Genomic DNA, 288,358 nt, shown 5'->3' with positions numbered 1-288,358 from the left:
TATTTTGAATTGCTTAGCCTATTTACAATATTACACAATCAGAAATGCTCACTTCAGACCAAATAAAATTACGTGAATCAGGGGATTTAATAGCCGATGATTTTAATATATCTATATGACAAGCATTGCTTGCAATATTACTATTAGTATTTACAGTATCATTAATGTTTACAAAAAAGTCATTAAATTATACAGCCGGTTACATAGTTAATAACTGTCCATGCAGCTTTGCATTGATTATTAGATTCATTATATACTTATCGTTAGCCATTTTTTGTTATTTTTATTTGCTCTCTGTAATTCTTTATAAATTTTGAAGATACACACTAGGTCAGGGTTAGACTTGCTTCTTTCATAGCATATATCTAGGAGTAGCCTAATCTTAGCTAGGTATGGAGTATATAATTTTTTGTATGGTGTTACGGCTTACATTACCATTCTCCCTAATAATGTTTGTTTTTAAATGACAAAAGTCATTGAAATTGTTAGTCAAGATTTGTGTAAAAGACAGAAAAGCAACGTCAACATTACTAGCCAGTAAAATAACATCGAACCAGTTAATTTGACTAAATCTACATTTAAGACTATTAATAACAGTACGTTTAATAGTCTGTAAATTATAGTTCTCGGTGTGCAGTCAGCATCAGATGGGAGCACTTCACTATTCTTAGTTAGTCTAAGAGAAATTATTTTCATCAGGAGTCCACTGGGGTTGGAGTGATAGGGGGGTGTTGTACAGACAGAGGTTGAAGGCTGCAGGTTAGAGATAAAGTTATCTAAACAGGTCGAGTAACGAGTTGGTTGAAAGTTAAGGCAAAAACAGTCATATGACTTGAGCATGTTCAAGAAATGTTTAACTTGATTGTCATTGTTTCTTGGATCCAAGTTCATGTCCCTAGAAATTAAAATCTTAAAGTTACTATATTTCCATTGTTGTCAGAAGTTTTCAAGAGTTTTGCCACTTTTGCAGTACAAAAATTCAACAGAGGAATCTGGTGTACGGGAGACAGATGCAACTAATAAGTTAATTGAAGGGAAAGTGACCTCAGCTGCCTCAAACTGCTTGGGTTCGCACGAAGAGTCAATATAGACAACAACAGAATTTTGATGTTGCATCTCTCACAAAACTAACCACACCCCCATAGGGCACATTTATGCAGAAGTTTGCAGCTAATATATAGCCTACGGGTGTATATGTGTGCAGTTCATCATGAGTACACCAATGTTCTTTAATGCATAGTATATCGCACTTGTTGTTATTTAGAAATACCTGCAGAATATTAACTTTATTTTTAATTGAATAAATGTTAAGATGTGCAACTACCAATTTCGAGTGTTCTTGGGTTAGGATACACAAACTAGACCTAGGCCTACACTTAGTTATACTTATGTTCATACTTAAGTCTAAGTCTATGGTTCCATACATTGGTCCTCTTTCAAAAAAATAACAGTCCCTTCTAATAGAGGAATTTTTCTGGTTAAACCAAAAGCGATTTACAAAGGCTCCCAAAGACACAAATTCATCAGAAAAGATTATTCCCATAAAGATATAGGTACATCTACATTGTGGGAGCTGTAACCAGGTCCCCTATTTTTTAATTTAGTTATTTAATAGTTGCCTTCAGCTTTCTTATTAAGGTACTGCTTCAAAGAATCACTGTCAACACTTTCTGATATTCTTGATACAAACAGGCATCTGAGTTTTTCAACTACCTTTCATGTTTTGTCACTACTAGCACGTCTAATAATAAACCAGAGGAAATTCTATTCAATTGTGTATGGTGATTACGTTTCATATTTCTAGTCACAATGAACTCAACTTTGTCCGGCAGTGGTCGGTCGTTCCAGATTCCGAATAGCACGAGAAGGTCGCTTCTGAAACTTGCACAGAAGAAACAAGATTCTGATGATGAGATGTCTTTATCTTCAGATTCGATTTGTTCCTTGATCTCGCGGTATATTCTCTGCCTGCAGTTAACACATTGAACTGTATTTAACATTGAAAAATGGCCGTCACTTGCATGTTTATCTGCTGCTGGATTAATGGAGTCAGCTGAAGTCAAAATGTTGTAACCGGATTTCTTGAAGGTTTGAAAACATGAATTATTAGCACTGTTTTAGTAAAACTGTCTGAAGATCAGATTTTGCTTAATTTTATTAGCATATGAATCCTGCTTTTCTTCTATTGAAGATGTATCCACCAATATTCCTATAACAATCCGCTTCGAAATTAAGCACACATTTTTGCTCTGTAGTTGAGTTGTTTATTTTCTCATTTGTAATTGGTTTTTAAAAAGCTCAAAAATCTGGTTTGTCAATATATTGATGTGAAAACTACATTGCCTACATTCATCACTGTCATTATTTTCTATACTGTTCTCGCAGTTCTTACTTACGGTTACCGACATAACCTGTTCAGAATCCTTATCATATTATCTCAAGTGAAGTTCGATTCTTCACCAGCAGTGTTCGCTTCTAGATTAGCCGGCACACTCAAAATGAAATCAAAATTTACAAATTCCCTGTCACTGAATACCACAAGTATTATTATTGTAAGACGTTTTGGACACGATCCACACTTACGACTGTACCTACTAGGCGCCATTTTGTGTGTGTGATTATACTGCATTTTTATACTTAAACTTAAGAGCACTGTACATTTCTAGGATAAAAATGTAATCAACATGGAAAGTGTTAGAATAAAATTTTCTTTTAATAATTTAATTCTAGTGTATAAATCCACACCTTAAATATTGCATTTGGAACTGATTAGTCAACGACAATAACTCTAGCCGCCTAATTTAAAACACAATGTTACAGGAATACAAATTCAGCAATTTCATTTTCAATGGACAAGTTTTCAAAATTGTCTTTAGATTTTGAGATTAAGGAAATTTAGTTACCTTAGTGAAGTATTTCAGAAGTAGTACCTGTCCATGAAAGACAGATGTCTTTGACGTTGAACGAAGTTATAAGCGAACGGATATCTAAATTATTGTTCTTTTTGGCTAACAACATAATCATTAATTTTTATAGGTATATTGATACATAAGAGTGCTTAATTCCTGGTAATACGTTTTTTATAAACATATCTATTGTTTCAATCATCTATCTATTGATTCCTTGTAGTAGGTTCTGAAATAGTAGTACTATACCGAAAGATAGAACCTTACCGTTATTACGCTGTTAACCATGAAATTTTTTTGCCTTATCCTGATTTGCACCATCATTATGATGTTAAGATACATAGTTACCTTTGGAGGTTTATATTTTGTGAACTCTGTGGTGATCACTTTTTATATTAATTTTGCTATCGTTTTCTTTCGTAACCCTTGTAATTGGATTATACTAATCAAGTTGGACTGTAATCACACTATTAAGATATTTATTGTTGTGTTTTGGTTGATAAAATTTGTACTATACTCTTACAGAATCAATTTTCTATTTGTAATTACTTTATTAATATGAACTATATCTTACAAAGTTTATTGGATATGTATCTGAACTAATAACTAATACCGGTTATTGTTAATCTTGAGTTTCCTTTGCTGTTCTTTGGCAAGAAAGAGAATAGTGTGATTAAGTAGGGAAACTATAAGCATGTGTAAATAATACACATGAAATTCAAAATTAAATAATACAATCAACGTCACTATATATCTCTGCCTCGTGGTGACTTATCAATCATACCCAAAATCCATAGCGTACTTTTATTACCCCAACAATGGTCTTTCTTAGGATTATATGGAGCGTCATGTCATGGTAAGATGATTGCTATAAAATCCCATACAATGAATCTCATTACAACGTAGCTTAAGCAGGTATTATCCCTGGATGCAATGACGACTGGAATTAAATAACGTTAATACTAGGCAGAATTGTAGGTATGACTTCAAAACCTATTATTCAAAGAGTTTCATTCATTGTTGTTTCGGTTTTGTATGTACAGTTCAAAATCTTCAAAGAATAAGTTTGAATTTTATATATATTCCAAGTAAGATGTTCAAAGGTGTACGTTTCTGGAAGGTAAACCAATCAAAGTTTTGGGTATTTTGGTTTTTGTTAAAACAATTCCAATTCCAAGATTGACCGAAGTGAAATTTTGCCAGACCTATGAGTGTTTGACTATTATGCTGCCTATTATATAAATGAAGCTTCAAGAAAATTTCTTGCTAATAGACGAACAGGGAGATGAAAAATTTGGTAGCCCAATCGCTAACATTCGGCCAATGGTATTTTACTCAATTGTTCTCCACTGTGTTTTAGAACTCTTGTTGGATAGTTTCTCTCTATCTCTGTTGCTACATTGATCTTGTATCCGTGCATTGCAGTTCAACATTTTCATCATTAGTTTGTTTCAGATGCACTTCGCTTTCTGTCTGTGTCTTTTTGTTAGACATATGAGAATATCAGAATTGAAGAATGTTTCTTATTGAGATACATATGTAAAAACATTTTTTATTATTATACGGAAGTATACTTATTTATTTAAAAAACTGTTTGTGTTGGGATATTATGACTTGAAATGTGTTGTTAATGTAACCACTCTGTATCTGTACAGCAAAGTGAGATAGTTAAAAAACGGAAAAAGGTTACTTAAACTTAATGCAGATCTCACTTACACGCCCTGTTAATAAAATACTGCCTTTATCTACAAAATATAACGTATAAAATGAATTTGTAACTTGTGTAATAGTATTTTTTACAGTCGTAGTGAAATAGTAATGTTGAAACTGAAAATACTTTTGTTCAATGAGACTCATGTTGAGCTTATCGAGTAGTATACAATGTATAATTTTTGGCATTGGCTTTATCAAAATTGTACGATACGAGAGGCTATGAGGCAGGTTCGTCTACATAGGGGCCTTTATTACAACCCCATGCAACAAACCAGATTCTGTTTGTGTTTTTGTTGTGTTTTGTACGAAATCTGCCGTTTCACTGTGATATACCTAATAGATGTATAATCTATCTAGATGTGTAATAATACCATATACATGCACTCGTTTGTGCATTATCTATACGCTATTCAGGTACCATTGAATAATGTTAATGGAATTCTAAAGCCCAAAATTACCAATAAGGCAATTATTTAATAAACCATTTCCACACCAGGGTGTAGGCAAACCAATTTTAATGTGTTCCAATTCTACCCTCAATGCTCTCAAATTGACATGGGTGTTTTTCTGTATAGAATGAAAATTTAAATGTTTATAATTTGTTATAATAGTCTTTCTGCAAAAATATCTCAATTAAAGTGTAATGTTATTGCGATTTTCGTACACATTAACAGCAAATATTGCATGAGAATATCCAGTAATACCTGATACATGTTCCCGAGCAGCATGCCATGGATCACCCAAATCACCAGCACTAACTGCAGATATAGGAGTGGTTGTTCCCGGACTAGAGGCGTTGCCGTGCCTGTAACCAGGCGTTACGGCCCTGGTCTCATTGTATTCAAATACGGCGTCATGGTTGCTCGAGATCGACACAGGATTTTAGTCGTATCTCTGCATTCATGCCCGGCCGCGATTAACATTACATATTTTATACAGTATGCTACCTTCAGTTAACATAGGGTACGACACAGGATTTCAGTCGTGTTCGCATCCATGCCAAGAGTGGTTATCATTACTTATGTTTTACTGTGTAGTACATTCCGTTATCTGTAATATGCATGAAAAGTTGCAAGAAGATGTTCCGGAATGCTGTACGTTGCGTTAGTTATCCTGTGGTAAATTGCAAGGGTTTAGTGAAATGCAAAAAACGATTTTCTTAGTAATCACTCACCAAATTATGTTCAGAATCGTATATACTAGTATTGGCAAGTGGATTAAACTCGTTAATGTAATTTATTATAAATCAAACATTAACTTATTAAGTACCAATTATTATTATCAACCATAAGATTTCCCCTTACTGCTCTCACCAAGGGCATTTTATTTTATGGTGGGGACCCGGACACAAACAGTGACAGCCTAAACGAGTAGCATTCACGGTTCGCATGTCTAAGGAGAATCAATCAACCAGCGCACGCGACACCGGCCGTGTCCTGCTCCTTCGCTCCTGTGAACCATCTCCGCAGGACACGACAGTCCTCAATAAACTGAGTCAGTCGAAGATAGTTGTTTGCTTTATTGTTTATCATTTTCCTAAGTTACCGAATTGAATATTTATTTGGTTTAGTTCTTAAATAGAGAGAGATCGGTTCCCTTTTGACTCATTCTGTCCTTCCGCTTTGGCCAGTGGCCTGTGTGACAATCATGTAGACAGAATAAGAGGGACATTCGGTAGAGTAAAGGATAAAAATTGCTACTGAAATGTAAATTACAGTTTTAGTTTGAGCTATCTTTAACTCAGAATCAAAGCTTAAATCCTTTTAAATGAAGCTACAAACTCTCCTTAGTCCAATAAATAAGGTTATCAAAAGTAACATTAAAAATGACCATTCGCCCGTACATTCATTTTTTATTCTTCATTCTGGAATTTGTTGTTATCGTTTTATTGGAGAACTGTTCATTAATCAATTTAAGCCATTTATAAAACTAAATGTAAGGCCTATTCCGTAATTCCATACAATTTTAGACTTCAAAAATAAGTCACTTGGTGAAATTTTAAATGCGTCTGAAAATATTGTGTTACCAACGTGGTCCTAATTGTATATTAGTATTTAAAGTATACAAGTGAAGAATGAAACATTGCAGACGAAATGATTGATTTAAAAATTAAATAAATCTATAAAACTTTCTAAAATTCCGGTTTTTAATAGGGGGAAGCATGAAATTTGCATTTCGCTTGAAATAAAATATAAGCAATGTGTGTTTAGGGGACGTTTTCATCACAATTAATAAATTATTGCTTATCAAGATTTTGCAACCGGTGCTCCCCAAAATCGCCTACGGACTCACATCATATAATATGTTAATTTTTTATATGTAAAACTTAATCATTAATAAACATAACAATTATTCTGGTTTGAATTAGGGAACATCCCAGACAGCAAAAAATTAATGGTTTAATTTTTTATATTTTAAACCTGCGAATACTGTTCATTAGAGACTTACATTACTCATATGAATATTTTAGCATAAACGGTATATCTTCAAGTTTCTTCAATTCCACTTGACTCCATCCAAAGACTGGTGATAATCATATTCTATCAAAGAAAACATACTGGAAAACACTTGTTTTAAATGTTATTGTTTTTGTAAATGAAGGTCATTAATTTTACTTTTTCTATATTAAAGTCATTATTTGAGACAGTAAGAAGTAGACTTTTAAGAAGTAAAACATATTATAGCCATATAGTAGAGAGAGTTCAAAACTACTATAAAGAAGTCTTCTTACCTGATTACAACCGTGTTTAATCCAAAACTGTCTTTTAAAACTCCAATAACCCCTACAGGCTGAATATTACAACATTTACAAGATAATTTGAAGGTAATGAAAGGAGCATGTATTGATGAAAACGTAATGTAACTGTGCTTTGTAAAACTACTTAATAAACAATCAATCCAAATCAATGTCAATAGAGTTTTAATATTCCTTCCACCACAGTCTGAAGTAAGGTAGGCGTCACATCTACGAAATGCCAATCTAAAGATGTACTATTAGTTTAAATTTTCAATTTGCACAATACTGGTGGGACAATAACTCTCAATGTAGGCATTTTAATATGATTGTAAATATTGAAAATATTTTGAACATAACAAGAAAAGATTGTTAAAGCATACAAATGTCTCTGTAAAACGTGACTCGATTTAGTTACAATTGATCGCTTTATATGATATTAAACATTTTACATTTTTATATATGTATAATACATTTGAAATAACCATTCCTTTCCGGAAATTTTAATGGTCGCCATCTTGGTATCTTAAGAGGTATCTAAAACAGTAAAAGAATGGAATTAGTTTATAATTAATTACTATATTAAAAAATACCAAAAATATTTTATGAACCCTACCTAAAAATATTAACGGTATATGTGAGATAAAGTATTTTAAATTTTGGGAATTCATACCCTTAAAAAGAGGAGGTAATAGAAGGCTCTATATAGCTAAAAACACAGCTGTTTTGTTGCCTAGACATAATGTGATTTATGCAAAGCCGATGCATCAAATCCTTTTCAATCAATCTAGAACTAATTAATTAAATTATTATGGAAGAGAATTACTTGAAGGAGAGGGAATGGCACACACATCTAAAAGTTCTTTCAGCGATTTGTACATATAAATTTATTTGATTTGATGTGTTGCATCAATACTAGTATAGTCTTATGTTAATAATTACTGCTGATCAAAGGTCATAAAGGACTACAAATTAATTGTTATCATTGACAAGAAATCCTCTGCAGGTCATTTGGTGCAGAGTAATGTTAGATGTCATTGTCTCCTAGGCATTCAGAATAGGGATAATATTGTGTATCCCAAAGAAAGGCAAACAAAATGTCATGGATCAACGAGACGCATGGTGCATATGATACTTTGTAATATCCTATGCTCTAGAAAGAATTTGAAGGAGATGTTCCGCTGCCAAGATCAGTATACTTGAATAACCCCAAGAAAAGTATATGCATCTACATGTATACAATCTAACAGTTACACTATCCATTTCAAATTTCAATCTCTTTGTTATCAGTTAATATTAATATTTTTCTTTGGTTACCTAACAAAGTGAAACTGGCCAAAAATATACAAGGAATAAACGCCTATTACGAAGGGTGCACCTTTTTACATCGAAACCATTTTTTTTTTGTAATTTGATAATTTATATTAGGTTGCGGATGGATACGTGTGGCAGTCAATATAAGGTTGAATACGTAGGGTTCTGTAAAAACTATTTTTAAAACGTAAAACTATCGTAACTAACCATAAAGTCGATGCTGCAGTATGTTTTACTCTTAGTAAGTCTATCATAGTAAATCCTCTTACATTCATTTTTGTATTTATATTAAGGAGGAATTACAAAATAGGTTTTGAATAGCTTTTAAGGGCTTTTCTTCTCGTGTGCACGTTTAATATGAAAAAATACTATGATCGATGTACTTGGAGTAAATGCTACCATAGTTCTGCTTGTTTTACCATGTAATACCAAGAATGTTTCAACTTTTTATGTCAATGCTAAGGAATTCTGTGTTCCTCGAATATATAGTTGCAATACATTCTGGAATATCTTATTCTGAAGGAAAATGTGGAGGTCATTGTCAGCGCTCGCAGTCGACCAAGCTCACGGACCAGAAATATCATAGGAGAATATAGTGCCAAGACCCAACAATGTAATCGGCCTTAATCAAGCTCTAACAGTTACGAAGTTGGATTTTGCCCGGTATGAAAGCATATTAGTGTAAAATCGGTAAGTTGAGATTAACTTTTAGGGGTCTGCAGTTAGTGTCCTTTGCAATGAGGAGTCGTTGTACAGGACACTGTTGTGTTGCTATCGAAGAAGTTAAACGCTCCTGTACCGTTGGAGCATAAAAAAAGATTCGCAAAGATGACTCCGATATCACCATTAGTGAAATAAATGTCACATCATTTTGTTCTCAAGCATGAAGGATTTAAAAAGCTGCCAAAATTATTTCATTAGATTTTATAAGAAACGAGAAAGTTTTATAGGTACATATCATGTGAGTACATTGTGTACCATCGCTATATCAGTGTCTCAAGCTTTTAATAAATCCTCAGTAAAACATTCATAAAGATATTCGTAGCCAGTAGTAGAAATATGTGTTCTGAAACTGTACAGACATTGCGGGACTAAAACAGATATATCAAGAAAGCACGGAAGTTTATCTTTGCCTCCATGAACCGAACTCTGCTAAAAAACCACCCATCAGAGCCACCCTATTGTTTCAAGTACAATAATGCTTGATCGTGCTAAATCGAAAATGGCCAAAAATATAAATCCCTGTCCTAATGAAAGGTGAGTGGATTTTAATATATTTAAATTATGGTAACGACATGTATTTCCTTGATTAATAATTGTGTTAGAGGCCTCAAGTAATAATGAAACGGAACCAAGGATTCATTGTAACTTTTTCAAAACGTAAACTTCTTCGTTTAGTAAAATTGTCAAATGAAAATTTCTGGTGAATCTTAATTTGATCTATAGGGTCTCACGAACAAGTGAAAAAAATGAAACTTGCATTCGTTAATGAACTAATATAATAAGTACCTCGCCCACAAATTGCCGCTCCATAGAATATTCCGGAGATTTTGTCCTTCGACTTCAGGGCGCGGTGCCAATGAGAGAGATAAACCAGAACACCTTGTCCTTGGAATACAAATGTGTTTTACTTTATTATTAGCTGTATCTGCACCGCTGTTGCTTTGATCATAGTAAATCTAATCATTTCATTAATAATAATTTTAGTTTCTTAAAGATGGGTTTGCCGATTTCGTATACAATATGTTATTATCTGTGTATATTATTAAGTGTCAAATTGTTATGTTTCTATGAAATATTAAAGTTAATTTGTACATCATTACCTCTTCTCCGGGTAACTAGTGCTATGGGAGAAGGGATTAACCTGAACTGAATTGTTAATACAGTACAGGTAAAGTTAATTTGTACATCATTACCTCTTCTCCGGGTAACTAGTGCTATGGGAGGAGGGATTAACCTGAACTGAATTGTTAATACAGTACAGGTAAAGTTAATTTGTACATCATTACCTCTTCTCCGGGTAACTAGTGCTATGGGAGAAGGGATTAACCTGAACTGAATTGTTAATACAGTACAGGTAAAGTTAATTTGTACATCATTACCTCTTCTCCGGGTAACTAGTGCTATGGGAGAAGGGATTAACCTGAACTGAATTGTTAATACAGTACAGGTAAAGTTAATTTGTACATCATTACCTCTTCTCCGGGTAACTAGTGCTATGGGAGAAGGGATTAACCTGAACTGAATTGTTAATACAGTACAGGTAAAGTTAATTTGTACATCATTACCTCTTCTCCGGGTAACTAGTGCTATGGGAGAAGGGATTAACCTGAACTGAATTGTTAATACAGTACAGGTAAAGTTAATTTGTACATCATTACCTCTTCTCCGGGTAACTAGTGCTATGGGAGGAGGGATTAACCTGAACTGAATTGTTAATACAGTACAGGTAAAGTTAATTTCAAAATTAAATTTAAAATGTATTACATCATTTATTGAAATGAGGAAATCAAAATAACGTCTTAAAATATTCTGAAACCTCGTTCCTATGTATTGTTGCAGAGGCTTTTTTAACGGCGTAATCCCAATAAAAATTTTAATCACACTAGTTGTTTTAACCATTTGTTAAAAAAACTATTTTTTTAACGAATTTGTCGTTGACAAACAAAAACAGAGTTATAACCGTTAATATGGTTCAATTAAGTATAAAATCACAAAAGATTCAAGGAATCCATAAAAAACTGATGGCTTTTGAAACTTTACAATGACAAATATAACTAAAATAATTAACTAAATATCTATAGTAAAGAAGATTTGAACTACTTTGCAATAATTTAGTATTATACTTGAAATATTGCAGTAAAGTAAAAAATAATAATCTTGTAGAAAATTAAATAAATCGTATTTTTTACTAGTAATATGGATGAATTACAAAAAGTAAGTAAGTAAAGTGGATAATAAACAAAAATAATTTGTTAAACAAAACAAAAACCTGTGCATCTATGAGTATGGATTTCTTAGAGGCAAGAATGGGATTTTGATTAACAATAGTACCGCTATAATACCTTTTTAAATAGACACTGTAATCAGAATAATAACCAAATATGATAAATCACCTGAAATAGCTCTAGGAAAGCATACGCCAAATGGCGGTAAAAAAGCAGTTCATCGTTGCAATAAAATTCAATAAAATTTGTAATTATCTGTAAAATTTGAAATTGAGTTAGAACAGCCATAATACAGCAACACTACGTAATGGCAGTTAATAGTACTCGTAGTAGCGTAGTACTGCCATTGAATAGTGTCAATGTTGGCCGGGCGGCAGCGGCAGGGAGAAGGACAAGTGATAATAGCTATGCAAACCGGAAATTGGAGTTGCTATTGATAAGGCTATTGCCAGGAGTTCCCTAACTCAGACTTAAATTAAACCATACTAAATAGGCATTCTCGTCACCACTTGTTTGATGAATGAAGTTGTACGAATTGTTGCGGATATTCTTTATACTTTTAAATTACTTTATTAGCTTGGTTTTCTTAGCGCTTAATTTAGCCTATAACTGCATGACAAAAATTTCCTCAAGTTACCTCCTTACTTTCCTAGTTAACATTATAGAGTTGAAGGGTTGAGGACTACAGTCGAAGAGCAACCCTATTTTAATAAGCACCTTATGTGCATTTTTATTTTATTTTATCAAATTTTTGCGTTCTTGAATTTCAGTTCTTTTGTTTACATTACATACGGAGTGGATCAGTTTACCTCTCAGCCATCATAACAATAATTATTGCAAACTGAAATTGTATTCAAAATGTCTTGATTTTGATACAGAATTAAAAGTCTGAATGGGTTCTTCCAGCGAAGAACTGATGGTTGACTTACCATCCTCTGTGCTTGCTGAATACAGCGGGAGGAGCTGCTTCCGAGGCTCACCTGACTGTGCCTGAAGACAGAGCTCCTGTGTGCTGCGCTGGTGACCGCTTACCGCAGTAACATGGATTCAGAGTTAGGAAGTCTACGGTAGCGTGTATTTGGGTTACTCAATGTGCTTCACAACCGTCGCTCTCGGTCTTGTGCTCTTGTAAGATGGTATATTAGAAATAACGTAAATGCGAGTATTTCACCATACGTTCTTTACGTAACTAAAAATATTTATTCTGAGGAAATACATGAGTTAATTGCTAAAACATTTTATTTGCCAGATAGAACCTTTCAACGTAAATGGGAATTCATACTACTAAGGACTTCAACTGCTTATATTATTATCAAAATTTATAGAATTGTATGCTTAAAATTTGCGTGTGTTACTTTTGATTTTACTAATAATATTAAATACCACTGTTTTTGTAGTGTTATATATACAGGGTATTATAAACATTTATCAAACACTAGGTTAATACCTAAAGGAGTTTTTGAGAAAAAGGTGTGTCAAAAAATACAAAAATACTCCCAAAACATTTATTATTTATTAGCCCACACGGGTAGCTTAGGTACATAATTAACTATCAGTACATACCTGAAGCAAATGCAGGTTCTGGGCCATACGACTCTTCAAACTTCTCCGGTTTTCTTTACAGTAATTCTGTACTTTTCCTGATTTTTTCGAATTTTTTGATATTTATGACAGATATAACTGAAAGGGTGAGTGTATGAAGGAGGTAAGTAACAAAAGTTCTTGAGTAAGTTGTCTTTAAAGTTTCATTACTGGAACTTTTTCTTTGATTGACATTTTGGACCTGTTTTTTTATTCACACTGCTACCTAGTGTATAAATGTTTTCATGGCAACAAGGACTTATTATAATTTTCTTTGGTCGTTTAAAAAATTTTAAATTGTACTTACCTCCTTTATCCAAAATCTGTTTTAAATAAAAAATTAAATTTAAAAAAACTGAAGGAGGTAAGTGCACTTACTTCCTTTATCTAAGATAAATATTTAAAATGTAAATATAATTTCTTTGATCAAGGGTTATATACAAAAATAAAATAACATTAGTATCAGGTAAACACTTATATTTTGTTAAAAAAATAGCTATAAACATACAAAATGCATTTCAACAGACTTTGGATGTTTGATCATCTTCTTTTTTGCCCAATGATGGCTCTATAATACCACTTATCCTTCTCTGGAACGAAGCATATCTGTTCTTTTAGGTTGTCTATCTTTTCTTTGCATAGGGATCCAGTGTTTTGAAGATATCATTGGATTTAAAAGTCTTCAGGTAAATGGGATGGGGAATTCTTTTGCTTGAGAATACTTACCATTTTGAAAGGTATGTAATAATCGTAAATGTATCGTAATGTAAAAGACTCCTTGAAAAGATACGCTCCAAACATTTCCACACGAATCCACTTAGTTCTTGTTTTACAGAATACAGAATACAGAAATCTTTATTCACAGTCTTGGAGATCGGAATGGTGTCAATACAATTAAATTACAAAGTCTTCAGTTTAGGTTAAAATTTTGCCAGTCCATGTACTCTTTGACACTATAAAACGGCATCTTCGAGAACCAGCTAACTAGTCTCCTCTTCAGAGTCATTGGGTTGTCATCCTTCAGTTCTCGAGGAAGATTGTTGAAAAATCTCGCCCCGGCGTATGATGGCTTACGTTCATACAGAGTCAGGCGATGAGCAGGAAGGTTATAGTTTAACCCATTTCTGGTTTCATATTGGTGGACTTGCTCATTGCGTTTCAAAGCTTTGGTAGAGGCCAGAACAATGGATTCGACTATGTAGAGACTAATAACCGTTAACAGATTATGTGCTCTGAATACTTCTCTACAGCTATCACGCCATCCCACACCAAACATGATCTTCATAGCTTTCTTCTGTATTATCAATACTCGCTCCAGATGAGTGTGGGCAGCAGACCCCCAAACAGCAACTCCATATCTCAGATGACTCTCAAATAGGGCGTGATAAGCCACCAGTACAGCGTCTTGAGTGCTAGTAGACTTGACTCTTCTCAATGCAAAAAGAGAACTGCTAAGCCTTCGACAGAGATGGTCTAAATGGCCTTGCCAGGAGAGACGATCATCCAGCACAACTCCAAGATGTTTTGTGTTATTCACAGCAAGCAGATCTGGAAGTGGAGCAATTTCATCCTTTATGCTTCCAAAGGTAAGCTGCTTAGTTTTTGACTCATTAAAAATTAAGTCGTTGCTGCTGCAGTAATCTTCCGCGTAACCAAGCGCCACCAATGAATCGATCTCAAGAGATTCCGCTGAGCTTCCAGATGTCAAGAGAACAGAGTCGTCTGCGTACATGACTGTGTAGCAATGGTTGTTGAGAAATCCTGGAAGGTCGTTAGTAAAGAGGATGAAAAGAACCGGTCCAAGGACCGATCCCTGGGGCACACCCCGTGACATCGGGAGAAGACCGGATCTGATTTTCGACTTGCAATTATTCCGCACATCGTCCAGCTCCACCAACTGCTCTCTACCTTGAAGATAGTCGGAAATCCATCTCAGCGCAGTGTTCTTGAAGCCCAATAAACTAAGCTTCTCCAGAATCAGATCATGGCCAAGGCAGTCGAATGCCTTGGTCATGTCAAGAAAGATGCCAGTGACCGTATCCCTTTCTTCAATTTTATCGATGATATGCTCAACCATGTCCGTCAGTGCAGTTAAAGTCGACCTCCTCCTTAAAAATCCATGTTGTCGATCGGTTTGAAGGTGATTTCGAGACATGTGATCAAACATTCGCCTGAGGACTATCTTCTCAATAACTTTTGAGAAAGTTGAGATTAGGGAATATAGGCCTGAAATTGCCGACATCTTCTTTAGGACCCTTTTTATGCAGAGGAACCACTCTGGAAACTTTCAACTTGCTTGGAAATTCACCGAGCTTGAAGGATAAGTTTGTGATATGGACTAACGGAGCTACTAGCTCGTCACTGCAGTTTTTCAATATTTGTGAGGAGATCTCATCAAGCCCAGCAGATCTTTTTGGTTTTAGCTGTCGAATAATCTCACTCATCTCTTTTACATTAGTTGGGGATAAAACGGTCAGTGGAAACTCTACATCAGGGGGTTGTACATGCACTTTGTATAGATGTCCTGTTTGCTTTTCATTCAATGTTTTGTCAGCTATTGTAGAAAAATACTCATTGAAATGATTTGCAAGCGCTTCGGATTCTGTAACAACTGTACCATCAATTCTGAGCCTTTGTGTTTTGTGTCCTGAATCTTTCTGGGTCCTTTCTAAATTTATAGATTTCCAAATCGCTTGACTTTTATTTTCTGTTTCTTGAATGAGCTTAGCATTTGCATCTTTTCTGAGTTGTTTCAGCTTCATATCGTAAAGCTTTTTTAGATCGGACGTATGGCGTTTGTCAGCCTGACTTCCACTGAGAACATGGGCTTCCTGAGCATCAAGAAATTGGGTCTTCAAACGTCTTGTTTCTTTATCGTAAGAATGAAATTTTCGTTTGACATTTCTATCACGTGATTTCTTGAGAGGGCACGTGGCGTCAAGAGCCGTTGCAATTATGCCAACAAAGCTGTTGTATGAGCTTTCTAGATCGCATGCTTCATATACTGTGTCCCATGCTACACAACTCAGGTGTGCTTTCAAATTGGACAATTTCTCAGTGTTGAGGTGGCGCCGAACCGAAGAAGTTGGATTGACAGTGGCGACTTTGAAATTGACCTCTGAAAGCTGGCCTGTATGGTCAGAAATTCCTGTTTTCAGCATCTGAACATTGATATCAGGAATAAGTCGTAAGTTTGAACACACTGTATCGATGGAAGTGGATGAGGTTGCCGTTATCCTTGTGGGTGGTAGTAAGATTCTTGCCATGTCATATTCTGCCAGCAGTTCGTTGAACTCCGATTTTTGCCTTGAAGATTTCAGGCCATCAATGTTAATGTCTCCGACTAACACTACCGGTGAGTTTTTCACAGACAATGATTCCAGGGCACTAGATAGAACCTCAAAGGCCTCGGAGGTTTTCCCCAAACTATTACTCGGAGGTAGGTAGGTGCCAAGGATATGTAAATGTTCTTTTCTACTAGACCAGGAAATCTTAACTGCTGCAATTTCACAGACAAGAGGCACACTCAATGAATCAACATTCAAATTCTCCACCTCAATGTCTAGACCGTTTGCATAAAATATTGCAACACCGCCTTTCAAGTTGTGTTCTCTACTAAAAGAAGCTGCTAAAGTGTAGTTCAGGAGACAGGTGTTTGCCAACTTTTCCATTGACTGCCCATGCTCAGTTATAACCAAAATAGCTGGCTGTAATGAACTAAGAAGATGATTGAGTTGGTCAACTTTGTTATTGATTCGGTCGACATTCTGATGAAATATTGTTAGACTTTGCTGAGCTTTAGTTTGGAATTGATGAATAATCTGCTTCTTTGAGGGATTTTCCACCGGGCTTTCGCTGTTGAAGTGTTGCATAAAAAATGGGGATTTGGATTCTGTGTTGATGAGCCGTCTTCATCCGCATCCACAGTCGGGTTGCCAGGAGATAAGCTTCGGTTAGTTCGATTTGCCGGATTACAGACTCTATATTTTTGAATATTTGCTTCAAAAAACTCTTCAATTGTTTCATCGGGTTTCAATGGTTGCGCACCAACTGGTGGAGTCGATTGAGGTTTCCAACAGGTTTGATCTAGAGAAGAAACCAGGCTTGGTGCGAATTCAACCAATTTTTCTGGTACAGGGGCGACACATGTCTTCATAGTAGCAGAGATGGATTTTTCTTCAAGATCTCTAACTCTTAAATCAAGCCTTTCTATTGTTCGTTTGAGTGCATTGAATCCACAGGAGAAAAGGCCATCACTTATATCATTGCTTGATTGTTTTATTATTTCACATTGAGATTGGACTGAACATTTTACTGGGTCATTTTCAACATATTCAGACTTTTTCTTGGAAATTTCTAGTTTTAAGGCATCTATATTTTCCTCTAACTTGAAGATGGTCAAAGACTGCTCATTATCATAGTCCACATACATTTCTTGTTCTTTTTTCCGTAGGCTGATTTCTTTTTGTAACTGGCGGTCCTTTTCACTTATTAGTTGATGTAGCTCTTCATGGGCCTTGTTAAGACGTTCGTTTTCTTCCACTACACTTTCCAGTTTAGCTTCCAAACTTAGAATAGTTGCAGACAACTTTCCATTTTCCTTTTTTAATTCAGAGTTTTCGTGTAAGAGGGCAGTGCCTAGTTCAGCTGCGATTTTCAAAGAGTTCTCATCGTCGTTATTTATACAATCCAAGTTTTTTAGATCGGACTCAATAATGTCATCTAGTGTTCTATTAAGATTATGCTGGTGTTTGGACTTGGGAAGCTTCCTAGTTTCTTTTGGTGATTTGGTGATTGTAGTAGTGTCGACGGTACAGTGTGGGCACAACCAAACTGAATATCCATTTAAACCATTGCACAAATTTTCGTAATGATCATCCATCATGCCCATACACAAAACATGATACCAGGTGAAGCATTGACCCTCGCACAACACTGCGTCTTGGACCACATTATCACATAAGGGACATACAGAATTTTCAATTTTTGCGTTAACGTCGTTTTCACGCGTCATACTTTTTTCTTGTACTGTAGCGTCTTGCTCAGATTCGTTAATACCTGGCGTTCTTCGATATGAGTAATAATGTTTCTTGTACATAGTACTAGTAAGTGCAATGGACACAGATTAAGAAGGCTGTGACTAAGGAAGAAACTGGCGTGGAGTGTTTACTGGATTACTCTTTGTAGCAGACGATGATTGCTGTTATTTAGAAATTGAGGTTAGCCATGAGGTGAGTTTTTAGATGATAAGTGTTATTGGAATGATAAATTTCACTATGATATTATGTTAAATCATTAAAAACTGATGACTCACGAAAGTCCTTGAATCAGATAAAACACTTTTGGAAAAATAATTATAGCTGAGATTAAGTAAAACTGAGCAGCAAAACATCGTCAAAACATTTCAAACTTATTTTTTTTTTAGAACCTTTTCATTAAGATGATCTTTTTTCCTATTCATTTTATAATATTCCCATGTTTTTTATAGTATTTTCAGTGTTTCTAAAGTGAACAGTTTTCTCGGAGTTCCTGGCATATTCCCTATCTATTTTTTGAGAGTCAAAAGCTGATTTGTAGTTTTCAGTGTGCTCTTCGTTTGCACTACCTGAATCACAAGAACTACATGTATCACTTTTGGGATAACCAAAAGTGAGATTGAATTCATTATTGAAAATGAATCTGTAAGTTGTCTCTTTGATTAGGAATATTTCATCTTTTCCGTCATTTCGGCATTTATCCATTCGGTAAAGTTTATGCATTCTGGGGATCAAAAGTAGAGGTGGAATATATTTTTTATGTATATTGCAATGCCTGGAGTAGTGTGATTCTTCAGCTGGGAAACTGTAAATATGGTTGATGACAAAGCCAACAACTTCAGCGGGTGTCTTGTTGGGTCTGACCATGTGTTTTCCCCTTCTGTCAGGTTCAGGAGCGCTTTTCCCTGATTTGATTGATTTTTGGATCAGGTCCACCTTTTTCATATGTATTCCAAACAACGAAATGCATACGATTGTTTCTCTACCACTACTAGTAACATTGTATTGGTATGAGGCGCTTTTATGTTTTAATGCTCCAGTTTTCTTTCTTTTTGGCTCATTTTTTTAATGCTCTTAAAAAGAAGGCAATTTTTCGAATTTATGTATAGTTTGTAGGAGGAAAATATTGACTCCCTTTGCTCTTCAGTTATTGACTGAGAACACTTGAAGCGACAACTCTCATTGCACAAAATTCCTGAATGAACAGTTTTAGCAGGTTTTACAGTAGTGTCAGGGAGGCCACTTTCTCTATACTTTGTCCGTTTTTTTGCTTTCCTTTCTCCAATATTTTTCTGCCTTTTCCTAGTTACTTTTACTTTTTTCTAGAAATATTGTTCTTCTTGGTTTCAGGAGGCAAGTTAATAACAACTTCAGTTTCATCTTCTTGCACTTCAAAATTTGTACGGTCATTCGGGTTCTCATTTTCATGCTCTTCACTCACTACTTCTTTATTGGTATTGTCGTCATCATTTCCATCAGTGTAGATGTCTGATTCTAGCTCATCAATCTCGATTTGATTTGGAATGTACTCATCTCTTGAATCATCACTATATAACGGTTAAAGGCTTTCATCATCAGAATCGAAATTTTCTCCGTAATCTGTAACAAAACATTATATTTAGCTTAATTTACCTGGTTTTATGTGAAAAAACACTATAGTTATATTATTCAATAATAAGTTTAATGTTTATCAGTATGGCTGTACATTTGTTTGGGTTTGAAAAATAACTATGACAGAATTTCACTATATTTATTTATTAATTAGCCCAGAATCATTGATATACTCACGTAACGTTTTGTATATTCCGTGTCTGGTTTTATTTGATGGTCTTGTACGTTTTCTGACGCTCTCCAATCCCAGTTTAGCAGTATTATTTGGGCCATTTGAACTAAAAGGTTTCAGAATGAAAGTACTTGAATCATCTTGAAGGCTATTATGTTCTGGAAACTGAAGTGGTAATTTCAAATCTGAAAAAAAATTAAAAGTATTTCAGCTAGATCTACCGTTTGGTTGTGAAGTTCCATTTAAAACTTACCGATTCCTAAAAACATGATTGTAGTATTCACACCAATGGATTATTATTGGTTCACTAAAGTCAGTGTCAGCCTAAATAGCACCACGCATAGCAATAGCAAAATACTGGGAGATACTATTATTATAATATTTTCCTTTTAACTTGGTTTCTTCATTTACTTCTTCATTGATGACATCATTCCCAACTTCACTTTTTAGGTTAGTGTCATTACCACCTACTTCTTCTGGTTCAGTTGCTGTTTTTTTCAATACTTTCACGATCACTATTAACTTTTAAACCCAAATGTGCTAAAAGCCTCCCTGTAGAAGTCATTGTATTATAAGTTATTACTTATTTCGGCATTACATAAACTAATAACACAACAGTTGTACACAGCTTAACAACCTTTGTTGTCTTCTTCTCATCTGATGTTTAGCAGCTGACAAGTGCATGAAGGAGGTATGTTACAATATTTGTTCTCTGTGTTGTGGATGAAGGAGGTAAGTACTATACATAGTAACTTACCTCCTTTATGCACTAGAGATTTAATACAACATGGTCACTAACCTCCTTCATACACTAGCTATCTCAGCTGTTTTTAATCACAGAATGCTGGGATTAATTGGAAAATATAATTTAGCACTTACCCCTTTCATGCATGTTGATAATTCATTTTCTTAAAAAATGTAACTTACCTCCTTCATACACTCACCCCTTCAAATTGTCATACATGTTTTAATTCCACCTACAGTACGTTATAGGTTGTCTACAGATTTTATATATTATATTCTTCAATACAAAATCAAAGTTAAAATCATAACATATAAATAGCAATTAAAAACTATAAACATCATAAAACAATTTTTTTAGTGTAGTGAATTCCCCTTGCAAAGTAGGTGGCCATATTCTACACACAGGAGTAATCCTTCTATGTGCCGATCTACTATTGTAAAATGTTAAGAGACTCTATAAACATCGTATTTTTCTCTTTGTGTCCAGGAAGAATAAGGTCAAGTTCATCTCACCAAACTAGCGCAGAGCAACCCCTTGGTTCCAAATATTGATAACTTCCCTTATAATAGGGCTTTGGGTAAAAATTGCAAGATGAGAGCGTTTCTATCGTTACTCTGATGGTGCACTAATTGTAACTGTTTGATTCGCCGACCTCTCTCAGCCTTGCTTAAATAACTCAAGTGAAAAAATGCTCATCGCTGGGCTGTAGATGCATTTAATTTTGTTAGCCTGCTCAAAATCGAAGTAAAGCTGTTAACTAAGAATAGAATTCCACTATCTACCACTAAGTTCAGCCTGAGGTAGGTGTTGAAAGCAAGTTTTCATTCAATACCATATCTTGGCTTGATAATTCTAGTCAGATCAGATACTGCAAACAGTGGTCAAGGTGACTATATTCCTTTTTCTGAGTCGATTATGGCCAATCTATGGATGTATGTCCTCCATCATACTCTGCCTGTTTATTTTCGATGGCTAGTCGATATATCCTTATAGTGCTGATGTCTTGCTGGACGTTTAAAAATCTATCTTTCAAAAATAAGCTTTCGCAAGTCATGCGACGGACATGTAGTTGAGTATTGATTCCGCTTACTCTACCAAATCTGAATCGACTGTACTGGTGATTATTGAGTACTTTCTTTAGTGTTGTAAGAGTGCCGAAAAGAAAGAAGGAGGAAGACAACAAGTAGAACTTAGTCCATTAAATAACCAGGGAAATCACATTGTTATACGGAGTATAATATCCCATAATCTGTAGGCCTACCATGAGGAGAACAGGTGTGGACTTTGTTGTTTGAATACGTAGATTACAAGAGGATTTAGAATTTGGGAAAGTCTAGTAGGTAGAAGGACCAGGATGACGTACTGGAATTTATAGTGTTAGACCTGTTTGAGCAATTGGAGCTTTTGGGAGTAAGTGGACAGTCTTTTGATTGTTATTCGTGACATTTTGATTGAAATTGCTTTTTTAAAAGGAGGAGGGGCGTATGTTTGTCGACGGGAATGTAATAAGGAGAAAGCTCATAGGACGGAAGAAGGAAACCAGTGCTACGTAACGCGCCGAAGTATTATGTTTAGGATTGGTGACACTTGGGTGAACTGAAGAAAGTCCATTCTCTGTTCTTGAAATGGAGATGATGGGAAAATAGAATGTGATCAGTAAGAGGCTTAATCATACCAAAAGACATTAATTGACAAATGTCATCTTAAAGTACCTAATGTGGAGTTATTTATATTTAGTATGCGGATCGAGTCAAGTCAACATCAAGTTACGTGGTTTTTGTATGTTTTTATTAGATTACCTTATAAATATATAGATGCAGTTAAGTAGTTCTAGAAGAGGCCAAGGGGTTGAAAGAGTGCATACCCAATGCTCTGTGCTGTGTGCTGTGACTCTTAAGTAATATCTTTAGTAGTTGGATATCGGGGTCGGGAGACAGACATTGACGCTGTAGCTTATACTTTCAGCTCCATAGTAATGATTGAAACATAAATGAGTTAGATATAAGAGCTATAAAGGTGATGTGTCGGATTATGGAGTGGGTGAGGTCAGAGCATAATCTGAGAAGGTCAGCTCAGAGGTCAGCCGAGTCTCAAAAGATAAAACTGTGTTGCATAGTAGGATTAGTCGAGGTATGACGCCTCATATAATGGTGGATTGGCATACATTGAGGTGGAAGGGTCAAATAAGCAGTTTTTAGAGAGGATTTGTGTAAGAATTACTATATACGGTAAGATGAAGTTTTAATATTTATTAAATTAGATCAATTACAAAAGCAAAGTGGAGATGCTCGGCTGAGAATGTTGAACTCTATCTATAAAAGTGTTGGCCTATCGGTACAATCGTACTGTTTTGATTTGTGAAAATAAGCTGTGTATGGAAGTCCCCGGTTACACATAACAGGGTTGTAATGGGTGTGACTTGGTCATATGATGCAATAACGAAAAACGCAATTAATTCTAGTTATCGTATGTCCTGGGATATACAAATTATATAAAGAAATTAAATCAACACAAGGCTTAAAACTTGGAATAAACAAGTGGAAAAAAATTTATGATGGCAGAGAAAAGTTTTGATGTGTGGCATGTGAGATAAAGGAAGTAGGAAAAGAGATATTTTATTACCTAAACGTTATTAGTGTAAATTATGAGGAAAAGGCATAGAGTTAGACACTAATATACGACTGTAAGCTATCGTTATCGATTGATAACTTCGTTATGGGTAACTGAAACTGAAATTACTAAGGTTTGAAAGGAGGGAATGTGAGTTTTAGGAATGTAGAATATAAGAGACACTTGGAATTATGTTGTATTAAATGTGTAAGTAATTTAGACAACAGTTAGGAGTGATGTTGAAAAAATAGGATTGTCTTTAGAAAAATGGGCAATTTAAAAAAGTGAACTGTAATGCACAGTCTAAAAGAACTGTTAGTAAATGGGCATATTATTTATTAATTTAATGTATATGCTTTACAACAGTTAGTACCTAATTATAGTAAAGCAGTTCAAAATAGTATTAAGTACGTATGAGTGTGCACAAGCACATCATTTAAGAAAAATGTAACTTGCTACAAACAACATATATACTGATAAAATACACACTGATTCATCATAAACTAGAAATAAGCCACAATAATTACTGATATCTAATTACAGACATTAAAATTTGTACTGTATGTAACTCATATTAGACTAATATAAAAAACTCTAAAACGCTTACCTACTATACTAACGGCTGTACAGGTATATATATATATATATATATATATATATATATATATATATATATAATAAAGTCAGCTTGTATCGATTTTCTCATTCATTGCCTCCGCAGTGATACTTAAAGAATAAAGAATAAAGAATTTTATTTTCTTAAATTTCAACAGTTAACAAAATGTACACTTTTATCTCAATATTTAATAATTCTCTTGTCAGGCTGACCATTATTTTATTACTTAACTTAGTAGTTTTGCATTGAAAACAGCCTTAACTATTACAATATACAGTATGTACATATTACAGTAGGTAAATATTGACACAAGAAGGAAATTTAAGAAAATCTAGGGCCTCTAAGGCAATCCTGTTCAGAGGTTCCTTTACAGTACTTACAAAAAAAAACAATAGCACTCAGAAAAAATTATTTTTTAAGAAAATTGACAAAGATGGTCTCAAAAAAACAAACATGTTGTGCCTTAGCAAAAAATTTATCCACAGTTAACAAAATAAACAAATGCAACTTGCAACAAGAGAAAATAACAACACCTGACTTCCCGTACCACCATCCACAAGGAAGCAGAACATAGACTACAGATACATAATAAAAACAAAAATATTGACTTCACAACTGTATTAACAATAAATAAATATTTACATACAAATATTAACCATACATTACTGATAAACACTGATCATCTGAATAAGTAAGCTATTGTATAATATTAAACAAAATTAATATAATCAGGTATTTGGTTAAAAATCTTTGGTGCGATAAAATTATATGTTCTAGTGTAAAAAGATATTGTTGGCTTAGGTATTGTAAATTTATTTGCATTTCTTAATCTCAATTTATAGGTATTTACATTGGCTGGAATATTTCCACTTCTACAGTAAAAAAGTTTTAATACCTTGAATACATATAAATATCTCAGAGGAAAAATTTTTAGGTCTAAGAACAATGGACGAGAAGGTTCATATTTAGTTTTATCCGAGATTATTCTTACCAAATGCTTCTGCCGTAGATATATATTGAGTTCAAGTAAGAAATATATGTATTGCCCCAAAATACTATTCCATACTCTATTCTGCTCTGCACCATTGAAAAATAAACTGTACGCAAAACTCTCTCACTACACATACTTTTTAAAAAATAGAAAAACCTTAGGATTTTATTTATTTTACTATTTAATTTACTTATATGTATCTTCCAATTCATTTCACTATCAACATATACACCTAAATACTTTATTTCACTGGTTTTACCCAAAACAGAACATTTACTTTTTTTACAATGAATTTGTTGACTAATACAATCTGCACACACCTATATAAAATCGGTAAAATCTTGATACTGTATGTGCTGCACACTTCCAGAGGTTGATCAAGTAGCTACTGTCTTGTGCGTGGATTCATTCAGTAGTCAACTGCATGTTTGTTTTCTCTTTCTATTAAAATTATCTTGATTGAATCATGTCACTCGCCTGCGCTATCTCTGTAAAATTGTCCTGGACTGTGAGGACGGAATCCGATGTGATGCATTGTGTTCACGCTGGTTCCATAGGTCCTGTGTGGGTATGTCTAAAGCTGATTATAAGAAATATGCTGATGATTCCAATCTGAAGTGGACCTGTTGTAGAGTGGATTGTCTTGATTCTAACAACCAGCCTCAAAATCTACTATTGAGTCAACTAACTTTACTCACTGATAAAATATCTGAACTTGCTGTTAAAGTAGACTCACTCACTTCCCTTCCAGCCAAAATGGACAACTTGATTACAGAGGTTGACAACTTAAATAAAAATCCGCTAATATTTGAAAAACGTACGGACAGCAATGAGTCCAAGATTATTGCTCTCGAGGGAAAATACGATACTTTGTGTTCCTCAGGTCCTATCTGTGGCCCGGAGGAGATTATGGCAGAAATGCATGATCGCGTCCGTCACTCAAGAAACCTAATGATCTTCAACCTAACTGTATCTCATGATAGGAACGTTGAAACCCGCAAACTACACGATCGCTCTCTCGTCAACAAATTGCTAAATTCTACTCCGCCGGATATTGACTCAACTTTTGTTAAGATCTTGAGAGTGGGCAAGACTCAACCTGACAAGAATCGGCCTGTCAAACTGATCTTTGCATGTGTTTCTGATGCAAGAGCTTTTCTTGCAGGCTTTTCTTCTGCTTCAGCGACCCAAGTCGATGAGAACTTTTCATCTATTAACGTTTCTAGAGACAGGACTCCTCGAGAAATAGAACACCTAACCTGGCTGAGATCTGAGCTAAGCAAGAGGTTATCAAATGGCGAGAAGGACCTGACTATAAAATTTATCAATAACGTCCCACAAACTGTATCAAACCAAAAAAAACGTATAACTTCCAACGGTACAAAGAACATGAATTTTTACTTCCAAAATGTGAATGTCATGAGAATGAAACTTGTTGAGTTAACTAAGGCACTGGCTACTGCTGCCTATCATATTATTGCTTTGGTTTAAACCAATTTAATCCCTGAGATTAGAGATTCTGAGCTGGGATTTGTAAACCATAATATATTTAGATGTGACCGATCCCCTCTGACTAGTGGTAAGTGCAGTGGAGGGGGGGCGCTTATTGCAGTTCACAACTCTTTGCAATGCCACATGATTTCATCTGGCAATCACATTACTGAAAGTGTATATGGAAAGTGTACTTCCTCGATGCCACATACAACAATTGGCTGTGCCTATATTCCACCAAATCATGAAGCTTCTACATACTTGAATTTCTGCAAGTCTGTTGATAAGGCTGTTGGCTGTGGCCGGGGTTCTGATAGTTTGCTCATTGTTGGCGACTTCAATTTACCTCACACTGATTGGCTCGACGATTCCAGTTACTTTTATATTTTTCTCGTCACATAATGAATATGGCTGTTTTCCATGACCTTAAGCAATGCAATGGCATAGGAAATCAACGTGGAGTCACTTAGATCTGGTTTTATCATCAGTTGCTGCCACGGAAGTCAACCATCTGTCAATATCTCTCGTCCATCATTGAACGGAGTACTCCCTTGAAGAGGATTGCAGAGACTCATTTTCCTAAATGGTTCTCAAGAAGATTTATATGCCTGATAATCAAGAAGAAGGCTTCACACAAGAGATTTAAAACTTCTGGAAGCTTTTTGGATCGTGAAATATTTTTAAGGCTTCGCCGGAGATGCAAGTACTTGGCCTCAGACTGCCACAGGAACTACATTTCAAAGATTGAGGAAAGCATTCCACACAACATTAAATCATTTTGGGCGCATGTAAACAACTTGAAATGTAACTCCTCTATTCCAATTGAAATGGAGTTGAATGGGTCTGTGGCTAGTGACTCCTAAATTATATGTAACCTATTTGCTCAGCACCTCTCTTCAGTTTTCTCGAACCCAGCAATTGATGCCCCTTCCTTTCACTTTGGTTTTAACAGTACCCTTTCTCAGATCACTTTATCTGCCACTGATGTCCAGAGGGCACTTGAGGATCTTGATCACAACAAGGGTGCAGGCCCAGACGAAATCCCTCCTGCGATATTGAAGTACTGCGCGCCTATACTTGCATTACATTTGTCCTTGCTGTTCAACGGACTTCTAGGTGCTGGGATCTTCCCATCGTGCTTGAAGACTGGATTTGTCGTTCCAATTTTTAAGAAGGGCGACCGAACTGAAATAAGTAACCATAGACCTATAGTGATTCAATCATCCTTAGCTCAGGTGTTTGAGGCCCTCGTTCTTGAACAACTCCAATTCTACTTAAAACCCTTTATACACGAGAGTCAACATGGTTTTCTTCCTGGTCGCTGCACGATATCAAATCTCCTGCTTTTCCAGAAATTTGTGATGTCCTCCTTCGTCAGTGCATGTCAAGTTGACTGCATATACTTGGATTACTCTAAGGCGTTCGATAGGGTTCATCACGACCTACTGATTGCAAAACTTGATGGTTATGGCGTTGGTGGTAAACTTCTGGATTGGCTTCGGAGCTACCTTATGGACCGTTCTCTAGTTGTGAAATGCAGTGGATCCATCTCGGCACCCTTCCCGGTATTATCTGGGGTCCCTCAGGGATCTCACCTTGGACCCTTGTTGTTCATCTTGTTTATCAACGACATCTTCAGAGTGGTCTCAGCTCCCTTCTTTTGTTCTCCGATGACATGAAGATTTATGCTAGAATCCTCTCTTCGAATGACCAGGAGAATCTACAGAAATCCCTTTCCAGCTTTGTTGAGTGGTGTGTGTCAAATTCTATGAACCTAAATATCTCCAAGTCCCAAGTTATCTCGTTCTCTCGCGCTACGTTAACTTTCAACTGTAACTACAATATTGCTGGTGTGCCCCTTAACAGAGTTGATCGTCTGAGAGACCTTGGAGTTATTTTGACCAGTTCACTAAGTCCTTCTGATCATATTGCGTCCATCACTTGTAAGGCATATGCTCTCCTTGGCTTTATTGGAAGATCGACAAGGGGCTTCAAGTCACACGACTCAATGCTGGTTTTGTATAAATCCATTCATAGTGCGACCAGTGCTTGAATATGGAACTGTGATCTGTTCCCCTTACCAACTGGGCCACGTAGAAGACTTGAAGAGGGTGTAGACATGTTTTTGAGGATGCTGGGAGCTCGTCTGGGCTGCGCCTATATGGAAACGCCTGTTCTCTAACTGGAACAGCGTTTTCATCTGCAGTCACTGTACCATCGACGCATCATCTTCGATCTTCTCTTTCTGTTCAAGCTGATCAACGGACTGGTGGACTGCCCTGCTCTCCTGGAAATGGTTGATTTGAGCGACCCTAGGGGAACGAGATCAAAGACTGTCTTCTGCCGCAAATTCCTGCCCACGAACTACGCATGCAACAGTGGCGTTGCGAGAATTCTGAGGCATGGTGGTGTGTGGTTCGGGCAGGTGGATTTCTTCCTGGGGTCTCTTTCGCCTTTAAAAAAAATCAAGCAAATTGTTAACTAATTATAGGTCCTACTACTCGGTAACTTTCTTGTGATGTACATAACTTGTTATTGTTATTCTTCTTGCCTTGTTAAAATTATTTATTTTGTTACTAGTCTTTGTTATGTTGTCGCTGCATTTTGATATCCGATTGTTTCTGTTAATACCATTTTCATTGTTACAATTGCAATGTAGTCTATATTGCATTTTGCATGTAAACATAGTTTTAAGTTGTTCTTATACCTAGATATATAGTTATTTATATATATTATATATAAGTTATTTTTTCTTTTTTTTAGTCATAGGCTAAATGGTTATGTACCGTTGGAAGAAATAAATAAATAAAAGTGTCAGTTAAAAGTATGGATACTCTCTGTTTAGATTTTGATGGATTAACATAGAGGGATGAAACTCGGAACACCTTTCTAGGAAATAGAAGTCACTGTTACAACTTTTCCCATTTCCCCGAAATAGGATTTTGGAGAGGGGTACGGCTCAATATGTTTAAATGTAAAGACATTAAGTGACACCTCATTTGAAAGGTCTTGATAAAAGAAAGTATAGCTTTCTATCTTAACCCAGTACAAAATAGCAGTTCATTGAAACTTAATCAGTTAAAAGCATGGATGGATCCTGCTGAACCTCCAATGGACAAAAATAGAACAATAAAAATCAGGAAACCCCTCTAGAAAACAAGGAAGCGAACTACTTCCACTAAATGGGCTTTTTGGGAGGCGGTTTACAAACGTTTAATGTGCAGATACATTAGCGCTTGTAATTATAATCACGTTAAGCAGTAAAACTACTAAAACTTACTAACCTGCGTTATTATATCAGATGTTCAAACTGCTGTCCCAGGGCTGCAGGCTAATGTCCAAGCCTTGAAACGGCATGATATATGGATTCACTCGGAATTTTTTTAATTTCCGCTATTGTTCTGTCCCTAAGGTCATTAATGCGCAGGTATTTCGTTTTATAGACGTTGTTTTTAATGTGAATCCACACAAAGTAATCAAGTGGAGATAGATCTGGCGATCTTGGTGGTCACTCCTTCCTCTTCTGCCTATCCAGCTATTTGGAAATATACTGTTAAATACTCACGGACATGCATGCCAAAGTGTGGAGATGCTCCATCCTGCTGGAGCACACTTAATTATAGTTTTTTGTTGCTACTTGGATAGCTGGATAAACTTTTTTTTGTAACATTTCCTGGTATACCTCTTCATTAAGGTTTCCATAAATAAAAAAGGTCCAAAGCAAACAGATTCCTCTCAATCCTCCCACATATGATCCGTCACCTGCCATTTTGTACTGGTTTGAGATAGAAAGCTCTAATTTCCACTGTTCTTCTTCTTTTATCAATACCTTTCAAGTGGGCATTTACATTTTACAAACTTTAAAAATTGATCTGTCCCTTCAAAAATACCACTTTGGTGAAATGGGCTAAATTGTAACAGTTACTAAAAAGTTCACTTCTATTTCTTAGAAAGGTGTCTGGATTTTCATCCTTGCATATTTATCCATAAAAAACGAAACAGATTATATTCGTACTTTTAACTCACACCATATATATTAAAACAGTTATAGAATGTGGACACTTACATACTTACACTTACTCAGTTACTTATAATAGTAAACTGTACTGAATTATCTATATCTATGTCACTGTGGCCCCAAGGTCATAGACCTCGCTCAGCTGTTCAGTGATAAGATAGTACAACTAATGTCCCATCCCTGTGCACTGACTACGGGTTAGCTGCAACTAGCATTGACCCTAAAATCTGCTGCTCCGACTGAAAAGGTCTGATCCTTCAGAAAAACAATTAAATCGTCTGGTAATAACAGCTAAAGGTGAATTTGCTAAAACGCCTGTTATTGGGAATGGAATGTAAAACAGCTGATGTAGACGATTGTAAAATGTTGCAGTGTAAATATCAAATGTTTAAACTAAAACTGGATTATCAATTCCGCCTCAGTTAATCTACGCCCTGATTCTAAAGTATCTGAAATATTGATAACAGCTCTTCTTGAATATGATAATTGCTGACACCAATATATTCGTAATAAAAATATCTCGAAAGTTTTTGTTGTTTGATTTTCTTTGTTATGTTTTTGTTTTTTTTTTAGGAAAGAAAACACTCTTAAAGGACCAAAACATGGACGGCAAGGATTTAAATAATCGCAGCATTATATGACTGTGACTATAGTTAATTTATGATCCGTCTATGGTTATGAATGAACTGAACGTATAGAAAAGGTTGAAGCTATTCTGCAAAATTCTAATCTGGTTTTCTTGCAGGATATGCAAAAAACCAGGATAACAAATAAGGTTTTAGTTTAGGGTAAGAGAACTTAGCCAATGCCAACGGTAAATTTAGATTACAAATTTAATATGAAACTAGACTTAACGTAATAGGAAGACTTAAACTAGAGTTGTATTAATGGTTATACACAATGGGTAAGTGTATCTTGGTGAGTTAGGCATGTGTACGGCTAAGATGAACCATACAACCTTTCTTGAATTGGGGAGGCAGAATTACAGGAAGTGGCTCTATGGTAGGAAGAAATAATAGCAAGAAGAGAAAGAAAATGATCATATTGTGATTAAATGAACGACATGGGAATGGCCATCAGGTCAAGGCAGAGTTAGGTTCAATCGCATAATAGGCATTAGAGGAGACGCGTGCAGTACACAGTGTCTTCCAAATTGCATGTGCACATTGAAGGAATCTTGGAAACTATAAGAGAAACAACAAAGATTAAATGAACAAAGTTGTGCGTAATAAATCAAAAACACGTAAATGTGGTTAATTATTGGTTGCGTGGACAGTCGCTGCCATAAAATAAGTTTTTTTTTGTTAAAAAATTTCAATGTGTCACAGCTCACTTATTAGCACCTACAATGCACAATTTTAAATTATATCTGCATCACTTTTTTATATTTTCCAAATATTATAATGAAAACTTTTTCGAGACCAGCAAGCAGAAGGTGTAGGGTTCTCGTCAGCTTGTTATTGCAAGGCACCCTTTTTGAAAAATATAAAATGACAGTAAACATTTTAATGGTTTCAAAGGGGTCATATTGAAAACCTTTTATGGAGTAAAAGCTCCTCAAAACTCAGTCTTTACGTGGATAGTCCTATTACATAATACAATTACGCTATTTAATGTTTACTTTTTTTAGTATGAGTGAAATAAGTTGCGTTACACATTTAATAAGGTTATTTGGTTATTTTTATATAACTTTTATTTTTATATAAAGATTTGTGTAAAAGATTATAAATGTTAGTAGGTTATGTTTAGACTGACCTTGTCATATAATTCCTATATTTCACTAAATAGCTTATTCCAAATAGTGTAGTGAAATATCAGTTAGGTTTACCAACCATCCGAATAATATAATAGAATATTCCATAATTTAAATCGCATTAATTTATTAATTAATACTATAAATGGTGTTTTATAAAATCAGTAAAAATCTTCCTTTTGACCCTTTTAGACCCGCTGTTCCCAAATGGGAACAAAATTTTGAAATTTTTTAAAGCTAGTTTGAATATAAGCAGGGAATTTTTGTTTCCTGATCAGTAAACAGTTGGTCACCCTGTAAACAGGTGACATTGAATTGTTTACTCCTTGGAAGCAGTTGTGACAGTGCAGATTTTCAGGTTATGTTCGTTGTATAATGGATATTCCTGAAAGGTAAGCGTTATTGATTACAAAGAAATGATTAGACAGGTATTAAACCTCTAAAATGTACTTATTATAAGTTGTTTTAATCATTTCATATGACTAGAATCGGTTTTATTGTATTTTAAAATCTTAAATAGGTTGAAAATTTGTGTATTCCCATTTGGAACAGTGGGCTCCAATGGGTAGTGGGTTATTACACATAATGTTTTGGTTCTAAGTTGACTTTGGACGATATATCCAATGCTCTGTTGGAGTATGATGATGTTCTTTCTGGCTGTATCACTAGTATCCCTTCTGGAACAAAATCAGATGAAGATAATGGAGAAAAAGATGACAATAACCTAGATCGACTTCCTCGTAACATTCTTCTTTCTCATGCTGAAGCTGCAGTAAAGCGATTAGTCGATGGAGAAATTGTAAAACAGGTAATACCTTCACTTACTAGTGCAAATAAAGACAGCAATTCTGTTGAAGGATATGACAAAGAACAAAATGAAGCTAATAGGCCTATCGGATTTAGTAGTTTCGAAGGTTATAAAACCTCCAGTTCCAAACGCACTGCTGACAGTGAAGGCCTAAATCAACCTAGGAAAGCAAAAGAAATTAAAAAGCGCAACTGGTAGCCAACACATGTTTCTTTACAAATAGAAGAAGAGTTTGAACTTCCTTAATGGCTTCAAAATTTTGAAAGCACCAATCCAATTAGTTATTTTGAATTGTTTTATAATGAGGAAGTTCTTGATTTATTGTGTGATTTTTCAAATTTCTATGCTCTTCAAAATGGTGAACCAAATTTCAAACTCAGCAAAAACGAATTGCGCGTTTTCTTAGCAAGTCTTTTGATAAGTGGCTACAGTCAAGTGCCTAGATTACGAATTTACTGGGACGAAAGGCCAGATACAAACAACAAGGATATTTCAGAGGCTATGTCACGCAACAGATTCATTCAGATTATGAAATACCTACATATTTGTGACAACAACAACTTGTCAAACAGTCGTTTTGCGAAGGTAATGCCTCTTTGGAATCTTTGGAATCTAAATGATAAGTGGTTAAAGTATTTTCCAAATGAAGTAAACTTGAGTGTGGACGAGTCTATGATTTCATACTATAGACGTCACGGTTGAAGCAGCACATGCACAACAAACCAATATGTTTTGGGTTCAAGGCAAGGTGCCTCTGTACCCGTTTGGGTTATGTTGTTCAATAAACACTCTATGAAGGATCAAAAACAGGAATAACAAACACAAATGTAGGGCTAGGAGGTTCAGTTGTGTTGGATCTGATAGAAAATCTAAAAGGGAACAGTTACAGTATTTATTTCGACACTTTCTTTACAAGTGTTCCGCTTTTGGAAAAAGTCAAGCAAAAAGATATTCATGGTACTGGAACCATAAGAGCAAATCGTACCCTCTGGCAGAAGTAAAATCAATGGCCAAAAGAGAAAGAGGAAATTGTGAGTCTGTAACTGATTCAGCCTCGGGCGTTACATTGGTATGTTATATGGACAATAATGTAGTCACAATGGCATCAAAAAAAGCAGGTATCAACACTATGTCTAAGGTTAAGCGTTATAGTCAAGCTTTGAAGAAATATGTGTATGTAAATCAACCTGCTTCAGTAGTTATGTACAACACTTATATGGGTGGAGTTGACAGAATGGATAAAAATGTAGCTAAAATGAGAGTAAACATTACAGGGAAAAATATTACTGGCAACTGCTTTCATTTTTACTAAACGTGTCCGTCAACAATGCTTGGCAGCTCTACCGTTGGGTACAAAAGAGTAAATACCTCAGCAGCTTGATCTCCTAAACTTTACAAGGACAATAAGCTTAGCTTACTTACAGAAATACTCAGAACGATTGGCAATTGGTAGACCACCCCGACAAGTACTGGCAGTTCACAAAACAGTGACATTGGAAGTCCGTTTTGATGTACAGAACCATGTAATTCTGAGTAATAATAAACAATCACGGTGTGGACAATCTAAAAAAAAAGCAAGAATGAAGTGCAGAAAGTGTAATATTGCTTTGCATATTCATTGTTTTAAAGTCTTTTACAGCAAAGCTTAGGTATTAATTCATAATTACAATAATGTAAATATGCCAATAATAAAATGTGTGTGTTTTTAAACCAAAATATTATGTGTTATCAATGAATATGTTTAATTTTAAATGCCTTACCCTTTGAAGCCCGCTGTCTTAAAAAACATTACTTAAACCCTAAACCTCCAGCTTGCTGGTCTTAAAAAATTTCAAGTATGATATTTAGAAAATATAAAACCTTTAATGCACGCTGCATTAAAAATTTTCAATTATAGGTCATAGTAAGGGAGATATGTCAGTTTAAAAATTTTGACCAATTTTTTTTATTAGTGAGTAAACGACGCAATAAATAATTAAATGAGCCACATTTATTTGTTGGTCCTGTTATTACACACAACATTGCCCATTTAATTTGTTGTACCTCCTTCGCTAGAACACTACATAAATTTAGTGTACAATGAAGACTTTGAAATTAATGGTTACTTATTACATATCTAGCCAAAATATCCAAATTTATTAATCAATGCGACTTTCTCTACGGTTAAATAAGTATTGTGAATCGGACATACAAATGTCCTTTAGTATTAGTTATCAGTTTCCATTCTATACACTAACCATTTCATCACATAACATACGTTTCAATATTTAGGTTACCCTGAAAAGCTTAGCTAGAAATCACTAGGAACAAATGGAAGTTATCGCAATAAATGCGTGACTGTTAAATAACATGTCACGGTTCAGAAGGAACGTGCACACACACTATCCAACGTATTATAGCGGGTCGAACTGATTGTGACGTCATCGTCAGGCAGATAGTGAAAACAGTGATAAGAGTCTTATCTATAACTTAATCAAACATAACATAACATAATCAAGTCATAAAACTTGTCTTCCGGAAAAATTCGAACTTTCACTGTTCATTTAAGACATGATTGTACATACAGACTTCTTATATTTTTAACCGATGTGCCACGTGGAATAAATTGAATGATTTTAACAACTAACGGAGTTACAACGCTGAGCCTGGCACTCCACCAGCCATTATTATTAAACGGACTGATTTTTTGAGATCTGACCAAATAAAATACTTTTTACTTACTAAAAATATCTTATGAAATAATATTAAAAGCTGTGTAATTGTATTTTTTAAATCTTTAACATTTTTTAAACCTGATTCTTTGTTTAAACTTAAACATTATTTTTCATCAGTTGTTCAACTTTTGGTATGTTTGGATACAATACATTGTGATCTACCAAAATGTTTTATTAGAAATGGAATAATTAAACATATTTTATAATAATTAAAAGCAATTGGATTCTATGTAATTTGTACAATATTTTCTTGATGTAATTAAATTATCTCAGTATATATTTATATATATCCCAATGGCCAATGGCGCTGTGTAGCGGGTACAACAGTTATCGCAAGATAACCGGATCAAGAAACGTCGAGCTTGGCTGTTGCTTGGATGGGTGACCGGTGAGCGATCCTGTCCTTGCAAGCAGCCAGCCTGCCCGACCATTGGTGGTGGTTCGGAAGTCACCTTTAAGCCGTTGGTCCCCGTGTTAGAGAGGGCTTCTTAGCCCTAACTTCGCCTGGTAACATAAAACATCTTTACTTTACTTTACTTTTTTATATCCAATTTGCATTTCATAATAATATAACACACAATTTTAATTCAAATGATACGAGATATACAGTAATATAATAATAAAAAAATTTTAAACTTTCTGTATCAAACTTCTGTACGGTTCAGCGTCCGTTAACCGATTGCATACCATGTATTGCTCCTCGAGGAATATTTATCACATTTATTCTATTTGCTATAGTAAAATAATACCAACAGCCCGTGGAAAATGTCCTGACGTACACACAATGCAGCTATGGAATCTCCAATATTATCTATGAGAGGAACATTCTTTGAACAGCTCCAAATGATTCATCAGTAAATCCCCAGTTTTACACCTTATTGCATTTATTGTCAGAGTATGTGTGTCACCAATAGCATACTTACCTTACAGCTGACATAGCTGTATACCAATACATACTTACCAATAGCATAATCACATCTGACATAAGTTTATGTTGTATGAAAACACACTCTGAAGATGTCTTAGTCCAAGCTCGAATATAGTTAGGTCAGCCAGCCATTCCCAACTAAACAAAAAAATTAAAATATGCTAAAAGTGTGAGATCACAGGGCTTTAGGTATATATACAAGGTATAACAAAACTCACTACACAAACTTATGGACATTGTTCTATGGACCAAGAGGAGTTAAAAAATAAATGCAATCAATGGTCGGTCTTTCGTTAACCGTCCGTCTGTCCGTAAGATTTTTAAGCTTTTATTTTTTTTTATTTCAGAAACCAGTAAAGATACAAAGCTCAAATCTGGTATACTTAATCCTCTTGCAGTTCAATATTAACAGGGAAATTAATATTATATCATCGTATAACTGCTTAAGATTTTGGGTCGTTGAAGCGTTTAATGCTTCAACGGTAAAACTAATAAGATTATAAAACTTTTTGAACAGAAATAAAAAATTGCTACATCTAATTTTAATTATTTGATACCTGAATTATGAAAAATGGTTAGTAAATAATTTAGGTATAAGTTTTAATGGTTGTAATGTACGGTTAATTGTTAGAGCCGTTAATAGCTTATAGATAAATTAATTACTGACCTTTTTATAATATAGGTGTTAAAGGTTTTATTATTCTTGATCATTTAATAATACCTAAAATATCTTTCATGAGTGTATTAAATGGTACCAGACGAGTTGTAAGAATACAAAAAGATAGAAATGTGCAAACATTACCATCAATATTAAAACGAACCTGTCGCTGATAATCTTATTCAAAACTCACAGATTTTAGTGTACTTGATCTTACTGTGATATTAATTTAAGGTCACAATTTCAAACTCTACCGATATTAACACCGTAGTTGAAAACAAGCCTACAATTACGTTAGAAAGTCATTGTAAAGGCATGAGAGATTGAGAAATAATATCATACACCGAACGTGGTGTGTGAAATGGTGTCTGGCATTGAAATATCATGTCATCATATACTAGAACCTACTGTGCCCTTGACAACATTATCTTTACGTCCGTAGAACTGATATCTTCACCAGAAATAATCTATAACTAACAACCATATTATGAAAAACATTGACAAACACCATTGTACATTTTACAAGAATCACATTTAAAGAGACTATTTCTGGCAGAATAAATGTATACACCCTGATATGGACGAATTTCATTAACAACGTTATTACAATAACCTTATAATCCTTAGTATTATCTTTTGAAATACTCTAATACCTGCTAATAATCAGTGTTTACAGACCTCAGCATTGAAGTCTGTCCACATAAATGTCTACAGAATTGAATCTTAATTTGAAATTCCTATGATAATAAAGACATTATAACTGAACAAATTAAAAACAAAACTTACTGTTAACTTACTTAGTGTATGTTAAAGTATTAACAAAACTGTTAAAAACCCACATACAGTGACACTGTTGTACAAAACTTATCGGATATTGACAACTTACTTTAGGAACAATATGATAACAGTATATGATTTAATATAATATAATTTATTTGGAGTTTTCTAAATAGATTTAAGTAATATAAAACTGTTTTTTTTATATTTTTGGAATAATCACTGCTAACAGACCTGCCTTAAAATTCCAGAGATTACACATTTTTTTATAATTAATTATTATGAATGATAAAATAAATAATAATTGCTATAACCACTTTTTTGGGAGCGCTTGCATAATGAAACCCACAAAAACTATAGAAACAGTTTTTGTACTAGATTAAAAAACAATTTAAATCTATACAAAACAACTCTTGTGCGTACTATAATAAACTATATACAAACATAACCCATAGGATATTCATATGTATACGTAACGAGATGAATCAATAAATAAATATAGTTATCTATAACATCTCGATTAAAAGCAAATACATCCTTATTAAAAAGAGCCTTGCATGATTAAAAAACATTACCCAAAATCAACATTGCATCTTAATAGTAAAACATTTTACATAATAATTTTATAATACCAAAAAACAACCAAGATATAGAGCAGAAGGAAGTCTACCGCGTGGTATAAAAGGGTTTATTAATACACGTTTATATCATAAAACACAAGTAAAGCAGAGAGTAACCTTAAGCATGAGACAAATGTTCAAGATTTCAGTTGATGCTAATTACAACATTAAATGTTTTATAAGGATAATCGATAAATCTTTAAGAATACACTACATTCCGACAACACATGCTATAGTTAAATATACACCAAATAAGGATGTTCCAAACCCAATATTTTAGGCAGGTATGGGCTAATGAAACTAAATAAAATTTGTACGAATGACAGGGTTTCTCTTTTTTCAGTATTCTTTTTCAATGACAAATGGTAATTGCACATTGAATATTACTGATGTGAACTACTACAAAACATTAATTCATACTATTTTAAAAACTCGCTATTATACTACATATTTCTTAAATACACTCTTTTTTTAATAAGAATAATATGGAGCATGTAAGATGTAATAGGAGATCTTTTTCCGTTTAATGTGATTGATATCGAAACACATTCAATGTATGTTAGTGCTTGACTGTTGAGACCTATATACTCTTAAATGTAATATTGCAATTAATCTTCACAAACACTTTTACATTGCCCTAAGAATCAAATTAAAAGCCTAATGATAACTAAAACACGTAAAAATGATTAGGTGTAGTTTGTGCATGCTAATGATGGATTTGCACTACAATAGCTTTTTCCAAATTTAAGGTCTTTGGCCCTTCTGATGAGTGATTTTAATGTTAAATTCTTGGAAGGTGATATAAGAAACAGCAAAACATTAATTTCCAAATCTTTAAGTTTATAAACTCATTGGTTGAGAGTTAGTGAAGGGGGAATAACTGTAGGAATTGGAAAAGTTTCATTTATCTGTCCGCACGATGTCTTAATAACAAACTAAACTGAAGACTCTTATAGGTATGAAGCTTCAATTCTTCACAGTCAACACGGAGTTCGATAAAGGTGTATGTCACCCCATGGGATTTTGATGAGCGTTTTTCAATAGTCTTATAGGTAACCATGATGGTAACGATAAAATAACGATGGTAAAGTAATAATTGTAAAAAATAAATTTTTAAACTCACTGAATATGACGTGATGATATGATTTTATCAAATAACGTATAAACATATGTACTTATTACCCTAACATATTGAACATAATCATTTGGTTATTAGCATACAGTAAGAATAAAATTTGTAGATTATTATTTATGTACTATTATGTATTTATTATTTAAACACGGCTTTGAAACCTATCTCAATAAACAAAAATATGAATGTATCATGTAGCAAAATAACTAGAGAAATTTGTCAAATGTAGACGTTAGAATTTGTATGATACTTTTTTTACATAGACAAGAATGAGTTCTGAGATGGCGCATGTCCAACCTCGGAATTTGGTGCATGCCCAACCATGGAATTAGATTAAAAGTTATTGAATCCTATCACTGTGTAGGCTTGAACAATTCCCTGTTGTGTTCCCGAGGGATGTAAAAGTTTCTTTTCTGTATGATTCTGTTCGAATGACATTTTGAGAATGAAATTAGCTACAGACTTGAAATATTCCGCAACCTCAGAACAATGACAATGAAAACACTTAGAAAATCATGTAACGTACCATGCGGCTTGGCGTAGTTCTACCTTGTAAAATATAAGACGGCGATAATGAAACGGAAAATAGTTTGTTTGAAGTAAATACTTGTGTAATAAGAAATACAACAATCCGACACAACGGAGTATGGAATGGCCGACAAAATGTAACGAAAGAATTATCGAACAGACGGACGGACGAGGAACTTATACACCAGATGTCTAAAACTTTTCTACCAAACACCACATAGGCACCACATAGACTCAGAGACAGGCTGATGGACTATATGGATGGACTATCCTATGATCATTTGACCCCAAAATCAATAGCCTCTTTCTTTGGATCTATATGAATCTGTGAACCAAGTTTAAAGCTTCTAAGATCATTTCACTAAGAGTTATTGTACGGACAGAAAGGCAGACATTTGACCTTTTAACTCAAAAATCAATTGTTTTCTTTCTTGGTCCAAATGGAATGAACTTATATGCCCAGTTTCGAGTTTGGAGGAAGTTTCTATCAAAAGTTATTGCACACACGGACTGACACAAAGACACGATTTCCGTCAGATGCTTTCTAAAGCATATGATTTTCAAAATGTTTAGAGAGAGTGAAAGTGTCACTAATCGACAGGCCACCGGGTCAAGAGACCTATACCTTGAGAATATGTTTTAGTCATCATCGACCTAGACGGAAACCTATTAAAATGAAAAATATAAGCGGTAGAAATGGGTAAATTGGCCACAAAATTGTCTTAAATTAGTAGTACAATAATTTTTTATTTGTTGGTTTCGAACTTCACCAATAAACACACGGAAAGGGGTAACAATGAATCAAATACTGTAGTTGATGGCATTTTTATGTCATATATTTAAAAGTTAAGAAAATATCAAAAAGAAGGATGGCTGATGAAGTGACACTCTTTCACAAACCAGCACCGAGATCACCTTCCTAGAACTCAGAGGCAAACTCAAACCAACTTACTTAAACTTCAATAATCCTTAAATTGAATATAGTCAGTGGATAATAGTAACAAACCTAGGTAAGCATTCACCTCTAAAATATAATATGCCTGTGTTATTGGTTAGGTTAACCTATGAATTAGTGTTTAGTAAGTTAGGCAGTTTAATGGCTCAGGTACAAGTTAAACCTGACTCCGTTATGCAACACGGTGTATATGGTAATCAGTAAGGACCTCGTTAAAACATGTTGAGCAAATTATCATTGAGATAATTATAGTTGAAAGTTACCATTCACACGCCTGCAAAATACATTTATAAAACAGTAAATTGTATGATTTTAATATTTACTCACTGTAACCTACACCTTTCGCCACTTTGAAGTATTTGCAACCTGTCATATTCTTACGATCCCAAAGAATGTGAAAGATTTTAATATCAAATTCTTTATAGATAAAATGTTATATTAATCAAATTTGATTCATATTTAATTCCAAATGTAGATAATTATGCTTAAAATCCTTAAAAAAATTTAGTGTTTAAAGAATATTCCGCTTATCCTATTTTTTCCCATTTTATTACAGATTTATAATTACATTTTCCAATGAAATCTAAAATTCAACCTGTCATATGCAACCTGTCATATTCTTACAATCCCAAAGAATGTGAAAGATTTTAATATCAAATTCTTTATAGATAAAATGTTATATTAATCAAATTTGATTCATATTTAATTCCAAATGTAGATAATTATGCTTAAAATCCTTTAAAAAATTTAGTGTTTAAAGAATATTCCGCTTATCCTATTTTTTCCCATTTTATTACAGATTTATAATTACATTTTCCAATGAAATCTAAAATTCAATTAGATATAAGCAGTCTCTCGTTGATTGATTTTTAAACAAAAGAGAGCCCTCCTACCTTTTCGATTTTATTATGCGTTCTGTTCCCTATACTAACTACCAAAATTCGTTTGTTGAGGACTATAGAATGTTCAGTTTCTATAATCTTTCTTTAATGGTGATTAATTGATTAAGAGGATTGAAAAATGTATTCGGTTTAATTATTTTAGAGAATTTAATTGTGAAAAACTGTTCCACATGTTAACCCAAAGTCCATATACCAGTAATAAGGTTGAGTTTAGGAGGCAACCTCAGTCCATTATTTTCCTTTTGGCCTATAAGTTATTTATAGCCTACTTCGTTGTATTTCCTCTGAAAATAAATTAACTGGTACAGCTAATTCTTTTCTTTTCTTCTACTTATACAGAGGATAATTAGAGCCCTTATTGCTCTTACTCACTTTTAACATAAAATATCATCTAATAAACACATACTTCCAGTCAACAAAATAATAGACTTAAATATGTCTTCTGTTTTTCAGTAAATAACAATTTTAAAATGATGCCTAAAAGTGAAAAATATGTAAACTGTGTGTAGTATTTGACTCACAATGCAGTCAATGGAGAAATCATTTTAAAGTATGTTAGCCTTAGTGTGAATCTGGCTAAGCCGCTGAAAAACAATATTAGGACCCAAAATTAATGAATATCTTTCTTTTGTAAGACTCAGTTCTATATATGACTAAGACTCTATCTATTTCAGTAATATTTTGTCTACGTTTTAACCAATATATATATATATATATATATATATATATATATATATATACATATATATATATATATATATACATATATATCTAAAAAGGACGGAATCTCCATTACTGTACTAGCTAATTTGTTTCCTTTTTCAAAAATCCATTTTTATTAAATTAATTAACCGTTTTTGTAATTCGTGTTTTTCGGAAGGAATCCCTGTCCTATTTCAGATTAATTTTAATAACTATCGTAAATGCAGGGATGTCTTTAATAAAACGTGGAGTTTATTATCAAAACAAGGTACATTATATCTTTAAAAGTTTCGTATACTTGGTCTTATTGGGATATGCACATTTTTAGTTAATTCAGTTTATATTGAATTTCAAAAATATGTTTTATTTTTAATTCGTTGGCTTTAAAAATTACTTCCCAAAATACATATAAGGTATTTGCAAAGCATGCATAACTTCAAAGGCCCAAAAAAAAGTTCTGTGGATAAGAATGTGAATATATATGCTGCTTAGTTTTTATGAAGTAATATTTTTTTTTATTAGAAAATTGTCATTTCTTGAAGAAAAAATATAAAAAACCCGCCGGTTTCATATATCGTATTCCATTCAAACATTTCCTTAAATCAATATTTCACATTTTTGTCTTCAGTCCTTCTTATGTGTGCCTGATTATACATATAAGATTATACATTTCCTACTCACAATTCCTGTAATTTCACGTGAATTGATTAAAAACATTTCTACTCTTTCTCCAAATTTAGGTAAGTTGCGTTAAAGGGCTTTGAGTTAAACATAAACAAACGTTTTCCAAACCTACTATCAATTGCTCTACCTAATTCGATAAGGTCAACACCAAAGTTTTTAAGAATATCCGTTGCCCTTAAACTATTCAAACTTCGATAGTTCTAAATTCAACACAGATAATTCCCCTGATTCTATATACCAACCACCCCACATTCACCATAAATAATTTTAATTAGAAATTTAAAACACTCCCTTTCAGCATAGTACCATTAGGAATGTTGAACTAAAGTTCAAGTACAATCTTTAAGAAAACTAAAGCTGAAACCACCAAATCAGCGTATGTAAGTTGGTGCAATCGGTTTTAGGTGGGAACAATATGTTTTAACAAACTTTTGGCTACAACTCTTATAAGCAATTATAAAAAGTTTTTTCTGAACACAATACAAATGTTTTGAAATTCCGCGAAGAATAGGCATTTGAGGTAGAAGTTAGGTGCATCGTACAATCAGGTACTGCAGAAGATAACAATATGAAATTATTATAGCATGTATTTAAAAATGAGTAGAGAGAATAATATATTTTCTTTATAATTTTATTTACAAAACTTGTACTAATGTACTTTTTATTTTCTTAAACTAAAATACGTTAACTTTTAAACTTGTGATTTTATTAAGTAATAAATCAATAAAAAAGTCCCACGCATTGAAGCTATACATAATGTACGCACTATTATATATTTACATTTTTACCACCACCCATTGTGTTTGGACCTAATTTTTACCACCGGAAGTAATTTTAACGGGCTACGACTTTAAAATTAACAAAACAATATTCCAACTAGAAACCGATTGTACCGGCCTGTCACCCACTAAGTTTTAATTTGCACAATAGTGGTTCTCTAGACTAAGTTACGGGTTTTAAACAAGTATTATATAAACTACTGCCTTGCTTGTAATGCTCTGCCTGAGACATAATATGAGTACCTCTGCGAGGGTGAATTTAAACATTTACTACATCTTTACTTTTACCCTTACAGTAACAGTGTCTGTTTTCTGAACTTAAAAATATTGATTCTTACATGGATTCTAGATAGAATCCATGATAACTATACTTCATATTTCTTTCAGGAATTTTGTTTTAAAAATATGTAATGTTTTATAAATCATATATCTCGTTCCAATAGATCAAAAGTGTAGGGTAATTGGTCAGACTAACATAGCAGGAATGCTAAATGGTAAATACTAATTAAAATTTACTCGAGAACATTGCTGGAGTTGGCATTCTCAAAATTCATTGTATTTATTATGAAAGTGAACTAAAGTTATATAAGTGTCTTGTGTGCTATATCCTAACGTTAGGATATTGAGTGTTCGGAACTTAATTAATCCGTAAAGGCCAGATTCAAGGACTGAGTAAGCCTGATAATATAATTGGTGTCTCAGTTCCATCTAATCAGCACGTTTTGGTTTTGTTCAATCAGTCAGGAATAACTGAATTCACTTAGTAAAAACATATGTTGGACTATAAACATACTGGGATTTTAACACATACATTATGGCCTTATATACGAAAAGGTATCTACATATCTTTCGCATTCCAAAATAAACTGTGTATTGATCCGTGTTTATTTCAATCTTATGTTATATCAAACAATATTCATATTTGTTGGTAAGATTTTACTTTCATTAATATGAACTTAAGAATTAAGAATCCTTTAGTCTACATGAATGTTTTCTTATACTTATTAGTATATGAGTAAGCTGCTTCACTAAATATTGGGCATATTGAAGGTCAAAATATGTATATTCATTAACAAGTGCAGCGTGCGTAAATGTGAATCTAATATATTCTTCTTGTGACTAGTAAATAATTTATAACTGGGCACAAATCTCTTCGGAAACATACTATGAACAAGGCTTAAACCAGATGAGGAATAAGAGACTCTGTGGAGAAGCAGACAAACCTGTGGAGCACATATGCCTGAACTGTCCTGCAAATGTTAAAATACGGAAAGGGTGCTTAGGATCTTATATTATGAGGCCATAGGTGATCAGAGAACATGAACCCACAAATCTTATAGGCTTTTTGCAGAATCCTCAAATTTTATGAGTGAACAGAAATAACGAAAGCGTAGAAACCTTTTATATTTATTTCAGTGCTAGATCTTTGGACCATCCCCCAAAAGAAATAAAATCAATGAAACCGTTTCGGCGATAAGATTCCAGACCTTTGAAATTGAATATTGCCAAAAAAATGTTATTCTTTAACTTCTTATCTCATGTATATTTAACTTCACTCCTTCCCGACATCAACTAAACAGTTGACTAGTCGAAGCTTCTCTTGATATAATGACTCTAAACCTAAATGATGTAAGTTATTTCTGGTCTAGAAAATGCGTGTACCAAATTCATCCACATATATTGTGTAGAGATTCTTAACATAAAATACTTAATCATCCTTTACGCAATTGTTCTTTTCCATTGCATACACATTTTCTTCAATGTGTGAAAATTGCTCTTAAGATTTTGCTTCTAAGACTTTATAGTAAGATTTGTCAGTGAACTTTGATAAGGTAATATGTCCCCATACACAAACAAAATACGTGGGTTGAAACTTAACTTCACTACCTGTTTAATGAAAAGGTTGAATGCGTGTAATTTTGTTAACTGAGTTCAATTTATGTCTAGTGTTAAATGTGTACGATGACAATAAAAGCAGTTCTTCATTCCTACATTTGTTGTATAATATGAATACACAATCACTGAAAAATGTATTTCACACTTGAAAGTCATTGATATAATTCAACAAATCATAAAACAAACAAAAATAAAGAGATGTAATTTTGCACGAACCCAAGTACACTACAGATATTTTAAATTATTCAGGTGGATTAAGATACTAAAGTTATTTTAATGTGTTTTATGATTCTCTTTATGGTAGTATAAAAATAGGTTTGCAATTTTGAAATCTTGTATAAATTCGTTTCCCCATACCATTAATAGTGGTAGACTTAAAGTATGTAAGGAATGAATATTGTGATGACATGACTGTTATATTTTATCAACATGCAAATTTAACACAAATAGCTGAAGATTACCCAATAAGTCTATAACTTCCATGAATAATGTTACAACTGTTAATACCCAACCTAATATTTTGTTCGCTAGAACCACCAGTTCCTAACTACAATTCCCTTTCACAATGTTTTCTTTTGTATTTTGGTATTTAAAACCCTTTTATATTTTAACTAACCTTTAAAACGCTAATGCAGTAGCTTTTAATTATTTCTCTTAATCATTTACATTTCTATATATTTGAACTCAGGGTAAAATATAGAGAAAAAGGAAATCAACACAACTCAAGCGTTCCAGAAGCATTTTCTTTTAATTAATACTAATACGACAAGTTACTTTATTTATTGATTCAATATTTCATATATATTGAAAAAGGAATATTAATTATAATTATTTACAATCGACAGTGACAGTCGAACTCTACAGAGAATTAATTGTTCTAAACGCAGGATAAACAAAACAGTGAAAAGTAAACATACAAAAACTTAAAAACACACTTCAACAAAGAAAAAAGTGTAATATATTATAATCTTTGTGGAAAACGTAAAAACACATAGATGTTAAGTTAACAGTTATTCTATACAATACACTAGGTCAACAAGATGTGGTTGATCGACAACATCCATACAGACGGAGACACAACAGACAAAACGACATACCTAACTTACACTACAGATAACATGGTAACCTGAATTTAAAAGATTCAGAAAATGCAGCTACACCCTAAATAGTACTAGTCTACAAAAAATACACATTCTTAAAGCTGGAAAAGAACGATCACTAAAAATAATTTATAAAAGTTTTCATTAAAACTATGGGACGATAATTTACAATCTATGTTTTCATAGCTTCTATAATTTCAATTCGGTTGTAGTAGAGAAGGTTTTTATATGAAATGTAGGAAATATCATGTACACTATATTAAATACAAGAAATGTTGCATATTTACAGCAAAATATCGTATTGCACTGTTGCATGTCATAAAAAGTTTAAAAATGAGTATTAAACCAAAAAACTATGTATAAATTTAGCTTTCTCACATTAAGTACAAAATATAAGTTATTCATATATTTCATGAGTGAAAACGATACTATTGTTTACTATCCATATTATGTTTCATTAATAGTTACTTCAACTTGTGGTGAAGATTCCAAACTAAAATGAATAAGGAACATAATAATGTAATTCATGTGAATAGTTATCACTAATTTGAAATAACATAAATGAATGTGATATTTGAGCAATTAAACACTAAGTGAGTTTTCAGTCTCGTTCAAACAAATTAAATCAAGAGTAATATATATTATTAATCAATGTTTAGTCCTAATGTAGTGAGAAACATTTCGAAGTCTCATCAGTAAACGTGAGTAATACTGGATAATATTTACTTAAATTAATCCTTTATCAATGACTGTATCATACAGCTTTTATTAATTTAAGTCTATATTTTAATACTAAAATAAAATTAATTAACACGATATCGTTCACCGGGCTTGGAGTAGGAACTGACTATCGCTAACTATTAAGACTAATCTTTCACAGATTGCGACTTAATCTTGAAATTAACATGTCCGAAATTCCAAACACAATAATCATAGTTTAGAATTTTATATGACGTTATATGTATGTAAAAATGCATTGGATGAATTTAGTTCGTGCTCGTACTGAAATATGAACTAAAAATGTGTTGTTTTATCTAATACAAATTTATGGACTCAGTTGATGAAGTTGTGTATACTAACCATGTGTATTATAGGTCATTATAATAAAGCTCAGTAATAAAATCGGAAAATACACATCGGTTTTACAAATCGGAAATATAATAATAAACGTAAACTCTCAAACTCAACTGAAAGACTACAATTGTAAACGTATACAGCTAAAATCCATTATTTAGCGCTGGATTTAACTTAGTATATCAGCTGTATACGCTACCTTCACATTCCAGTATACAAAGCATATTTTAAAATTTCCGTTGAATTTATGTCTAATTAATGTAAAATGTGGAACGACTTAAAGAAATCAGTGCCACTTTTTGCCAAATACAATCGTATCCTACTAAAGTGTTTATAGTACATTAAGTTACTTTACAGTAACGATTTTAATACAAACGTCATAAAAATGAGTACGCAGTCTCAAATTATACAATAACCATAAAATACATCATTGGCACAAAACTTAAAACTATCATTTACTGTTACAAATACTTACAAAATAAACTTAAGGTGATTTTGAGTACGGCACACTATAAACAAAATATGTACAATTAAATTATACAAAAAATACAAAATTCGTTGAACTAAAACATATATGGCGATTCTTAAAATAGACGAAACTGTCTAACATAGACACCCTAAGGTATCAACACATAAGAGTCACTTGATCGCTATTTATGATACACATCAATCAGATAGATGTCTCTGGCTCTAGTGAGTCCAAACTCTTTCTCTGGGGTTGTTTACGTCATAGGCCACGTGGTTTCCTCCCAACTCCGCCAAATCTTCATCACACAAACAAAAACACCAACACATCTCGAACAAACAAAACTTCATAAATCAAATAACTTCTTTACATGAGCTTTCTTTGATCCCACAAAAACTTTATCTAGTAACAACAACGAAATTTTAATTTTACAGATGTACTGAGACATAAACTTATAAAATCACATTTTCAAACCAACAGTTGTACTGGACAAATCGTAAAATAACCATCAACACACATTTTGATCAAGTAATTGTATTCTTGATAAATAAGTCCTGTTTTGTTAAACATCTTCAGGACAATATATAATATCTAGTTAAAATAGTTGCAAAAGTTAAATCACTTTAATTTAGATCAATTTATACACAAAAAATATTTCATTTCCATACTTTTGAAATTGTAAACTATTAGTGAAGAACATAACTTGAAAAATGGCATGCAAAAATATTTATTCATTTCCAGCATATCAACTAGTTCTTGCGTTACTTGAAAGTATTATTTTTATAATGAAGAATTATATCAATAATTTATTATTTTCCTCATTATAACCAACGGTTTAGAACCATTCCAACAAAAAGCACGGTTTATAATATAAAAAAGTAAAAAATCAAAAAGACCTCCCAATCAAAACGAACCATTCGTAGATAACAATTTCTATTATACAAGCACACCTAAAATTTATTTACATTTCAACAATCATTTCACACTTTATCACGAAACTGTATGGCTCTTCCTAAGTAGACACGTGTAAAGTAATCTGTATACTGGAGCCTTATTTAGGTAAAAACGTTTGTAACACATTTGTAGCTATTTATTTTTTTGCCACAGCCCAACCAGTATATAGACTTCAAAATATTATAAACTGTTTTTAAATTTAAGAAACTGTTTATTTAGTGTTATTACATTTATTTGAGAACTTTGAACCCCGACCTTGTCGGTTGTTGTTAAAAAAATTGTTGGCCTCCGATAACGATGACCTTATGTGTCATCAACGATAGCTCACTCGTCAGTAAAGTTTCTTTCCGATATATTCTAAATAAATAGTCCAAAATTGAATTCAAAATTATGATGAATGTCATTTAAATGCATAATTAGGTTTCAATTGTTATAACTATTAAAGGACCAATTATTAGTTTTACCATCTGAAATAGTTTTTTTTTCTTTTCTTAATTCAATTTCAATATAAACTAAGAATAAATGGTTTTGCAGTTTTACAATAATGTGTGTAAAGTCAAACACACATATTTATATACTCTAAATGATTTTTATATTCAATAAAATTATTCTTTCCACATATTCGCCTATAACTGATAGAACACAAAACATTTCTGATGGGAGAAATTTTGGACAAACCACATATTTCATAATATTGGCTAACGTTCCTAGTTTTGGAAACTGAGTAACATTTTACAAATTTGAGCTTTAAGTATAAATATTATTTAAACTAAAACGTTACATATATTCGTTACGGCATTAAAACCGTAGTTAACCATATTAAGTTTTAGCGTAGGATGTAGCAGGTATTATGTTTGTGAAAGCTTAACATGTTATTACAATCGTTATTAATTAACACCGATTGCCTTTCACAATGTCACTTTGCTTTCACCGATACCACCGCCGATGCGGGGCATGGCCGCAAAAGCAATAACCCTTGTAATGATCAAGCGGGTTTAATGATAGCTATCGTCTCTAACTGCGTGAGCGTGAAGACGGACGAGAGTGGAAGGATCTTTGCCAAGAGTCCTGCGTCCTGCTACCGCTCAAGGTCAGTCACGGCGGCCTCCCGCCCGCCCTCCGCTTGCCGAGGCCGATGACAACTGGTTCGGCTCAGGTTCAGCTAAATTACTTAATTACTCAGGCCCGAGGAAGTCCTAATGTCGCCTGACTCATGGGTCGTGACAGTGGCTCCTGCGTGCGGCTGGGCCCACCAGAGCTACCAGAGGCCTGCCATTGTCTGCCTTTAATTGCAGTTTAATTCAAATGTTTCATGAGAATTTCAAAAAATTCGTGCCTTTCACGAATTAAAACATTGAAAGTAGCCAACATTTTTTTTAAGAAACAAAAATATTGTTCAGTAAGCACAAATTGATGAGGTACCTAAGTATTAAGTATTTAATTCACCACCCTCTTAGAGTTTAAGATGGTATTTTCTATCATGTAACTGGTAGTACCTTTTTTTTAAATTTTACGTTCATTAATATAGTTATGTTAATAATCGCAAACGTAATTTACCTAATGTAAATATATTCAAACGTATTCGGCTGAACTGACAATACCCTACTTGTCTCTAATTTTTTACCTCGATAAATATCAGATTTTGATATAAAACGTGCATTTTGAGAAAACAAAACGAAACAATAATACGACAGTCAACTAACTGTCCAACGATTTCATAATAATAAACAGTAATAAAAATTAAAAAAAAATACTCAACAGAAGCTTTCAGTAAAAATAAGCTCAACAGAAACAAAATCATTTAACGATAACAAATGTATAATTTTGCGATATCCTAAACAATATTGTGTGTTTCAATTGTTTTTAACAAGCTAATATTATCAATGGTACAAATTTATTTATACGTTTTCAATTCGACAAAATTATCAAAAGTGAATTAAGTTTCTTAATTAAAGAAACATAACACGTCAGATTGTGGTTCTTCAATCCAAGGCGAGACATACCGTGGCCTACCTGTACCACCACGACCACCTTAAGTGGCAACGCCGTGCGGGTGGTGGTGAAGGTGGTGGTGGCCGAAGACAACCCCAGAGAAGGGCGCGGGTCACTGATGGTGTTTCAAAGGTCCGTTGGCCGTCGTCGCATGGTGGTTGACCACGTGGTGTGGGTGGTTGTGAGGGTGGTGGGTAGTGTGGTGGTTCGCGTTGTTGTTGCTCGAGTTGTTGTTGTTGTTCTGCTGCTGAGCCGCTTGTCGTTGACTGTTCTTCTTGTTTTTCATCCGCCTGTTCTGGAACCAGATCTTCACTTGGCGCTCCGACAGGTTCAGGTTCCTCGCCAACTCCCACCGTTTCTGCTTGGACACGTAGGCGTTGAAGAGGAACTCCTTCTCCAGTTCCAGAGTCTGGAACTTGCTGTAGGGCTTACGCTTCTTGCGTGCGACCACCTGACCCGTCCACTCCAGAGGATTTGCGCCCACCGCCATCCCCGTCATACCGACTCCGGGCAGGCCACCTGCAACCAGACATTTGGGGTAAGTACCCCACATCACTGCGCCATTAGACGGTCACCTAACTTATTCAATATCACCAAAATCAAGTAAATACTTTTAATGTAAATAAATATAATCTATATAATTTTCTGTGCTCCTCATGAATGTTATCAGCATACATCTAAAAATTTACAAAATTCCAAAACTTAAGTACAACATTTAATAATTTTCATTACATGAGAATCCAAGTGCTATAGATATCAATTCAATATTTGTCTGTTACTAAAATTTAATGTTTTGATTTTCTTTTATAAAGTCTGTAAATTTAGTTATTACTTACAGAGAAGAGCTATATTTTGATTTTTTTAACAAAACTGTATTATATTCGGAGTCCTAAAAAAATAAGTTGATACACATTCAGGAACTTATTAAATGTATATTGTATTTTAATAAAAATTTTCTTTGAGGATTCCGGTCACCATAAAATTACAATTTTTCAATTACAGTTGCATGTTCTGATTCATAAAGAAATTATAATGTATTTATATGTACCTAATTAGATTCAAGTCCGTAAAAAAGGAAATGTTATTTCCTTCTCGGGTTTTTGGTGGGATTTCTCCAGTTATTTTCCATATAATGAGAAAACTTTAATCTTGTATTTCTAAAATAATAAATTTTTAGTATTTCGTCCTCAATCTTGTAACTATGACGTTGTTTTAATTATTTTTTATTTTGCTGATAGACTATATGTCTATATGGAAAAGTAATGAACAGATTTGTATCTATACCCGGATATCCTTAATGTTTAACTTTAGACGATTTTGTGGATGGAATGGAATTTGTTATATACCACAAGGAAAAATGTGGGATTTAAATCTTTAATTAACTTTTACATCCGTAAGTGTACATCTGGAAGCACCTTAACATAATTTCGGTGAATCAGATAGTTACTGGGTGACTACGCGTAGCTTTACATACAATTCAATAAATCACCCAGCTCATTTATTGTAAGTGTAATAACTAGTATTTAGGGAATAAATAATAACTTTAGGTACCTTAAGGTAGTTATGGAAAACAAGTTTATCGATTGACACCACGGTTAGACGGATTGTGCTATATTTTCGTCGATTTCTAAAGGTAGAAAAATTTTAATTATGTATTCAGTGGCTTTAACTTAGTGTTCGCAAAGTTTTGATATTTTTTAATACGAGCAATAAACCTTCCTCTAATACAAATTTTAACTTCTACGCAACTGTCTAAAAGTCCCGGGGTATAGGGGCTTAACATGAATGCACATACTACGTGAGAATAGTCAACAGTTTTTATTGACTAATTCCATACTGATTCTCTGGTCCCGGTGTATAGGGGCTTAACATGAATGCACATACTACGTGAGAATAGTCAACAGTTTTTATTGACTAATTCCCTACTGATTCTCTGGTCCCGGTGTATAGGGGCTTAACATGAATGCACATACTACGTGAGAATAGTCAACAGTTTTTATTGACTAATTCCCTACTGATTCTTTGGTCCCGGGGTATAGGGGCTTAACATGAATGCACATACTACGTGAGAATAGTCAACAGTTTTTATTGACTAATTCCATTCTGATTCTTTGGTCCCGGGGCATAGGGGCTTAACATGAATGCATATAATACATAAGAATAGTCAACAGTTTTGTATTGACGTATGCCATACAGACTTTTTGGTCCCAGGGTATAGGGACTTGATAAATGCATACACTACGTGAGAATAGTCAATAGTTTGTTGACTAATTCCACAGTGATCGTTTACATCAATCAGTAAACAATTGTTTGTTCTTGATTCATTCCTTAGTATCAGTATATAGGTATTTAAAATGGTACAATCAATTATCGATTAGAATATTTTTCTAATTTTTAACACCTTTGGGTCCTAACCTTTAGGTTGCTTTTTAGAATGGCATAAGAAATAGAAAATAATTTGTTGATCATTTCACAAGGAGTCACAAGCATAAGATGAATAATTTAGGGGCACCTCATGCCAAATAAAAACAGTTGAGGCCTGGGACATGACATTTGTATAGTTTATATGCAAAGTGACTGGAAGGTTTTTTAAATTTGTATGAATAAATGAATTTTTATATAACATTTTTTTATTTCCTTCAGAAAATTATAATTACAGAACATCAAAGTTTTCTTAAATTATGTCCTTTAAAAAATGTGATTTGTTTAGTGCATGAATCAATAAAAACCTTTCACGTTTTTAACCTCAGCATTTTTATCTAGCCCTGAGTACGAAATTGCTTAAATTTTCTACTTTAAATAGCTACAACTCCTTGTGGAGTGATAAAATACATTGTTATCCTTTTTTTTAATCCACACAATTTTTTAGAATCGACTTCTTGTGTCTTTAAACTTGCGTTTTGCTATATAACTTCAAATATCAAATCGCCACCAATGACTGAGGTTGACAGTCTCAAATTTAGGTATTTCTGTGCCAAAAAAGCCAAAAATTACGATTTTGTGATCAGCCCTTTATAGCCAAATCATAATTTATAGAATGTTTAAAAATTTTTATTTTATTTGATATTTTCTCAAATAACATTTCTAATACATAAACGCTTTATTAATCTGTAACTTTTGTCGTAGTGATTTAATGTGAGCGTAAATCTTGAAATATATACAATGCTATACAAAAGGGCATTATTAAAATACTTAAATATTCTTGCATATACGATAAATGTGTATGTAAAATGTGCGGGTGATATCAACCAAACTGGTTATAGTCAGTGGAACGTCCGATGAGCAAGGCGAGTCGAGCGTCAAACTGTTTTAGTTTCCTGTCGGTCCGTATGTCTGTCGGTCTGTGACATCATCTCCAAGTTTGCTCCACAATTACCCACTCACTCTCGTTCTCTTTTTTTCTCTCCCACTCTCTCTCCTTCTCGTAACCCGATGGTGATCATCGTCAATTAACGGCCTCTCCACCATATTGGTTGATTGCTCGCCGTTACAGACCCACAACTGTACGAGTATTACCACAACTGTGTGGATCCTTTAGAAAGGATAGTAAATATGTTAATGATGAGATATATTTTTGTTGGTTGTATATTTTTTTGTTTTTTACAACTCTCCCTGGTTCACCTCTCTAATTAAGTTTTGAACGTTTAGTAGGATACTGTGTGAAGTATTTAATTTTACTCACAATTACTGGAAAACAAGAACACCAGAATTGGTGTATTGATTTCAATTGGTGTCACAGTTTGTACAGCAAGTAATGAGTAATAGATACATTTTGATACATTTTCTAAACATATCCATATAATCGGTTACTTTAGTCTACGCTTGCATGATTTCTCGAAAGTGATAGTACAAGTATAAAAAAATTCACTACCTATATCACTGTCTTACTTTAACAGTATCTGTAATCGTCAGCGCTGTTTGGTGGCCTTGCAGGTAAGTTTCCTCAATTAGAAAACAGTCAATCCAGTGTGTTTTAATTTACTTTAATTCTGCAAGACTATTGGGTTTAGTCTGCCTGTAAGTATTTAAACTGTTTCTTCATTGTACCAGTGACATAATGTATAGATAGCTAGTGCCTAACTAAAAGTTAAATGTTCACTAGTTAAAAACAGAGAATTCTAAAGATTGCAGATGGAATAAAACGGTGCAATGAAAAATGTTGGTGAATGAATGAATAAATTAAATCATTTCCAGTATCAGTTTACGATATAATCAGGAACAGAAAAGATCCACAATTAGAAAACAGTCAATCCAGTGTGTTTTAATTTACTTTAATTCTGCAAGACTATTGGGTTTAGTCTGCCTGTAAGTATTTAAACTGTTTCTTCATTGTACCAGTGACATAATGTATAGATAGCTAGTGCCTAACTAAAAGTTAAATGTTCACTAGTTAAAAACAGAGAATTCTAAAGATTGCAGATGGAATAAAACGGTGCAATGAAAATGTTGGTGAATGAATGAATAAATTAAATCATTTCCAGTATCAGTTTACGATATAATCAGGAACAGAAAAGATCCACAATTAGAAAACAGTCAATCCAGTGTGTTTTAATTTACTTTAATTCTGCAAGACTATTGGGTTTTAGTCTGCCTGTAAGTATTTAAACTGTTTCTTCATTGTACCAGTGACATAATGTATAGATAGCTAGTGCCTAACTAAAAGTTAAATGTTCACTAGTTAAAAACAGAGAATTCTAAAGATTGCAGATGGAATAAAACGGTGCAATGAAAATGTTGGTGAATGAATGAATAAATTAAATCATTTCCAGTATCAGTTTACGATATAATCAGGAACAGAAAAGATATTATTGGATTATTATTATTATTATACTAAACAAACAAATAAAATAACTACACATGTTTATTATAATAAATTATTGTTTTATCTACCTGAGTGAAAGTTTGCTCTATGAAAATGGGTCTACATAAGTAATAGTGGACCAAGTTGATCAAGTTGATCGAGTTGATCAAGATAGAAAGCATAATTATTCTGAAAGGATGACTATTATTGGTATTGATGATAATGATATTAAATGATAAATTTGGTCTCCAAAAAACGGTCTATAACAAAACTGTTTAGTCATCGTTCCTAAATTTCACTTGCATATTATGTTTTTGGAAATATTGATACGGCTACACCAAACCATGAAACGTTACAACAACAATTAAATTCACTGAACTACGAATAAGAGTAAAATGTTTTCCAGTTATTATAGATTTTAAACGGATAGCATATAACCTACCGGAGAGTCAATGTTATGACAACAGGTAATACTGGAAAGGTAAATACTTTCGGACCGGGTAGTAGCAGCCATTAAATCTCCAGTGGCCGGCTCTCCGGAGTGTTTCGGTAGCGTTTGACGGAGTCGCCATAAAGAAGCCATATCTTTTATTTGACGCAATTAAAGCCCGTACTATAAGGGCCCATAATGTGTAGTTAAGTTCCATTCACTGGTTTTTACCAACTGTTTATATACTCGTAGAGTAAGGTCAGTTATCTCTCGAATTATAATTTATTGTTACTACAGTTTATAGCCAATTAACCGTGGTTATGGGGCTGTGCATGTGTTTGTGAAGCTGTGGATCTATGTGTGCCTTTGAAGTCGTTACGGCCTTTTAATAGGTCGATGATTAATACCCCGTTTATTCTCCCGCTGGCCCTCGTACACTCTCAGGGATTATGTAGTTATATAATGCACGGCGTTTGGCATTGTATCAAGTGAATTGCTGTTAAAGAGGAACGCCTGGAAAAGGCGTTTATTGTAGACTCCAACACGATTATGTCTTAAATAATATATGATTCAAAGAAAACAAGCACTACGAGTAGTTTTGCCATTTTTATCCTGAACACCGCCTACTACACATTGTTATTGTGAAGATTCTAAAGCACTTATAAAAGAATTAAAAGCTCTTACTAAGAAAAAATTAGGCACTGAGTGAAAAACATCCTGTAGATTTTCTATGATATAGATATCTTTGTAGAAAGCTATTCCGGTAACCGAGAAATGGTTTCGTAAAAGTACAAACATTTGTCGGTAGATGCCACTACCGACAAACTACCTCCCCCGGGCTGGACCCGCCACTCCCCCTATTCAAAACTAACCACCGGTAAATCCTGCCATATTGCCATCTGCTCTTTTAGCCCCGCCTGCCATCAAACATTCCGCTTATATTAGATGTCTATATACCTTTTGTAAATATTCACTTGCCACATCACATTATCTGTTGTATTTTCGAACAAAAAAAGTTTTAAAAGTGAATTGAAAACAACAGATAACTCCCCGATGCTAACTCCGATTCAAGGAATTTGCATTATGATTTTTAGGCGTTAAAGTTCGTCTGCAGTAAATAAATGATTTCTTCGCAAACAAAATGTAGGGACGTCCAAAAATATAAATAAATGAAAAAAGTAAATTTCAATACTGAGGCAAACATTACATCAATAACTTATTAGATTAGAAGATGAAGCTCAATTTGATCGTACATATTTGTGCGCTTCGTCAGTAATATAATAAAGATCACAATACATTCCATCTGCTTTTACATCAGACAGGAAGTCAATCTCCTCTGAAACAGCAGTGCAATAAAAGTGTTACACGCTATATTGGAATATATAATAAACAGAAAAATTTACATACAGATCATTTCTTCTAAACAATTATATAATTCGTTTTCTCAATCAACACAGATACACCCTTCCATTTTATAATGGGACCTTTTAAAAGACAACTAGGGTGAATCGATTATTGTATGATCTTGTGGACAATAATCGGATTTCCCTCAAGAAATGCTGTATTAGTCTAAGCTATGTAATCGCTAAACAGTTATATTGTTTAGGATGTTTTCAAAAGGTAAGAATGTTTATCCCGTATATAAATCAATTGAGAATGCAAATGGTTGAAAATGTTAGTTTTTTTTAGAAAGAGGACTGCAAGATTCACATCGGTTTATTAAAGACCTCAATCCCCTCTTTTGGAGTTCGTAAATTAATCCGTACGCAAACTTCCCCAGGTATTCACGACAACTTTGTTACTTGACCGAACCATAATACCCATGTAGGGTAACTCGAGTGTCCGGTGTCCAAGATAAATTCCGCATTATGCAAATAAATACGGGAGTTGGGGTTTCTACAGACAAACTTGATGTTATCATGAATGTTCAGGCCGTTGCCGGACTGCGCATCAAGAAACTGGTTTATGGTTCAGGAAGATATATCCCGGTTAGAGAAACTGAAATAAGAAGAAGACTTATGATCCACTAATAACGAAAACGTGTTGTGTCATAACTAAGTCAAAAGCCGTAGCCAAAATATTTGAACTGCACAATGAAGAGGTGAATTAATATGCTCTGGCATAAGTCCTCGAATCGGCTCAAAAAATATACAATTGCAATGTCTACATCGGTAATTTATTAGTTCTCGTACATTGTAAAAGTGTTTGCAGTCGAATTATTTTGGTGTTAGACACGAGCAAACTGATGTTTTGTTTTTCAAACTAAAATGGATGGAATATCGTATTCCGTAATTGAGAAGTGGAGGTATTTTAGTAGGCTACGCATTCAGGTTTTAGTAGTAAATGACATCAAACACTGGTAAATGCCTATTATCTTAAGTAACCTTCTCCATTCTTCCTCAAGTTAGAGTTTATTATGACGAATTGAAGAAAAATCGGATTGACTGAGGAATAATGATAAAATAAAGGAGATTCAAATTAGGCCTGATTGTCTCATACTCAATACTTATATGCTGGGATGTTCATTGTCCACTGCTCATGCATGATACATTTGATATAAATGATTAAAGTGCATTAGTGCATTTTTTTCTACATTAATCACTAGTTCGTTGGAAATGTTACGCACAAAAAACGATTATTTTGTGAGGTACCATCTTTAGTCGTTTGCATGGCGCAATTATAAAACTCGACCACTCACCTTGATTGATGAAATTAGTATTTAACTTCGAGGCAATCGGGGAACTTATTTTGTTTTCACCCATTTTCACTGCGTGCTCCAAGTACGATTATAGTCTCAATGTCACAAAATCGTCCAAGATTGATTGTGCTACGTGAATTACTCTTATTTCAAACTGTTGTATTGTAGTTTGAACACTCATAAAATGAATTTTTATATTAGGCTAAAATATTTTTTTTTTATTTATTCAGTGTGGTTCGTCTTAAGCGAGTTTACACAGTGAAATATTCCAGATGTAACTGAAACATAAGATTCATAAAGCCATATGTCACTCAATATGCACGGAAGTAATAATACAATTAAATAGCTGCAAAGGTTATATGAAGTGGGTAACGTATTCTGATAGTTTCCATTCGTAATAAACTGCAATGTTATTCGTCCCTTGCAAAAGCGAAAGGTTAAGTCGCCCAAGGTCATCGCACAGCGTAATCTTTACAAAGCATTGTAATCTGTTGGCACGGCAAGCACCAAGTTAAACCGGCAGCACCGACGCGCGAAGTGTGCTTGTGTGCTTGTCGTGCCGTACAGTTCAACATACGAGCAGCCCCGAACAATATTCTGAGAATACGTGTACAATCTTCCACCTTGTCTGCTTCCACCGGTTAAATTTTTATGACAACCTGATATTTTTATGTTACAATATTGAAATACAACAGTAAGTAAACAGTGTTGTTAGATACCACACGATTGTTTTGATTTTGATACAGTTATGACAATTTTGATTTCAAATCAAATTTATTTTATTTATTATTTAAAAAATTATATTTCTGAAAATGTGGAATTAAATCATCGACGAAACTGGGAATGATATTGCTATAAATTGAGGGTTTGTACATTCAGTGACTATAAGAAACATAGATCTGGACAATACTTTATGACTTTAATACTTTATGTAACAAATACTTGAAATTCCGAGCATATGGAACTTTATGACAGTATATTTACACTGAATCTGTAACATTTATTTGTTTTTTTAAAGTTATAGAGCTTAAATTATTAGCATGCAATGTCATGTCACATAATTTTACAAACACTAAGTAAAGTTACTGTTGCATTTCTTTTCTAGCTTTGTAACTTATTTTGTCAATTCTGTCGCCCGTTGTTTTTGATATTATTGTTACCTATGTATTACAATGAATGGAAATGTCAAAGTCACAATGTATAGCCTAGCTATTATAAATATATTGAATTCTTTATTAATTATGTCTATTTCTGACGTATTTCACTTGCTAAACGGTGTTGCTACGTCAGAAAATTCAGACAAAACTGATGTCATTCTCTAGTGAACATTGCGGCATCGTTAAGATAAGAGTCAGGCGATAACGAGCGTTTCTGCTCGTTGGATGGGTATGGTTAAGTGATCATGTCCTTGCAAGGACCCTACTTACACGGTCATCGGTCGTGGTCTTTTGATCCGTTCGTACCCAGGCTAAGTGATAGGGAGGATTTCGTAAGACGTAACGTCACTTAAATAACAGTTTTTTTAGTTCAACGTTTACTGCTTTAAAACTAGTATCCTTGCATAAATGCATTAAAATTACATTTTACAATGAAGCATACGCCAACGACTGAAATTTAAGTATACTTTTAATAATTTGTAATAACGCTGAAACATTTGCAGGTCTACCAACTGACAATTTAGGCCTGATTTAATTCATTGAGTCTCGGCGCATTGGCCCATTTCGGGATCGAACAATCGAATCTCCTGTAACCTCCTGACCGAAACCGGTAGAACCAACTGCTTTTAAAGTTAACACCGATTTTTAATATTTGATCAAGGATGAGATTAAAACAAGTAGCATTTACATTGTGTTCAATTTTTCCCCCTTAAAGAGCAATAACATAAACCGTATAAGCAATGAGTAACCATATAAGACTTAGTTATAGGCTTATTTACAAATTTATGCAAGCAAAAACCTGCCCATCCTAAGCCATACAAAATTTAGGTCCATAAAACTGGCAAAAAACCTATCGGTCGGAAATAGGATTGCCGAAACACTGAAAAATTGAAATTACTGGTCAATAAACGTGATACGGGAAGTTCGAGGAAGGCTGGTTGGTAATGGGTGTGTTTCCGTTGTAGAATGGACCCAGGATGAAAGGATGGGAGGACACGGTGTAGGAGTTACCGAGCGTAACACTATCCAGCTGTCTTCCTAGAACCTCCTACCGCCTCCCTTCCCCCCAGACCAGTTCCCAATTTGGATTAATTGCTTGTCTGTAACAACTGTAGTACACATGCCTCGACTGACTGACAATGTCAAGGGCGGAGCTGGCTGATTAAACAAGATATGCTTCATGCCTCCATTAGCTGCAGAACAATATCTCAAGAAAAGTAGAATAAATTGTTCTACTTGATCTACAACATATAAAATCAAGTAGTATAATATGACAAAAATATAGTTACTTGGTGTAGTTCAAATTAAACTAAAAGTTAAATTTAACTTTAACTTTTCAAAGATTTTACATTAGTAATTAGTAAAATTTAAAAGTCCATTTCCGCTATATTATTCAAATTCTAAACCTTTTTTAGGACATAAAATAAATTTCCAAATATTATAAATAATAGGCTACTAGGTTGAATAAATTACTTAAAGGTTGAATAAAAAATACTTAAAGACAGATTGGAGTAAATACTTGATAAGAGCCACATGAATCAGGTACGGTTAGTGAATGAATGCAAACTTAAACGTGATCGCGTGCATTCTCTGTTTCTGAATCAGAGACGTGTGCGTTATATTAGTTTACTAAACAGCTATTAAGTTTCACGGTTAGATTTATTAGCCACGTATGCAGACTAAATACAAGCAAATGTGTATTTAGTTGGCATATAAATCTGTTTAGAAAATGGGATAATTTGGGACTAACATACAATGTATATTCTTATAAAGCATTAAAGATTAATTTTTTTATGCAAATTCACAGTACATATTTGTGTTATTGCACGTGTTGAAATAGTCGCCAAATATTAGTCTCGAAATAATATTTTCTTGTGGGTGAGTGATTGAACGTGTTGAAATAGTCACCAAACATTAGGCTCGAAATGATATTTTCTTGTGGGTGAGTGATTGAACGTATTGAAATAGTCACCACACATTAGTCTCGAAATGATATTTTCTTGTGGGTGAGTGATTGAACGTGTCGAAGTAGTCACCAAACATTAGTCTCAAAATGATATTTTCTTGTGGATGATTGACTGAACGTGTTGAAATAGTCATCAAACATTAGTCTCGAAATGATATTTTCTGTGAGTGAGTGATTGAAAGTGTTGAAATAGTCACCAAACATTAGTCTCGAAATGATATTTTCTGTGAGTGAGTGATTGAACGTGTTGAAATAGTCACCACACATTAGTCTCGAAATGATATTTTCTTGTGGGTGAGTGATTGAACGTATTGAAATAGTCACCACACATTAGTCTCGAAATGATATTTTCTTGTGGGTGAGTGATTGAACGTGTCGAAGTAGTCACCAAACATTAGTCTCAAAATGATATTTTCTTGTGGATGATTGACTGAACGTGTTGAAATAGTCATCAAACATTAGTCTCGAAATGATATTTTCTGTGAGTGAGTGATTGAAAGTGTTGAAATAGTCACCAAACATTAGTCTCGAAATGATATTTTCTGTGAGTGAGTGATTGAACGTGTTGAAATAGTCACCACACATTAGTCTCGAAATGATATTTTCTTGTGGGTGAGTGATTGAACGTGTGAGTGGAGGAGTGTGACTGAACCGCGTCACTGTTGGCTTTCCTCCAAATCCGGTCCGATAAAATAACTGGATACAAACGGCCGCCATTGAAGAGTCCAGAGTCGTTGTTTTGGCTCGGCGACCCACCGGAGAGTTGGCCCGAACTTTTAACACAAAGTTGCGTTGTCCTGCATTCGAATCCGTCCATTCCACCAGTTTCCAGCTTATTTTACACGGGCTGAATTTGTTTTCATATTGGCCTTGAATCGGTAACTGAACAATCTAACACGTGATTCCCATGGCGTTCAAGCGCGGGATTGCATAATCCTACAAGCCGATTGAAAGCTAATGGCCGGTAAAGGTGGTTCAATCGATATTTTAAAATTACGGATCACGATGATAATTTTACTGCTACAATTCCTCTTGGTACAGAAAACGTAGAAATATACTTTTAACCATTGTACAGGAATGATCAATGTGGTAATGTTGAGCAATCTTGTAATCAGGCATAAGATAAAACGGACCTCTTAAAAAATAAATTTTTGTAGTTTTTACATGATTTTTTTCAGGACTGAAACAGGGTATTATGATTTAAGATATAATGAAATAAAATGTTGTTAATGAAATATACTTTCAAAGAATGAATATAATCTAAAAAGTATAACCCAAAAATGTTGTTTTTTGTAAAGAAGAAAACGCCACTCCCATCATCTTTTATATGGGTAATTTACAATTAAAAAAAAATCATTATCTTTAGCCATTTTTCTGTGCATCTGATTGTGCAAGATTTCAAAATTACTATTTCAAATGTCTAAAAATCCTTGTGAAATTATCGAAGAAGGTTTTTCTTATTTTCCTAATTTTCAAAAAATATATCTTAAAGAGTTGTGGCAAAGACATTTTAAATTATAAAAAAAAAACCTGAAAGTTCCAGGAAATTAACATCGATTGCACCACCTTAAAGCTGTATGCAGATTGTAAATGTATAATAAATTGTACACGATATTCACGGCAATCTCACATGGTCATGTCCATGCAAACAATGTTTTTTTATAGTTTCCATTATGTGAACAGAACCAACTGAATGTTTTGTACGATTGAAGTTATTTAATGGGCTTGACTACTACCGCTATAACCATCTACCATCTTGCGTTGTTTTGTGAAATATTTTGTCAATATCGAGAAAAATGGCATATATTTATAATGGAAAATTTTTCACCAGATTAAAAAAAGAGAAAGTATTAAACATTTACGTTAAAAACGGTAAAATTAACCGATTATATTATAACCCTATGCAATTATTACGATTTACATATTTCAGATATATTGATTATGTAATCGTAAAAAGTTATTTCTGAAAGTTTAATGCAAATTTAAATTACCAGTATGTAATTTTTGTTAAAATCATTGTATAAATCTATGTCCTGTGACATTTTCTAGATGTTTCGAGGTAAATTAAGAGTCGCGGCAGGAAGTGGCAGTGGAAGGAGTACAGGATCAGATACGGCACCGGTTTTTATGCAAATAGATCCGAATAGAACATAACAGTGGATCGTGCCTTGGGAGAGAGATGGTGTGGGTACGTGACAACCAAACGACCGACAAGGCAGTTCGCGAGCTGTACCCACCCACCTGACACCTCGATACGACAAAGTACACACACATCCCTGCTTGCGCTTGCTGTGCAAATTACCGTTTGCTCTTATGAGTACATCACCTGTTCCCCTCTCTCTCGCTCTCGTGTTTGCGTTTCTATATACGGCCTACAATGTTTTTCATTTTATCATGCAAAACGCTCGCCTGCCCCGGTTGATAAGAGGCCGTGTCGGCAGGCAAACACTACTTCATTTGCTGACAGCCAGAAATTCCACACAGTTTTGTTTGCTGTCGGGCGAGAGAGACGAATTGGGCAATATATTAAGTCCGGTCCTGCGATATTGTATAAAATTATTTCTAGAACGGAAAGCCGAAATTTTATTTCAGAACCGACTAGGAATCAGTACATCAATTATTGCGAGAGTTGCGACAAACGTTTTTAGAAGTGTTAAATATAAAAACGAACAACTAAAAATTTCAACCTTATCTAATGTAAATGGCTCACTGTGAATAATTACAAAATTAAGTTTTGTATCCGTCTCTAGACCTATTGCATAGGATCCTAACTATTGAAAAGCAAATTAGAAACCGAGTTACTGAAAATAACAATAGATCATTAAAAATATCCTAGGGAACGCAAAACTTTATTCGGTAGTTGATGAAATTCATTACCCATATTATTTATATATACTACACAATCTGTGGGCGTGTGAATGAATTCAGGAAATACGATGAAAAAATGTAGGCCCATATAGATTATTTGTAAACCAAGTTACCATCACTGTGTTAGTTCTATAGCAGTGTAATAAGTTAATCATGAATTAATTTGAATTCGTATATAATAATGACTTTACAATTTTCAATCCCTACCTAAGTTTAACTTTTAACAAAAAAAATGTATTTACGCGCGATAAAATAATAGATGATCACTAATGTGTCCTAACAACTTACACAGAACTTGACCTAAAAGCACATTCCTGATTCCTAACACCATAGACAGAGCAGTTTAGATTTGAAAGTAAGGTGTAGGCCCCGGTGTCAACCCTTTCTACAGATGCCAGTCGTCTACAATGCGTCTCACCTCGGCGGCCGGTCGGTTAGGCGCTTTCTAGTTTTTGAAAGAGTTGGGCAACTTTCTAGCCCATTGCGCATTTCTTGTGTAAAGGGTGCACCGTAGCAATCCTCGTTTTTTCTCCAGTCGGTGAAAGTCAGGCCGCTAACCTACATTCAAGGACGGAGTAGTTGCCGAGATAGGGTCAAACAAAAACGCGGGATTCATTCTGAAAACAGAACTATTGTCGTACGTGTCTTGAGTGTACGCTAAACAAATATTCCATTCATTCAATCTATTAAAGACGTCTTGATAGGAAATGCATGCAAAGTAGCTAAAAAAACATTAAAATATGCCGTTATTTTTCAATTATTTCTGAACTTAACTTTGATTTCTTTTATGGTTTGGGGAAATAAGTTGTAACAAGTATAGTTATTTTGAAGTATAAAACACAATATCCAGAGAAACAGAAAATGTTCTAAAACTTTTATGTAATTGTTATGCCTGAATTACTAATGTAAATATAAATTTGAAGAATTTATAATATGAACCAAACCCATTCGAAGGCTTATGATAAGCAGCTTAGTCAAAATTAATAAAATTTCAGAAAAAACTTATCAATTTTTAAAATATATATTACTTATTAAAAAAATCTTACTTGCATGGCATGTATAAAACTACTGGCCAAACAGTTTTGTCAACCCTCTTGAATGTATCCATTGATAAAAAGTAGGATTATGTTCTTAATTAATAATCAAATATATTATATAAAATTCTATTTTGTTTTAAATTTTGAACAGTTGCTAATAATTTATTTAAAACGTTATATTTTTGTTTAATATATTATTTTTGACACTATTAAGTATGTAGATGGTATCTACTTAATCTGAAACTTGGGTTTGTTTATTCAATAAAATGAAACAAAAATTAATTTAATTAATTTGGATTCACAAAATATTATAAAATTAATATTTTTATGAGATTTAAAATTTGGAACCGACTTAGAGGATTAAATTAAGAGGAGAATGATAGTTATAATGCGTTAAAAGTATCTCTGTTACTTTCTTTCTTTTAGAAATAAAGTGAAACGCATTAAACTACCAAACTTTGTAATAGACTGTGCTAAAATAAAGTTTCAATAAATTATAAATGTAAATAGGGGTATGCTCCAACTTACATTCCTGCTTGTATTTTGAAATACACCCAAACTATCACATACAATATAAATCGTGTTTTAGCCTAAGCCTGTGCACAAGTATAATATACAATTATTTTCTTGGTGCTATTTAAGTAACGACCAGGAAGGACAATTCCGTATTTTCCTTTTAATGAATTGGCAAATGCGCTGAGTTAAAATACTTTTTACACCCCCACCCTCCCATCTCAGACTACCTTTATATACATTTAAAGATGACTGCAGAATGATCCACAGTACTATTTAAGGAGTTAGTCTGAGTACAAGCAATTTCAGACAAACTTTTTACATATTTATGTGTTTTGTTTATTTAGTAAAAAATAAATACACAAAAATAATCTTATCAACAACCTCCTACACCATCACCCATGGAGATCGTCAGATGCTAAAGAAAGTATAGGAATGCAACCTCATGTGCGTACTTATTGTAGTACTTCTTATAGGACATTAAAAATACATTTTTTGAAATCGAACGGGCAGGGAGTTTATGTAAAAAGAATTATACACTTTCATACTAAATCACCGGAAACTAATGCCGGTATGTTACATTTTGTACAATTTATTCCTTTGAGTGGACTGGAGAGAACAGCGAACAAGATTCATGACGGTTGTAGGAAATCATAGAAATACGGCCGGTGACCGGCATACCGTGGCATGCCTACTATCTACGGGCAGTTCGGCCAGTCCGTACGGAAACCGGTTCTGTCCACCTCGAAAGCTTATCAGAGGTAACCCTTGTCGTGATTAAGATATAAATCATTAGCGACATGCCGCGGCTTGACGTTCCGCCTTACCGCTCGCATCGTCTTACGGCATGACGAACTACCGCTGTCGTATGTCCTGGGCCGTGCGGCGCGGTGTGCGTTACCAACATGATGGAAATAAAACCGAGTACTACATTAGCTTTGGAATTGCCTTTTTAAAAAGAACCCCCAATGCCTTGACGGAATGGCCCCACCGTTTTGAATAATCTTACGTGGGTATGATTTATTACAACTGATGACGTAGCGGGTGGCAGAACTATCGGTATACTTACATTTTCAGGATGTACCCATTTAGTAAGAAAATAATATGTATACCAGTTACTACTATGTATTATAAAATACTTTTGGGATACAATAAAGCGAGAAAATTACCCAGGTTTACTTATATTAGTTTATGTCATAAGTCTCATTGTTATAAAAAGTATTGGAATAAAAAAGAAAAATTAATGTTCATATTTCACCTTGCATACAATTTTCGGAAACCTTAAATTGTCACATTCATGTTTCTCTTACATTAATTTTTATAAATAACGAACTTAATATCATTTTATTATTCGACCCAAAATTATTTGCTCACCAGGAAAGCTCATAACTATGAGGTTACTTTTTTAAGAGTTTGATGGTTTCAGTTGTTTACAAATAAAGTCGAAACAATGAAATGTGCTTGCGTTAAGGTGACGTTGTGAACCAAGTTTGTTTTATAAAATGATTCCAAACTGCTTTTGCTTTAATTTTCAAACTTCTTTCGGTTCATGTGTAGTTAACATTCTCCATCTACTACAATTTCAGATCACAATTAAGTGTACCCGCTAAGTCAGGCTGAATTTTTTTTTTTAATTTATGCAATCTAAGTGGGCGTGCAGTGAATATTTTAATCTGTTTACATGTGTTAATTAGTTATGAACTAATAACTTCGCATTACAGTATTAGAGTTTACCATAACATACTTATCGTCTTTTACACGCAATACGAGACTTAACATTTGATACGTATTTAGTTGTTATATTAATAAGGGTGTTAAAACATAAGTGAATAGCTAAAAATAAATTTAAATACTCGTGGCCTTATACGGAATATAAGCTAAAGTACAACTGAAGAGATGTACATCAAATCCGATGTGAGAGTTTAAATTGTTAATATTAACGGAAAATAAAACATTAAAAATATTATTGACAAATTATGAATCTAAAAAATGCACCCGCAAAACATTCTTTTTATTTTTGTATGAATTAATATGTCTAATATTGCATAAAATAAAAGAGTAAATACTATAACTCAGATGTGCTACTTTTTTATATTTTACATCCAAGTTATTGTAATCAAGAAATGATTTTCTATTTAATTTTAAGATAATTATCATTCAGGTTTGGTTTGGTTACGGTATGGATATCTTTCAGCAAACAAAACAGCACGGTAAACTGCCTAAATTATATAAAAGTATATAAAACGAAACTACATCAGAAGTTTTGTAAACCACTATAATTTATTTAATGCGCTTTTATATAGATATTATAATAAACATACCAAATATCCCGTAAGGATACGAAGATATGCCGATAGAGTATGGGATAGGGAAGTTAACATGTTGTGCCTAATGTAAATGTGGTGTGGAAACCGAAAGCAAAAAATACTACAAAGTTATATATCATTATAAGAACTTGATCACGTGTCCGTACAATTTGTAACAGTAGACGTTTATGTTAAGGACATACGGCAGGTTGTTGTTCACAGATTCGATCCTGTAGGTATTCACTTTCCTATAAGGTCGGAAGAGAGAGATAAAGCGAGTGGAGCGCGCGGCTGTATGTCGAGGACGGTGGCGGCTAGCCGGTGCCCAGGCCATACCGGTTGTTTACGATGGCTTTGATAGACACTAACAGCCGATCAGTGGCTTGTCAACGCTCGGTCTCACAGAGTGGTCGGAAATTGTGGAAAACTTATTGAGCAAGTGTGTCATTATGTGTCTACAGTTTCATTCCATCTCCATTAGTTCGTAACACGGCTCTCTACTATTTCCCGTATTCAATGCGTTTTAAATTGTTTTCCTGTTCAGTAAAAAAACTCGAAACGGCATGAAAACAATTTTTATACATTGAAATATATTTATTTATATAATATATTTTTATTAACGTTATTCCCACAGTGCGCCCGCTTGCAACTGCTGCGATGGTGTAATTGGGCGTTCTAGAAATTTATCCGTATTATTCACATAAAAATAGGCAGCATACACTCTTTTTGTGTTTAAATTTTGTTTGTTTACCAAATTCGGTATTACATTTTTAAACAAAGTCTATGGTTATATTGTGATAACTCTACAACGTTTTACACGAGAAGTTATGTATTAAAGTAAAAATTTATTAATTTCTCAACACTATATAACAGAATTTGCAAAACAAAACCTAGTTTTATTTTTATAGTCAATGTTACGTTACGTTAATTTATATTTGAAAACTTCTTTTGTTACATTTTATACTTAGTTTAATTCATTTAAAATCGTTAGTTCTTTCGTATCTTCAAAGTACGTTGTACAACGCATAGTAGTATGAGAATATTTTAAACTCTAAAAGCAAGTAGTAGTTTTCGGTAAATTTTACTGATGGAACTCAGGTCAACCTTGTAGTATAATATTCTAAAGAAAATTTTGGCTGTATTCAAAGCATAAAAATATACAATAATTGTTCACATCCAATATTTTGATTTATTGTTTTCCGTAAAGAAAACATTGTAAGACGATGATTAATTCATTTACACGTGTAGGAGCACGCCGGCGAGTCTGACCGTTGCCAGTGAAGGCGTAATAGTAGGGCCATAAATAGTGACGGTAAGCCGTAACAATAAAAGAGCAATAAAATGTGTGACCTTGAGTATCAGCTGGGTTACAATTAGCAGAATAGCACATAAAGCCAAGTGTATCAATAAAGCTCGGGCTATGACCTATATACTGTTGATAAAAATAGCGAACAGTTATTTTAGGTCAATGACCTTATAGGCCCGACACTGGGCTGCGGCGTGTCGCTGCTTATGCCATCTTCTTCTTGCCGAGATATCCCAAGCGGGTTTGTGACTTTTAGAGTGTCTTTACCCTTTATAAATACTGTTAGAGTACATGCCCACAATGTAATGTAATATTACAAAGTAGGTCACGGAACGAAAACGTTGCCATAGGATGAAATGCCAAGAAAAACGGACTTTACTTTACTTCTGAAATTAAAAATTGCTCTTCTTGCAAAAAAAAAAAAACTCTTGCATTGCAACGTTTATAAAAACCCGATTGAGATTTCATTATTTAAGTAGTATAGAAAAATCGGCTTTTATCAAATAAATGTGAATTATTTCTAATTTTCAGTAGTAGGCTAGGTTGGTTTCAGTTTATATTACACAACTACAAACTACAGACTAGAAAACTATGAAAGGGGCGTGGATTGGAGCGTATGGAGATAACATTTGTAATGAAATTGAATGAAAACATTTAATTACATATCATTGTTAATTATTCGAAACCCCATGAGTTGGCGCAGGCATATTAACACATATTTTTGGCGTTTTAAGAGTAGGTTTTTAGTTTGGGGAAGACCCCATACAGAAAGATCAACCAATAAGAAGAGTAGAAGGGCAGAAAATCAATAGTCACTTCGCTATGCCTTTACTAGGCCCTCTCCCTTTGTGACCGGCCACAGATGTAAATTCGATGAGGAAGCTCAGTTTGACGGTTTTCAAGAACTCATACCGTACCTATATAGTTCGAACACTTCACCTGACATGAGAATGTCATTTTGAAGTCAATTCTGACATCCTTACACTGAGGATTTCAGTAAAGTTTTGGGTTAGACTTGGTACAAATAACTGTTGGGTGTTTTTAAGGGACACTTTAAATTGTGTCTTGCACATATTTACCAACAGGGTACGGTTCAAGATTTTGGAGTACTTAACTAAAATGTAAGATGCAATTGACGAGATAGTGGTGATATTTCTCGACCTAAAAGGTTTTAACAACGCCATGTAAAATATTCCACATTTGACTAATCCGTCTTTAATTGAATAACTCAGTAATACAACCAAACTTCATTTATTTACTAAAAATATCCTCATAAAAAACACACATTTAAAACAGTTTAAAAATATGAATACAAGCAAGGCAATAATTTCAAGGAACACAGAAGTCTCTAAGAACATTTTATAGTTCATTCCACCGTTTCAACAAATACGACAAGAACAACTCGTCTTTTGGTTTAATTATATTATTATTTCACTTAGTAATGAAGTGTGAACAAGCTGTGTAGTCGGATTTAAAAGTTAATTTTTACTCGTATACAGTTGTAGTGCCCAGTGATAATATTTCAACTTGGCGGAGATGAATTTAACCAGCTCGCATACTTCCAGATAGGCCTAGAAACAAGTGTTTTACGACTACTACACTGGAATTGGTCGTTCTGGAAAGTAGGCTATGTTACAGGTTCTGTATTTACTTCTAGAACAAGAATTTCCACGGCTGGCACTCACTTTAGGAGAAATTATTAAGAGAACACTCCTTAAAGTATTGATAGCACTGTAAACTCGGTTATATCTTCTTCTCAACTTAGTATGATGAAATAAATCTACTAGTTAGAGGTGGATTTATTGTAAAGCTGGAAAATTACTTCTATTATTTACTCGAGTAAAAACTTGGACTACCAATTTAATTGAAAATGAGCTATACATACTGTATTACTAGAATTGAAAATTTAATAACATTGAAGTATCGTTATAGACCTAATTCGTTCTAGAGTCAAAAAATGAGCTGCTATTTTAATTGATCGTACAAATTAAAACAACAAAACAAAATTCATCCTTGTTAGTCAGATTGTCATTATACACATCCCTGAGTATATTTACAAGATAAAACTAACTGTTCGTTGGGCTGTGATACATTTCTAAAATTTAGCTCTTAATAAAACATCTCAGTTCTAATCGTCGAGATCTTTTTCCTAATACACAATCCATAATATTGCATACTTTCCACACTAACCGGTCTAGTAAAATATGCCATATAAAGTAAGCGCAAAACAAGATGCTCGTAAACTACTTTACTTTGTTCAAGTCTAACCAGTGCTATTAATTGAAACAATCGACGCGTTCAACTAGTATATTCCACGCATTTATTCTAGAATATATCTATGACAAGTTCGACTTTTCAAAACCAACAAAGGTAATTTTTTATGAAAATTTTAACATTAAGCATGCAAATTTTCAATTCATTCTCGGTGAAATATTTTGATAATTTGCATATCTGAATATTGAATTAAGTGATTGAGTGCATCTAACATGAATGACGGTCAGGTAGTATGAAGATGAAGCAACGATTGCATGCAGTAGCAATTGCAATTGTAAGGATCGCAGTAGTAAACAAGCCCGTTGAAAGTGAACGTGGATGTGATTTGAAGCTTATGACCACTGTTGACATTTACACCAAAGATATTTCACCGGCATCACTCTGCTTCAAGCCCGCTTATGTCTCGATTTTCTTTATTGGAAATAAGCGCTGCTCCCAACACGTTATGTAAATCAGTGTTTAGCCAACAAACTCGTCTACTGATTTCTGTGTTTGTCAATTCAAAACAAAAAATTTACAAAGTGGGGATTTTCAGAATAATTTTGGTTTAGAGTTGTCTGGTATGTCCCCCTCTTTGTGTTAACTATATTAAATCCAGAATATCAAGGATTCGGAAGAAACAAATAGAAGGATATATAATTTACATACTCACAGTAATGACTGTACTTTGGGCCTCAAAAATTTGCCTATAGTTGTTGGGGCTGTAGCATAACATTTATCCCAACAACAAGAAACATTAAACAAATAAATGCTACTCTGAAGCTTGACCGTACTTTACCTCTAAATTACCCTAAACCACCTTACATGCACCAACTAGAAAACTAAATGTGGCATAAGTATCTGTCGTATTAACAAAATTAGATGTTAAATGGGACTTAAAATACTCGTTAAGAAGAAGGATTCGTTTTTCCAATTGTTACTATATATTACTTACTATTTTGATTTAATTATAATTTATTTAAGTGTTAAAGAAAGTTACTATTACGATCAAAGCATTTATTGCGTATTTTTTTACTACCAAGCCCCTATCATTTTATAAACAGGTAACGTATGAAAACATAAACATGCATTTTAACAACCCGACTTGTAAGTTCATTACTCCGAAAATTTATACTCTTAGTCGTATTATTTGTGTGCAGAGAACATACAATATTTGTTAAATGTGTTAAATGTTTGTACGTTTGATTAGCTATGAAAATGTGTTGTATCTGAAATTCTGGAAATGGAGATATGCCTACCTGTAGGAGGGTACGGCGTGGTAGGAACTTCAGACGGAACGGCATAGTTTCTGATGTAGCTGTCGTGTGTGAAGCTAGCCGCACTCTCGGCTGCGACCATGGCCGCCGTGACCCTACGGTCGTCGGCGGGGCTCAGGTACTGGTGGTGGTGAGGATCCACGTGGTGTCGAGAAGTCGAGGAGTACGGTGAGTAGTTGGGCCACGTCTGCGAATAAGACTGGTGGCAAGAGACGGCGGGATCCGAGGAGGTCCCAGGGGTCCCTGAAGAAGAGGAATATTTGCCGTACTCGGGGGTAGCACCCGAGGCGGCGGCAGGAGACCAGAAGCTAAGGGCTGCCGCAGCCTTCCGACTGTCTGTTCTGTTGTCCGCCAGGTTGTAGTAGGTGGGACCTGCGGTACCGAACTGGTCGAAGGCCGTGGCCGGTGGAGGATGGTGGCCCTCGACTGTAGGACTGTAGTTCCAGGGCTGCGACCCGTGGTGCGAATGCCTGATCACTCCTCCAGGCTGGTCGAGGTCATTGTAGCTGACTAGCCTCTTGGCCGGGATGTGTAGGGGGCCTGAGTTGCTCGTCACTGAAGACGGGGAGGTCGAGGACGTTGTGGTGGTTATGGGTGTGGAGGACGGGGAAGTTTTGATAGGGGTGGCCGTAGGCGGTGGCGGCGGTGGCTGCGGTGGTGGTGACTCCTCGTACAGGCTCCCGTTCATCATACTCCACCACGTTACCCCGGCGGTAGACCCGTTCGTCGATCCGGCAGCGCAGGCTGTCCCCAGGTTCGTGACGCCACCATTTTGGATGTCGTACAGGGCGGCAGCGGAGTTGTCGACCCCGAGATCGCCGATGATGAGGGTCGTCGTAGAGGCCGGTTAGGAAGATCGGAGGGAAATCCGGAAATCGGTTCGGTTTCGGAGAGAGGAATTTCGTGAAGAAATTCACAGGGTGGTTTCCGACGAGAACGGACGGAGGAATCGTGGAGAAGTTGGTGGAAAGGAGGACAAAAACACACAAACAGATTAGTGCTTGAAATAAAACGGTGCGACAGTTCAAAATTGTATCAAATCCTTGCCAAAAACGTGTAGATTGAATTCATTTGTATAGGCGGCTAAGAGAGTGTCGGCGAGAAGGAGCGAGAGAGACGAAGAGACAGAGGGCATGCGCACTATGTGCGGGGGTCGAAACCGTTCAGTCTTTGACAGTGTCCAAGCTCCCTCGTTCCGATAAACACCGATATGTCACACAAAATTGTTTAAATAAATTTCTAATAGAAATTGAAGACAATATAAATAGTTGAGATTCCTCAATGAAATTTCATTTGGCTAAGCAATTTGTCAATAATTAATTACTGTCCAAAATCTGTGTTTCAGTGAATAATTATTGACTTTGAAATCAAAATTGTATTTTTCATCTTATAAAATTATACAACTTGTTATGCACAATTTAAGTAAACTAAATTTGTTTTATTTATTTTCTAAATGTTTTACTCGATTTGCAACCACTACAGTAACAAACTGAATGGAATATTACGTAAGCCACTAATATTAAGAAATGTCACCTCGATCACAAAACAGGGTTGGACGTCAGAAACTAGATCACCAAAGGGTGACCTGTAGTGGAGAAAGTCCGACCTGACGTCCGGTCGCGCACAAAAACTACTAACTACCACAATTCACAGAAACGGGGCCAGTTTTATGCAAAAAGCACTGAGTTTCGGTCCCATTCAAATTTATGTAAAGGGTGCCTATTGTCACAATTTCACTGGGGGTGGTTCGTTTTTGTCGGCGAGATTTCAGACGGAAATTTACAACCGTCGCATTTGTAGCACACTTCTACGCGAGCCCGGCCCTTCGCAAGAGCATCTTTCGCACTTTCTTGGATGTTTTGGAAGTGAACTGATTCGCGTATTCGGTTACGAGATAAGGGGTGATAGGCACCGATGCGCGATGTTAACCTGTGTATCGCACAATGGTGACTGACTGGCGGCCGTGTGTACTGGTGTGAGCCGCGATCGAGGCGCCTCTGTCGACCTCAGCAGGAAACATCATCTGCCTATCTCGCTCCCTCTCCGCGTTACAACGTGCAGCGTGCCCGCGCTCGTGCTCAAGCCCTACAAGTTCATTACCGAGTCCAAATTGTAGGGCATGTATCATCATTGATATACGTCAATATCACCAATCACTTTCAAAAGTATCTAAACAAATGAATTCAATTGTGAAAATGGTAAAACAAATTATTGCTAAATGAAATTAATTATAAAGTAAGCAATATAATACTAAATAAAACTATCATATATAATATGTTGCCTCATTTTTACTTCACCTCTTGCAACGAGTCAGCGTGCAAAATCCATTGATTAAATATAAATTCTTCACTATACTATTATAAACAATGAATTAAATTTTTAAATAACATTGTATATTCCCAACTGAAAAAATAAAATATAATTATCAACGAAAGTTTAAAAAAAGTTGTATATATTTCAAAAATAGCTAAAAAAATAAAACTTACTAAGGAAGTCGTATTGCATCTGGACAAACAATGTAAATTTTACATTTTAAGCTTCTGGGATGCTATAGGTTTCTGCATGCGTCTTGGGCATAAATACCCAGTTAGCTATAGTTTAACTTAATTACAAGCAATATATTTATTGCAAACTACCAACTAGTGTCGAGGGAAAGTTTTTACATTTTGGCCTTACAAACTGTAAAAAATATTTGAAATTCAATATAAAATTGGCTGGTAAACATTTCCCTCCCTGATGGTCAGTTTCTCCAAAATGGGGAAATGTAAATTTCACTTAAATTTCAGTACCTAATAAAAGGTGGATATTAGATTTTAATGAACTTAAGTGATAATAAATTGCGTTTTCATATAATATAGCTCCAAATCTTGTATATTTTCATTGCATATTATGCAATGAAAATATACAAGATTTGAAACTTAATACCTAATTAGCCAAATTCAGCCCCATTACAATTTGTATGTGTGAATTTTAGAGTAAGATATGGTGGCACACCTTTTTCTCCCATCTTTCACATCATTTCCGCTAAAAAAAACGGAATTTTTCTGCATCTACCGACTGACGAAAACAAAGTAAATAAAACTAATTCTCGTGATGACAAATTGTGACAGTTTTCCCATTCCTTTTCGTACTTCAAACGTTTTTCATTACTTCATCTTACATTTCATTACTTACTATTTCATCAAGGTATACCCAGAATATTTAGCAGACATTTAGGATTTCATTTTAGTGTATATTCAGATCAAATCTTGGTTTAGTTTTAAGCCCACTCACTAGTAATGAAACCTATAAACCCATCCACTTCAATAAAACGGAAGTTAAGTCTAACTTATTCTACCGTATCCACTATAATGGAACTAACCTAAAGTGTGTATAACCTTATTACACGAAACTGTCTTTGATATTCGGTTTATGTCTGAATAAACTTAGGAATGACGTACTATTACTAGTACAATCTCCGGTGTAATTAATACATTTAGTGCTTGTTCCTATATTTATTTCTTTATTTTAACTATATCAAAATATGCAATAAATCTCCTAAGAACGGTTCTGCGAGCTTTATAGCCTATAATTTAGATATCAATAATTAAAAACAGCAAAAAACAACAAAATATCTTCATATTTATTGCCAGAATTTATTTTGAAATCAATTTTCTAATTAGAATTCATACTGCTTACATCTATATATAATAATTTTTTAAATATGTGTAATATTAATAGCAAACGTACGCAATGATTGATTACGACAATTTGACGTAACTCATGCAAGTTTATGACAGTAAATTGAAGTTGCACCGTAACATTCTTAAACGAGTGTTTGATAAATTATGGAGATGTTGATTAATAAATTAGCGTATATCTTGATAAATGTTTATGATAGTAATCTGTGTCATTTGTAATAAAAATTCCATTCTCATTCAACCTTTATTTCAACTATAAAATTTAAAAATTTAGGGCAATAACTAGTTAGCTTATAGCTATCCTAAACCATTTAAAATCATGCTACAGCATGTTTAGATGGAAATCAAAACTAAAAATAATTCATTAGTAGGCCCTAATATGAAAAGTGGCTCGAAACCTTTTTTCGAGATGGCGTCAAATAGTGTAATATAAGTATAACTTATTCTAATTCCAGAATTCCAGTATATCTTAGTAGTTAATCAAAATAAACCATTTGAGCTGAATATATCATAAATCATGATTTATTTTGATGTATATAGATATATTTTATTGAATTACAGCCAATACAAAAATGGTTTAAGAACTTAGTTAACAGCAAATGTTAATATAGTTTATTCCGAATATGTCGAATTCTTGAAATAATACACTCTAATTTTCTTAAATGCTTGTTTTATTTCGTTAAAGTTTATATATCCTATATGAAATAACAAATCATTGTTAAATATGTAATATAAAATTATTTAGTGATGAACTAGTTCTGATTAAAGATACAACCAGGATTATTTTTAAAATAAGAATTCCAATGAAGATTTAAATATCGGTTTAACTCTTTCCAGCTCTAAAACTTTTGTCTAGTGGCTGAATGTTTTATGAGCCGGTAAAGGGTATTCAACTACCATTTAATCTTCGTGATCATTTACAAACAAAATATACTTTATATTAATCCTAGGTGCTCTGCGCAACATTCGTAGAAGAGGGTGAACTCGGGTAAAATCTCTATAAGTGACACTTCGGACCAAAACATTTTTTTTATTTTAAAAATTTCTGTAATTGCGTAATTTCTAGTCACAATACTATATTAACCGCTCCCTTCTTTTCTTAAGAGATCAGTTTCCGAGTTACAATATGGCTGATTATTTAATTATATATGAGAATATAAGTGGACAATAAATAGTAACAATACGCATTAACCATACGCATGGAATTAAACAAATAAAATGTCTTCAATGACAAATAAAATCAGATCCCAAACAAAATGACCAATTCCAAAAACGAAAATATCACGATAAAATTTGTTAGTCAACGAGTGCTCACCCAATAAGGTCAGGCGGCTATATGACGTATATCATTTTCGTCATGAAGGCTGGGTTATTTGCATTATGATTTATACTGATCATAACTCTTTATAACATTTTACCAGCATCTAAATCATAAGACTTTTAATCTGTTATTCATGAATAGTAATCATTCTTATATGCAAAATAAAAATAAATGATCAGCGGGGTGGAGTAACAACTTGCAATGTTACAATATTGATTGTAAACAACCAGAGCAATTTTCGAATAATTACTAATAAAAATTCATGAATATTCATGTCAAGGAACGTCTAGATAGTCTGGTAATTATATTTACCATGCGTAGTTGTTCACGGTGTCCAGTATTAATGAGGTGAACAAATTTATTGGTTTCAATGATGCAAGAACAAATTACAATGTTATCAAAGCTAAATAGAGGTTACGTAACGCAGTACACATTATGTGTTTTATCCAGAAGGCTGGAACTCTGTGCCATAGACTGCAAATGAATTCTCTTTGTACCTTAGGTACCAAGCGATATAGAGGTTGAGGTGTCAATAAAGTCAGATTTTCAGGACGAACATTTCGATTTAAATTTCCTACACATGTTGTTATGATAAATAAGTTAAAGAAATAACGAACTGATGTTAAGGTCTATTGTTAAACATTTTTCATGCTCGTCTTGGCATACTCAGGAGCAATTTATGATATAGTTGTCTTGTACTGTGAGTTTTTTAATAGCAATAACCATACGCAGAGGAATCTTTCTTGTGGAAAGCCATAATCAATATAGGTTATACAAATTCCAGCGAATGAATTCTGTAATTTCCTAATAATTAGTAATTCAACTACAGAAGTTATTTATAATATAAAATACATTTTGCATAAGAACGAGTCTTTTTGAAATGAGTTTCAAAACATATAATCATATATTGACAAGATGATTAAGTACGATGTATTATGTTTGAAGTTAAATTGTGATCTTTTTAAGGGCAGTCTCTTTGAGAATTTTAAGCCCAGCGTATTTATTTCAATTGGAAATCATTACATTTTTAGACAGACAATTCAAACTGTTTAGTTTCCAAATAGTGAATTCAATATTCGTCTTTTATAGAAACGGTGTTAATATAGCAAAACTGATCCAATAATCATTTAAATTACAAGGAATGTGATTGGTAGCCACATTTGAAATATATTCTAGGACGCGACTGTTAAATATTATATAAAACTTGCGAGTGTATTAAGTGTCCCGCCGATTTTAGTCGAGAGTTATAGCTTCACAGAGTGATAATTATTTGTTTATTTTTTTAAATTTAATTTTGTTACAAAAACAATTAAAAAATGCAATTTAAAAAAAATTATATTCAACTAAAAATATAATTTCATTAAGTCAAAAATCAATAAAATGTAGTCTTTATATACGCTGGGTGTTGTGACACTGCGTGTTCTTCCTTCAGCAAAATATTTTGCAAAACTCACATATTTCGTTTTTTATATGTAACTTCACGTAGGACTATAGAATAGTAAGTAATGAACAACAAAGTCAAAAAGAATTAAAAAAGCACCAGAAGCCTGTTTAAACACCTTTGACAATTTTGAAACTTTTGAAATTTATTGTTATAGACGAACTATTTTGTACCGATGTCGCTAATATTCAAGAAGAAACTTATAATAAATGATTATAAAAGAAAATACCATCAAAGTCATATAAAATATATGAATAGTATGCCCAACAGAGAAACTAAAAAAATACGATCTTAGAAAGGCTAACATAAATCAGATTGGGGGGGGGGGGGCAAACAAAGTAAGTTTTGTAGCAATATTAGACTAAAAACAACATATCAAATTAATCTAAGTAGGGGGAAGCAGAGTGCAAGACATCCTCGGTTCAACGGTCACAGAATAACCCTTTCTTTTAGTTACCCTACTCAGAAAAACTACCCTTCTTTGATACTTCTTATTAATTTTGGTATAATTTACTGCACCCCACAGACCGTGAAATCAAACACAATCTAGAGGGCGCCCTCAGAGCCTCCTTGACATGGATTAGCAGGACTGTTGCTCAGTAAATAGTGTTCCTTCGTCCCTCCCCCCGGCGCTAAATCACCCCAACTCCCCACCAACCTCCCCTCACGCGCCATCAGACATTCAATCCCCTGTCCATTTGTTTGGCCCTTGCCCGCCTGTTGCCATGTTGTTTTTGGCACTGATGTCGATATTCGATCCAGATAGTTTTCATTTATTTTGAAAATCTTACGATTTCATTTCCACGAGTAAAACTAATTTAAATATGATAATTTTGCTGTTTTATATGCTTCAACTTTATAATGCTGGGAATTTTATAATGTTAGTTACAAATATAATTTATAGGTTTTTAAAGCCGGTACTGTTCACAAATTTAATTGCCGATGATAAATGCAATATACGTATCAACAGTAATAGTTTGTAATTCTGCTCATAATTTGAATTTGAGATTGTCCAAACGTAGCTTGGTTGAGATAGTTTTAAAAAGTGTTTACGATCTTTTAGGAACAGCTTTTAAAATACCATTTCTGAAAGCAAGACATATTTAAAAAGTTGCCTTCAGAATAGTTATCTGAAAGGTTTGTAACCAAAATAGCACAAGTAAAACACATTGAACCTTCTTAAGTATTTAAAGCGATATTTCATGAGTCAGACACTTATCGTTAGAAGTTGAACTTCTCAAATTTTGTTTGGTTTTCTTGAATTTTTTAAGAGTCATTCAGCAAATAATCTGTCTAGAGTACATTTCAAGATCACAATAAAAACTTTTTCCATGCACATCTTTCAAAGTAACAGACATCTATGCTATTGGGCCAAACACACACACACACACACACACACACACACACACACACACACACACACACACACACACACACACACACACACACACACACACACACACACACACACACACACACATATATATATATATATATATATATATATATATATATATTAAAAAGTGGACAGTTAAAGCCCTCCATAATCTCTAACATAAATCAAAACATGATGAGTAATTATGCGGCGACCGAATAAGGTTAATGTTTATATTTATGTAAATTATATAGCATAAATTTCAACTTATTATTAGTTGTTTAGTTTTCAAACCAATGAAATATAATTCGGTTTAAATACGCATAGGTATTACAAACATGTTAACTTTTATTTCTATTTCCAACAAGGATTATATTACCATAATAATCATTTGGCTAGTCCATATCCCCTCGAGGGATGAACACTCTCAGTTCTCTACTTTATTTCTTTCTTTTTTTAGTTATAGTAGTATATATTTTCGTTCTCAATGCAAACTTTTAATGGATTTAAATATTTCCTAAATAATCTTAAAACTTTACTTTGATCTGATTTTAGAACAGTTATTGTGGTAAACAATATTGATTACGCTTTTCAACCGTTCTATTGCTTTAAAAAACGTATCAAATTTTTTTTTAATAAGTATTTAGGTAAACATTTCATTTTCAGGTGAGTATTAATCTTCAAATCTGAATCGTTTAATATATGCAAAAGGTTATATGATGGCATTTTTTGAATACAAATTTTAGCACTTTTTACAATACAAATCTACATGCTCATATAAAATTGGTATAATAATGGAATATGTAACTACATTTCTTTATGTGGACACGATGACGCCCCAAAATTGAATGTAGTATTGTAATATACTAGAAAACTATTTTACAAAACATTAAAAGGCATTATACTTTGTTGGGGGGATAGAGTACAACCAGGTTCAGTTTATTATTACTTGCAGAGGTACCAAATTAAGATTCTGAAATCGACATTCTTGAACTGAATTAAACTTTCTACTCGCTTTTCATGGACATTCAAGGCGAACTATGGATTATTATGAATTCTTAATGTTACAAAACAAATCAAACATACAAAATAGACTAAATAGAGATTATTTCAAAACATCCCAGAACATAGTCTTAGTACAAGGGACTGAGTCAAATTATTATTAATTTAGAAAGTTTCCTAAATTATACTGAACAATATAAAAATAAAATTCTAAATACATAATAAATACTAAAATATAATCCGTATACGACTATTATAATATAGAAGTTTTCTTTACAAAATATCAATTCTGAGTACCCACCTCACAATGAATTAAGTAAGAAGTACTACACTGAAGAATACTTGTAATTTGAAGTGTTACTTTACTTGGTATTGTTTTAAGTGAAATTTAAATGTCTGTTCACATAAACTTAAAAAATAACATAACCAAATATTGATATTGCAACCGAATCAATAAAAAAAATAAAGCATTTTATAAATATTGATTGTTTCTTATTGGTTTCAGGGCATTTTTAATACATCCAGTAACAATAATAAATAAACCATAAAAATAAATTCAAACCCACTTTCAACTGAAGAAGGTCAAGTGAACTACAACGAAACCTCGCTTGCCTTTCTCTTGCAACCTTCCCGTAGTACAGTCATGAACAAGAGTTTAGGGGCAGGACCAGCTTGTCAGTGGCGATGCCTAGACAAAGGGCGGGCTGACATTTTGAAAATGTCATCAAGTGCGATATCCAGCAATAATAAAACAAAAAGTTTTGTTAGGTGGCGCATTGTACCAAGTAATTACCATAATTTAATAATAATTGTACACATCAAATGTGTATTTTTGAATAGTGTTAAATTACACGTGGAACAAAAGCATGTACGTACTATTTTCACACTTTTAAAGACGAATAAATTAAAGTTTACTAATTTATTGGTAGTACTTTGGTATTCAGTTTTTTTTTTTTTTTACTAAAAACAAAAACTCAACCTAAAAATTACAAAAATGACCTAAGTCTTGAGTTACTTGACTTTGATAATTGTCCGATGGCAAGTCGAAAACAGAAAATATAAGGAAGAGAGGAAATGCGAAGAAGTAGACCAAATATGAGATGTATTCTACTTTTTCTAGGTTAAAAACAATACAAATAAAATACTACCATCATTAATAAGAAATTAATAATTTTCATCATAACTTTCAACAAGCGTAGGAGCACAAAAACTATATTTCAAATAACTTTTGCCGCCTGTAGTCTTAGAAATTATGAGTTAAAATACCATCAATTAAATTAACAATAAACATCATTCGTTACTTCAGGCTGATTACTGGTAATTTATTGCGAATTGTCAAGTAATTAGGATGCGAATTACATGTAATTGCTAAGAAACTCGCCCGTGACACGTGTAATTTAGAGATAACGCAAGCGGCTCCTCCGGTGGACTTCATGTTTAATTAATTTTGTAAACATGGAATTCACCGGAAATCACATATTCTTTACATTTCCTCTGTTTCCTGCAGGTTTTATTAAGATTCCACGGTCAGAGCCGGACGGACCACCCTGCCGCGACAGCATGCACATATGAAATGGCCGCTGGAATTCCAAGAACTCGAGGAATCCAAATACACAGAGCGATAAATAAATAAATTTCAACTAAATTACCTGATTTGAAGAGGTGAATGAAGCTGACAAGCGGTTAGAGCAGAATGGGTACTTATTTCAATTTGTGGTTTTACAAACAAGAACTGTTCCACTTTAAATGGTAATAAACGAAACCCTGTTTACTAAATTAAAATGGATTAATTACGCCGATGTTATATGTCATCGGCATATAAGGGGGTTCGTTTTTGAAGAATTTAGAAACCACTACGTGAGTAGTAATACATTTTCCACGCATTGTTCCAGGAAACTTTTTACCAATATGTGCTCGATTTGCATAACCTGTTTAATACCTGAAGAAAATGTGTGTACACGTTTTTAGGATTAAACAATTCATAGTATTTTGTAAATATAAATTTTATCATTCTGTGTATGCGCTTCGAAAATAATTGAGAACGTAAAATCAATTGTCTAAAGTGATGATTTTTACACACCTAGGTGTTTTATCGTTAACCTTGCCAGGAAATGGACCCGAGCAGATAGTCAATAACAATATCATTGAATACCTCTGGAACACACCAGCAATGTGTTGTTGCTTTGTGCTCAGAGATGAGGTAAGAGATGAGGCAACATGGATAAATAACACTAGGTTGTGAAACAGTAGATAAATAATTGCTAGTTTTGCAACGTACCTTCGACGCTTGCCAGGGTGATGGAGGGGTACAAGCAGTGCAACCTGCGGCATCACAGAGCATCAGTTGGACAGAACAAAGGAAACACTGCAGATTCAAATATATCCAATTAGGCTAAAGTACTTTAGTCCTTGAGCCAAGGTCAACTAAAAGTAAACCCAAATAGTTTACAGGGAGCTACGGAAACAATATCTTAAAATAACATATTTAACTGTATTAAAATTTATGTTAAAAAAATAAAACATGTTCTTTTAAGCCTTAAAGTTAATGAACAGTAAAAACTAGGTAAATAAGGCTTTTAATCAGGTAAGTTTACTGCATTATGAATACATTACGCATGGCGAATCGATTGTTTAGCCTCTTTACCCAAGTCGGATACTTGGGTATCCGCGTTTTGTATTTTCAATACTTCCAAACTTTAAATATTTTGAGTGTATAAACTACAGTAATAAACGTAGTGGATTCTAAAAAGCGCTGAGGAAGGTTCTGAGAAATAACCTCAAATCATGTTTTATTACTACTACACATAACGATTAATTTAAAATAAATATTATTAAGAGTTTTTCAGGAACACAAAGTCTATTTTCATAAGACGCAACAGCCAGAATAACGCCCTCCAGTAAATGTAAGAGTTTTCAAAAATATATTTTAAGCAAGGAAAGACAAGGAACGGTGCTTTCTTTTAATTTACCATTCCATAGTCCCTCCTTGGCGTGTAATTAAGGAACTAAGTCGTGATTTAACGTTACAAATGAGAAATCATTACCAGTATTGATTAGTTTAGGTATATTAGTAGACTATAATTGTTTCTATAGTGTTACCATATATACGTTACTCTTAAGTGACAAATACGATAACGATCCCTGTGATCCAATATACCACACCCGCTTACCTGTTCTTTATAATTCATATGTATATAAGTGTATATGTAGTATACGTATTTTCAAGGGTCCCCCTGTTCCTGCGTAAAAGCATTTTCATTATTATTCATAATAACCATGTAAATAATGAATAATATGACATTTTCTAAGGGGTTTTTGTCATTTTATAGTGATATTGGAGAGGTCTTTAGTGCTATTGAGTTATATAATTTTCACATTCTAAAAAATATTTATTTCTATAAATGTCCAGTAGGAATGAAATTTGAATGTTTACTGGAACACTGGGTACTGCTGTTTCATTAAAAATATATTAAATGATTTACTGGATAAATTTATTAGTGTGTTTGTAGTTTGTGTGGGTTGTATATCATACTGAACTTTATATATCAATCTGACAGTACCGAAATACTACTACGTGTCAGTTTTTAACCAAGGGCGTTAACAACGTAAGAATGTTTTGCAAAAAGTTTAGCTCTGGCATGTGTGAACCTCCCCACCTGTTAGTGAAGTGACAGTGATGCAATGCGGACTCCACGGCGAGGCTGGACCTTACGGCTCATCACAGGAAACCGAGGACGTCTTCTGAGGCCCTCTCCTAAAACAATGATATTGTAGTTGGATAAAATAGGATATACATACAGGACATATAGGGGGATGTGACAGTTGTGTGTACTCTCATAGGGAGTGTTAAGTTAGGTCACTATTTTCGTATTGTTTCCTAACTGTTTTGTAAAAATTTTGTTATTATATTAATTGGATTTAAATGTAGTATTTATCGATAAGATCATTGTTTCGGTTCCACATGAAAACATTGTTGTTTCTGCCATGTGTCGTTAATAAATAATTAACTATGGTTTTTGTTGATATAACCTGAACTAATTACAGTAATGTTTTTACTTGTAGTTTAGGTTAAACTTAGTTGTAGGATTATTTTTGTAATTTCTTTAATATAAAAAATTGTTGAACTAGAAGTATGTACGTATAAAATGTTATTACAGACTTTTCATATACACTTAATAAGGACCTGAATAGTACTTAAAATAAGCATGTTGCTTATTTCACTCCATAACATGCCTTCCTACTAGCTTATTTCTTTATTGGAATTTTGATAGCCATAAATTGTAGTTTTTATATATCCATGTAAAAAAGCTGAATAAACGGGAAATGTTTTGTTGATTACATTAAGTTATTTTTTACAGGTAATCTATGAATATTCTACCTTTACAAATTCATAACTTTGTCACAGGGAGCATATTAACATATCTCGGCCTTATTTCGCGTTGTTCTATATATATATATTTCAATTTTGCATACATTTTCCATTAAATGTATGAAGTCATCATAAATATGTTAGTATGACATGACAAACCTTTTTCAGTCCATCGGATACCTTAAGAAGAACAACTCATCACTTTGCTCCAACTCTGTAAAGCCATTTAGATCATTAAAAAATCCACTATGGCCCTAATTCGTTACCCAATGAATCGAATCCTAGAGAACCAGTTCCCGAACGAATCTGCTTAACACGATCATTCCAATTCGCTGACAGTGCCACTGGTGACAAAGAATAACCATCAGGGTGCAGCCACCGCCACAACCGCCAGCCACAAACCGTCCATGGTAAAGAAAGGGAGAGTAATCGTTGAAAACAGCGGAAATACCACAAATAAAATCATTCCGCCACACAAATCTACGTCGGAAGGGTAGAGATAGGGTAAGGGGAGACCCTCGCATTTACATCAAGATGGACGACAGGGGTGGACCCGTACATAACGACCGGGTAATACTGACCTTATGTTGAGGAACCCATTTCAGGCTACCGTATCTATTACAATCAATCAACTCTTATTGTTGACCATTTTCATTGATAAGACATATTGTGTGCTGCTTATTTGTACTAAATATAATTTCAATACTATCAATATACACTCAATAAAGTTAGAATCTCATTCTTCTTGTCCTCTTCGATCTAATGTTTAATACTGTCTTGTTGTATTACTTTAATATATTTAACTTGTTTTCATTTAAAACGCTGTAAGCTTCTTCAATGTTAGCATTATTTTAAGTTGTATTCTCAGGAAATATGAAACAAAAGGCTGGAATTTACACGAAATAATACATTATGCTTTCTGTACTGCAATTCAAAAATACCAATACAACAATTGAAATGTATTTGTGCTGTATAGTGAGGGTTAGGGCCGGTCTGAAGTAAGGGAATCATAAAAATTGTTGCTAATCAATTAATCAATCATTTGAACAAAACTGAAACCAAATCAGATAACGATAAATATCATGGACATGATATCGGATCTTGTAACTGAGAACCCGCGAATGGCACACGCTAAAAGATGTTAGTCGAGTTGATAAAGGAAGACTGCGTGAGGACAAACCGAGGCAAGATCACTGGCCAACGCAACTCCAGAAGAAAAAGAACTACATTCGCCTCGCGGCAAGAAACTAATAAGTGGACAGGCAACATAGTAGCAGCCATGTTTAGGAATATATAAATGCAAATTAAGACGAGGGAGCGAATAGCGAAGAATTGAATAGCCGATAATAACCGGCACTGGCGAAACCTCGGACGGTTTCTGTTTCCAAGGTCACTCCGACATTCAATTACTCTCCTGAAGATGCCCGGTGGCCGCTCTCGCTCGCCACAAGACGCAAACTGTTCGGAAATTATAATTATCACGGGATAATTTTCAACTAAAACCACAACTCAGTGACCGTCTGAAACTGAAACGTTTCATTTCACGAGGAATTTCTTTCTCAGATGCCATCAATATAAATTTATGAAATCATTTTTAATTACAAAATGCCATACTTTTAATAATATTTTTTTCGCAATGTGCAACTTCTTTGAATTTATTCCTTTTATTTATACTTTTGCGCAGTGCTCTACATTTAAATAGGATATAGTTCAACATTAATTTTATGTAAATACTTTTAAAAATCACACATTATTTTTAATCATTATATTTACTTTACATTATTAATTTTATTCGCTTATTTTGCCGACAAATCTAGTAAAAGTCAGACACTGCTCAGTGGATCCAGAAACACAACCTCGGTAAGCGCTATTTCAAGACAACGTCGCCTGTGAAGTATAAAGAGGAGTTACGCACAATATCCTGACTGCGCGGCACGGCCTAGCTCCCCGGGCACGCTCCCAATTTTATTTTAGCTTTCCCGGAAAATCCCCTAAAGTCGGCTTAGACGGTGAAACGTTTTCGATGTCGAGATCGTGAGCGGGTTGAAGATTACTCGGCGACGAAAGGGACTGGGGAGGGTGGTGCTCGGGTGCTGGAGATGAAATGGATTTAAGGGTGGAGAGTGTGTGTGGGATTTATTAGTAACTTTAAATTACCATAAAACTAACCTTTACATAAGTGGATTAAATGAGGACCTCGTAAAGTACACCTTCATAGAAAAAAATAATTGTACTGTATATTATGGATAAAAATAAATTCTTCAGGGTCAAAACTCTGAGATATATCTATAGGAGAGGTAATGTTTTGGTTGTACTTTTATGATGAACTTTGTTGCGATACTCTACGGAAATAAGAGAGTCCCTTTGACACCCGGTGTACCTGTACCCTTACATTGCCATCTCTGCCCAACCGTGCTTCACCTGATGAGTTCCGAGGAGACGGAGTAGGTGTATTGGCACGGTGAAGTTAGCCCTACACGAATTATTATGGTCGAGAGTAATAATACAAATAGAGTAATAATACAAATAGAGTAATAATACATGTACTGAACAATTTTGAATTAGTTAAAAATGAAACCATTTTCGTTTTGATAAAACTATCCAAAATTCAATCACTTTAAAACTTTGATCCGCCTAGGTCGATCCCAAAACACGTGGTGATACAAAGCGGTCTTTATATCAGAGCCATCAGTGAGTGCGGATTCAGCCCCCATTTTCCTCCATCACTTATTCAAACGTAGGCGCCCCATCTATCTGGCGACGTGGAAAAATCGTTTAACTCGTCTGCCGGGCCGGGATCGGAGAGGGGGTGTGAGGGGTGAGACAATATTATTCAATTTCCGCGTCAGAATCAGATTGGGCGGGAGTGAATCCAATTTGAGCGTGCAGCCTCGTGTGGGCCCCCGGGACCGGGAATTGCATCGGCCCGCTGTTGTCTGCTGTATCAAACAAAATATTGAATACCAGATGGCGTCAATATTTGCCACTGCACTCGGATCTGGCGCAGAGAGCGGCGTCAGCGCCGCGCCGCGCCTGTCAGACATCTACTCCGCTTCCACATCGGAAAGGTTATTTTTGGCAAGGTGAAACGCCTGTGGATACAGAACGGTTGTTTATTCCGTAAAAACTGTAGTCAGATTTAATATGCGACCTTCAAATTTCATTTTTATCTTTTTATTTAAAGCTGTAACTATTTGGCACCTTTGATCGTTATAGACATTTGCATGAAATTAGCTTTAAGTGAATTTGCACTTACAGGACTACGTAGGCGCCTAAGACACTATGGAACTTTAGAACTGAGGTAGTGGTAGAAATTTTATAACTTGAGGAATATTTGAGTGTAAGGTACTTAATTCCTTGTATTGTTGGAATTAATCTTCTTCTGCCATTAGTTGTCAAAAGGTAATGTATATATATATATATATATATATATATATATATATAATATTATTTTATTATTCAATTATCCAAAACCCGGTGTTTTGTCAATGACTTGATATCAATTTCAGTATATCTTCTCAATCTTTTAGTGTTACTAACTTTACGTTAGACTCATTTCGTAACGATTGACTGGGCTTTTGCCCCAGATTTATCATAAATATTTCAAGGCTCGTATTATTTTTAAAATTCTTCTGCTGGTGACGATATGAATAGACTCCATGTGCCACCGAGTCCTAGGAATCTTTGTAGTCCCGACATCTTTGTGTATCATACCACTGACGTTCCGACGAGAAATTTTAGAATTAGATAGATTCTTATCGCCAACAAATCCTAGGAAATTCCAACATTCCAGCTCTCGAAGGCGGCGTCTTTCGGGGTGGGCTGAACGTGGGATTGAGTTGCAAGAGGGCAACGAAACAAAATAAAAGCCCGTATAATGAAGACGAAGCTCTAAGAAACCAGACTGGCAAGGTAATTATCCCGAAAATATACTACTCTTACCAAACAGAACTTTTCAAGCCCAAAGAATTTCCGATCTCGTTTCTTTAACGGAAATGTTTACTCCATATTGCTCACCAGCAGACATTCTAAAAGAAAACTGACCTTTTATTTAATTATCATACCAGAGGTCACATGATAATTAGATAATAGTCATTATCAAATTAGAAACTCGAAAAATAAAATTAGAGCTGTATGTGTTATTGGCTGGCTGAAACATCTATTAATACAATTTTTCCGCCACTTCAAAGTAAAAGGGCCTAATTAAATCCCATACCCATTATGTAAAAATACTATTTAGTCTGTAATTTAAATTTGTAGGTAAAAAACCGTCTATTCATTTTCTCAGTTGAGTTGGAACATAATGACGTTCAAGTTGCAGTGGATTGAAGCCTAACACACCAGACGGCCTGGAGCTAACTAAATTACTCCTGAATTAGCTCTAATTCCGGTCCCCGCTTCCAGGAAATCTGCAATTGGTGCCCAGACTAGTGATAGTTGAATAAGAGTGAATGGGCGTTAGCCCATGAGACTGTTTCACACAAAAGTTTGTTAAGTCCGGAATTTTTTACCTTATTTATACAAACACGCCAGTAGTGTTGAATTATAAGGATTGTGGTGGAAGTGTTAGGGAATATTTCTTGAACCTTGACTATTAATTTTGTTTTTCAATTGCATCCAATTCCACATTTTTAATACACATGTAATATATATAATACACATGTAATATAATTGCGATAGCAGTAAATCCTGTTTTATAAAACGTTTTTCTGTATTATTAAGTATGGTATTCTATTATTTACTTCTATAACTAGAAATAAATAACTGTTTACCTACAGGACATATTTATATTATTTTATATTGTTATTTGTTTTTAAGTGTTCTTCAACTACAGATTTGTTCGTATAGCTATAATTACGGACCACATAGTCTTTTTTGAGAGGTACATTTTCTCAAACAAATGTATTTGTTTCATAACAACGTATTGGCGTTTTTTTATGTTATCGAAACGATTAAAAACAATACATGATCATAACTTTAATGAAGTTCCGGAAACAATTCAGTAATAATTAAGAACGTTAGAGATAAGCAAGGTTAATATATAATTTGTACAAAGGGGCCGACGGATCGGCCGGTCATGTGAAAAATCTAAAGAGCGCATTGCGGAATTTATCCGCGCCTAATTAACGCCTGCCTGGACTGATTGCCAGCCGATACGCATCGGCAAAAGAAATATTATTCAGATCATTAAGTGGCAACGAGGCCAGCCGCAACTAATACTAAGTTTCTGCTCCTATGGAGATTATTATTTTAATTAAATTGGCAACCGAACCGGGCTCGGCTGGGAGTTTGAAATCCCCGGCCATTTCACACTGGAATACCCACACTGCCGGGCAGACAAGCGAGTCGGGCCCGGTGATGCGCGGGGCACCAATCAACGCGCGAGACAAGATGGCCGCCGCGGAGGATGAGCAGCGCGCCTGGCGGACAGTGGCGGAACTTCCAGCAGGACAACGTTCTCCGACTGTCCGCGCCCGTCACTCACGCTCCGTTCCGCGATGTCATGTATTATATAGCGGTTATCACAGGTCTCTTATCTCCCAGAAGTGGTATAAACTAAACAATGCCGAGTTACACGTCCCGTGTGTCTTGGCAGTTTGTTTCGATTGTCTGCGCTGTTAGACAAGAATTATCACGATTATACTCTAACAGTTATTGTCTATGCGGACATTATGATATGTATGAATTTTTAATCCTACTTTGGGATATGCAGGCGCTCTGGAAATCGTTCTAACGTTGACGTTTAAAATATTTTCTTGTTACCGCATTTTCAACTTACTTCTGTTTATTTTCTTCTATTATTTTGAAGAAATAAGAAGTCTACTTTATTAATTTAAAAAATCTTTTCAACAGTAGGCCTATTGTAGCATATCCAATTTAAACTTCGCTAATATATTTAATAGCACTAATATTTAAATTCTTTGTAATATAATAATTATAAAGATTATTATTTACAATATTTTTCAAACAATGATTACTGTTAAATCATTTTGAAATCCTAATAATTCCCAAGCATTTAATAAACACTTTAATTTAAAAATAATTTCTATGAGTACACCTAGATATTTAAAATTGTGTAGGTCAATGAGAAATTTAATAATAATTTAAATGTATAATTTAAAAAGCAAGTAGGTTAAAAAGATTTGATGGGGTGGGTGTCTCCTTTCTGCCCTTAGGAAGAAAACAAATTATGTATGTTTTATAAACGAAATATATCACACATTGCCAGAAACGTGAGAAAAATTGAAGGCGAAGGAAACAGGGTGATATAAATAGAAAAGGGACGGTAGAAAAGTACTCAAAATACTAGCCTTTATTAATTTACCCAAAACCATGTGGAGAAGTCGATTAAACCCCTTGCCACTCTGGTGGATATGTCCATTGTAGGCTACATTGAATTGTTGATTTTTACACTCAAACATAATACTATTTAACGGAAAACCCAAAATACCTGTATTACATCTGCCAGCTGACATTTCACAGTAATTTGGCGGTACAAGCTAAAAGATGTTCCATGTCTAAACAACTACATCACCATATTTTAAAAAGGTCCCTTTTCACATTTTTGGGTTAATACATGTATACATAAGTGTAACATATATAAATTTAAGCCTAGTAGTTTCGTGCTATTCTTCCTGTTACAATATGTTGACTCCTCATGCTGAGGAACTTCAGAAACTGTACGATTCTTATTATTTTAATTACTAATCCACTTTAATTACTAATCCACTTTAATTACTAATCCACTTTAATTTCTAATTCATTTTACGGACGTGGATATTATTAATTTCATTTCATATTTGGTAGGTTTTAATACTGTAACAATATACGGTTCTCTAATTTAAATATTGTGCAATGATTATACAGTTTGTCTAACTCGTTGAAATATGTACGGTATTATAGAATGTGTAAATAGCCTACTTATTTATTAACAAACAATTATGGTAATTTAATACACGAGGACTGGTCGTTTTACGAGTATAAAAATGTATGGAGTTAATTGCCATATTCTGGTTTAGAATTTAGACGATTTTACATTCGTTGTTAACAATAATTATTGGCGTATAACTCAAAATTATGTAAGTGGCAAATACCACTGTAATTTACAGAAATATAGATTGTAAGTACTCATAAATAAATGTTAGTAACGTTTTTGTGAAAACAGCCACATATTAATTCTACCAATTCCGAGTATAATTTGACGTTTCCACCTCGGTTGTGAATCTGAGGGTAGGCCAACAGCTGGCACACCTCGACCAGCTGTTTTTTTGAAATATTATCCCGGCTTATAATTAGAGTGGAAGCAATTAGACAACTCCAGGTCTGCCACCTGCGGCCCGTCTCCTATCAAAATATCCTTCAATCGCCCGTTAGTTTAATTCGCCCAGTGACTGATTTAACTGGCAGCTCGGTAAATATTTTAGCCGGGAGCACCGAATTACCCCGTCGCCCAAATATTTATTCGATCCACGAGGGCCAACATCACCGACATGTGTTGGGTTTATCGCCCGGACATATGTCTCGCATATGTAAAGTGTTAATTGTACGGTTGAGGTGCGCCACCCCGTACCGGAAGAGGAACCTCGACACGCTGTAGTCCTGTAGCGCTGCGTTTATTCTGTGGCACGTCGTAAAATTGCGGACGTGCTAAGACTGAAATCGGGCAGGAGTCTGGCATCGATCCTGGGCTTCAAGTGGTAAATAAGGGAACCACGTTAGGTGTAGTTGGGTTCGACTTACACTCACTGCGGGGTTTGGTTCAGTTTCTCACAATTAAGTGCAGCATTTAAAAAATTATTTTGGAAATGTTATCCCTTTTTAGTGCAAATAAAACTTGATAAAATCATAAATAAATTATTTTTGTCATCCTAGTGAACTAGTTTAATTTCTGATTTTTCCTTTTCTTGGTAGGTATATACCGTATGTTCATAGGAATATTCACAAAATTTACGTGAATGACTGTATTTAGTTGGGTTAATTAAAAGAGTCATGTTAGGTGTGAAGGAAACAGGATTTTTCCGGACATTTGCCATCGTTCAGTGAAACAAGAAAACACTGAAAACAGTTTTCTTGTTTCACTGAACGATGGCAAATGTCCGGAAAAATCCTGTTTCCTTCACAATCCTTCCATCGTCAAAAATAACCTTTAAACAAAGAATGTTAGGTGTATTCGTATTTCTGTTCAATGTACTCTGCTTAAGGTTTGGTTAAAGTTTTGATGAATTATCTTTCTGTCAGACATAAGCGCAGTTAAAATTTAAACTCTTTTTATTTTAGAATATTTATATCCCAACATGGCTGATATTATATGTTATTGTGTAATCAGTAAAAATTTTACTTAGAACCCTCTATGCATATGTATAAACGAGAGATATATGGCATTTATTACATTTAAGGACTTAAATAAATAATATATATCTTATCTAATTATGTTTAGTGGGATTATATATTTAAAAGGTTATACTAATAAGAGAATATTAACGCATCCTTATCTCATTCCCACCTTAAGAGCGTATAAACTACTGGAGCTTTGTAATTTAGGTCAGTGTGATTTTGTGGTTGTAGTGTATTGTTCATTCTCACACACTTGACATATCTGGGGAGAGCCGATGGCCGAGTGTTATAAGATGTCGGGCATTGGGTTTGATTTAGAGATAGCGCAGGATTAAATACTTCCTGTGACCGCAGCTCTTTTTGTCAGTACCGTCGATTTTTCACTGTATTGACGCTTCTCCTTATACTGTTTGATAAGATCCTTACACAGGGCCAGAGGCTAATGAGGACGGACAGAATAAGGCTTAAAAGGGGAACGGCCTCTCTTTGAAAAGTCTATTTCATAATAGTCCTGCACCTTGTCGAGAGTTGCTTTGATTGAAACATTTATCATTCTTATGGCCTGAGTTGTAAAACAACGTGAGAACATATTGTTTTGAACTTTTATTGAGTAAAATATTAAATTTATTTGATGTTATAAAACATTACACTGTTACCGAGGGGTTTCCCATAGTTAAAATACATCCCAGTTTTTTTTCATAATTTAATGACGAGTTTTAAAACAATGGAAAGGCGGTAGGGGGACTCATCAGCGATGGTCGGCACTCGGACTTCTGTAATACCATTTAACAACGGCATTTACTGTCCGCTGATATTTACATTAATGGCCATCTGATGATTTATGTGTCAAGTTAATTTCGACCCAAGTCCTTGGCAGAACAACTTTGTTTCGTCCAGTGATTTACTGCAAACAACCCACCTTTTAAGGGCTTTAAATTTGCATAATTATGCCTTCGAATTTGTGCGAGGTTAATTCTTTGCATCACACGGTTTAGTTTTATGTTTCTAACTCGTCCCAATTCCAATTAATTTACATAATAACATTTTAAGAAGATTTATATTTAATAAACTTATTAATATTTGTTAATAAAATAATTGTAATATTTTCCCATACTTCCCTGCAGTGATTTTGTTCAGATGAGAATAGATTAAAATAATCCTTGGCGTTAAAAAGAACTTGGTAATTGTCCTCGTTCATATTTTGTAATATAACCAATCCAATCCGGACACGTTTTAACCGTTCTCTCCCTTACTTTCCGTACTTGGCTGATTTTGTATTTTCCTAGCAGCCACCCTTATTGGAGCTGCGCCCTTTCAAGGCAGCGAATCCCCTTTGCTTCCCCTTTAATAAACTTTGCATAATTATCTTCTCCCCGTCTTCCTGCATTAGGAGGATTTCTTTTACGATCCCAGGAGCTGCGATGGCTTTCCGGGTTAATATAGGCCCAAGTCCTTGTTTGGTATTTACTCATCTTATTTGCTTTAAAGAAAGAATTTATGACAAACGCATTTTTTAAGATAAATGTGACTTAGAATACTTAAAATGACCTGATTCAATAAAAACCAAGATAACCACAAACTTTTAATTTTCAGCTTGGAAGTATTTTTATACTTTGATTTTTGTGTAATTATACCAGTTAATTAATCAAACGACAGAATAAGATGTGATTGTTCATATTTACATCTTATCCCTGAGATGACAATTGGAACAATACATTCAATTTTATCTTAATTTCACATTCTTAATTCTTCTCGTAATGAATAAAATAAAGTGAAATATTTAAGTGTTTACAAACTACAAATTATACGTTTTTGAGGAGCAGTCTATTGCTACACTTTTTGGGTTGCACGTTTATGCATTAGGTTTTTCCACCCGAAGAGGGTAGATTTCAATCCTCGAAACGTAGCGTTCTACATTTTGTAACATATTATAACGATGACAAATTTCCGAAATCCTGTTACCCTTTCAAACCATGCATCATCAATAACACAATTTAAACGAAGAACTTTACAATTAGCTATACTATCATTACATAGTCACTGAAATAGTTTTCACCTCTGATTTACAAAATTATTACGTACAATTATGTTATATTTGGACTTTAGGCACAAGACATAAGATGAACGACATGTTAGTACAGATCCGTAAACAGTTTATTCGTTTAGGTCAAACAAATTTAAACAAATTAGATATTGTAATCAAAATATATCTAAGGAAATCACTAAAACGTGATTTTAGTTTATTTTAAGGAGGGGCTGGTTATGTTTAAAAGAATTTTATTAGGCCTTTACAGTAAAAGCTATTAAATATTTGATGAAGACAAATAATTTGAACACATTTATAGAGTACAGCACACATTATAAGTGACTTGAGAGATTTTTTATTTATGAAAAGTGAAATTTTATTAGGAAACGCTTTGTTGAGAAAAATTTTTACAAATAATCTTTCATTAGAAATGTCCTGTCCTTAAATCATAAAAATGGCACTCCCTTGTAAAAGCTATCCTAAACAGTTTTATTTATCCGTTAAAATATTTTTAACCTTCGTGGAGTAATCAATCATTTTAAGTATTTTTCTGTCTTCAAGAAAGTTATCTTAAAATAGTCACACATAAATTTAAAAATTATCTTATAAAAATAACCATTGCTTTGCCTTAAGGTGTAACAATCCTTGCTGTGAACCTAACAATGAATAAGACTATGGCAGTACATTTTCAACATGTTCCAATTCCTCACATTGAAGTTGTAGACACATTTCAACAATGGTTTATGAGTTAAAAATTTTAAATTCCCATCTCCTTTCCATTGGAGATTCCCATACCAGATTAATACTATGTATGACTCTTCCCAGCTTCAAAACAAAATTATATGGCTGCATGCTGAAATGTTTTACCAAGGAGCATTACCTCGGAAAATACTATTATGTTTCCGAAACAACACTATAATATCAAAGAATGATAACATTAATTTACTAACACCATATATAATAACTAATTATACGGGTGAAAAACATAAATTGCGATAGGGTGCGATTTAGTTAATACAACATTTAACAAGGGGTAGGCCTGCACATTGTTTTTAAGTTCATAATCAGTGGTATCATCAGATTTGATGGTTAACCCGACGTTCGACGAAAGCACCCGGCTTCACTCCCCGTCACAAAGCCCCATTGAAACGTTATCTGCCGCTCACACGCCGCGCTATCTTCCCTCTCTCTCTGACACCCACAATTCCACATCTCTCCCTCACTGTCGCACCAACGCACCTCTCCACTGCTCTGCCGTTTATGACTTGCCGCACCGGTCGCTGATTGCGTCGTGTTCGTCAATTTGCTAACATCTCTCGGTGACCAGGGACCCCCACTGTCTGATAACAGGCCGCGTTGCCCTGATGGGCAATCCACCCAAAATGGTCATAGACTGTATTTGTTTTAGAACGTATTTAGGTAAAATTTATGAAGATTCCCGCTAAACGTAACTGTTAAAACATTCTAGTTATATTAGTAAGAGATGATGTAATTATATAACAAATCTAATTACTTTATGTAACTTTTATTTACAAAGTTTAACCAATTAAGCAGATTGAGATACCAAAAATGTAATGAAGATGACTATAAAATTGATCAAATAATCATTGGTGTACAACCACCACAGTTGGTGTCAAAACCTAAATAAAATATTTAGAATACAAAACTGGAGTAAAATGTATTAACCAAGGAATACATTTTTGGTTTGCAGATTTTCAAAGTCGTTAAGATTTGTAGAGTTTGTCTGTCGTAGTTATCAAGCCTTGGGTGCGTGCTACAATAATCTCAATCGCAGGACTGGGGTACCAATCTGTTAAAAGCACCCGGTCTGGCAAAGATCGATGAACGCTTGCCAAAGCTCTTTAGACAACAAGATTACACTCAAGTCAACAAATGGGATTTGAATAAGAAGCCAAACAACAGCTCCAGTTCGTGATTCTGCATTAAATGTTGGTCTTCGGGAAAGCTAGTATCCGTTGACCAATAGAGAGGAAGATCCCAACAAGCCAATAGTGCCAGTTTTACCAATGACCGCCATGACCCCTCACACATTGTTGGAATACATGTTTCCAGATTTTTAACGTTTGAACCATTAATTTTAATAGTCAAATACCTTTTATAAGTTGTATTATTTTGGTATATCGTCCGATTTCTTAAACATTTTCAACTGAAATGAAAAATAATTTCCTATTAATTCCAATACCAAGTTAAAAGGACATGAAGAAAAAAAACTAAGTTTATGAATTATATTTGTGACAAACCATATGATTACCTTCATATCAGTTATACTCCACTGTTGCTTATTGTTCACAAATATGTGTATCCGATTTAGTGGCTGCCATATTATCTAACTAATCTAATCTTAACTAATTGAAAATGAAAACATAAATCGTTTGATAATAAATATAAGATATTTTCCACTGTCACTTTGGTTTATCTACATTACCATATACATCACTTAAAATGACATTACACAGGAACGATCAACTACATGAAACAAACTGAAATATTACCGAATAAGTTTTGTTATTAATCATAAGAGAGTTTCAACCAAAAATTATAAATTTTGAACAATTAAAAACCCTCAGGAATCTTCAACTTCAGTAGGTTGTAAAGTGAAATACTGCATATACAATTTATCACCTATTACGATGGAAAACAGACCATTGTTATTGTTATCTAATACAATATATGAAACTATGTAGACTAAGTAATAGTTTTCGTTAAACAATACATTATTGACAGTTCTAAAATTGGAAATACTACGTTGTATTGATTGTTTGCATTCTATATAACAATGAAACAATGTTAACCAGTTGAATTTTTTCCCATGCAATGTCCAAGTTGCAGCAGTAGGCCAATGAGCTCGAGTGCATACACGTCATACAAGTGCACTGAGATGCAACTGCACCCAATAGCGCTTGCGTCGGCGCGGCGGGCTCACTATGATAGTTGCTCGGCGCAACTATAACTACTGCTAGCCTCTTCTGATCGCCTGGTAGTTTCTACTCGCGATAGTGTACTATGGAGGCATCATAGATAGACTAGACTAACTGTTGTCTAGTCTAGCTAGTATCTGACGTCAAGGTGCACTCTCTTTGCAACTGCAGCGATGATGCAACGATGCATCTTGGTGCTCGCCGCTTCGACTCGTAGCCTTTTCCCACACGTACTTATTTATTGATTTCTTTACCTAAGTTTGTTTACTTCATGTGGTAGGCAAGAACAGACTATTATATTTTCTTAATTAAGTGGGTTTACCTGCAATAATCTTATCTGTTGATATAACAAAAGTGTTAAAAGTTTGAAAATTTTTATCACTACGACTAACAGCGCAATGTGAAGCCCAGAATATAAAGTGTTTATATAATTGTTTTTTTGAAATCTAAATTATTTTAATATTATATACTTATAATATTCGTATATGTTTATATACGAATGTAAAGTAATATAATATTCGTATAAGGGCACCTTCGCAGTAAGCTTAACTAAACGTTAGGCACAGAAAATTTAAAATCCAAAACAATTTTATATAAACTTAAAGTCAAATTTAAATAAATGTATAGACCAATACATATGAAAAAAAAAACAACGATGCTTGTCATGGCGGCCCTGCCGAAATTTTATAGGCCGTGGTAAAACCAATGACGTACTAACTTAAACCATGAGGCGTGGTTTGCGGCCTGCTATGACGTGCAAGGACCTCCCAATCGTTTTGGTCATCGCAGTTTTTTTTCCAAAACTACTCTGGTGAGTCTGTAAATGACGAACTCATCCGTTCATCAAAAATTGATAATTTAAATTTAGTTTCTGAGTTTTTAAAAATATATTGCATTCAGTATGAAAAGTATCAGGCGTTCAGATGGTGGCAAGAGTGATTCTGGACGGTCGATAGTGGCCGTCCTCCTCCGAGTCAGCGCTCTCTGTCTAGCTCATGTCGAGCGCATCTACGCTCTCTCTCACACTCCACCTGCCTTCTCTCTCCCACCCGTCCGTGACGTAGCGTCTGCGCTCTCACTCACACTATCTCTCCTTTCAGACTCGACAATAGTTTGGTTTGTGCTCTCTTGGCACATCTCCGTACTTCACAATAACGACGGAACCCTCTGCGACGTTATAGCAATACTCTGACATATGGCAACTGAATTTATAAAACAACTTTTATTAAAAGTTGTCTTAGAATAGTTGCAGTATACTCTCACGTAACAATGTTAGATGCAATTTCTCACAATGAAACATTTTATACATCAAACAATATTTCCAACTCAACGATTTCTATAAGTTGTACGGTTCGAACCTTAAGTTTCTTCCACGTCTCTTTAAAACTTAAAATCTAATATATAATATATATATAATATATATATATATATATATATATATATATAATATATATAATATTTTATTTGTATACATATATAAATAATGCTGGACGTAACCTGTCACAAAATACATAGAAAACTGCCAGTGTAAAAACTTCGTTTTCTTATTGAGGCCAAATAGATATTTCGCATGATGATTTCGATCTTTAATTGGAGGCTACGTTTATTAAGATTTAGTTTTAAGTTGGATAAGCCCTGTTTTAAAATCTTTAACTTTCAAGAATGTTTTTTTTTAACAACCTTTTGGACAGTTTGCTGTTTATTAGGCAAGATCACAGAAACTGAATTTTGTTAACATGTTTCCTCTAAAACCTAAACCAAGTTTATTACAGTTTATTGGTGTGTTAGTTTATTGCATAGTCAAATTGCATGTTTTTATTGTCAATTTGTTAGATTATGCTGTCTGTCTTGAATTAATTGATTTGTATTATTCTTATAAAAATGGTGTCCGTTGATAAATAAATAAATAAGTTAAATTCCAATTTTGGAGATCAATTAGTTTTATATTATTAAGGAAAAATAGTGACAGTTATAATTTTTTTAGAATTTTGCAAGTAAGTCTAATGTGTAGAATGCTTGGAAAAAATAATAACGTTTAAATATAGTTAAGTATATTTATAGTTTTATAAAATGAAACACAGAACTTGATTTATTGTCAGGGGTTAGAGAAGTGATGGTGACACATACAGTATCTTCATAAAAGTTGTTAAGAAAAATATAGAGCAGTAATGAAACTGTAAAATATTGTTAATCATGTAGACCTGACGAGGTTGTTGAAACTATTCCTAATTTATATATATATATATATATGCAATCGAACTTTGATAATTAATTTTGTTCTATTCACACTAAAACCAAACTTTATATTCCCATTAATTAAAAACCAACTATTTCAAAAACGCCTACTTCACATCATTAAAATTGAGTTGACCAAGTAAATTATTTGTAGTTATCTTACGATTGCTTACAGTCAATTACCCTCTTAGGGAACACACACAAGATGGCGACTACTATCACCGGAAACCACACACAATATGGATCCAACTTGCCATCCGTCGCTTCGGAAACCGACCGAAAAACATTCCCCCATTTCCCGATCTCAGTATGGATAATTCATAAGGGTCGGTTATGATTTATGTATTTATTCCTTCCGTTTAAATATACCCTCCAGATCTTCTTAGAGTGCGTGCATCTGAAAATATCAGAAGATTTTACTGCTGGGAGGACATGAAGCATTCTCTTTCACTTGCATTACTGATGATTTACAATGGATATAAACGTTTATTATTTTTGTTTACAAGGTTTGTGCCGTTCAAGCTTGAACAAAGATGTATGGTAATCCAGCTGAAGATTTACACGAGGCATCTTAATGTACTCAAGCCCCCATACTCACCTCTCAGGCATTTTGAGAATCTGTAAATTCAAGGATTATATATGAATCCTGGAGTTTTACTAGAGACATCAGTCTACACACTGAAAATAAACCACAACCACTCCTGCGTTGGTGAGAACCAGTCTTACAATGTAGCCTATTCATTTTTCTCTACAATAAAGGACTAAGTTTAAATTTAAACGTAACTTTTATGCATAAACTATAGGGTTGCTTCAGTTCTAGCACAAAATGTGAATAAACGTGATATTTTGCTCGTTACAAATGTGAGAAAGGTCTAGTAATAAGTTAAAGTTATTGCAAAACCTATAATCCCTTTAGGCTGCACTGTACTTGTATGAATTTCTTATGATGGACATAGTCACTCTACACACATCAATTTCAAAATTAGCCCTACAATGTCGGGAGCCAGGAAGTTGACATAACAATAAATACCATAGGAATATTAATATTAAGGAGATAAGTGAGTGGGAAGAAATAACGTCTAGGCTTGCGTGAATGTTTTATAAAAAATTGTGATAAATCGTGTATGCAATAGGGGTATAAGGGAATTTAAGAATCGTAAATGAATTTTACAGTATGTGGCCTTATAAAGCATTATAATTGTGATAAAAAGTGGGAGGGTTTAACGCTCATATATCCCATTTACCACGGCTGACACGTCCTGTTTCTATTTTGAACGGTGAAATACGAGCAACCTGAGAAGGACACTAAAAGCGGAAAGTTTGAACTATTGAAGGGAAACAATGGCCGATTTCCACGACAGTAACAGACACGTCAAAATATTTGTTAGCACTACTCGGCTGAACCCGGTGACCCAATTAGTTTTTGCGCCATCGGAGAGAGCGCAGCGAGCAAAAACGGCCGCCGTACCTTGGCGTTTCCAAACGTCGAGTTGTAATGGAACTATCGGCCAAGGACGACGGCACGGAGAGCGGATCGCAGAGGAGAATGGGAGGTGAGTCAGAGTAGTTACGGACCTGTAGTTATTATTGTAGTTATAGAGTTGCGGTGATTATTTACAGGTTCGAGCTGCCAATGGCGACACAGTGAGGCTCCGGAGACCCCGATGCACTTCTATAGGTATCTAAAACATTACTTTACACATAACAAAACCGATAATCGATTCTTATACACTTTGTGGTATTTTCTGAACTACAAATATAAATTTTAATCTCGTAGTTGCATTGGAATGTGATGCGTTTATCCTTACGCCTTTAAGAATTTCGAACACAAAAACTACTAACGTAACTATTCTAACATGATTTTTTTAAACAAACAGAAGGGTTTAAGTTAAAAATGATATAGGTCTATAAATATTAGGTATTTTTATAATAAATACAATGTAATTAAATACATATATAAAGTAGTATTCAAATTCAAACTTCTCCCAGTCGTATGGCCCATGCATGTTTTAGTAATTCTGTGAAACTGTCGAGCATGAAAGGCCGTACCTAGTGTTTGAGTTTGAACGACACGCTTCTTCGTGTAAACCCGTAAGCGTTTCGTTGCAGTTCGAATGTAAAGCGACCACATCGGCTCATGGTCAGACGCTTTGGCCACGCCATTTCCCGCCCAGTTCACATCTCCTTACGCCGGGCTGCATAATCCTTGCGTTACTTGGGATTTATCTGACACCGCATTTGCATCTGAAGTCCGTTTGCTAGAACCGGTCGCGCTTAAACCGTCTGCGTGACGAACTTTGTATGAGCTGTGATCAGGTGACTAGTGTCGGTCGGTCTCTATAAACCCTATGGTTTATTCCGACGCGAGCTCTAACTTCTGCATTTTATTAAATTATAAAATTCCCCTCCTCCCGTTATTAGTTGAAGCGAGTTAGTAGATTGTGCCTCTTTGTAGGCTTAGATCCAGTGGCCTCGTGCCAACGTAAGAACAAGTCACAGATGAGTGGGTGATCTGGCGGCGCGATACGATCTTTAGTTGTTTTGTTTCGGATAAATAAGTTTCAACTGAAGAACACATAACTGATTTCAAAAGCTATTTATTTAACCTTTTTACAAAGATTTACGTTTAAAACACAATAATAATAGCCAGATTATGGTGTGTGCAGACTTAGTTGGAATTCATATATGTAGAAATCTGCAAAACCAATAGTTTATAAACTTTATTATATTATGAGATTATATACACATGATTACCAAAATTTTGTTCCACGAACCCATCTAAGTGTTTATCCCACACCCAGGCGTTAAGATTTACAGTCTCGGTATAGTTATGAAACTCAGTTATCACTTTTATTCACTTCCATTTTAATTTCTATACATTTAATTAAGAATAGTTTAATCACTCTTACCCGTTTAATTAATGTATTCCAATCATATTTATGATGATTCTAAAATCGGCTTAGGATACTGTAGCACTGTTGTAATTTAATACCTATCACTATAATTTTTCTAGGATATCGGAGGGTAACTCGAATAAGGGTTACGCTAATGAAACAGTGGGTACCTCACTTAACCAGCTTTTTACCCTTTACGAAATGTGCAATTAAGTCCAGCTTGGTTTTCCTCAGTTTGGGTTCTGGCATCTAATCACCTCGTTTAATATTCAAGAGCCGTTAGAGAATAGAGTGCGATCTTATAACTGATTCGGGTTATCGATTGTTTTAAATCGGCTGCCACTTAGGTGCTCATTCGAGGCGACAGGGTTGAACACTTGGTTGTAAGGATTCATAATCATGGGCTGAACTTAATTAGGAGAATTATTTTGGTTTTGCTTCCTTGATGAGTTACAACTACGAGTATATTATTGTGAATACTTGTTATATTTAGTTTCAAGTGATCAAAAAACAAATTTCTAAAAACTAAGGACTGGTTTTTATTTAGAAATGAAAAAGTCTAAATCTTATAATCTTTTGAAAAATGTTTTAAAATATAAAATAGTTTTTCAAAATTTATGAGAAAAATTGCCTCATCGAAAATATTTCTGTAATTTTCATCCAGGAAGAAAATGCTTTTAGAGTAATTTTCCTTTCAAATATAATCTTTAACAATTTGAAAAACTTATTGGAGACCTTTGGGGTCACAACATTTATTAGGCTATAAATCATAGCCTGAAATCATTATTTCAGATCCTGGATGAATACACATTTTTAAATGACATACTTGCCAACAATAGTTGGAAAATATAAAAGTTTTTGAAAGTTACAATATTTGTTCTTGATGTATAACTACTAATAAAGTATAAATTCTAGTATCTAGCATAACATTTCTATTTAAACATTCATTAAGTTTCACTTTCTTACATGCATTAAAAACTTTTCTATAACTTTATTTCAAAGAAATGCATTTAAACGGTGAGCAAAATTTATATTTGAGGGGTTCAGGAATAGAAAGAGATAAGTAAAAAATACAACGTTTAGTTTACTACACCAATTATTAATTTTAACAGATAAGCTTCAAGTAAAAAAAAAACAAATTGGTTTAATATCAGTCTGATCGTGATAAATTAACAAAATACAAATCCTTATAATGGGCAAAGGTCTACAGTGAAGGAAGGAGCAAGTCAGTTAAGGACATTCCATTAATTTTTATTTTTGCTTTCAATAACTATATGTGTCATTCGTTTGAGGTTATGTTCATGGTCGTGGGTGTTATCCTGTGCGTTTGAAAATTAATTGCAGTTAATATCACATAGTCATGGAAAACAATATTGGCCATGAAGGACGGCAACTTGTCGAGTTGAGTGTCGTGAGAAGAAGAGAATCAAAAATATAAGTATAATGCTGTACTTTATAAACAATTTTACAAAACTGTTTCAATTTTATATATTATATATTCTTTGAAAAAGAAACTGAAAGCCATTAAAAGTCCACCCCTCACATGTATAACTAGAGAAACTAATTATATTGATCTATTTCCTTAACCATTTTCATACCAGTAACGTTTTACTCTTCATATATATATTTCAGTATTGTTTCGAAACAATAATTACAATCTATTTCTTGCAATTATCCAAGCGTCGTTATACAGAGTACGTATAATGAAGTTAGGTGAAATGATTATATTAATAGGTCGCTTAAGTCTTGTAAGTTTAAAACATGGTTCTGATAATTCAGTAAATCTGACTTAGCCCCTTTAATCTTTGTACCCTTTATTTACTCTGCCCTTAAACTCTAAAGCTCATATATTGTAAGTTGTTGCTTTTCTGGCTATTCTACAATTATGCATTGTTCTTAGCTACACACTAAACTCGTGTATAATATTTATTTAAAATGGTCGTACCATTGAAGTAAAGTAAAAGAGACAAATACGTAAGCAGGAATTTTCCAACACGTTGCATCAGTTCTGTATTGTAAGAATAGTAATATTAAGTTATTGAATGAATTACTTTCTACGTCATTCATGGATAAAACTAAATTTTATTTTATATCAATAAACGTTCATGCGCGTCACTATCTACTATAATTCGTTGTGATACGACGTCAATCTTACTCTATTGCGTTAGGACTTTTCCAAGACTAAGGTATTATTACGGATACTATATCATCGGAAAATAATACTATCAGTAAAATTATATGTAACTTACAATCAGGCAACTTGCATTTAAAAACCCAAAGCTTGTTTTTATCGTTTTGTTGCATTTAAAGTAGTGAAACTGGTTTTGCCGATCGATTTTTCCCTAAGAAAGAATAGTTCAGATTAGATTAGATTGCCTATCTGGAAATAGAAGTAAAAGATAGTTTATGTAAATTGAAAAATATAATGTCTTAGAATTCTCTTTATCTTGTTTCTACTCGATTTTTAATTGAGGATACCTAGTAGTAAACAATTCCACGTTAATTAATTTGCAAATATTTACATCTTGCATAATATTACAATACATCTGAAAGTGGTGAATGATTGAACTTATTGACGACTCTGAAAGTGTGTATTGTTATGAACATGTGATATGAGTTTTTAGGCTACGTCCATGCCTAAATATTTAGAGGTTTTAGCTTATTGGGTCATATGCTGTAAAGAATTCATAGACACATTTTCTACCATTCTTTGTTGTAATTTTATCTGCAAATAAGTTATTCAAATAATGTAAAAATTAGTACGCATTAGTGCGTGATTTAATCACCTAACTCAATAAAAAAAACATTAAAATGGAATGAACTGATTACTTCAACTATAAAAACTAGAAAACACTCCCGAAATTTTAAGTTGAATCATAGCTGTATATGGTTTTCATTGTAACATTATAAAGTAGCAAAATAAAGTAAAGTTTTATGAGAAATGTAAAATTTAAGACAAAACCTTTGTACTAAATTTCTAATGACCGGTTACTAAATAACTATAATATATAGATAGATAGTTATTTTTCAAAAGTAGAGGCACTTTATTTGAAATTTATTGTTCTATATGAATGAACTAGTTATTAATTTTTATCATATCTGCGTTAGTGAAAATGCCCCTTGACATATTTTTACAACAGTTTTTTCATGAAATTTAATCCCCCACACAGGACGCAAGCGTTGCGTAATAACATCAGATTCAGAAGAATAATTTCCAATTAGATTGGCATGTAGGTTGTAATGACGTATCCGTCAATTCAAAAGTAACTACTCTCTAGACCATTGCTGATTATTTTTATTTAAATACCAAATATGAACATATGTTAGTTTACAAAGCTTTTACCTTGATAACACTCAGTCGACGATCAAATACGTGATAATCTATAATGTAATTTAAATCTCAAGTTGTTCAGCACACTACTACTAGTTTCCTTTGAGTATAAAAGGATATTAATCACAAAAATAATTTACAAAATAGTATGAAAGCGCCAAAAATCTGTACGCTATCGTTTGTTGGGGAAATTGTACTTGAAAACTCGAAGCTAGTGTTAGAAATGCAATAAAGTAATGTTGGGTTATACTGCATGTACTTAAACTAACTAAGAAAATAAATGTCAGGTTTTTAAATAAAATACGAACTTTTAGTTCAGCCTTTGACATTTTAAAGACGCGGATTTGACTCCAGCAGTTCTCGGATGGGGGGAGAGCGTGAACAAGATGTCTGCTCCCATCTGTGCTAGACGCCATTCCGACTATATTGGGTAAATATTTGTTCTTATTTAACTAATTTTAATGTGTAGAACAATAATACGTAGATAATATTATTATATTTTTATAACTATTATATGAACGAAACCTCCATTTATCCATGTCTTTAGATAAGACATGTTAAGCAACGTTTACTTAACAGGCAGGATTTATAAACGAGTCTCTTACTGTACCTTTTCATATATTATCAAAGAATATTTAAAAACAAAGACATTTATAACATTTTTTATGTCTGAAATACAAAATGAAAATGAATTGAAAATTTAGATATATAGAAGGATTTAGTATCGTGGCTTCAAATGTTAAATATTAATAATTCATGTAATTGTGGTATAAAACACAAATGAAAAAATGTGGATAAAAATCTAATTATGTCTATAAGCACCAATTTATAGAATTTAGGCGTAGTAGAAGATTTAATAAAAATAGCCAGTTTTTACTGCATGCTAAATACTTAAACCACGAATTAAACAATGGTAATAAACTACACAAACTGTTTCTGATTTAATTTCATTTCCAAATTAGTAATACCTACTTAATAAGGACAATAATAACTTTAATCTGTTAATATTTTGATAGTTTCAAGTTAGACTTAATAAAATGGGCCATTCTTGAAAATAACATTTTGAATAATATCCACACATTAAGTAACTCAAAATGTTTTCAAAATAATTAACAGCTTCTTAAAATTAGCATTTCTTTTAATTTAAAAAATTCTAAAGTAGGAAGATGATAAAAAGTGGCCATAAAACACAATGCTGACAATAGTAACTAAAATCATTGTAAAGTTTTAAAATAAAAACATTTTCGGATCTCACAATACACACATTTGAAAAAGTTTTTAATAAATGTAATATTGAATAATTTTACAGACTGTATGGAATAACATTATTTTATAGTAATATTTTAAACTTCCATTTTGGTTGTTCCATCTTTTAGACAAAATACAGCTTGGAGTTTTATTCTTTATTATAACTTACAGTTTTTGAATTGTAAACCATAGTTTGTTTTTTAGAGGACGGGTGATCATGAAATATATGTAATTCAGAAAGTGATTGTAATCACATCCAAATTTGACTAGATGTTATTTACTCGAAACCAATATATTAGAAAATGTTTTTGTTAAATAAGTATACTTTTGTTTAGATAAAGGTGAATATTTCAGGTTTACGCAACATAATTGCGTGCGATGCCCATTTTTAAAGCATACCACGAGCAACGTGGACATATAAAATATTGGTAATAAAATATAGATAATTATTATTATAATCTTAATACATGTAATATATTAATTTGCAAATTCTTTGAATGTATTTTTATTACGACATCTATTCCTATTTCTTTAGTTTCTTCGAAATACAAATAAATCGTTTATGAATAAAATAGGCAGGGTCTACCAAAGGTAATGAGTGATACATGACAGAAAGTATAAACAATATTAAATCCCCTTACAGGTTAATAGACTCTTAGAAACGAAAAGCTTTTAAGATTGTAAGATGGATAGTGCAAAATTTGTGAAAGAATTTTCTTCTTTTTATTATTGTCTTTCCCATCCTTATGGAACAACTGAAATTTACGAGGATCTTATAAAACAGAATATGAGAAAAGAGAAAGAGAGTTGGGAAAGAAAAACTGATGAAGGATTTATCCAGCAACAGGTAGGCTTTGAGTGTGGGTGGGTGTATCTAAATCACCTAAATTCCGACACCTTAGATTGTGTGGCAGCTTCTTCTCGCTACTTAGGATTAGCTCTTTAAGAGTAAAGTTTTTTTAATTTACATGTTTTGTTTCTTCATTCCGCTTTTGAACTGGGTGTTTTCCAAAATTAATTGCTTTAGATTTTTAATGTTTTTATTTTGTTTGTATTCTAATAAATAATAAAATTACTGAATGTAGTTTACTAAGATTTAATTTTCAAGGGTAAAATATTGATAACGCAACATTTTATGTAACAACGTAATTAAAACAGTATCAAACTGTAACGCAAAGCTGTGCTATATGGGGACTACTCACCTTGTATTGTGTGAGACAGACGCTATACTCCACTAAACATTGGAACAATCTTTATTGTTGTGTTAATGATCGAATAAATGTGCCGTTCATAGCACCGATTATTGTTCTGTAATTAGCACATTTATTGCGAGTCATGATTTAGTGCAAGAGGAAGTCACACGAAGCGCCACCGTGCTGATACAAGATAAGCCGCTACATTTCAACGTTTACGAGCCGCTTATTTTTGTGTTCTCGTAATTTGATGGGCCATAAAGTGGCGTTTAAGCGTTACTTGTCTATTGAAGAGCAGTGCACTTGGTCGCGTGCCTCGCATTCCACCGACCTTTTGGCTTTTGGCTTTTAACGCCATTTTGGCTATGATCAATCCAATTTACAATGTAACAAAAACTATTTCTGTCTCGCATTTCCTTCATTTCGGAATAAATTTAAATGCCTAATTACGGCGGGACCACCTTATTGAATTGCGAGTATACAATTAAAATTGCAATAAATTTCATAGCGCATATTATATATATATATATAAGGATAATTGAAATGATCAAACATGTATTATTAATGGTAGACTATTTACTCATTTATTACAATAGTTCAACTATTTATAACTGAGTTCTTCGAGTAAATAAAACTGTGTATGGAGTCAAAAATAGTTAAAACTAGATTTGAATGGTTAAAAACATCTAAAATGAATTTGTATGTAAATGGAAAACACATTTTAAACGTTACGTCATGTTTCCTACGTCTTCTAGGAATGGAACATACACTTTATAAATTTTAAGCATTCCAATTTCTAAAGGGCTATCTTGAAAAAAAAAAACAATTAGCCAACAACCAGAAATCAAATTTTACGGATATCAATATAAATTATTCCCAAACAAAATATTTATATTCTGCATATTGATTTAGTCAAAACAATTTATGTTAAGGCTTTATCAAAGTATATTATTTGCAATATATATTAGTTGTTACTTATTTATCAATAAAGTGTCCAAAACGTCATTTGCAAGACAATGCCGATATTTTAATGGTATTTCCCTGAAACATTAATTCTATTCCCGTTTCTTAAATTTGCTTTTCGAGTCTCTTAAAAACATTCAAAGTGGATGTAACACACTCCACTTGTGTGCATGCAATAATTGGTCACTGTAAAATATATTTTATGAAAACATAATTCATTCGGTTTTTTAAGACCATGCTGATAAAAAATAAGAACCCACGTTTAAACAAGATTTAATATTCCTGTAGTATAACATACGTATATATGTCAAATATATTATTATTGTTGCATATCACACATAATTGGAAGCAGTAAAAATTAAACGATATAAATGTAGAACATGTTACATATTAGGCTTGCTGTTTATCAGATCATCAGGACCATTAAACATTCTTAGAAATACCTTACTAAGAAGTCCGAAAATATTAATATTATCAGGAAGTAAACAACTAAGCATGTAGTACCTCATGCCATTCATATTGAACTGTAGGCAATTATCATTTTGACAATTAATTAATTTATAGACAGAGGCGAGATTGTGATTTATAGTTCAGAAATCTCGGAAGAGTTGTTAATAAACTTGATATCATTGACCTATTAGACTTCTGATCTTTATAATATCCAATACGCTTTGGGTGAAAAATTGCTCGTTTTTTGCTGATACAGTGAGATCTACATTGAAAGTGTTAGTTCAAATGTTTAAAAATGTAAAACTTTATTTTCAACCGTATATTTATAATGTTTGTTATAAATTATGTATAATTATAATAATTTAAATTGGTTCCGTGTATATGAGTTTTATACAGAAGGAAATTTTGCGTCAGTTGTATACTTCTATTTTTATACCGATAATGGGAGTTAATAAACCACTAATTACGGTCCACGGATTAATTAGTACGGTGGGTATTGGAATTTTCAATAACTCCATGTTATATTGGTAGACCTTCAATATGCTATCACGTAAGGAATGGGGTAACATACATCCCACATAGCGTCCATATCATCAACGTTTAATTGGAATGTCTACATAACCTGGACTCCTGACCAGAATTAATAGCTGTCCCGACCTCGCTAAATCTATTGTTTTAGGCACTTATTGCTTTAAGATTTTAAAATAAACTTGATAAGAAATCTGAAACAAAAAGACATCTGAATAAATAAATATTTTGAAAGACAAAAAAATGTGGCCAAAAAACCTCTACAGACATTTTTGTGAATCTTTTTAACAAAACTTTCAGAAAGTACATGAAACAATAGAATAGGGCTTTATCTTATTTGCTTAGGATAAAAGCAATAAATTTCAATGTAAAGCTGTTTTTGTTTACGTTTGATACGATCTCTCTTTTTCCTTAATTGGGTTTTGATTTTAATCTACAGGGTCTCAAAAAGCGTCAAAAAACTATTATACTGATTGTAAAGGTTTTAATATGAATCCATAACAACGTGTTATTAAATACGTCTAGCCATTTATAACGTGTTATTATTCATCACATTGATTAAAGTAACAGAATACTGAAGTGCAATAACATAACGCTAGTCAAACAAACTGCGTGGTATTGTTTTGTTTGTACGGAAGAAATTCTGATAGGTCCTTTGCATTTGCCAGTTTTTGCTTTGAATTGGATACATCAAATTTCATTTCTGCTCCCAACGCTATTTTACCACTGAAGTCCCCTGCAAATTTCAGTTGATTTTTCTTAAAATATAATATACTATAGCGTATAACTCAATATTTTCGAACTGTCCTTCGGCGATTTTTATTGTAGCACTTCAGTTTTAAAATTGAATTTTCGGTACTATATATATGCATTTTAAAAGATCGTACTAATGTCTGCCAGGTTTTACTCTAAGATGTCTAAAATTTACATAAGTATTAGTTATGCTTGAGTCACAATCTTTTGGAAGACTGAAAATCAAACATAATGCTCAAGACAATTTGGTGCATTTGAAAAGCTACCAGTAACATTATCAACCTATACATATTTTTTTTAACATTTAACGATGATGAATATCCAAACTCTTGTTATTATTTCAAGTTACCCATCGAAAATAAAGAAATTTAAACAAAGAACCCCAATTTATTGTAGACAGCATATCTGAACCACGCTGCTAGCAGATCTAGTGGATGCTCCACGATTCACTCTTCGGATGAGGTTGGTGTCATGCTGATTTTGTCCTGTATTTATTGAAGAGATGTGCCTAGTCCCATTCACACAAACGGACCTTGCCACTGATGTGAAAATTCATAAATGGAGAGTTTCTTAAAAGTAAAGTAGTAGCTCTTGGCCTTTTGGCTAAGATCAAAGTGTTGAAATGCAATGGCCCTACGATCAAACATATCGTACCTTGAAATATCATTGTTTTTATTGATCAAGATTAAGGTGGAATTATCAAATTAAATTCTATAAATACTACTATAAACACTAGTTGGTGATTAAGGGTAGGTTTAAACGCTGGTTAAAATGGGGACCTTATGCCCCATTGTCAATCTGCTTAGTGCTTATATTTATGGCTATGAATTAAAGATCAATAATGCCTTAATTTTTATGGAAATATAATTTTATTTATTTTACTTTTCAAAAGTAGATCTCTATTTTAACAAGAACAAAAGCAAACAATGTGACCATTTCAAAACAGCTACCAACTATAGCAAGATAAGTAAAAAACTAATAAATTGCTTTCTGCATTCGAGCTTAACATTTAATACAAATTAATAATAGTATAAAAATAACAATATTACTCATTAATCATGTCATTAATATTTTTTATTCATGACATGGTTGTATGGTTTTTCTATTTTATATATTTTTCAGTACATATTTGCTTAAGGGAAGAAATACAGTATGCAAATTATATCTTACGTTAGCGGTTAATGTTAAGTTACAAGAAATGGAGATTGAACATAATTTTTGCTATACATACAATGTTATATAAATTGTTTATATAAGTTACTGTTTGGTACAAAATGAAAGTTTTTTATAGTTTCTAACATTTTAGTTGCAGCACAGTATGTTATAACCAACTGCAAGATTGGTTTAGAATTCTTATTATAATTTCATATAGAATTTATACACTCGTATAAGTTATAGTTGGTATTGGCATTTTAAATTTGTTTTAACTGAAGAGGGTAACTGATTTCTTCTAATATTTCCAGTAACTGGGGTTCCTTTTCAATTGAAGATTTCGTAATGACCTTAAACATGTTTAGGTTTCTAATGAATCTTAACGGAAATTATGGTTGAACCGTATGGATCGATAGGGTTTCAGACATGAAAAGCTTCTATCCATCAGCACTGGAAAATTTTGAAACAGTAATGCAGTCGTAAATTGCAAAATGAAGACATGGCGATATGTTATTGGCTGGAATACAAATTTCAGCACGTTATTTTCAAGTCTTTCATCGCCATAAACAACACAACAAAGTCTGTCATACATTCAGCTACAATGTAAAGGTGATAAACATCCAATGGCGTTTGTTACTGTCACCTGGTACACCCCCGGAGAGACAGATCCTTGTGTCAGACACGTACCGTGTTTCAGAGATTGTCGGTTGACTTGGATGGTTGACATGTGTTGACAGTAGAAATCCAGCTATTCCTATAAACACTTGACCACGTCTAACATGTGAGGGAATGCGGGACAACGTCACGTTCTGGCTGCCATATTTATTATCCTCAGCTGCCCGGATCAGTCGACAGCCAATAGGATAAACAGCTGAACAGCCGGACAGCCGTCAGGCATATATCTTTCGGGTATCCTGGAATTAGGCAGATTCTACTAGACGTTGCCCTTAGGTTACTCCCTCCATGTATTGAGCTGTTGAAACAGTGAAGTTGTAAAACGGCTGCATATCTGAGTGACAACTTTGCGAAGGATACCTGAATTCTGAATGATCTGAAGTAATTTTATTACTTATTATTACTGTAAGTTATCCTCTGGAAGCACTATACGCCCCAGGTTGAGTCCCCAGTTCAGAGGAAAAAGGGATATGGGGGTCGTATCTGTTCCGAACTGTTAAGTGGGGTTTTTAAATATACTTAGATTACATTAGCAGATACAAAAATTGTTTCCGATATCAACGGAAACAATCTTAATGTTCTCTCCCATAATTATACTTAAGACAAAATGAGATAGACCACTCCAGTGATTTTAAATTCTACCTCTGAGAGAAGGCACTGAATTTATTATGCAAGTCTTAATTGAAATTACGGATTATATCTTGGAAATTCAGTTTATGTAAATGTGGGATTTAAATCCTTGGAGGGGGTTTGCTTTCAATAAAGTAATATTTTCCGTTCGTAGTTCTAGATAAAGTGGAAGATTTTAGTCGTTAAGTAGTTTACAATAATTTACAATACAATAATAGTAGACAATAATACAGTTTAGACAATAATTTTAAAGTTAAGACTTAATTATTTATGTATTGAGATTTGAAAAAAGCAAAGATTGTACTGAACAGACTTTATAAAATTACTCAGATCAATATTTTAAGTATACTTTGTTAAGACAGACAAAGCTTGGATATCGTTTGTTCTTCAATAACAACTTTTCAGTACAAATCGATAATACATGGAGACTGCTACAGAGTCTCGGAGGTACAGAATATTTGCGTAATAGCCATATAGTGTAGGGTGTCTAATATAGAGTTTTAAATATGTATACTTAAAACATAATTTGTAATTTTATTAATACATTTACATACTCGAAACAAAAATCCCTTTGATCTCTATCTTCCCTGGCTGAGGTACTACTTAGCGAAGGAATCCAAAAGGTAAGGGCCAAACTCTTACAATCTAAATCGGTGTGTGTTCATTCGAAAGTAAATTCCTTGAAAATCTGTATGGATCACTTGATCTATTCTGTCACAAGTGCTTTTTATTAACATTCAATATTATGGTGTCTGATTAAATATCTAAGTACATCATAACGCCTGAGGGGTTTCTTATGATTTATATTTTCATTTATTAATAGTCTTTTAATGATGATCGTGATTCTTTAACATTTACAATAATTTTAAATGTTCTTTGCTTATATGCATAAAAAATCAAGTGACGTTGTAAGTAGGCTAAGCATGATTAGTATATTAGTATATTATTATATTAGTATTATATTAGTAATGATAAGTATATTAGTAACTTTGATGGATATGTTGTTTAGTATATTAGTATATTAGTAGCTTTGATGGATATATTGTTTCAGTTTTAACAAAGGTTCTTCAAAGAATGAGCCCAACTGAAGGCTAAAGGATTAAAAACATTAAGATTTGCAAGTTAACATTATGCTAACCAATTATATTTAAAGGCTACTAAAATTAATAAAGCACTACGTAAAACTAAAACGTTCATCCACTCTAATGAGAACTAAATGTATTGTTTTGAAATAGATATACAGATAATTATGCAACAGATCATAATGAACATCACATAGTAAAATAGTTAAACATAATAAAAATTTTAACCAAGTTAACTCACAATATTTTGTCTATTATATCATTAATTTTAATGAAACGAAACTTTTTTCAAAAGTTATATTTCGTTTTGGTACAAACACTCAATGAATTTGTTTCTCCTTACAAACACAGACTATCCTTGAATTTTTATAAGTATACATATATTGTAACGATAGAACCTTTGATTTTGAGCCTATGTTGGGCAATACATTTTAAAAATTGTATAACCAATAAAATAATGTTATTAATTGGGACTATGTTTTTTACAAGATCATATTTGCAAATATATTAACATTCTAGATAAGATCTGCAATTTGTCCAGAGGAACCAGACTGTGTTAAAAATAAATCTTTTCTTCGTTAAGAACGTTCATTGCTATTTCATTGTAAAAAAAAGACTTTTATGCATGTTATTATACGTATTTTATATTTATAACCCATGTAATAGCGCATATTGGATAACAGTTTTTTATGCAAGTATATCTATAAATAATTATGTTTCGCAGATTTTTAATTGTCCTAGAATAAGATTTTTAAACATTTATATTAAAAAAATAACTGTATTTGTAGCCTCAGAAAGAAACAGCAGCACTAAATTAGATGAAATCAGGACATTAAATAATTAATGTGTTGTACCATTAATTGCCTTAAATTAAGGGTAATTCTAAGCAATATATGGGTCAACCTCGATTTTTCTCATATTACAATATAATGTTCCAATAGTCAATTAGAAAAGGAAATGACTAGAATTTCTTGCCGGAAAGCAGTTATAGGGAGCAGGCAACTCATATTACAATATAGTGTTCCAATAATTTTTTTTAATTTATGTTTTTTAATTTATTAAAGCTTCCACTTCTACATATTATAAACAATAGTATGTCACAGGGAATTTTCCCAGCATCTTTTAAAATGGGGTAAAGTAATTCCAATCTATAAGGGAGGCCCAAAAATCGATGTGTGTTAGCTTCAGGCCAATAACTTTAACTAGTGTTTTATCTAAATTATTGGAAAAATGTGTTAGAATTCAACTCGAAACATATTTAAACATCAATAATATTCTTGTACAAAATCAATTCGGTTTCAGAAAAGATAAGAATTTGAATGACGATTTATATTTGCTAACTAAAAGTGTTCATGACACGATTAGCCGTAATAAAAAACCATTATTGATTTTTATAGATTTAGCTAAAGCTTTTGATACAGTTGATAGACAATTACTACTACAAAAATTAAAATATATTGGAATACAAGGGAACTCTTGGAGATGGTTCAAAAGTTATTTGTCCGATCGGTATCAAGTTGTTTCTGTTTTAGGCCATACAAGCGTTCCTCAAAAAATTGAGTATGGGGTTCTGCAAGGCAGTACTCTTGGACCCTTGCTTTTCTTAATTTTTATTAAACAATCTAGGAAGATTGACTCTGTGTAAAGGACAGATATTTCTTTATGCGGACGACACCGCTTTGTTATTTGAGGGTGAAAGCTGGGAGGAAGTGAGGGATGTGGCTGAGCGCGGTCTACTCACTGTCAAGCGCTGGTTTGATCAATGTCGGCTCACGGTTAATATAGCCAAAACTAAATGTATGCCAATCTCTATACGAGCTGACGGCGATCCTTTTGTTTTTAATCTACGGTTGCATACTTGTGGTGGCCAGGATGGATGCGTTTTGTGTGAATGTATTGATAGGGTGAGTGAGTATAAATACTTGGGTGTAGTTTTTGACAAATCGTTTGAAGTGGTGTAATCACGTAGCTTACATGCGGAATAAACTTCGTAAATTTATCTTTATATTTTGTAATCTGCGTAATATACTTTACAATAGATCTTTTAAAAACTGTATACTATGCTTATGTGCAATCAATTCTTCAGTATGGTAATTTAGCATGGGGTGGCTGTTTTCAAAATAACCTTGCTCCCTTAGAAGTCGTTCAAAAAACTATTATAAAAGTAGCTCTGAAGCGAAATCGTACTTATCCAACCAATTTATTATTTGAAGAATTTTAAGTTTTTAACGTCTCGCAATTATATATCCGAACATTAGTTTTGTACATTTTTCAACATCGAGATTCAATTTTCATTCACAGTAACCACAGCCATTTTACGCGTTCTTCACTTCATAACAGAATTATTGTTCCTAGACTCGTTAAAGCCTTTAATTCAACATCATCTCACTATATTGCTCATATAATTTTCTCGAAATTACCATACTTTATAAAAAACCCAAGACCTTGCACTATTAGTACGTACAAAAAATTAGTCAATAAATGGTTAGTAAATGCTGGGCGAGATGGATTTCGTCAGTATTTTTCCTCAATCTACACCTAGATATGCTTTTTTATGTATTAAATTTCTGTTATATTTTTGTATTACAATCAATGTTAGTCTGAGTGTTTGTGTGAGTCTGTACAATCGTTTTGACTGCAGGCCAACGAGGACATGTGGTGCGAGCAAGTGTGCGGGTGCGTGATTGGTGTGTGTGTGTGTGTGTGTGTGTGTGTGTGTGTGTGTGTGTGTGTGTGTGTGTGTGTGTGTGTTGTGTGTGTGTGTGTGTTTTAGTGTGTGTGCGTGGGTGTGCAGGTGTGGTCCAAATCTCTCTCTACTTATATCGGCTAATTTTTAATTAAGTCTTTCTGATTGCTCTTTTTTATGTAAGTCACAAGTTTTTATAAATTACATTTTTAAGTCTTCAAATTGTATTTTCTAAATAAGTATATTCCTTTCAAATTTTAGATTATTTATTAACTGGATTTACTCATGTATTCCATGGTCTGGCCTTGTATGGTTTTATTTTAGAGGTTAAATCTTCATTTTTCATTTGTTAATGAAAATGTTTTTATTGATGACAGTTCATTTCCTTATTTTTAATTTTAGGTTTTTTTGTGTGTTATTGGTAGTGCAGGACTGAGGAACTCGTTTCCCCACACACAGGCTGATGCCCATGTGGGGATAATTTCCTATAATATTTTTGTTATGTATTATATTTGACTCTGTACATAAATTTTGGAAATAAATAAATCAATCAATCAATCAATCAATCAATCAATAGTCAATTAGAAAAGGAAATGACTAGAATTTCTTGCTGGAAAGCAGTTATAGGGAGCAGGCAACCGCGAGAATGACCTATTAGTGATCAGGGGCACTGACGTGATCTGGGCTTCAAATTTGGAACTACTCGAGTTAATTTTCTTTCTAAAAGAGCAAGCAGCGCGAAGCGCTGCGCAGCGGGCAAGCATCGTGCGTGATCTTCGTATATACTGAATTGATTCAGGCCAAAGGAATGACACAGATTCCTTTACCAGATTTTTACAGAGATTTTGTATTGGGCGGATTATATTGGTTTACTTTGCTTTCCAGCATGTAATTATGTGTTTAAAATTGTTTTACATACATTACCTACATTATATTGTAATATGTAATAGCAATTTATCAGAAATTTTTAATAAAAAAAGGATCACGCACGATGCCTGCCCGCTGCGCAGCGCTTCGCGCTGCTTGCTCTTTTAGAAAAAAAATTAACTCGAGTAGTTCCAAATTTGAAGCCCAGATCACGTCAGTGCCCCTGATCACTAATAGGTAACTCTAAGCAATATATGACCGTCTGGCGGTTGCCTGCTCCCTATAACTGCTTTCCGGCAAGAAATTCTAGTCATTTCCTTTTCTAATTGACTATTGGAACATTATATTGTAATATGAGAAAAATCGAGGTTGACCCATATATTGCTTAGAATTACCAAATTAAGTATGACGATTAGATTCATTCAAGCTATTGATGCTAGACAATTCTTACCTAAAATATGATTTTATCTCTTAGTGTTGTATACTAGTGTTTAAGCACTATCGATGTTTGGTAAGACTTCTCACTAATAAAATCATTTTATATTTCAGTTTATGTAATAATATTTCATGTTTTTGAAAAGTATTTATGTCCAATGATTATGGTGTCTGATGGGAAAAATTATAGAACCATAGATATGAAGTTCATTTATAAGGCGGTACTGTAGGTCTACTTGTCATACCATATTTAGATTGATTCATAGTTATCGTATGACTACTGTCACATATATACTACACTGTATGGGAAAGTTGGTAGTCTCAACATTTTATTGCAATACTACTTATTGCACTATTCCAGGGATGGTCTAAAGCTCAGAAGTTTCCAGTGTGTCAGGACATAACTTCTCGCCTCAAGGATTGCTACCTATCGAAGTTCATAAAACTGACATATTCACAACGTAGGGGACTTTCCCTTACGACACGAGACTGAGTAACACTGCGTTACACGGAAGGAGGTAAGGCAAAGATGAATCATGGTCATTTGTTTCTGACTTTTACGCTCAGTAAATTGTTTACAGTGTGGCAAGAAGTTGCGAAATGATCAAACAAATTGTGGGAAGTGCAGGACCGATCTACGCCAGAGAACGTAAATGTGTCTTACAGAGATTTACTTCTGATTATGTAATTGTGTATGAGCCTTGAGATAAGAAAAGGATTTTCCTCTAACCGACCCAACCCAAATATGCTTGTATTTTATATGATCATGGGGGATCAAATATTAATCTCGATCAGTGCTGCTAAAGTTAAAGTAATGAAAGGAGTCTTTATTTGTCAGTGAAGTTAAGACTTAGTAGCTCTCTCACACCTATCCCAAAGACCAATAACTTGAACACGACTTTAGAACCTCCACTAATGACTAGGTAGGCAGACTGCTTATAAAAGGATCCCTCAGTGGTCAGCCATCAAAGATTTTGAGAAGAATCCGAAACATAACGAATTTTATATTTCCAAAATACGTTACAAATATATGTTTGGATTCACTGTGTCGAACCGTATCCTTTCAACCTCCAACACTGTCCTGGTTTCCTTTTTCGAGTGTTTAACAATGATGTGTTCTAGAAGTTTTAAACGATTCTGGCCAATTCCCTATTTCAATATTCCTAGCTTTGATATATCCCCAATATTGAAACTCAAGTACCCTTGAATACTGGAGAACAAATTATAAGTACAATGCCAATAATATAAAAAAAACCTTTTTTGTGTCGCAAGACATGTTGATTTTTTTTCAAAAATGAGTACCTAATGGCAATTGCCATTGGTGAAAATCCATATTTTTTTATAATTAATGCAACGCATATGTAAAAAAGGCCAAACATATACGTCAGTTTTATCTAAGAACAAATGCACAAAATGATTTGTAAACATATAGGCTAAATATAAAATTAAAACATCTAGAGATGGATGGGTCCTGATCTACTGGTACCAAAATTCCTCGGCATTCAGGTGTTTTTACCTCGTTACGAAGCACACATCTTTTAATGTGCCCTTGCGTAAAAGTGCACATAGATGCTAATAATAAGTGTAATTAGAACGAACAAAGCCCATTACTACGTTTTACATCAAGATTTGCTAAATATTTATTAAGTTCATAATATTGTTTAAGAATTTACTTTGGGGGAAAAAGGTAGATGGTCATTATTAAAACAGAACTATAGTGAACGAGGAAATCCCAAGTGGTTGAAGATGCCTAGCTACTTTTTAAAACACCTTCTTTCCAGAATCTACAATTAATTTAATTCCCACAGTTAGATAATCATGTAGTTTTAAGTCTGTTCTGAAGACATTTTTTTTAGGTATTGAATAATTAATTCCTGCGTTTCACACAGCTTGAATGGTGTGCAGTCGTCCAAAATCAACACGGCAACTGAATGTTGTACTTCAGGTCTGCACACGAGCTGGTAAATTACTCGCCATCTCTGACTTGGAAGCAAAATGTTCTAAGGTTAGTGAAGAGTATTACGTTAGACCTTCAGTTTTCCGTTCCAGTTTTGATTTTCACTCCATAGCCCAATGTGTACGTACGTAACATTGCAATCGCTTTCCTGAATAAAATTACATATCTGTATTAACAATGTATCCTGATGGAGTTAACCTGATTTATTTATTTCCATTCCTATTGTAGACGAGTATTGAATAATAAACTAATTTTTAATCATAAACACCACACTGATTAAACTGTATTGTAACTCTGTATTTTTTACTGGCTATTACAAATATATAACTGCCCAAATCTTGTATATAAAAAAGTCCTAATATATTTATTATAATAATAGCATATAACTTCTTAAACTCGCATAGTTATTGTTTCAAACTGCAAGCTCATACAATATTTGCATGTAATTTAGTTTGAGAGTTTAAAACACTTACTGACTGAAGGACTCCCCGAGTTCACCCTTGACTTGTACTACTTAATAATACCTTCAGCTAGGTTTATGCTCTTTTAAATGATTCAATTTTCGTTTAAGTACCCAATATAAAACCGCTCACAGACAGAATTTAAAATTTAAAACCAAAGGAGCCAAAACAGTTAACCTTCCCGCATCGAAAATAATTCAGAGGACTCAATTAACGTTTCCTTCTCTCAGACCCCTTCGTGGGGACTCGGGTGATCAAAATATTTAAATTTAATTTCCCACCCGGCCGCCATCTTTAATAAGAGCCCGCCATGATGCGATGCCACCCGGGGTGCAAAGGGTTACAATGGGCTGCACGGGGCGCTTTAATTAAATTGTGTAATCTCTATCACGTCTGGCACAGGGTGATAAGGCGAAATGGAGGCTTTACATTCCAGTGAAGGGCTTTACATTCTATGAGAATCTGACAAAATTAAATCTTACATTCCTTCCTAAGAGAATGTAGTAATCTGGCCGGGAGGGAAGTTATAGGATTTTCAGATTATTCCAAAACCAATGATTCATTCCTTCTACTTATATACAATATCTTTCGTGTAATTTATTCAATTCTGTGAAATTGTCATAAAGCTGAAGCAAAATTAAAAATGCCACTTACAGTATTGTATCAATCGTGTTATTCATATCCTCCATAGCCACAAATAAACGAAGAATCTGTAATTCCTCGCTTTTCAAATTATAAATATTTCCAAATATTGATCATTTTCTAAAATATTGTATTTTAGACATTATTTAGATATCTGACCCCGAATGTGATCCTTTTTATTGGAATTTAGTTTGTTATTCTTGATTAGATGCTCTAGAATGTATTAAATATGAAGTTTTTCAATCTTCGTTATCAGCTCTCACTGAGCACCGTCAGCGCGATAAAAACTATATATGATAAGATAACAGTCTGGAAACTATAAATTCTGCCTTATCTACTTCAAACGTTCTTCCCCTATCTTGTTATCATATGCTGTTTTTGTTGGTGTATTTCTATTTGAATAGTCCAATAAATCAAATGAACAAGATAAAGTTTTGGAAGCAGTTCACGGAATTAATTGATCTTTTTAATCGGTTTGCTTAAATTTTTATTTCCTCTCTTATTTTGCTAAAAGATTTTCATCAAACATAATTATTATCTGTGGTACTGCGGCATTGACCCCAGTGGCTAGCCATCCTATCTAGCCTACTCCTATGTAGAATAGCACTTGTTTTCTGTAGCTTTCATACATCTGGTGAACACACATTAATCTTCATAACTTATAATTATTGATTAACCCTATGAAGAAACCTTTATTATTAAACATTTTGTATATACTTGCTTGAAACTCAAACCCTTTGTTTCAGTTTTGATCCTGTCGATGACGTCGACAAGGATGACGCTGAAGTCTGATCCCATAATAAGAAGAAGAACAGCAAGTGCCCGAAAAAATTTGAGCAAAGTTGGAGTGACAGGATTACCACTTACACGTCAAGTACTTCGATCGATGTGGTGAATAATTTGCTTTTAACTTTTTTAACGCATTGACGTAATAAGTATCGCTCACTTGATGGTTTCACTAGATTGACGTATCTTATGATAAACAATATTGATTTTGTAAAACCATTCATTGCAGTTTTAATGAATGAGGTTACTTAAAAAAGAAAAAAAAATATTAAAAATACTGGCACATTCTCAATATATCTTTGAAAACTATTGCAATCATATAAACTATTTCCGTTATGAAATAGTTGCTTATAATCATAATGCTGTATTACCAAACAAAGTAATTCACAATTATTTTTACAATCAGATTTATATTTGCCAGTCAATATCACCAAACACCACATTTTCAGTTATTTGCACTATTGTGGGGCTATATTATTAATATTCCTATTTCACGCTATAATACTACTAATGTTTAATAAGTAAAAATAACCTTAACCATTTTTATCTTGATGAATAAATTAAAGAAACACTATTTGAACTATAGTAGTATAAATATATAATAATGTGATACAGTACTGTCTTATACACTTCCGAATCGATAAATAGTTTTTCCATGTGACTTATATTGATCTTTCATTTCGTTTTTCTTTTCTTTTGGCCTATTTTGAATTGTAAATATTTTATATAATCTTTCATCGAAACCTTTAAAAGATTTAATAATTAGAATTTAGTTATTTTATTAAAATAAGGGGTTGCATGTTTTCTAATAGTTTATGCTATGAATAAAGTACATTTTTTCATTTACTAGATGACTGTTATCTATAAATAATATTGAAATTTGTATAAATTAAATTGTAAAATAGTTTTAATGCAACGTTTCCAACATAATTTTATTACATATATGGAGGTTAGGGGTTCTTACACATAGAATCGAGCGAAATTTCGTTATTATTTTTTATTGAATAGACCAGCCAAAGTAGACTGAAAACAGCAGTTCTGGCTAAATAGACCTCCTAGTAGTCAGGATGTCTCCCTCCCTGGAGCCAGCAATTTTGCAGCAGTTGTAGTAATCATGGTCTGAGTGCAGGTCGCAGATGGAACCATTACAGTACCGGAAGTGCCCAGCTATTGGTCCAGCCCGGAACCGGATGTCCCTCGCTTCGCTCGCCGCACCGCGCCTGCCACCCTATTTCCCAGTGATGGCAATAATGGAAAAGTAACTTCTTATCGAGTGGTAAGAACAAGGCTTTCATCATAGTCTAATGAGTTTAATTTAAAAGCCTTTATTCTAAAATGTATCTTTTTTAAATTTGCGTGTACATTTTGTATTTTATGTGCATTATGAAGATTTTATATATTACTGTATGTACTGCTTCGTCTGCTACAACGTCTAATGCGCCAGAGGTAAACTGTCAACATCTAGAACGCGATAAGGTCCCTAATTGTTTGTGTTAGTACCTTCTTTCGAAGGAAGACAAAACCAGTCGGAAGCTGACACAAGTACAGGATACAATCTAGGCCGAGTTTCCAGAGGTAATATTCTCACAAGTAGAACATAACACTGACCTCAGCGCCTGGTTTGCTTCGGTACACAATACAATCAACCTAAATCTGGTTTGTTGTAATATACGATGATAACTGGCAATACTGGTTTGATTGGTAAGCGTTACTGGTTAAACCTGGATCGTCGAGTACACGATATTGACTGGCATAGCCTACCCGACACTTTATTACACGATATAACTGACTACACCTGGCTCATTATAGCACCCTTGTGGAGTGCTGGCATCCGGTTGCAGTAAGTTGCATTAACAGTCTGAATTTCTCCCTCAACCCAATATCTGCTACTTGATGAATAACACACTTATCTCTATTACACGCGATGTTAAATCTTTGTAAATAGTTTGTAGTAACCAAACTATGCTAATAGTAACTTCTTGCAGTAGTAGATGTGATATAGTCCGATGAATGGTGCAGAGCGACCGAACTGCAGATGTCTTATATTATCTCTCTTTTCAAAATTAACACTATTTGTATTGTCCGATGATAAGTGAGAGTTCCTGGAATTGCAGCGCATGATAGAAACAGACTATACTATCTTCACTGTAATAAATTATATTGACCAACTGAGCGCTATAAAACAATATTTTGTGATTCTAGATGAACATTACTCTTGCAAACACAGTATACACAGAAAATATATATTTGTACATTATAATGGACGATATTATCTATCTAAGTATTTTAAAACTATAAAATGATGACATGAAGCTGTTTCTTTCTAATGTGTAACATGATTTCAGTGTCCTCAGTGGTCTCTTCAACGTATGTAAACTCCTGCTTTATACATTACTGATTGATTTGCGTAACTGTTGTAAGTCAGCCATGTTACATATCAATAGGTAGAAGACATAATACAGTCCTCTAAATGTTACACAACCAAGAGGTGTAGTTATCTTATCTCCCAACTCAAGATTAGATAGGAGATTTAAATCTAAACTGTCTTCCATTATGTGTTATCTCTGACAGTTTACTCCCTCTTCTGTACGCCCTCTTGAATGAAGGAAACACACTAACACTTTCATACACATCCTGGGTACGACAAAGCTTTTCCATTTCCGCATTTCATTCCCGGTCGTTTATATTCAATGCGTGCCGTGGGAAGGGGTCGGGCAGCGCCTGGGATGGAGGAGTAAGCGAGGACCTTTCACAATAATCTATTTTAATCTTACCTTTTTAGTATAAAACAAGAGGAATCACTTAAACGCTCTGAATACTGTTTTTTATTTCACGTAGCTTGTTGCAACAAATATGTTAATAAGAATATGTGATACATAAAGTTTTGAGGAGACGGCAATTATATAACTACTTTTATTTACCTGTTCCATGTGCCACAGAGAATACGAAAGTAACGAGAAAGCTTTGTTTGCGCTTATATCACAGCATTTTGTTTATTACTGTCCAGTCATATGTTGGACACAGAGACTCTAATAAGAGGGTAATATTAGAGTAAATACAATGTTTTGGTTAATAGAGACAATTAAAATAAACACAATTTGTTGTAAAGTTGCGTAAAACGTAAGGTGTAAAGTCCTTTATTTACCACGATATCCTCTAATACTTGAGGAATAATCAATCTTTGATGCAATTTCAAGTTTATGGTATAGTATAGTTGTATAGTCAGTACATGGTATAAATCTATAGTGAAATTTTCCCAAGAAGAAATCGATCTCCACGAGACATTCGGTTCACCCCCCCCCCACTTTGTTTTAATCCTAGATACGCCACTGTCTTGGCTATAATGTGCTGTTACCATTGGTAAGTCTAGTCAGGCAAGCATGAGGTCAGATGTGTTCAGATATCTCACTGTTAGGAGCTAAGTGTTATCCGATAGAACAACACTATTATATTCCGTTCACACCTTTCTGTCTCTGAAATGCTTGGTATATTATCAGATATTTAACTATATAAGGCCAGCATATAGATTTAACATAAAGTGATTTAAGTTAATCTGAGAACGAATGAGGACATCAATTATGAAAAGTAACAAGTAATATTGCGTGAACCAATTTTTCCAAAATGGGATAAAAATGTGTCTGAAACTTTCACGAAATCACGTTCTTAGAACACTACTGAATCCTTCGTTAGTTTGAAATGTATCGAATATTCCCAGTAAGTTTAAACTCTGTAAAACATTAAGCACTTCGACTTATGTATAACATGACTACTTGGAGTGATATTGAAACTTTCAGATTTGAAAGATCATGTACATCTGAAAGTTATAAATAATGTACATAAAAGGCTAACTTATGTAACTATCAGTTTTACATGACAGAATGCAGCACTATCCAGCGTCCTATATGACTTTGTCCTCATAGGTTATATGTACATTTTGTGAAGTAGATTCACTCTAGTAATATTTCATCAAGCGATATATTTTCTGAATGTAGCTAAAAGCTTTCGGCAGCTGTTGTGATGGATTCTACATGTGTTTTTATAATGCTTAAATCGTAAAATGGCGACAGGTGCTTGTAGTGTGTGTATGTGTGCTACATGCGGGCTGTCTGGTAGACTATTACAAGTATTATATCTCTGAGGGCCCTGTAAAATAACTGATAAGAAATTACAAGTCGACAAACAAGCGCGGACATTGAAACATGAGTTTAATTAGGTGATAAACAGGTGTTTAAAGCCCTATTTGAGGTATTTACCTTATTTATCCTCTTCATTTTGAGGAAATCAACTGCCATCTTGAAGTTTGTTTCGACCCTTTTATCTAATACTGGTATAAATTATTTTCAAGCGACTTAATATAACACATAATATTTTTCAGATTTTGTTTCCAATTTCTTGTGTCAAATCTATAAATTATGTTTCTTTTAAAATCAGTTTTCAAACAGTAATATTTTAAAAACGCACACAATACAAACACAAAACTATGTCTCGAGTTTAATATGTGTAATGTATTAACTATTAATTTATATAATCATATTAATATATCATTTTTCAATTGGCAATATACTAGTAGTTATTGCATTGAAATGAATATGTGTGTTTCGTTGGAGAATTCCGTCCAAACTCAATTTTTGATATAATTTAAATTACCAACCAGTTTGGTTTTATTAGTGCTATGGAAATATATGTGATATAACCAAAACGCCTATTAATAGAGGCATATACTACTGTTTGGGGCTTTATATGGTATTAACCTATACGGTGCATTTACTTGGCGTTATTTATATAGTAAACTATGGCTGAGACATTAGCCACAAACATTTTATGTCATCCTGGCTATTTTAAATCCGACCCCTATCGCTTTCGTGGGTTCTATAACGATTCGATTCCATCAATGATGTTCTAAAATTTAATGATTATAAAAGTTATCCACAAACGAAATATGTAGTTTTGGAAATGCACAGTAAAGGTTTGGGTTGCCACCAGCCTCCCTATTACTTCGCCGCTGATAAGGACACAGCCAGTTATTTCCGTAAGTGGACAGAACCGGATGACCTTGAGTGAGGAATTCCCAGATTCTACTGTCTCGTAAACTCGTGCACCTATCGCTTTGTTTGATCTCTTATTTTCCTATTATTTTCCTAAATTTCAATGTTTAAGGGAACATACACACCTCACGATGTGCTTGATTGTTATACAAGAGGTAATTCCAGTTGTATGGTGGTAAAATGAACGAAAATCTGTTGGCGAAAGGATTAAAATTTGCGTTAGCAATTGAAGTGCACTAAAATCATTTCAAAAGCATTAACAAACAATTCTTTCGTAATATTTTTATGGTTTCTAGAAAAATACTGGTTATTCTTCTTGAAAGATTTTTTTTATTGCAGGGATTTCTTTTTTGTATACCCAGTATCCAATAATTGTTTTATTTGGTTTGGTATTAATTTTTGTTATAAATAAATTATTAATTGCTATAAACGATATATTTATATATGTACTAATATATTTTCAGAACAGAGGTGCCCAAAAGACGTAAGCAGTTTTGTACATCAAGTTCTGGGAGAGGACACTTCGGCCTGGCACGCTTCGTCTTGGTTTGGATTTATAAGTTATAATTTAATTTATCTCTATTACCTTAATATCCTAGTATTTTCTCGTTTGCAACAAATATATAGGTTATATTTGAGATAAAATTCCATTTAATATTGAATTTAACTATGAACGTTTTTCAAATAATTAGCCATTCTTAGATTCAAACAACCAGAACCTTCCAGGCAAATCTAATTCCTTAAAGTAATCATGATAACTTTGTAAAAATAAAAATTACAAAGTGCCCTTAAGTCCCATGTGAAACCTCTTAGGTGAATAATGTGGTGGCAATTATGTAACTCGTTCTTTTTGAAAAGATTGGTTCTTTCAAGATACATCTTTTTCACGAAAACTATTACCTGGCATGGCTTATCGCCACATGATACTAAGTCTTTCAACTTAATGACTAGTAAATCTAGAAATGTTACTAATGTTGGTGGTAGTGCAACTTTCAAATTTTGGTTTAAGCTCCTTGGATTACAACAGCCTTGCTAAACCCTATTGGAAGTGGATGTTACAAATGTTTTGTGATGAGAATAATTACAATTTACACATAAATTTAGACCAAGGATTAACTGTAAAGTTTCCCGTTCTTGTTAAAAAACCGGTAGGCTAATTTTGGAGACTTACTCAAAAGAATTAATTTGCGAATCTATATACTGACCATGAAATTTCATGAACGACTCAACCGATTAATGAAATTGCATTAAGACGTTCACATTGCCTTAGAGACACAAAAAAATCTAATAAAACACTCAAGCATATATTCTAGCATTTTGTAAGTAAATTTCAATAATGCTACCTTAATGTTTTCTTAATCTTAAGGTATTTCGCTGTCTATAGGGTATTTTCGAATGTAAATCTCAACCACATTTCCCCTAAAGTTTCAATATATAATAGCGACATCACAGAAACTAGCAAGCAAAATCTTATGGTAAGAATTTATATAGTTTTATAATTGAAAACAGTCGTGTTCTTCAATTACATTTATTGTTCCCCATTCTATTGTCCATTAATGTTAGGTATCAATGCAATGTCAGAAAAAGCTGAAATTACTCTATTGACGCTTCACATTTGCATCCACGTTACAACATGATAACACACTTATAAAAACAGTTTCTCCGATTAGGGCTACAACCCTTTGGTCGAATTCTAATCTAACTAGTCAGAAAAGTGAATTGAAATTTGCATGACAATTATTTTTCATCGAAAATACGTATGCTCTAAGAGACCACTTAAACGAGTTCCGAGGAGTTTTGTAAAGTTCAAATGTTCCATCATAGTAAGTGCTCAATAAGAAGTTTTCTGGTGTGTGCTTTAAAAGGTCCATGCAAGTGGCCTTCGTCATCTTTATAGAAATATTAGCCTACACATATCTCAAAAACTACCAAACTGAACACAATTATAGTTCAAAAAAATCCTTATATCCTCATTTTGGTCTCTAAAGTACGGGTAAGCTTAAAATTCAGGATTTTCCCCACTCGACTTGGAAAAATTGAAAGATTTTGGAGGTAGCAATATTTTTCAAGGTTCAGTTATCGCAAGTATACTTGAAAGTGATTTAGAATGGTTGCTCGTGATGTCTCCACTATTGCGGTGAAAGTGATGCGTAGCCGCGGGTAACAGCTAGTACTGTCTGAAAAAGTTTGCAAAGTGATAATCAATAGAGCCGCTTCAATGAAGGCGATACAAAGTGAGTAAAAGCCGAGCTTAGCACCTGTAAACCTATAAGTTGGCTATAAAAACAACAAAGATGAAAGGGAGGTATGCTAGTAGTACTACAGAACAGAAACGTTAGTGTAAACTATCAATGGTGACGGTGATTTATAAGAGGTTTAGAGCACTGGGGTTACGAGGTGATAAAACGGTATTTTGGCCAACAAAAGTATTCCAATGGCGGGGAAGAAGAGGACCTCTCGTAAACGGGTTATATAGGCTACTAATGGCCAAGGGCAGTTACATTTTAATGTGCCACTTACAGTCTCCTACAGGTGTCGCCCATTCAATCAATTGTCAGTTGCTTTTCATGGCCTTCTTCGCTTTTCTTTGCCAATTGATTATGTCATTTTCTATTAAGTTTGTTGTGGTAGTGTTGATTTAGACTGTATTTATTATTTCACAGATACCGATTAAGATACTACGATAAACTAACGTTGTTAATTAAAAATAATGGTGGGTCTCTTGTATTGACAATAATATTTACTTTGACTTTATGTGCATTGCCCGTTTAACCTTTTGACAATTACGTCCTGCTGTTCGATTTGCTGTCAATAACACTTTATCTGATTTGGTTAGTGCAAAATTTCCAGTAATGTTTGATAACTCTTGTAAAATGTTTATGTCACTTGCGACAATATCCATAGTTATTCTAAGCGATTTATTTCCTCACATTGCTAATCAGTCACTAAGATCGCGTTTAAATTGTTATACAGCTATATTCAATAATTTCCAAACTTTATGATTGGAATGCCCAGTATGTTACAATCGTGGGAATACTATACATAATTTTCATTACACTTGAAAATAAAGGATAAATATAAGTACTTAAATTATATATAGTGAAGTAGAAATTTAGAAGACCCAACACAAGTAGTGTCTACCTTATTTTATGAAAATCCAATTTAACGATTTATTAGAAAAGAACACACGCACGCACGCACGCACGCACGCACGCACGCACACACACACACACACACACACACACACACACACACACATGTCTGTCTGTATATATGCAGATCAGTTATTAATTTGTGATTTAATTCATAAATAAATCACTTAGTGTATTCTTAATCAAAATAGAAAACTATCAAGTGGATTCAAGGAATGAATAAATAGTTGTTTGTATTGATCGTAGGTGGCGGCGCTCGCGACGCTAGCGCTACAGTGGCGACTAGGCGAGTTGACAGACGGCTAGACGGGAGAGCGATCTATGACAGTGCACTACAACTATTTCACCTACGCCGCTATCCGGAGCTCAGAACTTCACAGCTGCTTCGATAGTTTCATTCACTATTTTACCATCCGCTTTAATTTCAGTTCATTGGCTGGAGCACATGCAATATTTAAATCTAAATGTAGTGTGTAGTTATAAGTTAATTTCTGACTCAAATTCTGAACTCGTTTAAGAAAACTACCACTCTTTTGAATTTCTTGCAATTGTAATCTGGAATTCTGATGATCAAATGACGTTTAGATTATTCAATAGCTGTATCCAGTGATTATTATTTAATGCAGTCATTTCAGATACCTCCTTAATAGTAATAAAAAAACATAATTATAGATGCGTGGACCCGTAAAGTATAAAAATTTAACTTTCTTAACTAAAAATGTATGTATAAATAACGTTTACTCTAACAGTTGTTAATAAAACTGTCTTTTGAATGTAATAAGTATTGTTAAACAGCGCTACACCTTGAATGAAACTTAGGACAAAAGTTAAAGAATATATAATAAACAAGTCCCGCAGGAAGGTTGCATAGTCCTACAATCTGCATGTTATAGGAAAGTTATAGAACAGAACAGAAAATTCTGAATAGATTAAACTAAAACGGGGGGAAGGGAATATATATATATATATATATATATATATATATATATATATATATAATAAATACACACACATTTATATGCTTATCAGGCATTGCTTTAAATAATAATACTTGCCAAATTTACTAGTATATTGTATTGAGAACACGTTTTAGCACTGCTGACTCTTTAGTAAAAGGTCACTTTTAAATTTACATTAATTTATTTTCAAATTAAGTTGATTTGCTATAAGTTCTGTCAGACCAATATGTTAATTTTGTAGAAGCATTAATTTTGCAATGTTACCACAGACCTGCCAGTACAAAACGTACACCATTCAAAAACATTATTGGCATAATACCATATAAGGTGCATATTAATGTTACATCTAAGACTGAGATTAAACTACATATTTTGTAATTAAAATTATTTTTAAGTATTAATTTTGGCCGTGGTACATACGAGTGAACACATGTAAATTTTTTTCCTGTTATTCGTAAAAAAACATAATTTGATTGTTTAAACCAAGACCTTAGTTCAACCATGAGCGTATGAGCCTAAATAGTAAAATAGGGTGAAGTATTAAAATGTAGTATATGTATGTTACTTCTTTTTAAAATTAATTTGTAAGGATATGAGATTTAAAGAAATAAGAGAGGAACAGACACTGGCCATCGTTATGTGTTCCAACAAAAACACAAATTTCCGGGATCTAGTATATGTTCACCTGTTCAGGTCAAATGGTCAATTAAACCATGCAAGAAGGTAACAACTACGAAAACATGGCGATGTTTAACTCAAAGTCAAAGCTTACATACAAATTTGCACTCAAACATATATATTTGTAACCCAGCAGCAAAATCAGAAAAAGTACAGAACCATGTTTTTTGCTGTTTACTTTGATTTGCTACGTGTTTTAATCCAACATACGTATTTAACAGTAGTATGCTTTCTTCTTTAAAAGTTAGGTGTCAGAAATAAGCTTTTTGTACAAGCTAACTAACCTAACCTTTAATGTATAACATTTTAATAAGACTTAATACTGTAAGATACCGTTAATACTAAAATACCGTTTTAGAAACAAAACGGCCCTATAAAACTATGATACGAGAGTTTGTAAAACTTGATAATATGTTAAAGTAACATGTCACATAGAATAAATTTCCTAAAACTAACAACATATATTCCAAAAAAATCTTATCTTGATTCAGATTATAAGTAATCGGCAGTAGGGTCTTTTTACTTTCAAATCATGTAAACTTATTTACAACATAGTAATTAATATAAAATACAAATAATAAAAATGTTAGTGTGATATTAACCCTAAATTGTATAGCTACTCATTGAAGTTTATACAGGGTGACCAATACACGGCGCTGGTATAGGCAAAACGCAAACACCCCTGTCTCTCAATCACGTTCCTTCCCCTTAACATCTAAATTGCGGCTTTTGTGTGATCCTCGACAAATTGCTGGACTCTTTCAACTTGTTAAGACTATTAGAAATATTTAAACTGTTTAAATGTCAAGAACAATCAGTTTTGTTGAAAAAAACCTTAAAAAAAGGAGACTAGTCTCATTTTCAGTCTTTCAAACTTCTAGATATTTTCAGCAAATTATGAAGATTGTTAAACCTTTACAATTATGTAGGTTTTGTGATGCACAAAATAATAATAATAATTGCCCAATTCCAAACACCTAAAAATACACAATCCTTGATCATTATTTGTACTCATTTCTTGAACATTACTGCATTCATACTTTTTTTTAATAGAATATTTCTTCCAAAACATGACGAGTTTGTAAATTTGTTTCGAATTGTAACATGTTTGCCAAATAACGGTTCTAAGTAATTTGTGTTGTTGATATTATTTCTAATCATCCATTTAAGAAAAAGGCAGTTATTTTGGTGAAACGTTCGGCTTTTAGTCATTGCTCTTCAAGATACATTCTCTAAAGGGAAAAATGGAAAATTTGCCAATTTTAGACTAAGATCCTAATAAAACTGAGGATGATATAAACATTGTTTTTACATTATATATGAGTTATGATCATGATATGTTTCATGATAGTTTATGACTCGAGGAAATTATAATATTTTAATGAATTACAAATTAAGAAAATTGCATGTTGTGCTCATCTTAATAAATGCAATAGTGTGTAGTTAAAAACGTGATTTTTTCAGTAATCAGTAATGTTACAGACATGGAGTTTACTCCATATAAAATACATATCCTTATCTTCAACCGTTTTTCTTTGGACTTGAGTATAAGATGTTTCTAAATTTTTATACAAATGCTTGCAATCATTACCTAATATCTACACCTCGCAGAAACACCAGCAATTTCTTTCCTGTCTTTACGAAAGGTATAAATAAGGAATGGGACCTAATTGTTATTTAAAGTTAAAACAAATTATTTCAATAACTGTAATAACTTATGCTCTATTTTCAACACAATTTTTTATTGATCCTTAAACTTTCCATATTTATAACATTAACCATGAAAATGCATTACTGTTAAGCTATATGAAATCTCCAAAGATTTATTTTAAATGCAAAGTTTACTAATAATTGAGGATTTGACATTTTATCAAACATTGTAATCATAGATTACTTTAGCTTTCAAATGTTTATAATCTGTAATTGCAGTAGAATGTGTTAATTATGATGTAATAAACTATTAAGCGATACCCAAACATTTTTAAAAGCCAGTAAAAATAAAACATTTATTATGAATAACTGTACAGTAACCTTATTAAAAATCAAAATATAATCAATGACACATGTATGTAAAAATTGTTTTTACCGTTCAATTTTTAAAGATGAATTTTCATATACAAGTTCTTAAAGTTAGATCATACTACATTACCTACAATTACATAACAAGTATTACTGTCCAGTTGTCAAATGTATAACCAAAGTAAACTTTTTCAAGACTTAAAACGTTTTATATCAATAAACAATCAATGAGATCCTACAAAGATATCGATTGTAAAATCTTATAATTGCTAAATTTTTAAAATTTCAGCTGAAAATATATTGCAATTTTTTGATATAAAATCTAACAACACATGGGCTTTAATGAATGCTAAATTAAATTCCTCCTAAATTTATAAGTGCAAAAATCCAAACAAAAATTAAGTACAAACGAATCTACACCACCCAAAAAAGACTTGCTCTATACTTTCCTCTCTGGCTCTTATTTTGAGCTCGTGTACAAAACTCTGAGGACAAAATGGCATGTTTAAAATATAGCACTTTGATAAGTGTAGATTGTTCTCATAAAATATAACTGGCATTATTATTGTTCTTGTATAGTAAATCTCTAAAATAATGTATATATGTCCCGATATTTTGTGCAAATTATATTTATGCAAATAAAATTACGCTATAATTTCGTGATCAAAATTGTGTCCGAACAATTAACTCCTACATTCAGATTATAGTCGCACAAATACAATGCTGCCAACATGTATGAAACATATTTGTAAGTAGTATTCTAATTGATTTGTAACTAGAGACACATAATCTAGAACTTTATTTTGATGAAATGTATTTACACTTTATCAAAATATTAACGCTTTTACAACAAATTCAAAAAACAATTAACATTAGATCTTATAAGATTATAAACCTAATATTTCATCAAAAATATTCCAAATATATTTTAGAATAAAAAATAGTCGTAATTATGGATGTCATCGTAGGTATAAAAAGGACACAGTACTATAGCCTACAAACAGTTCAACTAGTAACTGTGTTTAAACAAATAAAACGCAATTGATATTTTTTTTATTGAGAGTTAATTTCAAACACTTGGGAACTTGACTTGTAAAAATTATGCTCAATTTAATTTGTATACTTTATATTGATAAGAGTATATGTTTTGTATATTAAGTGACCTAAATTGTTCTCTAATTAGCAAAAAATAAATTGAAACATAAATGTTAACAGTTTTTTAAGCATGTGTTCTCTTTGTTTTCTATAACAAGGTGTTATGTGTTCTTAAATTCTGTTATGGATTCAGTAGATGATTTAGTGATAATTTTCCTAAATGTAATAGTTGTGTTGATTTAAATGATTGAATAGCAACTGTTTTCCTTAAATAACCAGGTCCCACTATTAATAATATCACATAGTAAATTATATTTATTTATATTTGTGAATAATTTCCAACGAAAAGACATTTGATGCTTAGTAAAATGTCACATTAGCCAAAATAATGTCATAAGTACCAGCCCGTATTTTCATTGAATGAAGGCAATTGTAATTTGGAAATTGTTATGATGTAATTATTAAATTCCTTAATTTCTAGATGGTGGTCCCATGAGTCCCCACGCTACTGACTTCCGGCCTTCCTGGGATGAACGTTTCGACCATACGACGCTCCACTTCCTGTTCCCCACGGATTAGTCAGACAATGGAGGAAATGTTATTGCTTCAGAAAGAGGTATATACCTGTATCTCTGAGACCGTGGGCTGGAGGAAAGGCGCAGCAGAGGAGTTCCGGGTACCGGGGTCAGCGAAAGCAACGGTACCCGTCATTACCGATACCTGTGCTGTCTGCCTCGCCCGGGAGATGTGCCCGTCGCGTCGTCTGTAGCTACAGTGATTATCGAAACTTCAGCTGATTGGTACTTACGAGTCGTTGTAACCTTTCGTATCACTTTCAATGAGGAAGAATTTCAAAACGATATTCTTCTATAGGATACTTCGAATTGCTTTTGAGGATAAACACGTGCTCTGTTATAATGTAAAATTATTGCCAGCACTCTTTAATCACGACAGGAAAGATATTCACATTGCCTATAGGTGTACGAATCGTGTAATGTCTATGGACAATAACTCTTTAGGCAGAATAATTTATTTTATTAAAATTGGAGAGACTATTATCTGAAACCACTAGTGAATTTTTAAAATAACAAAAGTTTGGACACTTTTAACAAGTTTAGAATTCACAACATGTATATTTTCTTCTAAAAAGTAATCATAAAACAGCATATCAAAACAGCACTTGGTTGTAACAGTATAATATAAACTGCAATCCAAGAAATAATTTGGGATTAGAAGAAACCCACAGGTCATATTAAGTATGAATAGTTATATACATATTACACAAAAATTTAAGTATTGTTACATGTACAAAGTGCATTTTATTCCAGGTAAAATTAACCAGTCAAATTTAACGAATGCTCAAATCATTGATAACTATCTTTAGCTTTAACACACTTCATTAGATTTTCAAATATTATAAAATGTTTTTGCAAATATAACTTAAATAAGTTGCAAATTTTTGTAAATTACTGCACAGTTTGTATTTATTATTACTGTTGTTTTAAATTTTCTGGATTATATTGACAGTTCATTTGTTTGGGTTACCTCAGTTTAAAAGGTCATGTACTCATACCTGTAATAAATAAATCGTAGTAGTTTTGTTCGTCACATTAGTTTTCATAAGTTTAAAGCAGAAATTCATCTAGGATAACTATAATTATTAAAATAAATTATAAATTATTTGATGAGAAATTATTAAATTTCATTTACAAAATAATTATCTAGCACATTTAAAACGGATTTATATTCAAAATGTAACGCTGTTATTTTCATCACTATATTTCGTTTGCATACTGCAGTTTTAGTGTAAAGTATTATCATATATAACGAACTGTCTATTTTAAAATATTGCTTGAATTAGACCTATCCTTTTCCAATTAGATGTGAAAATAGAGTAACATGAAATAATCAGAATTAACTTTGTCATTGCACTACTAGTAACAGTTGCACACTTTATTAAGAGCTGAAAATATGTAACCTACACCAATTAAATTACTGTCATGTTAATTAACTGTGGCATAATATATCTTTGGAAATAAATATATGTAAGAATAGGCTTTAAAACACACGTTTTTTTAAGAATTTCGGCAAAGAACACAAAATTGTATCGAATACGAAGTCTAAACTAAACAGAAATAAGCTCTGTTTAGTTTTCTGTATTTCTAGTTGCAATAAAATAATACGTATACTGTATAGAGTCTATCAAATTTTGTTTAATATTTTATAAATACTATTCCATGGGGTTATATTAAGATATCGTATCAACATTTAATCTCTTTTTAGAACTTAATGTTGTGTGTCTTGACAATTATAGCTTCTATCATCAGTTTTCATGAAATTTAAATATTAGAAATATTAAAACATTGAAACCCTGAACGATAATTTGATTTTATTTTAGCATAGAATAAAATGTAATACAACATATGGACATGTAAAATCAAAGAGCAGCAACATATGTTTCAGAGTTACGATTTGTTATTAAAAATACAGGCAGCCACAAGCTAAACACAGTGAAATATAAAATAGTGCATAGAAAATAATTTATATATGTTTTATTTAACACAATTACAAAATTTTCCAACACATTTTTAACACTCTGTATATCTATGGGATGTATGAAAGTTATTTTACATATGTTCATCAACAAGAGATACATTCTCCATATTCCGTTAGCTATTTACAAATCTGTTGCAGATCTTTACAAAGTTGCCGTTTTATATCCAATAAAAATTTTATTTGCGTTTCAAATCTTAACAGCCGTGATTTATCGACAATTACTCATTGTCTGCGAGATAACAATAGTGTAATAAGACTTCTAACATTCCGCGAGTAGTCAAAGGAGACAATACGTGACATTATTGACTTCCGCGGCAAATGTGATGTGTGTAGACTCAATAATGGTTTAAGATTAATTAAAAGTTGTATCGGTTTTATGGCTTGTACTCTCAAACTGTATGAGGCATAAAACTTTATGTTATAGGCTTTCACTACCAATTTCATGATGATAATAGTATGTGTCAGTTATAATTCAATTATCACTATTTACGCTGTTTAATAGCCTAGGTTTTAGAAGGGTTTTGTACACTAAATATTTATAATTATTTCCTGTTTTATTACGTACCTCAGTCCATTATCTTTTATCACCTAATGGAACATTCGATTTAAATTGGTTCTCTATGTAATTATTTTAAGGCTAATTATTACAATAGTTTAATTTGAAAAATAAGGGCCACGTTGTATGGAATACATATTAAGACTACATTGCAACTAAATACTTTTGAAGATTCCCAACTTTATCTTTGTGTGTAAAAACAGCACCTACAGTATTTGGCAAATCGGGTTTTGTTAGTTTTAATCAAATGGTATTGTATTATGAAGTTTAAAGGATTGATTATTTGTATTGCATTGCCTGTTATATCTCAGAAAAAAACAATTATCAAAAAGATTTACCGAAACAAATAAACCAAAATTTAAAATTTTTTAAAGTAGTACTATATTTTCCTGAATGTCAAAAGTTTACACTAAATCAAATCATCAAAATTAAACAATATAAACACTAAATATAACCTATATTCGTTATTTATGAAAAACAAATCAAGAACATACGGGTATTGAATTCCTAAGCCTTTTTTTGACAAACATTATATCATTTTAAATTGGAATGTTTTTAAATGTTAGTTTTTGTATTTATAACTCATTTTCATTTGTACTAATTGTTCTATTGCTATACCACGAACGACAAGGGTACTATTAATTTAAGCTAATTTACTGAATATTTTCACTGTAACTGAGGAACGAATTAATATTATAGAAATATGTTATCTGTAATATGTTTATTAGTTTCATGCAGGATGTCTTCCCCTGTATTATTTTCTACTATGAGATTTATTTTCCTCAAATATTTAAGAGGTAATTGTATAGTAAAAGACAATTTTTCTACTGATACACTTAAGACATAGTAGAGAGTAAGTCAATAAGGCTGAACAAACATTTATTATAAAAATTAATCAATTAACCTGTTACATTATCCAATCTGTTATGATTTGATCATGTTATATATTATTATTTCTATGACCATAGCGTGAATATGTTTATTTGTAATATTGGCAAACGATAAAAATATTATTAAATCTAATTAATATACTTCAGGAATTTAATATGACTCTGGGCACTCTTTATCAGTTAAATTAGTCATAAAACAGCTAATTTAAGTCCCAAAATTGAGTGATTGGTTTAAAATTGTCTCACAATCTTTATATTGCATATATTTATAATATTATTTAAACAATTCTCAATTTTGTCAAATTATTTTATATTACTTGCACTTTGATTTAATCTGCATGACTCAAGATTTCATTACTAACCTCTTTCTTAGGGTGAATCTTATAATTGTCTGTGATTGACTGAGCGTTAGCGAAGCCTATTACTTGTGAGACTGGAAAAAGTTAATTTAATTTCCATGGTAACGAGAAAATATCAGAATAAATATATTAGCAAACAAACTGAGTACTATTATATTAGGTGTCGGTATGTGATATTTCAATTCAAAGAGGTAAAAGGAAAAATAATTTGTGGAAAGTCAATGTTATAAATTGGTGACAATGTTTTATTTTAGCTTACTCTTAATTTGTAATACCATAGAGAGGGCGAAACACTGCTCCAAACTTAATAAACAAAAATGTTAATGTATCATGTGACAAAATATCTTGAGAAAGACATCTGTAAATTCTTAATGTTGCATGAAACTTCGTTTATAAAAAACCAAGGCTGAGTTCTATGATGGTGCATGTCTAACTGTGGATTTTGGCTGAACTTTGTTGAATCCTATCACTCCGGAGGTAGACACAATTTCTCTTTTCTTTGTCAGAAGGGATATACAAATTGCCTTTCTGTATAATTGTTTGTATGTCTATTTATCTATCTGCAGGAAATGTTAGAAATTAAATGTGCTATAGGTTAGCAAGCAACCTCAGCCATGCTTTTTATACAATACCAGGTGTAGTTTGCTCCTATTTTGTACATATTAAATATATCATACATGAAAAGTATCACAAAACATAATTTTAGTATTAATGACTATTTTCTATTATATGACATTAATGTTTCATCGAATAAATTACTAATTACAACGGTAAATTATCATGCAAACGTGCCATCTAATCTATAGTTTATTTTGATCCCTTGTATCTAAAGACAGTATTTGTTCATACCTCATACAATTAAATCACATCCACGTTTTGTTCTTGTAAGTAAACATACTAATTATATGTTTAAATTTACTTCTCCAGGGATATAACATGTGATTTTTGACTGTATAACTGTGTTTGTAATGTGTTAAATAAAAAAATAAAAAATAATTCTTGAGCATGTTATGAGTACACTGAAATTACTTAGGAAACAGATGATACTTAAAAGTTTAGATTTTTCATAGCAATATTTTGGTAGTATCCGACAAATATGTGAATATTAATGAATTTCTAACAAAATCTGTTTGTTAAGAAGTAATTAAAATCCTATATTACTAAACCTATAGACATAAATACCATATTATATTTGTAATAAATGTAGTATCATTTATACTAGATTCCTCATATTCTTTAGTTATTACGTATGAGAAAATGTGAATTGTTTAAATTGTTTTTCCCCAAGGTTCCTAAAAGCCCTTATTTGAGTTAGTTTGGTGTCAAAAGGTAAGCACCCTATGTCAGTGTTCTAACCTTTCCTTTATACTTTTAGATATGATTCCAATTATTTGTCCTAAGTTAAATAAACAATTCAAATTTCTCTCATTGTCATTTACATTTTGAGTGGTATGGATTGCGATAAGCGTTTCAAGGCAACATTTTTGTGAGGGATCAACATTTGTAAAAAGAGATGTAAATATAATTTAAAAAATTGTAATGCTGAAACTACGCTCAATATTAAAATACTCAGAACATTTACCAGCTAAAGTTTATAACACTGTATTACTTTTACCCCGGTAATCTCTACATCTCCCTCTTTATACTCCAAGAAACTGTGCCCGTACTACTGGCAGCACTGAAATAGATTCCTCAGTTAAACTGCTTGATGATGGCAGGTAAGTGGTATTCAGAACTGATTTATGAAACATCCAATAAATATAAAACATGAAATCTTGAAAGCAATGGTTTAAAATTATTTTCTATAAACATCTATAGATAAATGTTTTAGTAAACACCTCATTATATGCAAATGTATAGGAAAATCTCTTAGTGAATGCACCATTTTATTTATTTTATGATGCTACATTATTCTTTGCTGATGTATGCATGTTTTATCGAAATACGGGAATAGATTACGATTACTGATAGGCAAGCTTAGAGCATATACAAGTTCAAAGTGATCAGTAGTGTTTGAATATCCCGCCACCGAGGGAACTGGGCTCCTTGATCAATACTTGCGTTGACCTTTGGTTACCGCAGAAGCCAACACATTCTAGTTAGTCGCTTGTACACAGAATATTATTACTGATTCTGCAGTTATTTGTGAATCTTCCTTGGATGATATTTGCATAATATCTCAGAATAAATCAGCGATGGATGTGTTTAACGTTATTAAAGGAATTAGTCAACTTCGATTACCATTACAATGTAAGTTTTAATCTGTTGAAGTAAATTATACTATATTAAAAGATACGTTTTGGTTTTAATCCATCGTAAAGAAATAACTGATTACAAATATGTATAGTCAGTTTCAGAAAAATAATTGTTGTATATCAAATTATTGTCCTTAACCTGAAAACTTCGGTGGAATAAGTTTTAGTTGATGTGAGAGAAAGATCTATTTTTTATTATCTGTTTAATACTAAAATATTTTAATGTATGACTGTTCATTTTGAGACCTATTTTGTTTATTCACTCGTACAATCATTAACTAGAATTTATTTAATACATTTTAGTTTACAGTTTTAAACTTTCTCTTCAATAAAATGCGTGGTTTAATTATTAATATATTATTTTTATCTCAGTGACATACTTTAATTATGTAAGGTGAATAGTCAATTTGAAGTTAATTATATAAGAAAATAGCCTTGTGCAACCCAATAATGAACACAAAACATACGCTTATTTGCCATGATTAAAAAAAATGTACAATCAACAAATCGTACGAAACAAATTTTGATACGATGTCTTTGATCCATTACCACTAAAATTTGCTATTTTGATTATTTAATGGACAACAAAATATTAATTGCATCCTAAAATTATATCATATAAAAAGACGTTCAAACGATGTAGTCCGTTTTACTTCAGTCATTAAGTCTACATTCTCTATGAAATGTACTTTATGAAAAAAACCGTTCTTTTTGCCTTTAAAAAAATCACTTGTGATTTATAACTATATGTATGTATAAAGGTATTATTAAAGGGTATTATAATAAAGGTAGTATTTTGTAGTTCCTAGTAGCTTAGCGGTAAGCGTCTGAAAATATCATCTCACAGACCCAGACTGGAACCCGGGTTGGTTACTGCATTTTTTGGGACAATAGATAACTACCCTCATCAACCCTGAAGTAATGAACAAAGCGACTAAGGGCTTGAGCTTCGATCATTAAACTGTGGAGTCTTAAAAAGTTCCAGAACAGTTTGATAATTTTGTACGCTTTTAGGCTACGTAAACTATTTTATTTTTCAAATTCTGGGTGGGAGTAAGATCCCTTTGGGGTGAAATATATTTTTCTAAACCAAATTTTCATACAAAAGTTTAGGATTCTTTATTATAAATATATATTTTTAGTCCATTTTGTGTAATTATTGTATATGAAATTATATAATTCAGTTAGTAAGTTGATATACAAAAGCTCTGAATGGTAATAATAATAATAATAATAATACATTCTTTATTGCATTTGTTACAATTTTAAAATTGTGTTGCAAACGTCATATTCTTCCTAGCCATTCATACACATTGAAGCTCACTCAAACATACGTACATCTCTCAACAATCATGCAAACAATCACACTCTCAACAACCGGAATATCGGGTAGGGGGGTTACAAATTGTCCCAGCGGTATTTAAAAAAACTCCTCAATCGTGTAAAAGGCACTAGACACCAAAAGATGCTTTAAACGAGTCTTGAAAAGATTCAGGTTTTGATTTTTGATGCATTCAGGAAGGCAATTGATTACTTTGACACCAACTTGAGATGGCAGCCGTTCGAAGGCTGTACTTCTGTGTGGTTGAATTCTGTAGTTGTCCCTACCTCTAGTATCATATGAGTGAACATCCCTGCCTTGAGTCAAAGTGCACCTTGACCTGCAGTACAGGGCGACCTCCAAGATATAGAGGGAGGGTAAAGTCAATAATCTAAGCTCCCTAAATGCTTCTCTACACGACTCTCTTGTTTTCAATTTCAAGATGGTTCTGACAGCTCTTTTCTGAAGTCTAAATACCCTTTCCAGCTTGTATTTAGAGCAGCTACCCCAAAGTCTGATTCCGTACTCCAAGTGAGTATGGACCAAGCCAAAATAGGCTGTTATTAAGAGTTCAAGGGAGCAGAATTGTGCTAGGTTACGCAAAGCATAAATGCCTGACTTAACTCTAGAGCGAACGCTGTCAATGTGACCGTTACAAGTCAACTCCTTGTCAAGATGTATTCCAAGGAACTTTGTGGAAGATGTTTCCTCAATGAGTTCATCATCCACCATCACAGTGATTTTGTTTTGTTCATTGCGCTGCTGAAAACAAAATTTGATGAAATTTGACTTTGAATTGTTTGCTTGCAAGTTCATTTCATTGAAATGTTGAATGCAAAGTTTTAGATCAAGAAATGATTTGAGTTCTAATTCAGCAGCTGATTTTGCCTTTACACAAATAGTCGTGTCGTCAGCGTACTGAATCACTTTACCATGCTGGATAGATGATTTCAGTTCGTTGACATAGAGATTAAAAAGAACTGGGCCAAGAATTGATCCCTGGGGAACAACTTGGGTTACCTGTGTTTTGTCTGACAGGACATTCTCGATCTGTACACACTGGACCCTGTCACTGAGATAAGACATGATCCATTTGTGCGGCAAACCTCGAATGCCGCATTCCTCTAACTGGTGCAGCAGTGTCGCATGGTGCACGCAGTCAAAGGCTTTAGAGAGATCAAGAAATATGCTTAGCACATGTTCTCTTCTCTCCAGCCCATCGACAACGAGTTCAACAAGGTTTGTGACTGCATCGACTGTTGATCTGTTTTTTCTGAATCCATATTGTTCCGGATCCAGAATTTCAAATCTTGAAAGGAAGGTTTCCAGTCGTGCCAACAATTTTTTTTCAAAGACTTTACTGATGGCAGGCAAAACAGAAATTGGACGATAATTGCTAGTCACGCAAGGATCGTCCTTTTTGAAAATCGGGGTGATTTTCGCAATTTTTAATTTGTCTGGAAAGGTGCCTGTTTCAAATGAAAAATTGATCAGTTTGGTCAATGGTGCCAACAATTGCTTGGAGCATTGTTTAACTAACCATGACGATACCCCATGGATGTCACAGGACTTTTTCGCCTTGAGACTCCGCAAGACGCGAGCCACCTCCCCCCCACTCACAGGGGCCAAAGCCATGGACGTCATCGGCCGCCGGGAAACTCTTACGCGGGGGAGAGGTCCCTCGGTGCCTCCGCCCATCACAGTCATCGAATCGTAATAACGACCGAATAATCCAGCAACCACCGAGGGATCCTCTACTTTTGTACCGTTGTCGATAATTTTGATTTTGTTGGGTTTTTTAGAAAGGTTTGATGCATTATTAATAATTGACCAGGCCGTTTTAGAAAAGTTGTCACATGTTTTTAAGGTTTTTTCAATGTCATAGGCCTTTGCGGCTTTAATTACTCTTCTATACACTCTTCTGTAATTTCGGAAAAAAACTTTAAAATTTTCATTTTCAGTGCATATGTAGATAGAGTGATAGAACTTGATTTTATCTCTGGATATCTGAATACCTTGAGTAATCCATGAAGTTTTTTTGTAATTTTGAAACCTTTTTGATTTTTTAAAAGGGCATGAACTGTTCAGATAAAATAAGAAACGTTCGTTAAACGCATTGAACATCCCATTTATATCACGGAAATGATCCAGAAATATCCAGGATTCACCCCCGAGAAAACTCCTGAGCTGTTCAATGTTCTGCTGTCGAATTACTCTTAGAATTTTTGGAGCCTGGCCCTCGACATCCGGGGAACACCCAATGACCTCGACCACCTGAGCGCGGTGGTCCGAGATGGCGGCATCAAGCACGGAAACTCTGACTTGTGAAATGTTAGTGACAACGTTGTCGATGGCTGTACTCGTCGTGCCAGATACACGAGTTGGGGAGTTCATTGACCAGATAAAGCCAAATGAAGTCAATAAATCGCGGAACCGCTGGGTAAGGGGGTGGGTATGATCTAGCACGTTTATGTTAAAGTCCCCCAAAATAAAGAATTTTGTTTGAGATGTGTTGACAAAATTTAAAAGAATTTCAAGATTTTCAAAAAAAGCATCAACACAACCATTGGGTGACCGGTACAACCCAAAGACCTTTTCAGGGGTTTTCAATTCCTTCATAGCAATGAGCTCATCTTCTTGAGACATTATGACTGATTCCTTTGTTTACCTGATCTTTTTGCAAGACGTTACCCTGAATTATCATGGGATGTCGTAGAAGAATCACGGATATAACAATAAAGTAGCGTTGTTGTGCCATTTTAATAAGCAATGTTTGATTTTCATAATGTAATCATCAAAATATTACTAGTTCATCCTTGAACGTTTTTAATATCCATTACAGACTTTGCATATAGTTCTCCTACACAAGAACTATTTCATATGCTATAGTGTTGCCACAACTTGAATTCGTGTTAGATTCTCAGTCCAGTATCTTTCGTTAAGATAGCAGTGAAAATAAACAGGATGCAGAAAATTCTGATTTGTGAAGGAGTGATTTCAGAACCAAAAGAAATTCTATTTACCTTGTTTATAACACATAGGTTACTCTATAGTGGCCAATGCAAGTTTAGTTATTGCCTGATCCTATCATTCGAGGGGCTACAAAATTTGTCTTTCTGTCTGTCAATGTCTGTCTTTCCACACAAGCTTCATTTATATATAAGAAACATCAAGATGTATGATGGTTTATATAACTTCATAGGATTTGGCTAAGCGTTATGAACATTTTTACATTGGGCTTATGGTTACACTAAGTGCAATCATGTGACGTTTTACATGTGATATATTAATACATGTAGCCTAACAAAATTAGCACCAGACTTGAAATCTTACTGTATTAGGTGAAAGGTGGAGTGGCGCATTCCTATTTTGTTTTTAAATAAATTAAAATCCTTTAAGTAATATTGCAAGTTCATGAATGAAAATCAAGTCCTTATGAAAACTGAATGAATAATTTTTCATGTTATCGACTAAAATACAGTCTACAAGACTCGACTACGGGCAGACGGTCATTATGAAAGCGCGTAGTCACAATGCCGTCACTATCATGACTCGACCTTTTCAATTTAGTAGAGGATGGAATAAATCAACAGTTGCGTTCACAGCCGGCTGCAGATAGAATGCACTGTGGTATGGATTGTGGTCGGCTGCAGCGGCCAGTATATTATTGCACTATAACAAATGCCAGACGGTCGGGTCTCTACCACAAGTGCTGCTAAACCACAAGAATACGTAGTGGCGGTCGTAACTTTTGCTTGTTCTGTACGTAGTACGACAAAACACGTCTTCACTTTAGCTAGTTTATCTTATCTTCACACTTGAAGCGGTTAATATAAAAACCAAACCGTATATATCGTAAACCTTTCGATACGTTCAACTAGTAATAAAATAGTAAAATGTCTACTTAAATTAAATTGAATTTTTTATAATACACTATGTGGCCTATACAAATACTTCGACGTTTTTGGGTCAGCCTATTAATGGACTCAATAATGATTTCAGGTGCATGGAAACCAAAAAACTTGAGTTAAGAAAGATTGTATTTAAAAGCCCAACTCCTTTATAATCTTTTTATAATTTAATTAAAGAAATTTACTTTAAGAAATGTTTATGTGACTAAGCCAGGATAAAGGTCTACGTCGCCTTCAAAATTATCTCGCCATTAATGTTGGCACACGTGGGGCAGAATTGAAGCCAGGTATAAGTTATTCCAGGAAGCGAATCGTAGCCATTTTCGGCAGTTAATCTGAGTGTTAATAGGGTGATTTTTCATGACTTATACCATTACAACATAATTCATAATAAGGGCTTTCAGAGAAATATGCAAGCTTTAAGTAGCTATTACATAGGATAGAGCAACATTAGAGACCTCTGGATTTCATCGTTCTTCATATTTGTTAACCTTCAAGACGTCACGATAGCGTTTTCCATTCAAATAAGATTAATCTTATCGCCTACCTTAAATCTGAGATGGAGGTTGAAATGTTTCTTATATAAACCCTCCTTGAATTCACATAAATTTATTACCCATTATAAACAAATTAAGAGGGGGTCTTTCTGTTTAATAACTAATTGTATCTTTGTTAATATAAAGGATTGTACTAGACATATTGCAGTGAAATAATACATGCTCTACCGCATATTGGTCTGATTGTGTTGGCAGATTGTAGTCGTCTAATCTTCTCACAATGACGGTTGGGTCTATAAAGTTTATTGGTCGAAGTAGGTGCCGATTGTATTCTGTGATTTACCGGAACTGGTTGTTTCTCGCAGGATATTGACTGATTGCGCTGATTTATGTACTAGCGTTATTGCACTGAGTGATTGTGTTATGTAGGTCTGATTCTACTAGTTACAATGAGCATAACCCTCTGTACTGGTCTGTTAGTGTCTAACTTAGTGGGTTTATTTTAATGATAAGATTCTGCTGAATATGATTAAAAGTAAGGCTGATTGAACTGACTGACTGTACATGATTATATCGTGCTGCTTTTATTGTATCTTGGTTTCAATAGTTGAATCGTACTACCTGGTTGTAGAAAACCGATTATAAAATCTAATAGGTAACAACTTTTAGGTGCACTAGTTGGTTTTATTGCTAGATTTTACTGTATTACTGTAGTCTGACTACCAACTGTAATCGGTTCAGTCAGTTAGGTCTGATTTCTGGTTGTAAGGGCTGATCATAGTGACTAATTGTACTGATATATTATACTACTCTATTGCTACTGATGGATTCTACTGTTTTGGTGTACTGATTGATTGTATTAGTCTGATTGTACTGGATATGACGGATTCGATCCACTAGCTGCTTGTTATAGTCGTCTGAATTTAATTCACACGTTGAGTGGTGGTGATTCCCTTACAGGAATCCCAAATATTTTTGTGATTTCACAAATGTATTAAAAATTACTCAGAAAAACTAGCCAAGCACTTTCTTTAAATTTCCAAATAGCCTAACTGACAAATATATCACTGTAATCTACCTGTTCATTATGAACAGTTTTACCTGGATAAATGTTTAATATATCCCCATGAATACATCCCTTTAATTTACACGTCGTGTAAATAAAAGTGATATCCGAGGTTTGTAAGAGAAGTTAAATACTCGAATCTTGTAAAATGTTACTCTTTAGTATGTTAATGGATAAAGTTAATTCAACTATATTAATTTGTTACTTGCTCACCATATATATGCATAACGATACTCACAGGCACAGAATAAAGCGACTCTCCTTTTAGAGTTACTAGAAAAACGATTGTCATAAATACGACTGTTTGTTGATACTAATTATGGATTATCTACTGTTTGTAGATATGATGACATTAAAATGGGATTGAAACAATAGGCAACAATGCCTCAAAAGTGTCTTCAGTAGTACCTGGATAACACTGGCAGTTGGTGTAATGCTAAAGTCATGGAACTAAATGTATCCAAATGCCAAGTTATCACTTTTGAGTGTCGTCAATTTTGGGTGACTATAAATACCACGACTGTCCAGATCTTCTGAGTAGCATTTCACTTGTGACCCCTCGAGGGAACAGATCAGAGACAATCTTTAAAAGGAGATTTGAGCCAACCACCTATGCTTACAGCCGGATCTCTAGGATTCTGAGGTTGGGCAGCGGCTTTGCTACGCACGAGGAATTCTTTGGGTTGTCAAAGGCAGCTTTCAAAGTTCTTTAGAGAAATTAATTTACGATCCTCCAAATATTTTAATTATTTCTAACATCCGCTGTTATTGCTAGTCTTATTATGTTCTCTTACTATGCCTCCGCTTTAAGTTAATATTACACTTTTATTACTTGTTATTATATCTTTGTTGGTGTTACTGAGGTCATGCTAACTAATCCATATGTGCTGTTTTTATTATATACTCGTTTTTTGTTATTGATATTTCTAAAAATATTCATTGCACTATTATTGTTGTAATATTTATTATTGTTTTTTTTTACCTACTACTTCTATGTATATTTTGTTATTTCTGATGCTTAAAATGCTAGCAATTGTATTTTTTCTGCTTCATAAATATCTGTATACTATTCTGATTCTAATTGATTATCAATATGTGGAGTACAGTGGGTAATAAATAAAGAGCTTATGATTGTTATTCAACGTTGATTTTCCCATAAGGAATTATTTTGAATATAATTTTAAAACCAATTACAAAACATCAGAGCATATTATTTGATACATTTTGTAGCAGTATAACGAATAAAGTAATACGAAGTATTACATTTTATGGAATGTAATAGTGAATTTCTGTCACTCCGGATAGCATAGTCTCTCTCCCTCTCTCTATCTCTCTTTATATATCCTGTGGACAGTACGTGTGACCCACTATCTGGTCTCTTGAAACCAGTCTTACTCAGGAGGATGGATCCCATGAGATGCTGAAAGGAGTAATGTTCGACACTACTGAGTAATAGGGCCAGGTCTCCGATGTTTTGCCTCATTTGGACGATGACTCGACACAGCTAACACGTATACTCGCTTAATAGCTTAGGTAGGAGCTCCTTCGCCAGTGTGGCGAGTAAAGTGCCTCTCACCCAGGATCTTTATGGCAAGTGTGACTTGTGTTGACAATTACTCTGTTTGACGCGTCATTACTTTCCCATGAGTAACAAGAATCTTACTTGCATCTGTTAAACATTATTGTCGGGATGTAACTATACGAAATATTATTTTATTATTGTTTAGGCTTTATGAAATTATAGCGTCTTGTACTATACTGAAGGTACCACAGCACTGCAAAATCTTACGTAAACCTCTAAGCGCTAACAAAACATATTCCGATCTATAATTTTACAATAAACTTAAATTTTATGTATAGAGCATTCTATAAGTTACAATTTGTCGTAGAACATGGATTTCATGTTACTTATATTTGAATGTAAGCCGTGATTCGTAAAACCATAAAATTACCATAAAATAGCAAAAACAGTAGCAAATTAACAAATGAATATGTTCTATGTTTACCAAAAATTAAAATCTTCGAGCGAAAGCCCTGAAACATTTTACAGGTTTTGCTTTTGCCATTTTCAATGTTTGATTCAACGAAATATCGAGCTTTATTTTACACCAACAGATTATACTCACTACGTGGTATTTTATAAAACTATTGTTCTACAAGTTTGCGTATAATAATAAAAACATATTCCTAAAATGTTCAATAAATTCTTGAAATGCTTTTATATGATATTCCACATTCAATTTCATTTTAAAGAACAACTATATCTTGTGATTAAACATATTTTTTACATTACTATATTAACACAAGGGGAATCATTCTTTAAGTGAGATTAATTTATTAAGGAATAAAATAATGAGAATATTTCATTTTTACCTTTTAAATAAACTAAACTAAACACTTTCATTAAAAATATATTATTAGGAATGTGTAGCTTCATATTACTTTTAAATGTTAATTTATAGAATATATTTCTGATTTGGGATATTAATTAAAAGTTGTAAATATATACTAGAGCATATCCAAAAGAAAGTATGGGTAAATATTTTCGTATAAAACAATGATAACTTAACATAAACTTCAAACTAAATCCTCTAAACTGATTTGATCGTATTATCTGTTACAACTTCATTCCTATCAATAGTTATTCAAAAAAAGGAAACTAACGTGATATATTTACAATAAAATTAACAAACGTATGCCTTTCCATAAAATATTGAATTTACTTACGTGGCCATATATATTTAGTGAAATCCTTTAACCTTTGAGATAATGTGGTGAATCTAAACTTTCAAGTCATTTGTACTTTATCTAATTCTAATATATTTAAGATGAATAGAAAATATATTCTGCAACCATATACTGGAGTAATTCTTCGATCTACTCTATATGTATAAATAAATTATTAAATGTAATTTAAGTACTGACAGATATTTAATTAATACCATAATTAGTTCATATATGAAGTAACGGTTATAGTTGGATGACAGGTGGTCCCAGTTTATTTTAACTAGTTGGAATTTACGTGCTTTACATTTAAAGTAACCCTGTAACATCACTTATAGAACTAAACTGTGTAACTTCATCATTTTTACATCTCGAAATCAGTAGGAAATTCAATTGGGCTAACTTTTCTCACAGTTCACAAAAAACATTTATTTGTGCCTATATTGCGCTTTGATTATTTTTATTCTTAAAGATTTTCAAGATGAGATTATCTATCTTTGGTAACAATTATCCCACAAAATCCCCTGCTCTTTTAGTTATATTTTCCAAAATATCATAGCACAAATATTATCTAGACACAATACATAGATTTAAACTATGAAAAACTTTAATAAGCTATCCATAACAATTTTGACAACTCTAAAAATCTTCATGGTGGCCATCAGATTAAAAAATTCATACATTCGTTTTATAAATGTAATAAAACAATATAAGAAATGATTTAGATGGATACTGAGTGATATGAACCTACATTTCTTTTGTTCCTGATGTATGTTTTCCGAGAGTCACTTATGGTATTCGGACTGCCCTTAAATCAACATAAAAGTAATTTTTTATTCCTTACTAACGGGCTTTACCTGTTAGACTAACTCATTGTAACACATATATAAATATATATATATGTCTCAGACTAGAACATTGTGGGAGCAAAGTTCCGTGAGTATGCAGATCACGTCAGGCAGAGAGTAATAATACTCTGTCTGTCTTCTGTCTGCCGAGCGTGCCATCCCCCAGAAAGAGAGTCTCACTGCCGGTTTATCTCCATGCTCCACGCAGAGCACAATGCAGACAACATTCCAGTTCAGCTTTTAACTCGTGCACGACTGCGACACAAAATTCTCTACATTCCTGGCGTGACGCAATGTTTCATATCTTTGTATTGTAATGTATTCGAATCACTTAAACTACAGTATTACGCAACATTTTTACCTTTTCTTATAACACTCTTTGAACATTATACACACAAGGCGTCAGTATTGCACTACTAGGTAGACCGATTGTCTCGATAGGTGAGTTCTTAAAAAAACTGATTTATTATATATGTCATTATCTACTACTCTCAAATAGTCTTTAAACTGTTCTATCGGATATGAAGAGATAGAATTACTGTACGTAAACTTATCTAAAACATGTTGTATTATTAATAATAATATTTTATTACCGATTGGATGCATTTATCAATGGCTTAATAATCATGGATTATTTAACCATAAATCACCTATTTATTGTAGCAATAATATTCATGGAAATTTTTTAATGACACTATATATAATATTATTTGTAATTTAAACGGATGTGGATGTTTGTAATAGACGACAGATTCCTGAACTTTCTTTCCATCGTATAGTGGCTGGTCTTTTATTGTATATAAATACAAAATTCCTATGCGGGGACAATATATCATTAGAAAGATTAGCTCCAGGAACTTTGAATTTGTGATTTTAAAACATCTGTAAGATTTTTAAGGTTGCGTAGATTGTGTCTCCTTTTGGAGTATATAACACAATAAGTACATTTGTTTCTCACAGAAAATTCTGGTATAATCTTGCTCTATTTATGCGTACTTAGCACGTTTTTATCTAAATTAAAAACGACGTGTGAGCTTATGACAGGTTACTGTAATCAACCTGCAAACTTGGCCTTCGGGTTTTATGGACAATCCATTATTTATCTGGTCTGTGAGTACCTAACCAAGGCGAAAACCAGTGATAGGAATAAGTAGAAGCCCCCTGTCCTTTCTCCCCCTCCACAAAAACATTACTACTGTTTGGTATATTTCAAGAAATATGTAGTGAAATACCTTTTTCAGTATTCGAAGGATAACTTTCACTTTAAGGTCGTAGGTTTCCAATGTTCACACTTCACAGTAACCATATGACTGTGGTACACATACTATGAACGTTTTACCATGTTGGAAGGTAACCTACTTATAATTCGCAAATCCCGTAATGTGACCATTTTTTAAATTTGGAGCAGAAATGTGGGCAGAAAACATGCAAAATTACGAGTGCCAAATACGGCCACTGTTTTATACATGAGCTGAGACTGTGTTCAGTGAAAACATTAGTGGCGACATGTAAGCCTAAGTCGTCATAAAGAGCCCAGTTGACGGCCCTAGGCAGTTTATGTCAGTTTATGACCATGTTAAGAGCTGGACACAAACTGCTCAGACAGGCCGTTAACATCTTCTAACTGAAAGTACAATGAGTCGGTAACGGCTTCATCTTGTACGGTTGTAACTTGATCATTGTCGTACAAGAGGGCCTTAACCGTTTCTCTGACAAAGTGGGTCGCGATTATTGTCGGTATTTGGATATAATAACTAGTAATGAATTTAATAAAGTTTTAACAGCTGAAGATGAATATTTGTTAAACAAAGTTAGGAGCAATGTTGTATATAGGAAGGTGCTATATCTTGTTCCTATTCCAAGTTTTACGGTCAATAATATTGGACTCAACTCTCTAAACTCGGGTGAATCCTAGAAGATGCGTAACTCGCTTGCACCTGAAAATGAGAATATTATCGAAAAGCTATCGCATCTTACGAATAAGATCACCTCGAATTAAAACTTTAATGACAGTTGAATATATTCAACCATGCGTAAAATTGTTTTTCAAAGATGTGTGGGGTCATATTGCAGAGTTGTTATCACCAACTGTACTATATTAGCTGAACGAATGTGCTGAGAAACAATAATTACAGTAAATTCTTTAATTTTTTCTAGAGATAAATATATGCATTAGTTTGTTAGTTTTAGAATACATAGTACTTACTTATTGAATTGTACAAAACTGAAGACATTATGAGTTTTGTCAATTTAATTTTTTTATGCTGACGTACCATTATTTAACGTAAGCTATCTATCGGGCACCATCTCAGTCATGTCCCCTTGAATGAAGGGAGGTCAACGTACCAGACTCAGAGAGTCAAATTTTACTGTGAAGCATTGAAAGACGGGGAGAGATAGTACTATCTCATAATTACGCTTTGAAGACTCTTTAACATTAAAGAAGCCCCACCAAGTCCAACATTCATCCTCTACAGTAACTTGGACCTATTGATCAGCCCTATTTACCCTAATATCTCAACATTTGATTTTAGTAATGTGTCACTCTTGGTCATCCATTGGACTGCCCAAATTAAGTTGAAGGACACGTCGGTTTTTGCTGTACCATTATAGTTTCTACTCACAGTCATATACCAATCAAAAGTGAAACCACATATAGGAAACCGTCTGACCTTAGTAAGTACATAACATTTACAGTTTACCATTGTATATCCATTACTTGTTTGAAAATAATTATCAAATTAAATAAAATGTAGGTTATTGTTGAAATCATCTTTAGGAATACGATTTACTAAAACTACCTATATCCAGGACTAGTTTATATTTAGTTATAGTTGGGTTTATTTTAACAATGCTAAAGATATATCAATGCACACATTAAAAGAGCAACTTTATTTCTTACTCACGTTCTTAAATTCTAAGTAAATTTTTAAAAATGTCAAAAAACAGAAATTAATGTGTACTACAGCATAGACCACACAGTCAAGGTTCGTAGCTATGCTAGGATGCACACTGGGGTGTTATAGAAATGCATATAGATATTTAACTCTAGAGCACTTCTAACTCTCTTTCTAGTAGATATGTATATAAAACTAGAAGGTGTATCCTACTACTTCTCATAAGCCGATAATATCTGATTATTAAATATCCACCTTTTACCATTCTGTTATTAAATTATGAGTGTACGTATCAAAACAGTAAAGCATATGAATAATCACAATAAGTTTTTTTTCATAGTCGCATTTTTGTTAGTAGAATAAATGAAGCACGCCAAACTTAATTGTGATTTGTTACCAATGCTTTTCTGTTTAAAAATGCAAAACCTATCATGTACTTATACTATTATGTACTATTATATTTTTAAAATTTAACAACACATCTTTTCTTAATATTGACAACCATACATATATTTTACTTCCGAGCCAGAAAAAAACACATCGAGATTATATAAAACATCGTCAGTGTCCGATCACGATTTGGAATGTAACAGTAATGTTTTAAACTGAAAACAAAGTAACTTTACAATGTCTTAAAACTATTAGGCATATTCTTAGTTAGTGACTAAATTTCCAAATAACAATATGATTAGTCATGTATAAAGTGCGTCCATTACATGTGTAAAATGCGCCCGTTCAAGTTTCATTCAGTTGACATTTATAACTCTATTATCAAATATACATATAAATACAATTATAAGTACATCTCAAAGCCAATGTCAACAATTTCGCCCTACTGCATGTGGTAAACAATCTGGGGCATTTACCAGTTTTATTGCACAATCCAGGAAAGTGCTAGCGCACACAAATGAAAACATTGCATTACTAATTCACCATGTTTGATTCCCTTTTCCTTAATACACAACTGATCTATAATTATACCATTGTCCACTAATCGGAAGTCGTGTGTGTTCCACGGCTCTTGCAACGTGCCTTTGAGTTATTGCCAATTACAAAGATCCTGTGCTCTTGAAAAAGCAATCCTGATACGAGTCACAAATTTTAAGAACCGTCACAGAGTTGTTGTGGTGGTGGAAAGGGGAGGGGCCCGACCTCTTTCTTGGCAGATATACAAAGACTCAAGATTGAAATATTGGTTCTAATTGTAGATGAAGTAAAAATACATTCTGAGGGCACCTTTCTATATGATTCTTGGCTCTGATCGTCGCGTTTTCTTATGTTCGGTATGAACTTTCACTTATCAAGTCAAAGTTATAACTTAAATCGGTTTGGAAATCGAGATACAAACACATTACTCAAATTGTGTATTTTAAATTTATTCCAGTCCAGCCCGTCTTTCTCTCTGATTACAGACTTGATTTTTTAATATTGCTCCAAGTGGGTAATATTTAATATCCGTTTATGTGTGGTTATTTAAATAAAATATCGTATCATACTGTGCAGTGACATAGTTGAAAAACAATAGATAATATTTGTTTCTATACTTTATTCTGTGGTATATACATTGGTACCGTGGCTTACTTGATACCTGAATGTTGAGGCTCCAACTTGGAATAAATGTACGAATTTCTTAGAAAAGGAAAGGGCGTTATCGTAGTGTTTCAGGACAAAAAGGGTTGGGGCCTCCAGGAGGGACAGTAAAGTGTTTTTGCTGCACCTCCTACATATGCGAGTCAAAGCTTCATTTACATAGTGAACTCTCCCCGCTGTAAAAGTAAAAGTCAAAGAAGGCGAACGCCACAAAAACATTCCACAGTTTACTAACACATCAGCCCCAAGGCGGAAAACACTTTCTCTTCAGGACTCGCTTCTACGACACGGGGGTGAAAGCTGATCCAAGGATAGGTGGGCCCTACCTTCATAGACTTTTAGAACTTGTTTCGTTATCAACTACAAACTTCTACTGATGTTTCACTACTCAAGATCACGACTTCTAGTTTCGAGCACCGGTAAAACCAATCGTGTCATATCGTTTGTCATCCTCAGTGGTTCATCAGTCTTAATTTCACGCTTGATTACCTTAACTGTTTTCTAGTGTGGATTACTAATAGTGTTGTTCTCTCTCATGATTGTCAATGAAGGCTAAGCCTTTTATCATTTTATTGTACTTTTCACTATAAGTAGTACTTCAGATTTAAGACAAAAATATTTCGATAAACTATACAAGAAATTAAATATAACTACTGTTACAATTTATAGTTTAATATACACATTCATAATATAGTGTGCTCGGGTAAATGATCCATTCAAATTCAGTGTTCGAGTGTTCAGTGTCGAATACGAAATCCAATATTAAATTTATAATTATGAATGAATAGTCTGCTTATAAATATTTATATTTGTATGAAATTCACCAAAATACATGCATGTCACATTTGTTTCAAAGTAAGGTCAATAAAACACTCATAAATGGTATAAATAAAGCTCGTTCATTAAAATCGCTTAGTAATAAATATATTAATTGTCTTTAGAAGTTTACGTGAATTGTGCCTTTATTTGAAAAAGGACAGGATGTTAAAGACAAATATTAGACTTCTTATTCAGATTCTAATAACACCGTAATATAATGTCTAAAATACCACAGGTCTTAACCATAAACAGTTTTATTTTAGTTCACTTTCTAGCTAAAACCAAAATCCATTTCAGCAGTGATTGGATTATAGAATACCATAAAAACATTTTGTGAAATCTTTTTGGCAATTTTCACTTTGTTTTTGAGAATTTTGCCTATTTTCCAATAAAGAGGGGAAGGGGATAGGAAACTTAACTTTGAAATTATAACTCTCGTCTTGAGACAACATAACCCCGTAAGCTGAAATATTACCAAGAATAATACAAACGCGTTTACAAAACTATTTTGAAACGCTCCAATTAAATATTTTGCTATCAGTTCTAATTTTTCATGAGTAACTAACAATACATTTTATTTAGTCTATTTTAACTTGAAATATATACCTAACATTGATATGCAGACAGACTACCAACCTTATCGAAGGTACCCCCCAAAATGGTATGTGGCACTTCTCTCCGTAATCAGAATGCTATTGCATCATACAAAATCGGTGGTTACCAAAGGGGCCGAGAGTCGTATTTAGTGATGGCGGCTTCGTAATGAGTGAACAGACAGACAGACAGACAACAGATGGGGGCCATGTGGCTGTTACGTCAGGCATCTGCAGCTTGACCAGATCTCACCGACCAATTAGATTTCGTCCGTAGACTTTTATTTCGAAACAAAGCAACAGGTCCCATGTAGGTTAATTGATTAGTTTCTAAATCAAACTATCGAGGCTGTGAGGAAATTTTGAGTAGTATTCGTTAATTAGCGTTAAGGTATAATATTCTGGGCTTGTTATGTCAACATGTACTATTAAAAATTTTGCAATACGATTACAAAATAGTAATGAACCAATAAACCAAATTAACGTTACTAAAAACGTTAGATTAGAAGTTTATATACAATGTTTGATGCACTGAGGAAGACTTTCTGTAGATATATATTCTCTCTTATTGTAAATAATTCTAACAAACATCATATATTATAGTATTTTATAGTATTTTATTAGTATGTAGTATTTTTTTATATGTCTTTTATATGTCACAAGACATAGACTTTATAGAAAAAGAACTAATGAATGCTGTAAACTACTTGGTTTTCCTCTATTCATAAAATGTATTACAAATATAAGAGCCTCATTTTCGTTGATGAGTTAAAATAGTTTTGAGTTACAGCGCTCCGCCTTCGTATTCTTTGTGACAATATTCCATCAACTCTCATATTTACCTCTAACATATTTTTAAGTAAGAAAAATCAACTGATGCATTTTACGGAGTTTTAAATTAAAATAATTTAAGGTAATGTTTGAATTTGTGTTTACTCACAGACATATTAAGACTAATTCGTTGAAATTTCAAACAGGCCATGGCATTTTAATATATAATAAAACATCATTTACTCTAACAAAAATTATTCAAATATGTTTAGTGAATGAATTAATCTATTATAGTGGAGATTAATAGTCTAATCTAACATAATTATTCTGTGCTCAATAATCTATGTTATAAATATAGTCCTCTTCTTAATATCTTTAAACTATAATGCAATTGTCTTACCCAACAGCAAACGGGTCGACCACTGTAGTGTAGTCTAAGCCATTCTGCTCCTGAAAAACAATAAATTAAATTATTATTGAATTTAAGTTGCAACTCATGAAATTGAAGTAAATTATAAGTTGAAAGCATCGAGAGCTATGACATACTATAAAAATCTTGGTAACGATATATTCAACATTTCTGGTAATTAACAATAGCAATGAAATGTATCACTTAAACGAATTGCTACACAATATTGTTTAGTGTTTATAGCCTTCGAAGTATCACGCATGCTACAACAGATTTCCGCAAACAATTGAGACCAATAAATCGAGCTAAATTAACTATATACTTTTTCACAGGCATTACATGTTGGGGAACTTTTATACGTATTTTATTAAAAAAACTACCGGTCACAACAAAATTATTGTAACCATCAGCGTGGATACGGCAACGGGGTTACGGAAAACCATACGTAAAACTTTCTTTCAAAATTATTCCTAGCACGAAGTCGCACGAAATAATTCAGTAGTTGCATCTTCTTAGATCATTATGGCGGTTATTTTCTTGCAGTAAGCTAGATAGGAAACCATGAACATGAAGAGGAGAGAAGGATCAGAATTTTTCATCCCGCCCTCCCGTAAGTTCGGCAACAATTACAATCTATGAATGTTCATAATTTATAGCAATGATAACTCAAACTTTTAGTGATCTAGCCGCATATGAAATACTTCTTCGACCAAAGCTCCGGTAAGTATGGGCGTTACATTCCCTGCACCTCAGCCATTCTACCAGTGAAGCGATTCGAGTTGGCGAGAATTTATCGGCTTGTCAAATTTGAAATACGTTCTGCCTGACCTCCCAGTTTTGGATCTCAGAGCCCGCAACAAGAGAGGTGTTGGTAACCGGCCACATTGTAAGAGAAGACAGGTTAATACCTCTTGATATATGTAACATGTTTCCAGCACTCGGAGGAAAAAAGAATAACTCACACTCGGTCTTATTGCTCGGTTCGCCCCTCTCTATTATCGAACCGAGAGTTTACAATGGCAGTCCAATGCAGTTAAAATGAAGCTTTATGCATTAGAAAAGAAGTCTCACACAAACATGAATGAACAATTTTGTGTGGTAAGGGAAATAATAACTTTAAAATTTCTATTCTCTGATGTTTCATCTGGTACTGTATCCTTTTCAGTGATATATTCTGCATAACCTTTAATCTTTAATGGAAGTCAAAGAACCTTAAGATGCGTTTAAACGTATTAAGAATATTGGAGGCTCATCTAAGCTGTGACAGCGTTAAACACTGTCAACTACGCTAGGAACTATAAAGTTACTTCGTCTCCTGAAAAACATTATATCGCCTTTGATCTATATATAATTTATCTACACATTTTTACAGTCAGATTTGCATCAGATGCTCAGAAGAATCAGTTTCATTACAATGATATTTTTATATTTTTACAGTATATGGGGGTAACTTTAATTTCCAAAATTAATAGATTTATCATAAACTTGTTACCAATTTATCAAATGTCTCTGCATTTTAACATAAAGCTGGCCCACATCCTAGATTCCTTTAAAATGAAGACATAAAGTATTAGTTTCGAAATTAGAGGTTTTAATTAAGATGACAAACAATATAACTGGATCATAATGATAGAGGACAAAAAATATTAATGTACATTTAAAAACACCTTTATTAAGACCAAATTTAAAACCATAGTCGGAATGAAAACCGCTTATTTTGTCTTACCCATCATGGAACCTTTAATTATATGGTTGATAATGAGTACGCTATCGGCAAAACTTATATATGGTTTACACTCAGCAACTGTTATTTATTTTAACAAAACTATTTTGTAATAGAAGACCATGGAGACAACAGACGTATAATTATTTTAGTGTATATTTCAGTTTTCAGTTCTCACCTGAATCACATCAAATTCCAGAAAAAAGCAATGTAAACATTGCAAAGTCAAATTAAATAATTAGAAGATAATAAAACCAACAAGCCATTAAAAGTCTATGGATATTGTTGACTTCTGTGGTGGACTCAGGGACCACCAAAGTCAGAAGCACTGACCTGAAGAATCCTAACGAATGGATAAGACGCGAGGAAAACCGTTTACAACTTTACACTGAAAAGTATGTAAGTATGCCCACAGGTGACACATAAGAAACGGATGAGGAGGTAAAATTAAACGAATGTTTGCAACAGTTTTAAAAGCAGTAAATATTAAAAGGAAATAAAATAGGGTATAGGGTGTTTTTAGAGGAAACATAACGATTGTTTATGTTTTTATAGTGTGGAGTACTAGGCCGTCATTATGGCTGAAATTGCCCGCTTTATGGCGCCTGTGTTTTGTGTTGGCAGCTCCGACCTAAGACGGAGATCTGAACACACTTTTTAGCCTTGCCAACTTTGGAAGTATATAGGTTGTTCTTTCTCCTCCTTTTTCCTCATTGCAGGAGATGGGTCTAGGAACCCCTTCCACTCGTTTGTTAAAAATATACATTGTAAAAATTACATCAAGTGTGTATTTCCATGTAAATAAATATACTTCGTAACAAATAAACCTACCAACGTAATGGTGAACATTCAAATGTACATTTTATGTTTCTTCCCAATTCCAACAACAGGCATAATCAAAATCCAACATAACGAAGTAGGAATAACTTTTAATGTAAGTATAGTTGTCAGATTAAACAAAAGGAATTATATAATACTTTAAAATTAAAAAAGGGTGGTATGTTGGTTGTGATTAAGAGTTTTCATGCTTAAAATAGTCACTAAGCAAATTTCTAATCACTCGAAGAGTTGTTTTAGAAAAGTAACCTTTATTAAATTAGTGTATAGTATGTGTGTACCAAAAACAGACTGAGGTCATTTTCGCGTTCACTACCAACTTATTTGGAGCTTAAAGTTAAAAAGCATAGTGTAGTCTCGAGTTATATATGAACAGTTTTTAACTAATCTAAGTTTGAAGTTATTAATTAATTAATTTATTTATTTATTTATCAACGGGCAACAATTTTTAATAAGAATAATACAAATTAATTAATTCAAGACAGACAGCATAATCGAACAATTTTACAATAAAACATGGTGTGTTAGTTTTGACTATGCAATAAGTATAAAAAAATAACAAATCATAAATAACACTAACCAACTCGAAAACTAATATAACTTGAGTATAATAACAATAACAACAACAACAAGATAAAAGAAAAACACTGATAAACATTTAGGAATTAACAAGATAAATTTAGAGCTAATAACAAACAACAAGAAATAAAGTAGCAGATCTACTTGAAAAAGTCTATACAGTTACAAGAAATCAGGCAATTAACAACGTACAATCACATTCAGCAGTGCAATTTTAGAAACAATTATTAATTCATTAAAAAAGTACAAAACAAATAAGTTCAATTACCACCAAGCTTTTAGAAAAAAATAGTAACATAAAAAACAAATAAATGTTAAATAATTAATGTTAGATTCCTACTGAAAGAAACATTAAGGATAGAGTGGAAGTAAGGGCTATGTGAACTAAATTTTTATTTCATGCAAATGATTAGTTTTTATTGAAGCCTTTCCATTTGTAGAAGTTAGTTTTTGGGTTATATTGTGTATCTATTTCATACACGTAAAATATTACTATAACATGAACTATTTAAAAATAAGACTTTATGTAATAGTATTAAGCCTAATTTATAAATAATTTTGGTTAAAAGTAAATGCAATGCAGCTAACAAATTCTAAAACAACACTGATTTATAAGTAAAACGCGAGTTTGAAAATAACTAATAAACAATATATCAAATCCAGTTCATAGACATTTACTTCTATATTAGTGTTGTAGGCAGCAGTATTATTATGTAGTTTTCTTTACTTAACAATTCAGCTTGATTTTCTTTGGCAGTGAAACATAATAGAATAAACTCACGTACACCTATCTAATGCAGCATACTCTTTAGCTCGATGTCTAACTCCATAATCTGGTATACCGACTTACAATACTTTATGAAAGATTGTTATCCACCACGTTAATATGAATGTTATTATTAATATTAGGCTTTTGGGTCCATTTATTCCGACAATATACTTAACAATGTACTTTATAACAATTATTATTATTATTGCGTGTTAATTTTCACGTAAACCTGTAATAAAGATAAAATTATTGCCGCGGTTGTAAAATACATTACAAGGTTCAGCATGGCGTTCATTCATGTCTAAATACACATTGCTGCCAGACAGTAAATACAGCAACGTAGTAAATCAGCCATAAGTCATTAACGTCATGTTGTTCTATATCACCATAAGGTCGTTTATGACGCCATATCATCAATAACGGTTAATGACTTGACTGTTGCCGACAGTTCCTGTAGGTCAATTATTGTCCTGAAAATGTGTTGCTTGGACTTTTTACGCATTGGGGTCTCCTACAAGCGTTTACTAACTAATATTTAACCACGAGTAGGCCTATTTACAGAAGTTTTATTTTATATCACTTAGTATTAAATGCTTGTAAAGTTCTCGCAATAAAGTAGTAAAACGCTTCTTTAAAACGCTTCCTTTGCAAATGATTGGATTTAGTTTCCAGGACGATCTATATTGGACAGTTCTTTTATATACGTTTGTTTTTAATATTTTTTGCACATGCAGATGATCAGTCGAAAAACTGAGAACATATTAAGCCTTTTCATATTTAAAACTTTTTATTACTAAAAATTGCTGTAAAAATTAGGAAAATTATATAATAGCATATGTTTTTCAAACTATTTTCTGTTATTGTGGCTCAACGTTATGAAAGTATTTTTGTTTTTAGTTTTCCTCAACATTTTAATAGTTATAGTACAGCATATTTGTATATTAAATATTTATTATAAATTACTTTTAAATTACGTTTCTGGCTAAGTAGTAAATAATTAACTGTATAATTGGTAACATTTAAAATGATGTTCCTGGATTCCATTTTAAATATCTGTTTTTTTCTGTAAACATATATTATTCTTATTGGCGATTGTATGTTTGGAAAGTTGGAAACCGTTATGTTTTAAGTTTTTCAGTTACAATTGTCATTGACTTTATTTGTGTAAGAATAAGAATATTTTGTTTCTTAAATTATAGTTTCCTTATAAAGAATTTCGGTGTCCTGTTTTTATAGTAAGAGTGGAAATATTTCAATAACAATTATATCTTTTAGTGTATTTATAAACTAGTTAGGGCATATGAGTACGTACATTTTGCACGTTACAACTGGATGTATACAAATATATAAAGTACAATGTTGGGCGCGTTTTACGATAATAACAAAATGCCTTCAACTTTCTTCACACAACTAATTTATATGTTTTTATATGTTACTGCTATTAATCATATTTATCAGAGATGTGTTGTATTAGGTCATTTCATTAGACGGAAACAGGTACAAACTATAACCATATTGATTAAAGAGACGCAAAGAAACAGACCAGCAACGATGGGGGTATCTGTTGAAGCACCGGAATCGTACATCCTCTTGTGTTCACCCCCACACCTAATTTTACACGCACCACTGTTTCCCTAAACGCAGTTAATTTATGCAGCCCACAATAAAAGCTAAAAGGACTTCTCAATGCCAAGCGCCCGACCTATTCTTTTCCACCCCTGGCTATTTACATGAGTGAAAGTTACGTAACCTCAAGGCCGCTAGGAGACCATGGAAGGGTTGTTTGTTCCCAATCAGTTAGGACATCACCGCCAACGGTAAAGGGTGAGTTGATCCGTTCACTTTCGTTCATGTTCCTTTATAATATAACTCAGATTATTTAAAGTGGGCACTATTAAAGACGTAGTCTAAAGAGCTCTTTAATTTTTATTTTAATAGTATTTTTTCCATGTTTTTATTTTTATTCATCTGTAGGCTACTTAATATATTTTTAATATAAATATAATTTAATTTTTGCTCTATAGTAATATTTTTCATTTTTGATTTGTAAACTTCGAAACAGATTCAAAATTATCATAAAAATATTTTTATTTAAAACTGAACGTACAGTTATATATTTATTTAGTTACGAATAACAAATTACTGGAAAATGGCAAGAGGTCACATTTAAATTTTCATGGAAAGTTACCGTTTTTATAAATGGAATTCAGAAAGTATTTCGCCGAAAATCGAGATTAGGATAAAAAAATAGTGTTATGTTTTATTCAGGGAAATGTGTAAGCCATTTATTCCCTTTACATCATTAGATATGCTGTAATGTATATAAACTTAAGTCTTAAAGTATTGAGTTTTAACTTGAGGGATATGTGTAATATAATTTTATATTGTTTGGCTTTAGCATAACCTGGGATGTCTACAGCAAAACAGTCTAAAGATTGGTCTAGTTGTATTAACACGTGGAAAGGTCTTGTAGTTTCCTAAAAATACTTACGAGGGTATCGCTTTTAATGAAATATGACACGAGCATAACATAATGAGTTGCTGTAAGGAGTGTGGTGGGAAGGGAATTTGACTTAGCTCGAAGAAGAGACTATTATCATCCCAATTATCAGCACAAATTTCTCGAACATTTCGCGGGTAGAATTAAGCCAGTTATCAGCAAGCCGTTTACTGACAGTAATCAGCAGCAGGCGGCCATATTGTGTGCGCTTGCGCGTTTGCTCGTGGCTATATCGACTTGTGGGAGGGTGAGGTCACTGCCCCCCCTCCTTCAGGTCGCTGGTGACCCCTGGTTGCTGCAACCCTTGAGCAACCCTACAGGGAAATCTCAATCAACTACACATACTGAACCATAATTTGTAACCAAAATTGCTATCGTATTAGCTCTTGAACCGCTCCAAAAACGCTATTCCGCTAAAATAAAAAAAATTTGAACGTCAATAACTAGCGTTCCTATACAGTTCCACGCGTTGTGACTTCTACTAGAACATCAACGAGTACTCTGAACTGTACGACAAGGTCTCCGCAAAACTTTCTGTACGGAGCAAGAATGTTTGTAGGATGTTATGGATGTTAGTAGAAGCAATACCATCCATCATAGGTTTCAGCTGTCAGATAAGAATAACACGCACCCGGATACAGTAACCCGTACTCAATGTTGGTTTTGGATAAATTCGTGAGCTCCAAAAAGGGAATCATAGGTATCTCAGAAATATAGATTCCTCAAGTTGGAAAGCTAAATGTTTAACTAGTAACTTTCTATGTGTAATAGTCCGTATAATAAATAAAAATTCAATGGTAAAAATATAACATAATAAATATAACATAATAAATATTAACATGAAATTATTGTGCAAATTGTTATGAGGTTTGGGTCGTGATTTTAGAAATCGCCTATTACTAGCGAAAATTATGTTTATAACATTTTCCCGGTTAAACGACTTAAGAACTTAAGAACGGTTTTGACAACAACTTTCTGTTCCTGGATGATGGAATTTCCAAATTTCAAATCTCATCTCCTATTAATGTAAATTGGGAGATTATATGGTTGAAATATGTAGTTTTAAGAAATTATGGTAAGGGAATGTATGAAACCTAGTTTTTAGAGGTCCATCTAAAATTCTTATTAGGTCTATATATTGATACTGATGTTAAGGTATATTAATCTTTCAGTTTATTATAGGCAAAAAAGGTTTATAATCCATTTGCTAATAATACGACAATTCTTACTCAATTTTTACTTTTTTATATTTTTTTACCTTTCCAAATATTTAGAACAATTGTTTCGTATATTACATTTTCATAATTTGAATAACGCATTTTGTTTTTTTCTTAATTACCTTGGTGGTTTATATACATTATATTCAATTTACGATTTTGTTCTCATATTATAGTGTAGATTAATAGTGGATGGTTGAAACTAATCTAAGCTTTATATTCCGATCTTTTGAAGTAAATTCTGGGAAGAAAGTAGCACAATTTCAACATGTGTATGATTCAAGAGAATAACATGATAACGAAAACTTCTTTTTTAAAGAATTAAACATTTAATTGACATCTGATTAGTAGTTTTTATGACTAAGTTGGTACTCATGTATAGCATTTCATGTTAACAATATGCTATGGTAGCACCAAGTGTTTAACATTAGCAAGATATGTATCCTTCTGAGGTCAGTTCTTCCATAAAACTATTCTTCATAAACTCTTTATATTTATTGGGAAGTACTGGCATAAATTCGGATCTCGAGTACCCGCTTGAGCCTCTATAAAGTGAGAATAAATCGTTTTGGAAAAAGGAGTAAAACTGAAATAGGTCTGTAGCTGTAGGTGTCGGGGCTACCTTGATGAACCGCTTACCGTTTTGTTTACCTGGACTCCGTCTATCCCTACCTCTCTCGGGTTCGGTCAGGCCTCCATTTTGTCCGGTTTACGACCGTCTCCTCCTTTTGTTTCGTATTCAAGAATGCCAGACCGCGGCGAGATGCGATACGGGGTGTCACATAAAATGGGCGAGAAACGACTTGACCGGCCGCCAGGTTCGTTGCTGCTGCACGGAGAAGGTCTCGTAAACTGTTCGGGCGACATTTACTCACCGCAAACAGCCAGTTCACTTCAATAATTAAGTTCCCTAATTATTCATCAATTAACGTTCACAAGCGTTACCAACGTGCACATTAATCAGAGCTTTTAATTAACGCTCAGAAATGCCATGAAGCAAAGAGCGCTATCCTTCTTTCCTTTTTTTATACTAAACCATGAGACAATTATCTTTCTATCTTTATAAAGTATGTTCATAATATTTATTTGGTTACCATTTTGTTTTGAAAGCAAAATTAGATATAACGACCTATCAATTTGCTTAAGAACAGGTTCCTGCTTTGCTGAGCCCACTATACTTTCAATCAAAATATGATCTTTTACGTGATACAAGTGTTTAGTTCTTCGTATTTAGTTAATTGTTATTTTATGTTTTTGGATATATTAATACAGTTCAATATTGCGGTAATTTAAGAATTCAAAGTTAATGTAAGCCTGGCAATGTGTATTTATTACCATATTTGATTCCATATTTTAATTATCGTTTGCAGAAAATAAACAAATTCGCATTGCCTGATTGGGACAAGTGTTAGTATCCTTCACCGGTAATAGAATCCAGCTCTGTCTGGTTTAGAAAGGCTTTTATTGTTTTATTGGTATTTTCCACCGAACTACTCCGACGTGATGGTTACCATATTTAAAAAAATTGCACTTACCTATCTTTGTAATGTAAATAAAATACCTTTTTTCAGGAAATATATGAGGTGATCTGATTTCCTTTTTTATTCATTAGGGAGAACCTTTCTGAAAAAGTGCTTATTTTTTATTTTAAAAATTGTATTTATAAAATTTACATTATTAGTTATTTCTTAATTTTTATTTCACTTAGGATATTGAACACCACTGTTTTTGTGATTCCTATGGTTGAAGCACCCATGTAAACATTTACAAAAAAATCTCAAGTAACTTTTGAGAGCAGTTTTAGCCAATGTTTATGTTAAAAGAGGGTTTTCAATGAACGCCAAAAACATTTATTAGCCTAGGCTAGCTACAGTGTTACATTTCAATACATTCCTGTAGCATTTGCAGGTTCTGGGCCATCTTTACAAACTGATCATTCAGAATTATTTTCAGCAAATTTTTTATTTTCCTGACTTTTTCATCCTCTTTTTGAAACGGGCTCGAACGCCTTAAAATAATACAAGACCATTAACACATTAACAATACACTTTTATTTAATTGTACTTAAGAAAGTTGGAAAGTTCGGTCTTTTGTGAGTTCATGAGAACTCGTAACTGATTCTACACATCAGCATTGTTCTAAAATTACAAATAGAGGTCCGTACACCATTGTTGACTATGTATAGTTCATTTTTTTATTATCTACATCTACACAGTAACAAAATTCAATAGTGTAACACGATTTTAAACATAATATGGAACAGCAGCTTAAAACTCATTTAACTTTATCCCTATGGCGTCAAACTATAGTGAACAATAAATATTATATTATTTAAGTCGGTACAGTTAGTTTTCAGTCGGAATACTTTGTTAATAAATTGGGCCTTTTAAACCCCTACTCCCTTTCTTGAAAACAAACAAAATAGGAAAAAAATATTTATCATATAGGAAGAGCAGAAAGAATTTGAAACAAAATTCAAGGGCACCCTATAAACAAGCCCACAAGAAAAAAGGGTGAGAATAAAGGTTAGAATTGTTAAAATATGTATCATATAAAAAGCATAAATTTTTAAAACTATATTTTATCAAACATTTGCAATTTTTATGTTGTAAGTAATTAAGAAACATGTCAGTGACTATATATATACTTCATTTACTTACTGTAAAAATTTAAATTTTTACCCTCAGCCGTTCTTATTTGGTCCTAATTATAAAATCATTTGAATTTCCTGCTTTAATGCTTGTAGTATTTTGTGATAAAACATATGGGAGAGTCTGTTTTTACATTTCAGAGAACGTATGTTAAAGAGCTACGATTTAAAAACTATCCCAACCAAAACCTATTACACCAACGTAAACTAACTTTGCAGTTAGACATTGTTTTTCCTCAAAAACTACTAAAAAGGGAATCGGTTTGGCACTTTTTATAACCCAAATAACAGGCTGAAACAAAGTAATACAAGATTTCCATTTTGGGGGAAATTGCTTTTAACCTTTGGAAGACTTGTACTGTTGTTTAAGTACCGAGGTTGGGCTCAATTATTCGTATTTTTTGTAACTGCTAAAGGGCAGATGTACTTGTATCAATTTCTACCATGAAAGTGAGTGGGCCTCGCCGCCGCCGAGTACGCGTTTTGCAATTAAAATAATCTTAGAAAGGCATCCGACCCTCCTAATGGCGGATATCGGCGGGCAATCGCACCACCTGCCCGCAGGTAGGGAACCAGTTTGGCAGCCATCTTGGGTCCTCGCCCCACCGTACTCCACGCTTCCATGCAACAGGCTTGGGAATGGAAAAATGGCGTACATCTAGGTACTTTTCCTGGTCGTCCCGTGGTTACAACGAAGCGCGGTGTACCAAGAGATAATACATTGTAAGTTAGATAAGTAACCTAGAAGTTATTCGATTCAACTGTGACAGCAACTTTTTAATAAATTTGAAAAGCAATTGTCTCATTTTACATAAAATTAAAATCAATTAAGTTAACACATACAAATAATGTTATCATTATTATAATCAAGACCCAGAAATTACATTTTGATGTATCTTTTTTGGTATCGATGATAATGTAATTTAAACAAGGGTTCAATATATATATAATATTACTCTACGTCATGGTACATACAAGCCAAAAAAGGCGTAAATTTAGTTCTTGAAATAACTTTTTTCCATTCGATTCTACACTTTCTCATTAAATAAAAAATCAAATTTTGCTAACATATTATTCAATCAATATTATTCATGATCCGTATTATGTAATGGATCTGCCACTTTAATATTTCGTAATGTTGTGTATAATAAATAACAGTAAAAAGGTAATGAAATATACCTTACCCAGAAAATATTCCTGTGGTGATCCATTTCGGTTTGAATAAACAATTCGATATTACGTACGCGACTATAAAAGATGAAACGGTAAGCAGGGCTGCCGCGTACGCCATGACGGGCTCGCCACAAACTGTACGCGTCGCTACGCGCTGCTACGCGCTGTTACGCGGTGACAGACCAGCAAGAAACGCGGTGTCGCCGCTTGAAGTGGCCGTAAAGCCGTAGTATTGTAGCAAGTGTTTGAATATTGTATTGGCAGCGATGCTGATAACGATGCTCCAACAGTCGTTCCGTTTTGTCTCCATCTTAACGCCGTAAAACGCTGGTTTAATACGTCAATTAAACGCTACAAGACGTTAAAATTAATGGACTATTCCGATAGACACGTACCGTCGCCTCGGTGGTTTACTCATGTATGAATGAGAGAAGGGGCCGGGATATGGTTTTATTGCCTGAACAGGTGGCCATTCCAAAAATGCTCCTCGGCTCTTCTCTTAGGCACGTATTATGGTGTTTTATTTGAGCCCGTGAACTTTTATTGTCGCTCCTGGTCTTTTATTCGGCACCGTGCAACTTTTGTGTGGGTGGAAACGCTCGATTAGCACCGCTCACTGGTCGTTCTGTACGCTTTATTTGAACGAACACTTCGAATAAAGCGCCGTTTTTGTTCCTTTCAGAAGAAAATTTGCTTTTTGGGCAAGTCTCCGCAGTACCCACGGTCGTTTGTTCTTTACATTTAGATCTATAACTATAAATAGATTTCAGAGGGGATACTGAAATAACATTATGGAATGCATTTTTATGTTGCATTAGTATGGAAATATTAAATTAAACATGAGTTTGTTATATTACAGTACATATAACATTCTTTTTAAGAATGTATAACTCGTGTTTTTTTAAATGCTACAAATCATTTGAATGGAACTGGGAGCGATATTAACTTAAAAACTTTTAACATTTTCAAATAATTCACGTTAAAATTATAAAATATAAATAATTATTTTTTTTTTATAATTTGTTTTTCCTGAGATAGTTACTTTTTGTAGGGAAATGCTGAGTTTCAAAAGTTCATAATGAGAGATAAGCCGATGAATACTGATGAATGACTTTAACTGAAAGTTAGGATTCACTTGTTCGTGCTTACCCATACTTCCTAAGCTAATTTTTTACTTTGTAATTTACAAATATTTGGTTCTACTCTAGTAGCTTTATTTAAAATTGTAATCGTTTCCTCATAGTTAATTATTTCTTACGTGATTTCTAAGTTCTATATTAACTGGGAATGCCGATGTCCGGGCGGTCTAAGACTTCGGATTTTAGATCTGAGCTACATTAAGCGCAGTTTCAAATCCTGAATGTGACCGTTGGTTGCGCTATTTATCAGCATTTTTAATCTTATATGGTACCAACTCTCGCCGTTATTCTGTTTGATAAGATTCTCGCACAGTCCAATAGCCTATGCGGATGGGAATAATTAGGATTGAAAAGGGTACCGGCCTCTAATTAAAGAAGACTAAATCAGTAAAAACACTTTCTTATTTAGATTCCAACTTTCCATTTTACAAGTTTCATATTACTAACTCAAATAATTCAAAATTATGTTAAATACGAAATTAATATGCAAGCAAAAAAGGTTACACCATAATAAATATATGAATTTAGGTATTTTGTGTTGTAATTCGGAAGTTACTACTCTACTTAGCATTAAGATCTCTTTCAAGTCAAGGACCCCTCTAGTAAACTGGGAGTCCGACTGCGGATGTCTAACCGGGGAGTGATGGGTTCGAAACGTGGACCAGTCGACGTAATCTTTGCCTTTCAAAACTGAAAATGAAATAAACAAAATATTACAAAATCCACTTCAATAATTATTACTAGTTTCCTTACATTGATGACAAACTGTACTAACTTCTCATTTTTAATAATCTCTGGCTATCCGCCTTTAAACTTTCTGTGCTAGAAATTTAACTTCAATTCCTAAGGAAACTATAAATTCCATTAATTTATATTTAGGTATGATCTTACATCGTTATACTGAATAATACTACTGATAATCCTAATTGAAATAAATCATTATAAAAAGAATTAAAGAAGTTTCACAATTATAACCTCATGATCCAATCTTGTATATAAATATAATAAATTGGGTTTTGCGGGTTTTGCTCAAAGGCCTCCCTTCAAAGCAATTAGTGTTACTTTTTTTTATTAGAAATACGGCTTTTGAATACTACTATTTTAATCGATATCCCAAAAAAATTTCAGTATTATTTTACTCGTCCTCACGAGCAAGGACTACGGCAGTATTATATCAAACAAAGGTGTCCGAAAAGTACAATATTGACAGTACAAGGTACATGAGTATACACATTATGCATTTTTATTAAGGTGTAAATTATGATTTGTAGAAATATGATTTGAGTAATAACTAAGGATAAACAATAAATGTGTTTAAACATTCAGCTGTCGGATATTTCTATAATGGCGCTGTTTCCCGAAAAAAGCATTTAGGAAATAAACCATACACGGATAGTTTAAAAGAAGCAAAAGTTCTTTTAAAACTAAATCAAATACGCTATAATTGGAATGAATAGCTGAAACCAATAAATGTGATCACGACTGTATTGTCTTTTCTCTGGCTAAATTATCACTGTAGTCATCATGATCGTAATCGCAGTAGAGAAGTAGACCTAGTTTTATGTCACTGTTTTATTTCCAACTGTTCACCAAAATAGTTTGGTTAAACCTAAAAAGCATAATTAATAATAACGTATTTTTTAATGTTCAAAAAATAGTTCACATCCATCATGAATACCAATCCACATGGGTTTTTGTTTATTCGTTTATTGTTTATTCGTTATAAACAAACGATTTAAAAATAAACAATATTGTGACAGTAAATTATATTTATTTAGTGCGAGTTTGTAAAGGCAGTCAACTTTTAATGTGTGTTCTGTATCATAGTTGAAATAAATGTAAAGCATTGCCATGAACCACATCTTAACATTAAATAGAAGGATAAGTGCAATTCTCAAAACTTGATGAAAATCCAAAGGAAAAGGAACAAAGTCGATTAAAAGAACTGTAAAACCGACATCAACGGCGGTGATAAAGTTCTTAGTTAAATTAAAGACATGAAAAGTAGATTAAACAGATAAAAATGCCTTAACGCCGTAAAGTATATCTGTTTAGTTCGGAAAAGTTGCAAAGCGCGCGGTAAGAACAATATTTAAAGAGCAACGCAAACACAACGCTGAGCGGCAGCGGACCCATAAATCAACAAAGGTTGTATTTTAGCTGGAGTGCAAGCCAGTAAACCCAGTGAGCGGTGGGAGAGGAGCAATAATATTTAACAGCAATAATAAAAGTGAATTGCGGTGATTCAATGATACCACAATAAACCTTAATGACATTAGCCGACGAGTCACATTTTACAACACCTGTTTAAGATAGGCTACCACAACAATGATGATTTATTAATCAGCTGTGTAAACAATCAGCTATTTAGCAGTCGTGTGTGAACTATTGACGTTTTGGCGGCAGACGTTCGGCCGTCTACCAGCTGTTCTTTTACTGCCTCATCGTATCGTCTCAGCGAGGATGTTTAAACCATAAATCATCATTTACAAATTATCCGATCACTTGTTTATTTTCTCTAACAGACAATTGGCTATAAAAATAGATTAATATTTAAAACGTCCGCGTACTTGAACTCTACCTAACTGTTTAAGCCTGTTAATTTCTTACCGAAATGGTAGTTTAACTTGTTTATCTGCAGATATAGTCATAATAGGCAAATGCATTAAGATCTTCTATTTCTAATATGTCTATTTCATTTCCTCGTATGGACAAACATTTTTACATTTTTTCACAGTTAATACCATAAACCTTCAAGTTTGTTCAGCTCATTCATCTATTCCAAATTATTCCACTAAGCACTATTACAAAATAAACTTTTGTAATTTACTTTTATAATAGTTAAACAGTTAAAGTTATGTACAAGAAAAATTCACGAGTAACTGCAACAATATATGGTTACCCCACAATTTAACTCACTAACATAGCACCGTCCATCAGCGTAAATACCTTGGCAAATTGTGGATTAAATACAACGGAATCTGAAATAAGAACTTGCAGGACCTTCCAATTAATTTGAAAGTAATCTTTCTGATAAAATATTTTGTACCTTAGCAGCGTTGAAAAATTTCCAGATATTTCAGTTCGATGTCTTAATACTTTTCACTATTTAGCCAGAAAACTAAAAGGTGTTATGAAATGGACCAGGGCAGTGACGTATGATAGCCGAATGGTAATAAATAAAACACTATTTTAATAATATATTGACTGTAAAAAAATGTTTTCTTGATATATACTTTACTATTATACAGAAGTTATTGAGAATCATTATAAACAGTGAAATTCAGTTTTATCCAACTAGAAATAATCATAGAACGAGGAAGACTTTTGGCTTCGAAATTGGTTGCTCAGGATATTCCATGGACATCAAGGAAATCATGCATGTAAGTATAAAATACTTGTGATGCAGTCGTTAGTTGGAATAGAAGCAAGAGCATATATATAATAATAATTATTATTATTATTAATTATAATTATCATTATATATATATATATATATATATATATATATATATATATATACATATATCAACTATATATAAACTGATAGCCTATTGCTTACGTAATCCGCATCACACTTTAGTCAGATATGATTTGCGTCTATTACTCAAGTTCTCGGGATCGTCACTTGGCACAGAGAACAAAAAGTATCACCAAAAGATTAATTAAATTCAATTGATATCAGACCCTATTAGCTTTGACAAGAGACAGATAAAACATGTTATTCAATTATTGCCAATTGTAATATTTAGTATATAATGCGAGAGTGAAAAAAATCTCTATATTTTTACTATCCACTAGATTTCTAAATTATTTGGTTTGGATACCTAAACTACAAGTTCCTTCCGATAGCTTCACTGAAAGGTAGCATTGATTAAAGTACGTTTCATTGTTAACTTACAGGTTGGGAAGGTGGTTGGGTCTGCAATCCTCAATAGACTAAACATTATATCACATCTGATTTTATACTTGTTAAATAGCTTTATGTTGATATCGCTTAACAATCTCACTATTGAAGAATTTTAGATGGATAATTTTATTCTTGAATTTAATTCATTCTTTTCTCGCCCTGTTTAAATTATGCAATCCTAAATCACATTCGTAGGAAAATGTTTATTAATTTATAACTTTCACAATCCACAAATGACTATATTTTTTTCATTATAATATTTTCACAACTCCGAATAAAGTTAGATACTAAAATCTGAATTTCTTGGTCCGGTCCATCATTTCAGGACGATCTATCCATGTTCGATGAATCCAACACTAGTTTTACTATCAATATCATTAATTGATATTACCTACTTGTTGTTTGGTTCACTTCATTCATACAAATTTATCTCCTTTTTATTGCACAAAAAATGTAATAAAATATCTTCATGAATGATTAAAATATATATTAAATAATTCACTCACTCATCAGAACAGTGATTTAAAATATGACGTCTCCTTATTCCAAATATATTTTACAGAAATATTGTGGTAGAAATGCTCAGAACTTCTGAAAAATACACGTGGCTATTTTTTATGGCATACGACTTTAAAATAGTCACATATTTCGTTTTTATTGAATTGAATTGATTTTGTTTTGCACAGTGGAGCATAGAGTCAATAGGGAGTAGCCAGTAAATTAAAAAATAATTAATGACAAATCTATACCAAGCAAAACGTATAGAAAACAGTGAAGACGACTGTAACCATCCACTTGTAACTAAAATCAACTAAACGACTGTGTGATTCGCCATAGCTCACTTCGGAATCTCCCCAAGAGTCTTTAGAAGGCTATAGAAAGCTCTTTAGACGACGTGGTAGTTTTAAATGAGTTTTAAGTAATTTAAACTATTTTGATTTTCAATACAGTGAACAATACGCTTCAATAATTTTAATCCGAATTAAAAGCCTGATTTTATTAATTGTTACAAGATTTAGAAATAATATCATATAACAGAGTGTGGTAAATAAAATGTATTGCCAATATTAGAGGATCGAAAGAATTCACTATGGCTGTCTTGTTGGACCAATACCAAACTATTCTCAGAGCCCTCTTTCAGAGACGGGAGACTCTACTGAAGGAATTGGCATCACAAACATCTAAAAAATATGCTGTACCTAATTCTCAAGTACAATAAGTTACTGTAATCCAGTACAGAGTTTCCTGGGAGGCAAATGAAGATTAGGGCAAAAATAGTTAGATTTTAAAAAATATTTTATGTTGGAGTCATGATTTGAGATAGTTTTAAAGCAGACAAACACAAACTTAGTGAAACGGTACTATTTAAAAGTGTATCATGAAGAAGAAAGTGATACGAAAGATTTAGTTTTGTTTTGAAGTTATGTTCCATGATTTGAGTTTTAGATTGGTTCCTGTTGGATTTATTCGCAGTTAACGTTAAGGAAATCTTAAGGAATATTCTATCAGTAACATATTTGTAATTCGAGAATGAGACGCGTTTAACACTCAGTAAATTGTTAATGTAACATTATTTTCTTACCTTGTACAGTATGATAGAACAATTTCTGTTTGGATGATAGTCGTTCTTTGCAGATTATCTCCTGCAAACAAACCAAAATAGTAATCAAAGGACGAATAGTAAAATTACTCAACAATGTAAAGGTATTCCATATTCTGATTTACAATTAGTGTTTGGCGATCATGGTTAGAGAATGTTATCATATATTTCTCATTGTTAATGAAATCAATAACGCTGCATTTACAAATCTGCTATCAGAGCTCTTCATCAGGATATATACATTCCAAAATAATAAAATACACAAGAAAACAATATTATATTCAAATTATAAGAGTATTTGAGAGTTCAACTGTTTTCTTCTGTAAGTACTCGCTGAGTAGGTACTAACCGCGTTCATTTTATATACCTTATCAAAATTGTCTTCATTCCTCAACCTGATAATGTATTACGTATTCATGTAATTCTTACTACAAATCTGTTACATTTATTTGTTTTTGTTGTTATTGTTTTTAGACAGTTTACCAAATTTTTTTAGTAAAGCTAAGATTTTAGGTTTGAAAAACATTATGGTTAGAAAGAAGTAGACTGTTAGGCAGAGCAATTTTAAAGTAAAAATTAACTGGAGTGACTTTAAACTTTATAGTTGTCTTAACTTGTTTATATATTTTTGCATTAACATCCTATTCCTTTCTTATGAATAATATTAAGTAATTTACTTTGAGGGATGTTTATATGACCAACTGTTGAGTTTTTTATGTATGAAAATTTTTGACCCCCTCTCCCCTAAATGGGGTATTTAGGGAGTAGGTCAAAATTTTTAAATACGAATCCCTTGCAAGTGACACTTCATATAAAGGTATTAAAAAAAGAAGAAGAACAACACCAACTAGAGGTCTCTAATAAGGCGTGTGTCGATGAATACTATCTTGTACTGTATCGACTCTCCCCTTATTATTTTTGATAAGATACTTGCACAGGTCAGTTACCCATGAGAACGGCTCAAAGGAGGAAAAGGGGGGAGCGTAAAAATTTAAAGATCTGGAAAAAAAAGTTTTCATTTCTGTGTGCTCTATGAACAATTGCACATAGTTAATACTTGTGTTATTAAGTATTAAAGTATTATACTTACATAAATCAAACTATGGACTTTATTCATAACTCAAATTACTTATTATCCTACGCTTAAATGTCCAAATTAAATTTTATGGGATTACAATAGTCTACAAAACACCGTTCAGAACTCCATTTTAATATATGTTTTACAGCTGTCACCAATTACCTGTTTTTAATAAAAAATATACGCTAAAATTGTTATAATAATTCATTAAAATGCAATTTAATATTGCTTTTTGTCTTGGTTGAATATCATCTGGATTTTTAAAAAACACAAAAAACAACATCCCTGCGTCAATGTTCTCGGGTTTGGTTTGGTTAGGTTTGTAACTAATATTTTAGACAACTTTTTTCCACAAACAGGTAATTTACAACATTTTAGCAAAGCATTCAAGAATAAAAGCTTTAGTACTACACTTTAACTCTAGAACAACCAAACACTGTGTTAGAAACCACTTCAGACTGATACTTCAGATGGGGAATTTAAGATGGTGAGGAATCTTACATAATGAAATATCCAAGATTGTGTATTTATTTTACTATAAATCTCTTATTCTCGATTTTGAAAGGCTATTTAAAGTTAAAGGAAAAGTAAATTTTGAAACTGTATTTTGATTTTGCTTTCCTAACTAATTTATACTGTTACAAACTTCGAGGAATCATTTCAATTGAAACAGTTTTTTACTATATGGATATACATTTTAACTGTTAGGTTTAAAACTATACAACAGAATAAGTCGTTACTATTATATCGTTATAAAAATCAATTTTATATAAATTTTGATAATGTATTGAAATAAAATAATGACCTGGTGCTTGAAAAGATGTTTGCGATAAAAAAGTTAAAAGAGTTGATACAAATACTTAATTGTGCGTGGTCGATTAAATCTAAGTTAAAACGTGAAGTAAAACAACGTTTGTGTCCAGAGAATATATAATGGGAAAACGTTCTGTAACCAATTTTACGATTGTCACTGAAGTGTTGTGGGACCTCAATACTTATTGTTCGCGGTATAAAATATGGCTGACGCAAACACTGGACAATAACTTAACTCTGAAAACAAGTAGTTAGGTAGTTAGCCACGGAATGTGGAGGATGGAGCGAGTATCGCTGCAAAACCCGCAAGAGCCCGCGAGGGAAACGTTATGTGCAAGTACCAATATGAACATGCAGAGGTGGAGTACACGGTGCGGGCGCGCCCCTTGTATAGCTTGTCCGGGCTGCACGCGGATCGCCGCGTCCATCGCGTCGTGCCGTGCAACTCACCGTGCACCACCATTATTATGCCTGGTTCCCGCGCAATTTTACGACCTCGGTGATTTACAACATATTATAAAGGAGAAAAACCGGAAAAAACCAAAGGAAATTGTAACCGCTCACCTGTACCGTGGACGGTAATTATTTCCTCGCTTGGCCGCAAAACGGCGCGAAATTAATTTTCCGGACAAGACTTTGTATTTCTGTTCTTGCGTGCAAAATGGATTATCGAACCAAGTTCCGTGCAAAATAGCTGAACTACCCTATTAATTTTCTTCGATGGAACCTAATCCCTCGAGACAAATCCTTACCGGTAACTTTACCACTACCGTGTCCGGTACTAAGGAACAGACTTGAACAGATTTTGATGATCGTTTGCGCTTAAAGGTTTGACTGTTCCAAGTGAAATTTTTGTGTGCCTTGAGCATCGTCATACAGTGTACATTGTTCTGACATTTCATGTTGGCTTGTATATTTTTAATACCTATATAGTATATAACTTCATTCCAGTGTTATCCCAATTATATTTGGTTCAGAAGTTAAACACAGACTTACAAGCCGCTGGATCAATGGAGAGGCTGATGGAATAGTCGGTACGATATTTAATGGAAATAAATTAGGCAACAGTTTGCTAAATATTTTATGGAAACGTTTTAAATCAAGAAACTATTATTATATTTGCTCCTAAACGCACGGAAGGATTCACTACAATAAAGCCTAAGTTAATGGCATAAACTAGGTTTAGAATATCTATAAATACTAAATATAAAATTTCATGATCCAGACAAACACATTGGGAATACAGTTATAATATAATTTACTAAAGAGCATAATAATGAATTGAAAGGATTGGGGTTTAATTGTACGACTTTGATAAAAACTCGATCACGAGTTAACTTGTTTATGAGATTCTACTTTACATATCAGTTCGCACTTCGCGTGACGTATGAATCGATTTAAAAAGAAAACGGATTTAAAAATTGTAAAATTGTAAAATTGTTTATTATTTATTACTTAATACAATATTAATGATGAGAAAGCTATTCTAAAACAAAATGAAATATGTTTAAATAATATTCTCCTAATTCAAAGAAAATATTTTGATAACTCCATGTAGTTTAGAGGATTAAAAAAATACTTAGACTACATATTTATTTTTCTAATAATTAATAAATATGCCTATACAACTGTATGGTTTGTTCATTTAAAAAAAATCCCAACAAATATGTTAAATAGTTGTTTCGCTTTACGATGGTAGGTAAAAAATAAAAATAAATACTCATGCAACTAATTCCAAAGGGATTTATAGAATGCCACGTATTCATACTTACCCCTAAATACGCGAGCAGTTACAACATTTTGGGTAAATAATCCTCCATTTTGCTCTGGTATGATCTTGGTTCTTAGAAGTGATTTATGATAAACATATCAACCTGTTGTCTATTGTTCGCTAAAAATAATTCCAAATAAAAATACTCCCAGAAAACTCATAATTTTTGATACAACCTCTGGCCCCCTGTAGGCTGCCCACCGATGGTTATCTTAGACAGGAGCGTGTCCACCCTTAACTCGGCTGACGTGCCACGGAATGTTTCAGGAAACTGGCCATAAATCTTACCCAAGGCCCTCGCAATACCCACCCCTGCTCCACCCTACTGCCAACCCCACCCCCGGGAATAGCCCTTCTTGTACCCGCCATTGCTGAGTAGCTCAGCAGGGAGTAAACGCATGTTTGGAAAAAATGTTAGAAAAGTAATAAACTGCTTTTCACCAACCTCATATTTCTTGTTTCAACATTTTATTAAGTCTTATCTTGCTACTGTATACTTCGAAACTCTAGTGAAATGCGTTAATTTAACAGAAATGATCTTTTCCATAGTCAGAATGTATACGCTTTACATCCTTCTCAGACATACCACTTGCTTTATTGTAGTCTACGTTTCGGTGAAACTTTTTCCTGGATTATGAACATTCTTTTGTGTACATGCCAACCTTATCTATATACTGTTATTATTACATTTGTCACTCTATAATTTTATCATCCCTGTCACGACAAAAATTACAATATTATTATTGAAGGTGTTCCTACAGCTAATCGACATTGATTTAGACATAACGGTTTAACACTTGTAAGCTGGTTTATCTGTTATTCACAGTATTTTTTTCTTTGAAACCGATTCTTCTTCATATTTCTTAAATCTATAAACAATGGAGTTTGATGGAATAATTGTCTAAATTAAACGAAATGGTAGCTACACATATTATATGCAAATCATCAATTACTAATAATTTTGCAGGATTTAGTGAATTAATCATTTATAATAGTGTCATTTATAATAAACTTCCAAATAGAAGAGAAGATCATCTCCACTTGAGCCATATTCCCCAAGGCCCAATGCACAAGGTGGACAGTACCATAAAATCACTTAGGTCAAGGCGGTACTGGCACCTATGCTGGTTCTAGTCGGGCTCATTGGCCTATTGGCCTGGCACTCTAGACTATTATACCACCAGTCTCCCCAATTTCAATGGCATTAATAAAATAAAGTTTATTATTTGCGTTATAATTATCAATGATAAGTTATTTAATTGCAGACAACATTTATAAATGGCTTTAAAAACATTTAAAACTACATGAACAAACCATTTTTTCGACTTTTTATAAAACAGTAGTTTAATTAAAAAAATACTTTAATTTATAGAAGAAGAAGGAAGATCACGTGGATGCTTCCACATTAGGAATGCTGCGGAGAACGAAGTTCTGTGCCGATTTGTTCCTAACTTGGAAACATCAACTTAAAGAAAACTTATTTGGGAAATTTAATTGAGAGTACCTTATTTCAAGTACCAGAAAACCATAAATCTGGCTACCATAATTTAAATGATTGCACTGGACTGTTAGACGAAGTTCTTCATTAAATTCATAACACAATTCAAATATAAAAAACGTATTGTTATTTAGTAACTTTACTTTCTTTTTCCATATTTTATGACAGTAAATTACTCACTTACAGAGTTTCGTGAAATAGTGTATATATTATGGGTTATTGCTGTTTCTTTAGTTATTTTTAAATAGCATTGTGTTGTATAAAACAATTGAGCACGGTGAAATACGCTACTTATTCATCAACTTTGTAATAGGTAATGTGGTTGAGGATGTGAGTTTTTGTAGGGATTTGTTCCTTAAGACAAATTTGAAACGACATATAAGGAGTAAGGTCCTTAACAATTTTACTATATTTAGGAATAATTCGTCTTTTACAATGACTGTTTGATTGCCCAACTAACACTACACAGAAGAAAGTGGCTACTAGCAACACAGATATAGCAATTTACCACAATGTACTGGATCGACTACACGATTTCCTAGCAAAAATCAGAAGCCCAAATGAAAGGGCTATAGCACAATCGGAATGGTAAGGAAGGGGCACAACACTAATAATAATGGAGGAGCTTGGGACCCGCGGATGCGGTGTTCACACGTTGTAACAGAGCTATAAAGACGAAGTTAACAGCTGGGATACCTTGTCAACATCCTAACCTCAACTCAATCAGCTGTTTATGAATATACGGGTACCAGTAGCTGTGTTTACCACATGTTTTCCTTGCTGCCCGTTAGATCTCATTATTGTTATAGCAGCTGAGTAAATAACTTCTGTATTTTGTTATGCACCTCCATCCCCTTCCATCACTCAATATATAACTAGCTCCATATACTGTTTAAAAGACCCTAAGATTGCTTCATGTTGTTTATTACAACAAAGAAAAGAAACCAATAAGGAAATAACCTTCGCAATACACCATTGTTCAAGAAACATACAATTAAGGTTCACAGTTTAAGTACCAGATTATATATTATAGTAACTACAACTTATAAATAGATACTAAAATGAGGGAAACGTCATTTTTAGATCCTAAAAACATCAATGACAAAGAAATTCCATAGAAAAATATTTAAAAAACCAATTAACAACCTATTCAATAAGATTAAATTGTAATGAGGATATAACCTGCAACTTTGTATTCAAGTAATAAATGTTCAAAGAAAAATGTCTATCTAGTTTATAACAGTTGATTATAATTACTATATTGGTAGTATAATACATTTTCAATGTATGTCGCGCTTACTATTATTTTCTTCCTACAATTTTTATCTTGAATCATGGTATATTGAATTTAACAGCTGTTATAGCCGTACATACTAATAGCAACATAAGACCACCATATCTTTGTGTTACGTCTTCAACTAAAGTACTGTATATTTGATTTGGTCTACACTTGATATTTAGATTGTTACCTATCAAAGCATAGATTTGTGTATAACAACTTGAAACGTGTTCTCAGAAACCCGTTTATAATTGGCATATTGAGTTACAAATTGGCTGGTCAGTTACACATTTTTACTTTGAAAGAAATTGCGTTTAGGAGTATTTTGTCTGTTTTTAACAGATTGGTGTTCTCAAATTTATATCCAATCTTGAATTATTCATCGTTTGATGTGGCCGCTCGAGGGGCTACTTTATCACGAAGTTCTGGTTATTTCAGTTACGAGAATGTTATTTATCACGTGTACCAAATGGGGTGGTGCGGTTAGCTCCAGCCCAGTGGTAGAAGCCGAGATAACGTGTAATGGGAGTTTACTCGATTCCGACCGCATTAAGTGTTCCATTGACTGATTTCATCGGTGAATGTGAATCTTCCATCATTATTCCCATTTATGGGCTAGACTGCTAAATCACCGGTTCATCTGCTTGTCAATCAGTAGATTGCAACACAAAGGTAAGACCTTTGGATTACAAAATGATCATTTTAATTTGAAATTCTGAAGATACTATTCAATTGTGAGTACTTCTAAAGTTTCCCGAAATTCTTTCACAGGATTAATTTAAACCACCACTGGACAGCTTCATACATGTAGATAAAACAGAGAAAAATGCCATATTTAAATATGCATAATGTTATGTAATAATTTAATTATGATTCTTACTTTCTAGTATGTTGACATGAGTGCCAAACAAATTGTATCTACTCAATTATTTAACTTATTAATAAAATAGCCCATATCTTATTACAGACAAAATGAAATTTCAGACTGATTAAAAGGGAACTACGAGACAACAATTTTGTGAAATTCTAGAATAGATTTCTAAGTTATTACTGATCAAGTTCAAATTAAAATTTATTTACAAAAATTAAACACTTTCAAGTAAAAGAAAAGTTTTACGCTTTCCTTATATATAATTCTTTTGGTTTAAGTATGCAAGTATGAAAACAATTTTTCCGCTTCTTGTACAATAAAAATATTAACTTTTATTTGGTGACTGGAAGGCTGCGGACTAAGTCGCAAATCATTTGCTTCCTATGTCTAAACATATGTGCAATATCATCACGGCATATATTACTATCTCTTGGTGGATATTTAACTTATAATATATGCACTATCAGTATTACAACGCATATGTTTACTTTATTGGTAATTTCAGTGGTAATGATACACGCTCTCTTATATCCATCCTCCAAAAGAATGATGAGGGAAAAATATTTAGTAATAATTATGGCAACCAAAGATGTTATGCCTGTTCTCTAATGAGTATACACGAAAAACTGAAATTTCAAAGAAACACTGTTGTCTGAACCAGACAACAGGCTCTTTCTACTTCACGTACATGTAATCTTCCTTCTTGTCAGAAGACTACAACAACTAGTACACTCGTTAGAATAATCGATGTCATGCTCAGCATTGCTGGCAAATAATGAAAGACTTTACGGTCCTCGTAAGATATAATATCACCTCTTTTAGACTGTTATGTTGCAAAATAATGTTTAAAGGTTTCAGAGTCTACCCACATAGACTACAAGAAGCTACAGATGATTTAAACACTGTAATTTCAGTGTAAGACAAGCAAGGACAACGTCCCCACTTTCTTAAATCACGGGGTGGTTGGCCTGCCAAATTTATGGGGTTCAGGGAAAGAACCGGGTGGCAGGGGTGGTTTTGTGCTTCCTGTAATGTATTCATGACGCACAGCCCAGCGGTCTCTCACCCTTTACGTTCCTCATCACTACTCCCGCCATCGGTTTTATTGTTATATTAGCCTTGAGCAGTAAACCCATTGTGAACTTCCCCTATCGTCCTTGGCGACATCCTTACAAGCGACAAGGGGAGAGTACAATAGGGCTCTGCAGGAGCCTGTGTGACGTGTGGTGGATGGAGAGGAAGATGATCACTATTTAAAATGGCTGCCAAAAATGAATGTAGCTCTAAATTCAAGCGACAGTTTTTAGGGTTTGATAGCGGAACTCTCTACAACATGCCTGTTTATGTTCTGATTAACTTGGACTTTGGAAAGATTCTGATTGTTATCCAATCTACTACGAGAAAAATAGTGTGATTTCTCACAGCTACACATATCTGAGTGTATAAAATATTTGTTTATACAATTTAATTTTTTTATAACAGTTGTAGACATTTTACTCTAAATCATAATTACATATTGTGGTTATCATATACAAATTTAAAAAAATTATAATTATAATTTGTTGTATTTTTTTCTAAACATTTGTTTATTTTAGGTATTTTATTTCCAATTTTATTATATTTCCAAATAGAAATTATCTTTAATTGGGTTTTATAACGCCAAAAAAATATACTCAAGCGTTGTATATATATGTATGTATATAAAATGTTCATATATAATAAAAATATTAAATCCATCTTAGAAATTTCTTTAATCAATAACTGTCCGAAATTTTTGGCAGTATTAATCCCAAAAATTGAGCATGATTAAGAGACGTTTACTAATAATAATATAAATCCATAACTAGAGATTGTTTTACTTATAAGAGCTTTACTATATAAATATAGATTAAAATATTTGATTTCATTACATCAAATGGTATTATTTTAACAAGCTATTTTTTGTAGATTTTACATCTGTATTTGTTTAAATTCTTTAATAAACTAGTATGTATTCATTCGTATTCCTTTGCGATATTTTCGAATCGTTTGTTATTTTCATATGCAAATACTGGTACTCAAAACTGGTATTCCTGTTTTAGAGGACATTATCCTTGTTTTTACTCATCAAATAATAATCATAAGAGATTTTTATTGACTGATAAGTCATCATATATCTGCGTATTTTTTAACGTAATTTTGAATTTTAACTAATGTAACTCTCATGATAACGATACTGATAGCACAAACAAAGAATGATGGTTTGCATACTTGTAGGACATAATAACTAGCTTAATTCCGTTACATTCTAAAAACCTTGTACTACTGTAACTCTCTACAACTCTAAATGACATATTTATCCAAGATATAATATTTAATTTGATGGTATTACGTAATTGCTCACAGAGATAATAATTGCTTTCTTATCATTAGTATTTAACAGTCAATGAAAATAGCTTTTTGGTTTCCAATTTATATGACTTTGTCCAATATTCTACACGCTGTATTGGAATACAGAGATACATCCTTGCTTTAATAGTTTTAATCACAAACTTTAACATATTATGTACATGGTTATAACATAAATAAAAATACATGTTATATTCATAAACATACTATTCAGTTATATATATATATATATATATATATATATATATATATATATATGTATATATATATACACACACACACACACACACACACACACACACACACACACACAAACGCGCGGCAGGATAAATCGATAGTTAGCTAATTTCTTTAACTCTGAGAAACTGAAGAAAGTTATTGTAATAATATTTATAAAATGGAAACAATAATTCTATTCAAGATACGTAGAACAAGATATTTGAAATTCTGCTATTAAAAGCATTAACATTTCTACATATTAATTCCTATGACTACATTCTAAAGGAATCATTTTTGACAAACTGATAAGTTCAAGGAAGTTCTTATTTTTCCTTTAGATTTAATCAGTGGCTATGCACACTTAAAGATATTGAATGCCTATCAATTATTTATTTAAAAAATATTGTCATCTCGTGATCTTTTAGGAAAATCGGCAGAAAGTTTAATTGTATCGATTTTCCATATTCACAGATTCACAAGATTGTGTTTAAAAATTACTAAGATCAGTTTATGCCTTATTCAATTCCTTTATTTATTAAATGTCGTGTCCGTTAAAATAATCGCCATTTAAATAATAGTACCGCGTCTTTGAACTGCCAATATACAATGAATAAAATCTTTTAATGAGTAATAAAAGCAAACATAATCCATCTTATATAGATTAATTACTACCATTATTTTTACTATCAGTAAAACATTACAAATAAGTAGAGAGCCATAAAAACCAAACTTACAATTCGCGTTACTTTAAGAAAAAATGTTACAAAATAAAGAACATCAAGTCTAATAATTAATTAATTTATATATATATATATATATATATATATATATATATATATATGCATATACGTATATACATACACATATATATGAATATATACACACACACACACACACACACACACACACACACACACACACACACATATATATATATATATATATATATATATACATATATAACAATAGTACAATTATACCATTAAAACTGTCAAATGGGAAAAGATTTAATAATATTACATATGAAATATATAAAATTATTCTGCTGTTACTCTAAAAGGAGTTAAAAGCAACACATTCTATAAGCAACTTAAGTACTTGGACATGAGCTTATACTATTTTACAGTTATAGTTTATTGAATCTTATATGTTTAATTATCATAATTTGAATAATGTTAAAATAAATTAAATAAGTGGTATTAAAGGGGTTCACTGTTCTGCCGAGTGTTTGTTGCATATATAATAGCAATATCTCAATTGTTTAATCATTTATATTATTTAAATTAAACAAAATGTTTATTATGAATATAGTCTGGACCATTCAGAATTTCATAAATACATTAATAACGAATTAGACAAATATACCTGTTGAAAAACAACATGTTTCACTTAAATTATTCAATTTTACTTTTTATGTTATTCAGATTAAGTTGTAGGGATTCTAACTAAAGTACACTCAAAGAACAGAAAAATACCCCTTCCCCTGTATTACTGTCGTACATTGACCTATAGCAACTAAATTCTGCTTGTGACTTTTAATATAGGACCTTTTTTACAAATTATACAAATATTATTGATGATATTTACATTAAAGTCTCCAGGAAGCTGTGCATACTTGCATGGACAAATTAAGCTGTTCCCACGATACCGGTGCGGTAAGAAAAATTATTATTTACAATCCACAAGATATGATATTCTCAGCAATTAACCTACACCATAGTATTATTTCTAAGCTCAATTTTACACATGTTATCAACAATTAACTCACCTGATAGAGGTAATAACCGTAAACACAAGCACTCAATAAACTGTATCGGCCAATTTCCAAGCGGGTACAAAACGTTCGCTACACCGGGCTTCTGATGTCCACGCGGTCGGCCATTAAGCGGCTTTAATCAAGTATTAATATTTAATAATCGTCCTACAACTTGTGTGTTTAGGTTTGATAAAACTAATGAAGAGATTTGGTGGCTAAGCCATGTTTCTACGTCACGCCAGTGGTGGGGGGGTTGCCACGGCAACCGTGGACCAATGGGCCAGCGCGCCGCGCACCGCTCCGTTAAACAAAAAACGACACTGGCAAAAACAAATGAATTACAAACCGACGGACAGCAGGATGACCCGACTTTGTAGCAATTTATGAATTCCATAATAAAATAAAGACATTTTCCGGGAACAAAACGCCCCCCGGGAGTGAACACGTATTTATTAAAAAGCCATCGGAGGATAACAACTATTTTACAATTTTATACCCCAATAAATACTCAATTTTACTGATACACTGTGAGAGGCCAGGCTTTATCGCTTATGGGTATAGAACTTTATACAGGATTCAAGTATATAGGATCGTTTTACGTGGTCTTCATGTTATGTGACAATAATACAATCTTACACTGAATACACAAAACACGGAGTTACAACCCTTTTACGCGGATACATTACATTGCATGCGCGACAATTTCTTCCTCTCGGTCTTTGAATTTGAAATAAAAAGTGATGTTACAAATTATTTCAGTGTTAAACTGATTTAATTTTCAGCTCAATATGTTATTTGTATTAATATTATAAACAATGAATTCCTACAAAATTGTCCACTTCTTGAAATAAATTTATGACAACTTGAGATAAAGTGGCACCTTATTTCAATATAGATATTTCATTAACGCATCAGTAGGCTATAGGCCGTTTGATATGGATATATCATTTAAATGTGGAGTTAATTTTTCCAGAAGTTGGATGACATTCTAGGTATTGGTGATGAGTTAGGGACCGTCTCGCGACAGAGATATGCCGAAGGGACGAGGCGTTTCTGGCACGTTCGTGCCCCCTCGGGCTAAATATAGGAGGCCCACTCGGCCGCGCGGAAATAGACTAAGGAACTGTGGGGGAACCTGAACGTAGTCACAGATACTACGTCTACAGCTTTATTTACTCTTCAGTTGTCGATAGAGCATGTAGACTCACTTTTCAGATATAGGCTATTACTTTTTAATTGAACGACTTTTTATTGTATATAATTATGCTCTACTGTATCTGTCATGTAACTTTAGTCAACCACAGATTTTTTAAATCTACACAAATGAAAAGGATAATCATGTTCTAAGTATACATACTTTGCAATAAATAAATGTGTTTAGAAACACATTACTATATCATTCTGAAGTTTCAAAAAAAATTATCAAAAATTTTTAAGAATTATCAATCAGTATTAAAATACCTATTTAAGAATTAAAAAAAACAAGCAGTAATTGATTTACCTCCGGATTCGGGAACATTCCAAAGAAACTGACACATAATTACCATTACTAAGGTTTAGTTCCTAAGTAAAGTCGATAACTTGTTCATAGCAAGTTTATAAATTTATACTTAACCAATTAAGGACTGGCCTTCCTTCTTTAACGTTTTATGAACTAATGATTTTCATTTCTGAACAAAAAAAGGAAGGAAATAATTAAAAACGCATACAATTAAAAGTTAGACTTGGGAGAAATAACTTGTTTAATTATGTGTTTTTCTTTGTTTACTTATAAAATCTGCTTACCTTTTTAGCTTATGATGATCCACCACTATCATCGAAATTTAACTTAAATATTTATTACAGTAATTTTCCACTAATATTTTATATTTGCCCCTTGATAGTACAAACCGACGCGAAGCATTTTCGATTCTACTTCCAAGTTCATATTTGCTGTGCCAAACAAATTGTAAACTAATCGAACACCGGAGAGTACGCCGATAGGCCCCATGGTGGCAGCGTCGCAACTGGCGTCCAATTCAGTACGCCCTAAAGAAACAACCCCATACCGACCCGCGGACACTATTGGCCAAGGCTACCATAAAGTCGGTATTGGAATCAATATGGCCGCTACCATAAACCAGCTCGATTTATTTATTTTAATTAAATGGACTTTCTTCGCTTTATGGCTTGTCTTTTATTGGACCAGACATTTTGTATCAGGGCCGTTTTCTCTAAGCCCGGCAGTTTTGCTCGGGTCGGGCGCACTGCACTTAATTCCGATTGAGCGATAAAAACGAGCGAATTTACTTAAGTCGGCAATAAACGTCTGTTACGTAATTATGCGACTGAAGACTTTATTGGGTCTTGTTTCGTCTTCTATTCTATTGTCTTATTGTATTTACATTCATACTAAGTTTGTCTGTGGGGGAGACCATAACAATTAAGGACGTTTTACAAAGAACTTAAAAACATATACTTTAGTTAAATACTTTACTATTGATAGTTAGAACCAGTGTTACAAATTGTAACAGCCTTAAAATATCGTATTTCTTTCAAATACAGTGAACTTAGCACTCCTTAACAAAACAGTATTATATGCAATATTAAACCACCGGCTCGCCAATAACACCTTAACATAGTTTTTCCATTATTAGGAACTCTAAATAGGATTATTGAAATATTAATTTCGCTCAAAACTGAAATGAAATGAATTAAAGATACTTAATTATTATCATAATTTAATATAAGAAAATCTTATAGATTTCATAATGTATGTATTTTGACATGAAATCATACTCAAATACCATACATCAGATATATGAAGCATTTCGGTGTTTTGCATTTCGGTAAGTTGTAGACAACTTTAGAATTTATAAAGTCATTTTCTATGTTAAACTACTATATAATTTGTTTACAAAAACACAACCTTTTTGTTTCTAGCTAACTAATTCACTAAATCGCTTTGATGAGATAAGATTGAATTTAAAATGCATGAGCAATTGTAAGATTACGTTTATTGTAAGTCAAAACAAACTTGCAAAACAGTAACGAATATTCTACATATAACAATATGAAAGACCATAGACTTTTGGAATTCAGTTAAATTCTATGTAAAATAAGGCCAGACACAACTGTGTTACAAGATTAAAAAATAACATAAATCAGAAAAATATTACATATTAGGTTATTGTTATAATAGTTGTTTTCTATCTAAGGTGAGGAAGTTTAAATAACAAGATGAAAATATTTATGTATAATGAAAACACAAAGAAAATCAAAATTCCGCCTTTCTCAAAAAACTCATAAGTACAGTCAATTAACATCGCAAAGATTCATGGATATATTATGTCAACAAAAAATAAGTTATTGATAAAAGAATCTTTATAGATTTGGGGGTCATGATCGGCAATGATATACACTTCGCTGAAGTGCCGATATGAAAGAATTCAGTGAATCCTACTAAATGAACAAGATTCATTGACACCGTTATAAGAAGCGCTATCAGGAAGCAATAAAACGTATGTAAGTAGGTTGCTTGGTAATTAACGTCAAAGTAATTTATGATTTGATTTAAATTGTGCCTGTGATTGTTGCGATGATGCATACTTTACTGTCAACGATCACACGTTTTAATAGGCGAGGTACTCTGATAAAGCTGTTTGTCTGCTGTTATCGCTCCGATAAGAGGTGCTAGTACCAAGATAACACAGACGTCTCTGAATGACTATGACGAATGAGGATTGATAATAGCCAATTTCTATATCTTGCAAGTTAGCGTCTTCTCAAACTATTTATGATGTGGCTTATGTAGATAATTTAAATTATAAATAACTATTGAAACAAAAGCTGAATCGTTTCTAGTCCAAGTCCTAAAAAATAGGAAATGAAATCAGATGTAAAAATCACATTTAAAAAAATTGCGAGCACTAAATAAATTTTAAAAACTTACTTATACCCTGGAATATCAAAGTTTATATTCAACCAAACCAATATTTTTTATACTTAAGAATAATAATTAAAGGCTCCCAATTTTTTAAGACTTGCAAGACATAATAAATGTTATATGCACTACTTGAATAGTGAAATCATACAAGTACTAACAGACTGCCGTTATTAGCAGTCAAAAAATAAATGTCATGAATACAGTTTTGTATTTATAATGTGTTTTAATAAGCAGTATGGAGGTTCATTACAAAGCCAGAACAAACCACAACCATATGTAATATTACAGCCGTTAATAAATAAGTGTAGTTGAATCTGCGAGAACCAGACACTCCCAAATATCCGTCCGTCTTCAATGTGAGACATAATATTGGAACAATGACAGGTCTTTGTGGAAAACCTAATTGAAAGTCTTTTGTGTCTGGAACTACTACTACCTTACATAATCAAAACGAGATCTGAGCCAAAGAGGTATCAACGCTTTAATTCGTGTAGCAATATTTTATGCGAGAAGCAATCTTATAATTTTATGTCACAGAAGAAGATGTATACCGATTCTTTCACTTCAAGGGCAACATGAGTTGGGTACCCAGATGCAAACTTCCATTGAAAGTAAATTGATATTTAACTATGTATTTATACCACAAGTAAATCCAGTTACATTCTCAAAAGTGTTTACATCTTGCATTTCTTTCGTTGTCATAAAAGAATACAGAGAATTTGAAAACAAGATACTATCTTCAAGGAAATGTATTTACATTTTGAGACAACCCTTAACATAAAATGGTACGTTAAAGTAGTATGAGGCCATGCGAGAAAATGACTATACAAAAAAGCTTTATTCAAGACGATTGTTCCTACTTAATTTACAGTTTATGTAAATTTGCTGTAACTGCACATGTTAAGCACCTTCAAATTGTGGAGCGTTTCATATGTAGAATTTCGTGTTGGAGTTATGTTTGGCACGGGTTCGTATACCTTAGTATACTGGTACCATAGCTCATGACATTATTCCGCATCCACGATGGCCAACTCCCAAGGTTCCAGCTGAAGATACGCGCAAGGAACGTTTAATGAAATTGGCCTACGTGGTTGAGTCGACAAATCTGGGTTTCTCTTCAATGAGAGAAGAAATCATTTGGTATCAGCTATTGGTTGTTATACAACACTACCCCTTGAAGTAAGCTATGCTTTGGTTTAAGTATAATTGAATTCTCGTACATGATAGACCCTAGATTATAGGTTCCTTGAAAGATTAGTCATAGTTAGTAATGATCGTGGACGATTCTGATCCTAGGTTACATCCATTTACTATTGTACTGAAGGGTAGTAGACAGGAAACTCAAAAAGGGATAAGTCGGAATGACAGTTTCGAACGCTTGAGGAACTGCTAGAGGCTAGAGGAGGGGTGAATATCCTTGTTAAAATTATAAAACTAGTATATTTATTAGGTAAAATCAAACTCATCATGATGACTACTGTAACTATATAGCCGAGGTAGTATTAAGTATACTAGATTTTCTATTTCTTAGAAACAATACTAAGATTAACACTAATTCCATAAATTATTTTGCTGATGATAAGTAATAGCATTGTTAAGAGATTATTTTATACTCTATTACAACATGATCTGAGAATCAAAGAGTCTCCTGAGTCTGTAATATTTGAAAATGAAACATTTATAGTATCTAAATTACTCAAATTTCTGAGCGAACAATAATACCAAGTTAATATCAAATAAAACCTAATTTCACAAATAATGTTCAGTATCCAGACAAGTGAACTGAAAGCGAGGACACCTGCCGGATTAACACTGCTCTAATAGGAACACATCTGGCGGGAAGCGCGTTTCTTTATAGCAAATAAACCAGCAAATGGATTCTTTCCACTTTATGTTCCTTGTTTATTTCCTTCCCTATTAGCCTGTTTACATATTGCCTTCCAGTGACAACCCTGCAATTGCTGTTATCACAGCAAGGAATCAGCGCTTCTTCAAATTGTATCGTAGAATAACAACAATACAATTTATGTGAATTTCGGTGAGCTTCTTAAAGCAGTATTTCTTGCTTTTTCAGCGATCTTTTAAACATTAATACCCTTAAGCATTAGGAGAAAACATTGAGCAAACACGAACATTTTTAAATTTTGGAATTCTCTAAAAATAGTGATAACACATACATTTTTTACATTTTGGGTGTCGAGTAATTCATGAGAACTATCTTTTAAATTCACATATTTCGTTACATTAAAGTGTTTGAATACTCTTAATATTGATAAATATTCCATGCAATTTGCCAACCACAATCTGTGTTCCCTCATAAACGCTTAATCGGTTTTGTAGATTTACCTTTTTCATCGTTCATAGACAAAAATGTCAAGCATAAAAACGTTAAAAAAGTAGAAATGTTTTTTTATTACTATCAAAACACACAAAACCCCTCAAACTGGGTTTGTTTTTGCTTCATTAACAATTTCAATAGTTGGGTTTTTCAGTATTCTTAAATCAGTATTTTCAACGAGAGAATTTTATCCATACACAACTTATAAACTGTGTTGTTATCTATACCGTCGTATCAAAAAGTATTTTTATATATTGTTCGTTTTAGACAGATTTCTTTAATAATAAAGTAGTGTTTTTCCAAATATTTTCGCAGAAAATGGGAACAGGCCAGTTACGACATTAATCTTATAATTCAGTGGATTATTGCAACACTGATTACATGCACGCGAAATACAATTGGTGCCCGAGGGGCCGGATCCGGGTCGCTATCCACACATGTTATGAGGGCCACGAAGGTGTAGCGTAGCACATATTCTACGCCGTATTTTCCATGGTAAACGCCGTAAAGGTTTTATGACTCAGGCTTTACATAGAATCCTCGGCACCATTTTCAATCTCCGGCGCAGCGCTGCCACATAACCCTTTAACTCAGTTCGTGTTTATAGCAGGTCGCAGACACTGTACTTCTGTGTTAGTTCTCTAAGTGAAATTTTACTGAAAACTTTATTCCTGAACACACAAGTATATTATAAGTGTACGATGCATATCAACATCAATAGTAAAAATATTTTCTATATTTATCCCATACGTTCAATTTCTATACGGTATAAACCGAATTAACTTTTTATTAAATTAAGAGTATTGACATTTCGTGTAACGCTCTTCAATTATAATGAATTTTGTATATATATATATATATATATATATATATATATATATATATATATATATTATACAAAATTCATTATAATTGAAGAGCGTTACACGAAATGTCAATACTCTTAATTTAATAAAAAGTTAATTACAATAATAATTACAATACGCGTTTAATTTTGGTCGTATACTTTACTTAACTTTACAATAAAGGTGTATAATTTATTTTAATTCATCAGATCTGACCAAATATCAAGGCTAAGATTAACTTATAACAAGGTATTTGTAAGCCTGAATATAATATTTTTAAAACATTATTGATGGCAATGTACCGAATAAAACTACTAAGTGTTCCAAAAGAATCTTGGAGTATTCCCTAAGACTTTTGATATTTGACCAACATTCACTTATGAAAACTTTGTCGGCTCCCCAAAGACAATCCTCAGGCTTAGGAATTCCTCCAGGACTGGTCGAAGTATCGGATCAACGCATACCCATAAATAATACAAGCCTACTTAGAGGAGTGTATAAATTAGAGTAGTGGAACAGCAGCGCGTGTGGTCCCCAATTAAAACCCGTCTCTCCCCCCCCCCCCAGCCAATCTTGTCCTCTTCGCTCTACGCGGGACAATTACACAGGAATTGTTTATACCGCGAAGACTTCCAGGCAGATTGTCTCGGTGTATCGCGGTAGAGTGATTCATCGCTGCTTCACCGCAGTTTATAGACCAGGGTAGAATATTTTTGCTCCGGTACTAGATAAAACAAGACTTACACTGGCTGGCTCCGTGTATCCTTCTTTTTATTAATTACAAAACGCCAATTTTAGATGATACACTTAAAAATACTTAAATGTTAAGATACATTTTAATACTAATGTATACAGCATTTTGTAACTATTTTGTACTTTATACATCAAGTATGAATCCATTTTATTAATTTATCAATTTTATTTTGCAAATAGAAGGAAGAGATTCATTTAAAATTTACTCGGGCATTCTTACGGCCTACGTGCAACAATTCTCTGAAATATTTTGTCATTTTGGACCCAAAATAGATACAGTTCTTCCTTGGAATAAGAAAAACCAATATACTAAGGTTAAAGTCTCTAGAGCCTTTCTATCAAGTATTATTACACGAACGGGCAGACGAATAGATACAAAGACAAAGGCCCTTTTGATTCAAAAATTTTTACAGTGTTTCCTATTATCATCTTGTGTATCAAGTTTCAATTCTTTAGGACTCTATCATCAATAAGGTTTTATTTCAAGACCAATAGTGTTCTCTGTTCAGACAGGAATTGAACTGGTTATTTCTAACTTAGATACCTTAGACCGTGCGGCCACTGGCTTTCCCAGGAACAACGATTTTCCCTTATCACTTCTTACTGATCAATTCAACTTGTCCTAGCAGAAGTAGCACTAGCGGAACAGTCGCAAAATCGGTGAAACAGTCATAAAATTAACTAACGTACTTTCTCCTTGCTATATCGGTATGATATACGGAACAAAATAAAATCATGTAACGGCAGCTAGATTAATAATTTCATGGTTGATTATCACCACTTAAATCGGCGATAATGTCTGCTACTGCTCTGAGAAATAAATACGTCATCAGGTATGAAACTAGCTTTGTATAATCTGCGATAATGTCTGCTACTGCTTTGAGTAAAAAATACGTCATCAGGTATCACACTAGCTTTGTATAATCTGCAATAATGTATGCTATTGCTTTGAGTAAAAAATACGTCATCAGGTATCACACTAGCTTTGTATAATCTGCGATAATGTCTGCTAATGCTTTGAGTAAAAAATACGTCATCAGGTATCACACTAGCTTTGTATAATCTGCAATAATATCTGCTATTACTTTGAGTAAAAAATACGTCATCAGGTATCAAACTAGCTTTGTATAATCTGCGATAATGTCTGCTAATGCTTTGAGTAAAAAATACGTCATCAGGTATCACACTAGCTTTGTATAATCTGCAATAATGTATGCTATTGCTTTGAGTAAAAAATACGTCATCAGGTATCACACTAGCTTTGTATAATCTGCGATAATGTCTGCTAATGCTTTGAGTAAAAAATACGTCATCAGGTATCACACTAGCTTTGTATAATCTGCAATAATATCTGCTATTACTTTGAGTAAAAAAATACGTCATCAGGTATCAAACTAGCTTTGTATAATCTGCAATAATGTCTGCTATTGCTGTCAGTAAAAAATACGTCATCAGGTATCACACTAGCTTTGTATAATCTGCGATAATGTCTGCTACTGCTTTAATTTAAGAAATACACGTCATCAGGTATCATACTAACATTATACAGGGTGAATCTGATAAAGTGCGCATTTTTCAGGATTGATAGAGAACTCACGGAACAAAATCTTGAGAATGAAATTAAATTTTAAATGAAAAATCTTGAAATTTGAGAATGTTTGAAACGCCTCCTGATAGGCAAAACTTTACTTATTTCGTAATAATACACAAAATAACCACATAATGTGAAAAAGAATGTAAATTGATTTATTCTTACGGCTGCTATTCAAAATTTCTCCCGTTCGTGTGGATGCAAAGATGAAGCCTTCGTAATATCGGATATCTTGTATTTTGAAGGAGTTGAGGTTTTTCTAACACTTCTGTCGATTATTGATATTTTGTTTAGTTATTGTTTTTATATTCTTGTTTGCATAAAGTGGGTTGTTTAATTTATTATTAAGAAGGAAATCATTTAATTTCAGTAGCTTTGCGTTTTTCTGACCGTATTTGAGAAACCGGCCATTACAACGTGTTGCCTATTCGGGGGCTGGAAACGAAACATTTGCGACGCCATGTGCATTGGACTAAAAGTTTTGTAATCACATCGTCTATGAACCCTTAAAAATTGCACTTTTATCGGTATCACCCGGTGTAATCGGCGATAATGTTTGCTACTGCTTCGAATCAATCAATCAACTCAGAGGATTTGTATGTATATATATATATATATTTTATATTTGGACTGTCCAGTTAGAGAGATAACTGCAAAGCGATTGAAAGTCCGTTGTCAATTTTATGAAGAAGAGATACTACCAGCATAAAAGACGTAAAGTAAAATTTATATTTGGACTGGTGAGATAGATAGATAACTGCAGAAACCATTATATGTCTGTTGTCAATATGCAGAAGATGAGATAGTTAGCTACCAGCATAAAATACGTAAAGTAATTGTTATATTTGGACTGGGCAGATAGAGAGATAACTGCAGAAGCCACTGTATGTTCGTTGTCAATGTGAAGAAGATGAGATGGCTAGCTAGCTACCAGCAATACGTAAAGAATGTTATATTTGGATTGGGCAGATAGAGAGATAACTGCAGAAGCCACTGTATGTTTGTTGTCAATTTGAAGATGAGATAGAGCATAAAATACGTAAAGTTATTGTTATATTTGGACTGGGCAGATAGAGAGATAACTGCAGAAGCCACTGTATGTTCGTTGTCAATTTGAAGAAGATGAGATAGCTAGCTACCAGCATAAAATACGTAAAGTTATTGTTATATTTGGACTGGCCAGATATAGAGATAACTGCAGAAGCCACTGTATGTTCGTTGTCAATTTGAAGAAGATGAGATAGCTAGCTACCAGCATAAAATACGTAAAGTATTGTTATATTTGGACTGGCCAGATATAGAGATAACTGCAGAAGCCACTGTATGTTCGTTGTCAATTTGAAGAAGATGAGATAGCTAGCTACCAGCATAAAATACGTAAAGTATTGTTATATTTGGACTGGCCAGATATAGAGATAACTGCAGAAGCCACTGTATGTTCGTTGTCAATTTGAAGAAGATGAGATAGCTAGCTACCAGCATAAAATACGTAAAGTATTGTTATATTTGGACTGGCCAGATATAGAGATAACTGCAGAAGCCACTGTATGTTCGTTGTCAATTTGAAGAAGATGAGATAGCTAGCTACCAGCATAAAATACGTAAAGTATTGTTATATTTGGACTGGCCAGATATAGAGATAACTGCAGAAGCCACTGTATGTTCGTTGTCAATTTGAAGAAGATGAGATAGCTAGCTACCAGCATAAAATACGTAAAGTATTGTTATATTTGGACTGGCCAGATATAGAGATAACTGCAGAAGCCACTGTATGTTCGTTGTCAATTTGAAGAAGATGAGATAGCTAGCTACCAGCATAAAATACGTAAAGTATTGTTATATTTGGACTGGCCAGATATAGAGATAACTGCAGAAGCCACTGTATGTTCGTTGTCAATTTGAAGAAGATGAGATAGCTAGCTACCAGCATAAAATACGTAAAGTTATTGTTATATTTGGACTGGCCAGATATAGAGATAACTGCAGAAGCCACTGTATGTTCGTTGTCAATTTGAAGAAGATGAGATAGCTAGCTACCAGCATAAAATACGTAAAGTTATTGTTATATTTGGACTGGCCAGATATAGAGATAACTGCAGAAGCCACTGTATGTTCGTTGTCAATTTGAAGAAGATGAGATAGCTAGCTACCAGCATAAAATACGTAAAGTATTGTTATATTTGGACTGGCCAGATATAGAGATAACTGCAGAAGCCACTGTATGTTCGTTGTCAATTTGAAGAAGATGAGATAGCTAGCTACCAGCATAAAATACGTAAAGTATTGTTATATTTGGACTGGCCAGATATAGAGATAACTGCAGAAGCCATTGTAGCTATGTTCGATGCCAAGTTGGGGGACATGAGCCTGCCATAGAAGAAACTAATCAATGTCAACTTAAAGCAAGCTTACAAAGGCGGTCTATGATTGATGCCCCTTTGTAGCAAATTAAAATCGTACCTACCTTTGTATACAGAATTTCCTCTACTATCTTGGCCTTGGCGCAGCTAATGTATTCCCAGATATGAAATGCTATACATTGTCAGAAAATAATGCTTTTTAAATATATGTTTATTTTTAATATCTGTAATATACAGCAAAACATTCCGTTATGCTGCCCGTTATTCCAAGCATTTATCTCAAAATATTCTGATGAATTAGTATAAAAAGACAAATACATTATTGAGTACACGAAAAACTATCCTGGAATAAAGTTTTATGAAAACATATCATTATATTATATAAAAGACAAAGTCCTCACTGACGCATATACTGGTTAACACCAACAAAAAGTATGAAAGAAAGAAATATGAACTAATGCACAAGTTTATCGTGGCCCTATAGGTGCAATACGAAAGGATTCCTCTCTACAATCTCAAGGTTTCACCCACTGGCCTCTAACTTTTAAAACTTTTCCTAAGAAATGCATTATAGCAGCAGCACATTAATAAAATGACTTAATATATTTAATATCTGTTCGACGTAAACATTGTAGCATTGGATAGTCGAATACAAAAAGAAAAAAACTAAACGCGATTGAATTGTTAAGTTTCCATTTATTAAAATTGAAAATTTATCCTTAAGATAATGGTAAGTTGACTGTTCTAAATTGAGTGATCAGTTAAGTGATTTTATTTCCTGTTAGGAAGATAGCAAATACTATTGTTTATGGAGAGATTGTAACGTAATTTAAGCACTTAAACAATAAATGTTAACTCTGTGGAAATTTAAACTTTAGTTTAAAGTTTAAGAAAAATGCTATGATTTTCATAAAAAGCATTACTACTCCTCTTTTTATATGGTTGCATTTGAAAGTGTTGCAGTTGAATGTGATTAGAATAGATCAGTACCAAAATACAACCACAAGAAAGTGATTCGTCAGGGTGAATAGAAGCGTTAGCCACTTACTACATTATTACCAAATTTTTAACTACTTGTGGACCTACACAAAATTCTTGTCGACCTTTTATTGATATATTTAAATTTATTCTCTCATTATTACCGCAAAGTTTTCCAAAATCGCCCCTAAGGCAAAACTATTTTTGTCGAGTCCAAGACACTCAAGTTCAGGTAAATGTTTGTAGACGACATTAATCTCCTATGTCAGGTCGAGCATTCCTAAGGGATGTTGGAAGGCTGGGAAGAAGTAGCGAAGCAAAAGGCTTGGCAAGGAACATAAATCCTGGGTGATATACGTCCAGACACCTTATCTGATGTCTGTTGGGGAGGGGGCGAAACTCTCGGGAGTGTAGGCTACACGCGAGTCTTATTTTTCTACAAAACTTACAGCATTGTAGGTCAATCTTAAACTGCATTTTGCCGCTGGGGTTTTCGTTCCATACTTGCCTAAACATCATTTTGAAAACCGTAAAATTTGTTACCTTCTGACCTAAATGTGGTTTATACCCGTAGAGTATTAGCTGGAATTTTGAAATTTTGTATACTCATGAAAGGTTAATTTTAAATGCTGACGAATAAAATAAGAATGTTTCAATTTATTTGTATGCATTTTAATTCTTAGTATAACAACATTGCAATAATTTCAGAATTGAAAGGAGTTTCAGTAAGTGAGAAAGTTGTGGAGAGTAAAATAAATCCTTTTTCCATCTGTAACACTTTTTACTACAATGTCTCCTTTACTTGTATTTTGCAGTAGTCCAAAAAATAGAGAGAAAGTTTGGATATTGAAAATCCTTTACTTATATCGGTAGCAATTTATTAACACAATCCTCTGAATAAGAAAACCATAGCGCACTTTAATGTGGAAGAATGTTGTTTGTTCTAAAAATGGAATTCCACACAAAAGTAGTTTCACAAATGTTTATTTTACACTTAAGTTTTATTTAAAGCTTATACGATTACAATCACCATTTAATAAATACACCTATCCAAAGCTTAAAAACTATATTTAAATAAATATACTCTGGGTACTAACATTAATGTGAGCTATTTTGAGAACTGATTCACATAAGTAATAATATACCTATAAAAATATTACAAAACAAACGTTAACTTTTGTAAAAGATAACATAGCGCCTAACTTACAAATGATGCACTAAATTAAAATTTATTTCTCTCTAATCGTGAATTACATTTTAACAGAGTGCTACACTTCCTTTAAAATAAAGCGTAATGTTTCTAGTTTAATTATTTGAAAAACTTAAAAGCCTAGCAACTGTGCCATAATCATCTCGTACTTTTTATCCTCATTGAGTTAATAAATTTGAAAAAACTTGAACTTCAATAATTAAGGTAATCAGTGTTTAATGCTATGTACATTTAAAATTTATGTCATACCAAAAGATTATCACATTTTAAATAATATTTCCAGATGTAATAAATATGTTGAAATTGTATTAACCTTTCATCTAATTTTACTATTTTTAATACAGTATAAAGAAACAATGGTTTATATTCTTGTCTTTTACCTAAATATCGTTTATTACTTACAGGCAGAGTTGTAAAATATCATTAATTATTAACCTGTACTTATATCATAGTTTGAATTTAAAATCGAGCCAAATTTAAATGTGTAAAATGTAGTCCCTTTTTAAATCTGTACTTAGAATTGTTTAAATTTTATTGAATCGTATTTTGATGATTTTTTGAGATTGCGATTAGATTTTTTCAAATGCATTGTTCGTTGTGTTTATTTGGGAAGACAACATAATTATTATATATTTTTGACTCACGATTGCAACCAAATTTTACAACAACATGCTACACAGACTCAAATGTAGAATTTTTTCTTTTTTCATGAGGGAATCCTAAAACATGAAATAAATATGCAACATGAACAACGAATCATCAATAATACTAGAAAAATGTATAGTATGAAACACATCGCCTGAACAGAAACATTATAACAATGTAAACAGCACAGAAAAAGAACATAACGCAACAATAGTGAGCACAGTGAATACAGAATTGTAAAATTTACTTCATTTTTTAGATTTTGTTTTAGATTTTGCAAGAGGAACACAGAGCTCAGTGGCTCACTCAAAAAAATTTTCTTAAAAATTATTTCTTTTTTGTAGGACGAGTGGTGAGGGTATTCGGAGATCAGTAATTGAATTTAATAATCAGCAAATAAATTGGTGTTAAATAAATCTGTAAAAGCATTAAAACTATTTACGCTTCTCTGTAAGGCTGCCAATGGCGCAGTGTAGTGGGTACGGCGGTTATCGCAAGATAACCAGATCAAGCAACGCCGAGCGTGGCTGCTGCTTGGACAGGTGATCGCTGAGCGATCCTGTCCTTGCAAGCGGCCCGCCTGCCCGGCCATTGGTGGTGGTTCGGAAGTCACCTTTAAGCCGTTGGTCCCCAGGTTAAGTGTTAGAGAGGGCTTCTTAGCCCTAACTTCGCCTGGTAAAATAAGACATTCTTTACTTTTTTACTTTTTAAGGTACATAAGCTCATTCATAAAATATCTGGAATAAAGTAAAACAGTTAAATATATTTAAGATAAATAATTTTTACGTTGTTATATTTATTCTTAACTAACAATTTATTTCATTTAAATCTTTCTTAACAAAATTTAAATTTTATGCGTTTTGAAAAGTAACCCTTAAAACTACTTTGTTATGAATAATAATACTTTGGAGGAAACACAAAGATATCCCACCAAGTAAACCCGTAAAGCATTATTCCCCGGAATTTTATGTGTCGCTGAAAGCCTTATCCGCGCATACCTCAGTGTGCCCTGGGTTATGGCTAATAAACGAACATTGTACAAAGGCCTTATCAAAGGGTTATCATGGACATTGTGGCGAGGTGGGGAAGAGAGGAAGAGGGGAGGTTGCTCACCGCTCTGTCCGGGATGAAGATTTTTATGGCTGCCAAGAAAGAAAAATGCTTGATACGGTACGTAAGGGCTAAGCCGGCGAGATGAGAAACGTGAGGAAATATCTTTCCTGTCGCGCGTCTTACATAAATTAATTTATACTCTGTGATGAAAATAACGTTGATTAATATTCCTGTAATAAAACTCGCGCCTCGCCTTTTATTGGTTTATCTTTTGGTCTTAATTTCTTCCAGGCTCGATCAAAATTTTCAGTCCCTTTGAATTTTTGGCGTATTCTCCAATAAAAAAATCGGATTAATTCGTTTGTATGTAGATCTGCAACACTTTTGTCTTTTGCTATTGATTTGAACGACGGGAATAGCTAGCGGTATATGAGGGTTATCCAAACATATCAATATGTTATACTGATGGCATTGGAGTTTCTCCTAACCAGCGGTTATGAGACCAGCTGCCATAAGACTATGGGCTTTGCCTGGAAGTACAGTGATAATTTACTTTAAATTCTAACCATTGGGAGTTCTTGGGAATGTTTTACACAGGATTATTTCCAAATTTAACACTTTATATAATTTGTAAAATATTTTTAAAAATTAATTAAATGAGAAACTACTTACGCTTAAAAGTTTACGATAAAACCGGTGGTAATGCCTTCAAGCGGACCCAGTCTGGACAAACACAATTTCCTGATACTGTACCGCCCGTTATGGACGTTCGGATCCGAGACCGTAAAAATATAAATTGCGTCGCGTCCCATCAATACAAACAAGCGGACCGACCCTGGATTGGCGTGCTCACTCGGCTGCTGGTTACTGCCTTTTACAAACAAACAATTTTATCGTCAGTTACTTTATTGTAGGGCCCTTTTATCGGCTCGAATTGCGCCGCCCGTAAAAACTCGAGTGTTATACACTCCGGTCGTCGGGGCAAACTCTAATAATTAGTTACAATTTACCGAATGAGAAGGGGAGGATTTTAATACTAAACGTTTGATTCCACCATCACTTTGGATTAGGCGCTGTGGATTTTCTTTATGGGCTTGTTTGGATACTCGGGGTTTGTCTTCTACAGTAATATCGTTCTTTATGACTATTGCTGTTGGCTCAGAGCCTTCACAATGCCTTTATTTCAAGGAATGCTGTGATCTTGTTCGTGATGCGTTTAGAACCCGTGTTTTTCTTGACTGTTTCGTTACGATATAATCACTCATGCTAATTTTATTTCTTGTTTGTTGTTTACTTTATTCACCCACACTAAAAATCTTCTAGCTAATGCAATTAAAATCGAGGAAATTAATAAGAGTTTAACTAACTCACACTGCAAATGACCAAGTATAGAATCAATGAAACCTCAGTTGTCATAAACGTGTATTTAACACGTTTGAAACATGTAATTTCCTGTGTTGTTCACTTTGAGAGGAAAACTGTACACAACATTTATGTACGAGAAATTGTGAAAAATGACAGAAACAGGATTAGGGCACTTGAATATTTATTGGTAGATTGGTGACTTGAGTGGATAAAGTTCTGGAACTGTTGATATTTTAGTTTTGATATAAATGATATAGATTTTTTAAATACAAAATATACATTATCCTTGAATTGAGCATGTGTTTGAATATCATTAAAAAGTATTGCGTATAGTGTTGTTTTTCTATAAACCTCTGTAATTTTGGAATATCACTGATTTTTCTAAGGTAAAATATACTTATACAAATAATTATGCCATAAGTTATACTTGATTTGTTTATACATGTATGTGAAGTATTAATGGATGTAGCAGTAATTTTGCAAAGAAATGAATTTAAGAATCGTATTTAATGAAATGGATATTGTCAAATAAACAGGAACTTGAATATTTCCCAACTAAAATTCCAAAGATTATATTAGATTAATTTAAATGAGTATACTTCTCTGGAAGCTAATGAAGTATTCTAGAGAGTATTTCAAAATCACGGTAAGACAGAGAAGAGTACCAAAACGTAGCAAATGCAGCATACTGTGCAAAATGAGTATAAAGACAATACTGAATTTGAATTAGGGTAAAGACAGTACAGGACTCACAGCTAATGTAAAGCCAGTACTGGATGTAAAATCAGCAATGCAAAAAGATAAGGTTTTGTTCTAAATGTGGAAAATTAGTTGTACAATATTAACAAAAATATTAGTGCTGTATTTTTTACGTACAGTTATAGGGTATAGTATAGGAAATTGCAATGGAAGTTATATTATTTTCACTGGATATTGACTTCTTGAGAGTTTACAAGGTGATACGGTGAAGGGAGTTACTTTAGTCTTGTACTGAGGATGGTAGAGAGGATGAAATATGGGAAACGCGGGGAATATTTCTGATGGAAATACTACACCGGGGCCCAGTAAATCAGAAGTGAAGCGCGACAGCTCGCGCCCAGGTCCCCCGCTACCCCGGTAACATAGAATGATGAAGACACCATCCCTCGTAAACCTCTCTGGTCTGGTAGGTGTGAGTGGAGGGGAGGGGGGCATAAACATGTCATCATCCCCCACTGGGGCTGCAGGATGGCTTTAATTATGTCCTTAATGAGCTTACCAGGCGAAGGATTCCACAAAATGTCGGACCCAGACTCGACGGTCGCTAAATCCCCCTCATAACTTCCATGTGGTATCCCTTTCCGGCTTTACAAGAGATTTAGACCTTTCACGAATTGACTAACATTTTTCTGAATTAATAAGTATCCATTTGACTGATTGGAACACACACAAAAACATGTATAAAGAGGATTAACAACTCTATTTAACCTTATTTCACTTGTTTTCTTAAATTTATACTCAGTACAAACACTGTAAATCCACATAAGAATATCTCCCTTGAAGGTTGTGTGTGTGTTTCATTGTGCCAAAGAATAAAGAGTATCGAAACAATGAAGGAAACAGGATTTTCCGGACATTTGCCATCGTTCAGTGAAACAAAAAATCAATAACACTTACTGATTTCTTGTTTCACTGAACGATGGCAAATGTCCGGAAAAATCCTGTTTCCTTCACAATCCTTCAATCGTCAAAAATAACCTTCAAACAGAGAATCGAAACAATGCTATGCAACTGTATTATAGCATAATTAGACTACAAATGTACCACTTTTTATAACTACAGTCAATAGTAGATTCTATCATTCTAGACTCTATTTCTAATGGACTGAATTGGAAAATAAAATTCGCAATAGGGTTGTACCAGAAAAAGTATCTATTCAGTTATAATGAAATTTAGTTTAAGAGAGATATAAAAATATTGTATTTATATTTTCAAGAACAGCAGAAAATTGCACAAAGATAGATGCAAAAAATAAAATATATAATATAAACAATTAAAATCTAAATACAAGATGATTACGAACATTTCTTAGCAACTTTGCACAATGAGTACAATCTTAGATATATATTCCGTTTTTTTCCTCCTTTACGGATTATTGTACTACCTTTTTTAAAGATTTTTACTATGGAGTATCTCAGTAATAATAAAAGTTCAATTTTAAAATCATAAACGAAGATATCTTCTATTAATGATAAGGCATTCACGTTGGCTATTGGAACATTTCCTGTGCTGTTCGAGCAGTTGGACTGTCCGGGATAACTTCACCCAGATGCCTCATTATTCTTTTCATAAATTAATTTTTACAACCTTTCTCCTCATGCCGCATCAGGCCTGGAAGTAAATGTCCTTCAACACGGAGTACAAAACGGGACAGGAAAAGTCTATGAAGATTGAGAAATAATCTGTAAACCCCGTTTCGTAATAATCTGCAAAAACAGGTTTGCTCTCCACAAATAAAATAAGATAAATGTTACGTAAGATGAGATTAAATCAGAGCAAGCTTAACCAAGCTCAGTCTGATTTATTTATACGTGACGTAACTTTCCCTCGCAAGTGTAGGGAATATTTTTACAGCAAAATTACAAGTTTCTTTCTAGTGGTACTGTTTATTTTTGGGGGTACCAATTCACAATTTAGTGTTGCCAACTAGTAAATGATCAGCTTCTAAAAACTTTAGCTTTTTTCGGATTTTACTTGTAAATAAAAAGTATATAGTTTTTTTGAAGATTCAGTATAAAATTTAAGTACACTACATTTAAGCAAAAAGTCAGCTTTTATTTTATGATTAGCAGTATGAGCGCTAGGTTGTGCTGAATCGGAGATGTCTTGGTCTTTTTGGCTAAATGTTTAAATGGCCACTCTGAACACTTGAAACTTGATAAATATATATTATGATCAACAAAAACGTTTGTACCATGTGATAGTAATTACATTTACTCTACTAAAGTAATATAATGTATTTTTCTTACCCAAATGTCTGCCTACAATGTGTAAATATGTGTTATGGACGACAATATTTGAATACAGATGTTAAGAACAGCTTCATAAGATATCCTGGTTTTTGCTGTGAACTGATACCAGAGCACCATCTGACATGAGCCACTTGGTTTGTACACAACGCATTCAACAATACGAGAGATGAATGAATTTAACCCAGCATTAAGTGATTCTCTGGTCCCGGATTTCTTATGAGATTTACCTTTCCCTGAAACCTTAGAATTAATATCACCCAGAAATTGGATTTTGAGAGCTCATATAGGTAATTGTTACTTACTCAGGGAGGAGGAGACCGAATACATCAAATGGATTGTTGAAATTATTCCTAAGTAATCAAAAAAGAAAGTCACAATACGGTCTCTCGCACAATGATGTCTGATACGCTTATTAATGATCACACTGTGATAATTAGGCTAATTTCAGGCCCGCTGTTGCTAAACAGATCAGAAAATTAACTAGAGTATTTGTTAATCTATGAATTAGCTCCATATCCCCTAACTTCATTCGAGGGGAGTAAAATGCAAAACTGCATAATACATTCCATGTACAAAGCCTTTAAACGTCTCACACACACCATATTTTGGACAGCATTTCAATTTATATGTGTTAATATTGATGATAGAGTGGGCATATACAATACAATCGAAGTTCGATAATCGGGTTCTATGGCTACTGGGATGGACAGAAACGTATATAAGGAGCGAATGTGTATAAGGAGTACTTAAGGAGCTTGACGAAACGCAGAACTTGAAGCTTAGTGACACAAATAGTTTCACATGTCTGTAGGATACGAAGAACTAAGAGACAAAATGCTGTTTGGTTTATGCTGATGTATGGTGACAAAATGTAGTAAAAGTGGAATCGTCTCCAAACTGGTAGCTGATGATGCAGACACTGCTGACAGCACAATCCGTGGCTTCGACCACAAGAGTCTCGTGACTTTGAGGTGAGATGTTGACATTCTGGTCATAATGATGGGGTTCCAAACTTCTACCAAGGTATAATTCCTACATCCAAGGACAGGTAAAGCACCTACCAGGTAGTGAAGGAGAATATTGACTTTAATATGATATTCTACCACATAATGAGTACTGGGAAATGCTCACGTTATTCGACAAAGCAAAGTTGAAATTCTCAAGAATCTCTTAAAATATTTGGATCGTGAATCGTACATAATTAAATATTCATATTCTTTAGCCCATCCAAAAGAAATAACAGTTGCTAATTAGACATTTGTGATTACGCTTTATGGTAGTAATCACCCGAACACAACACTCGCCAAGCTGAGCAATATATCTTTGTTGTTTATACATACAATTCCGGTAGCTGCTTTACTGAAACGCGTAGATTTCAATAAACTGGGATTTCCTTTTAGTTCACAAGTGACTTTTGCTTGCCTGTGCATATAAAGACTTCACTTTCTGGAGTATTTTGACTAATACATTAATCATGGTGGATATTTTATTTATTCTCTTGAGCTATGTTTTCTGTCCCTGGTGTCCCTTGAGGAACGACAGACACGGTCGAGCTGGAGGCGCTGGAATGGTGGGGGAGGGGGTGTAGTGTACCCTGTTTCTCATCACACTGTACATACAAGGGGTGTTTACCCCGCTTGTTTAGACTGGTCTCAATATAGCCGTAGGTGTCTGCGTGTGCGCGTGTGTGCGTGCGGTCTCGAGTACCCCGTCTATCGCGGAACACTCGACTAAAATATTTACTCCGTGAAGAGTGAGCGGGAACAGAAACACTCTTCAGAAATGGACTCAGCCATGATCGGGTGAGTAAATATAGCCGGTCTTTGAGGAGGGCTAGGAAACATTTCGGAAGATGTCTACTTTTGCTGAAAAAGTGAGTTTTAGTGATTCAAGGTATAGAAATTTGTATATTTTAAGTTGCTGCCTTCCTTTTCACCTACTGGAACATAATAAAAAGCTCTATATCGTACAAAGTTAGCAATCGAAGATGGCATCAAGACGTCTCATTAAAAAGGTGTAACCATGTCAATCATTGCATCATAACAAATAGATTTTATATAACTTATATTTCCCAACTTAGTAGACGTATCATAACGTCTTAAAACATAATTGAAAACAAATACTAACCTCGAAATCACAAAACAAAGTCTGTAATTCTACAATGAAAATTTAGAAAGAAATGTGCTGTAAACCAAAAGCTACAGTACGAGATGTGACTAGAAAGGATTAAAGGAAAGGAGGGTAAAATCAAAGAAATTGTGGTTGGACTCTTAGCCAGACACTTGTCCACATAGCAGTATTTGATAGAGGAATATAGAACTAACGATTTATAAATATATACAATCTTAATGTCAGATTTTAACATAGCCATTATTTTGCTTTGTGATTTCCAAATATTGGTTACCACGAATTAAATTGGATGTCCAATAAAGTTTTCAGAGTTTGTTCTACTGCATTATTATAAGAAACTCGTTAGGCGCTGTAATCGATATCAGAACTAGTAATATGATGTTAGTGTTATTTATATTTATGTTATTGCACTAACAAAATCAAGTGATATAACGAAGTATCAAAAGTATCCGACATATCGTAATGCCAGTATTGACCAAAATGACTGTAAACCCCGGACCTTCTGACTTCAAATCTTTCTGGGGCTACAAGAAACCTATGGACCTAGTTTCTAATCTCTATAACGTTTCTATCATGAGTTATCGCACAGGAAGGCAGACAGACAACGAAACTGTTTTAAGAATCTGTAGCTCCCGGTTCATTATATAATTAAAAATGCAAATGAGGCTTTTTTACTGAAAATGGGAGTTTCTTAGTCCTAGTCATAAAACATATATCTATCTAATGTTTACCGAGAGAAATTACTGGTAATACTGCTACACGACAAATAATTACAACCTTTCCGAAACTCGTTTCGTACTGGTTTGAGTTGTGTCTGCTTGGCAACATATATTGACCTTACGTGGTCATCATAGTTTCACAAAATCTTAGGGTAATGCTATTTTTTATAAGATTAATTCATCTACTTGCTGTCGGATAGTAGTTCGTTTCCACAAGTTTTCTCTTTTTTGCTATTTGTCCGAGATTACGTTTTCAAATCCTACAGAATTTATTAAATCACAGTTTTATGACGTTGGTATTAGATATTAAGTTAGTTATTTGGATGATTTTTACATTCATTATAACAACTACACTGTAAGTACTTCAAACCTGCAATACAATTTCGAGTCAATTTCTGGGTGAGTGTCCGACCCTGGGAATCGATCCCTTTTTTCGTGTAACGATCCCAGGTGTCTCTCAGACCGGACTGACAACTGTACTGACCTGAAACTAAACTCTTGTTTGTTCTTAGAGGCTTTTTAGAACACGTTTTGCCAGAGAAAGAACTATTTCTCACTTTTATCTTAAGACCCTACTACAATTAATATACATATTCATAAGATACAAGAAATATAAAGTGTATACACTTCATAATAACTTCCTTTGAAAATTAGACAGAACCGTTTGTAACTTGACTCATCACATGAATATTCTGTCCCTCATCAGTATCACTGGAAGTTTCGAAGTTCACGCACCGTTTACTCCCTAGTCGCCCGACTGGAAACAAGATAGCTTCGTCTTCGGTCTGCGCATGGGGGTGACATTTGATATTTTCATTTTCAAAGGCGAAAGGAGGGAACAAGGATCCGTGGGGCATTTGCATGGACGCCATTTTAAATTGTTCACACTCCATAGAACAAAAGAGCATTGGGGAGGAAAAGGCCAGACAAAAAATACTTCCTTTGCCCGGGAAGAGATATATACCCGAGCAATCTTCATCATATTCATACGTAGTAAGACGATATATGTAGTAACGCTTCTACGTGTTATCCTACCATAATTCATTTACTTCACCCATTCTTAATACACTGTGAATGAAATATATTTACATAATATATATCCTACACATATGGTATTCGTGCATTGATTGACTTATTTTAACTACCTTCCTTGTGAGATAATATTGCATAATTTAAAATCTTCATATGTGGTGAGAAAAATTGTTACAAAACATGTACTTTTATGTACATGCTATTCCGAGAAATAATGTTCTTTTGGTTATCATAGATTTTGTGTAACGTCACAATTTTCTATCACAGTACAAAATTAGACACGATTGTGTCGATTTCTTTATGATATTTATTGTTTAAATAATTAGTTCCTGCCCGCTGCTCTGTACACAGCAGACTAATCTTACAATTCTGAAGAAGAAGAATCTTAAGAATTGAGTCTTAACAAATAATAATTTGTATTAATGATGAACTTCATCATTAAAGTACATGTTTAGACTTTACAAACATTATTGATAGTTTTGTATTTTTAAGCTCTACTAATTACAGTTTCAAACATTATCAAAACATTGCGGCATTCTCAGATCTTTATAAAATATTCTCCACTAACTTTTGAAGTGTTTTAAGTTTTTATTACCCTAAACTTTAATAACTTCTTAATTTATTGTAACAATCATTAACTTTTCAATCTTAAGTGCCTTTTACGGTTCAGAGAAAAATAAATCTAATTTAATACCCATATACTACTTATTAAGGTATACTAATAAAAAGTATTTTTTCATTTTCAAAACTATTTATTTTTTGCTCAGAACGCAAAAATTTTACAAACTTTAATAATTTAAATTTAAAAATTCAATATTCCATTCTTGTTTTAAAGTCTATACGGCTACCGTTCAAGGAAGTCATTTGACAATATAAAGTCATTAGAACAAGTAAATTCTATTATTTGGTATATTTTATATTCTACTGAAAAATAAATTAACAAATAATTTTAGTACGTAAATCCGTCAAAGTAATGACTCCCAATGGACGTCTCTGCAAATTAATTTCTATACATTAGAATACATTTTTCTATCAAACCATGCTAAAATATTTTACTATACATATTTTTTGCACTCACTATCCTATACTACTTTTTCTTTCAGTGATTTTGTAAACCGTACAGAGAGAATAGGCTTTTCAGCCTTCTTAAATTTAAAACTGATTTTGTTTCAGGTTCATTAATATTTTATTTTTGCTTAATCATTGTCTTTTAAGAATAGAAAAATAATAAGTTCGTGACTTTAATCATATAATACATTTGGTTATCATAAATCAATGCTCACTTTATTACTTTGTACAGATGGATTATGCAAAATTAGGAAAACGAGTTACTGACAAATGATAGTTTTATAAACAGTGCCTTGAAGCGTTATTTGAAGAACTTTTTTTAGATTGAAGAAATAGAACAGTAACAAAACTATGATTAATGTCTTATTATATATTTTTTCATACATATACTACTAACCTAAGCCGTATGTTTTTTTTATTTCGACGCCAGCATTCCTCAGTTTGATTTCGCCCTCTCCCTTTCTTTCCACCCCTCAAAATTTATCGTCTCGTCTCGCGTTTCTCAGAAGTCAGCTCAAACTGCCCCCTCATTAGAAGACTTGTTAACATTTCAAGTGATCATCTTGTCTCAGGAGACCACTGCAAGTTTCTTTCCCCTACAAACCTCCCTTTCCCACCCCCAGACCATGCGGGGTGACCTTTTGTCTTACATTTCCACCCCAGGGGGTGATGCGATCGTTGACTTTTCCACCCTCCTGTTCTCCCCTCCACATGGAAGACGCTGCATGCTATTACAGAATAAGGAAACTTTCTTGATCATTAGTTTCGTACTTCCTAAAAAAGACACACTTCTTAATTAGGCATATCACTGACATCCGATTCCATAAGATATTAGTGATGATTGTATTATGTCTATCCACAGAGTTCATGCTTAAATATTTCTCAGAGTTTGAAATTCGTCACTTTTACATAATTTAATGACATAAGGCATTTGCTACTGCAAAGTAACAACCTGTATTAGATCATTACATCCCATTAAAAGGAGGATGTTTTAGTAAAATACATGAATTGTTGCTTTTCAACTTCGCATAATTAATAATCCTCATACTAATTCATAACATTCACTGTTTTATGTAGTTTTACTCACATTATTAGTGACTAGCCAGAATATATTAGGTATGTGAATAACAACCAAGATTGGCACATCCAAAACGTGCTCTAAATATGTTTTGGATTGGTCTAATCTAATCAGCTTTCAAATTATACGATTCCCTAACTACTACATCAATTAATAACGTTTACTCAGATTTTAAACCAACATAAACATAAAATTAATTTTTAAAATTTTCTAAAACAAGATACGAGTTACCTCGAAGAAACTTATATTCATTTAAACCATGTTGAGTATTTAACATTTACTGATAAATCAAACTGTTTTACGTTAGAAGATTGTATCTGTATGAAATAAACAGTAAGTAAATCGCTAGTGGTAAATGAAGTGTGTGCGTGTGGAAGTATTAATGTCTAGCCGTAAAAGATTTATTACGAAATAAAATATTATTTGGTAGTAAAATTATGAATGGGGTGTTTATATGGTGGGTCGGAAATAAGTCATGATTGCCTTCCTTGTAACAAACTTTATCTTTGGTTTTTTTTATTTAAATGCTAAAAAAATTATTTTTCGAAATTAGTGCATTAGTATTGTAGCTTTCTACATATTTATTTTCATTTGCTTAAAACTTTAAAGTAATCATTTTTGTTTTCAAGTTGATTTATGTAATGATTTGACGAGATTAAAGTGTTCATCATACTTAAATATCAAGACAATAATACGATGACATAAGTCAACATACTAAATATCTGGGTATTTTAATTTTGCAAACGAACCAAAGAATAATTTACGTAAGATAATGATAATAAAACCATATTTAAAGACGTCAAGATATCTTTTCATCTTGTCTAAGTTTCCGTAGTCCAACTAAAAAGCAGCTCATACTAGAAGTATCCCAGTATGTTACAGTCATAACACTTGAGGAAGCGCCAGCACCACTTCAGTGAAGTGAATGTGAAGTGCCCGTACATAACATATCGATATCGGCACCATTAAACTGTCATTGATATTTACTGCGTACGTTGCCGCTGCCATATTGAATTTACCCAGTGATTCATGCAATACGACCTGAAATGGACCAGTCCTAAATCATTCAAGTCGTTTAAGGTTAAGGCTATCGGAAGACAAAACATCATTACAAAACGTATTCTAATATATTTAATAATTTCCGACACAATCAAACATGGACTTTATTAAGCTTGAGCCTATACGATTGTTAGGCAAGTATTTTCAATATTGAGTAGCTAACAGAAATGAAAATGATGAACAGTGATTTACGACAAATCATTATATTAATAACACCGTATAGTCTAGGAGCCGATATCCAATTTCCATTATATAAACACACAACTTGGTTTGTCATAAAAACGATAGAGACATTTACACTGAGAACGAAATAGCTTGGCTAGGTCAACATCGTAGGGTATCAATAGGGTTAAAAATATAGAAAGATAATATTTTTCTAAGATCATAATTGTTAGTTTTTCACACTTAAAACCAAACATCAAATACGGAAATAAATTTTAAATAGGTGTGTTCTAACCATTCAGAAGTGGTTAAAATTTCAACTTTCAGTCTGTTTATCTAGTTATCTGACAGTGATAAAACTATAATTTATGTCTGACAGTCGGTTTGAAGTCAAGGTAGAAAAAATAAAATCACAATAAAGATATATTTAAATGATTTTAACCCTTTCGTTACCCTCCTTTTTCGACCTGCACCAAAACAAGCATGGCTGATGATCGATTTCTTTCTTTGAAAACATTCATCTATCACTTTCAAGATATATACAGCTATACGGTGATTTCTTAAGGTTTCCATACAGGCTTTCTTTCTCATTGGGTATATACTATAGTGTTGTCCCACTAACGATGAAAACGATAAAATATGTAACGCATTGAAATGTTCAATTGGAAAACTTATATATATATATATATAATATATATATATATTATATATCACCCGGCAAGTGAGAGATCCGGGTTCGACTCCCGGCGGAGCAAGTACTTTTTGCGATTCAATGTTTATTAAAATTAAATAAGGCTATTGCCATTTATAAAGTTTAACGTAAATAAAAGTCATTTGACAGTTATTTGGCCTTCCGATCATATGTTAGTTTGCTTAGTTAAACGCATATGTGACAGATACGGCCAAATACAAAATAATTGAATCGGAAAAAGTGAGCGCTCTGTGGTGTAATGGTAGCACATTCACCCGGCAAGTGAGAGATCCGGGTTCGACTCCCGGCGGAGCAAGTACTTTTTGCGATTCAATGTTTATTAAAATTATATATATATATATATATATATATATATATATATAAATATATATATTATATATATATATAATATATGTATATACAATATATATATATATATATAATATATGTATATACAATATATATATATATATATATATATATATTGTTAATTGATTTCACAGAATCAAAATTATACTAAATAACCAGTCACCAATAGCATAAAATTTATATTGAATGTAGAATGTGGATTTATATGTAATTTACATATCTGTATCTGTTTCATATTTTTTTTACATTAATCCACAATGCACACTCTTTATTACGTTTCCATTTTGTCAAAGATCTCTTATAACAGAATAACTGAAAATATTTTCGGACAAAACTGAAGAGATTTAAGATCAGGATTGTTCGACTGGTCGTGCTACAAAGTTTGTTTAAAGTTGATATAAACTGGACCCCGGGCTTTCCAGTTTTTAAAAGGAAATTCCAAACTCAAAGCCTTGATTATAGATCCTTCCTCAGAAGGATCTATAATCAAGGCTCAAATTGATCTAATAATAAAATGTTGTAGATGATTGATTACTAGTAATTGATACACCCCTATTTGCAACTAATAATATTTATTTATAAAGAGTTATCTGTACGGATAGAGTAAAGCACTATTACAAATTTGTTCCCACGTAAGGAGCTTCAAGGAAGTGATGTAATTGTATCAAAGTGATGTAAGAATAAAATGTTGTAGATGATTGATTACTAGTAATTGATAGACCCCTATTGCAATTAATAATATTTATTTATAAAGAGTTATCTGTACGGATAGAGTAAAGCAGTATTCCAAATTTGTTCCCACGTAAGAAGCTTCAGGGAAGTGATGTAATTTTATCAAAGTGATGTAAGAATAAAATGTTGTAGATGATTGATCACTAGTAATTGATACGCCCCTATTGCAATTAATAATATTTATTTATAGAGTTATCTGTACGGATAGAGTAAAGCAGTATTCCAAATTTGTTCCCACGTAAGGAGCTTCAGGGAAGTGATGTAATTGTATCAGAGTTGATGTACATTTTGTGAAAAAAATATAAAAGAACCGTTTGTTCCCAGGGATACAGGACTGTCCTGCAAAAAAGTTATGAATTTAATTTAAGACGGGCAAGGTGGGTCGTAAAGAAAGCGTTATGCTGCAGACGTTTTGGCAGTAAAACCCTGACTGTGATAAACGGAAGTGGAGAACAACGCTATGAATACAGCATATATAATAACGGGGTGATTATTGCCTTGCCCCGGCCCTCACCTTAAGGGCGGCTGGCGGGAGGGGTGGTGCGATGTCTTGAAAGAAGGGCGGAGCTGCACGTGTACTTTCTTTTAACGCAACTTTCATCGAAAAAAAACGGACTTTCCTGACTTTTCTTCTAAAAAAGCCACTCTCATAGCAAAAATCTGAAATTCACGTTCTTTATTGTTTGTAATAAGTTATGATATTAATATAATATCACTCCTTTAGACACTAAATTCAAAATTAATATACGCTTGAAATCTAAGGGCGTACGATTTTTCTTTATTTTTCTCTACCAATGAATTTTAAGGACTGAAAAATAACCTCCAGTCTAGGTACATTCTAACACCTATGGATGAGTTGAGTGCTCCGTCTATTTATGTTTCATATTTTATACACGAAAATGGTGACTAAAAGTGAGAGAAAAGTGTAATAAAAATAAGTAACAACACTATTAAAAAACAATGTTGTGTTTTTCTATGAAACGCTTTTGAATTCTTTTCAAGAATATTGAATAAAAGTGCGTATATCCTCCTAGTACACTCTTTACGTTTTGTTCATATGATTTACTACCTATTTCGTTATTTCATTGTTTGATTTATATCTAGTTGCACAATATTAACCATACAACTCTTATTTAACACATTTACTATCATTTTCATTTATAAGATGTTACACCTTTCATGGTAGCTCATCAGAGTATATTAGAACTAATTAAAAAAATAAACTGAATAATGCATGGTCTTTTTACGGAGGTTTACGGTGCTCGTTCTTACTACATGTACGAGAAACTTATGACGAAGTAAAGGTTCAGCATCATAAAAATGTACTCTTAATTTTACAGCTCTTATTGTAAAAGACACTTTACTTTTGCGATTAAAGCAGCGACAACTGTACATTAGTAGTCAAAGTTACATCCATATTGCAAAAGACCTCTTCAAGAAACACCATTATGTGTGTAAAACATGGCAATCAGTGGCTGAGGAGTTCCACTGCGAATTGGGAGTGATTTGATTTAGCAGCAGCTGAAGATCCGTTGATCAAAAATGTGATTTTTTTCAAAACTATTTTAGTGACCATTTATTGTCAACCCATATTTAAAGAATGAAATATAAATGACAGTTGCTAGTCAAAATCTGTACAAGACAGATAGATCCAAATTATATAAAACTATATTAAAACTGCATAATGTAGTATGTAATGGTTTATGCGTTTTTTATTTGCTTCACACGTATATGATGCTCGTATGTATATGGATTTCTTTCAAGATCAAAAATATAATTTATTGAAGATCCTTCCAAAAGAATGTACAGTCTGGTACTTTAAAGGCATTGACCGCTCAATAAATATTCGTAGTGACTTGTAAAATAAAAGTCGCCATTAAAATGTCACCAGCACTGACAACCCTGTGGGGAGCTACCCCGATGACGACGTTTTAACCCCATGTTCCGGCGACACACACACGCACACCCACACAACTCATAAGCGAGATCGTCCTAGGAAAACAACCCTCCCGCGGTTCCCTCCCATAAATCCCAGAGTGAAGATGCAGGGGTTGTGAGTGGCGGGGGATGCGATCGGTGAGAGTGGGGGTGGAATTATTGCCTCCAAGGCGCGAAAACACGATCTGCAGATTGATCCCAGCCCATCGTCCATGGCTGTAAATATTATTTTATCTCTGGGATCGCACCATGGCTCTACCGCTTGGACGTTGCTGGCATCTCAAACAAACAGCATCTGGCTGTCTCATTATTGCTCTTTAAATCTATATTTTTCCATTTTTTACATCAGATAATGTCGTAGGAACGAGGCACCACAATTAATTGCATACAAGCAATAGCAGGAACCAATTTCCAATATTTTAAAACGCAGTAACTCATAGACGAAATAAGATATATGACAATTACGTAAATAATAAATAACAATAAACAAGATATATCACTCAGATTCAGTCATGATCAAAATGTGTACATTGAGTAGGTCAATAATTAAATAAATATTAATTAGAACCCACTTTAAGAAACTGGTCGTGGAATACAAATATAAGTATTGAAATATTTTCAAAAACATAATAAAAAGTATACATTTGATTGTGCTACAAGCGAAACACTGCTTCTATTTTGTTTTCTCAAAAATATATAGGGGTTTTACTTTAGAATTGCTTGAAAATAAATCTTAAAATTAAAGTAAAACTTTAGACTTTATAACCAATTAAATAACGTATTTAATAAATATTGATTTAAAATAACATTTTAATTTAAATTTTTTGAAATATTGCCTGAATTTGTTGAAGTAGGAATGATTTTAATAAAACAATAGTTTATTTTCAGTACCTCAGAGATTGTATAATAGTTCATGTTAATATATTTTTATTTTAGCCTAAAGTTAGATATTGAACTTTTCAAGACAAAACGTCAGAAAACTAAAGCAAATTTTATATTTTATATTTTTTGTGCAAAATTTACTACTAAACGTAAAAATTTCAGGTTTATACTAGTATTTCTAAAGAAATGTTTCATATAATATATAAGACAAAAGAATGCAGCTAAAAGTATATAAAAACATGAAATGTATATAATTTGTTTATTAGTATCCTAAAGAACTGAAAAATACAATATTAATTACAAAATATTATAAACAATATATATATAATCTCCCATATATATATATATATATATATATATATATATAATCTCATTTATGGGAAGTGCAAATTAAGTTATGTTTGTTTTGTCTCAATAAATCTAGTGAATCGAGTTAAGCATAATTAATACTAGACTCTAACTAAACAACAGACACACTACGGGGCATATGCCGTACATAGCAGTAATAAACCACAGGCTCGCATGGGAATCGCTTGATTCTGGCCGTGCTGCATACATAACAACATAGAGGGTTTATAGCTACGGGGGTTCTGTAATTATCCGCTTGTAGGAGGGATTCGATATTATAATTCGGCTTTTAACGTTGGGTTTTTGAATACATACATTCGCTTTGAAACATTAATTAAGGCACGTAAACAATGAAATCCGTGCATGCGTGGTAATATATAAAAAATATAAGTAATATAAAAAAGGAATAAACTGAAAAAAAGAATCACAGTTTCAAAAAATCCTTTTCTGTAAACTTTAAATTTATTTTACAGCATATCTTTAAGGCTCCTCCTTTCGTTTTATAGATATTATATGAGTAAATTTATTTTTGTGTTTTAATTGCTTTTTAAATATTATAACTCAATTTAAAACGGGAGATTAAATCTCTGTATTAATAAAGATCAAAATAGGCTACTCCACATTTATTAATAAGTTGTTTTTCAGGAAAGCTAGTGGCAGAGAGGTATTATTTATAAATTTATTATATATATATATATATATATATATATATATATATATATATATATCCTTTTTCGTACTGACAACCAAAGGTTATTATATTTATGGCCTTTTTATAATAGTATACAAAGAATTGGAATTTTGTGACTTGTAGGGCTGAGTTACCGAGAAACGCAAGTAAAGAATCACTTGTTATGTTATATTAGTACCTTTCTAGAATTCCTTTTCTATATTGATGAAATGTAGTGTATGAATAGTGTTTAAATGGATTAAATCCAAAAGAATCCAAAATAACTTGGATGTTTTCATAGTTCATCAATTTATTTACGTCATTGATCTAATCCAGCTCACTTTTACCTATAATTGAATCAGTGGGAAGCATATATTAAGTCTCTTGAATGTTACTTTAAATTTGAGATAAAACCACAGATTAATAGAATAATGATTAAGATAAAATCTTATATTATGATTGAAATTTTTATATATATATATATTCAAAATAGAGTTAAAGGAACAGTTATAAATGCAACACCTGTTTATTATACTATGTATTTATCTTTCCCTCATCAACATTTAGATATCTAAAGTCATAGAATTTCATTTCTATGTGGCAAACCTGAGTACCACATCCGTTGTCATAATTGGTTCTAGTTCAATTCTTATAGAAAATGTTGTATATTCTGCGTACAGTCATACTCTGCAAATCGTAGTTTTCTGCATTACCTTCATTGATTGAAGATATCCAATGGGTTCGGATCATCCACCGAAACCAAGCTGGATGGCAGGTCAATTTAAAAAAAGTTACTTGTGATTTTTGGAGCATAGTGCCCTAAATGACCTGACTCCTGACAAGAAAGTTCTTTCACCATCCTGGCTTGATGTGGTAGGCTTCATGGCATATAAGAAGAAATACTGGTGGGATAATCATTTTCCATGTTATATTTTGTACTGGATATTTTAATTTTTATGCAAGAACTTTATTTTATTTTTATTTCCACCCTCTTTTAGCAATCTTATTAGCTAATTTAAATAACTAAGTGGAATTTTAAAGTGCTAAAACACATATGTTACATTGCCCAATCTCTTAAAGGGACAAGGTATGGAACGCAATAGTAATAGCACGATTTGAGGAATTAGCTAGACCATAAAGTAATTGTAAATAACATTACAGTCTGACTAGACTAATTATTGCATGTAAATTGTGGAAACCGCTATTTTTATATTTTTACAAGTCTCAGTGATACCTATTATTTCTAAGGAAATCTTAGGTTACAATACAAAAGGTTATTTTTATTTTTTTTGTGAGAGCTCCAAAAATAAGCGTTTAATTTTACTAACATTTTGAAATAAGGAATATATAAGAAGCTATGGACAGACTAATCAGTGACAAGGCAATATGGCGGATAACAAGGGGGAGTAAAGTCGACGTGATCGTATTTAGATGGGTGGGGGGAGGGAGGTTAGCGTCAACCAAGTGTCAATTAATGGAGTTTTGGAGGGATCACTGGGCAATTGGGCGTAATTGGGTTTGGGACCACATGGCCCTTGGCTGCCCCAACTCGCCGCTCCCGGGGGCAGTAAACCGAGCGGGGGTGGCAATTATTGTCGCAGTAAAGGGTTGCCAGACGCGTCGCACTACGAGGCGGCCTACCCACAAAAACACCCCCGAGTACAACAATACAACAGATAAAACTGGACGACCCCGCATAATTAACTTTGATGTATAGCGCAGTGAAGCTTTAATCTGGATGGACATTGGCAGGATTGAAAGTAATATCTAGACGCTTCTTGCAGTCTAACAATATTGTATTTATTGTTGAAGAATTTGAAAGAAAAAAATTCCATTTTATGATGGAATTAATAAGGGATAAACTTCATAATAGGATTCACGCCAGTGAAGCAAGCCTATTTTTTCAAGACGCTTGAACATCCACATTACAATAAATGGCACAATGTATTTGACATGTTCTGCATTATGTAATAGGTATTAAATTTGAGATGGTACTCTTATTTAAAAATGAATAATGGATAGCAAAAAGAAATCACGGATTAAAAGCAACTGATTTAATTAACAAATATTTCTTGTCTATTTGAGATCAACGTGTACTGTTGAAGCAAAATCGTAAATATACGTTTTTGTTTTTAAAATAACATGAATTAATACTTTATTAGTATTTTAAAACGCGATCAATGTGAAATTGTGTTTATGATCTTGTATGTGGATCTAACTTCAAAGCAAACATGGTCAGATCTATTACTGTATAGTTCAGGTGAATAAAAGTTTATATGTGGTAAATATATCTAACATTGTACTATTTTCTTTATAAAAATTATTATATATATATTTATTATGAAAATGTATAAAGAAAAATAGTTGTTATAACCTAAGAGTTTTGACAACAAATACATAAGTAACGAATGATACGACGCGACGTGGGCGTTTTCTAAGCGCTCATTCGCTCATTAAGATCAATACTGGGTATTTTCCAGATGTAATATAAACTTTATAAACTACGTTTGGTAATGTGGTGCAGTTTTGGATTAATATTGAAGGAAACTTGTATAAACTTGTATTCTTAATTTTCTAGATTCCACACAGTAAATGTTCCAATAGATATAACGCTCAATATACGTTAAGTCTGAAACAAACGTTTTTGGGAATAGGTTGGGAGTTTTTGTAAGTAATAATCATAAAATATAAGCCTTAAAAATAAGTAAAGCCTTGTTGTCCTAGCTTTCACTTTGTACTTTTTAACACTAACCTATTATATGCTACAATAAAACTATAAATCATTACACAGTACAATCCGCTTATTAAAATAAATTACACGATTTATTTATCAGTAACTAAAATTTTTATACAAAACTAGATAGTTTGATAATTCTTAGACATTTTACGAATTTATTTATGAAGAACAAACTTTGCATCCAAACCTTATAAAATTTTCCATTAAAATCCGGTAACATCACAGGGTTTATTTGATACCGTGTCAAGCGCTATTAACTAATTATAAATATCATAAAATCGTTACGTACTAGGGGATCAGCCTCTCCTTTAAAATATCTGAACTATTTAGCATTAAAAGTTTTACGTTATTAAATATATTTTATGCTTTTATTTTAATTTAAATATTTAAAAAAAAACAAAAACAATTTGGGTTCTGGACTTATAGATAAGTGTTGAGATTGTACAAAATTTTACACAGCTAGCTTCAAGACTTCAAAACTGTGGAACAGTTAACGAAATTATGTTTAAGAAATATGTAATTTACAAAGAAACCATCGTTAGCAAATGAACTATCGTGGATTTAAAATATATTTATTATTATTATTTAAATATAACTCTCGAATACTAAATATAAAACATTTACAACAGATGTTTGAAACAGTCTTTCAGCTAGCTAATAAAATTTAATCAGACTGCAAACAATCCATACTTCAAAAAATCATACACATTTTATTTGGCTAAAATCCAACGATATGAGGACTAAAATCAAAAATACTGAAGAGATATCCACACCTTTTTACAAACTAAATGTCTTAGTAGTTTTGGTTATAATGACAACATACGAGAAACAGCTATAGTATTTTCATGCAAGTTTGAATCAAATAATATTTGAGTCAGCCAACTTTGATTAGTGTTTAGGTATTACGTTATTATTTTAATCTCTTCATGGTGCATATGACCAATAACTGAAATATTTTTTACATACATACATGTTTGCCAAACATTTTCTTATTGATGGCAATTAAAAAAACGAATCAAATAAAAACGTTCCTTCTTTGGTGATTTTGCTTCATTAAATTGAAGATTAGTTATAGAATATTAATCTTAGTTTAATTTAATTATGATGTAAGAAATGAAAAGGAGGTTTACACGAATGATAGAAACTAGGTAATATTTTATTACGTGTCTATGCCCGCTTTGTCTGACGAAACCGTTACCGTTGGATGGATTTCCAGTTCGGGCGAACAGTAAAGTAACGATTTCCTTTGACTTTTGATATAATACAGGCTTAATCTAACAGAAATGTAGAGGTTACAAAATTTTACAAAATTGTAGGTTGACTTTGTATGTCTCTTTTTCAAACTTTGCCCAGATAAAATCTATGAGTGAACACTGATTTCGTGTAGGAGGAAGGAAAAAATTACTTCGGAAAAAACAAAATAAACTTTAACTTCCAATTACCTAGACACGGCAGTGAAGCATAATTTGTGGATGTTCAGCAGGGGGTGGTGGGTGGCTGGGAGCTGTCGCGGGCCAAGATGGCGGGGTACGGTCGATGTCAGGGTGTGGCGGACGTCAATACAGCGGGATGGCAGGCCTACCTCCACAGAGTTCGGCCCTCCACACTCTCACAGAACTCAGCACTCAGTACGTTCACAAACGACTCTCTGTATATTATCGCGCTTTCGTTATTTATTTATCACGGCAAACTTGTCTTCTCGTTAGTTTCATTATTTTGCCGTAAGCGGCGGGGCGCAGAGGCGCGGCGTGCACGGGGCGGGCGAGTTTATTATCGAGTTTATTCCTTGTTTTGTTACCGCTTTTACGACACCTTGTAATGTCGGCGACAATGCCTACTAATTTTCAACAGTCTAACCACTGCAAATGATCGTGTTTGTTTATTGAATTTATTAAATTGATTGGAAATCGCCGTTGAAGTGCGTGTACAATGGAAAGACAATTATTATGATTTATGTAATTCATATTAAAAACGTAATTGGTATTTGATTGGAGCATGAGGTATACACATTGTGTAGGAGTAGGAGTATGCTGTATACACACTTTCCTTCACGCACCTTGTGTAACAATGTAACAAGGCCCTTATTCATTTTATTTCCAATCATTCATTTGAAAACTATCTTAGTTTAAGCCATCCAAGGAGATAACAATTATTACCACGTAGGAACGTTTCAAGTACTGGTATCTGCGCCCTTTATCGGCTACAAAAATACCTCAGAATCCAAGTAGAGAGCAGGCCATCAATGAGTGGTAACACTTTACTATTTGTTTATTACATGTTTAACTAGCATTTCAATTATTTTCATCCATTTTTTTACTTCTATGGAAGCTATATATGCTCCACTAGGAAAATACAATTAACTTGAAGAAAATTACTGTATTTCCGCACTTTTTTAGGTTCTATAGTCTAATTTGTATGATAAAAAAAAGTATGAGTAATACTCACTATTTCAACATGTCAAGAGGTTACAAAATTAATTAATATTTCAATATATACGTATTTTTTTACTGAAGTTTATTACTGAACTTCGGTTACTTATTACTATAAAATATTACTTACACCGGTCTTCATTTACAATTAGATAGTGAAATAACAAATTAGAGTACACTTTTTCGTTGCATTTTGTTAATATGTCATGACATAAAGTACTCTTTAAACATTATATCAATACAATAGTTGTTCAATATGTCAAAATAATTGTTCAATTTTTTGTATTGCTCAGGATTTTCTCTATAAACCATTGTACATATTGATCTTGTTTTTGATTTTTTATGGGTACACTAGGTAAATCTTTATAGGATTTGTTTATCTTTCCATGATAAAGGAAAATACACAGTGATTTATCACTGTGTGAAATTAAATTAATTGAAAAAATAGGATTGAATATTAATTAGAAATCAAAAATATTTTAATAGCATAATAATTGAATGAACAACTTCTCATTTTACGGGATGGATTTTGACTACTTTTTAGTAGTTAAAGTGGACAAAATGAGAGTTTAAGATAATAAGGGTTTTATAGCATTTACAGCAATACGTTTGCCGGTTTACGTGGAACCTTTCATAAGAAAATTGCAACAAATTATAGCGCTACAGTTTTAAACATTTAATCTCGAGTTTACGTGCATAGATTATCCGACTAATTTTAATAAAAAATAGTTGGATATTACCATTTGCGAATTGTTTTATATGTAACCTTAATAGATCACTATTCCCACTGGAGGTAAAATATTCATTCTTTAAATCAATAAGTAGTTTACGAACGGCAAATTGTCAGTGCACTGAACGCTAGCTACGTTTTATGTTGACAGATGAGCTGCGTGGAGCTGTTTTAGTGACGTCACAGCCAACAATATGACGTCATAAACACGTCTACAAGTCAGTACTAATTGGAGCCAGGTTTATGTATCTACATAACAGCGTACACACAATGTACATTAGCCTGTGCGGGATGTGCAGGGCTCCGACACAGAGAAGTATCAAAACCTAGCAGTTTCGAGGATAACAGTAATGTTGTGGATATTTGCCTCATTTGTGGTAAAACAACTGAAAAGCGCAGTTTCGTTAGCACGCAAAACTAGTAGCCACAAAACAAAGTTACCCTACCAATTACGAAGAGTTCTGAACTCTGAGTCCAATCGTTACAGAAAACAGTTTTGGTGCGAAATCATAAGAAATCGAATATAATTACTAGACAAAACATAACCAAAGCATTAATGGAAACAATTGCTGCAATATGCCATCAAGAAGCAAACAAGAGTAGGTAACTACCTAATCCGAGATGTTACATATAGTGTGCCAGAGGTATAGTGTATTTGGCGTTAGTTGACCAACATTAAATAATAAGACCTTACCAATGTAACATCCGTACTGAATACCGCTATCCAGAAACCAAACTTAAACATTGTGTGAACTGATTTTTTTTATAAAGAATAATTACATATTAAGTTATAAATCAATCAATTTATTAGGTGTAAGATCATTTCCACTAGTGGCTAATAATGACCATTTGGTCTGCAGTGATAAAAAACCACGTAGCTAATAATGAAACATATTTTTGTAATTACTAACACACATGTGCTAAAACATGCATGTGCTTCTTACAGATCAGCTGTAATTATTACAACTCTAGATGGTATTCATTAAAGAAATCACAAGTCGGCTGTGATGAAACAGTAGTACCAACTTACAAGGCCAAATTACAAATTACAAATAACACAACGAGAAATCACGTGACACATCTGTATACATCGCAAGATATCAGACCTACATCATACAATAGACCAAAATAGTTCTGTACCGAAGCCTGCGGCACACATTTCCGTTACATTACCGTCGATTTTAATGGTACCAACCCGGACAAATTTGTGCCGCTTTTGTGGCGAATGAACTTTTAGCACAAATGTAGGGAAATATTTTGTAATTGCTCAGTTAAGGGAGTGAACGTTTTAATAGCTGTGCAATTAAGTGACAAATTGCAAATATTATAGGAGTAACAATAGCTGTCTCAGTAATATATATATTCCAGCAAAACAGCCATTTTGGGACCTCCACGACAAAAAATTTAGTACAAAATCTATCTCTCTAAACCATACTTAGTATTTTTTGATATAATTAATTTTTAAATATAAATGTATAGGAAGAATGTGAGAGTCAAATGCTAAACTCTATATAAAAGTTTAATGTATCATGTCCCCTGGAAAAATTTTATAATATCCTTAACATAAAAAATGTTAAAACTTTATAAATAATAGTTTTAATTTATAAACTCATATGCAAAATTAAAATAATTAACAATGGCTTTAACAATTTTTATTATATTTTCACAATTCTAGCTCATAGAACACTTTAATATTGGATGAACTACATCTACATTATAATTCTCATTAAAATTACTTTAATTAGTGTTGGTCCACAATTGAAATTATGAGAGCTGAAACGCCTTCTAGTATTCCTCAATTAGGAGGGAAAATGTTCTATCTTAGTTAGACCTGGATAAATTTCAACCATATTCTTGATATAATCATATTTTGATGTTTAATCTGATATTTTACCTTAAATATGCAATAAAATATCTCTCACAAAGCCACGTGTTTGTGCAATCTCGTACACTTAGAAAATGTACCTAATAATTTGTGTAAAATAAAAATCCTTGAAGATAACCCGCACACTTAAAGTTGAATATCATTTTTAACACCATTATAGTTACAATGATATATAGATGCAAATTCAAAGAAAAATTATTATTTTTAGACATGTTACACATCGGATGTGCGAAAAGACGCTACAATACACCACGAAACAAACGACGCTACAATACACCACGAAACAAACGACGCTACAATACACCACGAAACAAACGACGCTACAATACACCACGAAACAAACGACGCTACAATACACCACGAAACAAACGACGCTACAATACACCACGAAACAAACGACGCTACAATACACCACGAAACAAACGACGCTACAATACACCACGAAACAAACGACGCTACAATACACACGAAACCGACGCTACAATACACCACGAAACAAACGACGCTACAATACACCACGAAACAAACGACGCTACAATACACCACGAAACAAACGACGCTACAATACACCACGAAACAAACGCACCGGAGCAAACGAGTGCATGGAAGCAAACAAACCATAAATGCATAAATGAATGTCAGGTCTGCTGGTACAAATCATAAAATTCATAGTTTATTGTTTCACTCTAAATATAATTTCTTCCTCAATAAATAATTTAAAGGAAATTTTGATGTATTTCTACTATAAAAACCGTGCATTTTAAATATATTTTGTAACCATAATAGTACAGACATAACAAAATACGCCGTTAAGAAACTGCAGTACCTCTAATAGCAAAAAGTTTAACTTAAGAAAAAAAGTGTTTTTTGTTTTCAAAACAAAGTTCAGTTAATTATCGTTGCCTCTAAATTTCAGCATTGCTATAATTGGATTCACGCATTGAATACTTTTCCTCTCGATCCCAAAATATATTGCGATGATAAATTTTATTCTCTTATGAAGTACAGTACTAGTAGCTATTTTTTCGTAGGTGCGTTGTATATACTTGTATATGTATTACTTGACAGAGCTTCTCTTCACTGATTAGGCCTGTACGCAAATATCGTACTGCAACTGCATGGCGATGTAGCCACAGAAATATCCAGCCTTCAAGTAAATGGATTAAGGGAGACTCCAAGAGTTTCGGACAAACTCTATTTTACTGCCTTCCCTTGGGATCGAACCGTAGACCTCACGCGATGAGGCCGACAACACACTCATCTTTGCATCTGGTAAAGATTATCAATATAGATAAGTTCATACTAAGAAATAGCATTGCTATTGCAGTAACTGCTTCAATAGTTTTCGCTTAATTTACGATTCAATGTAAAGCTTGGAATGCATGTGGATCAAATAATTGCTTATACATTAAAGAACGTACCCGTTACATTTTTAGTTCAAATATTGTATATCATGATCTAATATAAATTTGATATAATTTTCGTGGTGCAATTTTGTTTTCTTGTATAGTTTTATTAAACTGTTAACTATTTATATTCGACGTTATTTAACTTACAGTATTTGCTGTTGTATTATATATTATTGTTCCATGTTATTCCAATGTTGTCGTTAATTTTATTCTTAAATGTGCTTATTTACTGCATCTTGTTTGTACACCTCTACAATGCACCTCTTAAATTAATACTAACTAATAGTAAGTAATGTGTTTTGCATACTATTGTAATGATAGATCAGTTTAAAATGAATAAAACGAAATGAAATGCAATGAAATGAGAGAAAATTAAATTTAAATTTAGCTGATGAGACTGAATGCGATCTAAAACATCATAGAAGGTATCTTACACACAATAGCACCCTTAGTGATATCAGTGTCGAAATCCGGAAACCCATGAGATCACCAACGAGATGTGTACTAGTACTAAAACAGGAGATATAAACGACATCTTCGTTTTAATAAAACGTATTTGTTCTCATCACCCTCTAAAAATATTGAATTAGTAACTAAACCAGTTTAAAACACTACAAATTGTTCCAGTCATGCATCATACTATTTTACCCGCGGAATATCACGCAATTTCATTTTGAAAAACAGGAACACCACGAGCATATTCTTCTTAAATGGCATTCAAAACAATCCTTTGATAAGTGATAGCCTCCGAAACATATTACAGTCTCTTGATCAATTCTGGACTTAAGCTTAAAGAAAGTCAGAGAGTGACGATGTTTCTTGAAGTATCTTTCCAATTTCTCGAATTTTTCTTCTATTTTTTATGATACTTTATTCAATAGCTCCAACGATTTCATTAACAACTGAACTGGAATTGAAGTCCAGTGTGGAGAAATCCTAAGTCTACAGGGAGACGAAAGTTGAAGTCCTGAGTTTTCAGTTAACTGATGGTATTTTACTTAATAGTTCAAAATCCAAATAAAAAGAAAAAAACTTTTGCACGTAATGCGACGTTTATAAAGCGTAGCGGACCTTGCCAGACGAATAACACCAAACATTTACATTTGTTCAGATGTTTATAAGTTATTATTTTTATTATACTTAACTTTGACAGTGGTATAAAACACATTTAATATTTACTGATTAGGCCAAGTCTATAAATATACTGGATAAGGGAGTGGTAAACACCAGTGGGGCGTAGCCCACAGATATTTTCGAAATAGGAATATACTACTCGTATATGTTAACAAGGGGCCCTAAGAATGTCCATGTCAAATTTCAGTATAATTGGTCCAGTCAGTTGTACGTGCTTTAGAAACACACACACACACACACACACACACACACACACACACACACACACACACACACACACACACACACACACACACACACCAAAACACCATTAAATTTGTATTTAATATTATTTAATACATAGAGTAAATATTGTTAGTGCAGTAATGAAAAATCATCAAATAAGGCTATTTAACTTACTATTTATTACGAGACTAACTATATTGGAGCCGCAGGGTGATATTATGACCTTACAGATATGCCATCGGTATTGCATACGTGGATACATGACACTGATGGGTCCTGTACGGAGCAGGATACATGACGTCGATGGGTCCTGTACGGAGCAGGATACATCGTACAGTCAGGAGCTGTAAGGGATTAATTATTGTCTAGCACCGTGGTTATTGGCACTGATGGCCATAAATGGCAGTTAACGTCCGAGTTACGGTTTGTGGGTTGCCTGAACTCCCAGGTCCACAGGTGTACAGCCTCGTGTGTAATTGATAAGTAGATCCAAGCTAAGAGTTCTAAAAATGGGATAAAAACTTTTAACGCGGTACAAACCGAATAGGTTTTTTTCGTCTGATATATGTTATTTAAGTTGCATATATTAAACCTAAATGTATTTTGAAATAAATACATTTAATATTAGACTGTTCTTTGTTAGCGTTCATTTATGTACAAGCTCTTTATACCTACAAATATTTTAGATAAGAAACTTTACTTGACATTCATTGCATATTTAGACGTTTATTGAGTTATTTCAGACATATAAGAGTGCCAAAAAACTAGTTTTATAATTAGGGGTTGTAACTTTTGCATATAATTAATCTTATCAATGCTAGTATTTGTTGTAATATTATTAATTCCAACTTCGTGTGTGTTTCAGAGTTGTAAGACCGCCTTTCCAACCAGTGCAATGATGGAGACTAACCTCAACGGGTGTACGGCCTACAGCTGTGAGGCGAGCGGGTTTCGAAATAACAGACTAGGGACATAAAATACAAGACGCTGCTGCCACGGGTTACAGTCTATAACTTAGAGAAAATAAGCCCAGTCTCTTGTGGAATCAGACAATCCGCGTTTTTATCAGAGCTCAGAATTTATATTGGGAAATTATGTAAATCTCGGGCGGATTTCAAGTAGTTTTTCAGCATTTCTGGACATCAGACGCCATGTTTCCGTCGGCCGGCCCCGCATGGGAATGGGACTGAATTAACCCGCTCGAATATTAAATTGTTGCTACATCTAATAAGTTAGACAACTTAATGTATCCTATTCCCCTCCCTCTTGTGGTCTGACAACCCCATCCACTGCCTTCCCCTCGTGCTCTCTTAGTTCCCCTCGTTCTCTTCGCTTCCCCACCAGAACTTCTACATTCCATCCTTCCCCCTCCATGATAACCCCTCCGAATCCAACTCAGAAGGATGGTAGCTAGTTACTAAAAAAAATATTACTACAATGATGTAATGGACAAAATTAAACATTAAATGCTGGATTTTAATTGGAAACAGATTTATGACTATTATGTTTATGATTATATGAAAAACACACATACACAATTCCACGTATATATTTTATAAGGTGTATCCAATCTTTTAAACCTTACTTATTTTGTATTGGTAAAATCATATTTTAAGGATTTCTTAATATACAAGTCAAACTTTAAGCAATTACTTATTATACTATAACCACTCGAAGCATGCTATAATTATTATTATCTACTAACAGTTACTCGCGGCTTCACACGCAGTTACGTAAGCTTTGTACGTGTATGAGCACTTCAGGTCGAATGAATTGTATTTCCGATACCAGTGTTGATATTGCCTTGTGGCGACGACTTAAAAAATCTTTATAAGGCGTATATTTATGGTTATTTTAATTTGCTCCGGCCTTAGTATTCTTTTCTCCATAGCTGATTTCGCCTTATTTCCCGATCAAGAAAATGTATACACACACAGGTCTGAGAAATCTACTAATATATCAAAAGACAATTAAGATGTGTTTTAACTCTCTTTTAATTTATAGTAAAAGTTACATAGTAACTGTGTCTTTTATACATGAATAACCAATAATTGCGTAGACTTAACAATTGCTAAATGTAGAGACTTAGTATAATTTTACTAAAACTTTTAAAAATTTTCCTATCTTAATATTTCCTACTCTGTGCTAAACAGCGGTTGCAGAGAAGGTTGAAATAAGAAGTATTGTTACTGGCAAGTTTACTCTATGCTTGCAAACTATAAACGTGAACAAATTTAAAATAATGATGGATAAATTAATTAAACATAAGGTTGTCGTATAATAAGACAATGTTTACACAGAACAGTTGATTATTTAACAGGATTTTTCAATTAATGATATTTGTTTCTTGTAAAGTAATTTTAAAGACCGGTGGGGCGTAGCCGGGAAGGATTTTTCACACAACAAAGGCCTATATGTTAACCAGAGGACCTAAGAATGCCCATGTAAAATTTCTGTACGATCGATTGAATGGTTTAAACGTGAAAGCAATACAAACAAACAAACAAATTTCGCATTTATATTATTTGTTATCAATCCGTTGCTTTCTATAGTCTAGGCATCACGCCAACCTAAACCTAGCTAGTTCGTGGATATTTATGGAAAGTTACATTATTTCATGAAATTCTGTCACCACAACCCATTTTATGACTTTGTCTCAAAAACACTATCGTAACTGGGTATTTGGTGAGATGACATAATACCTTTATTTTCGTACTATTGTTTCCCTCCGACATAATAAAAATCTTATTTCAAGTACAAAATCGTTTTAGAGATCAGTGAATGTGAAATATGTTTTAAGAAAAACACCTTTAATGGTCCTTACTCTCAATATTGTGAAACATTATGTTAAAATAATTAAACTTAACATAATATTAAGTAAAAATAGTGTTAGTGCCACGTAATCAAGCAGTATTGGTTTATTTATCGAATGTTTTGCTATTCTCATCAACTAGATTTAGAGAATTCTGAGACTGGATAATATTAGTAATACGTGCCCCTGACATGAAACGTACGAAAAGCATGAAGGTTAACAATTTAAACACAATCGTTAAATTTATACAGATTTATAGAGAGCCCTGTATTTCATATTAATATGGCTTCGAACATATAAGCCTACAGTTACACATCAGTTATCACTGATATAAATTAGTGAATACTCTATACATAATTGTATAATCCTCTAAGGTTTTGTACTGGTTCTTGAAACCAGTAGGTGGTACGAAAAGACAAAAATCAGTTGCAACAGTTAGTGATTGGTTGAATCCTAAACCGTGCGTAACCGAGACTGATCTGTGGTCATGTTACAGGGCAGCATCATCCCGAGTCCGCTACCAAGACTTGCTGCTGCAGCAGCGAGATGACCGCCGTGCTGGCCAGCAACTCCACCGGACTGCGACGGCGGCAAAAACAGCTCATCAGGTGGAACGATTTCACGAGCAATCTCCCCGTGGAAGTGGTTACAGTAAGCGGTGAACATAATTATCCCTGCAAGAAAGACAGGCTCGTGCTCACGACCACTTGAAACCATTTTTCACGCTTAGACTTCCTGGCAGCCGTTTACGTTAGGACGAGAGTTACACCTCGTACACTGCAGTCTCTGGACGTTGTCCGCAAAACCTCCCGAGGAATGTCCCGTTCTTTGAGAATACCAATCAAGTTCAAGTAGTCGGGACTTAATAGGTTGTACGGAGTTTCTCTCTTTGGTATCGTGGTATAAAACTCATGAAAAATAGACTTTCGTTAAGTATGGTTATCGTTCGTACTCATTGCAGTAGGGGGGACCCTTACATTTTCTGGAGGATAGTCCTGGATAAGTATTTTGACTAGACTCTTCTCTATACAGCTAACTAGTCATACTACTTGGAAAACTTATACCTCTTCATGAAATCTTTTTAACTGTTTTCAAGAATCTACTTTAATACAATACTAAACTTTCACGGATATGATAACCAAGACAAGAGTGCCTAAATTAAGTACGTAATATATTTCATCGAAGCGTGTTTTTGTGCACATTTGTTAACAATCCCTATACTAAAAAAACAGACTTGAAACAATAATATTTACCTGAAAGTATTTCATATTTATTACGGCATAAAATAGAAACCGTTGTGTATTGATAAAGTATCAAAAACAAAAAAAAAACGCTAATGCCGACAAATGTATGCACTATTCTAAATCTTATATTTATAGCGTTTTAAATTTGGTTCTATACTGGAGAATGTTCTGCGTTTTAAACATTTCCAGGTTAATGTTAATATTGATTTTATGATGTATAAATATATGTACTCTAATGGAATAAGTAGAAACAATTGTAAAAAATATATATTTTTTTAAATTTCCGATCGTTAATTGGTTTGGCCAAGAAAAGCATTTTCCTACTATTTAATTTCAAGTTGGTAGCATTTAAAACTGACTGAAGGGAAGTTTTCTACTGTTTTACATACCAATATTATTTTAGTGTGTTCATAAATTTCATGTTTCTAGTTGAACAAAGACCTATATTTTGTGCCTGGAAGTGACTGAGTTTCAACTGTAAAGTGTATAAACTATTTTTTAGTGAAATAAATAAATCACCTAAAGAAAAATCATTCTGGGAAACATGTTGCAGATTCTATCGTTATAAATAGATTCTCATACAGATTTTACTTGGTTAAAACACAATTTTTATAAAATACTTGCGGATGTGAACAAATGAATATTCGCGGAATTATAATAGAAGAAGTTTTTCTAGAAGTTAACGTTGATGAATGAAGTTAATAAATGTTATTGAATTATGTAGTACAACCCAGTTATAATATAGCAGTATGTGTGTGTGTGTGTGTTTGTGTGTGTGTGTGTGTGTGTGTGTGTGTGTGTGTGTGTGTGTGTGTGTGTGTGTGTGTGCGCGCGCGCGCGCGTGTGTGTCTTGGACAATAGATATGCTCGACACACATTGAGTATGTGTACACACATACATTCAGCAAGTAAAAAGTAAAAAAAATACTATCAGTAGTAACAATAATAAAGCACCAAACAAGAACAAATCATTAACTTGTTAACAATGTGTTAGCGAGTAGTAAACATTTACATTTAAATTTATGAACCAATAAATTCTCGTGACTGTAAAACGTGATGATAGGTTTATATCTCCATTCAAGAATAACTTAATTGATAAGAAATAAGTGAATCGTGTAAAGATGTTTGCCATTGTCATCATTTTATGTGACAGATTGCTTGATAACTACGCGGCTGATAAAAAAGAACAATAGTATAACTCTTTTAAATGTCCAAAATAAAAACTAATATCATTCTACAATTAAATTATGATATCGTTATTGGCTGAGCTTAGCGAAGCACATCATTAATGAGATTCGAAATATTTAATTTCTGTCTGTCTGCCCGCACGATACCTCCAAAACGAAGTGACCTTTAGACTTGGTTAACTTTCATTAGCAACAATGAGTTTAATGATGGTACCTGTCACTCCATGGAATTGGCTGAGCGGTAGTGAATATTCTTACTTTGATCTTATAGGTAACCATGTTGGCATCGTACAAATAGTAAAAGAAGTAAACGTGAAAACAAACTGAATCAAATTATTTTATATTTCAACATGTAACTTTTATTCATAGATTAAAGAGAAAAATGACATTATTTGGCAAGATATAACGAGAAAGATTTCATTTTGACTGAAAATTTACTCTTCTGATTGAATATTCAATCAACACCAATCATGGTGTTTGACTGAGCGTCATTGAATGCCATTGACTTAGTAAACGGCGCGGCGGTTTCCTTTTTGCCTGTCGTTGGTTATGTAGAAAATTGCCTTTTTCTATGTCCGTAGAACCTCTCGAAACTGAAATGCTCTATAAAAATTAAAGTTTGCATCCAAGCGAAGCCTGTTGTGAGTTACTTTATATTTTAAAGCTAGTACAAAGTTATTTTTGTCATGAAAATCTAAATTTTTCTATTTACAATATATACTTGTATGAATAGAATCAATTTAAGAATCTATAAAAATGAAAATGAACTCATCGCTACTATTAATTTATTCTTACAAAAATTTATTGGGAAGGCAACTTCAATGATAAAAGTAGTCAAACTTGTAAAAGATATAGAACATAATGATATAGTAGGCCGCGAAATAATTAATCTAACAGAATTGTTACTGTACAGCTTATAAGTAAGTTAATTTTTTGTGATCTATTAAAGTACTTCTGTTGTAAATAGCTCATTTCAAAATAAAAAGTGGTACCAGATACTTTTAAGTTATGAGAGTTAGGAACAAGATCTTATACTCCTAGGCAGTTTATTACTTATCTTTGGCCCACCCACATATAAAACTGAATATAAACAATGGAGGACTGTTTTAGGAATATATTATTGTTTTATTTCTAGTTTTTATTGTTGAGTTGGTTTCTGAAAAAAATTAACTTAAATCAACCTGTTTACAAAATATTGTAGATAAGTTCACTTAATTCTCAGGTTCCAACTACTTTCGAAGCTATAAAAGGGGATAAATTCTTATAACAAGAGGTTAGGTTTTATGCAAACTATTGCTCCTCCAGTCCAAAAATTGAAATATAATTTAAATTTAAAATGAAAAGCTCCTCTTCATTAATTTTATATTTTATTGAAATTATAATTTTAACAGTACTCGGAGAAGCAATTTTAAGATTTAATTAAACAGATTCTTCTGACATTTTTTGGAAAAGTGAAAACATGTCAAGATTATTCTCTCCATTCAATTGTTATATACTACGGTACTGTCTAAAATTAGTAGGTGGAGAGATTTATTACCACCGTGTATATGAAGATTTTTTAAAATAAATAAATAAAACTTACTTAATCTAACTGTTTAGTCCAGATATTATGTACGAGATTCCTTGTTATGCACGGAGAAGTTTATGGGGAGCGCAGTGGGCACCCCAAGTTCCATTTTTAAATATAAAAAAAGTCATGAAAATTATCTTAATGGATCGGTACCGGGCAATTTTTATCTCGGCATTCAATTTCTTTATACTGATAAGAATAAAAACTAAATTAAGTATGTAATAGTTTAATAACAATATTTGTAAATATATAGTATTGTAGGTACAACAAGGAACTTTAAATTAGTTTTTGTAATTTGCATAACGTTATGTAATACACCGCACTTTTATGTTGCTATTTCACTTTCCTAGACAACAAAGAAACCTTATTTGAATAGTAATGGTACGTTCAGTATCTACTAACGTAACTGTTGCTATTTCAAAATTGCAATTAATCTTAAATGTGTAATTTGTTTGGAAGGATAAGATACATATTTTTTAAACGTTTACTTTAATATTTTTATTATAAAAAAACAACCTTATCTACAAGTAATAGTAAGTTTCAATTTGTTCAATAGTTAGTTACTATTTTTTGAAGTACTGAAACTCGGTTTGGAGTTTTAGCGAGTAAGGTTATAAAGCTGTAGGAGTAACCAGCTACAATGGTGATGTAATAATGATAGTAAGCTTCTAGTACCAACAGGTATAAACACCTCAAGGATGTATAGGCCAAGGATATGTTCACAGGTGGACTAGCACTTAGTCATTGTGCTTCCCATTGTAGTACAGGAATTTCAAACAGAAAGTTAAAATTTTAAAATTTAATTTGTAATATGACTGGAAGGTTGCCAGGTAACCGTTCTAGTAATACTTAAAGTTTTAGAATAATAGTACCACGATTATAAAATATGTATGACCCAAAACATTTCAAATATAAAATATTCTTATATTTATCCATGGTAATAGAATAGTAAACACTGATTTTGAGCTTTTTATAGTAAGTTTTATTATATATAAATTTTATAATTGCTGCGTTTGGGGCTCATAGGGGTGAAGATTTTATATATTTAAGAACATAATGCTCCTCCAATAACAAAATTTTACCCTAAGGAATGAGATGAAATACTTGTAATACTTTTGTAAAGCTACATTTATGAGAAATATTAGGAATCATAACCATCTGATATTCAATTTTGATCTTTTCCCTTCCCGCGGTTCACCGTTCATCGATTCCTGTAGTCCACTTGGAGACGTGCGCGCACTCTCTGTCGGAGTTTGGTGGAACTACCAGCAGAGCTCTGCGTTCAATACGCGTTAGCGCTACCTCGTAGCAAAGGAACCAACTACTCTCTGCTTAACGGCCAAACACAGTACCTTTCCCGATACGATTTCAAACATACATTATTTTAACATTTCAAACTTAAACTTGTTTGATGGTTTAGTTACAGTATAACTAAAACTATTATGACTTTTGTTGTTGTTTTAATTTAATTATGGATCTGAAATCATTTTTTTCTTGATATTTATTTTCATTTAATTTGAAGGCGTCATTTGTGCGGTAGGAATAAATTAAGCCACATTCCAGAAACAAATGAGGTTTAACAAGGGTATTTTAATGAAGGAAATGTACAAACCTGATTGTGGTAAACAAAATATGTATTTATTTAGCACATATTGTTATATTTAGGAAAACATTTAGTTTAACCTTTCTTCGTCAAACAAACTATTGAAAAACAAAGTTATAAAATTACTATGAAGAGGTGTATTTTAGAATAGTCCAACTATATCATCAATTATTTTTTCATATTTTTCATAAATTCCTTTCAATAAATCTACAATAACGTTACATGCTTGAACGTATTTGTATGTGTTATTTTTTGTGTTTTGTTATTTCAATAAGCATTTTATTTATTTTTATCTGCTAATAGCATATAATATCTTGAAAATATGATTAGTTTACATTTTTCAATACTACACAGGGCAATGCCAATGGTAAGAACTACACAGCGAAGCTCAAGAACTGTGAAGTTATTTCACAATGTTTTTGCTCCATACGTTCAGAGGTGTGATCACACTCTGAAAAAGGACTATTCAAATTTGGATGTGAGATAACGATTAGGTTCATATCCGCAACGTTTTAAACCAAATCATGGAACCCGAACAGCAGTATATAAGCAAAATAGCATCCGATCAGATCCACCCGGCCTCTATCAGCAGGTTGATATTCAGTAAGTTTTTAGTTGTTCACTAAGAAACAGTTTTTTTCGTAATGTAATCTTGAACGAACGTGATTTTTTACGAAATATGTGTTGAACCTTTAACTCACGACTCTTTCTTACACGACATATTTAAGGACGGGAAATGTTCAGTAGTAATGCCAGATCAAAAAAACAACTACTAAAACTAATACCACATTATGAGACATACTATACAAATATATTAATTGGGACTTTTAAAATAATCTTTTACTCTTCAATCTCAAGAACCACCGACCATAATTCCATTTATGGATGCTAACTAAGGAACTGTATGATTTAAAAATCCGGGTCTCCCACGACTGGCTAATTAACTAAAATAATGATCTAAAATGTCAGAAGTTACTGAAAGAAATGTTGTAGTAAACTACTCACAATAACTGATCTTACTTTAAATGTGTAATATAGGGATCGGGACTTTCTCTTACTGTAAGGGCTACAAAATAAGATTTTAAGGCCAAAAAACAAGACATTATGCGATATTAAAAACTATGAAACAAATGCCATGTATTTTTGCGCACTTGAATAGCAGTTGATGTCCTTGTTAAAAGTTTCTTTGTGCAGTGAAGCATTTTATGGTACGGGAATGGGAACGTCACGTCACGCTCTTCACTAATCTAAGCGAGGTTAATCCTACTAAAGTGCACGATGACGTTCATGCTAGAATCACGCGGAGTAGTATGACTCACAGGTAAATCATAGGTACCTATAAAGATCAGTTAAAACATCCGAAGAATTGAGTTTCTAAGTCAAAAATAAAAGTGTAATAATTCCCTTTACAAGTACTTTTTGCTATAGCTAAATGTCATATTACATTAATCAAACACCACTCTCTAATGAATCAGAGAGTTTTCTATTTGTAATTGTTAAAAATCACATTTACTGTAAGTGGTATTTGATATCATTTAAGCGAAATGTTTTAATTAATGAAGGTGACACGGTAAAAGCTGTATTTATCAAATCACCTTCAACTGACATTTAGGTGTGTAGGTTCATTGTCGTCTGTTAATCCACCTAGTATATATTATTACATCGGAGGGATATACAGGGTGACCATTAAGTCTTAGGACGACTTTATAGGTTTTCAAACGACAAGAGATATCACAACCAAATTTGGTATACCGTTTACTGGAAATTGTAAGCTACTATTTATGTGTACATGGTGGTCGGATTTCACATTTTGGGGGACGGCCCGTCGGGGTTATAAGAAAATCTTTAATGACGGCCTATGTTGAGTTGTACATCATTTTAAACGTCTACTTGAACTGAAAAACAATGCCTCAAACTGGACTTCAAAAGGTTGATCCAGTCGGAAGAAATCGCTGTTCAAAGTTTAAAAAATGTTTAATACCATTATTACATAAGAAATAACTAATACTGTAGCTGTTAGAAGTTAAGAGGGATACTTAGTTAAACTCATTTAAAAGTATATGTTCAAAATGTTTCCTTTCGGCCGTCTGACAATGAGCTACGTGTAATCAGAAAAACCTGCTGCATTAAGAATTACAATGAAAAGTGAAATCAGTGCCTCTAAGTCAGGGTTTCCCATCCACTGGACTTCCTCATAATGGCTGTTATCTGTCTATCAGTTCACTTATCAGTTCCACTCAAGCTACAGTACTTTTTTGCAGCCATATCCTGTTACTGTAAGTTATAAGTTTTAAAAAGATGTCGTTTAGTGAGCGTGAAAGAATTACACTCTTAATGCTGCGCAGCTGGGGTGTGATAATGTAAGACCGTTTGCAGAAGTAACACATTTATTCAATGCTACTTTCACTGATAGAACTCCTATTTCTAAATCCACAGCACAGTACACATTTGCTCACTTGTAGACACTGGTAGTGTTAAGGATTGAGCCAAATCAAGTACTGTGACAGACGAAGACGACTCATTAGAAATTCTCCAGTCTTTCATTGAAAATCCAAACGAATCAGTTTTAGATCAGCAGCACAATCTCATGGAATAGGTTGTGAATCAGTTCGCAAATTATTAAAGAAGTCTGGTTTCAAAGCATACCGTGTTACCCTGTTGCAGAAACTAAGTGAAGATGATTTTGATCGCCGGATGGAATTCAGTGAAATTATGATGAATAAAATTGAACCAAAACCAAATACTTTTTAGACGGTCTTTTATTCTCAGATGGGTCGACTTTTATGTTGAACTGCCGGTATTGGGGGATAATGTTAACCCACACTGGATGAGTGAGTGTCACACACAACATCCCCAAAAATTAAACGTATGGGCAGGTATCGTACGTAATTCAATTATAGGACCATTTTTCATCGATGGAAATTTAAATGCCAACAAGTATCATGATACGCTCCAAAATGAGATTGTTCCTGCTTTACAAGCTACTCTGTGCGTTGACTTCCAAACATGTTTTTTCCAACAAGGCGGAGCACCCGCCACGCTATGGTGTTCGGGTAAGGCAATACTTAGATGCAGTATTCCCACACAGGTGGATTGGAATAGCTATTCCACGAGAATACATACAAAATGCAGTAGCCGGCTTTTTATAACCGGTTAGCACATTGTCAGACGACCGATGGTGAACATTTTGAACACCTACTTTGAAAGACTTTCAGTAAGTATTCCCCTTAACTTTCTAACAGCTACATTATTATTATTTCTCATGTAATAATGGTATTAAACATTTTTTAAACTTTGAACAGCGATTTCTTCCGACTGGATCAACCTTTTGAAGTCCGGTTTAAAGCATTGTTTTCAGTTCAAGTAGACGTTTAAAAATGATGTACAACTCAACATAGGCTGTCATTAAAGATTTTCTTATAACCCCCGACGGGCCGTCCCACAAATGTGAAATCCGAACCACCATGTACACAGAAAAGTAGCTTACGATTTCCAGTAACGGTATACCAAATTTGGTTGCGATATCTCTTGTCGTTTAAAAGCTATAAAGTCGTCCTAAGACTTAATGGTCACCCTGTATGTAGACATTCTCATGTGAAAATAATTACATTCATAGGATTACCAAGATAAGTTTGGGTAATGAGTGCCAGGCGAATATGCCTATAGTGGCTTTGGATCATTTCAGTTCTGGCGGAGGATAACTTATCGGTAAGGTTTTTAAGGATCAAGAGAACCTTCGTTGCATTTAGAGCGGAGAATCGCTTCCGTACACGCTTCCACCGCTCTCTACTGCCTCAGCATAACTTTCACTATTTTTTCAGAGATGAAACCCAATCAGGAAAGTGAACGTCTCAGTTCACTCTGAAACGGTTGCAAGTGAAGAACGAATTGTCTCGTAAATCTCATCATTCTCCTTGTGGCGGTAATTACGAGTGAATGTATCGACCTTTCCCACATTGTGCAGCTTCTGGCCAGACAAATCGACTTCTCCGTAGCCATGCTAAAACTTAATAACCCTTTCGACGGCCGAGTCGCTTCTTAGGAGTCGCCACCTTTTCCCTTAAACTTTCTCCTTTGTTTCCATAACGTATCCTGAAGCAAAATTAGTTTCAAATCTCAATAGTGAGACCTGTGTACTGAACGGAGTTTGCCATTCATTCCTCTTGCCCTTGACCGAAAAGCGGTGTTTGTGTTTATGTTGCTGTTTATGCGCCTCTAAACCGTAGTATAGCGTACGCTTTTAATAGACCACTTCTTGTAAACAGAGATTAATACGAGCTTATTGACCCTACAGTTTCCTGACCAGTACGTGCTCGCAAGCTTGTTTCCGAGAGGAGCACCCACGCTCTGTTTCCTGTAGTGTACAGTTCTCGTGTACCCAACTGTACTACTGGTGGGAGGATCGTAAAAATGGAATTATGAATGGGGCTACGGTGTGGCAGAGAAACTGAGGTGGACTTGGCAATCTCTTGCCGACCATCACTCGGACATTTCAGTACCTATAAATCTGGCATTTCTAATGAAGCCGAGAATAACTTAAACCGTATACGATGTTATTTCGCAACCATGTGGCTGGGGGTTTTTTAAAATCCTAAAGACAGAATCATATATTATCTTTGACGTCCTTCCTTTATTATCTTGTTGGAAAAAATCAGTCAAGGGCTAATGGATATTACTACGGTATGTTATTTATTAATTGTAATGTTTTGCCAGTATGACGCTATTAGTTACAATACATGGAATTTTCAAATGAGTAAATGTATATCTACAATGATCAGCATTCTAGGTGGGTCACTCTATAATTGCATGTATGTTATTAACTTTCTAAAGCCTTAGTTTGGAGAGTATGTTGTCGCAGGAACAGAAAATCACAAATTTAGAAAACATTCCTCAATATCTCTTGACTTGCACTAGACACAAGTAAGTGGATCTATATTAGGACTTTTTTGTACACCCAACAAATGCCACGTATTTCAATCCGGAGACACCCCAGTACACTCTTATCCCATATTAAACATCATCTCCGTTAATGATAAATAGCAAATGGTATAATTTTATCTACATAATTTCATCTTAATATTGTTTCCATATGAGTGTTATTATAATCCATTGAACAAAGGCCATGTGTTTAGGGTCAACATTCGTTGGCACGCAAAGAATTATTTTTAACAGAAACAGCCCAAAATTGGAGGGTTCCAATACACAGATTTGATATGTTCCATTTGTACTTTAAAGATGATGCATTACTTAAACATTATAACTTATACCATTAATATCATTAAACTAACATTATACCTAAACCATACTATAATGGATTGCTTATTATTCCATTCAAATTTATAATCGCTTAATGTCCTTTATTTGCCTTATATTCAATGTAGGTCATCAAATTTCTTGTTGGTTTTATGGTAGCTAGCAAGATATTCTGTTGCATTCACACTAAGCTAGCTTAACCACCCTGAGATCGATTTCCCTTAGAACAACTACCCTCGGATCAACCACACACAGAACAGATCGTCGAAATAACCGAACCTTTCTAAATTACAGTTGATCAAGATTTTTCGGTAACGACGGACCATCGAAAAAACGGATAAGTCTGTCTGTTTTAAAACTTTTTAATGTTTTGTAACTGCCTCTTACAAGTTTAAGTTAAGTACTATGAATAGCGAATGACGATTAATGTGGGCGATTAAATTATTGTTATAATACTTAGTTTTTTTATAATTATAGGTATTGGGATTGTATTTTTATATTCATAATTAAACTACTGAAGTTTTTTACCTTACTGATGTTATTTTCTACAATTTTTGGTTTGACCAACTTTTACTCCGGTTATCCCTGGTCCTGTCAGGGTCGGTTAAGAAGGAGGTTACCGGTATAGTTACTGTGAGTAAAAATAATAGAAAATTATAATAATTTGTAACATTTTTATCATTAGGCAGGAACTATTCTTGGGAAAAAAATATGAACATCGTGAGGTGAACTTCCTCCAATTGGTTACCTTCAAGATGCCACCCCTTCACTATCAACATCTTCTCTCCCAATCTATACTATCTCAATGTAAACATCAAACTGGGCTAGATTTAGCTGATTCTAGTTGTAAAAATGAAATGTTTAACAATGGCATATAATGAATATTCGAAGGATTTCAGACAGATTTTCAATATATATTATATATTTAAATACCTTAAAACCTTTCATATATTTTTCCATGAATGAATGGAATATGTGTACGTGTATGTCAACTGTATTGATTCATTAAACACTCAGGGTGTCAGAACATATTCGCCTCACGTAATGTGATCCCTATTGTAAATATATGTGTACGTGAATGTCAAGTGTATTGATTCATTAAACACTCAGGGTGTCAGAACATATTCGCCTCATGTAATGTGATCCCTACTGTAAAAATATGTGTACGTGAATGTCAACTGTGTTGATTCATTAAACACTCAGGGTGTCAGAACATATTCGCCTCATGTAATGTGATCCCTACTGTAAAAATATGTATCTTGAATTATTTTTCTTTCCAAAATTTCTTGGGGAGTTTTTATTGGCTCAATTATCTTATTGTTTCTAGCAGTATTGTCAGTAGTAAAAGATCAATTGATTACGCTTTTGAGCCATTCATATTTATGTTCCATTAATAAAATAGACGTGGACTTGTCTGATATTAAAATCTTGGTGTATTTGTTTTTACTGGGCCTCAAAGGCAAGATAAAGAAGCCCAAACTCTGTTCCCTTAGTTCCAGTGGAATTAAATTCTTCAGCCTGTCAACTTTGTGACCATAGTTAATTGCAAGGTTAAAGCAGGTCACGCCCCGTATCGCGTGACACGTACATATGAGGTTGCATGTAAAATTTCGTATTCTTGAGATGTCCTACGGATAAATAAACAGGGAAACAATTATGCAAAACAACTTAACAAAAAACATACCTTAGGACTCGTTTAGAAATGAAGTTTCACGCAAAAAGTCTACATATGAAATATTTCTCAACTTATCTTATGTATGAATCAAATCAATCAATAAAATGACTTTATTTATATCATACACACAATGTACAAAATGGTGAATTAAGAGCCATAAGATCCTGTCTTAGAATGAATTCTATATCCAAATACATATGACATATCCAACATTTTTTTTTCATTAAGCTGGGTTTCATATATATAAGTCTTTATATAATAAAAGTGTACACACCAATTCACTATAAACTTATGTATGTATTGAGATAGTTAGGCTATATGTGTTACATGTTTGTATTTCTTATGGTTGTATTGAGTATTGTTTATAAATTTATTTTCTCGTAGTCATCATAGTTACCCATAACACCTGTGTAAAAATGTTCGTTAACGCTCAGTCAAATCCCATGGAGTGACATGCACCATTGTCGCATTCAGTGTTTCTCATGTAGAAATGAAAGTTCATGCACAATATGAAGTCTATAGGCCAGTTCATTTTCGAGATAAAGTGCAAACAGACACACAACGAATTTTGTTCCATATTTTTTCCAACGCACTTATTACCTAAAATTTACAAATACAATTCACACATAGTTATTGTGTTTTTTTCTAGATGTAATAGGTTGCCTGCGGAAAATACTGCTTCTACAGGGACAGTTGTTATACGATAAACGATGACGACATCTACTGCGATCTAGTAGATTCAGCGGAAGGTTCAAGTATGTAGTTTATTGAATGGTTCCTACATGGGTCCGGTTTGGGAAGCTCTTCACTTCTTGTTCTATAAAAAGATTACTTTTCAAACAGTTCACACATTATAAACTCTACAACTTTTCCACGTTGTGGGATTTCAATGTAGGATCTGATGTGGTAACTGGTGAGCTGCTGAACGGATACAAAGTTCGAGAGAAAAGAATTGTGAAAGTATATACTATATATATAATGAAATTAAATAACGGTACAAAAAAACTATCTCTAAGTATATATCAAATGTACAACAAACGTATTAAAAGAATGCTTTAATTACAAATTGTTGTAGAAAACATGTCTTCACATCACTAGTTTTTCGTGAAATGAAATTATATAATTTAACCTTTTTTATTCCAACTGGCTTAATATGGATTCATCGTTATCTTACAGTTTTGTTTTCACAATCCTCATCTAAGGCAATTCTGTATTGATCACGAACATTGGGGCCAGAATTAGTACATTATGGTACAACAGAGGCTCAAACAATGTAAGAGGCTTTTGATGTAGAAAGACTTACAAACAGAGATAATTGCAGTGATAGGTTTTACGTAAATCGAGCATTGTATCAAAAGAGTATAATCAATTTTCAATACTACCCTTATGAAAAATATTATTTTTATTCCCTACGTAACAGAAAATCGTAACACAAGTTGTAACAAACGTAATAAGATATTTTCCCCTTGTAACACGTATAATCACGTATAATAGTCAACTTATAATTACATGAGGATTTTAAAATAATCGTGAAGAAATTAATTTGTTACCTATATACATAAACATTTTCCATTGTAAGCAATGTTTCAGAATTTTCAAAATCACATGTAAACATTTTACCTTAGCTTCGGCAATGAGCGTTGGGGGTTCTCCCACATTCACATCCTATGTCAATACAATGCAACAGTCCGAGTACCTAGCGAGCTCAAACTGGGACGTCTGTAGTCATGATCTGTCATCTTCTGTATGGCTTTCTCTCTGTAATATAACTGGAATCTCATGGGCTCCAAATATAATGTCTCTGGAGACCCTTCCTTGGGCATTTGTAATAGATATTTATATGGCAGTAATAATATGTGGTGCTAACCGACAAATTCAAATATAGTTCAACATTTTAAAACAACAAAATTTTATGAATGCTAACGATGCAGCCCTTGTGGGCAGAGAGCAGACCATACTCAGCAAATAACGAAATGTTAACTTGCTGATGACAGTACCTGTGCCACTGAATGACAACCAGTTGTTTTTAGTAATCTGACAACTCAAAATCAACATTAATGCGTGTGCACTTATTTTTACCATTAAGTATTTTTTGAAATCATGCATTAGTTTGATAAGTATTTAGGATTTAATGGGTTTCAGCAATTTTTGTAGCCAAGACGTGCAATTTTCTAAAATTCGTCTGCAAAAAAGGTTATGATCCAAAAGAGACCAACGTTTATTTATTTACTAGTTATTATTAAGTTATTCACTACCACTGTGCCAACTGATTAAACACAATGCAAGAGATGAAAGGCAATAATAAAAGCGTATTAGTTGCAGTCAAAATTATGACAACATGTACACAAAATCTAAGCAATATAAATACTACCATTTAAATAAATAATACCAACCAAAATAATTTGTAAAATGTACCAACCAAAAATACAAGGTAGAAACAAAAATCCGTAACTAGCATTTGTAAACGAGCACAGTAAATAAGGGTATAATATAGAAGCATAAGATAGACCGAACATAACATGTAGCAACAATAAAATAAATACCTAATATTAATACAACTATTTATGAACTAATAAATAAATGGTAATAACATTTTAGGCTACAATTAACCATAAACCCATAATAAACACCATCATTAAAGAAAAATGCATAAGTCATGTATATGGTTGATATAACAGTTGAAAGAACAACTAATAAGGACTTTGCGGATTAGCTAGAGAGGCAATTTCGCTCATGGAAGAAGTAAATTTTTAGGCAAACAGATTTCTGTAGTTTCGCCATTTCACTATTGTACTAATGGTGTGAAAGCTGATTTATGACCAAAGACCTAATTCTTCTTGTGGCGATACTTTGACTCAGATAATAGGTCAGGGGAATCCAGGAATCGATTTACAACTTTGATCAGGAGCTGTACCAGAAACATTTCATCTTAGGTTAAAAGGATGCATATGTAATTATTGCTCTAGCAACAATAGTGGTTGTAAGGTAGGTGTAACCCAGTCATACTCCAGATTCACAAGGCGAACTTCTATCCTACCCAATAGATCGGTGTAGATATAGAGACCATACTCAATCACTGGGCACACGAGAGACTTGCATAAGTCTAATAGCGTTTAGTGCTAACTAGAACTGTAGACAAACCTAGTTAAGCTCTATAACCGCTACTGTATATATGCTTCATTATTTTAAAAGTCGATGTGCAAATCATTTCACTCCCATAACATTTCCTTTGTTACTTTTGTGCAGGACAAGGTACCCAATGTGCTAGTCTAAAAAGTAAAGCAAATGTATGCGTGTAAATTTGCTGGTATTAGCTCTTTACCAAGTTTAGGGGAAATTCCCTTATTTGATTTGGTCTGAAGGTGTGGAGGTTAAATTGGGAAACTATGTTTAGTGATCATATGGGCCAGATGTTTTCAAAGATTAAATACAATTATGAGTTAACAACAAGTTAATTATAAGTTATAACTGAGTCCTTATGTTTTGCGAGATATTCCAGGATAAAAAAAACTACTGAATCCACAAACATTTTTCAAACAATTCCTACGTTTAGGTAAATCATATCTGTGGTTCCAGAGATTTAGTAGTTTATAAAGAACTGTTTAAACATTGTGACGCAAATAATTTATAATTTATAGTTATTTAGTTTTTTTTTTTTATATAACTACTTCAGAGTTTCACTGAATATTCTAAATAAAAAAAAAAACTAAGAAGTATTATTATGCCAATTTAATATTTAACCAAATGTAGTCTTATTTAATTTACTAATATACACAAATAAAAAAGCAGCATTTCACATTCGACCAAGACCGTACAGCAGCGCTACGGGTGGATTTCGGCGAAAGTACCAGCGTCAGCTCGGCGACGCAAGCGCTCCGACTCATCCTCCCATCTTGGATCTGACCGGATCGATCCTGGACCGGACCAATGAGGAGCGTCCGGTACCATTATACTCTCAGCACGTTGCCATGGCAACCAGGACATCACATGAATAAGGAAGAGTCCTGGTCACAATAGACGAGGCGGTGGCAGAGGCGGCACAGACCAGTTCTGAGTCGGCCAGTAAACTGGGCTCAGTTCATGCATATTGTACCAAATAGCGCTCTTTTGTAATAAATAGTTACCTAGCATATATATAATATAATGAAATGTTCTATACGCATAGAATATACTATTTTTTAATATTTTTTTTAATGATAAATAAATTCAGAACATTGATTTATTGAACGTTAAAAAAGGTTCTCAAGTTATCTGAAAGTTTAAATTTATTGAGTCGCTCTCATTGCTTTATAATATGTTATTGACATCATGTTGGCTTGACTAAGAATATTATATTAACAATGTAGTATTTAATTTTTTATCAAAGTTAGTTAATTAAAACGTTTCGAAATATTATATAGGCCTATATATATATATATATATATATATATATATATATATATATATATATATATATATATATATATATATATATATATGTATGTAAATATATATATTTGTGTGTAAATATGTATATATATATATATATAAATATATATATGCAACTGTTTGGAATAAAAAATTTATCATTTTTTTAGTTTTATTAAAATAAAAAGTAACTTACTTTGCTGAATGTATTATAAAATTAGTTTACTATCAGAATTCGTGATGGAAACGGAAGAATAATGTTAACGTTTTTGCTGCGATGTACCTATAAAATAGAATTTGAAAGTGAGAGCCCTAATACGTAACTACGTCGGTCTGGAAATTACCGGTGTCTAGATTCTGTCCAGATTATGACATAATAGAGAAGCTTGTGCAGAACATGTCTGGTGTAGAGACGATAGAACCGAACAATAAAGGTAATAACATTTCTAAACTACGTACCCTTTAATAAAATTGTATATTTGTTATTTAAATAAATATATTTTAAACTGAGAAAAACGTATGTTAAGCCTTGACTTAGAAAGAGAGCGCTCTTATAAAAAAGTAGAGATGAACGCTAATTAGACCTTAAGAATAGGATGCTGTCACATGTGCTCTGTTTCACTCTGTAAGCTGCATGGTGTATTATTCAATCATTTATAAGTGTTTCCGATCTGAAATATTTTACATCCCTTAGGCCTACTATAGGCTAATATACATTAATTGGAGAAACTCCGAAAGAGAATACAAATCACTTCTTTAAGTTTGAATAGCACTGTGAGAAAATAGAAGCAAGTAATGCAGTAGAATATAGAATTTACTGTGCCAAGATACCTATATATGGATACCGTTTTTATCATTTTAGTGGAAGTGTTACTTTTATTCTATTATACCACAAGATTTGGATGTGTAGTTTTTCCATTGGTACCCAATGAAGACTGAAGGCTGAATGCAAGTATAAAACCATCAAAGATCTATCATTTGCATAAAATATCTTTTTTAAATTCTTTTTTTTTTCGTTTATTATAGACTATTCGGCTTGTTCATAAAGACATCTACGTGAGATTTGGATATTCTTGTTAAAAATAGGAAGGACACACACGAGTGTTCAATCTTTCAGTACTCTCTATAAAATCTATCGTGTTTGGAACAAATGTCCCCGAAAAGCACAAAAATCGTACTACAATTTGTCATAAATGCAGAGTGCATAAACACCACTTGCACTATTCTTACCGAGACAGGAAACTATTATCTATTATGGAAGCGTCTTACATAGTCATGTAGTCTACTACAGACGTTTAAAAACATGTAAAGAATGCTTGATGAAGAAAATTAAATCCAATGCCACCGACTGTTTTAGTACCGAACATAAATCACGTTCTATTTTGTAGGGAGGGATTAAGAGAGGTTGGACGGGTGAATTAAAGTTTTACGTTCGGCTCTATTTTAACAGAGGCTCTAAAGATACCAGACGTGCGAGGAGGTGCGGCTCGACACGGTGCGCCCGGCGTGGGTGAGCCACTCGACACGGTGACAAGTCTAAAAGGCGCAGTTGTCACTTGGAAGTCTCCTCACTAAATCAACCTCTGGATTCCGGTCTGAGCCGAGGCGCTCAGCTGCCATTAACTTCCAGCCAACCGGCACTCCGCTTGTCGTTGCCAGGATACCGGGTGGGCTCTGCCATTGGCTGTCGCTCCCGCCATACTGTGACGTCACGACACGGCTCATGCATGCGCGTTACGGCCGTGAACAATCTGTAGACAGTTCCCTAGATACCGCCACTGCCGCTTCCTTGGCTCCAACGCGCTATGCGCAAGGATAACAGCGATATGTTCCTTTCTAGAGTTGTGTTAGGAATAGAGAGATAATGCTGGGCTTCTATGCTTGGCCTTATGCCGTGTGTTAATTTGTATAATATGTTAATAAAACTTCCGGAATGTTCTGGTATAATGTTTCTAGATATTTAAAACTCTCGGTTACACGAGAAGTTTCATTGTATGAACATATACACTCAGCGTACAGTAATGTAGGCGCCTGGTTCGGCCCAGTGTTAAAATCTCCGTACAAAAATCTACAAATTCATAATATGGAACTGTTATTCTTGAATAATATAGATCAGTATAAACCATCATAAAATAATAACCTGATATTAAGGCGCAACAGTCAATTTTTAGCTTATAAATTATTTGTATGTTAAATTCATAGCTCTTAACATCAAAACTATTTTATCACTCCTCTATTTTAAGAGCTTTATTGCACAATTCCTAAACGTCCCACTTGAAGTGCCTGTAATTTCGCGTGGAGCGGTAAACAAATGTTTCTATTTTTCTGTCGAGGAAGTTATCTTATAGCAATGAATTGAACATAAATAATATCTTCAAAACCCATAATCAATTTCACAACCGTGCGTATTCAGATTAATTAGTGTGGTTGATGAAATACTTATTGAAATATAAGTGTTAACTTTCACTAAACTAATAATATTGCTTACTTTACTTTTAACAGTGTAGGTATTAATTCTAAATTACTACTTACTTAATCCAGTCACCAAAAACTTGACCATTATAAAATAACAGTTTAAGGCATCTTATATTTTAAGAATACTTGTAGCAATTTTCCACTTTAAGGAAATAATGTGAGTAGTGAATGAAAGAAATATGTTCTATTATATTAAATATGGTGTGTAGTATAAAAAAAAAGAAATTCCATGTAGATATATTAAAATGAAAAATGACTTTATTCAAGAGGCGGAGTTACAGCTGTCAAGCCCTATATATTGAAGATTGCTTAATGTATTATGAATAAATTACTGGTGGATCCAAAACTGTACTTCAGGAAGTGTTTGAACCGGTGTAATAATCCTAACTAACAATAATAACCTAAATATAGCGTATACGTGTAACTGTATTACAAAAGAATCATTTACAAGTATTAAAGTTATAGTTGTAATTAAGCCCAGTCACATATTCAGATCGAAATAATTATTTTCGAGTTATGCAACTACAAACTGATGACAACAAAATATAACTTTAACAATAAAATTAAAAATACAAACCAATACATATAGTATTTATGATTAATTGAATGTTAAAGTAATGTTATAGTCTACAGTTTTTCTAGATGGACTGATGCGCTACACGTACGAGCGGGCAGCCTTCACTGAGCTGGATGTCCACCAGAGAGAAACATCCCTGGAGGTAGTGGCTGTCAGGTGCAAACTGTAGGATGACCCAACCATGACCATGTACTGCTTAAAACTTAAAATGCAATTTACGCGAGGCTTAACTTTATGAAAAAATAAAGCGTTTTGTTCTTTTTTCTTTCTAGTGCATGTCACGTAACAGATCAAAAACTGATCACGAATTCCTGAGGCACCTAACATATGTAACCCACGTAACCATAACTTCTTAAAAACAGTTTATGTTTACAGGGCGAATAATGGAATCTAACGAGTATGTTTATGATTTATAGCTCTTAACCCGAACACGTGTTCAATTACTTTAGCTCAAGCTTCGATAATTATTGGTTATAGACCAAAATTACCATGTCTGAACCTGGATAAAAATTTCGCCTAAACCCTTATATTCCGGGAACGGCAATAATTTTAAGGCCAACAATACTGGATATTTTAGTTATTTTGATCGTATATTACAAGAACATTTCCGTTTGTAGGTATAGATGATGGTGCCTCGCAAGGCACACCCTGCATGCAGAATTCCGCGCAGCTATCTGACAGGAAATATAGTTTCAATCAGCGTTTTAAAACAGGGTGTTACCCTCATCCTGGATTAATAAAAAAAGTGTAATGTGAACCGTGGGATCGGTATAGGTGAGTAGGTGAACTGAAGTCAACGACACTTCAGACGTGACCTGCCACAAAACCTCCCAGCCGGTCATTAAGCAGTTTCATCTATACCTACTGGTGGCCGATGCAGATTTTACCTACTCGGCTATATCCACTTAACAAAAACAAAACCCATAGTCAGTGACATGATACGACTCGAAATGGATCATTTTGTTCAAAACAGGAGTGAGAATGGTGTTTGTACATTTTATACTACCCAGACTGTTACGAAGCTAGAAGTCCAAGGGGTTGTTTATCCATAAGAATATAAATATTCACATATTATATTTATTTTCATGTAAAACCCCGAATCGAAAATAACGATAACTCAATAACAATATCACTCAAATTTTTCAGTAGTATGTAAACTATCACTGTATTTGCACTTGGTTTTTAGTAGTTCAATGCAATGCAGTGGTTGCCACAGCACATTTGGGTCTTTAATGCACCTCAACTTATAAGATATATGTCGTTAAAAAGGCAAAGTTTTATCCAGCTGGAATTTCATATTGAGCTGAATCCAACGACCACGTTCTGACCACTGCATTTTAGGAATAAATGTGAAGGTTACCATGCGGCACTAGACCTCCTGAATCTTTGGAATGAACGGTCATCACTATAAAAGAGAGAAAAAAATAAAACTACTTTATTTATTTTAATAATTACAATCGTTTATTTTTAATTTAGGTATAAAATGACTATTCTTCTTATTCTATTTAAGTCGAAACATTTTCTATCTTAAAAAGAAGCAATAATAAATTTCAAGAACACTGATGTAATTGGGATAGTTTCCCTTCGGTTGTATAAATTTAATCCAAGGTTTGGTGTATTTAATTTAGTGTTAACCCTCATCTATGTCTAACTTCACTTTATTGAAAATATGTTCACCATTGGTTATTTTATCTTTGGCAGGTAATCGCTTTTGGAAAGAAAATGTTTGACTTAACACTAGTATTGAATATGGTTATACACAGTGACAAATTAACATAAAATATAAATATTTATGTACGATACGAAGTAGTATACTGAAAGGCGTGGCATTTAACATGTAAGGCATAAACATTATGGTCTAGCCTTACATTGCTTGCGCTCTAAAATAATGTAACGGCCTTGTTTGTTTCTGGACGTAAAAGGTTAATAAAGTAATATAAATAGTAGTGTTTCCTGGAATGTTATTGGAAGCTTCATTAGTATTCACTGTAATACACATGAGTCATGAGACTGATTTTACCGTTAGTAACTCTTGGATGTTAATGCATGGCGAGGAAATACCTTCGAGCTTAAGCAGGGTATTATAATGTGAATCATGTTATTTTCTTTCACTGCTAATCGATTGTTATTCCTACCATTATTTACTAACTATTATATATATATATATATATATATATATATATATATATATATATATATATATGTATATATAAATTCGGTGATTTTAAATGCTTGCGCAAATCTTGGTAATGTTAGGTCCGTCTTTAGAGTCAGTTGTTATCAACCATTGTTTTATATTTTTGTTTTTAGTTGCCTCTTTAAATTTTAGCTATTGTTTTATTATATTTAGCTTATTTAAATATAACACAATGTGACTGATTGTTACTGTATTTAGTTAGTTTGTAATGCTAACTCTAAGTTCAATATTGTTTTTGTCAAACAGGTATTTACTACTTTTAGAAACTATTGACATCCTCAGGATGACTAAATAATGTTGGACTAAACAATAACTTAACGAGTGTCCCAAAAGCCAAAAACTTTCTCTCCAATTAACTTTCGAATGGTTGATAATGTTCAAATCTCATTTGCAGTTATGTCATAAACCGTAAAAATTTTTTTGATAGGTTTAATTTTATAAATTGAGGATTTGAGTCTTTTCAAACATTTTAGCAAAAAAGTATAATTAGTAAAATGATAACTTCAATCCATCACAATGGGGCCAACTTAGAAAACTCTGACTTTTCACTATTTTCTTACTTAAGATGTATAAAAATGAGGTGTCGCAGGTCCGAATCGCTTTTAAAGTTACATTTTAGAGTTCTGTGTATCTCCGCACACCGTTCACGACATGAAATTTACTTTTTATTGCATAAATACCTTTCTACAAATGCGCAATGGGTGAATTCCGTTTTAGGAAGAGAGTTTCTATAGCCTACTCGTATACATTGAACCATTGGGTATTAACCTTTTTAAGAATCTGGCATAAACTATGAATAAGGAACCTAACTAACTATAAGAAAACCATTTCACCACCAATCGTTACCTCCTAGAATTCTATGCCAATTTAAATATTTCCAGATCTTACAATAAAGCTCATCTTCATTCAACAAGCACTATTTTATTCTCTGTCGGTGTAATGTATCTTAAAAGTATAGTTTACGCTAATTTAATTTTAAAATGTATTAATGGGATACCATATCCTTATTGTTACCTTGGTATTGGCTGACCAAGAAGATCAACTTCTAAACGACTAGTAAATTTAAATCAAAATAGAGGTGGCTAAAACTCCGTTAGTTTCCATGGAACTTTCAAGTAATCGTGTTGTTTAGTGTAAAAAACCCAAATTTCCCCTTCATCGTTATAAAAAGGTTTGCAAAAGTACAATATGATTACGAAAAGAAGATATTATTTCAATTTCAATTTATATACTTTTTCTACTTGGGCAGTATGACCTTAAAAATCATAAATAAATATAAATCTAAAGATTAACAGCCTCCAATTACAGCGAACGTATTCTACGCATTGACAACCAGTAGATGGATTGAGACGGAGTTTCAGCTGCTGGCCTTCGTGGTGAATGATGCAAGTCATAAGAAAAACGAACCGTTTCTAATAACACGATGACACTGTAAACTATAGTAACTCTCTTGTGGTTGTACAGATATAAACTTTGTTAATGTTGGTACCATACATAATTGTTCAGGATCTGAGAGCCTATTTACTTTATATGCAGAGATCCTGAATTACTTGAAATTTATAGAACATTTTTTCCTAAGTATGAAATCAATGGTTAGGCATGCTATTTTTGGAGAAGAACGAAGTGGCAAGGTATAAAAATGGTTGTTTTTTTTGAGATTATATAATTTCTAGTTTGAGATATTTAAAACCGACTGCCAGGTACATACTTATAAATCACTAATGATAGTAAATACTATCATCAGAAAACTCAATAGTTCACTGTTAAACAAACACTGAAAATCGCCCCTTTAAGGGTCTGTTTATGGTTAGTTGAAGTTGACTCAATATATATTTATGCATCTAACTGTTGGTTCCTCGTTTATGTCAAATTAAGAAAATTATGATCTAAGAAAAGAATTTTCCATATTCTTAACCCATTTAATACCCTACGATTTCTACCTCCACCTACGCTGGCGCGGCTGACAATCGATTTCTTTGTTGTGGAAGTTTTCTCTATCGACTTTAATAAAAACTAGGTTACGTGCCTATACAATGCAAATTGTCTTTCCTCTTCTGTGCTGTAGACAGTAGGACTAGCCATGTACAGGGCAGTGTTTCGAAAAATATTACTGTTATGTATTGAATTTACCAACTTATGTTCATGTATGCTGGTTGTATTCTACGTTTCATTTGGAGGATTAACCTTACCGAGGAACATGGTTAATGCAAAGGTTAATGATTGGACATACCAATTAAAATCGTTTGTAATTGGTGTATATGTTGTTTTCAGGGTTAGGAACCTATCATTAACCTGGAAAATATTTTCTTTCAAGGAAATAACTAAAGTTGTAAAGAGAGATAAAGTGAAGTTCGTAGATGAAATCTAACGTCATTTCCGCAAATAGTCATTTAGGAACCATAAAGCCGGTTTCTGGAAACCAACAAAAGTGCGCCTTCTATTACCCTACGTAATTGGCTGCAATTTTCCAGAAGCCGGACGGGGCGCTCGGTCGGGAGTGAAAAACTCCTAGAACATCACCGCTTACTACAGCTCACTCCTCAATTACCGGAGTAATAGTGTAACAGTCGCGGGCAGGCAGCACATTCCTCAAACAGGGGGAAAAACTGTAGTTGATGTCCAAGCGGCAGATAATGGAGGCCAATGGCCGCAGGGGCACTGACCGTGAATCTAGGCGCGCCACTGAGCCGAGTATCGTGGAAATGTCGTGACCGACCACCATCACGGCTAGGCCCACTCGTGAATGTCGAGCTGGTGGTCTTGCCCGGTGTCGTCACTCCAGAACTGTGGGATGTCAGATGATCACAGTCGAGACGTAACCTGATAAATTTGTAAATCCCTTACTCCTTTCTGTGGAGTAAAGCCAAGGGTGAAAACCAAAATGAGATAGTAACGTGTGGAGGTACGAAGGAAAATTATTACTAGTGCTATTGCTAAGGATCTCATTGACTATTTCTGGGGAAACGTCGAGTCTTAAGAAGGTGCAATCAGTGGTTGGCTGGGATAATTTCCTTGAATTATTATTAAAGAAGGCACAACCATTTTAGTTTCATAATCTGAATACAGGTTAATTTTCTTTTTATTCCACAAGAAGTAGTAGTTACTTGAAGCAGAACCCTAGTATCAGGCTCAAAAAAGCTATTTAAGATAAGTACAGCATAAATTTTTACAGCATGTAGTATGTATTAAGATGACTAAAAGAAATGACGTGCCACATTTACTAAAAATTTAACATTATATTGAAAAATTCAAGCATATGTACTTATAAACATGTCACTCCTTGAGCTATATATAAAAAATCCTATCTATTTATTTTTTTGCCTGGTCAGAAAATTGCCTAAATTTCTCAATTATTATGAATAATAATTCCAGTGTTAACAGCATTTTTATGGAAGTTATATTAACACTAACAGGCTGCATCTTGAAAATAAAAGTAATTATAATAACAAAAAGCTGGTTGTTTCACCCTTCCCCTCATATACACGTACCATTGTATTTATACTTCGAGACGAATCAGCGCAACAAAACGGGTTTACACATTTATACGTTTAGCCCTTTACCCTATACACGTCTTCAGTGTTTCTTATTTGTGTATATCGTTTTAATGTGATGGTGTCATGAATTGGCTGGTCCACCCCTCCTGCGATACCAACATCTAATAATGTATCCAGCCACGAATAATACTGATACTGTTGAAGATTATATGATGAGATTATCACATATAATTACATTATACCACTCACATTAAGGACTTCCATTTAAAAACAAATGGTAAAACATTAATTCCAAAGAAGAACTATAGGCAAGCTATAAGATAGAAATACTCGTAGTTAGAATAAATGAGTACATAGTGTTATAAAACTATATTTGTACCAAATTGTTAAAACAACAACTATCCATTCCAAGCCTACTTAAAGATTTAGCTGTGGATAGAACAAACCACAAAAAGCGTGTTATTTTGTTTGTTCCCGCTTGTTTCCTAGCGCCAGTTTATAGTCGTGTGAAGTAGAGGTACAATAAACAAGTTTATGATAGGTAAACAAACGTTATAGCCCCTAACCTAGGGAACAGCTTGGGCCGCAGCTACTTACCTGGCCTCGCTTCTAGCCAGCTTTACAGGGGCGGTGATACACATATGGTATTCTGTACTCGATACATTCAGACAATCTTGCTTACTGGTGATTGTAGTTCACGCTAATTAAGAACCTACTTGTGTAGTTACTCGCTACAGTAAAGCCGTTTTCATCCTATCTCCAAAGTAAAGCTTCAAAATTGTATAATGGTGATACCGCGGTAGATCCAAATCCGAATACAATATCTTAGCAGAGACAATGCGGTATGTTTTACTTGCAGGCGCAACCAAAAATGTAAAGGTTAATGCTACAGATACTCAACGCTCAATGCTACTCAAGGCTCTTAAATAACCTACATTTATATAAATTGCATAACTGTTACTAATCTGAATGCTATTTATTTTATATATATTTTATTTTATTATATTTTATTCTATATTTATTTTATATTTTATATAACTTTAGAGCGTCCTTTTTTAAATTTTAAAGGGATTTTGAAAATATACATATGACAAAAAGAATTATTTTAACCTAAGCGCCCCAGACTTTCGTCCCGTGGATTCCGAACCAGTATTGTGTACATTATCGGCTCTTTTAATCAATTTATTAACCCTGTAAAACATTTAATCGGATTTTGGTTTTAAAATACGAGTAGATCAGTTCGCGTTATCTACTTAAAGTTGTTAAATACTTGCCATGCTGGGTTCCAAACGTTGCAATAACAGTCAATACATGTTGAGCAACTTTAAATTCTTTTGTTACGAATAACGAAATTTCATTAAAACGATCAGAGCCGAGATACGTTACTTTCAACTTCGCCTTTCATTCTTGAGAGAACTTTAAAAGCTTTTTGAAAATTTGAAATTTCATTGCTCCAAACATAAAAATCAACAAAAACCTGAACGGCCGCAAACTTTTCGTACTGCTCTCAAAAATTAATGAACCTAATTTATGAAACATGTTTCATTTTGCTTCTCATACGGTTATTTGGAAACTGCTTGGCTTTGTCATTTCCAAACTAGTTTTTACTACAAATATATGCGAAACCTCACAAACTACTGATCCAAACTCTTTGAACCGTTGCCCTACTTCTGTCAGCCTCACAGATGCTTACTAAGACATATTTTCTACTCTGACTTCAGGACTTTGAACCAACAGTGTTTATTTTAATAAGAGTATCCTACAGTCTTGCTAATGTTCTCCTTGCAAGAATAGTTTCCGATGACGCCCCTATCGAAGCCAAGAGATTCGTGTACCACCGAGTGGGGCAAGGTGGAATGTAGAGATGTAGATTCTTCGTAAAACCCTTGTTTGGGAATCTCCACACGTGTTATGGCCTAGGAAAGTAATCATCCTTGTTGGAGATTACTTGTTTCCAGTTAATTCTGCAAGACGGAAGTTGCGAAGATTGGGCCTCCACAACATGGCCGCTGCTAATCTTAGTGATGTTTGAGATAGTATGAAATGGGTCATTTAAGAATTTTGGTAGATATCTTACCAAGTTGTATCACATGAAACTTTCATATGTACATATTAAAAAAAGTATATTTGGGTTTCCGGGCACAAACTTACGGATTTTGTTAGGTATTAATGGTGTGCTACATGTACGGTGTGTTTTAAGTAGATAAGTCAGTGTTATTCATTTTGAAGCATTTAATATAATTTTTAATTTGTGACTTTACAAAATCTATGGAAGTTATGAATCAAATGGTTTTACGTGAATGTTATGGAAATTTATTCTTCAGACACTATCGTGGCACTGTTAAGGTAAGTAATGTTGAATATCATAAAATCGACAAGTCAACACCAACTAAAAAATAATGATTTGAAGAACTAAATGAATGTTGTATTATTTATTTTATCGACCTTGCATGAAAGATAACTGAATTGTTAAAATATCAATTTTTATTGAACGCATTTAGCACGTGTACATGTAGAATTTTAATTATACCCCTCTCATATTCCGCATTTATGGGCTATATCAAATATTTTATGCAATTTTACAGTTTTTTTTACATTAAATGTTTCCTTTTGGTCTTTGAAAAATTTGGCACTACTGTACTTAAACACCCTCCATGGTAGGCTATAATACATAGAGCAGCGATGTTTTTTTCCCTAATAAACCTCAATAACAATCAGCAACGAAATAATTTAACACAGCAACTAAAACGATAAATGACACATACATAAAGATATAAAACAAATACTAAGTCTTTTAGACCAACGTATTTGTTATCTAATGTTTGTTGAATCCTTGGAATAGTTCCTTCAAATCTCTATCTAGCTTACAGCTGTAGGTCATCCTGTACACTTGCCTATGTATCACTTGTTTGTTTGTTGGTGTGTTGGATGCATTTGTTGTATAACCTAGTCTAGTAGGTTCAAGATCGTTGCATTTACATGTATGAAAACATGTTAACTGAGCTATGCTGAAATATAGAGCATAAGTGGGATGTACTCTAGATATCCCCTATGGTACAAACGCCTTCTATCTTTATCAATGTGACGAATACGCTATTAATCACACAAGGCTGAGACAGCCAGCAGCTGGGGCCCACCTCCAGTCAGCCAAGGTAAGTCCTGTCCTCGACCTGAATCTCTCATTACTTTCTACTCCCCTGCACAACCGGGTCAGAACACTCTGTTAAACGATACTGAAGGTTATACGTAAACGTTGCAACGGACGAAATCATTGAGAAATGTGATTTTAATGAAACTTAAATACAATACCAAAAGCAAACCCAACAATATTATAAGGGGAATATCAATACATTTTTCCATAAACAATAATTCCAAAATACAATAAGATTAACTAGAAATGTTTATTTATTCTAAGGTACACATTTAGTCCAAACTACTTCGATAATGACTTTCACAAGTCAATATTCTGAAATACGATAGCCTACATTTAAATAAAGCACAACATATCTTTTACTACTGTTATTATTCTGCAGAACTAAAACAATATAAAATGTATTTGTCTTTTAATACTGTGACAATATAGGTTTTAAACATTAATAAGTGGTGAGGTCTATGTTTTTAATACCTAAGGGATGTGTTTAAGCCAAATAGTTTTAATCAGATACGTCAAATACTTTACTTACGATTGTCTATGTGAGTTTTGGTATCTTACAGTTTAATAAAAATATAAATGAACAGTTGCCTAACTGCAGTGTAACATCAGATTAAAAAGAGATTTTTACAAAAGTAACGCTTCAAAATTTGTAAAAATATTACTTAAATGAATTAAATTAAACGAAAAATTACTTTCTAATGGTATAAACATATAAACTAATTTATTCTCCAAACATACTAACACAGCTGGCCACCCCGGCTCAAACCTTTCTGCCTGCCTGCCTGAGTCAACTGGTGGCCCTGCGTATAGAAATTACTTTGGGTTTTCAATGAATTGACATCATTTTATGAAATACTTATCTTCATAAGACAATGAGTCTAATCATCGCTTAATTATGGTACCTCAGAAGTGGAATTATAATTTTAATACAGTCCTGTATATTGCAATGTCAGTTTTTAATTTCATAAGTTAGTTAAGCTTACTTTCCTAAATGTGGTTCGAAGATTAAATTACTAAAGTTAACTGAACGAAAAGTAATTGACAAAATTAGCCAGTGCACAATAACCACAGTCAATGATTGAAAAGCAAGCACGTTAATTTCAAAGAAATCTATTCACCCGTCAGCTTGTAGACTAAAAGACAGGTCGGTTTCACATATACTCGTACATACGTACATGAAGTGGACAACGTAGATATCGTGGATTCCGTTGTAGACTGGTGTGAAGGCAAATAAAGTTAAGGCAAAAATTATAAAGATCGAGCATAGGTTCCTTTATGAAGTATAGCAGCAACTAATCTCAAATTATTTTAGTATTGATTGATTTTTATAACAGTAATAAATAGCATCATTTTGGCTGATTGAGTAAAACGAACCTTTACTATTAGTTTTCTGTTTCTGTATTTCCACATTCTGTTTACAGAACTTTAGGTAAACAGGTCCACGTTACTGTTTTAGTTATTTACAAAGGATTTCAATTACTAAATCAAAGCTTGTATTATGAATTGTATCAGAATCAGTTGTTTGATTACCATTTTAATTTTAAAAATGGTATTATATCCTTAATAAAATTGGAGCAATTTCAGCGTGTAGATTACGAAATTCAATAATAGATTCTTTGATTGGAACATTAATTGTAGATCAAAATTTACATAACAATCGTTATACCATTTACCATGTAGTAGCGTAGGGGTTTTATGTACATTGTTAGGTACATTATTTTATATAAGCCCATTGTCAGGGTATTAAGATAGCTATATGTCGCTTTTTATTAAACCTGTAAACAATGGTAAAGTTAATACTTGTGTGGTTATTTTATTGTTAATGTGTTTATCAACGCCTACTTCAATTGTTAGTTAGATTAACTTTATCTAGCGTCAGGTTATAAATACTGTATACAACCTTCTCATACCAGGATTCCTTGGATAAGGAAAGTGACAGCTGACCGATGTGTTAAGTAATGGGTTTATAGAGTCATTACCTAACTTGTGTTGTAATAAATAACATACCCATTGTTTCGTATTGATGCAGTAAAACTCAATATGTGGAATAAAGTAAAAGTAAAACATTTATTTTAACCCATTTTGTAATTAGTTAATATTTATTAGTAACTAAAACGATATATTAGGTTTTTATTGAGAAATAAAGTAATTTTAATCTCATTTCATAAAGAGTTGATCTATGACCATAAAAATTACACGTTTTGATAACCAATGTCCACAAATGAACTGCAAAACCTTAATTACACTTGTATCGTATCAACATTCACTATTCGTCAACGATGGGTTGGAGAATCCCATCGATTCAGTGATAACACAGGCATCGATTATCATCAGGTTACATGAACATTGCTCTGGTAATTCTCAGAATTATCGATATGAGGTGAATAATGGCTGATAGTGAGTACTTAATTTGTCCAAGAGTTTATTTGTATATTCTTTCCGTTCATAAGTTTCAATATACAGAAAACGAGGCGTTTTAACCTATTTCAATGTATGTGTGTGAAATTTTTAATTGTACAGATGTACCACGTATTAACGCTAACAAAACGGATATTCAGCGGATGGATCACAGCGGATATTCCGTAAACCGGATGTTACACCACGGATGATACGCAAACCAAGTGGAGCTTCCGCGGACAATCCGAAATACGCGGAACAATACCCATTTTCTAAGAACTGGTCTGAACAATTTAGGATCCATGGGATTAAACCTTAATAGCTTGCTAAATATATGATTTGGTTAACCAATATCAATTCAAACTACGCCAATTGCAGGTTTTTGAAGCTAAGATATGGTAGGGGTTAATAATTTTCTATGCATGCTGACCTAGATGTTACTGACGAATTGATTTTTTTTACTACCACTAAACATAATCTATAGCAAATTTTAACTTAATTGTGTATTTTACAATAAGTTTTTGTAACACAAGCAATCTATAATATTTACTAAACATGAAAAGACAAATTAATAAAAGTCTATAAATTTTAATTCGTGTCAAAATAAAACCACGTTTCAATACGTATATGGAAATTTATTATATAAGTGAAGGTTATTTGTACTAGTATTAAACTTCAATGAAAAACGGTTGCATCACATTTCTAAGACGATTTATTGATACTTTCCAGTATTAAATTAAAATATTAGAAATCACAAAACTAATTTGTTTAGTCATTGCCAACCGATATATGTTTTGCGGCTTATGATCAACCTATAATCTTTCCTAAGAACTGCAGTAACATTATTATTATTACTACAATAACAAGTGTATTTACTATTGAATAAAGTTATTTACTATTGAATATGCATTACTATTGAGTCGCTTATTTAGAGTATAAAATCTTATTCAGCATAACCGATATGAGTTTAAAATACCAAACCAACTTCAAGAACCATTTTACATCACTCAGCTGCAGGCATAAAATTGAGTGGCGGAGTACAGGATAAAAATAGTCGTTAAGTATTTTACTTAGAACGTTTCAAATTTTCTTACATGGATGATAAACATTTAATCAACACGATCTCACACGGTTTAGTTTTTAAGTAAATAAGGAAATTTAGGGCAATTAAAAATGCGTACTTTTGGAATTTACGGCTTTCTACCATACCTGTGTATCATGTAATTGTTTATACTACTCTAATTTAAAAACAATACGAACGATAGTAAGCTAGATTACACATTGGTTAGCCCTCCATCTCTTATATTAATATTTCATGAAACATTGGCTAAAGATAAACAGCACGGGTACCAAATAGCAATACTACAAATTTACAAGTTCCAATTTCTTAATATCTACGATCACTTACGTGTTTTTTGTGACGGATTTTAAGTATGATAAATTTAACCGACTTTATAAACAAAGTATTATTTCCCTTCGCAAAATAGGTGCATCGTTTTTAGCATTTGTTGGGCTAAATTATACTTTAAGCCTTTTTTATTTGGCTATACGGTAACATTAATGTAAAAGTAAATTTAGTTAAGGTAATTTAAATGTTTAATTTCAAAATAAAAATATTTACGCAAAGACGACGAATAAATTGATAAGGATTGGAATCGATAATCAAATTTTAATTCCAAGAACAAAAATTACAAAACGAAAAAAGTCTACCGAAAGCTGAATACTCAAATCGACTTGCAAATTAATAAGCCTTATACTAGGTTATAATTAAATCTACTATCTATGTATTTGCATGATAATCTAATGAAACCTTTCAAATCGGTTAGACAATAAAATGAATAGATATAAAAGTTTACGTATGCATATTCCATTTAGTAATAAATATGCTTCGTTGTCCCAACCAAAAAGTTTTGTTGTATTCTGAACCCACTTTTTACTTACACTTCTAATGCTTAACCAAACCGAGTGGAATTATTTTTCGACTTTCGCCCGTTCGGCTGCCCGTCGGCTCTCGTGCGCTCCAGACTAAGCCATCTGTGTTCCCAGAACCCGAGTTTGTTTGAGTCTCCTTTCGGCTCTCATTTTTGTACTTGCCGCCGACATACTCCAGCTGTTTCGCTTTATGCAGTTCACCCCACCTAGACACTCGTGGATAGCAGTTCTGACAACAGATCTGCTATTGGATCCTGCAGTTCACACGGTGTTACGGATTGGATTATAGGTTAGGTATTTGTTTCGGATTAATCGATAAATTGTTGTTTTAATTGGTAGGCCTAATATGATGTTAATTCAGTTCATTACGAAGATTAGAAAATTGCATGAGTTGGAATTACTTAATTTCCAATATTTGCCTTATGTAAGTAAGGTACACAAAAAAGAATAAAAGCTTTACTTATAATAATATTTATGAAAAGAATTTTACTCCTATAACACAATTACTTAACAGTAAATCATTCATATTTTTAAATTCTATATATATATATATATATATATATATATATATATTTTAGATTATATTGTTATGTTGCTGTTATTTATTTTATTTTATTATTATTACATATTTAAGCATGTTAGAAAAACATTTACACGCTTACTTATTACTTTAAGATGTCTTAACAAATGAAAACTGCCAAAATAATCATTTGTATGTGGTTATATTCTTACTAGAATAATCGCTTGCAGGATACTCAAAAATAACTCCTAACTGTATTGTAGTTAAAAGAAAAGAATATGTATTCGGAAGATTTTGAGAATTATAACCAAGATGTGAAAAATTACATAAAGCTCAGATAGGTATATAATATGTTTAAACCTTTAACTCTTTTACGCCCTTATTTTTTATCCTTAATTTTTAAGATATACGTAACACGCATCTAAAAATTGTATGGATTGCTCGATATTTGTATACGTTTTGCAGAAACAAATCTTGAACTTAACCTAATCGTTTAAATGTTCAAAAAGGATATACTTTGGGAGAAAAAGCGTTTTGGTGGTGTATTAATGATATCTTTAAATTCAACCTTCAACCACAATTATGCTATATAAAAACTAAGGGGTTAACAGGTTTTCAGGTCTAAAATTGTTCTTACGGGGTCAAAGTTCAAGGTCGTTTTCACCATAGGGTTCTCTGCTGAATGAAATAATATTTACGCGGCAAATCTACAACAGTCGGTTGTAAGGATTTTTGTATTCCAAATTGAATATACGTTTGATGACAGTTGTTTGACAGTAGGAGAGCAAAGAAGGGAAATCACCAAAGTATCAATTGTGTGACGTGTTTCCAAAGGAAGTATATCGAACCAAATAACAAACGCAAGTGAAGCAGTTGGTCCAGCTCTAACAGACGCGGTGCGGCGCGCGGCGGCGGGAGTGTGAAGCCGACAAAGTCTGTTTGTACACTCTCGCTCGGCCCCACAACTCTGTGTATATATAACTTTTGGCTGCAAATCCTCACTTCCTACCTCTTGCACATCACTCTGCTGGAAACTTTTCCCGATCGAAAATTCTTAAATGGATTTTCAAATAAAGGAAAATTCTAAATATTGTTGAACTACGTACAATAGCTGATCAATGAACTTTACATGACACTGTGTTGCCTTTTTTAATCCATTAACAGAATTATTTATAGTAATAATAATAACAATAATGTAGATTCATTGAGAACTGCGCGTGATATGGGAACACTGATTTCCTTTGCCCTAGACAACGGTTTTTGTTACGGTCAATAGCATTGAAAAGGATACCCAAGAATAGAACCAGGAATAAAAGCGTTGTAACCTGATTTTTTTACAGCTCAAACAAGTAGAAAACTGTTTAAAAATCTTAATAACGAGTATGAATTTAAAAAAATTAAAAGATGCACACTTAAGACAGATAACAAAAAGGTGTGGTGTTGTCCGGCACACTGCAATAGATCAAATACAAACATTGCTAGATTGACTACCTTTTTTGTTTAAGACTGTAAAATTACTATTTTTAAGATCCTTAGCTTGGAATTCACTCACGAAAAGATTGATAAATTAATGCCGCTATAAAGACATATTTTGGCTCTATAAACAACTCATCGTTTTAAATCCTTGAATTTAAAAGTGTGTCCTTTTTAGCTGATGAAAGTACTTGTTTACGATTATAGTAAAGTCTAAAAACTAGCGGTCGTTTCTGTTTTACATGAAGTCCCTTTAAGGTAAGTTTTAAGAATTTAATTTTGTAAATAAAATCTTACAAGATGTTTAAAATACACAGTGGAAAATTATTCATCTGAGCTATAAAATAATTGTATTATTAAACCTAAATGTATTGAACTAATTTCATGTATTAGGAAAGTTTAGATCTTATAGGTTCATGTCTGCATAGTTTTACTTTAGGGCTTTTAACTTATTCAAGCAACAAAATGTTTTCTAAACAATGTCAATCCTTATAGAAGTAGCCTTGTAATGTAATAAGTTGAGATTTTGCTCGTATTGTGTTTGTAGGTGTAATGTTGTCGACCTTTTTTCGGAAACGGTCTCCCTAAATCCCACCAAAAAAGCAATGGTTAAAATTTTGGTCCCATAACGTTTGGTTCAATATTTTTAAACCTTAAGGAAACTTAAGGACTAGTTTTGGTTTTAGGGAATGTTTACTTCACTTAAAAAATAAAGTTTCTTAAATGCAATACTTTGAATAATATCCAAATATGATCTTTGCAATAGAAATGTTAATACTTACCTCATTCTTGAATTATTTATGTAATAAGTTTCAAACCCCTGAAAATTATCAAACAAAACAAAATACTTATAGTTTAATCCACACGACAATTATTACTTATTCGTATGACAAGAGTCCTAAGTCTATATTTTATGTTGTAGTGAATTTATAACTATAATTGTTATAAAGTGTAATAACTTGTCAAAATAAAATTTCAGTTATTTTCATATGATTTTATAATTTTTTTTTATTTAGTACAAATATGAACATCTAATTGTTTTATTCCTTAAAAATACGATAACAAGATGTTACTTTACCAGAAAAAGGGATAACAGATTTGAAGTAAATATTAGCGTAGTTGTTAAATATAATAAATTTAAATGGATAAGACATACGTATGCTTAAGTAATGCCCTTTCGTTATCATTATTTGTTTTCATTCCGCGGTTGGCTGCAAACATTTTGGGAAATTATTTAAATGAGAAACTAAAATAGTTTTTTTTAACTATTATTAATAATAATTCTTATTAACTCTTATTTTAATATTTGTAATATTAACTCTTAAAATATTTTAAGAAGTAATAACCTGTTTTTTTATATAATCGTCAGATTATATATTTTTTGGGAAAATAATAAAGTCCTATCTTAATAATATACTATTTACATAATAATAATATTATAGCTGCCTTAGGATGAAGAAAATACTTATTTCTTACTAATAGTTCATTTTTCATACTAAAGAAATCACCGCGTCATAAATTGAACGCATTTTACAATATATTATTTAGTTATCTGAATTAAGGTGTAATAGTAATAAATAAGAGCCAAATAACAGTTTATAAATCTCAGTTCTCAATTTATAGGTTTATGCCAATATAGAACAAAAAATGTATATTTTGTGTTTCTAAACAATTATTAATATGTAGTCCCGATAAATTTGTACTTAATTTTTGTACTAACAGAAGAGACCGTAGCCCATAGTATATCATTTATAACAATATTTTAGCGTTGTTAAGTACTATTAATTTTTATTAAACTTATAATGGTTTTTAAAAGCGCCAGTAGATATATCTACCTTTAATCAAATTTTGAGTACAGACAATTAGTTAATATTAATATAGTTAATATTTTATGAAAATCTGGTTAATTTGCAGTATGGCGTAGAAAGTTAATGCTATCAGAATAATATCCGTTTCAGATAATGTAAGAATGTATGAGGTTTCCAGAAATATCTTACACCATTAAGTTAGTATTAAAAAATAGTTACCAACAAAATATATAAGTTCTATACAGAGTTATGTTTACATGGTAATAACACAAAACCCAGAATATGTCTTAATGTCAATTTTATTGAATCGTTATCAATTTAACTGTCTCATTTTATGACCAGTAAACTGTCGTTTTTAAGACTTTATGTCATTTTCGTTTATATTATTAACTACCGTGCTTGGACAAACAATGCGCTACCACTTTCTGCACTAAATAGTGCATTAATATATTCTTATGAATGCAGATTGTAATGGTTGCATTATTTATGTAATTCGAATGAAAACGTATTGAGATCTTTTAATTTGCGCAGGTTACTACTAGTTACTTACAGGTTGCTACTTTTAATTTGCACGAATCATTTATTAATCATCAAATGTTACAAGAAGAGTGGTAAAAATATTGACAACAATGTAATACATACATAAGTAACCAAAATCGTCATAAGCCTTGCTATAATAAAAGTAATGTGTATATTACTAAACGATATGAATTTAAGTGTAATCATTGAATATTCCTCTTATAATCCATCTTCAAAATTATGACGTCCTTTCAGGATCGTATAATTGTTTTTTTTTACATTGTATGTAAATGCCTTTGTAATTATACTTCGTAATATATTACAAATTAAAAAATCTGGTAATATGAGTATTACTATACAAGGTAATAATTAGTATTTACCGTGAACAAAGTAAAAAAAAAACTTATCGAGGGATGGCCTGGATACGTTATATTGATTATAAAGAATTGTATTGTTTAAGAGTCCACCACTTTAACAAATCATTAGCTACTTCTTTGCAATCTATTGAAAATTAATTTAATATGTATGTGTTTTGACTTGCTTACATGATATGGTATATTAACGTACTTTACTCAAGGTTTCGGTTTTAATGATAAAAGTGGTGTTTTTCAAGTGGAAAATAACTAGTGCTTCAGATATTTACTTTAACACATATAATGCGTTATTTTTATTGTTATACTTGTTGGTAACTTAAACTATATGTATCCTATCAGGTACATGCTCATTGTAAAAAACAAAGCAGTTTGATAAAAAAATTCAGTCCACAACTATTATAAAAATCAATACATCATTTATATACGGTTGATAATTCTGTCATATATATTGCGAGATTAAAACATTGCTCAAAGATTGTACTTTCCTAACTAATTCAATTTACTAAATCACTGTAACTTCAACAATACGTAAAGATATAAAATGTGGTTTTATTACAAATGTTAATTATTACTTATAATATTTTATTATAGGCCCCAATTCAAATTCACATGATTGTTCACTGAAATGACCTCGTTTTGTTCGTTGTTCTTAAGTCTAAGCACATCAGGAAATGAACAATAGTACATAAATAGAACAGGACAGACAGTTATGTCATTAACGCAGAATCACAGATAGATTAAACTACACACATCGACGACCACCTCGAGTCAGCTGTGCAATAAGGATCAATGGTACCGCTGACTGATAAGCGTCACCATTGTGTGCAATTCAACACGACCTGCAATTCGTTTTGTCTGGTGCTTTAAATTACTTCAAGTTCCATGCGAACTCTGCAGTGCTCCCAATGGGAACTAATCCAGGCGGAGTTTTTAACCTGTGTATACCAGTGTTAGTAAATCACATGAAACCCACTGCATTAGGCGGAGATAAATCATGTTTACAAAATGTATTGGTGCATTTACTGTACTGATATAGATATATTTTAGCCATTAAAAAGTTGAATAACTTCAAAGAGAGACTTTACAAATATTGAAGTTATATAAATACTATTTAGAGTGTTTGGAGGATTTTGTTTGATTGCAATTTTAGCAATAATTGTTAGTTTATAAAATAGCTCAATTGCACACGTAATGACTGTGCTCTATAAAATAGAAAAGCTATGAACTTTAAAACATGAATTATTTTGGTTAGCACAGTAAGACCTCGAACTTGATTCAAACAAAAATTGATAAATAATTATTAATTTGAAGAAATTTGTTCTTTTTAAAATTAAGACACTATTTAAGATAAAATGCATGTGTACAATCACAAAATAAAATAAAATAATGTACAAAGGGGTTTTATCCTTTTTTCAATAATGGCAATGGCAATCCACCAGTCACATGGTTTTGGAAGTCTATCAGTACATGGAATTGGATATTGTACTAACATTTAAAATCAAATCTTTTAGAATTATTTAAAATTTGGAATGAACAAAATTAAACTTACCAACTGAGGAGAACTGCTTCAGTTGTCTAGAAACACAAAAACAAAAAGTGAAACGCAACACAAGCACAGGGGGTGGTTTGAGAGCGAGGGTACAATCCACCCAAGTCACAGCTAGGCTTGCAATACAGTGAGGCTCGTAGACTCGATAAAAAACAGATCTCTTCGACCGACGACGCAAGTTTAATGGACGCTTGCGCCTTCAGCGCCTAGGCCCGCGTTCCCTCTCTCCGCCATTCGCTCTCTCCCTCTCACTCCCCCCCTCACTATATCCCTCTATCTCTCACTAATCTAGCTGTCTCTCTCTTACACACACTCGCTACACCGATCCTCCCCCTGCACTAAACCTTATCTCAGCCGTCCCTGGATAAACCTGCGCCCTTCAATCACTATCCCCCTCCACCCTCCCAAAATGGACATTTCCATTCGAAAACAAATTCGATACCTCGGATGGACCTGTTAATTGCCTATATTCACATTGTAACTCGCTTATGGGCTCGTTGCATAGTTTTATTATCGCGTCCTCAGGATTATTAATTCTTTGACCGAGATGCGTGCTCGACAGAAGTGGAGATTTTATCAATGTAAATATAATGATTTCTCACTGCTTACTGCTGAAGCTCTATCGAACGTACGTGAATAATCTGTATTGCTGTACGCCGTGTACTGGGGGGGATTAGTTACTAATCCTCTACTTAAAGAAGTTTAACTTATAGTATAAAGTTTTTGCCATTACAGGTAAGTATTTTTCTCCTTTTCGCTCGTTCCACTTTCCCAGCATGTACCTGAAGGTTGATGGAAGGCTCATGGCAAATCATGATGTGATTATTTTTGTGGGAAAAATAGATAAAAAACATAAACAAAGAACAAAGGTAGAAATATATCCTTGAAAATGTTGATATAACGATCCAGTTGATCACACTTTCTGCATCTCGTCCAAATATACTACATACTTGTTATGAATCATAATTATAGTTCCAAAAATATTTGTAATATCTTGCCAGAAATATTTAACCCCTAGAGCGCTGGATATAACTAGATAATTCACACTACCATACAATTACTGTAAAGCATCTTATTTTAATAAAAATTATATTTTTATTAAGAATCTTAAAGTTATTATAAGAAGTAAAATCTTAAAACAAATTTTTAAAATATATTATTTTACAAGTAGATGTATTGGAAAACAAAACACGGAAATGAGTTTCATACTCCCCAGACGGAAATGCGCCAGTCTAGAGAACAATCAATTCCAGACTGATAACGGGTGACCGAGAACAATGGGTACGGCGCATCTCTTATCTAACGCACGGTTGACATTGTAACGCATTTCATCACCTGTTTAATGAACTATTGTTCATAATCGAGGGGAAAACGTTATTAGCGATAAGAGCTTTTAGTGATCTTTACCGCTAGCGATTTCCCGTTATACAGACGGGAAACGTTAGTTCTATATGGAAAATAAACGTTTTATTATGGCTAAAATTGTTTAAATACTTTGAAATCACATTTGGAATAATAATACGGTAATGCGTTTAAATGTAAGGCGAGAGATTACCTGGCTGGGAGAGCGTTCTGTAGTTTTGAGGAGGCCACATAGGGGGACCTTTACGTCTCTTTAGATAGAACGTAGTACCTGACTAGACTACCATTAATACATGATTGTATACACACTTAGGGGTTACTAGTATTAGTGCTGCCTTCCACTAGTTTCATATGATTTGACGTGCATAAAAATTACAAAATGCACATCGTGAAAATAAATCATTGACTACACATGCTAGGTTATGTTCTGTATTTCTGAGGTACAAAATTTTAATGTTTTAAAAATTTAAATTAGGAATGCCCATCAGTTTTACAGAAAATATCCAAGAACTACAAAAAATTGGATAACTTAACATAGTTTCGACTTCTATTATAAGCCAAGAAAAGTATGTCACCGAGTTGGTTTAGTATGTTTACTATCCTCGCCATGTGACCTCCATGAAAGGATGAATGAAATTCATTATGTCTCTACCTACTATATAGGACAACTATAGAATATTTTGCTTTCTATGGTTTTAACAACACATTCCGATATTGTTCTTTGGACCCTTATGTAAATTTAGCGGACGTAATGAACAATTCTAAAACCGAATGCTCTGAAGTATCCATCTAGAAATTATATTTTAACAAGCTACATTTATATATGCTAACAATCCATAGATCTCCATGATATGGTAATTGTGGCGTTTTGTAGCAAAACACTATGTAGGGATAACCGAATAATTAGGAGTCTATAATGTGTAGGTACTTTTTAAGACGTTGCACTGATGAAGAATGATGAACCAATATCCTCAGCAATAGCTATACACAACACATAGGTGAGATCAACTCTAATGAAAATTAGAAAACATTATTTTTATTTGAGCTATAAAACTGAATATATACCATTTAGTATTGTACAAATCAATACTTAAGGATGTATACATAAATAATGCTGACACGTTAACCTATTGTTCTTCCACTCTTTAAGGGAAGCGGGTGTAATCAACTCCTTCAGTTTCTAAAAAATCACTGGGATTGTAAGCTTTGAATCCGGTTGAAGGGGCTGAAACCGTACGCCGGTTATGCGTTTCGGTTATTAGCATTAAGATATTACATTCATCAACTTTTAATCTCTTATGGCCACTAGTAAAATTCAGTGTTGTTATCCTGTCTTGTATTGCCTATATCACCGTCTTTAACCATGTTTCATTATTTTTATCATGGAAATTTTATATTTCTACCTTTTATTCTATAGTTTTTATCTCTTAAATTTTATCTTCAGTTTTCCTTAATGGTGTAATATATTTATCACTGTAAGTATTATATACTTGAACTAAATTCATAAGAATGTTTATTGTGTCTGTTGTCTGAGCTGAAAAACCCGTCATGGTACAGATTTCACAATTATTATAAATATTAGTCTTGCTACTGTAGTTGATTCTTCCTCTATTTCATCTTTCAATTTCCAATAGTTACCCTAGATAGGGGATTTCTATGAAGCATTTATTTGTGGTTAGTAAACTTTTTTCTACAATAATTGTATAGTATATTACAAATAACGAAAATAACGAATGTACATCGTTAGGTTATGTAGCTTAAAACTGACTAACTAACAGTAACTGTTAACTTTATTAGTTACTGAGATGAAAATCGATGAAAAATGAACATCCCGATCCCAGGTGGTAGAAGAAAGGTTAGTTATCGACTCATTCCGATCCCAGGTGGTAGGGGAATGGTTGGTTTTCGACTCATCTCGATCCCAGGTGGTAGAAGAAAGATTGGTTATCGGCTCATCCCAATCCCAGGTGGTAGGAGAATGGTTGATTATCGACTCATCCCAATCCCAGGTGGTAGGTGAATGGTCGGTTATCGGCTCATCCCGATCCCAGGTGGTAGGTGAATGGTTGGTTATCGACTCATCTCGATCCCAGCCTGTAGGGGATTTGTTTCAGCCTGAAAATACAATGGTCGTTTTGCTACACATGCTGAAGTATCCATGGAGCCGTCGAACGTGTCAGGGACCTCTAACGAGACAACTAGATGTTGACGATCCCATCACCACAACATCTTATGAGATGGAGAGTAAGAGAACCGGTGCAGAACGAGGATAATCCAACTTCCACCCCTTCCATCACCAAAAGGTCTTATAAGATATCCCCCCTTAATCAACACAATAATCTCTGTTCCCTATATTTCTTCAAGCCCTCAAGGGAAGTGGTTGGAATCAACCCCCTCAGTTTGTAAAAAAAATTACTGGGATTTTCAACTCGGAATCCGGTTGAAGTGCCTGAAACAGTACGTCGGTTATGTGTTGCGGTTATTAGCATTAAGATATAACATTCATCGAATTTTAATCTCTTAAAGCCACAAACAAAATGCAGTATTATAAGCCTATCGTTTACTGCCTATATCACCGCCTATAATCAAAAAAGGCATTTCTGATTACGAACAAAGTTAAATCGTTTTAGCCAATGAACAATTAGGGCGGTCTCAGTTACAAAAGCTCTTTGGAAATTCGTGTGTTCAAATTCTCTAAGACATAACAAGTTCATTGTTGTAAAGTAAATTGCGGGAGAAGCATCAGATAGAGGCATGTGCATCACCTGGCAGTGCTCCTGCAGACTTTTGTATTCGTATGGGCCAAACGTAAGTGAAGCCTATCACGCGACTTGCTGGAAAAATAATTTATGTCTGTCTGTCTGTATATCTGTTAGCCTTTGTGTCCAAGTATGGAATTTGGCGGAACGTTATGGAAATCTCAGTACGCTTTTTTATAATCGACTGCCAGTATGACTGTCCGCAGGACTAATCTCAAGACAGAAATTAGCTATTGCCTTATAACCTTGTGGAGTACACTTACTTGTAATGTAACAGAAATGGCACATAAAAGAATTTTGCAGAAATATTCACGTCGACTTAACCTTCTGCATTATCCTACATTAGGTCCGATTGAGAAGATAAGCACACCATAAGTACGGGTTCAAGCATCCAGCCTACTAAAATTTGCTGATATGTGCAGTTTTAGATAAGACTGGAACACATCTAGACCGCGGGAACATATGCCACCATATAGCTCGCATAAATCACTAGAACTACCCTTCTTTAAACAGTACTTTCAACCAGAACGCTATCTTTTAATTGTCTAAAAGATGTCTTTATTAGAACCCTGTTGGCTAAAACTCCACAGTTTACAGTCTATTTAGCTACAATATGTTGTAACAGATCTTTATTAAAAAAAGGATGATTTACTTCTTAAATTACAATGTTCAATCTCAATTTGAGTTGTCACGATTGTTAAATTTTTTGTTAGTAGCCTTTTCGGTGAGGTTTCTCCTACTCTAAATCCAGATTTGCCAAACGTTATGTTCTTAAATTACTAAAGGTGTTGGGACAGTAGCAGCAGCACACGTTCAGTTACGAACGCCCATCCTGGCAAGTAGGTGGCCAAATTAAGGAAGAGCGTAAACCCGCAGTAAAGACGGCCACAAATATTTTAACCGTCGTTTGATGAAGAGATCAAACATGTTTAATGAAGGCTCGTTAATTGCGCTCGGAATGGTGGTCATCAACGGACGACCTTGCCTGCGCTGAGTCGAGTAGTGTCATCAGGGAACTCACAACACACGTAGTCCGGACCTCTCGCTGTTCGCACAATGTGTGTCACCGTGTAACGTGCTCCGTCGTCCTTAACGTGCAAGAAGTCATTTGCTTTATTAGTTACTAAGAAAATTTTAACCAAATCCAATGGCGCCAACATTCTAAACATACTTTAAAATTAATATTCGATATTTATACAATAAACATAATCCAATTTACAAGTCAAGTGTATACAGAGCGTAACAAACAACATAGAGTGTTCAAAACCACAAATTAGACCACCTCACAGATAGTCCCTTGTAACAGTTACCATCCCAATAAAATTTAATTTAAACAAATTCCTATGATAGTTTCCTGAAATATGTATGTGAATGTGAACACACGTAGGATCAAGTATATTTAAATCAACAAAAAGATTACTATTATATTCGTATTATATATTATTTTGTACAATTTCAGATGAGTTACTTGATTTTGAAAATTCTTAGCCTGTTATACCTTTCTATTTCAGAGATGGAATTTTTGAAACAAAAAAGGCTAAAGTGGTCTATGTCCAGGATTTTAGCTTTAATGTCAAGGCGTTTGTTAGGATAAGGTCATATAAGTTATACCTACCAACCACAACAGCTTTGATCTAAAAAGAATGACAAGTTTATTGCAGATTTCAACTGATATCACAACATAACATCTTTGCTTTCGAATCGCCTGATGTGATTCTTTTCGTATATTACGACGTTACATTCGTCCCAAGAATATGTTATAATCTTTGTTAGAAGTTTGTTTTTGACGATGGAGGGATTGGATTGGAAAGGAAACACGATTTTTTCCGAAAAATTGCCATCGTTCAGTGATACAATACTTACACAGTATTTTACAATCATTAACACATGCAGGAAGTAACAGTAAGCCTTTGTTATAATCTAAAACAAAAGATTCAACGGCCAAAAGTCTACCTCTGTCCAAGGTCTTGTGAACTTACATTTTTCATGAACTGTGCTTAAAAATTGAAATGCCATAAAGATATTTTTATACTTCTTGTTTTTCTGAAGATTTTTGCTTTGTAGCCTCACAGGTACAAACGGTAGATGAATGTGAACGCTCAATATGCGGAGATGTATTAAACTTTCCATAATATTATAATTTTGAACGGAGAGTTTCAAACAGAGATTTCCTCACGTAAATTTTCTCTCCAAAAATCCTGAACACTCGAGTGCTACATACGCAAAAACAGGTTTGATAAGGATTCTGAGAAATTGAAAAAATATAATTGTCGAAAAGTATCAATGATTTCAATTTCAATTTCCTTGGGTGTGGAAATACCAAAGCTCTCACCGCACTCCATCCGAATGACTAAATTTTTAAAATTCATGGTTGATGGAAAATTGATGGAAGGTTTGACATTATGACCTCATAGTCAAGAATATGGGGGATTCTACCTGAGTACAGTCCCCTCTTCACTGAATGGACACAAGATCTAATATCCTAATGGCTGCTGAACCAAACCTCATAGGCTTCAGGTATAATGTTTTTCTCTCCGTCGTCGTGGCACAATACAGAAATCACTGTTTAACCGATTGTGCAACAAGCATGAGCTTGGCAAGCCGGAATACAAAATGCGTTCAAATTGGTAGAACTTTTTGGATGCCATAGAAAGTGGTTATAACATTCCTTCTAACCTTTCGATAATACTCCAGCTCAGGTCGGCAGATACCGTATGTGACACACGATAGCGTACTCACACACAATAGTATACATTTAGTTTAACGATCTATATTTACTCACGTAACTACTTATGTCTTCTAAAATTCACGTAATTATTGATTGAAGTTTTATTGATAAATTGAATGATTAGAATATTTTTAGAAATACAGACTGAGTGAGTGATATACAGGCATCTTTATCACTTAAATTCCAAATAAATTAAAAAAATTATACATTGACATAAGAAGATAAATTCTTTGATGATTTCTGGCCTCAGTTGTCGTATTTAGACTTCGTGGAATCATGAAAACTAGAAATAATGCGTCCTTAATTACATCCATTTTGTTCTTTTACAACATACTGAATGCGACCTAGCAAGTATAAATGTGTTAATAATAATAAGGCAAGATGTAAATCGTCTGAGTTCAGAGTGCCTTTATTGGGGACACAGAGAAAGGAAGAATTGTTATTTACGAAGCAACTATAAGAGAAGTGATTTGTTAACGTTTAACTCAGTAGATCGTATTCCTGTTTGAATCTCAAGAGAGGTCTGTATGACATTGAATGCACAGGAAAGAAGGACTTTGCATATATTGGAATCCTAATATGGGATTGTATATGCTCAGAGTCTGATCAACTATCTTGGATCAAGAACAGTGAAGCCGAGATGAAGGCGGCGCAACATTCTGATGTGAAGTGCTGAGTTGGTATTTTTATGGTGCAGGGTAAATATTATTGCATGCCTTTTAGGTTGATTTATCCACATAAGTATAGCGTTAAACTTGTTATAAAGTCTTGCGTGGTTTCTCTCATGACTGAGTCAAGCTAATTTAACGTGTGCAGGATTAACCTTTTTAACAGGAGGTGAAAGAGATTAGCTCAACCACAAACAAATTAAAGTAGGAAGCGTTCATTATGATTGATATATCCTAACTATTCAACACCATTATTTTATGTATACAGTATATCAAAATAAGACTGTCAACACCTACAAAGTCCCTAGTACATGTCAATAAATCGACTTAAACTGTTTAAAGCTATATATTTATTGGCATCAATGAACTTTTTTAATATGGTTGTCACAGCTTATTATACAGTGAAAATAAAATTTATTCAAGATCGATTTCATTTCGTAACACCATAAGTGCCAGAAACACATTTTGATTGTTCGTCTCCTTATTGTCACCATTGTCACCATCCAGTTGTATAAAATCCGAGTTTCCTTGGAGAAATGAAAAAAACACACAAAAAAACTAGTTTTGTGCAGCGATGAATATCAAAACTAGTATCGTATGTTTTTGAGAAGTACACTAATAATGTTGTACATGAAGTTTTGACTAAATCAGAGTTTAAACTATACCATGAATATGTCGGATTTAAGTTTAAACTATTAACGGAATAATTAAGACAAGTTATACCCAGAAAATCGTATATGAGGAATGGATGGTACACAATTTCAAATGTGCTTAATCATAGAGTGTATCAGTAAACAAGGGCCATTTGAACTGGCACGGCCGAACATTTTTAACAGAGACACCAGGTAAAAAAATATTTGCTGTTTTAAAATGGTTCCGATAAACATTAATAACTGTACACACTTACAGAACACTCTCCCGCATTTTCTTCTTTTCGTTGTATGAATGTAGTACGTTATTTATATGGAAATAATCCTTTAAAAGAACTTCACAAAACTAGAAAAACACAATTATCAAAACATTTTGAGTTTTAAAATAATTGTAAATTTTTGTTGTATTAAAAATTAAATCTTTAATTATCTTACGCCAACTATCCTTTATTGTAGCTCAAAGCATATCATAACATATTCCTTCCAATCGTATTTAAAACATTATAGCAAAAAAATGCAATGTACCAAATGTTGGAACATGCAAGTGGTAAATTGTCCATTTTCCACAAACCTGTACTTGATTTTAACTTTCATAAATAAAACCTTACCCAAATTGTATTGAAATATATAAAACTGACAAAAGATAAAAATGTTATTTGTGTATGCAGATTATCTGCATTATAAAGCGTCATAAAGAGTAAGATGCTGACTTCAAAACCATTTGTGTTGCTTGCTGTTGCAGTCGTTTATATTTCTTCGTAAAATGTTTCTTTTCTTATTGCGGAAACTAATTTCTGTTTTTATTAAGCCTTCAATTAAAACCAACAACATTGAGAATTAAACTGGTTTTAGTTATTTGTTAGGTAATATTAGATAAGTGATTAATTAAACTAGTCTTCGTGTCGATTGCGTGTAAAAGTATATATAACACATTTGTGTTTACATTGAATGTTATACGTTACAATATTTTACAACCCATAATTCTAGAGATTCACTGAGAAATGAATTGCTTATAAACTATTTTCCTACAGCTCTTGTGTGCATTTCAAGATTCACGATTTGAATCGGCTGTAATTTTCTCCTTTCTTACAATTAAATATGTAACTGTCAGTATTAGAAAGGTTTACATTTTTAAAACAAGGTTTGACGTTTAGATTTATTTCCTTGACTTGTTGAATAGTAGTTAAAATTTTATTGGCCATATGGTGGTTTATTGTTTGAATATTACCTTTAACAGATAATATAACAGATGTTGCTTCATTGTGTTAGGAAGGAGTTAGAATGGAAATGTATGCTTGTCACTATAACAAATTTCATAAATTATGCAATGTACTGAAGAATAGTTTTACAGGGTCGAAATTTAACAAGCCCACCCTTCGTAGATTAGTCGACTTGAGGAGTTTATTTTATTCTTTTACACCAAATGATGAATGAAGCAATAAAAAAATCAAAGGCAATCTTTAACTTGTAAGCCATTAATTATATAATAAACACGATAGACAATTTCATTAAAAGGAAACTTACCATTTGGAAAATAATATTTATATTTTCAATATTAAGAGTTAAAATCGTATAAACTATTAACATTTGAAGTATACTGTGGGGAGACTACCACAAACCTTCTAGATATTACCTTCCTAGAATCGATGGTTCTTATCTTTTTAAATATAGTGCGTTAAATTATATATCGACCATTTTATTGAAACAGGGCAGTA

At 33.2% G+C, this 288,358-nt stretch overlaps 1 protein-coding gene across 2 annotated transcripts; it reads right to left on the bottom strand.

The window, feature by feature from the left end:
- Positions 1-47,087: 47,087 nt before the first annotated feature.
- On the bottom strand, positions 47,088-278,634 carry LOC124369801 (homeobox protein abdominal-B-like). 2 transcript variants are annotated; one of them, XM_046827906.1, is made up of 7 exons: positions 278,477-278,634; positions 181,065-181,125; positions 162,977-163,026; positions 86,996-87,093; positions 85,618-85,661; positions 74,503-75,264; positions 47,088-52,427 (listed from the first exon to the last, which is right to left on the bottom strand). In XM_046827906.1, exons 6-7 carry the CDS (start codon positions 75,209-75,211, stop codon positions 52,021-52,023), a joined length of 1,116 nt encoding a protein of 371 aa, XP_046683862.1. In that variant the 5' UTR covers positions 75,212-75,264; positions 85,618-85,661; positions 86,996-87,093; positions 162,977-163,026; positions 181,065-181,125; positions 278,477-278,634; the 3' UTR covers positions 47,088-52,020. The 2 variants fall into 2 exon arrangements, with proteins under 2 accessions (XP_046683862.1, XP_046683863.1); XM_046827907.1 differs by lacking the exons at positions 85,618-85,661; positions 86,996-87,093; positions 162,977-163,026; positions 181,065-181,125; positions 278,477-278,634 and having other exon boundaries at positions 74,503-76,487.
- Between the last annotated feature and the right edge of the window lie 9,724 nt (positions 278,635-288,358).

Source organism: Homalodisca vitripennis, chromosome X (genome assembly GCF_021130785.1).
Source record: "Homalodisca vitripennis isolate AUS2020 chromosome X, UT_GWSS_2.1, whole genome shotgun sequence".
In the NCBI taxonomy this organism is placed as follows: Eukaryota; Metazoa; Arthropoda; class Insecta; order Hemiptera; family Cicadellidae; genus Homalodisca; species Homalodisca vitripennis.
Note: the sequence above shows the minus strand (reverse complement) of the source record. Positions and strands in the feature narration are given on the sequence as shown.

Bases quoted from the DNA above. Each gene is read 5' to 3' on its own strand.
- LOC124369801 (XM_046827906.1), bottom strand. From the start codon at position 75,211: ATGATGAACGGGAGCCTGTACGAGGAGTCACCACCACCGCAGCCACCG. The intron at 52,428-74,502 runs GTAGGCATATCT...GTCTGGTTGCAG, and splicing joins CACGCCGTACCCTCCTACAG to GTGGCCTGCCCGGAGTCGGT.